The 288,358-nt window shown below is 41.2% G+C and overlaps 5 protein-coding genes across 21 annotated transcripts; 3 read left to right on the top strand and 2 right to left on the bottom strand.

Annotated features, from left to right (window-relative positions):
- Nucleotides 1-4,067: 4,067 nt before the first annotated feature.
- On the top strand, nucleotides 4,068-5,950 carry SLN (sarcolipin). Its single transcript, XM_080377106.1, has 2 exons — nucleotides 4,068-4,217; nucleotides 5,284-5,950. Exon 2 carries the CDS (start codon nucleotides 5,391-5,393, stop codon nucleotides 5,484-5,486), a length of 96 nt encoding a protein of 31 aa, XP_080233232.1. The 5' UTR covers nucleotides 4,068-4,217; nucleotides 5,284-5,390; the 3' UTR covers nucleotides 5,487-5,950.
- A 14,847-nt stretch (nucleotides 5,951-20,797) lies between these two features.
- Nucleotides 20,798-93,581, bottom strand: ELMOD1 (ELMO domain containing 1). Of its 9 annotated transcripts, XM_080377099.1 has the most exons (14): nucleotides 93,444-93,581; nucleotides 91,362-91,409; nucleotides 66,228-66,322; nucleotides 54,634-54,770; nucleotides 50,851-50,996; nucleotides 50,670-50,698; nucleotides 49,368-49,465; nucleotides 45,016-45,145; nucleotides 41,827-41,960; nucleotides 39,966-40,034; nucleotides 39,659-39,682; nucleotides 37,479-37,529; nucleotides 35,845-35,978; nucleotides 20,798-30,252 (listed from the first exon to the last, which is right to left on the bottom strand). In XM_080377099.1, the coding sequence occupies exons 5-14, from the start codon at nucleotides 50,993-50,995 to the stop codon at nucleotides 30,080-30,082; spliced, it is 987 nt and encodes a 328-aa protein (XP_080233225.1). In that variant the 5' UTR covers nucleotide 50,996; nucleotides 54,634-54,770; nucleotides 66,228-66,322; nucleotides 91,362-91,409; nucleotides 93,444-93,581; the 3' UTR covers nucleotides 20,798-30,079. The 9 variants fall into 9 exon arrangements, with proteins under 9 accessions (XP_080233225.1, XP_080233221.1, XP_080233226.1 ...); XM_080377095.1 differs by lacking the exon at nucleotides 54,634-54,770; XM_080377100.1 differs by lacking the exons at nucleotides 91,362-91,409; nucleotides 93,444-93,581 and adding an exon at nucleotides 82,117-82,287.
- A 207-nt stretch (nucleotides 93,582-93,788) lies between these two features.
- ALKBH8 (alkB homolog 8, tRNA methyltransferase) lies at nucleotides 93,789-143,588 on the top strand. 8 transcript variants are annotated; one of them, XM_080377070.1, is made up of 12 exons: nucleotides 93,789-94,032; nucleotides 98,680-98,820; nucleotides 101,578-101,818; nucleotides 102,861-102,992; nucleotides 104,405-104,500; nucleotides 105,861-105,965; nucleotides 109,003-109,073; nucleotides 128,354-128,460; nucleotides 132,405-132,559; nucleotides 133,339-133,604; nucleotides 141,506-141,655; nucleotides 142,890-143,588. In XM_080377070.1, exons 1-12 carry the CDS (start codon nucleotides 93,883-93,885, stop codon nucleotides 143,457-143,459), a joined length of 2,184 nt encoding a protein of 727 aa, XP_080233196.1. In that variant the 5' UTR covers nucleotides 93,789-93,882; the 3' UTR covers nucleotides 143,460-143,588. The 8 variants fall into 8 exon arrangements, with proteins under 8 accessions (XP_080233196.1, XP_080233194.1, XP_080233193.1 ...); XM_080377068.1 differs by having other exon boundaries at nucleotides 93,789-94,428; nucleotides 102,933-102,992; XM_080377067.1 differs by having other exon boundaries at nucleotides 93,789-94,428.
- Nucleotides 143,589-170,353: 26,765 nt separating this feature from the next.
- Nucleotides 170,354-274,941, top strand: CWF19L2 (CWF19 like cell cycle control factor 2). 2 transcript variants are annotated; one of them, XR_013926314.1, is made up of 19 exons: nucleotides 170,354-170,497; nucleotides 185,892-186,002; nucleotides 186,715-186,834; nucleotides 188,273-188,380; nucleotides 190,700-190,819; nucleotides 192,334-192,427; nucleotides 193,551-193,666; nucleotides 195,201-195,913; nucleotides 201,118-201,214; nucleotides 204,893-204,982; nucleotides 226,220-226,345; nucleotides 227,586-227,723; nucleotides 244,276-244,488; nucleotides 245,557-245,673; nucleotides 249,830-249,985; nucleotides 251,335-251,415; nucleotides 253,070-253,171; nucleotides 254,045-255,151; nucleotides 263,782-274,941. XR_013926314.1 is itself a non-coding variant. In XM_080377061.1 (18 exons), the coding sequence occupies exons 1-18, from the start codon at nucleotides 170,420-170,422 to the stop codon at nucleotides 254,183-254,185; spliced, it is 2,721 nt and encodes a 906-aa protein (XP_080233187.1). In that variant the 5' UTR covers nucleotides 170,354-170,419; the 3' UTR covers nucleotides 254,186-274,941. The 2 variants fall into 2 exon arrangements, 1 of the variants encoding a protein (XP_080233187.1); XM_080377061.1 differs by having other exon boundaries at nucleotides 254,045-274,941.
- A 4,736-nt stretch (nucleotides 274,942-279,677) lies between these two features.
- Nucleotides 279,678-286,907, bottom strand: LOC308059563 (vitelline membrane outer layer protein 1-like). The gene is made up of 3 exons (XM_080377104.1): nucleotides 286,039-286,907; nucleotides 285,358-285,461; nucleotides 279,678-284,825 (listed from the first exon to the last, which is right to left on the bottom strand). Exons 1-3 carry the CDS (start codon nucleotides 286,252-286,254, stop codon nucleotides 284,531-284,533), a joined length of 615 nt encoding a protein of 204 aa, XP_080233230.1. The 5' UTR covers nucleotides 286,255-286,907; the 3' UTR covers nucleotides 279,678-284,530.
- Nucleotides 286,908-288,358: the final 1,451 nt, after the last annotated feature.

Below are 288,358 nucleotides of genomic sequence, written 5' to 3'. Positions count from 1 at the left end.
CACCCCATGGCTGGTGTGAATCCTGTTCTTCAGAACTCAGGTAGGCCCCCTAAAACTCCCTTTGGATGTAGTCAGTGTGATCTGTGGAGTTTAGGGAGGCTGGCCCTACAGCAGACATCTACAATAGGCAGATGACTTGCATGTAGTAAGTGCCTGGTTTTCCTTCACTAACCCTCTTCAGGGAGCCTGTGCTGACTGGTTCTGTGGGAGGCTCACATAGCCATGCAGCCATCGTGCCGAGAGCCATGGGTCTCATGCCTTCCTGGCAGGTGGGATCCTGCTACAGAATCCTAAAACCAAGATGTGGCAATAATCAGGCTCCTTTGTACAACTTCAGCTTTTCATGGAGTGATGGTGCCTGTTTAGTAGTCCTATAACTCATCATATTTGAGATCTGATGAGGAGTCTTAAGCATTGTTTATCTTCAGTTCCCATAGAAAGACGTTATAGTTATCTGTGAAATACATACTGTGATTACAAGTACAGTACATTGCTGCAAACTTGGGTCCATACAGATAACACATCAGTGCTTCGAGGGGCTTTTCTAAGAAGGTACTTGTGATTGCACTAGAGAGTAGGTGCCAATTATGAAATTAAACAATTATTAGCAGATTAAAAAAAATGCATACTGCACTTAATGAGAAAGGTAATGATGAGTGCAGAAATGAACACAATCTGCTCTAATTATGTAAGAAAGGTTTTAAAAGATTATGTGCTACTTGATTAGTAGGCTGGGAAGAACTTGAGACAGTCACAGCAACTTTAAATATAGACTAGAGCCTTAAGTTTGAGCATGCAAGGCATGAAGAGGGAGCATTGGCACGGGCCACGTGAAAGCTGAGAACATCCAGATCCATCAGAAAAAGAAGAAAAAATAAAAGTGCCAATGAGAAAAATATTTGGCACAGTATTTAAACCTCTGGGTTAGCATTTAAAGTAAAACCATTTAGTTCATTCTCTTTCTCTTCTTTCTGCTTTCCCAATCAGTACTAAATCACTTGGTTAAATAATTCATCCTTTTAAAGATCTGGCCTTTAACGTCTTTGGGCAATTCGTTCATAAACAGTAGGAGTATGGGTTTTTTGGGGGTGGGGCACAAATTTCAGCCTCTGGCAACTGCAAACTAATCTACGATGTATTGAAATCAGATGTCCGGAGACTGGTTGGATTTGCAGTTAACATCCAGGCACATTCCTCAGCGCAGGGGTGTTTATTGGACCCCCTGTTCAGTGCTAAGTCCTTTTTTTCCTCACAAGTGTTTATGTGTGTATGTAAAAATATATAGGAACATTCTGTCAGATGACATCAAAAGTAAATGTAACACAATTTGGCTCTTCTAAAGTTACTGGGGACTAGCTCTGTCAATCAAAACCTTTTTCTTAGCTAGCTGGCCTCAGTTTTAGCAACTGAGCTGCCTTCATATTGCTGATAGATTGAGGAAAGTTACTTTCTCTGCTATATGGAATATTTGAATTTGCTATTCCATTTTTGTAATGCTGGAAGTATGTAGGGTGCTGTGTAGAGAAGCTCAACTATGAACAAGTTGCCTGGTCTAGAACTATTCACAGAACGAGCCATCACAGCTGCAGGAGCAGACCCTTGTGTTGAAGGGATGCCCTGACAATACGAGCAAGAGCCATTAACCCAACCCTGTTTGAAGTCCCAGTCCAGCAATCCCAATAGGCTGAATCCCAGAACTTTGAGGATATCCAGGCAAAGATCATGTTATATTCATTGTATTTCTATATGCTTTCCCCAGATTTCCCTACCAGTCAGTATGTTCATTACATGAACCTTTGTTCTGATCCATTAATGAATTTTCATGATCCTGTGTGCTCTTCCATGGTCTCTTATAAGATCCTCAGCACAAAAAATGATGGAAGCATCTGTGCCTGTAGGGAGGAGTTAGGGCATTTATAGTGTGCATTATTAAATGACATTTATAGCACTGTTTCCCTGTTTTGAAGAAGGGAAGCTTTCTAGCTGTCATGGATGAAGTCCAAGAAGAAGGAGGTGAGCTGGGACAAAGCAGAAGGAGGTGAGCTGGGACAAAGCAGAAAGTGCAGATACAGGCCTGGGGACCAGAGCCGAGGAATACCAGTTAGAGAAAGAGACTTTTTGTGTTTTCTGTTGGCAAAGGGTAAAATAAACCCCAAGATCGCCAAGATGCATAGCCCAAGGGGAATATTTGGGTGCAGATATGCAATATTTAACAATGAGAATCAATGCACTCAAATGCTTCACCCTTTTCCTGGTGGATATTTGTGTGATGCAAGGTGAAGTGGATTAGCCACTCAATCAAAGAGATTTCTGCTTCAGAATATGCCAGGGAAGGGGATAGCCTAGGGCAGGTTCATGGCAGACATTCACTCTGCTTCCCTCATGCTGGGGGGAACATTTTGAATCTGGATTTCCCAAATTCCCTGTAAGTGTGGGACAGGTTTGGCCAAGTTTTTCTTGAGAGGATGGGCTTTGGGGGCACAGCCCAGCAGAACATGCATTGCTATGGGACCCCACAAATATATTTAGGCATCTAACTCCTGGATGAGGTATGGGTTAAGCCTTTCATCTATGCATTTTAGCACTAGACTCCCACACAGCATGTTGGTTTTTCTGAATGTGCTGCCTGAGTGTCTAGGAGGGCAGTGGCAAAGCAGTCAAGCCAACAAAAGGGAAGACTTTTGTGGTTCTGTAGGTCACCCTCCTACCTCCAGTGATTGCCTGCAAAGACTATTCAGGGAGGTCACCCAGCAAAACCCAAGCAACCCTCCCCTCCCCTCCCCTTGGTTACCTACAGCTATTTGTTTTGTTGTGTTTTTCATCAGGTCGGTTGCCAGCCAGCTGGCCTCCCACACCCGGGGCATCGCACTGTGACGTGCTCACACCGGTGCAAAGGGAGAAACCTGGGAGCTGGTGAAGGGGGACTATTACAGCAAGCCTGCATACTTTGAGCTACAGTACCTCCCAGAGTGCCCAAATACAAATATACAAAAAGGCATCAGAATCAGTAAATAATCTGCATGCTACATGCCACGCGGTGTTTGGCAGTGAGAATAAGGCCAGCGTGGTGGATAGCCTTACACACTTAAACCTGATCAGGATCCTCATGCCCATCTGGCAGCACCGTGTTGCAGAAGTCACCCCTCTGACTTCAGTGGAAATACTCGTATCATTCATCTGAGCAAAGGCTCCCAGTGGGAGGAAACCCATGGCAGCGCAGGACTGGCGGGCTCTGCTCCGGGTCCAGTCCAGCCCGCTCTGCTGAGGCTCTTTCTGTCGATTTAAAGGAAACAAATAGCCATCTGTTTTTGTTCATGTATATAGCGAGTTCTAGCAGTGCCTTGGGCAAAGATAAGGTGATGGGGGGATTACAGCTATCTAGGTCACAGAGCAGCAGTGCCCTTTCTGGGAAGAAGTGCTGCAGGGTGGCAGAAATGCTTCTCGGTGTGCTCAGGCAGCTGGAGCATTAACATCAGCATTGGAAATCAATGAGGGAAGAGATGAGGGAAGACCATGGAGGTGAGTCAGTGACTTTAAAGCAGTGGATGGTGCTTTTCAGACCTCCTAGTCCCAAACTTTTCTATCCAGCAAATGATCCTGGATTTCAGAGGACTGTAATCAAATGTAAAGAATATTTTGCTCCTATTCACTTTCTTTTAAATGCATATGGACTTGAGGAACTGTGGGAACCATAGGTATATAGGGCAGCAACAGCTGCACTGTACTTAAGAAGGTAAATACGCAGACAGCGTCCATACCCTGAAAATGGTCTTGAGAGATGCTGAATTCTGCACACAGACTTCTGCAAGTGGCTCTTTCTTTCCTTTTCTTTTCCCTGCTTCGTGGAAGACACCAACGGGCCAAAACAAATTCTCTGTCTGATCCCATTGACTCCCAAGGGATGCACACAGCTCTGCTCTTAGCACAGCACCACGTCAGAAGAACTAAAAGAGGCAAATCAGCCCACAGAGCCCACTGCATAAACAGCCTCAACCAAATCCTGCAGCCCAGCTTAGCCCTTTTAAAATATTTTGGGGGTGATGTCAGCACCCGGGTTGCCAATGCACTTGTTGCTCTCCTCCCTCAGCCTACTTTAGTTCCCACACAGGGACGAGGCATCCAGACCCAGTGGGAGACAGGCAGAAGTTTGGAGGGAAATAACTGCAGTGACTCGAAGTCTGGAGGCAGAACCACTGGGGTCCATTTACCTGCTCAAGGTAGAAAAACTTGGGTTATTTATTAGGTCAGATTTTCTCTTGTCCAAGGACATAGGAGGCTGGCAAAACAACTTGGGAATGTAGGAATTTGTTAACTGCATGCACTGTGCTTTTAATGTTTAATCTGCAAACTAAAGCAGTTTCTGTTTAAACTCTCTGCCTTCATGCTGGTATGGTCCCAGGGCTTCTCTTGTTTGCACCATAGATGTTACAGCCTAGTCTGGCTTTTCTGCTGGGATTTTGGTTGTGTGGCTGTAATTCTTTGTTTAGAGTTTATATCTTATTTGTTTCAAGGTTTTTATTTTATTTACATGGCATGCATGGGATTAGTGCATGATATTCATGCTAAAGAATTCTCATTTCTCTATGTGAACTCCAAAACCATACAAAATTCAAAACTTGCTGTGATAAAGTAAATAAAAACAACCAACAGAAAAGTTTCAGAATACAACTTGAGCGGGATTTCTGAAGTAAGAGATCTATGCAGCTTGAAAGTGCAGGGAAGTGAGAAGGTTCTTGAGAAAGTACTACTTCATCTCTTACATGAGTTCATTAACTCACAAGATTTATTAAATTCTTCAGAAAACAAAATGTCTAACAAATTCTCCTTGTACTTTTAGTGGTAACATAAATAATTCAGGTCTATTAGTATTTATAAAATAGTAGCTTGCACCTAGTTTCTTTTAAAAAATGAGAATATGCAAACAAATATAGGAATTTAAGGAAATCTAAACAGTAGTATATTTACAATCTATATCTGTTGAAAGTAATAAATGGGGCTTGTCCTTGTGTATTTGAAAGTGCTTGTACAAAGCAACACTGATTTCCACAGACTGCTCACCCCTGCGCAGTGTATTTTGGGGTGACACTGGAAATGCTGCTTGTCAAATGCTGGAAATCAAAGAAGGTGATAAGCTGCCAGAGATAGCTTTTACTTTTTAGCGTCCCAGTGCTCACTAGCTTCTAGCCACTGAAACAACATTTATTTACACCAATATAAATAGTTCTGCTGAACCTGCCACCTTCATGCCTTTGTTCTTCACATATTTTTCTTTTTCCTTGAAAGAGCCTGTACCCTGAAGGTTGAGCTCAAGGACGCTCCCAGGCAAATCCCTGCAGTTTTCCCTTCGCTCTACCTGCTGACCTCTGCTCTCCCCTGATTACTCCTGAAAAATGCAGCGATCCACGCAAGAACTCTTCCTCAATTTCATGATTGTCCTGATCACTGTACTGCTTATGTGGCTCCTTGTGAAGTCTTACCAGCAGTAAAAGACAACCAGAAGCTCTGGGAGGCGATTCCAGCGTGCGTCTCTGCAGACATCAGTAACACCCGCAGCGCACCGCTGTGATCAGCTTTCAGTCAATTCAGGATGTTGTGAATCTTTTTTACTCTCTCATATCTGTTGCCTGTGCTAATGTTTGTGACAAGTCTGTGACGGTGTAATTATTTTGTTCTGAAGTGATGCAGCTGTAAAATGTAAAATGCAAGATCCTTAGGAACTGTTTGACATGGCTGTCTCCTCCGGTAGCTACTGTGAATGCCGTGCCCCCCTGCCTGCCGTGCCGGCTTGTTTGGCATCGGGGTTGGGTTCTCGAGGGTATGAAACTGCAGTGTGCAATGTAACCGTCTGCCTTAACCAGCCTAAAGACGCACAAACTTGCTTAGCCGAAAGGAATGTGAAACCTCTACTTCTGCTTGCTCATTTCACTGAAATAAAGAACATGTAAAATCATTTTTTGTAGCATTCCTTATCCATCTCCTGGCCTGACTGCTATTCACTGAGAGAGCTGCTGATAACTGCGGTATGGTGTGCTGTGTGAGCTCGGTCGTTTGCTTGTTCCTCCCACCTGTATTTTTATTTGTACTTTTAAAAAAACTGCTGTAGAGTGGAAATCCTGCAGCTTAACAGGTGCATAGCTACATGAATGAGCTGTTCACGTCACTTTTCTGTCCAGGGTGACATATACATGGGTGCCTGTGGACACGGGCTTCAAAGAGAACTTCTGTCCTGCTGAGGCATTGTCAAGAATTCTATTTTCTGAAGCTGGATTTTGGGCAGGGATTCCCAGGATACTACTTTTGGCCAAGCCATGCTTGGAGCAGTGCCTTGAGGGACAAATCCGGGCCAGTTGCAGTTGTAGGTGCCTGCTGGCACCCCACGCCTGCTGCGAGCCTTGCCCGGGGCAGCACTCCCTCGGGGTCTGCTGCCACATGCCAGCGCCGCGGCACGGCTGCGCTCAGCCGCCGTAGGATGAGGTGTGAGTGTGTCTGGGTTGCTGTGATGGTGTCATCGCCTGCTAAAAAATCTCGAGCCAGCTTGAAAAAGCCCACAGTCCCTGGGTTTGTGAAATCACTAATCAGAGTCCTCCTAGGCATTCCCCATCTGTTATTTTAATGGCTTCAGAGAACCGGTATCTTCTACAAAATCCAGCTTTCTGTAGGAAGGCAGTTAGATGTGTGCCATGCTGCCCATACAGGTCTTCTTCCTCTCCAGAAGCCTGCAGGGAGCGGGCAACGCTGCAGGGTTGTGCCAGGTTACCGACGGCCGGTCTCTGGCATGGTTGGGTGGAGCGGTGCCGACAGTGACAGCTGGGACACAGGCCTGGGGTTTAAGGAAAGACAGCATACATTGTGGTAGCACCACTCGTTACGTGTGTGTGTTGCTTAAAGGCTGCTAATAACGACCCATTGCCCTGTGTCATTTGTACTGTCCATCTGGGTTGGCAGTCACCCCCACTGCAAGCTGGTGCCACTCGTCCTCCCAGTCCAGAAATCCCCACAGTGCAAATGATCAAAATCACCTCTTGTTTACTTTTGGCTGTAACTGAGCAAACCTTCCAGCATTTCTAGGGATGGCAACTGTTCTGCATGAAAACAGAGACATTGAAATGAAGTTCTGCCAGTGGTGGACACAGCCTTTCTCTGCAGCCCACCTTGCACCAGATACTGTTGTATTTTCACTGATTTACACAGTTGATTTTTGTCCATAAGCTTGGCTGAGACACTCAGCAGTGGCTGGAGAAAGACAAGGACAAAACCCCATTTTTAAATACAGTGAATACTTGATAATTTTGCATGAAAGATTCTCATCTTTCACTGGCTGTGACTCCCAGGAGAGAGCAATGTCATGAGAAAACTGATGTGTTTGGGCACATCTCAGGCTAGCAATAGGAAAAATAGAGGTGTAGGCTTCATTCTCGGAACCCAAAGCGGTTCAGCAACAGCTCAAGGTGATCCTAGGAATTTTCAGGTAGGAATAATCATAGAATCATAGAATGGTTTGGGTTGGAAGGGACCTTCAAGATCACCTAGTCCCAACCCCCCTGCCATGGGCAGGGACACCTCCCACCAGACCAGGTTGCTCACAGCCCCATCCAGCCTGGCCTTGAGCACTGCCAGGGATGGGGCAGCCACAGCTGCTCTGGGCAACCTGTGCCAGTGTCTCACCGCCCTCACAGGAAATAATTTCTGCCTTGTATCTCATCTAAATGTACCCTCTTTCAGTTTAAAGCCATTCCCCCTTGTCCCATCACTACATGTCCTTGTAAAAAGTCCCTCTCCAGCTCTTTTGTAGGCCCCCTTTAGCTGCTGGTAGGCTGATCTAAGAAGGTCTCCCTGGAGCCTCCTCTTCTCCAGGCTGAACAACCCCAACTCTCTCAGCCTGGCTTCACAGGAGAGGTGCTCCAGCCTCTGATCATCTTCATGGTCCTCCTCTGGACTCATTCCAACAGGTCCGTGTCCTTCTTATGCTGGGGTCCCCAGAGCTGAACACAGTACTCCAGGTGGGGTCTCAGGAGAGCAGAGTAGAGGGGCAGAATCCCCTCCCTTGACCTGCTGGCCATGCTTCTTTTGATACAGCCCAGGATACAGTTGGTTTTCTGGTCTGCAGGTGCAGACTGCTGGGTCATGTGTAGTTTCTCATCCACCAAGACCCCCAAGTTCTTCTCTTTAGGGCTGCTTTCAATCCATTCTCTCCCTAGCCTGTATTTGTGCTTGGGAAAAATGCTGAGAAAATATTCTGTAGAGTTTGAGCTATCCATAACTTTTAGCCATCAGTCTTTTTGAGAGTAGTTGTGCATCTAACTTTGACAACATGATTAAGGTAAAGCATCCCAAACATGTTGCTAGAAGTGAGAATACCAGACTAAGTTCTTTTCTCAGGCTTTTCTATTTTTTAAGCAGATTTTGAATGAGAGAAATTATTTGCCTAGGTCATTTGCCTAAAGCTGAAGAAAAGGCAATTCAGTTGTTATTGCCAGATGCCGTGAAGAGCCAGCGCTGTGCAGGTGCACAGGCACATTAGTGTCAAAGAACATCAGCCAAATACACATACGTAATTTCCCAGTTTGAAGGATCTTAATGTAGATGTTCGGTGTGACCCTTGAGTCTCAAACTCTCTCCATTATCTTCCTGCTTGCCAAAGAGGCCCTGGAGGAGAAGTGGCTCTCCAGTGATGTATGTTACCAGTGTTTTCCAGCCTTTTGCAGTGTGAGGGGGATCAAGAACCCCAGAGGACTTCTGGACTAACAGTGATTTGTCTTTAGTTTATCAGTAAAATTATTTGAGGCAAAAATTGTATTGAAACTATACCTTAGAGTAAATAGCGGCTCTAACTCCTCCAGCCTCCTTCCAGTGCTCGACCACCCTCACAGTGAAAAAGCTTTTTCTTATGTTTCAATGTAATTCCTGCATTTCAGTTTGTGCCTGTTGCCTCTTGTCTCGTTGCTGGGCACCACTGGAAGAGTCTGGCTGTGTTTTCATTCCCTCCCACCAGGTACATACATAGACTGATAAGATCCTCCTGAGCTTTCTCTCCTCCAGGCTGAACAGTCCCCGGTCCCTCAGCCTTTTCTCATATGTCACATGCTTATGTCCCTTTATCATCTTCATGGTCCTTTGCTGGAGCCTCTCCAGTATGTCCACATCTCTCTTGTACTGGGGACACCAGCACTGGACATAGAACTCCAGGTGTGTCTCACCAGTGCCAAGCAGAGGGGAAGGATCTCCTCTGTTGATCTACTTGTAATGCTCTGCCTGATGCATCCCAGAAGGTTGTTTGGCTTGCTGCAAGGGGCCCATCGATGGCTCATGGTCAGTTTGGTGTCCACACTGAGCCCCAGGTCCTCTGCAGAGCTGCTTTCTGGCTGGTTGGCCCCGACCTGTCCTGGTGTCTCTCCCCAAGGGCAGAACTTGGCATTTCCTTCCTGTCGGTTCATTTCTCCAGCCTGTTGAGCAGGACAACATTGGTGTATCAGCCACTCCTTTCAGTTCTGTATCTTTACTTCACATCCTTCCGTACATGCATTTACGTACTTTACATTATTTTAATGAACACATAAATGTTTAAAGTTGCAGATGTCTATCCCTTCTTTGTGTCCCCTAACACATTATGAATGATGTACCATGAAAAGCATGTATTATGTAAGCTCTCTTTTTATATCTGCAAGCTTTTTTGGATTTATGTATTTATATGTTTTTTTTAATAGGTATATATGTATGTTTATCAACATTTGACCTGCTATAAGCTTTATGCATAGTATGCACAGGACACGAACACAGCACAGTACCTGCTCAGGGAGAGGATCACCCAGGTGACACTATACTTGCCCTGTTTCCCATCCCACCTACTTTGTTAAAAGCTCTCTGTGTAGCACATCAGAAACTGCCAACGACAAATAAAGCAATGGTTGCTCATCCCTTTGACCTGACCTGAACAAGGTAATTTTCACTTTGGCATTGAAGTATAGATGAATCAGTCTCACCCAGAACCAGATGTTCAGCGGTGGACTTTCCGTTCACTTTACTGGGCTTTGGATAAGACCATAGCTACCTAATTTTAGATGTTCAGGTTTCAAAAGTTTGACTCGAGTCCTGGTAATTTGCAATTGCTAAGCACTCAGCATTTCACTCAACAGAAACTAGGATATTCAACATGCTTTTGGGAAAAATCAGACCACGAGTTTGTGTGTCTGGATACCAACATAGAAACTGAACATTAGGCACAGAGACTTGAAACTGGCTAAACATCAGAAATTTTTTCAGTGGGGTTTACCCAAATGATTTTATGAATCAAAAGTGTTTTCAGTTAAAGCCAGTTTCTATATTTTTTTCAAGAAAATTCTTTTTATCAAGGAAAACTAAAACTTGTAAAAGGTGAATGCCATGCTTGAAAACCTGCTGTATCCATTTTGCTTTTGAATGATGTTGTGGCTGCTGTAGCCTGTGTGACTTGTGCCCCCTTTCTCCTTTACTGCCCAGGCTCCAGGCCAGGCAGATTCCCTATGCTGCATGACATAACAAACCTCTCTCGTGATGTGTTACCTCCAAGTCACAGGGTAGGAAACTGCCATGCAATGAGAGAGATGAGAATGGAGAAAAAGTGATTGACACCGAGGAACCGTATGTGCTGTATTTCTGAGTGGGTTGATTATGAACCATTTCTTGCTGACTTTTTTAGTTTGCAAAGATTCACTCAAAATTCAGTTTTCTGTGGAAAAATCTGCATACTGCATAAGCTCTCTCTCTGTGAGTGCTCAGTAGATTACATAGAAGAAGCAGCCAAGGCAGAAAACAAGGTTCTCAGCCTTATCCAGACAGCATTCCTGTGTATGCATAGAAGTTGTCTCTGGATCAAACCAAGAAAATGTGAAGCATAAATAACTTCCTTGCTACGTAGCAAGTCCAGCACAGTTCTATTTATACAACTGCATTTGGAAGTGTCCCAAAGGCGATAGATGCCCTTGCAATTCAAGAAGAACTTTGCACAGTAATTATCTATATTTTGCTGGTGCAGTGAGCTAGAAGGGATCAAGAAGACTGACATCTGCTGACACCTGGGGTTGCCATCGCGAGGGCTCCTAAATCATTCTTCACCTACACAGCTGAGCTGGTTTGCCCCTTGTGCGCAGGGTCTACCCGCAGATTAGCGTCTTGCAGGTCTGAGCTGGAAAAGCCTTTGGCACCTTTCCCAGGGCCGTATACAGCTGGTGCTCAAGCCAGTCAACTCTGACCTCTTAGCTTAACAGTTCAGCTGTCAGCTTCTAAAGAGGGATGACAGCATTTTCAAGCAGGCTCCGTTATGCTTACAAGCTAATGCTAATCTCTCACACTGGGCTGATATGTGAGGGAGTGTAAAGAAGCATAAATTCGTGCAAAACGAATGGAGATGGTCAGTTTGTGCCGGGGTGTGTGCTGTACTGCACTTGTACTTGCCAGTTCTTCACTGTGGTGGGTGAATGAGGGAGATGTGTTATGATTTGGTTTTGGCAGCAGTTGTTAGCTAAATGTAGACCTGTGCTTCCTTACACGACAGCCTGTACAGCAGGCTCCAGAAGGGCATTTGTATGGTGCATGGATGTGCCTTGATCTATTTGCTTTGTGTACGTGCTTCTTTGTGTACCCAGAAGAGCAGCCAGAGCTGTGGCTCTCTTCCAAACGGCCATTTAATTCACGTTTCATCTCTCTTCTTCTGGGGGGCAGGCGGTGGCTTTTATCTCTCAGCCTCATGGCCAGTGGTACACGGCCCACCACAACATTGCGCCCTGTTCATGTCTGCTCTGTGCTACTGCCCCTGCCCGTGTGTGTGAAACCCTGGAATGAGTGTGGCTCAGGTGGCCTGAAGATCAAATTGATGCGGTCAGGGTATTCACACTGTATCTAACAGTTTCTTATGTGGGACTTCGTCCCTTGTAGAGATGTGCCTTGGGAGAAAGGCTCCTGGAGAAGATCCTACCTTGTGCTCATAGAAACCTGCACATTTCTACATGCACTTGGCGTAACTTTGCCCTTGCCACGTTACTGCGACAGCCTGGCCTAGATGCATCCTCCAAAACATATAGCGGCAGTGACCCAATTCCTCAATCAAAACTATGGAACACAGTAAGCAATAGATAACCCAGAATGGATTTTGCATGTACCTCTTTTTCCTGCAGTATTCAACCATTTTGCTGTTCAGCTTCTTGTCCACAGACATCTGTTGGCATATCTGAAAGCAGGGACATAATTTTGTGAACACCTGCAGTGCAGTTTTACTGATGACTGCTAGTTTCAGTAGGATTAACCTAAGCCTTGCAACTAGGTTAGGAAAGATCTGCTTCTGCCTGCTGCAAACCATTTCCCCAGTGGAATTCAGAGGAGCTGGGCTGGTTGTATGAGACAGGCATCAGCCCCTTTGTTTCCCTGTTTCTGTTCTGCTGTCTTCAAAAGTCTATTTCAGCATCACCTGGAAAAGATGTGCCCAAAGTAGGTTTAGATCTTTCACTTAAATCCAGTTTTGAATAGAAATATCTCACTATAAGAAATCTTACGTCCTGTATTTATTAAGCTTTATTAACTAACACTTTAATGAACATATGATTTGAAACACTAAGTCTCACACTTCAAATCCCTAGCTATATTTTAACCTATACCTTTGAATTGCTAGGGTCTAAAACTTACTGGGTTATGACCAAAATAAGTAATAACAATTAATGGAGTTTAATAGGTTTTTTTGCAACAAATTTATTTTTACCGTCCCAGTAGAACTTTAAATCTAGTCCACTTTTTTTGAATGGTTTTGCTGTTTGTTTCTTTTTAATGATTTAAAACTAAGTGAACTCAGAAGCTAATAAACATCGAAAACACTAAACCTTAGTTGTTTTTTTTCAGCCTATGGTACTTCCCTAGTTAACTATACCTCTAGGTACTTCAGCTGCATTTTCATTTGTGTATCAGCAAAACAAACTGAAACTACTAAATAAGATGCAATCAATTCCATGATGTAATGAGGCTAAATAAAGTGTCCTGTGAGAATAATGTGTGGGAACTCCTACCTGTCACATCAGAGTCACACTCCCTTTGCAATCTTGGTTTTGAATTTTGGCTCTTTCTCTGCTGAGGCTGTACTTACCTGAGCCCAGAAAGTACTGAAAACTCCTTTACAGGCTTGTGGAAACATGAACATAAACAGCCAGCCCCAAAGCTATAGTGCCCATCTTCTAGATGTCAAATCATATCATACTGCATCCTCTGAAAAAGAATGAGGTGGAAGTCAATGTAATTCAGATGGGAAACACAACAAACAACAATTTCAACAAATAAAGGCTTATTAAGCCAGAAACAGGCCAAGCCCAAAGTTAAACATAGTTTTATTTTTTTTGTAATACTACTAATTACAAAATGAACTGGGGTAGACTGGAACATCTAGTTGTTAATCAGAATTGGCATATAAGAGAGGTGGTGACTGGGAGACAACCAGTAGGACACGGTGATAATGAAAGTATCAGAGAGACAAAGACAATGATATCAGTAAGGAAGGTACAGCATAAATTACAGAAAGCTTTAAAAAAATAAACTAACTGTTCAAAAAAATAATATAGTACCCCTCTAGTTTTTCATTTTGAAAATAGGAAAAGTGAAATTAGGACTAAACTGTTAATCAAAATATGACATGCTACAGGACACCAGCAAGGCTGTCAGGCAGAAAGCACAGCGGTCATGGAAAATTTCAGTTACACACCATTTCCATAAACTGGGGAAGTGTCAGAGTGGGCTCTAATTCATGTTACATTTTTTAACAACATAAATTATTGTTTACTGGGGAGACAAATGTCACAGAAGTAGAAGCCATGCAGCCATTAACAGCTCACAAGATCAGGATTAAATGTTACCCTTGAAAAATGATGGTGTGATAGTGACCACAATATGCATGAATATTATCCTTATGGGAATGGAAAGGCCAGAAGAAGAACCAGCAAAGCACAGGAGGTAATTATAAATAAAATACTACTGTTCAAAACCCAGAACATGCATTGAAACTAGAAAAACTGAAAAGAACTCAGAAAACTTAAAAAATCATAAAGAGGGCAAGAAAAAAAATGTTGAGTAACACCAGGCCAGATGCATTAAAAGCTAATAATAAGCCACATCAGAAACAGGAAACCTGCCACAGAGATTGCAGGGTCTGCAGATGACAGATGCAGAACAGGAGTGCTCAGAGAATACAAGTTTGGTACAGGAAAGATATATTAATTACCTGCAGCAGTGCTCACAGTGGAAGGGCTTAGGAGGGTTTCCACACTAGAACTTTTATCTGCAGGTGATGAGTTGGAGGAATGGTCCCAGCTAAAGGGCCAGAAGCCAATAGAATGAACAATGATATATCAGCAGGACCAGATGATGTTCACCCAGTGATTTTAAAGGAGCTCAGATATGAAATGCCTACCTAGTTACTGTGGAGTGTAATTTACTGCTCACGTCAGACTGGTACCAGAGGAACAGAAGTGGCAGATGCAGTATCAGTTTTTAAGGGGGCTGCAGAGGACATCTGGGCAGTTACCGACCAGGAAGTTTCATTTCCATATCAGAAAAAACACCCAAACTGCAGAAAAACAAGCAGATAGAATTCAAAATCACAGACGTAGAAAACAATCAGCAAAGCTTCTGCAAAGGGTAATCCTGCTTTTGATATCTACTACAACTCTGAAAGAGTCACTGAACATGCCAGTAAAAGTGAGCTGCTCGATACATTTAGAAAACCCTAAACTGTTATGGGATATAAAGGGAAGTTCTCCCTTTAACTGGTGGAAAGACAGAAAGAAGGTGGTAGTGAAATTGCATAATAAAAGGATGTCCATGAGAGACTGCATTGTTTAACATATTTACAAGAAAAGCAAGAGGATTTCTAAATTTTCTGGTGGTACAAATGTCACAGATGAAGAATTGCAGAATATCACCTCAATGCCAAATAGTAGGTAATAACATGGTAGATGACATTAAAGGTTGACAGATGTGAACCAAGAGAGAAAAATCACTCCAATACACAAAATAATGACCACACCAGACACTGGCACACAGGAGAGATGCAGGAATCATTGCAGGGAGTTCGCTGAACACATCAGCTCCATGGTCAGTGTTGGAAAAATTGCAGAGAGAGGCAATAAAATGATAAAAATAATTGTGACAGCTTCAGCTTGAGAAGAAATTATGCAGACTAGATCTCTTTAACTTGAAAAAAAGGTGTCTGAAGAAAGGACATGAGTAGTAGCAAATTAGGGCACACGGACTGGCTATTTATGCTTTCTCACTCCGTCAAATAAATAGCAAACGTAATAGGGACATATAGAATGAAGAAAGGCATTTTGCAGAGAAAAACTGAACTGTAAACTCAGAAATGCAAGGTGTTCTGAAAGAAAACAGGACAGGTATGTTTGAAAATGTTTAGACAAATATGTGGAAGGAAAAAAATAGACAGCAAGACCTGTTAAATATGAGGATAGACTGCTGGCTTCATAGGAAGCTTAACACACAGATTGCTGAAACTCAGAAGATGTTCTGAAGAGTTATTGCTCCTTGTTTTAGCTATTGTCAGGGGCCAGGGGCTGCCCAGGGCCTGTCGCACCACCCCAGCCATGGGGCAGAGCAGGCAGCCAGTGGCAGCCCCAGCAGCAGCCACCAGGCACCTCACTGGGAATGAGGGTGGGCCAAACGAGAGAAAGGAGATTGTTAACAGCCTTCAAATACATACAACATAGCAGCAATGAAAAAAGCACTAAACTATTTTCCTTGCACACAAAGTAACGGGCTTGAATGTTAGCAAAAGGTATTTCAGAGCAGTTTTCTTAGTCTAACTAATAGAGGGTACAGTCGGGTACTATGCTACATGGTTGAGAGATGTGGGCCTACCAATACCTAGAGATACTGTCAGTGGTTTTTAAGAATGGGTTCACACATCCATTTGAAATAGTTTATAACAGCTGTCCTAGATTAGAGATGGATACTATCTCCTGGGGAGCTTCCAGAAAGCAATTATCAAAGGCCACCCCTCTTTCAGTGCTTGAGAGGTCTCAGCTTCCCCAGCCCAGCTCAATGAAAAGGAAGATATTTTACAATGGAGAAAAACGCTAACAGAAAGGGGCTGCAATTTGCTTACAGAAACTGACGAGTATGTGACTAGGCCAATCTGCACTTCTGGTAGAATTTAGAAAGCATTTAGGTGACCTACAGCAGTGTTTTCCAGCATGGAAAATGCTTGCTTTGGGGAAGACAAATTGTACAGAAATTTTATTCCCTCCAGGCTGCTGCAGCCTCTTTGGGATCTCTCAGGCCTTGGAGCACAGGATCCCTGGCAGTCTTTCTCCAAAGTGAGGACATTCACCACAGCTGACTTCTATCTAGGCAACACATCATAGAATAGTGTCGCAGAACATCTCAAGTTGGAAGGGGACCCATAAGGATCAATGAGTCCAACTCCCTGCTCCTTGCAGGACTATTGCCTAAATCCAAGGCATATGACCAAGAGCATCCTCCAGACACTCCTTGAACTTTGACAGGCAAACTGAGTGAAAACTTCCCAGTGCAGTTCTGACCCCCTGAAGCGGCACATCCTCAAAGTGACCACCAAACTCTGAATTCCACCAGAAGCTCAAGTCAACTGATTTGATTAACAGAGTTTTCTTGGAGGTGGTGAAAAAGCATCCCCTCTACCACTGTTCCAGCAGTCACCTAGCAGCAAGGGGCTGAAGCACGGGGCAGATGCGGCCATGCCGAGGAGCCAGCAGTGCTGGGGTTTGCCCGACGGACCCGCTGCCCCCCCGCCCGGCCCCCGCCCCGGCCCCGGCCGCCCCCCGCTGCCGGCGCTCTCCAGGGTGCTGAACGGCGGCGCCGGGCGTGGCGGGGACCCTGGCACGGGGGGAGTGGGGTCCTCCAAAAGCCCTATTTTTGGTGTGTGTTTTTTTGATTTGTTTTGGGTTTTTTTTTTTTTTTTTTTTTTTGTGGGTTTTTTTAACACAAGATCAGAAAGCTCTTCCTTTTACCCCAGAACTTCCCTTATTTATAACTCAGGTGGGTTAATTGGAAGGCAATTAATGTGAGGCTGTTCTTAAATATATTGGAGCTTATGGCTTTGAAGTTGTCTTTTCGTGGTGTTTTTGTTGTTGTTTTTGGTTTGTTTTTTTTTTTTTTTTTCTCTTATAACCTCAGCATCATTGTATAGACAGACACCAATGCTGAAGACTATGTTATGGGGGCCTTGCAAGAAGAAAAGTTTTGAAGGGGGACTGAGACTTCGGCTTGAGCAGGTAATGAAACAGAGCAAGGTCTTAAAAAGATTAGTCAGGATGAGTTTGGTACAGTGCTCTGGGTGATGCTCTGTTTGTGTTGAGACCGGAATGTACTCAATTAGAAAAGGTTCCACTGTATGTACTCTGAAAATGTACTCTGAATAAAAAAAGGTTCCAGTGACGATGTTAAAGTAAAGGAATGTACTCTGAATAATTAGAAAAGATAAGGTGGGCACCTGAAGGAGATAAGGAAACCATGAGTCAGGAAATCGTTGAACAAAGAAAGCTGAAAGGTTTACTCCACCTAGATCCCACCTGTTATGAATAAAATGATTAGGTGTCAAAATCAAATGAATATGTATGTAAAGATGTTGTAACCTCTCACAAAAATGTATAAATTACCTGACTTTTCACTGAAAACTTCAGAGCTAGTTTGTCCGGTGTGAACTGGCTAGTTCTCCGACAAAATAAGAAATAAACACCTTTGCTGCTTAAAGACAAAACTGGTCTCTGAGCAGTTACTCTGTGCCATTTTGGCATCAGTAAGAATGCAGGTGAAAGAAATAGGTGAGGATACAAAATCCAGAGACAATGGCCCAAAGGTTAACTTATTAGTGCTAGAAACCAGAAAATGTACTAGGCATTAAATAGAGGAAGATGCTTCCTCAGCCTGGGGAATCTTTCTACCGTTAGATGTAGTCATGGTTTAACCCCAGCTGGCAACTAAGCCCCACACAGCAGCTCTCTCACTCCCCACCGGTGGGATGGAGGAGAGAATCAGAAGGGTAAAAGTGAGAAAACTCGTGGATTGAGACAAAGACAGTTCAATAGGTAAAGCAAAAGTTGTGCATGTGGAGCAAAGCAAAACAAGGAATTCATTCACCACTTCCCATTAGCAAGCAAGTGTTCAGCCATCCCCAGGAAAGCAGGGCTCCATCATGCAAAACAGTTACTTGGGAAGACAAACACTGTACCTCCAGACTCCCTTTCCCTTTCCTTCTTCTTCCCCTTGCTTTATATATTGGGCATGACATCATATGGAATATCCCTTTGGTCAGCTGGAGTCAGCTGTTCCAGCTGTGTCCCCTCTCAATGCCTTGTGTGCCTGCAGCCAACTTGCTGGTGGGATGGTGTGAGAAGCAGGAAAGGCCTTGGTTCTGTGCAAGCCCTGCTCAGCTATCTAAAACATCCCTGTATTAACACTGTTTTCAGCACAAATCCAAAACATAGCCCCATGCTAACTACTATGAAAAAAAAATTAACTCTACCCATGCCAAAACCAGCACAGATGTCACTTAAGGGTCAGATGTCAAGTGTTGCAGAATGATGATGGGATAGCTTTAAACAACACAAGACAATGTCTTCTATGCTGAGTATATGTATCAAGTAATACAAACTTCAGACATGTCAGAGAAGTGGCTGCTACAGTAGCTAAGTTAAGAGAGTGAGATCCTGCACAAAAGTTTTACTCACCAATTATAAACCAAGATATTTCATTCTCAAAGGATATCCCACTTGTTTTTTTGGAGAAAGCTTCTTCATGGCTGAAGCAAGAAAGGAGGGCTTGGCAATTTGGGCCTCTCCCATGCACTAGCATAATGAAAACCTAGATTATTTTCCATTGCACCTCATTTTCCTGAAATGTGAAAAGTAGGTGCTATTTCTCCGTGTATAGGGATTTTGTGAAGCTGAATTCGTACTGATGTGCAAAGCTTTACTTGTCCTGGTTGGACCATGGCTATTGGGAATCGGTCATATAACAGCAGCTTGCTGAGATTCATTGCTATTATGTGGGTTTGTTAACAAAACTTTGCTCTCTGTAAAACACAGTATTTTTTTCCATTGCAGTGTTTGTTACAGGCTATTTAATATGAAGAAAATCAATTTATTACAGCTGCTTTGATCCTAAGAGCAGTGAGCTGAGGTATCCTGGAATTAACTCCTGGGAGAACACAAGACAGATTTAGAAGTCCCACTGCTCATGCAGGTAATGCATGACTCTGCAGTTCCCAGCTGCCTGGGTATTTCAGGCTCATCTTTTTTTGCAGATAAGTACATAGAATCATAGAATGGTTTGGGTTGGAAGGGATCCTCAAGATCATCTAGTTCCAAGCCCCCTGCCATGGGCAGGGACACCTCCCACCAGACCAGGTTGCTCACAGCCCCATCCAGCCTGGCCTTGAGCACTGCCAGGGATGGGGCAGCCACAGCTGCTCTGGGCAACCTGTGCCAGTGCCTCACCGCCCTCACAGGAAATAATTTCTGACTAATATCTCATCTAAATGTACCCTCTCAATGTACATCTAAATGTAATGAGTTTAAAGCCATTCCCCCTTGTCCCATCACTACATGTCCTTGTAAAAAGTCCCTCTCCAGCTCTTTTGTAGGCCCCCTTTAGCTGCTGGTAGGCTGATCTAAGAAGGTCTCCCTGGAGCCTCCTCTTCTCCAGGCTGAACAACCCCAACTCTCTCAGCCTGGCTTCACAGGAGAGGTGCTCCAGCCTCTGATCATCTTCATGGTCCTCCTCTGGACTCACTCCAACAGGTCCGTGTCCTTCTTATGCTGGGGTCCCCAGAGCTGAACACAGTACTCCAGGTGGGGTCTCAGGAGAGCAGAGTAGAGGGGCAGAATCCCCTCCCTTGACCTGCTGGCCATGCTTCTTTTGATACAGCCCAGGATACAGTTGGTTTTCTGGTCTGCAGGTGCAGACTGCTGGGTCATGTGTAGTTTCTCATCCACCAAGACCCCCAAGTTCTTCTCTTCAGGGCTGCTTTCAATCCATTCTTCACCCAGCCTGTATTTGTGCATGGGATTGCCCCGACCCATGTGCAGGACATTGCACTTGGCCTTATTAAACTCCTTGAGGCTTGCATGGGCCCACTGTGCATGGATTGCATCCCTTCTCTCCAGTATGTCGACTGCACCACAGAGCTTGGTGTTATCATCAAACTTGCTGAGGGTGCACTCAATCCCACTGTCCATGTCCCCAACAAAGATGTTAAACAGCACCTGTACCAACACTGACCCCTGAGGAATGCCGCTCATCACCAGTTTCCTCTTGGACATTGAGCCATTGACCACAGCTCTTTGAGTTTGACCATCCAGCCAATTCCTTACCCACCAAGTGGTCCATCTATCCAATCCATGTGTTTCCAGTTTTGAGACAAGGATGTCATGTGGGACAGTGCCAAATACTTTGCACAAGTCTAAGTAGATGGCATCAGTTGCTCTTTCCTTATCCACCAAAGCTGTAACCCTGTCACAGAAAGCCACCAAATTTGTCAGGCACGATTTGCCCTTAGTGAAGCCATGTTGGCTGTCACTGATCAATCCTTATGTTCCATGTGCCTTAGCACATAGTTTCCGGGAGGATCTGCTCCGTGATCTGTCAGGCAAAGAGGTGAGACTGACTGGCCTGTAATTCCACAGGTTTTCCTTCTTTCCCTTTTTAAAAATTGGGGTTATGTTTTTCCCCTTTTCTAGGCAGTGGGAACTTCACCAGACTGGCACGACTTCTCAAATATTATGGACAGTGGCTTGTCAGGTCCCATGGACTTGTGCACCTTCAGATTCCTTAGATGATCTCAAACCTGATCTTCTACACTGTGTGGTTCTTCATTCTCCCAGTCCCTGCCTTTGCCTTCTGCAGCTTAGGTTGTTGGCTGGAGCACTTGCCAGTGAAGACTGAGGCAAAAAAGTCATTGAGTACCTCAGCCTTCTCCATATCCCAGGTAACCAGGTCTCCCATTTCCTTCCAGTGAGGCCCCACATTTTCCCTAGTCTTCCTTTTATCACTGACATACCTACAGAAGCTTTTCTTCTTGCCATTGATGTCCCTGGCTAGATTTAACTTTACCAGGGCTTTAGCTTTCCTTACCTGATCCCTGGATGCTCAGACAATTTCTCTGTATTCCTCCTAGGCTACCTGTCCTTGCTTCCACCCTCTGTAGGTTTTCTTTTTGTGTGAGTTTCTCCAGGAGCAACCTGTTCATCCATGGAGGCCTCCTGGTGCTTCTGCCTGACTTGCTCTTTGTTGGGACACATCGTTCCTGAGCTTGGAAGAGGTGATCCTCGAATACTAGCCCCTCTTCCCTCCAGGGCTTTATCCCATGGTACTGTACCAAGCAGGTCCCTGAAGAGGCCAAAGTGTGCTCTCCTGAAGCCCAGGGTAGTGAGCTTGCTGTACATCCTTCTTGCTGCCCTAAGGATCTTGAACTGCACCGTTTCATGGTCACTGCAGCCAAGGCTGCCCTTGAGCTTCACATTCCCCACAAGCCTTGCCTTGGTCATGAGAACAAGGTCCAGCACAGCACCTCTCCTTGTTGGTTCCTTTATCAAATGGAGAAGGAAGTTATCATCCACGCATTCCAGAAACCTCCTGGATTGCTTATGCCCTGCTGTGTGGTCCCTCCCACAGATACTGGGGTGGTTGAAGTCCCCCATGAGGATCAGGGCTTGTGAGCATGAGGCTGCTCCTATCTGTCTATAGAGGGCCTCATCTGCTCAGTCTTCCTGGTCACGTGGTATGTAACAGACCCCCACTATAATGTCACCTGCCCCTGCCCTCCCTTTAATCCTGACCCATCAGCTCCTCATCCATCCCCAGGCAGGGCTCCCCAAACTCCAGTTGGTCACTGACATAGAGCGCGACACCCTCTCATCATCTCCCCTGCCTGTCTTTCCTAAAGAACCCGTACCCTTCCATTCCAACACCCCGGTCACAGGAGCCATCCCATCACAACTCTGTGATGCCAATAAGATCACAGCCCTGCAGGCATGCACGTGTCTCTTAACTCCTCTTGTTTATTCCCCATGCTACACACATTTGCATAGCGGCATTTAAGTCACCCACCCGATGAAGTTGACTTACTGGCTGGAGTGGCTGGAATTCCTTTGTGCTGCTCTTCAGGTGCTCTGTTGCTGATCTGTGATCCCTCTCCAGGCTCCAGACATGTTTTGCTGGCACTGGCATCAAACTGGCAGGAGTGGGATGGATTGAGGCTTCCCTCCCTTCCCTGGCAACTTTAGTTTTAAAGCCCTCTTCACCAGCCTGGCAAACCTATGACTGAAGATGCTCTTCCCCTTCTCCGACAGGTGGACACAGTCTTATAAACATTTTTGCTTGTGCTTATTTTCCTGTCTGAAGTTCAGGCATTTGATATTTGGCTCATATTACTGATTAAATTTTCAGTAGCATCACAGATGACCTAACCCAAATGGCATAGGCTGCACTGGCTCCCACGATGCTCTACCCCAAAGGCATTTCTCTCTCTGGGAGGAAGAGAGTCTCCAACTCCCATCAATCAAATGTTTAGGAGCTGTCATTGCCGTGCCTGAAAAATAACGAAAGAGAGCTCTGGCATAGAAGTTAATTGCCATTATGTATGAGATTCATAGGCAGTGATTATAGACATCCATAATAAATTTAAGAGGATCACAAAAGATACTGATGCTAGACAGTGATGTTTAATTTGCATTTATAGGTCCAAATTAAGAATATAGAATAAAGCATTGAAGTGCCAGCATCTCTCTCTCTGAATTGCAGTTCAGACAGCTCCAGAATTGCATGAACTGCTGCAGGTTCCCAAATGCACCACACAACCTCTCTATAGCTTTTGGATCTCTATTGGAATTAGAAATTAGTTTAGTGCTCCAAAAGCACTCATGTTTCTACATAACAAGAAAGTCACTGTCTGGCTTTTCGAAGAGTCTCAGAGGACATGATTGCTTAGTCTAGCTTTTAATACCAGGGCACTCATACCATGGATCAAGGAAGACTTTTTGAACCTCAGTAGACAGTTGATGTTCACATCTCACTCATACCTGCCTTTTTATCCAGCAAATGAAGGAGAGCACTGTGCTGGGATTAGAACTCCTTCCTGGGGCTTAGGGTCCCCCAGCCTTTGCTGCTGCTGGAGTCATCTCTTCTGGCCAGATTTGAAGCCAGTGTAAATTTGCACAGCTTCCCAGCAGACAGGCATGACTTACACTAACTAAAGCCCATCTCAGGCATGGAAAAAACCCCCGAACTATTCTGTGAGACAGTGAGAAAGCCTGGTGGGAGTTAGGGGGTGCTTTAGGGACAGAACAACACCATGCTCTAAATTAGCTAGAGAAGCTCTGCGTTCCCCACACAGCCACAATCTCATGTCCCTTTCCCACTGCCCTCAGGAAAGGCACAAAGCACCTGCAGGCAGCAGCCTTGAGATGGCCAAGCTTAGAGCAACCCTCCTACCCCTGGAGTCACAGCGGTCCCCTGCAAGCTGGGCCAGGACAGGGTGGGAGGAGGGGGCTCACCACATCAGCTGGCACCTGCTCCGACCTCTGCTCCCACTGTTATTTTTCTGCTCTTTTTTGGCTGCAGAGCTACGGAGAGGTGACACCCACAGTCTCTGCAAAACAGTCCTCTGCCAGCTGTGTGCGACAAAAGCTGAAGAGGCAGTGGTGACAGAGACATGGAAACTCAAGGCAAAGTGTGTGTCAGTTGGCTTAAATTCAAACCAACATGAATGGAAAACTGGGAGAAAGTGAAGAGGCAGATGACAGCTTAGTCACAACAGCTTAAAGGAACATGTGAGACCATCCGGAGCCAAATCAGCATCACAAATGCCCCTACCAAAGAGAGGTGGTAAGCTGCATCCTCATGTCTTCTGCATCCCACCCTTTGGCATTCCTCACACCCCGCACATCAAGCAGGGGCAGCTTCAGCGGGGTGAGCGGGCAGGTTTCACAGGCTGGATCAGCCTGAGAGCTCTGTGTCTGTGCTCAGTGAGTCTTGCCAGAAGGGTGCCTTGGTTGAACAAGGGCAGATGACAAAAGCTAAGGGGCTGAGCTGACTTACTGCTTTTGAGGGTTTTGGTACTGGTTTTCCTGGGTGTGCACACTGCTGGTTGGCCTGCGGTGAGATGGGCACTGCGCAAGGGCTTTGCTGGGTGGATTAAAAGGAATCTGCTCAGAACAGAGCACATCACCAGGGAAAAGACAGAGCACTCAGCTGTCAAATGCCTTTGACACAGGTGACCATGGCTGTTTTCTCAAATTTGGACTCCTTTACTTTCTGTGACTTTCCTCTCCTGCCTCCCACCTTTCTGGTCATTACTGCCACAAGTCCTGTGGAGGGTTCTTTCTATCCATGAGCCTGTCCATGGGGTTCTGCCATTGGTCTGTTTTTTATTCCTGTGTCAACATTTTCTCCTTGTTTAATCTGGTTTGCAAGCACAGACTTGGCTGTTCTCGCCCCACTGACTAGTCACAGGGCTCTCTCTGCTCTAGACTTTTATCCTAATGTCTGTATTACAGTCCCAAGTTGTTCACTAATTCCTAATGACTCTTCCCAGCTTAAGCCTGATGTGCCTACAAAGCTCTTTCCACCTGTGGAGAACACTCCCATCTTGTCTCCGGACCATGACAAAGGGCTCCACTTTTGCCCCTAACCTGTCTTCAGGGCTGTATATCTAGGCTATGTCTGTATCTTGTTGATATTTCCTGACTGGCCTCTCTTGAGGAGCACAGCCTTCCTTATCTGTCCCCAGAAGTAAAATTCGCACCCAAAGTTGTCCTTATCTTCTCAGTCCTGAACCATGCCACGTTGCCATCCTCAGACCCATTCAGGGCCCTGGCACGCAGACCCTGCTGAGCTCTCTGTGCCAGCAGCACCAGCCCCACATTAATCACACCAAGATTTCCGTGAATTCCCCCTTCAGCACGCACTCTTTCGCTTCAAACTATGTTTTGCTTTCAAGGACGTTCTCAGCCACATTGTATCCACCAGGGATTTGTCTGTCCTCATTTCCAGTATGTCACAGTGACATGCCCTGTTGTCGATTGGTTAGGACATCTCCATGTGCCTTCCTTGGTTGCCTTTGTCATTGGGAAAAACTGCCCATGAACTTACAAGCTTCCTCATGCCCCTTTCTCCAGCTCCTCTAGTGCTGCTCTGCTTTGTTGAGCTGCCGGCTGTGCTGACAGGTGTTGACCTCGTGCTCCCCTGTCTTGCTTACCTCCCCTGTGTCAGGCTGTAAGCTCTTTGGGGAATCCACCACCTCTAGTTCCATGTTTTCACAGTCCTTCAGTACAGTCGAGCCCAGGTGTCGGAGCACGGTAACACAAAGCAACAAACCCTCTGCCCTTCCCCACAGTTCACTTTGATCTAAGCTGCTGTACCCAGTTCTTGCTTGGAGGTTTTAGAGCCACGTCTCCTTTTCTAATTATAGTTCTATATAGAGAAGAACAGTTTGCTTTACGAGAATAAGTAATGACCTCATTTCTGTGTGCTGCTCACAGGGGAAAGCACAAAGCCAGTCCTGCTATATTCCTACATGATCTTGTAGGAAGACTCCTGTCTAATTTTTGGCAAGTCTTACAGAAAACCTGCAGTGCCGCAAACCAAGGAAAACAATGAATAATTAATTTTCTTATCTGTTTCAGGATTGTTTTCTGCAAAACATCTATTTTAATAATTCATGTGATTTTTAGCTGCACCACGCTGCAAGTACAAGAGTACAGAGGAGAGCCATACTGTTCTTTCCAGTGCAGCCTGGAGGATTCATTAGTGCAAAATTCCAGGTCACATTGGACCAAATTGAAGTGAGGAGTGAAAGCTGAAAATCAGGGGGGTTAGCAAGATTTGAAGCAGAACAGTTCTCCAAATATCAGAGATTATGAGAGCCACCCACAGAGGAGTCTTCCTATGATGCCAGAATGTTCATATGTTGATGATGTCAAGCTTGTCAAAAGCCAGCTGGGGGACAGAGGGAAGCGTATACAGAGTTCCCATATTTCTCAACAGTATATACAAAGTTTCCTTATTTCCCAACAGTACTTGCCAAACACATAAATGTAGCATTTGTAGAATTGCACACAGTTACCATTTCAGGTTGTAACCAATTCCTACCTTGGTCAGGTCCCTCCAAGCGGCAGAGCTGCAGGTCCAGGTTTCCTCTAGAGCTCGTGCAAGAATGACTCCAACCTGAAAAATCCCACTAGTGGACAACCCTGCAAAGCTGGTCACCCCTGTGGAAGGGTCAAAAACTTCAGGTCACATTATGACAAAAATAGACAGGTCAGCAAATGAAATGTTAAAAGCTCACCACAGCCCATGAAGGGCAGGATTAAGAAGGAAATGGCGATACCAACTGCACAAAGGAAACCAATGTGTGTATGATGCTACCGGTGATTCTCTGATTCAGTAGCAGCATATCTGGGTGCATTAACCTGAGCATCAGCACCATGTTCACATACATCCTGCTCCACCTAACGGCACTTACTCAGCTGGGAACATGCTGAAAATCTGCTGTTCGCAGTGAAGTGCTTCAGCCAGCACCTCTAAGCCATTGTCACCCATCTGTGCCCCACAGGACACACAGCACAGGGCACACAGCGGGTACGGTGCTTTTAAAAATTGCTTTTCCATTAACAATGACAATGGATTAATTCCCTTTACCCTCTACACGACAGGAAATTTTCCAGTCCAGCTTCAGTGCTGCTCCAGGAAACAGCCAGGAGATGCAATTCTCCAAGACAAACCGCATAGATAACATGGACTTTGCTTCTAAAAATAGTGCATAGAAATACCACCAGCACCAGCATTTGAAAAAGTAGCTTCCAAAAGAGCCAGTAAGAACCTCGACAAAAATAATTCTCTCTTCCCCAAAGGAAGAAAAAAGCTTCAAGCCCAAAAGCGATGGGAAGCTGGAGCAGCACTTGCTCTCCTCCCAGCTGTAAGCAACACCCCAGGCGCAGATCCTGCGGATGCTCACAGCGGGTGCGGATGCTGGTGGAGCACCAGGGTTGCTGAAGACAAATCAGTGCCCACTTATGCTGTTGAAGGAGCCATGGCAACAATTTAAATTCACATTAGCTGAGATAAGGAAGTGCTGTGCTATGGGAAGTGGCTGAATCTGTAACAGAGAGAAATACCTGCCAATATTATACTTTCATCAATTATATTTTCATCTGTCTGCCCAAAGCAAGACATATTCTGTACAACATCAGTATGTTATCTTGTATTTTATGAAGTAAATTAGCAGCTTAGATTTACAACGTGGCTGTGCCTTTTTAAAACACCTGCGTTGCATGGCACACCCATGTAAGTTCATTGCCTGAGAAAAATACCTGTTAAAAACCAAAGGTGCCTAAGAGCTTTACAAGCTGGGCAGGCAGGACTTGCTGCCCGAGACACACAGGGCCAGGGATGACGTTTTCCCAGCAGCGGGAGTCCAGCGGGCTTCATGGGAGCCTCTGGGAGAGATGTCAGCTAAAGTGCAGCAACCGTAAGGCTGTGGAAAGTTTTTTTTAAAAGATCCAACCTAAATTTTCTCTGCCCTTAAATAAACCAAAATCTGTACCTTGCAGTGAGTGCAACAACTTTTTATACTTTTTTTTCCTGTTTCTTTCATTTTCTCCTCCCTAGGGAAAGCAGCACCCAGTTCCTCACAGGTCAGTTTGGAGATTTATCAGTAACAGTGTAAATTTTAATTTTTCAAAGAGAAATTTAGGTTTGCATCATGGTAAGAGGCCATTCCTGAAGGGAAGGCAGTGTCAGACACACTGCCTCCCTAAGCAGCACACAGCCACTTTGGCAGTCACCAGGGACATCCTCTGCCCCAGGTTTGACAAGGATTTTGAGGGCAAGGATGTAACAGACCAAAGCTGAAGCACAAGCGGGCAGGATGGTAAGATCTGTAGGCATCAGCACGCATGGGCTCCACAGGAGGAGGAATTTCACACTTAGCTTCATTAAATCCATCTCCCTGCAAGACAGGAAAAACAATCACCCAAACCAGCCAGATTATAATGACACAATCTGACACGGAGCCTGATGACTTTTTCCAACTTTATTTGAAGTTGACACCTTGAGACAAGGCATAACAACTGAGAGGATCACGCCAGTAAGAAGGTAGCAGGGACCCTCATGCCTCCTTCCCCTGCAACTGCAGTGCAGAGTATTAAAAATAAACCAGCGTAGCCTAACAAATTGCAAAAGGTATTCAAGTCAGAGTGGGGCAGGGAAAGGAAGCAATAGTCTAAGGTTTGAAACAATGAAAACTGTTGCTAGAAATTTATTTCTTTTAAAGTGTCATGATGCAAAGAAGTCCTCAATATCTAATGATTATAAATAACCACCTTCCAAAAATTAATGGTAGGAAGTTAAACAGGCAGTTTTTATTCCTTGCATTTCCATGCAAAATATGCAAGAGTTAATATTTCCAGTTCCATACTTCCAAGTTCATTGGAGAAAACTAATTGTCACAACACCCACAGAGCTTTCCTGATTAACTCCACAATGAGTGTGAATTTTCAGTACTGCAGAGAAGTCCTGATCCCCATATTAGATTTCTGTCCTCTCATTCCTTTTCTTAAATCCAAGGAGGAGTTTCTCCAAGAACTTCAACCACTCCCATTGCTTTATTTTTTAACTTATAAAGCGATAGTCCAAACTGCAACTAGAAAAGATATAAAGAACCTGACCCAAGGAAGTTCAGATCACTCCTCAGACTAGGGAAGTACCACAAAACTGTTACATCCCCTTTTACCTGACCCATTAGAGTAAAATAGCTTTCATCTGTATTCCTGCATATCTCAAAAATAAAACCCACAGTGCTTCAATTTAGAATGACATATAATTTATTCATATAATTCACAAGTAGTTGGACACTACTCAATTTAATCTCCATATGCAAGTGATTTACACAAACATATAATACTAAAATTGATTGCTTAGAAGGTAAAAAATACCATGGGTATGAAATGCCATGGTAGATGCTGTTCAATATACTACACAATCTCAGTGTCAGACACTTATACTCATTTATGGTTTTAGAAAAAAGCCAGTCTGCCATTTTAATTTTTTTTTATAAGTAGTCTGGGAAACTCACATGGTTCTGCTTTAAACCTTCTAATTAATTATTCCTCCCAGTTCTTAGGAGCTGAATTGACAACCAAAGCAACATTTTCAGTAGTTCAAAAAAATATACAGATTTTTTCCCCCCTGAATTCACTAAGCAGAATGTGACCAAATCATGTTGCCTTCCAACATGCAACACAAAATAGTAAACCCTGTATATTCAAAGGAATGTGCAGGAATTTAGACCATGCTTCAGCACGGTGGTGGTGGTGACAACAGTCTCATGATACAATTTTTGGCCGCTGCCAGGATGCAGTAGTTGTGACTGTGTTTGTAGTTCACTGTGAATGTATTAGCATCACCAGACCATTTGGTATTCATGCAGCTGTGGAGTCTGATTGTAATTCTGCATAAACTCTTCTCACTGAAACTTGTATCTCATAAGCCTCATTAATTCTGCATTAAGCATATAATAGCTGCATGGAGAAAATTGGACTTTAATGTGTTCGCCTGCATCAGATTAAATTACACACATTATCTTCTAGATGAGGTCCAAACATATATTTCACTTGAAATGCCAGTAGTTATCTTAAAACATACCAAGAAGTTAAAAAGCTTTCACAATACAAGATCCAGCTACTTTTTCCACATATACAAAAACACAGCTAGAGAAATACAATTCAACTGTCAATGCTGAATTATGAGGAAAGTAAAAAAAATAAATAGAAAAACCTCCGATAGCTGGACATCGATTCAGAATGTAACACTGCAATAATGAGGCAATATGAGCACCCATTTAAAATGACAAATCCCCAACAAGAGAAGCAGAAGGGGACCTAGTACGTGTGACAAAAATAGATGAATACTGCACCAGAAACATGCATACAATCATCATGGTCATTCAGTATGCTAGCAATGGTCTAAACAGTGATCTAACACAAGAGCGAGACAGTGTTTCCAAATAAAATCCAGTGAGTAACTACATATTGATTAAACTTTCTGATGCAGCAAAATGAGGGCACAGAGCCATCTCTGGGTTCTGGAGCTGTTTCAAGATTCGCTTGTGAAATTTCTCTCTGACACGATTGAACTCCATTATATCCAGTGGATCCTCTTCAATCCAGAATTTGTGGAATTCATGCATTAGGTAGCCTACAAAATAATAAAAAAGGAGAAGTAGAAGAGATAAATACAGCAGATGATGACCACATAAAAATTAGAGAGAAAACTGCAATTAACAATTATGATTTCCACAAAGAATCCTGGTCACTGAGGTCTGACACCTTACAACACTATACAGGGACAAGACTCAACCCATTTTGGCAGTCTCCAAATCTGACTGTTATACATCGGCAGAATTTCTCACAATAAATACAAGGAGTCACCAGTCTTGGCATATAGGTACATATACTAAAACATTAAACTAATGCGTATAAAAGCAGGGGAAGATGCTGCTGACACTGCTCCACCAGCCTTTTAGTTATATTCAAGTTCTGCCTCACAGGTATTTCCTCATGGGAACATTGCTTACTCTCCATTAAAAAAAAAAAAAAGAAGGTATTCATTGGTAAAGTTATCACCATGTCTGCCTTTATTAACACTTCCTCCTCATGCACAATTTTACCTTACGTGTGAGTGACCTTGCTGGAAACGTTGTTTAATAGTTATGCCTATGATCCTGAAAAGATGAATGATATGGTGATATACAGAACCACTAGCTTTGGTAAGACATCCCTGTTATAGGAAGAAACTTGATTCCAAAGTGATTTTAATATACAGGCTCTGATTCAGTCCTCTACCCTCTCAGTTCTGTGCTGTCCTTGGACTCAAAGACTTTGACGGGGAAAACATTACATTCAGAACTAAGACTTCAGTGAACTGAACCCAATTGCTTAATCCCAACTTCCACAGCAGATGAAGCACTGAAGCAGTATAATTTTTCATCCCAACACAGCAAAATGTGCAAGTACCCCCAAAAGTGAGGGCATTTATTGTAGAAAAGGCTTGATTGCTTTTACACATTTATTTCTATTGTATAACAATTACAACACACATATCTAACTTAAATTTCAAGGTATATTTGCATAGTCTTATTTTTCCTCCATCATCAATTTGATAGATGTCACTTAAGAGGTACTTTAAGTACCTCTTCAAATCTCTTCCATACATTCCAACAGCCACAGGCTGTTTCAATTCAAGAGATTTTACTTTCAAAGAAAAGCACAATAAAACCCCTTTACAAAATAATGTATCACTATCTAAAATACGAAACATTTTAGATCTTCACCACCAAAAATCTAGATTACCAAGATGTATCTTCTGTACTTCAGGAATGACTGTGTTGAGCATGCCATTGAGCAATACAGTTTCACACACTGCTCGTACAATAAGAGAAGGCAACAGAGCCTAAGAGCAGTGAGCCAGCTGCAGTTCTCAGCTTCATGTATGTCCTCATGGCCTGAGAGGGCAGAAGGGTGTAGATGAGGTGACGTGGTGGATCAGTATTTAGGAGGTCCACGTAGTACAACCATTGTGTTCCTCTACCAGTTGGCTAGGCAACATAATTTTGACTTTCCAGTTCAGTCTGGCAGCCTGTAGGCATTTAATGTCGCCTAATGACGTCTGGGTTTGAAGGAAATTTGAAGGAAACCTAGGATGTCTGCAGTAGGGAGAGGAGAGAAACTGGAAGAGCATAAGAGCAGGGATTTGTCAGACTCAAATAAATAATCTCTGGATGAATCATCCTTGTTCCAGGAAAGTTTGTATGTTAATATTTTCTCCACAATAAAGTCCATTTGATTACCAAGTTTTTCCCAGGATAACCTCAATTTTTTCCTAGGATGGCAGGCAGGGTGCGTAGGAACATCCACCACCTTCACTGGCCCATTACTACACCAGAGAGCCAGGCAAGTTTTATCCCATTTCATGAAATTCATACATGCATAGGCTGTAGAGGGAAGAGCTGTCAAAATCAGCTGTCCCTCCAGTCATTACGAAGGACTGGCCATACTGGTACACAGACACACAGGTCCTAGGGCACAGTTCAGGCTCAGCCAGCAGAAGAGTCCCTCCTGCAGCCAAGACTTTGGCAGTAGCAACTAGACACAGCCAAGGTACTAAAACATGTCTCTTACTCCCCCAAATTTAGTGGTGGGGGATATGAGATACGTCAAGAAACCAGAACCAAGAGGAAGATACAGAATCACAGAATTGTTTAAGCTGGAAAAGACACTTAAGATCTTTGAGTTCAATTGTTAACCCAGCACTGCCAATTTCACCACTAAAGCATGTCCTTAAACACTACCTCTACACATATTTTAAATATCTCCAGGGATGGTGACTCAACCACTTCCCTGGACCACCTGTTCAAATCCTTTCGTTGAAGAGATTCTTTCCTAATATCCAACCTAAACCTCCCCTGGCACAACTGGAGGCCATCTCCTCTTGTCCTATCACTTTTTACTTGGGAAAAGAGACCAACCCCACCTTGCTAACACTTCCCCTCAGGCAGCTGTAGACAGTGATAAGGTCTCCCCTCAGCCTCCTGTTCTCCAGGCTGAGCAACCCCGGTTTCCTTATAAGACTTGTGCTCCAGACCCTTCACCAGCTCCATTGCCCTTCTTCAGCTCCAGCACCTCCATGTCCTTCTTGTGGCAAGGAGCCCAAAGCTGAACCCAGGGTTCGAGGTGCGGCCTCACCAGTGCCCAGTACAGGGGCGGTCACTGCCCTGGCCCTGCTGGCCACACTGTTTCTGACACCAGCCAGGACGCTGCTGGCCCCTTGGCCACCTGGGCACACGGGGGGCTCATGCCCAGCCGGCTGTCAGCCAGCACCCCCAGGCCCTTTCCCACCGGGCAGTTCCCAGCCCCCTGCCCCAGCCTGTAGCGCTGCCTGGGGCTGGTGTGACCCACGGGCAGGGCCCGGCACTGAGCCTGGTTGAACCTCACACCGCTGGCCTCGGCCCATCATCCATCCAGCCTGTCCAGATTCTTCTGCAGAGCCTTTCTACCCTCAAGGAGATCAACACTCCCGCCCAGCTTGGGGTCCTCTGCAAACTCAGGGAGGGTGCACTCAAGCCCCTTGTCCAGGTCATGGATAAGGATATTAAACAGAACTGGCCCTGGTACTGAGCCCTGGGGAACACCACGTGTGACCAGCCGCCAGCTGCATTGAACCCCGTTCACCACCGCTCTCCGGGCCTGGCCGTCCAACCAGCTGGTTACCCAGAACAGACTGCTCCCACCCAAGCCACAGGCAGCCAGGTTCTCCAGGAGACTGCTTGGGGGAACTGTGTCAAAGGCTTTACTAAGGTCCAGGCAGACAACATCCACGGCCCTTCCCTCATCCACAAAGCCCGTTACCTTGCCATAGAAGGAGATCAGGTTAGTCAAGCAGGACCTGCTTTTCATAACCCCCTGCTGGCTGGGCCCGATCCCCCGGTGGTCCTGTACGTGCTGCGTAAAGGCACTTGAGATGACCTGCTCCACACCCTTCCTCTGCACCGAGGCCAGGCTGGCAGCCTCCAGCTCCCCAGATCCTCCTTCCGGCCTTTCTTGCAGGTGGATGTCACGTGTGCTGACTTCCAGTCACCTGGTTAGCCAGGACTAATGATAACTGATGGGAAGTGGCGGGTCAGCACTTCTGCCAGCTCTGCCGGTGCCCTTGGGTGGATCCCATCTGGCCCCATAGACTTGTGTGTACCAAAGTGTTGTAGCGGGTGCCTGACCCTTTCCCCTTGGATTCTGGGGGCTTCATTCTGCTCCCTGCCCCTGTCCTTCAGCTCAGGGGGCTGGGTACCCTGCGCACAACTGGTCTTGCTATTAAAGACTGAGACAATGGCGGCATCGAGTACCTCAGCCTCTTCCTCGCCCTTTGTCACTGTGGTTTCCCCCACATGCAATAGAAGACAGAGATTCTCCTTAGCCCTTCTCAAGTATTTACAGAAACATTTTCTGTTGTCTATTACGGCAGTAGCCAGATTAAGTTCTCACTGGCCTTGGCCCTTCCCATTTTCTCCCTGCATAACCTCACAACATCCTTGCAGCCCTCCTGAGTTGCCTGCCCCTCCTTCCCAGGGTCATCAACTCTCCTTTTTTCCCCCCTGAGTTCCAGCCAAAGCTCTCTCTTCAGCCCGGCTGGTCTTCTACCCCACGGGCTTGTCTTCCAGCATATGGGGACAGCCAGCTCCGGCGCCTTTAAGATTTCTTTCTTGAAGAAGGACTGGCCTTCCTGGACCCCTTTGCCCTTCAGGGGTGCCTCCCAAGGGACTCTGCCAACCAGGCTCCTAATCAGACCAACGTCTGCCCTCTGGAAGTCCAAGGTGGCAGCTCTGCTGATCCCCCTCCTTACTTCTCCGAGAATGAAAAATCCTGTCATTTTGTGATCGCTGTGCCCAAGACAGGCTCCAGTCATCACGTTCCCCGCCAGTGCTCCTCTGTTCACAAACAACAGATCCAGCGAGGTGCCTTCCCTAGTTGGCTGGCTCACCAGCTGTGCCCAGAGGTTACAGTTCCACACACTCCAGGAACCTCCTAGACTGTTTTTCTCTCTACTGTACTGTATTTCCAGGTAAGGTGAAGTTTCCTGCAGAACAAAGGCTAGGAACTAGGAGATATGGGAGCCAAACCAATCATACTATATACATCAATTCATAAGGCCATAGGCATGTCAGGTACATGGTGAAAAGACAATAACCTTTCCTATCAAAAGATGACCTGAAGACGTGTAAGTGCAGATTTAGGTAGGTACTTACCTGTCTTTTCTTATTTTTAAGCCAAGCACCACCAATGACAAAAGATTAGCAGCTGAACTGCCCAGAGTTCATACCACCAGCCTACCTAGGGAAGCAACCCAGAAACAACTGCAAAAGTGTGAGCTCTGCTACAGTATGGTATCTGCCCACATAAGATTTTGGGTGAATGAGTCTTATTAATAGCATCCTTATTCTGAAAATTCAGTAGTGTTTTAATGGAAGAGATGCACAAGACACTAATATTTGCTATTTATCCAGTTAAGCAATAAGAAAATACTATAGCTGCAAACAAAAATCTGTTATTCAAGTAGCCAAACTTAAAAAAAGAACACCCACACCAAACAAAACCCCCAAAAGAACAAAACCTCTGCAGCTGTCGTGTGGAAGAAAGCATGTCTTGACATCCTATTATCAGTTTCTTGCCTATACATTGAAAAATATTAGAAGTTTTGCTCTCAGTGTGCAAGGATACACAGCTAGCCTGTGCTGTAGAAGGGGTACTTAATACAGGGGAAAGGACTAAGAAAGCATTATTTTGAGGAGGGGGCAACTCTACTGAAGGGTGGAGGCTAACACTTGAATGTAGTTAGAAATACCTTAAGACAGTTGAATTCATGGGGAAGCAATGTCCAGAAGCTCTTTAAAGTACATTTAGTTTATTATTATTATTTAAAACCACTCTATGAAGACAGGAAGGTCATTTGTTCAGGCACTTGGTGGGGGTTTTTTTGTTTGCTTTTTTGTTTGTGGGGTTTTTTTGGGTGGTGGCAGCGGTGTTTGGTTATTTTGTTTCACCCCTTGATTTAGTAGTGGCATCCATCACAACTAAGAACTGAATCCAATTATCATAAATGCATGAGAGCAAGACTAGCATGACAGTCTGTGCTGTGTCAGCAGATTATGATTATTTTGTAAAAAGCATGGGTAGTAAAAAAAGTGTTAGCAGGAATACAAATTACCTATTTCCCACCCCCTGCCCCCCTGCCACTTACAGAATGTCTGCTGAAAGTGAGTTAGTGTTGGTGCTTCTGGAGCAACATTGTAGAAATGGGTCTTCAGAGCTCCACTCACAAGCAGGTTGTATGCCAGGTCTGTTATGTTAATGCCCACAATAGCAAAGGAATAGCTGTAAGAAAAAGAAGCAGCAACATATAAGAAAAAAGTGAACTACAAAATACACTGTTGACACTGACATTGCAGTTTTTGCCTGCTACTAAGGTGTATTAATTCTCTCCTTTGTAGGTTTCCAAGGTGGAGGGTGTGAAAAACAAGAAAAACATCCTGCCAGCTTTGTATGCTCTAATGGCAGTGTTTCCCTTGTGAAACATATGGTTGCAGTGAAAACAGGAGTTTTATCACTATGCCAGGATTGGATTTTCATTAGAGCAGCACAGATTAATTCCTATGGAATAAGAACAAGCCCAGGCATCCCTGTACTCCTACACTTGCCTCTGACACAGGGCAAGCACTCCACACGGTGGCTGTGTCTGCAGGGTGACCCATCATTTGCTATTTTAATCCATCTGCCCCACTGGAATTCATTACCTACAGTTAGGAGCATCAGGTTTCAACAAGTCCTATACAGGCATTCATACAGCTAAAAAGCCTGTGAAAGAGATCCAGCTGAGTCACCTCCAATTTCTTCCTAACAGAGAACTAGACACTCAGGCCAGAAAACAGGCAAAAACCTAAGTCAGAGCACACTGGAAACAGAAATAAGAAAACGAGACTCATGAAGCAAACTCCTGCTAAGAGATATCAACAAGAAACGTATATTAAGGCAAATCAGAACTCAGAAATCTGAAGTTATTTCTTATTTTGTGAGCCTGTTGCATAAAGAACTTGACATTTCTGGCAGTGACTATTTCCCAAGAAAACATATAATATCCCACACTGACATTTAGAGATAGAAGCAAACTTGTTTAGTTATTCAGCAATTTTTTTCCCCCTCCTCTAGACACAGCTGTCTAGTTCTATAGATTGTCCTGGATATTTTTTCAACTATATCTATCACGCAAACCCAAATACTTTCATTTTCTTTAATCTTTCATATATTATAGGAGGAAAAAATAATAAAAGGTCCAGAAGTTAACTGCATCATGAGGCCCACTGGCAAGTTTCACAGAAAAGTGAAAGCTGGGCATTAAAATGTTGTATTACAGATTTTCTGATACACTGAGAAGGAACATGCAGTTCTATACTCATGAATACTGCAACTGTACCAAACCTACTAAAAAATAAAAAAACCCTCACTACTATTTCTTCCCTATTATACCTTCCTGAAAGCAGATCAGAACCTGGCTGTGACAGTAAAAAGTAAGACTCTATCACATTATGTGTTAAGAAGATTAAACAGTTATTCATCACTGCACTATTCATAGCATAGAGAGAAAGCTTCTCCTTGCTACGACTTTTTTGGGTTACTTTTCTCTAATACATACTTCAAACTGTTTTTTCCAGTAATCTTTGATCAAAATCAAGGTGTGGTTAAGACAACACATGTTAGTACATACACTGAAATTTCCTTTAAAAAGTAACCAGGAAATATCTTTCCCCCCCCTCAAATATACAGCATCATTGTTAACTGCTGTGGTTTTGGCAACTTTAAGAAGATTTTTCAACTTACCCAATTGCCTTATCAAACTTTTTCTTCTCCCATTCAGCTTTGCTGTATTGGCTGAGTAGGGAAAAAAAATAATATTAAATCCAGATATTGCCATGCATTACTAAGTGACAAATATTTTCTTTCCATTTCTTTGATATTATGATATTGACTGAACATGGTATTTTAACTCAATTGAGACTGCTAATCAGATTTAACTCTGCTTCTGACTGAATGCATTTTAGTATAAAAAGACTTGAAATTGTTAACTGGCTTTACAATATTGCTGATAAACTTGTCCCATCATCACAAAGTATGTGCCTACAACAATGCTCTCAGTAGAAGTCAGTTATTTTCTATATTGATCGCAAAGATGATCCACTTCAATTAAGTCTGAGCTATTAAAAAAATTGAAAATACTACATTTCTTTTCACTAACCAAAGATAGGTTCAGTTTGTCTTTTCCAAGATATACATGACACTCATCACTGGAGGCATGATTCACCTGAGGCATCAAAAATTAACAGTGCTCCCTTGATAGAAAATTTTTATGTCCAGCCAAATTAGAAACCATTCAACAGCCAAAAAATAAGGAACAGCATTTCCTGTTTGGCACAATAATGCAGAATGTTTCAAGGACACAGAAGGCTCCCTCCCTTAAAATAAAATTAGTCGGGAACAGATTGATTTCAGACTAAATTTCTGCTGTTCAACAACATTTTTATTTAAAAGAGTTGCTGCAACCAGTCAGCCGACATCCCACTAAACAGATTTTAACATGCTCAAATGGAGCAAGTTTAGCAGAAACCACTGCCTGCATTTACCATCAGCTAAAAGCAGGCACAGAACTGACCCTAACCAGTGGGCTACAACTTAAACATTCCTGTGGGAGTTTTGCCTTGGTAAGGCAGATCAGGGTTTGCAAGCTCTAGATCCCAAATTATAGTTACGCGTGAAAGCGCTGTTCTTGGACTATACTGAAACTACAATAGGTATATATTACACTAAAAACAATCCCCTGAGCTTCATGTAAGTATTGTATTTAAAAACAGTTGCCATTAAGTATTTAAAGTGCCAATAGGTTCATACCCATCCTGAGCTGAGTGTTACCAGGTGGCATACGCGAGGACAAAGCTTAGCATACAGGAATACATCAGTCTTCACTCATTCTCTAAAATCTTAACCATCTTTGAAGGCTGTGGCATAACATCAGTTACAAAACCCCAAGCAAATGTTGAATAATAAAGGTGGCACATGTACACATGTAGGATGTGTAGAAGTTCAACAAAACAGAAATTACATTGATTATGAGCACATCAGAAACCAGCATGGCTGCTAAGCAACCATACCAGGAGGAACACCATGGGCACCACCAGCAACATCTACCTTCTACTGAATGCTCTTTCAAGAGATAGAAATTGCACATGCTCACACTCCAAGACAGTCTGGTAATCAAACATGTTAATGAAGAACACTAACATGTTCCAAGTGCTTTTTGCCACAGAATTACCATTGTAAACTGAACCACAAAATACTGAGGAGATCAAAAGCTTCACAGGATTCAGATATGCACCTGCTATATAGATATCCAACATTACTGGCAGAAAAAATGTCTCTTAAGGCAACTGATCACTATGTAACTGGCTAAGAGTTATTTCCTCCCCACTCCCCCAACAGTTACGGAATAAATCTTCTACCCACAGATCATTCACAACACAAAATTCCTGCTTCTTGAAGGTACCTGATCTCTCAACAGTTAGGACAATGGACTAGCCAGATTAGACCCATCATTAGTCAAGGCATACAGAGTATGTGACTAGAAATACAGGGGCTCTTCAGCTGTGCTAAGTCCTTGGCCTCAACTACTTTTGATTATCAAATTAGTCACAGCTGTTGTGATCATAGTGGCACTGCTTAGAGTTTTTTCCTACATGTAAAAGTCACACAAATTTTGTTCGTTAGGCCTGGTACTAAATAGGTCTAAAATACAGTGCTTTAGCTACGTCAAGCAAGCTTGTATACAGGCGTCCTCACAGGCAGCCAGTGCTGCACCATCAGCTACGTTTGAGTTAACTTTAGAGAAAGGAATGTGGATCTCTGTGTTGCGACAGAGACTTTTCAGTTTAACATGCCAAATTGCAGTATGGTTTGAACTTTATTTACATGTATGGTATCATAAAACTAAGAAAAAAGAAAAAAAATACCTTAGTTCCTTCTTAGTGACTTCCCTTCATTATGAAAAGACAAAAGAATTAAAAGAAAGGTAAATAAAAACACAAAATCACTTGAAATTAGAAGACTAAGTGAAAACATTTAACACTTTATTTCTAAGATTTGATATACAAGTTTGCTTCTTGAACTTGATCAGTTTTCTGGATCAGTACTTGAAAACAGAGATCATGTGGCAATACCCAAACATAACCCAACTAGAAGATAAAAACCCCAGCCCCCTTCCCCAAACACCAGCCAGCACACTGCACTCAAGTTATTTTTTCTTGTTGCCAGCATTACCTGTATTTAGGCTGAAGAGAATCACAGAGAACTTCCTGAGCTACCTCAGTGTCCCATTCTGCAAAATACCTGTAGATATATATGGTTAGAATAAATTGTTAAATAAACAACTTTAAAAAATCATTTTAAGTCATACCAAGCTGTCTATGCACACCCTTTTAAATAGTCACAACCTGCATTATGCAGTATGAGTAGCATTAAACCAGTTAAATTCATTGAGCTACCACTCTGACCCCAAGATGAAAGTTAGAAGCAGCCTCAAATTGCAAGTGCAATCCTGTAAGTGCTCAGTGAATGTGCATTACTGAAGTTCCCTTTCTACCCACCCTACAGAAAATCAGTTGCTTATTACCAGAACATGTTTGCTGCTTATGAGAAAGAGAAAGCTCTTTCTCATCTTGCTCATGAGCTCAAGAGAAAGCAGTTGAGGCTTCTTGACCTGGCAGATTTATTAAGCAAGATAAGAGTCATCACAGGAGACTGAGAATGAAATACATGATAGGGATTCATCTCCAATAGAAGTTCAAAGCCAGAGTCAAAAGTTCAGACCTTCAGCTGAGCTTTACTAGAGAACAACATACGGACAGTGGATGATTTATATCCTTAAGTCTGTAAAAGCAGAAAAGTATTCTTTTTCCCCCTCAATGGGAGATGTTATTTTACCAAATGGTTCTAAGTTATGTAATTACCAGCAGTAGATACAAGGGCTGGAGGAAGTAACAAACATTGACAGATTCCCAAATTACCAACCACAGATACCAACACCTGGTGTGCATCAGGCTGAAAAGTGACGTAAACTCAGTGCTTCATTTTGAATGTCAACAGAAACTGAAGTAGTAGTCCAACTACAGAAACCTGCCATCAGTGGCTGATTTTCAAGTGTCTTTCTGTCCTGGTTTCAGCTGGGACAGAGTTAATTTCATTCCCAGTAACTGGTACAGTGCTGTGTTTTGGACTTAGTATGAGAATAGCGTTGGTAAGACACTGATGCTTTGGTTGCTGCTGGGCAGCGCTCACTGAATCCAGGACTTTCAGTTCCCCGTGCTCTGCCATGGAGCAGGTGCACAATAAGCCGGGAGGGAGCACAGTCAGGGCAGCTGACCTGAACTAGCCAAAGGGATATTCCATACCATAGAACGTCATACTCAGTATATAAACTGGGGGGAGTTGGCCGGGAGGGGCTGATTGGGGACTGGCTGGGTATTAGTCAGTGGGTGGTGAGCACTTGTACTGTGCATCCCTTGGTTTTCTTGGGTACTATTCCTCTTTTCCTCTCTCATGGCAATTACTATTATAATATTTTATTTTAATTATTAAACTGTTCTTACCTCTACCCACAGGTTTCACCTTTTTCTGATTCTCCTCCCTCACTGGGGGTGTGTGTGTGCGTGTGTGTACGAATGAGCAGCTGTGTGGTACTTGTTTGCCAGCTGGGGTCAAACCACAACATTTGCTTAAGAATTCAGCATGAAATTCCCAAACAAGAAAACTGAGCAGCAACAATCCTCCCACCTACCCAATTCCAGGACATTTTGTTTAATGATATCTAGATATTGGTGAAAATATACTTTACAGTTTCTTTCTTGTGGTAAGAGTGCCAATTTAACCGTGTCACAGAGAAACTAAAAAAAAAAAAAAAAAAAAAAGTGCAGTATTTTCGAGTTGAATTAGGAATACTGAAAGAAAAGAGACCCCTTCAAGAAGAGAAACCCTCCAAAAACTGGGCTAGCAAATAATTTTTTTCTATGAAGACCCTAACATTTTTTAAGTTATTCCCACAGACTTGCTAAAAATCTGCAAGTAATGCTGCTTTTCACGACTTCAGACACACATAAACCCATCCACAGAGGAACATACTTACACCAAGTTATATAATCCCAGGAGACCCATCCCTCTAAAGTCTGTTTTAGGATCATCACCTTGGAAACCAATTTCACACCACTGCTTTGAAATCCGAGCTTTCAGTGGGGAATTGGGCTTCAAGCATTTCCACAACTAGGAAGATTACAGGTAAAAACATAATTAAGCATCCACATGTTAGTACATCTTTTTCTTCTTTTTAAACCAAGCTAAGATGTTACATCACTGCACTGCTATGCCAGCAACCCAAACAAAATCAAATTAAATTCTTGGGGGTGAGAGGGTGGGGGGAATCCCAGACCACTCTGAAGTATTGCAGATGTTTCAGCCATACAAGGCTCTTCCAACCTTATCAGCAGCTGCTGGAACATCTCACACAAGGACTTGTTTTGTTCATGCTTTGTGCATCAAACTAGCCTCTGCCTCCATAAGCAGAGACAGGAATGGACTGGAATTTGGTTGCAAATCACTGACAGAAGCAGGCAATCATCCCTCAGTCCCTGAGGCTCTGCAGCAATCTTTTCTCCAGCATCTTTTGCAAGTCTCTGGAAAGGTTATAAATCGAGAGTGCTGACTTGGCTACCACAGTGCTGAAAAGCAAATCTGAGCATGTAAAAAAAAAAAAAATCCATACAAGAATAGCATGTGCCACCTTCATATTTAACTAAGGGGTAAATCATTCATTGATCTTGCATTAAAAAAGAAAAAGGAAAAAAAAAAAAAGGACAAAGCGATTTAACAAGCCAGATGCTCAGCTGGAATAAATCCACTTAGTTGCACTGGTCCAGCAACTTTAGCGCCTAAATATCATGTTGCTAGGCACCTAGAAGCAGCCTAAATTGACACATCTGACAAATCAATACCTTTCTGTACACCTCATGTGCCATATCACAAACTCATCCTTTCCAAAGTGTGTTAAGAAATCAGGTGTTCTCTGTAAAACATGAGTTGGTGAGTCTCAAGAAATGCACTTCGACAAAACCTACCCAAGGGAAAGAGCTGTATGCCTATTTTCCAAATAAAGCCCCCATAAATTTTATTAATTTTAGCAATTCTAACTGCATTTAAAATGAAGTGCCTTAGGAAGGCTAAAATTTTAATGATTCTCTTTGTAATGACTGCATAAAGCATCGTTGTTTAAATCCTATTTGCATCTTGTTCATCCATCAATAGTAAATACAGTATTATTCATTAGTTGAAACACATTAAATTAATCTTTCTCTCATTCATAAAGTGCCCTCCTGATAAACATGAATAAATGATAGACACTAGGAACCTGAATTACCCATTGCAGGAATCACTTAGCAGAATGCCTAGAAGGAATGAAAACCAGCTGACCTATTCTTCCCCAGCCTGGGTTGAAAACCAAATGAAACCTTTGGACATATTTCTATTTGACATGAGAATTCACAAAAGCAAAATGCCTGCTGTAAAGAAGTGCTAATACGCAGGTTACACTGGAGGCAGATGGTGAACTGATACTTTCTTCAACATTACGAATTTTACAGCATAAGCTGCACTGTTTAATCTTCCCTCTTGAGAAATGCCCAGTTTCCATTCTGCTTTTATTCTCACACAGTTATGTTTTTAAAGCACTCACATGACCACACATAATTTCTGACATGACTCTCAGGAGCATCTAAGAACCAGGACCTGGCCCTCAGGCTGAGTGGCCAGGAAGGAGACCACAGCCAGCTCCTTGCTTCTTACCTGTGATCCCATCCTCAGGCCCAACTTTTGTTCTCTGGGCAGTCCAGATGCCCAGTGTATTTAGGAACGTTTTCCTGGAGCCAAAGGCGATCATTAAACCTGCAGCCAGGTACCTGGTATTTTCAGGAACCAATACTGTATCCTGGAACCTTGGAGGTCCCACCTCCAAGATACAGGCTTACTGAGTAAATCTGTGTGTCCTTTTAGTTAAAGCCCACTCCACGCCCGGAGGAGTCTATCTGCTCCATCCTACCTGGTGACTAGAGCATTCCTTCAGGGATAGCTCTGGATTTTGACTCCTTCTCAGCAAGACCCCCACCTCCCAGCAAGGAGCCAACTTTAAAGACAGCTTTCCAGACACCTACAGGAACTCTTTGATTATTTGAAGCATTTTTCAGATATAGTCATTTGCATCCATAAGTGCTTATGTATGATGCCTACTGGGATTTTTTTTAAGTACCCAAAAGCCCAAGGAACTAAGGTAAATTTCTAGAATCTCCCACTGTAACTTGTGCAAAGAACTACACTGCAAGCCAGAGTGTGGAAGACAGCGTCATCATCATGTGCTGTAAAAATCCCAGCCAAGGTCAGATGGGGACAAAAGATAAGAAGTTTTCTTTACTTCTTTTTTGAAACTGAGTTTTCAATACTTTTTTTGAAAATAATTTAGAAAACCCAAGAAGGTGTTATGTTTTTATTAAAACCTCTGAAAATTCTGCAAGATGAAATTTTACTTGTAGCTAAGCTCATTATCACTATTTTATGTTTCTTGCCATTTCTCTGAAGCATCTTGCACTAGCTATGGTAAAGAAACAGGATAAGAAGAAATACTGGGACTTGCTATTAAGACTATTTTCCACCCCCTTTATTCTTTTCTCAGTTCCTTTCCCATATAAGAGCTCTCTAGCTCTCACTCTGCTTATGACTTCAAGATCATCTTCCTGAAAAAAATAATTTTATCATCTGCTCCAGTGCAAGGCTTTCCTGAAAGCATGAGGTAAGTAAAAGCATTAAGTCACCCTTCCATCCCACACAATGAAAGCTAGAGGTTTGCCATTGGGATACATAGACAGTATCTTCAAAAAATAAACGAGATTGAAAGGGGGGGAGGGAAAAAAAAAAAAGACAAGTTTATTCCAGTTAAGAAAGAAAAATACTGTCCTCACACTGAAGAAAGGTGTACTGAAGTAGAAATAGGGCTATTTTTCCAGAGCTTACAGTACAGAGCTATTAACTGCAGTAAGAGCTTGGTATCCAGTGCCTAGATACAGTCAAGACAAGGGACACACATTCATCAACCAGGGAGTAAGCTGCTTGCTTGTCAGGTGTTACACCCAGACCAGATTAATATGCTGTATAGCCTTATCTTAAAACAGGTACACGATGGAGGAAGGTGACAATACCTCTTGATGCTTTACAGACCTTTATAAACCAGGCTGTTTGGAGCCAACATGAATAAAGGATGCCCTTAAGTGCCTACCTTCACAAGCATTTCCTCATGTTGCGGATTCTCTGAATCATATGGCTCTCTGCGCAGCTTTTCAACCTCTGCAATCAGACTTCTGTACCCCACAATCTGCAGCAGGCATGCCTGAAGAGATACTGCCAACCTCAGGGGGAAAAGCAGCAACACAATCCAACTCAATCACATGTAGCCATGAAACAGCACAACCATGTACATACCTATTTAATATACGTTACATACATTATACATATACATATATGTTACATCAATGAATTGGTACTCTAACAATTTCATTGCAATGGGAGAATCCCCAAAAGATCAATATTAAATTAAACAAGGCCTTGTGAAATGCACAATGTTATTTAGTGCCTTCCTCAGATGATAAAATTTAGATTTTTTTTAAACTTTGAACAGTGAATTTTCACATTGAAGTCTCATTATAACTACACACAGCAGCATTGAATGCCTGCGTCAAGCAAATCACCGAATCCTTTCCCCTATTCAAACGGCAGGTTCTCAAACAATGCCCCAAGACCACAGACACAAAGTTAAAAGCGGGGGAGGGGTGAGGAAACTCTGCAGAAAGCTAAAAATATTCATTTTCCTAGCATGCCACAAAAGCTAGCATAAAAAAGCCAAAACCCCAAAGTAACATAGTTGAAAGATCTGCCTCTAGGCAGCATTTTTTTCTGGTCTCCTGTTAAGAATCACTATAATGGCTCTCTTTCCATTGTAATGCAGATTTTATGTTTCCTTTTTACATTTCCTGATGCATCATTAAAAAAATCCACCAAACACACCAAAAAAAACAACTCTGAAAAAACAACACAAAACCCTCATATTTGATGTAGCTCCCAAGGCTCTAAATTACAACAGCTTACTCAGTTTTAGGTTAAGCTTTTATAATATTCAATAGAAGTCATGCAGTACACAGTTGCCACGCTCATAAGAATATTTAATTGTATATGGGAATAAATCCTTTCATTTTTAGTAATTTCTGAAATTATATGAATGCCTAATATGAATTTGTAGGGCACAGCTAAATCTATACCCTTGTTGCTCTGTGGAACACAAAGCACTGCACTGATATTAAGCTGCACAAGTTCCTCATCTGTCCTGTTTCATATACAGAAACATTTTGTTTATTCTGTAATATTGTTAGATTTTCTAAGTAGAAGGTTTTTCACTACTTATCTTTTTAGATTAATCTACAGAATCAGAGATGTCATCATTAGGCCGTTTCTCTTGTGGCAATTTCATGCTATTTAGGGTTATAATCCTTTAAGAATAACCTATGCAGTGTCTTCCCTCCCTTTGGTTGTTGGTTCCCCCCCCACGCATCACTCCTCTACCCTACAGTTTTACAGAAAGGCTGCATTTCAAAGAAGGCTGAAAAGCCTGTCAAGACTGTCAATTACTGTAGCGCATCACTAAACCACAGCTTGTAATGTTTTTAACTACTCCATGACCTCAGAGTAGTTTAGAGCACAACACCACAGGCAGTAGCAAAACAGATCAGATTTATATTTAAAAAGTAAGTATAACTAAGTTCCAAGTTGCACAACACATACAAAGCAGGCCACATTTGCACTTTATCTAGAGCCAGTGAAATGGTCCATGCAATGTTATTCATGGGTGGTGGCTGTGGAATTAGCTTCCCCACTCTCCTATCCTAAAATTAAGCTTTTACTCTCCTTCCTGCCAGAGGATGGGCGTGAGCTGCTGATGCCCCACACCTCCTCATTGACATCCCTGTGCTGGTAGCAGCAGTTCTCAAAGCACAGGAGCAACCTGCTTGGACTTGCACAGCCATCACACTCTGCTCCAGGTGCTCCACCAGATGGAGAAGAGTCCAAAACTGGGAGTATTTCACAGACTGCTTCCATAGTTAGTGCACGTGTCACCACCTGGTTACTCAGCCTACTTGTTCCCACCACTAAATATACACATTTATCTCAGAGGCATTGATAAAGGGAAATAACTGCGGGCTGCCTCCTCTTCAGGTCACAGCAATCCCCAGCCTTTAGGAACAGCTCAGTGCAAACACCCCTGGGATGCTAGTTCAGCGCTGCAAAGATGCTACATTAACAAAAATGACTGCATACAGATTTGCAGAAACACATACAGCATGACATATGTCCCCTTGTCCTTACCCCAGGAGATTTCAGTTCTCTACTATGCAAGGGAAGGCCAGAGCTTCAGAACAAGACAGTGTGGATGCAGGGTTTTTTATGTTCAAGAGTAGGAAAGCCAATGAATTTCCCTTAATCCTGGCTAAAGAAATAGCTGACCGGCTGAAACTTCTCCAAAAAACTTTAGTAAAAAATAAATGGCTTTTACATGTAAAAATTCAGTGCAGATGCTTAAAGTTTAACAGAACTGTAATAAATTTAATATAAGGAGCAATTTAGTGACAGGGTGTGCTTCTCTGTATGCTGCACTACTTTTCACATCCCAGGCCCCCATTCCTCACTGTTTTGAGAAAATATTTCACCAGACTGCATGGAGTGTATGAGGGGGAATGGGGATGAAAGCTTCAGTCCTGCAAAATGTTGAATGCAAGGGTTCTAGCCCCAGAGCAATTAGGCATTTGTTCTGAGCTAAGCACATGAACACCACTAGCATTAAACAAAAAAAATAGTTCAGTCGTGGGTTTTTTTGTTGTTGTTTTCTAATATTAGGACCAGATCACTCAAAACATAACTTCAGGTTTAAGGGACTGATTCAAGCAAGCATAAATCATTTGCACCCTTGCACTGTCTCTTCTGGAAGACAGCATTTCTTCAGACACCAAAGGCAATGCCATGAGAAGAATCAGGTGGTGATCTCCATACAAAATACCATTTTAATGAATTCCTTGTTTTTCCTTGAATTATTCCACCCAGTTACCCAGGGGTCCAACACTGAGAAGTGAGTACTTGAATCAGCCTGATTGCTAATGCTGCAGTTACTGATATCCACAGGCCAGGCTCTGAACTGTGCACGTTTACATCCTACAGTTTTTCCTTGTATGTCATCTTTGCTAATTTTGCCATCACTGATTTTTTTTTCTGAATTTCAGCTATCTGCATCCTGTGCAATACAAGAGTACCAGAACTGCGATACCCTCCTCAGGTGGCCAGCCTTGCAGCAGGGCCTTGCACCTACTTGAAGCAGTTGCTTTTTCATTGCCCTCCCTTTGAAAGTTGTGTGGGCAAGGTCCTGTGAGGAGACACCCCTGGAAAAGCTCTGCGCCCACTCCCAGGAAAACCTCACAGGGCTTCTCATCTATGAAAATGAGGTGCTCTCTTTGTTTTGTTTCTCTTACTTTCTTCCCTTCTTTAATGGTTGGGCTGCTATTTTTTCAATCCAGGCAGACAGTGGTGATGTCCACAACAGTTGTCTCTCAAGTCAGAGAGACACTCAGGGTACTCTGTTTCCTTTATGATCAGTAAAACCTCATTTTAGGAATACCGAGTTAACTGTCTTTTTCACTGGGGGACAGTGCTGGGGGGTCATTTCTGTAATGAAACAACAAAAAAGTATTATATTTTTCCAACTGAGATTTTGGGTTTTGTTGTTGCCTTAGGACCACCTTAACTGTTGACGCTGCTGACCACTTAAAGAAAAGCAGCTATCAATTTATACATAATCCAGCATAGGCATCCATATCTATGTATTTCAAGTTTGGGAAGAGAGTGAACTTCAGACTGATCAGCTGAATAATACAACCCTCAACATTTCTCACACAGATTCCTGACCTAGAAAGTTTTGTGCCTTAAACTAGGGGCTGAGAGGTAAGGCCACCACAAAAGTGGTATCACTTACTTTTGAAATATATGCTTGTAATTACAATGGTTTGTGTCAGTTTCTTCTTACCACTAACATCTTGTGCCATTAAAAAAATACCAGCTGTATTGTATTATTAAAACTTGTGTTTGGATAATTAAAGGCGGTTTTCAAACATAAAACAGTATACAGTTTATATCAGTTACAACCAGATGACTTCTTCCCTACTCAAAAAGCCACATACAGCCTTGCTAAGAAGCCACCGTTGCCGCTGCCAGGACCCACCTGCCTTGGAGGTATGGGGGCCCTGGGGAAGTGGCCCCCATAAAAATCAATGCATCAACAATATACTATGAATGATTCAGGAAACAGCAAAATAAAAGAGACTCAGGACTTGCCTATTACAGTCACCATACAAGAGCATTCATTTTTCCGTCGGCTTTTCGACAGCAAAGCTTAAGTTGGAGTTTTATGCTGAAAGACAGAGTTCATCTTCAAATTTTGTGCCACAGTAAGTATAGAGCATCAGTACTCCATGGACCTAGGCACTAAGAAAATTAATAACTCCCGTTTGTTATGTAAGGAGACCATGAACTTACTGTGGATTTATATCTGGATTAATCCTTTTCAGTTCCATGATGTCATCTATCGTTTTCTCAATAGCATCAGGGTGAACACTTACTGAAGTTTGCAGCCGCTAAAAAGAGGTTTTAAACACATATTAATTCTTATGGAAGCTATTAACCAATGCAAGTTAAACAACAGTAAATTTGATACCCCAAAGCTTCTAAGATTAAGAGCCCAGAAGACCCAACTCTCTCTATATATCCCCCCCCTTTCCAGTCTATTCAACCCTACTGACTAGTTTCAGAGTACTAGCCCCATAAGAACTTCAATTGCTTTACCATGCCCTTGTAGTCTGTCTATCACAGTTCTGTAGCAGCTACCAGTAAAGATGATCTGCACTAAGGTGTTTGATCATGAAGCAGCTTCAGACCATTCACCCAGTTACCCTGGAATTGATAGCCTTCATTTGATGTTTCCTCTCGCAGCACAATATCTTTCCTTTCTCTTATATATCATTGCACTTTGTAGATGTGCCCCGGAAGTTCAGTATTCAAAAATCGACATGTCTTCCAAAAATTAAGAGTTTGAACTTTCTGGTGCTTAATCTCAGAACTACACAATTGCTTAAAGGCAAGCTTTTAAGTAACATTCTGCCTTTCTGTTTGTGCTCAAGTACATTTGGAAGCACTATACTGAGCTAGAGGACATTGTTTTTGCTAATGCCAGGGTAAGCTTTTCAACACACTGATTCTCATGCCAAAGAGAAATGGATGACTAAATGATGCTATTTAACATATACACAAATGCTTTGTGAGAAGAATTTAGGTTAGCAGAACCAGTGCCACAGTGAAAGGATGAAACTACAGAGGCTCTTCTCCATTAATATATTTAAAAGGAAAGTAGAGAACAAAGTTGTCTTGGCTATCTAGGTACTGTTGCCTTCAGCCTCTTTTATCCCTGCTTTCCAGACAAAAAAACCCACTGATGTGTAAAATGGGTAAAGTGACTGACTGCAGATTACAGAAAATTTAAGACAGGATGAGGAATCAAGCCAAGAAACCCCTAATTACAACACATCACCCTCATCTCCACCGTGTCCTGTTGCCCCCTTGACTTTATCAGTGCCATGGCATGCCTGTCCCTGGAGCACAGGACACTCTCTGACGTTGCTAGATCACCTGCTATTGTGAAAACAACTCTCTTCAGTAGAAGATAATTTTAATGTAAAATCATATCAAATCTTGAAGTGATTTTGGGGGGTGAGAAAATAGAAAACTGAACAAACCAACTGCACAGTACAACAGAAAAGGTAAATGATTAAATCTTTCACTCACCTTACTTTTTGAACCTTTCAGTGATGCCTCTGAAAGAGAACAGTGTTTGAAAGCACTGTATCAGACAAGCTAAATTTATATTGGATTCATTGAACAATTTATTTATAAGAATGAAGTCATACTATTTTTAGCACATGCAGAAAGGTACAAAGGCATGCAGAACTAACTATTTTGCGGTTACCTATTTTCATAGTTCGGGCAGCTCCAGGTTTGGTATTGTAACAGATCCTTTGCAATTCACATTGACCTGTTAGTTTCCTGACCACAAATTTCAGGCAGCGCCACAAGCATTTGCAGTAGAAGTACAGGCATACCTGGAGAAACATCCTGGCAAAAGAAGAAGCCTGAAAATAAGCATCTTGAGCAGAGTTCACTTCAACCAGGTCAGTACCCAAATAGAAGGCACTTCCTCACCCAAAATTCCCATTGCCTAAGGGCACCTTTAAAGCAAAGCAGCATTCACACTGCAAAGGTTTACTCTGGTAAGTGTTAAATCATGCTTTTTAGTCTTAGCAAACAAAAAAAAACCACACACAAAGCACCAGAACTGAAAGCACAGAGTAAGTCAACTCCCGAGTTCTTAAAAGATTATTTCAAAAAAAAATTTGTTCCCTTGAAATGAAAGGCTATATAGTTTCCACTAATGCTTCAGGGAAACAGGACCACATGAAAAGGGAGCATAGTCCACCCTGTTATCTTGGCTGCTGAGGATCCAGGGAGCCACTACACCAGGGGTCCTCAAACTTTTTGAACAGGGGGCGGGCGCGCGGATGAAGTGGCAGGCAGTCATCTGCGGCTGCTTGGTTTCCCCCCCCCCCAACCCCGGGGGGTGGCGGGGGGGAGGGGTGGGGTGGCAGGGGGGTTCTGTAAATACTGGGGGCCGGATTGAGGACCCTGGGGGGCCGTATCCAGCCCGCAGGCCATAGTTTGAGGACCCCTGCACTACACCCTGGCTTAGCTTGGCCTCTGCATCCAGCTGCTGCAAGCAGAGTGGCTGGTTATCCCAACAAACATGAATCAACAATCATGCCAGGTCCCCCGAGTGAAGAGTGACAACTAAGGAAACCAGAGCTTCCCCTCTTTCAAGAAGGAAGGTGTTTGAGAACTGTCCTGAGGACTGCCAGTTCTCCCAAGATCAGCTGTTATACAGCACTGATGCTGCGCAATTTCTCAAAGTACCGAGCTGACAGTAAGCCAAGCCAGCCCTTATTTAGATACTATATCTAGTTCTGAGCCCCAGCAATACAAGACAGACTTTGACAAACTGGATGGATTTCAGTGGAAGGTCCCCAAGACTGTGGAGCACAGACCCTGTGAGGACAGGCTGGGAAAGCTGGGCTGTTCAGCCTAGAGCAGAGATAACTTCACGGGGACCTAACGGCAGCCCCCAGTGCCTGTGTTAAGACTGTGCAGGACACTGAGCCGGGCTCTTCACAGTGGTGCAGGGCAGGAAGACAAGGGGCAACAGTCATAAACTGAAACATAAGAAGTTCAGCCTAGACATAAGGTGAAACTTCCCCCCCGCCCAGGAGGACAGTCAGGTAGTGACACAGGTTGCCCAGACAGGCGGTTCAGTTTCCTTCCTCAGAGTTTTTTAAGCCCTGACAGAAAGAAGCCCTGAACAGCCCAGTCTGACCTCAGAGTTGACCTGCTGTGAGCAGAAGTTTGGATCAGAGACCTGCTGAGATCCCTCCCAGTCTGAACTATCCCGTGGTCCTATGAAAGCCTGAAAAAGGCTACATACATTAGAAATGCTCTATTTTAAAGTCTGTTAGCATTGCAGCTGCTACCAAAGCCCACATACTGCTACCACAATTACATAACACACCCCAAAAACAGATTTCACGGGCTATAATTTATTTGGACACAATTTAGCTTTCTTGTTTTTACAGCTATAAAGGCACAAATCCTGCCATGTTACTCAATTGCCAACCTCCACAGTGTGCACCAGGCCTTCAGGTGGGGAAGAGGATCCGCCAAGGGTCCTTGGATTCAGAAGCACATCTCAGAAAAGGCAAATTGCAAAGACCTGAGAATGGGAACATTGCCACCTGGATATGTTCCTAGGCAACTGGCTTTAGGTGGCCATGCTAGAGCAGGGGGAGGGGACTAGATGACCTCCAGAGCTCCCTTTCAACTTCAGCCTCTCTAGGATTATATTATGGGAGAACATCAACACAGCTTCGATATGTTAGCTTGCCATCAAATGGTCAAAAATAATTTGGTCCATTATGTTCTAAGCCTCTGTGTATGCATATATCATTAGCTCGTTACTTCCTCCACGTGCTGTTGTTGCTTTCAAAAAGCAAGTCATTTGTTAGGAGGCTCTGTATTATCTTTTTCAATGGAGTGCAGTGGTTGTTCTGAAATACTGAATTCCAGATACTCAATTCAGTTACAGCTTTAATAAAGCTTGAAGAGCTCCTTCACTTCCTAAAAACATTCTGAAGGGCATGGTGTAGAAGGACATTCAAGGAAGGGAAGATAAGTTAACTCATGTTAATATGTCCACACGGGAGTTTAATCTGCTTTATGTTCACTTTAGTCTAATCGCCTTTGAAGGGAGATTAAGCTAAAGGGAACTAAAGCCATTTTATGTTTAAGTGGAGAGCATCCACACAACTATTTAACGTGCTTTAAAAGCATCCACTTTATCTTCACACTTTCAGTTAATTCACTTAACACTCCAAAACGCCTGCATGCAGGCAACCCCCCCTGTCTTTATGCAACAGGAAGCCTCTATTTTAGACAAAGTGAAACCTAAAGAATGAGGAATCACTCCCACGCTGGAACCAAGTTTTAGACAAGCAAAAGTTTCAGCTACTGACACTAAAATATTTGGGCATTATTGTCATCATCTGTCTGTCCTGTGTTCCCACCCCCATCCCAAGGTGGGCCAGAACACACTACTGTGAGGAGTTCTTATGTGCTTCAAAGCAGGTTATCATCTTCAGTACTAAGAACAAGACCAGTTACCAAGAGGCAAGTCCGTCCTCAACCAAGCTGCTATTCTTTTAAGTTCTTAACAGTCAGAAGTGTAAGTCAGTCTCATATAAAGTCAACTAATGCCTGCAACTGCAACCTTTAGTAGCAGCTTGAAAAACCCACAGGCTAACATCAGGCATCTTGGCTTTCCAGTAAACATTTGATATCAGCCTTCACAGATTTTACTAGTCCATCATCCCTGACGAATCCAAACACAGCCTATTCCTCAGCCTCCTCAGAACATCCCAACTCTGTAGTCAGGCTGAAGGCCCAGAGAAATTAATACAAGAGGTTAATGACGAACAGGCAGGTAGAGTGCAGTAAAACAAAATTCCGGGTTTTCACCATACATTTATAGTAGAAATGTATGGTGCTTTCTTTTGGCTTCCTTTGTTTTCCAAAGGTTAGGTCTCTATTAGAGCAACTCACTACCCAAAGAGCTCATTTATATGAAAGAAGGGAGGAAATACTCAACTTCGTGTTAACAGCCTATGTAAGAAGATTTTCTTCTTATGAGCAAGATAGCTCCCATAAAACCCACAAGCCCTTTGAGAAAGTTCATGCCTACACTAAATTGCCTCCAGGGCTGAAGCATCACAACCCATTTCATTACTTAAAGCCTTGTTCTTACTGCATTGTGTGATGTGGGTAAACTTGCAGAGTGGGGCGAAGAGGTTGGGTACCTTTGAATTATATGTTGCCTTTAGGCTCAATGGCACATTTGCAAATGAAAGGAAAAACTCAAAATGGAATAGAGCTGTGACCACATGGTTGCAACCACCTTCCCCACTGGAGTTTTGCTTTGGCTGCGGTTTCACAAAGATTAATAAAAATGCATCTACTAATAACGCATCACTACAGCACACAAACACTACATCTGTGATACACTAAAATATACTTAGCAGCTATTACTAATAAAGCAAACGAACACTAGTTTTGACTAAGTAACTGATAGAAGAAAATTAGCCTTTGTGGATACCTTCAGTTTTCTACTACTCATCCATCTCAAGCTTACAGTTGAAATCTTCCATTAGTAACATGAATGACAAAAGGTAACACAAGTTTGGTTTTCAAAGGGTTGTTCTTTATAAAAAGGAATACTTGCTTGCAGAAGTCCTGTAATAAAAGCATACTAGTGATTATGTAAGTCAAGTTCTGTGTTAGCCACTACACACTTCAGTTCATGTAAGCAAAGTGGAGACAGTGGCACCTATAAAATAAAACATAGCTTATTGTCAACAAGAGCCCACATGAAGCATAGCTTGAGCCACGTGTCTGACCACAACACTGTGGCATTCACTTCTGGTTTGGTTTAGAAGACAGTTCCAAACCTTCTCTCTGCTCAACCTCTTCTATGGTTTTGGGTTGTTTTTTTTCTGCTGGCCTTCACAGGTTTTCTCAGTACAGAAAATAGTGTGCTTCACCAGCAGTTTGTGTAATCACCTACAGCGATACTTAAGATCCCAAGGTGACCTTTAAGAACAGAAGTATTACAGAAATGAAGGTGTCCCTCAGAGACTTGCACTTTACTCCTCCCCATCCTGATACAAGCTCCTTTTCCTCCTGTATTACATGCTGCTGTACAGACCTATAGATTTCTGTCTATACAGGCAAAGTGCATTACAAGAATTCATACAAACACCTATTCAGGTAAACCAAAGAAAGAACCTGTATAATAAGATGCTCAGAATAGGTGTACCCCTATGAGTAAAAAAAAAAAAAAAAAAAAAAAAAAAAAATCTATCAAAGGGGGCAGGAGGCCTGCATGGATGAACAAGGAGCTTCTGGTAAAACTCAAACAGAGTGAAGTTTACGGGATGTGGAAAAAAGGACAGGCCACTTGGGAGGAACATAGGGATGTTGTCAGAGCACACAGGAAGGCAACAAGGAAGGCTACGGTCCATTTGGAATTAAATCTGGTGGGGGAGGTCAAGGACAACAAGAGCAGCATCTTCAAGTACATCATCAGGAAAAGGATGACTAGGGAAAATGTGGGCCTATTGCTGAATGAGGGGGGTGCCCTGGTGACAAAGGACACAGAGAAGGCAGAGCTACTGCATGTCTTCTTTGCTTCAGTCTTCACTGAATGTAGTTGTGTAGTAGAATGTAGCCAGCCCCAGGGGTCAGTGCTGGGTCCAGCCCTGTTCAACTTACTCATCAGTGACCTGGATGAAGGGACAGAGTGTGCCCCCAGCAAGGTTGCTGATGATGCAGAACTGGGAGGAGTGGCTGATGCACCAGAAGGCTGCGCTGCCATTCAGTGAGACCTGGACAGGCTGGAGAGCTGGGCAGAGAGGGACCTCATGGAGTTCAACAAAGGCAAGTGTAGGGTCCTGCACCTCAGGAGGAACAACCCCATGCAACAGGGCAGGTGAGGGGATGACCTGCTGGAGGGCAGCTCTGCAGAGAAGGACCTGGGAGTTCTGGTGGGCAGCAAGTTGCCCATGAGCCAACAGTGTGCCCTTGTGGCCGAGGTGGCCAATGGGACCCTGGGGTGCATCAGGAGAAGAGTGGCCAGCAGGTGGAGGGAGGTGATCCTCCCCTCTGCTCTGCCCTGGTGAGGCCCCATCTGGAGTGCTGTGCCCAGTGCTGGGCTCCCCAGTTCAAGAGAGACTGGGAACTACTGGAGAGGGCCCAGCGGAGGGCTGCAAAGCTGATGAGGGGACGGGAGCATCTCCCTTATGGGGAAAGGCTGAGAGAGCTGGGCCTGGTTAGCCTGGGGAAGAGAAGGCTGAGAGGGATCTTATCCATGTCTACAAATATCTTAAGAGCAAGTGTCAAGAGAATGGGTCCAGGCTCTTCTCAGTACTGCCCAGCAACAGGTCAAGGGGCAACAGGCACAAACTGCAACACAGGCAGTTCCACCTGAATATGAGGAAGAGCTGCTTCACCTTGAAGGTTACAGAGCACTGGGACAGGCTGCCCAGAGAGGTTGTGGAGTCTCCTTCTCTGGAGACATTCAAAATCTGCCTGGATGTGATTCTGTGAAACCTGATCCAGATGAACCTGCTTTAGCAGGGGGGTGGACTAGATGATCTCTAGAGATCCCCTCCAACCCCGAACATTCTGTGATGCACACAGGCCCAATCAACAAGCAGTTCAACTGCCAAGGATGCTGTATGAGTAGAAACACATGCAGCCATCCTCCCATAAGTCAGGGTTACACATTCCCAGTCATTGATGCCAGCAGTCACTTAGACATCAGAAGCTGCCTATTAGCTCCTGAGCAGTAACCAATGCAACTCAGTATAGTTCTCCCAACTGTGGCTCACAGAAAGTCACTGAGCTCTGAGAAAAATATACTTGTTACTTGGGTTCCAAGAAGAAAAAAGTAGAAAAAATTATCAGAAATGCAAAATATTCTGTAGAATTCACTTGCATGTCTTGAAGAGACTTAGAGAATACCACCCAGCACTTAAAGCTACCACAACAATAGCCTGAAGTGCCAGGAAATGTAAAGGTTTCTTCTGTGTAATTAGAAAACATCACTTTAGGGCTGGGATATGCACTTATTTCACCTCTCCTTCTTCCCTGCTCTTCTACCTTTAACTCCTTCATATCTTCCCTGCTGTGTGTCACACTGTTTCTGAGCTCTAATTTTTTGCTAAGAACAGCTTTAACAAATAAAAAGAAATGAAACAAAAAAACCCCCAACAACAACAGAAAAATTAGGTAGTCAGTACCCTGGCAAGGACTGTCAGGAATGCTGCAAAACCAAAGAAGCAATTGATCTTTATCAGCAATAATGGGGCACAGCAGAGGTTCTGGAGTGTTGGTTTCCATGAGGGAGGGGATGAACAAAGGTGGTTCTACAATTGCTGGGATCCTTGCAAGACACAGAGAAATTTAGAGCCAAATAGAAAACAAATTAAGAGTATCACTGCTGCAGTCACACCACTTCTATTCTCCACAGCACGTGTTGCTTTGCCTGGGGTAAAAAGCACACTGCAACAAGAAGCAGAGAGAACTGAGCATGTTGTTTCACACCCTGACATTGCAAATGGAAGGACAGAAGTGGTTCTCAGCATGGAGTCTCATGGTTTGCCCTTGTCTAACCCAACTGATGTTGGGCCAGTGTGATGGGAATGGCATACATGATGGTTATTAGAATTTACAACTCTTCCCAGTGACAGTATGACATCACATTTTCATGAAAGCTGGCTTTTTATTTAAAGGTCACTGGCTCTAGACAGCCTTTTCCATGATAAACAGGCAGAAGCAAAACTGAGCAAAAGGTTTCCAAAGTTGTGAAGCTCATTCCTGACGTGAAAAAAATTAAAGATTGATTACTGTGCAACATTTTTTAAACTAATAAAAGTGTTTCATCCCCTCACTAATTTCAGAACCTTAGTATTTTCAAAGCTAGTAAAAAACAGAACAAATACTTTGGGTAAAATGAAAACTTCAACTAAATACTCAGTGCTAGTGACTACACCTACAATTGGGGTGGAGTGGGGGGTGAAAGAAGCAAAGCCCAACAAAAAATTTTAAATACTTTAAAATAATGAAATAAAAGTCACAGTCTACTTACACATTGTTTTCTTTCCTGTGTGTACTCTTTTAGGTCCTATGGATAGGAAAGATTCTTACACAACTATCTTTGCTGAAGGACAGACTCAGCTCAGAGAAGGAAGTATTATACACCAATATTTCCCTCCTTAGAATTCTAATTATAGCTTGAGAAATCAAGGATGCATCAGTTATGGATGACAAGCTATCAACATAGGTGAGTGAGCAAGTGGCACTACCCTGCTAGGAGCTAATTAACCTAGCTATCTTTAGTTTATTTGTATAACTTACAGTGTATATACAAGGTCAAACAAGAAGTAACATACAAACACACCAATCTGCCACAGGCAAATCTGCTATTAGCTCCTTTACAAAACAAGAAATTTTTTTCATTCTTTGCCTTTGCAGACTTGACAACCGAAATCCACCTTATCTCTTCATTTAGACATGAAAGCAAGTCACCATGGCAACGAAGGAAGACATAAGAGTAGTTTTTAACAGCAGCTTTCCACACATTCCCTACTCTCGCTTTTTGCTTGCTTGATTTTCATTTTATCTGATGTGACTCCAGTAAGACAAAACTTATGCTTAAAATCTGCTAGTGCTTACAGACTGTTTTGCAGTCGATCAAGAGAAGGTGTCAGGTTTCTAGAATTAATTGAAAAAACCTAGGTGTCTGCTACAGTTGGTTCTCCAAGTTGTTATTATTTCAGATGTTTAAGATAAGTTATAGTCAAAATGAAACTGTCACTAACAGACTCCTCAAAACCCCCATACAAAGATGAAAGCACTGAAAGATTAAATATTTTACTGAGAAACAGTTTTTATGAAATAAGATTTATTTCAGACTTTAGTAATAATTCATATCAGAGCAAGCTGAGAAAGAAAAGAAACCTAGAACAGCTGATTTTATTTAGACATTGCCTTGGAACAAAGAACAAAGTGTTCACTGGCCAACAGCACTCCCCTGAATTTAGCAGTTTAGAGTTATTCCAAGTACTGGACCGTTTTAAAAAAAAAGCTTCTCATTCCACTGGAAAGCAGCAGCTGTTGAAAACAAGTAGATGAAAACCCATAGATGAACTTCTGTTAATTAAGGATCCTCCAGTCTAAAATTATATTCTTATAAAAGATCTAGATGTCAAAGTAGCTGCTGTTTGTGGAAGCACAGCCCCTTTCTTCACTATTCAGATGTGTAGTACAATCCTGGGAAAGGCAGGAATAAAGAAAGCAATTGACACTGAGAAATGAGACTGCACAAGCAACTTATTCAATTTAGGACTTATTCTGAAGTTTTGAAATGGTTCAGATACTGTAGGACTTCAGTTTATTAAAAGCAGTCTTACTGCATGGCACCGCAACATGTACCTTCTCTTATCTTTTTAATTGTCTCATTCAATGGCTGAACTTTGTGTTAGAAATGTATTGAGACACATTTTAAATTACTTTTACAACAACAATTTCACTTCCCAGTTAAAGTAGAGATGGTGACTGTCAGCAAAGGTAGGTAACTTCAGAGCTGAGCCATTTTGCAAGAGATAAAGGGTGCCTTTCAGAGTAAGCCTTAAAGAGAAAAAACACATACAAACACATCCCCAACGCCAAAACTAAGCCACCTGCCCCATGGGTCAAGTAAATACACATCAAAAGCAATAAAACACTACGTCATAAGTTTTTAAAGGGATATTAAATACTTGTCTATTGTCCTAAATATCAGTAAGAACAAATTTATCACCTTCATGTAAAACATAGTTTAGCCAGTATTGTCAATAGCATGAAACAAATATTTTTACTTCCTTTAAATATGAGGATGTACAAGTGTTACTTTGATAAAACTAAGCAATTGCTTCAATTGCAGAAGACTAGTCAATGCTCAAAGTTTTACCTTTCCCATTGCTTTTTATGTAAGGCCCTTAAAGCTCCATATGTTTGTGGATGATAATACAGATTGTAGTCTATACTCAGCCTCAGTGAGACACATCTGGAGTACTGTGTTCAGGGCTCCCCAGTACTAGAGACATAGGCATACAGAAGAGGTCCAACAAAGGGCCACAAAGGTGATAAAGGGAGTGGGAGCATTTGTTGGAGGACATACTGAGAGCTAGGGGCTCAGGGGGATCTTACCTATGTGCATAAATACCTGCTGGGAGTAGCAAAGACAACAGAGTCAAACTCCTCCCTGTGGTGCCCACTGACAGGACAAGCAGCCATGCACAGACAAATGCAGGAATTACATCTAAACGTAAAGGTGTTCTTTTAATTTTTCTTGTTACTGGTTTTAAATTGTAAGAGTCACTACCTAAACTCCAGGTTTGATGTTTTGATTGTCTAGAGCTTAAGAGTGGTGACAACAACGTTGAGTGTTTAATGGTAAGAATCAGGGGGATGGCGAACAGGGCAGATATGGTGGGAGTCTGTTACAGACTGCCCAACCATGATGAAGAGGCAGAAGAAATATTCTTTAAGCAGCTGGTAGATCTCACAATCGTTAGCCCTTATTCCTGTGGGGAACTTCACCTTACCAGGTGTCTACTGGAAACACAGTCTAGGAGGTTCCTGGAGTGTGTGGAAGATAACCTCCGGGCACAGCTGGTGAGCCAGCCAACTAGGGAAGGCACCTCGCTGGATCTGTTGTTTGTGAACAGAGGAGCACTGGCGGGGAACGTGATGACTGGAGCCTGTCTTGGGCACAGCGATCACAAAATGACAGGATTTTTCATTCTCGGAGAAGTAAGGAGGGGGATCAGCAGAGCTGCCACCTTGGACTTCCAGAGGGCAGACGTTGGTCTGATTAGGAGCCTGGTTGGCAGAGTCCCTTGGGAGGCACCCCTGAAGGGCAAAGGGGTCCAGGAAGGCCAGTCCTTCTTCAGGAAAGAAATCTTAAAGGTGCCGGAGCTGGCTGTCCCCATATGCTGGAAGACAAGCCCGTGGGGTAGAAGACCAGCCGGGCTGAAGAGAGAGCTTTGGCTGGAACTCAGGGGGGAAAAAAGGAGAGTTGATGACCCTGGGAAGGAGGGGCAGGCAACTCAGGAGGACTGCAAGGATGTTGTGAGGTTATGCAGGGAGAAAATGGGAAGGGCCAAGGCCAGCGAGAACTTAATCTGGCTACTGCCGTAATAGACAACAGAAAATGTTTCTGTAAATACTTGAGAAGGGCTAAGGAGAATCTCTGTCTTCTATTGCATGTGGGGGAAACCACAGTGACAAAGGGCGAGGAAGAGGCTGAGGTACTCGATGCCGCCATTGTCTCAGTCTTTAATAGCAAGACCAGTTGTGCGCAGGGTACCCAGCCCCCTGAGCTGAAGGACAGGGGCAGGGAGCAGAATGAAGCCCCCAGAATCCAAGGGGAAAGGGTCAGGCACCCGCTACAACACTTTGGTACACACAAGTCTATGGGGCCAGATGGGATCCACCCAAGGGCACCGGCAGAGCTGGCAGAAGTGCTGACCCGCCACTTCCCATCAGTTATCATTAGTCCTGGCTAACCAGGTGACTGGAAGTCAGCACACGTGACATCCACCTGCAAGAAAGGCCGGAAGGAGGATCTGGGGAGCTGGAGGCTGCCAGCCTGGCCTCGGTGCAGAGGAAGGGTGTGGAGCAGGTCATCTCAAGTGCCTTTACGCAGCACGTACAGGACCACCGGGGGATCGGGCCCAGCCAGCAGGGGGTTATGAAAGGCAGGTCCTGCTTGACTAACCTGATCTCCTTCTATGGCAAGGTAACGGGCTTTGTGGATGAGGGAAGGGCCGTGGATGTTGTCTGCCTGGACCTTAGTAAAGCCTTTGACACAGTTCCCCCAAGCAGTCTCCTGGAGAACCTGGCTGCCTGTGGCTTGGGTGGGAGCAGTCTGTTCTGGGTAACCAGCTGGTTGGACGGCCAGGCCCGGAGAGCGGTGGTGAACGGGGTTCAATGCAGCTGGCGGCTGGTCACACGTGGTGTTCCCCAGGGCTCAGTACCAGGGCCAGTTCTGTTTAATATCCTTATCCATGACCTGGACAAGGGGCTTGAGTGCACCCTCCCTGAGTTTGCAGAGGACCCCAAGCTGGGCGGGAGTGTTGATCTCCTTGAGGGTAGAAAGGCTCTGCAGAAGAATCTGGACAGGCTGGATGGATGATGGGCCGAGGCCAGCGGTGTGAGGTTCAACCAAGCTCAGTGCCGGGCCCTGCCCGTGGGTCACACCAGCCCCAGGCAGCGCTACAGGCTGGGGCAGGGGGCTGGGAACTGCCCGGTGGGAAAGGGCCTGGGGGTGCTGGCTGACAGCCGGCTGGGCATGAGCCCCCCGTGTGCCCAGGTGGCCAAGGGGCCAGCAGCGTCCTGGCTGGTGTCAGAAACAGTGTGGCCAGCAGGGCCAGGGCAGTGACCGCCCCTGTACTGGGCACTGGTGAGGCCGCACCTCGAACCCTGGGTTCAGCTTTGGGCTCCTTGCCACAAGAAGGACATGGAGGTGCTGGAGCTGAAGAAGGGCAATGGAGCTGGTGAAGGGTCTGGAGCACAAGTCTTATAAGGAAACCGGGGTTGCTCAGCCTGGAGAACAGGAGGCTGAGGGGAGACCTTATCACTGTCTACAGCTGCCTGAGGGGAAGTGTTAGCAAGGTGGGGTTGGTCTCTTTTCCCAAGTAAAAAGTGATAGGACAAGAGGAGATGGCCTCCAGTTGTGCCAGGGGAGGTTTAGGTTGGATATTAGGAAAGAATCTCTTCAACGAAAGGATTTGAACAGGTGGTCCAGGGAAGTGGTTGAGTCACCATCCCTGGAGATATTTAAAATATGTGTAGAGGTAGTGTTTAAGGACATGTTTTAGTGGTGATATTTGCAGTGCTAGGCTCATGGTTGGATTCGATGATCTTAAAGCTCTTTCCCAACGTAAATGATTCTATCATTCTAAACAATCATAACAGGTTATTCAGAGAAGCTGCAGAGTCTCAATCCCTGGCGATTCTTAAAACATGACTGGACACAGCTCTGAGCAATCTGTCGTGGCTGATCCTGTTTTGATCAAGGGGATTGGACTTGATGATTTCCATAGCTGCCTTTCAGCCTCACTAACCACAGGATCAGAGAATGGTTGAAGGATAAACATACTCTGAAATGGAAAGGTCTGGATGAAAAAAAGAGAATTCAGCGATATTAAATACAAAACAGACTATGTTAAAAGTTGGACAGGAGATGTCAAGCTGGTAAAAAGTCATGTTAATGGTCCAACAGATAAATAGTAAGCACAGCAGAAGTAGCACACAAGTTACACCCATTCCTCATTACCTGCACTCACATCTGCAGTATTTTGTTTAGAAGACAAACTGTAGTAGCAGAGAGCCCTAATGCAGCATGCACTTTGATAGTAGCAGCAGAGACTGCAGCATGCCTCCAATGCACAAACCTAACTCACAGCTGAGTGGCAAGTCTGCCTATATGTGAGAGTCTTCCCTTACAAGCTGGATTTTAAAGCTGTTGAAAGTCCTTCTTGAGTCTCCAAGTGAATACCTGTTGTGTGAAGTTACTGCACGTAAACTACTGTCATAACTCAGAGAGCAGTTAAGGTTATCTTAACTTTACAGATGAAAACCCTGCTCCTCTCTATATACATTTTATGGCATTTTCTATGACACAGTCAACAAGATGACTTGCAGTTTGTGTAGACTTAACTCATTGGTTTTAAACACAGAGATAATCTATGCCATTAGTATCTGCTGCTCCAGTGTCTCCTCCATGTTGTGCAACAACAAAAACACTGTGCCACTAACCAGTCCTTGCCATCAGTACAGCATGTTCAGCCCTGCATCTGATCTTCACAAACAGTTAATCATGCTTTTAGTAAGCTCTGGGGCAGCTGCTGCTACTAGTAATGGACAAATGCTAGCGGACACAACATACATTAACTTGTTTCCAGCTATTTCCAAGTTGGAAGGCTTAATATCTTTGTCTCACATGTATTATCTCCACGCAGCTCCAAACTTCACTGCCTTATTTCCTATCATATAAACCTGCAACCACAACACATAGAACAGAACTCAGTATCCCCAGTGAAGTGCTTTTCTTGGAGGATGACCCCAGTTTATTTCATCTCCCCACGTCTTCTATATTCACAAAATATGAGCAGTACAGTGCTCATATTAATTCATGTCAAAGGACTGACGTAAAATAAGGTGCTTCTAAGTAACACAACAGCTTTACTGTTTCAACAGTGCTTTCCTATTTGAGGTGCTCTGTATTCCCCACCTCCCAGCCATCTGACTTTCTGTTCAGCATTTAGAATACTGGATTTACCATGACAAAGTTTTAGATTGTACTATTTAGATAAGCAATTGCTTATTGATAAATTGATCTACCTTGGCTACTTAAAAGAAGCTACTACCATCAAGATCTCTCATATCTTTTAGGATTCACTGACTTTAGAAATACTATGGCAAAAAAGTAGGAGATGGATTCCTGAGGCTGTCTTGAAGGAACTAACTATTCAGAACGGCACTCTTTCTCCAACATGGAAAAACACCAAGGACAGCTAAAGGAGGGCAGAAACAAGCAGTTTCAAGGTAAAAGCAAAATGTTTACTGTAGTCTGGAAAAGCTGGCAGCTTAGAAGTTGTCAGCAGCTCAGTTTCTCCATCATGAGGAAACAAAATTTCATTAGGCTCAAAAGATACAAGGTCATTATGGGAGCAAGCTGTAACACACTCCGTGACCCCACCTGGAGGCTCTTACCCCACCCACAGTACGCTAAAGTCCCATTTGTGCAGGATTCATGACCCAGATCCCTTATAGCACCAATCTGTGACCTTGGGTCAGGGTGCTGAGCAAGTCTGCACAGAGAAACGAAGGTAAAAATTGTAGGAGGCAAGACTGTTGAGATGGCAATTACTAGCAGGATCCAAGAAGGAAGGCTCCAAAATGGGGATGTTATAAAATTGTGAAAGGAAAAAGAACTGCAGGGATTAGCCTGGCTAGTTGCAAACCATAAGGTCACCAGACCAGTATCGATAGAGTTTGTGGAAGACTGGGGCCCATCCAGGTTCTACAGAGCTGCAGGGGCCAATCCTTTCCCTCCTGACTGGTGCCTATCATGGTGGTGAGCATACTAATGCTTTGCCTAATGGCTCATTAAATCTCAGCTGTCTTTTGTGGGTGTTAGCAAATAAGTAATTGCTTTATGCTTTTAACCTGCATATGTTCTGCTTACAGTGTCCTTTTGCAGCTGGCTCAAGATACCTGAGGAAACTGACCCAAACACTCCACAGAAACGCTCAAGCCAAGGCTAGCTTGGCAGCAAAATCATTACAGATGATCAGCCTAGAGATAATGATGCTGATAACCATAATGTATAAGATTTTTTGCTATAAACAGTCTAAAAAGAAAAATATAGTGACAGATGCTCTATACAGAAACATATGTTTCAGCCCTCTTGAAAGGTTTTTCCCATCCAGACAGAATATGATTTCTTTGGTTTATAGACAAATTAAGCTCTTGATCTGTATTGTTACTCTAGGAGTGCTCAACTCTCTCCACTGACTATAGAACCAAGACAACATGAGCTCTCTGCACCTACAGCTGTTGTCTGCAAATCCCTCATTCTATCCCCAGTTTATACAGAAAGAGCTGCAAGTCATACATAGGAGCAAGGAATAGGCTTTTCTCCCCAAATTGAGTACGATCAGCTTCAAAAACATTTGCACATTTTCACCAAGCATGTCCCCTTTTGCACTTTCACAAATAACACTCCAAAAATCCAGACAGCAGACAAGAATGGGGAAAAAAACCACCCAACATTTTTCAAGTGCTATTGTATGTTACCATTTCTGCTATTTTTCCCCTGATTTATCAGGCACCAGTGATTTGATACATCACTACTCCAATCCCACAAGACAGTTCCCATATTCTCTACTTCTATAAAGAACTGGAAAGGAAATGTTAAAATAAAAGAGTTTTAATTAAATAGCAAAATCTAGGTGAACAGAAAGCAAACTAGTTTACACCACGTTTTGTACTACTGGTAACCACTGAAACACTTAACTGACTGCAGCACAGAAGTAATTAGAATAATGTAACACTTTTGAAAAAATACAGAACAGTTACCTCAGGAAGTGTTTCATGGTGATGGTTTGGTTTATGTTGCTGGAGTCGTAACCTGTTGATCACCGATGACCTCTTCTTTCCAGGTGATATCAGTGCTGTAAAAATAGAATTGAGATGTATTTACTAACAGGGGAAAAAAGAAAAGTTACTTCAGTTTTCTAAATTATTTTTGAAACAAACATCTATGGAAATTCATAGCAAAGATGTTAAGGAATCTTACGTCAATAAAAACAGACTGAAAAAAACCAACATAATTTGTCCGCACTCCTCAGCCTGAGCATATACTTTGACCAGACTGTACTACCCATGTGTCTTTTCTGAGAAGTAAAAATTTGAATAAGAGTACAGAAATAAGTGAGAAAACTTGAAGAAAAATCTAGACAATTTCAAATACTTCTTGTGTTCTTCAAACACATGTCTGGTTCACAGCAGCTTCCAAGCAGCAGTTTGAAGAGACACTAGGCTCACTACTGTTAGAAGCCCTCTGTTCCCCAGAATTTGCAACAGTGCTTAGAGACCTTGGGTAAAAGTAGTACCTAAGCAAAGAGCTACTAGTGGGTTCTGATTTAATTCACTACAGTAGATGTCAGGTAATCAATTTTCCTGGTGACCAGCTTTATTAAATGACACATGAGGTCCTAAAATAGATACAGGTGACCAGGTTGCCCATCCGTCCTGAGATCTGGTGTCCAACAGTTAATATTCATTATGATTACCATCTAGCTCCAGTAGAGGAGAGGAACAGGAAGAAACATCATAAATATAACCCTGCCCAGGCACTGCAGACTCTCCCCAGTCACCACCCCCTTACTTCAGGTTTCTAAGATGGAGTATTCACAAACAAGTGATATTTGACTAAGAGATGTAGACTTCTCAGATTACTGTACTTCATTTGCTGCAAAAGACAACAAAACATCTTTACTTGCTGCCAGAAAACAGGATACCACTACACATGTCTGCTAGTGGGACAGCTTAATCCAAGACAAAGGCAACAAGATCACACTTTCAAGCTCTATACTAGTACAAACACACACAGGCCTGAGTGAAAGCTATGCTGTTAAGAGACCATTTAAGAGCCCGTTTTTTTTTTTTTTATTATTATTATTAGCATTGCATGCAGCATGCTGAAAAGCACCTGAAGGCCTTAAATAACTAGCCTCTTTGGTCACAAAGTTATAGATCTAGAGAACCTCAAATCTATTTTCTTTCACAGGGCCTATCAACACTGAAGAGATAAAAACCTTCTCACCCTACCTTGTTCTCATATTCTTTCCCTTTTGTAACTTGTGAGTTTTATATCATGCTGTTGCCTGCTGACAGGAACAGAACAAGTTTAGAAAAATGCAGCTATCTTGTTGGATTACATCACATACATCTCGCTAAAAATACATAATCCCCGAACAGTGGAAGCTTCATTCATTTATATTGTTTTTGACTGGCTGAATCATGTTACTGTCCCCTGAATACAGCTGTAATTGGTGCTGACTGCAGTGACGCCTGCTTGCAAGGGCAGAGAGATGCTAATATCCAACTCCGGTTCATTAATGAACTGGAGTAGGCAGGCTCCTAATGCTTCCTGCTGCAGCCTTTGATAGGTCTTCAGTGACAGCAAACATAGGAGATAGGCGAAAACTGGAGGGGATGTAACCTGCTCCCATTTCTCCAGTCTAATAATTTGCTGTTCTAAAGATACAGTTTGTGAAAGATTCTCACAGCCGAGTCTCAGCTTTTTAGCATCAATTTGAGCAAAGGAAGCTTCACCACAGTATTTGACCTGTAAGGGCAACAGTGTAAAGAACACACCAGAAGTGCCAGGAGCTGTCAAATCAACCTCCTCTGAAAGTATGTGCTGGCCCCAGCCTCTGAGGTCAGCTCCTTGATTCTGATCAAGGCTTTTGCTGAAAATGATGCTGCTTTTTTACTACTGCTTTAAAGAGAAGAGAAATTCCACTTGCCTGAACTCTAGAACTGGCTTACCCAAATGTGGCATGGTAGGAGCTTCAAGATACTTGCCCTTCAAGAACAGCTACCAGCTACAGCCAATTATAAATTTGTTTTCAATACTCATTAAAAATTAGACTGTTTAAACCCCTCTATTTTAAGAAGTCAACATTGCTGTTCATAAACCTTTACCTTCTACCCAGAAAGATAAACTCAAAGGAAGGTCATTGGTTACACAGAAAAAAAACATAAGTGACACCACAAGCATGACAAGTGGTTGAAAGTGCCAATTTTGAATCTCTTTATGAGCACACCCTTGGAATTACAATAATAATTCTCCTTGCTTTCTCCCTTTTAATTGAAAGGGGGCAGGGTGGGGAAGTCACCAAAGAAACTTTACAGCTGAAGTCCTGATGCCACAGAAGGCAACATCAAAGTTCTCCAGCTTAGAGAGGAACAGTTCACCCTGCAGGCTTCAACAGTGAGTCCCCGACAGCACAGGTCCAGCCAATAACCAGGTCCACAGAAAGTCTATGGCCTCAAAAGCAGTTTCCTCCACTGGAACACAAAGCAATCAAATTCCACCTGACTCTACCAAGAAGATTTCAAGGCCTAGAGGCAAGACTTCCAGCACAAACAAAAGCACAGAAAGCCTATGCTGCTGTCTTCGTTCGTAAGGTAAAAAGTTTAATGTCTGGCAGACAGGCTTTGTAAACGCTGTCACATCTGCTAAGTACAGGGATAGAAACTGATGCCATGCTCTGCAATTCTTGCAATAATTCACTTACGTGGACACACACACGACAAAGTTATTGACATCTAGGCTAGATTGGGAAGCCAAATCAGAAGGTGAGAGTTTACAGTCATCTTCAAACAAGTAGGACTGGCAGGCAGCATTCCCCCATTTCCATATACCTCTACTGAATTCCTCCAGGGGAAATCAGTAAAGATTTTCTGTGAAGAAAACAGCCCTTAAACTCTTCAAAAAGACTGTTACCACAATTCACAGCTAAATTCAACTATGCATAAACCTGTAGAGCCACAAGACCTAATTTCTGCCAATCTCTTTTCCTCTCAAAATAGATTTAAATGAAAAAAAGAAATAAAGTTCCATACAAAATAAATGAGTACTCTATCTTCCAGTAAGGTTGTTACAGCATCTCAGTGAACAAGAGCAGCTATATAGCTTTGGATTGCATGAACACCACTTCAGAGTTTGCCCAAAAAGTTTCAGTCAATTGCCATCACATGTGCTTAGAAAAAGAAAAAAAAAAGCATTTGTGGCTAGGGAGAGGGACTTGACCTCTTGTCTTCTTAAGGAAAGAGTTTCCTTAGCAAGTTGGACATCTGCAGATCAGGAAGGCTTTAAGGTCCACTTGCAGGAAAAGAACACACATATGTGAGTTTTCTACAAGTGATAGATAATCAGGGCAATGAATGTTTGTAAGCTTTTTGAAAGAGCAAGCACAACAATTACACAATTTACTTGAGAAGCTGACAGCAGTTATGGACTTGGGGAGACTGAAATACAAGTTTCTGAAGACTCAACTTCCTGTGCTTCTGTCGGAAAATGCTAGACTCTTAGCAGGACACTCAGAGCCAGCAGGTGTCCAGTGGGGACCAGCCTGTTGGCCACAGCACCCACCCACCACTGAGGAGCCTGAGTTTGTGCTTTTACATAGTTTCACTAATGTGAACTTGCAGCTGTGTTTTTCTGCAGACTAAGAAAATGCTTCAGCTTTAAGCTATACACATTCACGTTTTCTCAACAAGAAACCTGCAAGAAAACTTCCCCTCTTCTCCTTTTGTCAGCAGCTTTTCAGCCCTTTCTGATTTTAAGTCATGCAGTTGGAGCAAGCCTAAAGACAAGTAGGTTTGACCTTGTTAGCCATCCTTCATTAATTCCCTAGAAGTAGCTTAAGCCAACAACACAGTTCCACTACTGAAAACCCCTTGGCCTTACGTAAAAAGTTTGCTCTTTGGCATGAAACAACTCATGTTCTAAGGCTCCAGACTGAGGGTGACAGAGCAAGGATGCTGTTTGGATCTCCCATACACTCAAGTTTCTCAGCTTGCAGGATTTTATCCTACACCACACCACTTCCACAAATCAACCTCCTCCTCCCTCCAACAACACACCCACATACCCATTCACTGCCAATTGTTTCATCCAGTTTATCTTCAACTAGACAGGAGTTTCCCTTCCTAAAACTAGCTCCAGCTTTTCTTGGAAGAGAAGCAGTACTACTATTATCACATAAAACAGCAAAACTCTGTCTCAAAACAGAAATGAAGCTTTCCCTAAATAAACAAACATTAACTATTTCAATTCCTGTGACTCTATGATCCTTTACGTAGTATAGCAAAATATGCATCAATGTGAAAGGTGAACAATTGCTGGAGGCTAAAAGAAGTCAAGAGTAAGCCTTAAAAGTCGCCTCTATCTGAAACAGAGGGTTTGCTTTGTTTGTCTTCAAGAAACCTGTAGATACACCTGAGTGAAAAAGTTGTGTTATTTAATAGAAATCACAATATTTGCAGAGTAAAATATAAAACCAAACTAGTTTTCTTCCCAATGTTTGTCTTGTAAGCTAATGGCTCACCTGGCATGTTGTAAACATTTTAGAAGGTTTGTATTCTAATTATAAAGAAAAAGTAGCTATGCTGAAGAGGCAAAATCAGAACCATTAAGATGAGCAGGCTGAATATAAGACTTTGTTTAGGTGGATCATTAGATGACAGTTCATCCAAACTTTCCTCCTCACAAAAAAATAAAAAAGGACGTATGTTTGAAATAGCAGGCAGTAATTGCAACAGTCATCATGAGTGCGGGGGGGGAGGGGGGGGAGGGATAATTCATTTATTTTTAGGTTTAGTTGTTTTACTTTCAGAGTAGGTGCTTTTGAGCTGAATGCCACTACCACGATAAAATTGATTTCAGACTGCAACTTTTCAGTAGCATCCTGGGTTGCCACTTCTTATCCCTCATTCACCTCAAAAGCCTATGTGTACTTATTTGTGAGGGACAACAATCTGAGCCTTATATCATCAGAAGTGTTTTGCTACCCTACTTTTTTTTTTTGTGTATTTTTTTTTTGCTGATGGGAATATTGATGCTTCTCTATCCTGAACACTAATCTGCAATAACTAGAATTAGAAGGGGGAAGAATAGCTGATACACATTATGAAATGTCCCTTGAAGTCCTGGTGGATAGCAAGCTGGCTGCAAGCTGGCAGTATGCAAAGACAGACAACAGCACCCCAGGCTGTGTGAACACAAGCACAGCCAATAAGTAGATTGAAGGAAGGGATTATCTTCCTCTGCCCAGCACTCTTTGGACCACATTTACACACTCTTTAGTTTGGGCCCAAGCAATACACAAAAGACACCAATAAACCGTAGAGAGTTAATCAAAGGCCACAGGTGATGAGGGAGAGGCTAGGGGAGATAGGCTTGTTCAGCTCAGGGCAGAGACAGCTTTGGGAGACCTAGCAGCACTTCCAGAGCCTAGAGGGAGGACATTGAGAAGTCTTTGATGGACTCTTCATAGCGGTACAGGGCAGGAAGGTGAAAAACAACATGCATAAACTTAAACAGAAGAGGTTCAGCCTAGATGGGGAAAAATTTTCCCCCCAAGAGGACAGTCAGGCAGTGGCACAGGTTGTCCAGACAGATTATGCAGACTCCATCCTTTGAGGTTTCAAGCCCCAAATGAATGAAGCCCCGAGAAGCCTGACCTCAGATCTGACCCTGCTGTGAGGTTGGGGTGAAGACCTTCTGAGGTCCCTTCCAGCCTTTGATTCTCTTCCCCATAAGAGTGACTGTGGGGGAAGCAATCTCAGATACCCTGAGTTATACTCAGAGTACTCTATATAACATACAGGGAGCTCAAGTCCTTGCTATTTTATTAGTTTAAGAGCTACCAACCTCTCACTATGATCCTCTATAATTTGTAATATTTTCCATGAAACAAGCTTAGCCTGAGGATGGAACAAGATTACTCCCTCTACCTCATCTCTCCCGACCACTCCATTTGACCATAAACAAGTCATTTTAAGTGACCTAAAAATCAAGAATAAGAGTGCACAAGAGTCCTACCAGTATCAATATAACACACAAAACCCTCAAATACAAATAAAACCCCAACAACTCCAGGACCTCAGTTTGGTGAAGCCACACATTCTCAGCAAGTCTTGTTTATCAAGCTATCCCACAGAACAGACATAAACTTACTTGCACCTTCCAACTTGCATTCATGCCCAAAGCTGGAATAAAAGTAACTTCAAAACATATTGAAAAACACAGTAAAAACAGAGAATCTTTGACCATCTCAATTACAACATAGTCACTTACTGTTCTTCCTATACCATTCAAAGAACTGTGCATAGACCTCTCTAACTCAGAACACATCCTTGGGAAAAGGCTCTCAGGAACAGATTGCTTCAAACCTCAGTTCCATGGAGTTCAAAAGCACTTTGCATGGCTCAGAAGCAGTTGTGCCTGACACCAACAGGTAAAGCCCCTGGAAGGACCCACCTCAAAGATCAACAGTGGGTGCTTGTTTTTGTGAGCTCAGTTTCCTGTCTCAGTACAGAAAGGTATTTTCGTTTCCATGTGCCCAAGACAAGGCTATATTAAATTTTAAGCATTCTTTAGAAGAAAGTCTTGGAACAAAATGTCACACTTGATTGATGAAGCTAATAAGCAAGACCTGACTTCAGTCACACTGTCACAGGTAATAAGATTTTTCTCCCCTCTCCTAATCTCCATCACATTGACATTTTAGGTTTCTCTGTCTCACTAGGGGAGTGAGGGAAAGGCTAGGTATGAAGTCAAGAATCATCGAATTTTAGTCCTGTCTAAAAAAGCCTGTGAGCATGAGCACATACAACACAATTAAGCAATACAGAGAAAGAGCCCTGAATAAAAGTTTAAAATCACAACAGAGCTGGGGGAGTGGGAAAGCACAAAAAAACCCTTTCTTCCAAGCCACAGAACAGTGCTTTGAAAGTGTCTAATTCTGTAGTCCTAACTTAGCGCCTCACTTCAGTCCATTACTGCCCCTTTAAAGTGGTAAACAGCATCACAGACAAGACAGAAACAAGCAAGCATCAAGAGGATCTTACAAAACCTGTAAGACAGTCACATAGGACTGCATTTGGGTTTAAGAGAACTTAACTCATTAAGTCTCACATGCCAAATTACCTCTAACACAATCCAGTTCAGCCTACATGCTGCAACTCCTCAGTAGATTTTTGTTGAGCCGTAACCCAGTTTGATGAAGATAACATCAAACCAAAACTCAGCATTGTAGAAACATTTCCACAGTTTATTCCTGATCTCTGCCCTCTAAAAGAAAAAGGCTATGGTTATGTACCTGTTTGAAGCAAGATAAATCCCAGAAATTCAACAAAGGAAATGTATACATACATAACGCATACAGGCATATTTTGCATGTAGAACTGTAGCTATAATCTACTTTTACCAATTTCTATCAGCTCTGCTCTACTACAATGTTGAAAGATGTTGAGGACAAAATTATATGAAGTCATGTCAGGTCACTGGTGAAGACTTCACTGGGTTCATTCTATTTCTAATACTAAATACAAAGTTAAAAAGAAGAGGAAGCTCTCCACACCCCAGAGTACTGTAAACTTCTAGAAATGTAATCAGATGCTTAACTTCAACAGGAATTAAACTATTCAAGTACTGTCTCTATGTTTCCATCCTTAATAAGCTTACTTTTCTTATTGAGAAAAGTGTATTTTATCCAGAAAAGACCCAAGTAGATGATACCTCAGCTGAAACTGAAGTCTCATTTTTGAAAAAAGCCTTCAACCCACAGCAGCTTCCCTCCAACCACTTGATGCATTATAAAAAAGTGTAATTTTTAGCCACTTCTCATGAACTTTCGCTTGACCACTGATGAATACACCCAAGAGAACAGCATCACCATCTGGGCGGCTCATGTGTTCTACATGGTTTGTGGTGCAATGTTTCTGGCCTACTTGACCTGTTTCCAGATACACTACACAACAGCTTGTAGCGCAAGGAAGTCTGTTCTAAATGAAACATCACACTTGGTAGCAACATTCTTTCAGGTTTAGAATAAATCCTATAAGACTGGATGCATAAAATCCAAAGATACTGCCTGGTTAGCTCCCAGACTTAATGCTCCACAGAAGCTCCATAGAAAAAACCCAAAATTACTCTTTCCAAAAGTGAACGACTGAAGCTGTTTGTTTTGTCTTCCCTTCTTAGTTTCCATCTCATCACCTAGATGATAGGAGGTTATAAGAGAAAAGGCAAAGATGAAGTATTAACTTGTCACCAAAATTAACTGAAGTCTAGATTTGCTTTAGAGCCCTACCAATTCCTGACATGCAGCAGTTTGCAAGGGAGGAACATCATCCTAACAATGGGTCACGGAGATCTGCAGTCTCAATAGAATTACAACAGAGATGCTTGCTCTTTCTTTTCCACTGCCTTTCCAACATCTTTTATATTTGCTTGGACCACACAGAGTTAATTCAGCTGTCAGATCAATACAACCTCACACTGAGCAACAGCCTGAAAGCATGTAGAACTAAAGACTTTCATATTTATTTTGTTAACTGACAAAAAAAATTAATAATTAAGGACACTAGAGGTGTCAAGACAAAGGCCAAACAAAGCTTTCAAGCTAGAGGAGCATAAAACAATTTATTTACCCAGGAACTTGGTGAAGATTAGACACCATTCATACTGATCTAACAGAAAATTGCTCCATGTGTTGCCTAGTTTTCCTGTCACTGCATCCAGATTACTTTGGCATGCAATCAACAACTTTTCCACAGAGCTCTCCGAGATAGACAAGCAAGAGTGGGATACATGAGAGCTTCTGTATGTCCTTCTGTAATTTTACAGACATGCTCTTCCCCTAAGACAGGACTCAAGGACAAGGGCCTCCCACGCAATAAGCCAGTCAGATAGTGTCGTGAAGTTCCACATTTGAGAAATTGTAAGCATCCTATAGAAAGTGTTATGCACCAGCTGTTAGCTGCCTGCAGTCCTGCAGTCTGCTGAGGGACCACAATAAATGAGCAACATACTTAATCTGCAGAGAAGAGGACTAAAAATCCCACTGCAGATTTTTTGCAAACCTCACGGCCTACTATTTTATCTCCTGCTTGCTGCTCAGCGAGATGCTCTGCATCCCAAGAGGCAGGAAACCAGGACAGCTCCAAGTACATGACCTTGCTGGAAGCTCTGGTTATGCACTTGCTTCCCAGAAGAATCTGCACAGGGTAGGTTGCTCTGATTTTACCAATGTCTGGGGTGAGGAGAAGTGGAAGAAATAATCTATTTGCTCATGGAAGCAAAAGTTTCCTTAAGTTTCTGCAATAAATATTGCAAACTCCATGCTTTGGTTGAAACAGGTTTAAGCCCTTCTTTAGGGAAATGTTTTGAACAGCAAGATGGTTAAAAAAATAAATATCACTTTAGGGGTATCTTCCCAAAGCTGTTGTTCAGACAGGCCTATACACCAGCAGCTACCAGTAGACTCTTCAACTTGGAAGTCACAGGTATCTTACCAAATTTTAGCTTCCATTAAGAAGAGTTGTGAACAACTGTAAAAGTGACTGTATTAAGATTCACTTCACACTTTTGTAGCTTAAGCTAACTCCAAGCAGCACCAAAATCTAGCACTACTTCTGTAAGTAGTGGAGAAAGCAAGCTAGGATAGAGCTTGGTGACAGGGACATCCATAGCAAGGAGGGATGCAGTAACACAAACACCCCCCTAACAGGATGAAGCGAAAGGAAAAGGTGATGAAGATCTAGAAAAGGTAAAAAAGGAAAGAATGTTTTGAAGGGCAATCAAGTTATACCAGCTAGTAAGCAAGACTTATGAAACACACTTTCAGGCATGGTCCAGGAACCATCCTTATGGGGTGATTGCACAAGATGCCCTTTCTCAACCAAGTAGGAGAAGTCAGTGGCAAGGGAAATGTAAGGTGCCATGGTGCTCTCCTTCCCTCTGCCACTTCCTGCTCAGTCCTACCAGGTGTTTGCTTTCTTTTAGGTGCCCAGTTTCAGATAAAGCATGCTGGCAAAGATTTGATAGCAGAAAACTGGAAAGAGGGGAAAAGACAATGTGGGAAGAGATGAGAAAGAAGAGACATGAAGACCATTAGAAACTGTTCCTGACACACCATTACCAAGCAGGGAGAAGAACAAAGCAAAGCAAGAAAGAATACAAACTAGGACAGGATGATTGACAGCATTGCCGCAACACACTTATTCCTAATGTAATGCAACACTGAAAGTCTTCCTTCAGCTTCTCTTTCTGCTTAGAATAGTGGGGCATACATTTTTTATGGTCCTACCCTTTACCTCATAAGTGTAAAGTGATAGTTAAAAAAAATATTTATAAAAGAAGATAAATAAAACAAGTTTCCAGAACACTTGCATCAGATACACCCATAATAAATCACTAATATGAACTGTTCTCATCCTTGAGATAGTAACCTGATGTGCAGACCAAAACTTTCTCCAGGTTCAGTGGGCTGGTTGTTTTCAGTGGTGGATTTTTGGCTTTGGTTTTTTTTGGCGATTTTTTTTTTTATTTGGTTGGTTGTTTCTTGGACTGAATGGTGACCACAATCTTTCTCCCATCTTTCACACTTTAGATGTAGTCCTGAATTGCTTGGTTTGTGTATGATGTTAACTGATGCTCAAGATGCACAAGAGCACTCCCTTGCTCATGCTGCACCACTCAATTTCCACCGCTGGAAGAAAAAGTACCCCCCAGAATTTCAAATAATCCCTACAACACAATAAATAAAGGAGAGTTGGGAATAAAAGCCACTCCAGCTAAAACAGTCTATAGTATTAAAAAAACAAACAACAACACTGCTGAAACATTTTTCCCTTCCAAAAGGAAACCTCAATCCAGCAGTTCTAAGGCATCTTGTTCACATAGCTGCCTAAAGACTCCAAAGATTACGTATAAAACCAACAAGCCCTGACCCAAAACACCATAGGTTGTCAGGTCAGACAAGACTCAAGGAAAAATAAGACTATCTCAGATCCTTGGAGATATTGTTGTGGTCCCCCACCAAATAGTTGTGGTACATTGCGTGGCCTTTTCTTAATTTGTGCCTAGGGTATGTCCCGTTTTCCATATCTTCTTCTGGGAGCTTCCTTTCTCTGCTCCCTTCCTCAAATGGTTCAGCAAGAACTCCTCTTTTCCTCCTTCAATCCATCTGTTCTCCTCACGCTGCCTTAACACTGACAGCATGAAGGCCTAGCAAGCCCAAATTTAACAAACCCCACATTGATCTTAGTGTTTCAGAGGTACAACCTGTTTGCTGGCACACAACCAAGCCAATGTTGATGTGGATGTGGCTTTGTGAAAGCAGAGTGGGAGAGGGAGTATGAGACTTGCTCTTATAACTGCCTACCAGAGTTATGGAAGAGAACTACATTTTCCAGGACCACAGGACTGCTTTATAGTAAGGTGCCCAATTCCTACCACCTGCACGCCACCTGATCATGCAAATCTTATGAGTGCAGTAACAAATTGTTGCTACACCATGGACAAGTCTCAATACCTGAAGCATCCTGGAGGACAATGAAAGGTAGGGGGTTATTTTTGGTTTTAAATATATAAATAAGACTACTGAAAAAAGGGGAAAAAAAAAAAGTCAGTGACAAAATCTCTGTTTGTCTTCAGTACAAACTGGAACTGGCCACAGGAGCTCTTGCTGATCCCAGCAGCATCACAATTTTGGGGTTCTAGTAAACTTCTCAGTTCACTTTTGGCAGACTCAGACGCAAGTACACAATATGGGCTTATGTGACAGATGGTGTATACACTAAGGAATAACGCCTATGTTTGTGAAATTGATAGCCAGTTGTACACAGTCCTAAATAACCATTTGTTACAGAAACAGCCTTTCTTCCTTATGCACCTTCTGAAGACATCAGTTAACTGTGAGTGGATTAGCAACGTGATATAGGGAGCTGGGAGACAGTACCTTGTATAACTACTTTTCTTGGTTTTGGTCCTGTCCGTTAATCTCTCTGCCTGAGCATTCTTCCATGGAGAAGCAAAATACATATCTACCATAGGAGCCACAGCTACATCAATGCATAGCACAGACCACTAGAAGTGGTTTTGCCAAGGAAAAAACCCCAACAAAATAGTGCCAAGCATCTGAAATTGAAACTACACAGATGGGAGAAAGGTGTTTTTAAACAAAACACCCAATAAGGATGCTGGAGTGGCTCCAACCTGATCCCTGGGACTGAATGTCAGGCCACAGTTGGTATGCTCCCAAAACAGTTCCTCCTTTTTTTTGTCAGGTACTCCAAGACTAGCCCACAAGTGAGGTGAAAAACAAAGGCAGGGACAACTGGGGGATTTACTTTGAAAACACACTATCTCAGTTAAAACATTAGCGTAGGCATGTATATTAAGACTATGAATGCCTGCAAAGTCATTCTAGGTACAATACCACCAGAGAGGGGAGAGCTCCCAAGTACACACAGTTTCCTACAGACACAGTCATGAGGACCACAGTAACCTGTGCCTCCTAACTCTGCTCCAACAAGTCACAATTTTACCTGCTTGATCTGCCAATTGTTTTCAATTCCAGTCTTAGTATCTCCTGTATTTCTCCTGATCTCCAGGCTCCTTTGTACATCTGTGACTGTAAGCTGGCTGAACCAGAAAGCAGTGCTCAGCCTGAGGATGCGCAGACAGATTAGGACATGTCAAAAACACCACAGCCAAACACTTGGTTCTGCTCAGGTACTACACCTACTATAAGTGCTGGAAACTATCTTCTTGAAGAGCCTCTCAGCTGCAGCAGAAAGCTAAGACGTGTTTGCTCACATTTTGCAGCAGAGTAGGACCTGGCACTCCAGAGCAAACTGCCAGAAATGTTTGAAGCTAACAAACTTTATATAGGGCTCTTCATTGGTTTGATGCTAAAGCGGATGAGAACTGCTCACTCAACTACACCTCAGAGGTACTTCTAAGAAACCCGTATCTTTCATACAAGACTTAGTAATTGACTGGGAGTGCTCCCAGAGCACTCCTGGTTTAATTTCATCAGGAGAATTCAGGTCTGTTGTAGCAAGACTGGTCTGAGACCTGACCACCGCAAACCAACTAGAGAAGGTCTCCAGAGGATGTGTCAGATACTTAAGCTGGATGTGAGCCAAATCGCTTGTGTAAACATATCCATAATTTGTTTCAAGGCAAAGTCAAACAGGTCAGTTTAGCACTAAAATGCTTTCTTTGCCTTGAAAAGGGGAGCTCATGCAGTCCCATATACCACTGACACTTGACTCAGGAAGCTATTCCCGCAGTCTCTGCTGTCAGGCAACTCTTCCCACTACCTGGCAGGTACAAGCAGCATTTCCACCTCTGGCTCAGGCTTGGCAAATTCTGTGGTGCCACACAGCTCAGCACTCAAACTCAGTTATGTGGCTGAGCTCACATCATGTTACATGGATGCTGAGCATACTAAGCCCGAACCATAGCCTCAGTCCTGCACTACCACAACCACTCTTCACTTTCTTTAGATCAGTCTAAGTTTTAATTTTATTTTTCCTTACTTTGTCCTTCTTTCTTGATTGGCATCTCACCACCTGGCTTCCTTTGCAGTATTCCAGCAAACCACACCCTGGAGGTTACTCTTCTTGCCTCCTTCCCAAAGCTTGCATTCAAGAAGGGTAACACATTTCATGTTGTCTTTTGGCCTACATCACTGAGCAAACGATTTCAAAGGAACGTCAAATAAAACAAGCTTTCCAATCAAGAAGGCTGAGCAGATGTTCACAAAAAAAAAAAAAAAAAAAAGTAGTCTTATGAGCCAGAGGGCATTAAGCCCAACAAGATTTGATCTCCAGGCAGCCCAGGCTCGCTCTTCATGCAATTTTCTACTAACACTTCAAATGACCCCTTGGGAAAAATAAAGCTTGCCTGGCTCTGTATATCACTTATGCCCTGTCTGTACAACTAAACAGAATTTTTGTTAACATTGGTTACAGCTGATCACAGCTTAAAAGCCCAAGTTCTCTGGACAGCTTTAAATATAAGATGATTTAAATACTATCGTCAGTCTGGAGCCATACACACGCTAGCATTTTTGCAACAGCATTTTCTCTGCTTCCATCACAGCAAACAGCAGCAAAGCTCAGTTTGTGCATGGGAGATGATGGATAACAAAATAACCACCTAATGCAACATAGCCCCAAAGTTTCTCTGCTTAAGTGTAACTTGGCTCAAGGAGCTGTAATTCCCCAGAAAGAGTAACAGAAAGATGTTTGACCAGAGGAAGTTCTTGGGTTCAAGTGTCACTGCAGCTAATGTGATCCTGTCCCACGGCTAATAAAGCCCTGTCTCAAGAGCCAAGCAGGCAAAAGATTCGTAGACACTGGTTACATGCTTAGTCCTACCAGGTTTTTACAGTAGCAGAACATTTTTTACTGTATATCAGTGAACCTCAGTGAACCAGCAGGAAAGTTCACAAACGTATTCTGTTACATTATTTTTCTATTGTTTAGTGCTTTCCTGGAAGTATTTTCTGCCAGTTTTCTCTCTAGAGTGATCCATACAGCATCTGATAATGTCACATGATTTCACTCCTGAATTCATAGATGCTCGGAGACAGGAAGCCTATTAGGCTTGGCAATAGGTCAATTGCTACAGCAATGTGGGTTTGCATTAGTTTTAGTTGAAATACTGCTTAAAGTGATATACATATTATAGGAACTTAACAAGTCAAAAGGTATTTCTAACTCCACCTGTTCAGTTTGGAAAATGCAATGGTCCACTTTAAGAAAGTCAGAGAAAAGCAGGCTCTCCTAAGAATCAGTAAGTCTCCTCTGTGCTTCCACTTTGCTAAATAGGTTAAATAGACTTAAGTACAAAACACCTACCAAATTACTGCACATAAGTCTTTTGCTGTTCTCATCTTAGAGAGATGAGCTGTTCTTAAAAACAGGCACACTCAACTGCTTCAACTATTCATGGATCTACCAGTAAAAAATAATGTTCTTTAAAAATGCATAATGAAATGTTTAAAACAGAAGACAACCAGTAAGCTTGCTGTAGTGCATAGAGATGATGCAGGATTTAAGAGATGCCATTTCTTCTATTCTACCTCATTTCAGGATAAAATAGGATTGGGGTGTGTGCAGCGGGTAGGAGAGAGAAGAAGGAGAATTTACCGGATTTACTAAAGCATGCAAGCCACAAAATACATTTATTTCAGTTTCTAAAATGGCTCCTTTGTTTCAAACGCCTTTGTCACAAAAACCAGCTTCTTGTGATCTGACTGGTGAGTTGACTGAATTGGGACAAAGGTGTTGTTCTCCCCACCCACACACACACTCTGACATACACTTTAGCTACTCTCTTTTGGCCATTTTCATGGGAATGGTAAGAAAAGCAGAAACAGTGAGGACAGGGAGAAACATAAAAGACTACACACACCAGTCCTAGAGTTAACTGAGGAATAAGTGCAACTTCAATACACAATGACCATGCGGGGTATGAAGGGGAGGTAGGGAAGAGAGTACCATAGAAGAAAAAAAAAACAACACCAAACCCCCCAACCCCCCCCGAAACCATCATTATCACGTCCATACGCCGGTGTACGCGAGGTGCAGACCTGCGGGCAGCTGCGCGCCGCGGCGGCGGGGCAGGCGGCCGCCCCCAGCGCAGGGCGGGCTGCCGGGGCAGGGCGCGGAGCCCACTGCGGAGCCGCAGAACCGTGCCCCTGGCTGCCGCCCAGCGCCAGCCTCCTCCAGCCACCCCCTCGAGAATTACAAAAGGTGGGGGCGTTAAAAAAAAAAAAAAAAAACCAACACAAAACCACAAACATTAAAGACCAGCAAAAAAACCCAACCCAAATGCGCAAACCACCCACCGACCCCGCAGTTTCCTTACGCCGCAAGGTCTTCCCAGGGAGAGCCCCTCATTCAAGGGGGCAAAACTTCGCACCCGCGGCCGGGCGGGGGGGGCTGCGGCGGGCAGCGCAGGGGGCTGCGGTGCGACTCCCGTCGCCGCCTCCCGTCGCTAGGCGACCCGCGGGGCCACCGGCAGGGCCCGCCGCCGCGCACTCACCGCTCCGCGCCGCTACATCCCCGTGGCGCGGCGCAGCCGCCGTCCCGGGCCGTCCTTCCTCGGGGGCGGGTGCGGCGCTGCCGCCGCGATGTGGGTCACCCGGCGCGGCACCCGGCGAAGGTGAGGAGGCGGCGGAGGCAGGCGGGCGGCGGTGCCGCCTACCGGCGAGCGCGGGGGGAGGCTGCGGCGGGGCCGAGCCCGCCCCGCGGGGAGGGGAAGGGGCCGGGGAGCGCTGGCTCCCTGCGCGCCGGCTGCCAGCGGTCCCCGCCGCAGCAGCACCTCTCCCCGCTCTCCGACCTTCCCCCGTCCCAGAGCGAAGCCGGGCGGGCTCCCGAGGCATAACGGCCCGTCCTCCCCACCTGCCGCGGAAAGGCGATACCCGTCTGCGCCGAGCGGAGCCCGGCCACAGCGGTACGGTTCAGGTCCTACAGGAGAGCGGGGCACGTCTCCGAGGTGTTAAGGTCCCGCTTAGCTAGGGTAGCGTTCTGCCTCTGTATCCATCACACATACCCGTCAAGGAGATCAGCGTCCTTCCTGCCCCAGCGGTATATCCCGAAGGCTTTTGATCTCCAAAGTTTAAAATTTGCTGATCAGGATCGCAGGCATGCCAGTCTATTTATATGGCTCTCCCCCCCAGGAGGATAATAACCTGTCTGAAGCAGCTACAGAATCATTTACAGTTGCCCAGTGCTAGTACTGCCTGTAGGCAGTCTGCACTTCTGCTCTTCTTTACTGCTGCACGCATCTGTCCAGATGTTCCTCTGAAGCTGTAAGCCAGCTGTCAGGCTGCACTGGCATCCTCACATTGTCCCCTAGTCTTGGGGTTTCAGACATCCTTTGAAAAAGCTAATTAACCTCTTTTCCAAAGTGAATTCTGTGTCTAACCTGAAAATAGCTTTCTGCATGCCCGTTACAGGGACATGGTTTAATTTCTCCTAAATCTCCTTTTGCAGTCATTTTGATCGCATAACTAAGTGTCACATTCAAGAAGTATGGTGAAAACACTAGGGTCACCAAGTTAAACATTTAATGACTAGGAAATGCTATTCCTGTTTTACACCCAAGGCAAAGCAGACCAGTACTTGATCCTCCCCCTAGCTAGAGCTATGTAGCTTCTCATCCACTTTTTGACATCACTATGCCCAACACACCTGGCTGGCAGATGCTGTGATCTGCAGAGCTGACTGAGCGGCAGGGACGGGTCTCAGCAGCCTCCACTACGGCTGTGCTGTCCATCAGCAAACAAGGTCCAATGCTCAAAAGAACCCCCTAAATGATGGGTATCAGACTACAGCTTTACTACTTCATGTCTTACTATTTGTGCCATGTTTTGCACATTGCAGTAAGCTTTCAAGCTTAATTCCTTGCATCAATGCAACTAGAAAAGCAGTTTTCTCCTGCATTACAGCAGTGTTTCTTAATACTATATCCCAATGATTTCTACTCCAAAACACTGATCTATGCTCAATTCCTGAGCCTGTCAGGAACTGCTCTAGCACAAGGCTGGAGGAGCCACCACAAGTCACTACAACTCTAAACAGAGTAAATCCAGTATTGGGGAACTTTTCAGGGGCTTTGGGAGCATAGTTCAGTTATGCTTCCCAAAATAAGTTTGGGAACAGAACTTTATGAGACAGTTCATTCATAATTATATAACATGCATCACGAGCAAGAAAAGCCAAATCCATGCTACAGAAGCAGCCTTACGTTCCCAGATGCCATACTCTTGTCCATGAATGTGGAGGAATTTAAAACATAAGCTGGAAAGACTCTGTGACTCTAGTCCCTTACTGTTACGGCAAATTCAGACCAATGGGGTAGGTGTTTCCAGATGGCCTCCTGCCTGTTCTTTAGCATCATGTAGCAGTATACAGCTGTACTATAGCCATGCAGTGCCATTTCAGACTCGACTGATTTTCACAAGACGTTTGTTATCAGATTGCAGTTTGATGTACCCATTCACTCAATATCTTGGGATGGAAGTTATCTGGATTACTATGCCTCCAATGTTCAGCATCATTGTTCTCATGGAAAGTTGAGGCAAAACAGCATTTTAAAACTAACAGGAGCCTGGTTTAAAAAGCCCCCAGCACTTTTGATTATAAGCAGTTACTAAACATTTTACTATGCTGTACTTTCCTTCTAACAGCATAATTATTTTTAATTTATGGCAAATGAAAGAAACTGTGCATGACAGCAGAAATATAGCCTGTACTTAGAAGTGGCAGTGAAAAACACATTAGAAAAAATAGGTACAAGACGCAACTAGTTGAACAATGTCACACTTTTCCAGCAATAGCTCATAAAGCCTGCTGTGCGTAATAAAAACCAGCAAGGTCACCTGCATGATTAATTTAGCATTGGAAAGAAGGTGACAGAAGCAGCCAAAAAACAGATAGCAACATACCTAGCTCAGATATTGGTGAAAAAAATCAAAAGCTCAAGCCCCTGATTATTTTGGATAGAAGCTCTTGTTGTTGCATAATTTACTGATGAAGACAAGATTGATGAAGAGTACACATGCTATGTCCTTGTAAAGAACCTAATGTGCTTTGACATCATCCAGTACTTTTCTCAGAAGACATGCCACCCAAGCATTATTAATTGTATCACAAGGAGTTACATTTTAGTTAATGCTTTTATAGTGGGTGTTTTGTTTTATTTTTAACAAACAACATCTTTCATTTTGTGACAATACAGATGGTAGCAAAAATACTTTACCTATGCTTGTATTCCTTTACTTAAAACAAACATCAGAAAGAATATATTTTACCTACCAATCCTAGGACTCCTAGAACAGTCTTAAAAGCTGTAATAAGGAATGATAAGGAAGGAATAAAAACAATCCCCCCTATTTACATAAAGAACTTTCTTACCTGAGTTTTCAAAATCTATGTTCTACATTATCAACCTGCTTATGTTTTACTCAAGATAAGGCAGGCTACTCTCAGCATAAATTAAAACCTTCTCAGGCTGCTATCAATCTTCTTCACCTGCCCTGGGTATCCGGGGACCCTTTTGTCAGCTGGACATTATCAGGGTGTGACAAACCGCACCCTTGCCTTAATTCAACTAGCAGTTTTCAACTAGCAGTTTTCCTGAAACCTGTGGATTGGCTAAAATTTTTTAATTTTTATTTCTTAGTGTTTGATCTTCTGGCTCTATTAATCCAAGTGTGATTGAAGAGACCATAATACATTAAGCAACGAGTGACAGTGCCATGCATTTAAAAGAAAATTGCTGTAATGGAAGCATACTACTAAGTATAATGATACTTGTGATATCAAAGGAACAATAGTGGATTAAGTACTGCAAGACCAGCTGCTATGTTTCTTTATTACTTTGACTGAGCTGATCAAACATCTTTGCTTGTGGGGACAAGTTTTGCATAAAAAATGCTATACCTTTCTCCTGGTACTCTCTCCTACTGGAACACATGAAGTCTGATTTCATTTTAAACAGCTATTTGCGCTCACTCCACAGGAAATGGCATCTCACCTCCTGTCATTTGGAAACCCATATGTTTATATGAAACTGTATGGGATCTTGGTGTTAGACCTCTGTAAGAAATGACCAAACACTGGTATGTGGTGAAATGGAGCCTTTCCAAAGCCAGTAGCAAGCAGATGACAAAAGAATGCTGTGATTAGTGAGTCTGATGGTAACTACAGCTTTTGTTCACAGAAGAATCAAGCTCAGATTACCATAGGTGTAGGATGTCACCAAGCAAACATCCAGCTATGTCTTTTGGGAGGTGTTACACAGTCCAGGTGAATGGGATGCTCAGGTAAAGGTGCAGATGTGAGGACCGTGTTTTGTCAGAGCACAGCTTGTCACCATTCTGCACACATGGAGCACCTCCCATATGAGGGAGGCTGAAAGAGTTGGGGTTGTTCAGCCTGGAGAAGAGACGGTCTCTGGGGAGACCTTGTAGCAACCTCCCAGTACCTAAAGGGGGCCTACAAAAAAGCTGGAGAGGGACTTTTTACAAGGGCAAGTAGTGATAGGACAAGGGGGAATGACTTTGAACTAAAAGAGGGTACATTTTGATGAGATATTAGGAAGCAATTCTTTACTGTGAGGGCGGTGAGGCACTGGCACAGGCTGCCCAGAGCAGCTGTGGCTGCCCCATCCCTGGCAGTGCTCAAGGCCAGGCTGGATGGGGCTGTGAGCAACCTGGTCTGGTGGGAGGTGTCCCTGCACATGGCAAGGGGTTGGAACTAGATGATCTTGAAGGTCCCTTCCAACCCAAATTATTCTATGATTCTGTGCATTTAGGGTGTAAGTTACTTGCTGGGAAAAAAAATAATCAGTAAGGATCATTGCAGGGGGGGAAATCCAGTCTTAGAGGCTGCCAGTGGTAGCAGTAATCACATGAGAGGTATACTAACAATAGCAAGCTCTGTAGTGAAAGGTGTATATAGTAAACTGATTTACTGTTCTTGGACAGTACTATGTATGCAGCTAGACAGGTGCTCCCAATATAGTTCTTAGTTCTATGTCAGCACAGCCACAAACTTTTATGTATATGCCTGGAGCTTTATAGTTTACTTCTAATAGATAAAAAAAGACATAAAAGATTCAGAAACAGGCCCTTTTGGGGATCCACGATAATCCAGAAAAAGAGTAATAAACATCTACAGATTTGCTTATATGTAAGAATTATTGCACTTTTGGAGTCATTTGTCTGAGGATACTCATGCACTAGCATGAGTTAATACCTCTGTTTCATGTTTGATACTGCACAACACGTGTAGGAGCCATTTGTTTTTACTCTGTACCATCATGCACATCCACACTGGAATTCAATGCGTGGGATCTAGGGTTTATAGTTCATTCCTCCCCATTCCAAGCAGAGCTCAGGAAGTGAGCATGATCCTGAATTATGTGATTCAGTCATGGATTCCTCTATTTGGTCTCCATACTTATTCAAGTAGGTGCTGATTCCATTCCTAGGACAGAGTCCTGACTAACTGACAGGTGTATGGGGACTTCCCTGCAGCTATCCTTCCCCCAAAATGCATTCATTCCTACAATTGAGCTGCTGAACACTATAGAAGTGTGGTGGAGAGAAGGATCAGGCCTTCCATTTCCAGCCTCTAACTTCTATAATTGGTTTGCTTAAGAAATCTGGTTCCCCAAATTAAAACCTACTTTCTTGCTATGTCTGAGTATTCCTTTCAAGCAGCACGATGATTTCATAACCATTGTGATGCTTCAAATCTGTGTCAACAGTCTACTTCAAAACATTGAACAGCTGGCAGTTCCTTATGCCTAGCTCAGGACAAGCATCGAATACAGAATTGTCCTGAGATGATGTATTACATGGCTCTCATGCACTGATATTAGAACAACTAAAGCAGTCTGCACACAAGCTGTATGATCATTTCTTAAACCTCTCTCCTGGTTATTTTGTTCATTTACAGTGCCACACTTCATTTCACTCGTACTCCTTTGACTGAAGATGCTGTAAAGTTTAACATGGGAGATCATAACAAAAGCATGTAGATGATGGCAACGCAAGATATGAAGGATGTCAGGCTTACTCATATAGCCTTGGAGAAATGACAGCTAAGTGAAGCAGCCAGTATGCTCACTTAGTTTACCTGTCTCTTGAAGCAAAGAATTTTGCCAGAAAGGACTTTGTCTGGGTATGAATTAAGAGCATTTTATGTTACAATGTTTTAATTTACAATGTTCTATTTGTATTTCTATATAAAAAGTAAAATAAAGTGATGTAGACATGAATTTCACATATTGTATGTTAACAATGCCTGCTTTTTAATCTTAATAAGTGAAAAAAATTGAATATGTTGATTAACATCAGGCTGTGTCCTAATCTTCTTCACTAAGATGTGTACCAACCATATCATGTCTGCATGAAAAAAAAAAAAATTGCATTTTTAATAATTTCTTTGAAACTGATTTTGAACAAGGGGAAAAAAAAGTGATGCGATCGCTTTTTATCTAGTCTTCATTTATCCTCTGCCATTAATCAGATCCATACTCTGAATGCATATGCTACATGTCATTCAAAGATTACAAAAGTGTTACACAAACAATGATTCACAAAGATTCACAACCCTTGGTGAGTTGGGTAAATATTTATGTAAATGTCATACAGATTGGCAAACTGAGTCACAGAGAAATGGTGTTTGTAGAAAAAAATCCACTAAGTTTGGATGCTTTTTTTTTTTTTTTTGCCTATTCAGTTGAAAAACTTACCACTTCTATTTTTCAGATGTATTGAGGGTACATACAGGTCTAAAGAAGTCAATGAAAACTGAATTGCAAGAGAAGCAAGTGAGGTGACCCATGTTGTTGTGTGGAAAATTTTAACTTACGGTTACACAGCTATTCTTCTTTCAAAGAAGGTGAATCTATTGCATGAGCAACAACTAATGAGACATCCTGAAGATGATGCCTGAAAGGGGTAAAAGGATAGAGTCCCAGTCTAAGGAATACATAGCAATATTCTCTCCAGCCTCACTGGAGGCATGGAGGATCTCATTTACAATGGAAATGTAATCTTTAGTTCTCTGTATGTAAAGAATACTGTGCCTTTAAAAATTAACTTTGCAGATTGTGTCTGGACTGCAAGCCCTGTATTCTTAAAAATGTATTGATCGATGAAGTAGACAAATTCACGGTCTGATATTCCATGATTGTCCTTATATTTATGCCCTGAAATTGTAACTGTGAGAAATGATGGTTTCTGAGAATTTGCAGGAAAGCAGACTGCCTGCCTGGTGTAGATATCAGGGAGGATCCCTGTGTAGGTGTGCATTGCTTTCTGAATGCCTACCAAACTCTTAATTGCTCGTGACAGAACTCAAGTTTTTCCAAGTTAAAGATTTTGACTTGTAGGGCCAGAATAAAATAAGTCCATCGGTAATTAAAAAAATAATAATATTGAAGAAGAGATGATAATTTTCCACCTTTGTGCCAGAGAAAACAAATATTTTGTCTGAATCTTTCTAACAATGTTGCTTTCAAGGCTAAACTAAACCATGTGTTGATGGGTTCAGTGATTTGGAGGGAAATCAACAGTTTGTACGGTTCTTTCAGCACTTCATACTACTTTTCTGACACCCTGGAAAGTGTACTAGACTGGGACAAGATCTTCCCTACACTCTGCCTGAATTGCACAGAAAGAGTCACTTGGGCAGTGAAAGCAGCAGTTCCTCTTCAGCAGAGAATTATCTCCTTTTTAAAGCCTGCATGGTTTTGGAAAGATTTAAAGTCCTACATCTCAAAGATTGCTTATGGCCAGAGAAAACTTAGAAAATTAAAACTGAGGGCAAAACAACCGCCTGCAGCATATGGTTTGTTTAGTATTGGTGCATGTGGGACATTGAAGGCTGGGGACCATTCACTGACAGGTTTTATGTGAGCAGAAAACACTGTCAGGAACTGCACTGGGAGCTTTTAGTTGATCTTCATGGAGATTATACATTCCAGTAATTGCTCCTAGGGAATTTACATCTCTTCTTCCTTCATCAAAATAGGAAATTCTCTGTTGACATCTGTGTGCACATGTTGCAGGAACCTCACAAGAGCTGGAGATTTGGACTGGCAGGACTGATAATGAAAGGTCTTCAGAGTCGCAGCATGCACATCATAATTACAGTAATTTCTGTCTCGTGCCTGAAAGCTCACAGGAATTTTCTGAGGACTCTCCAGGAAGGGATCAAAGATTTTCTGTTTATTGAAGCCTACAGAACTGTGCTCCTAGTTCTAGTGTGACATTAATGGTGAACCAGCAATGTAGGCACACTTTTGCAGCATCTCTGACAACAGAAGTTAAAGCTGTTCCTCGCTGCGTTGACAACACAGGCTTGTACTTCATCAATACAATCTCACAGCATAGCAGAAGTGCTCAATTTAGCTAACCTCTGCCCAGTCCTAAACATTCACGGACTGGGTTGTACTCTGGATGACAAGATCTGTAGCTGCCCCTATAGAGAACTGAAATCTCCCTGCTCAGAAAAAGTTGTGTCACCACGCTAAAGAAACTTGCTCCACAAGAGGATCGTACCTTGTAATGATGGAAGTGAACCTGCCAATAATTGTGCCTTTGTGCCACAAACCACTGCTGCCAAATCTTACAATTTTATCATAAGATTTATGCTACCTAATGTATTTCTTAAAGTTCCAGTACCCCGAGTCTAGAATTTTCAGGAGTTTCAGCTTTTATTAAAGGAAAGTGGATAAATATGTACTCCAAAGTCCTGTGTTTGTGGGAAAGAGCTCGGTGGTATGAATGGAGTGTAGCCTAAAGCTCAGGAATCAGAAAGCATACCAATATTACTTGATGTTTTAAGACTCTTGAGAATAAAAGATTTTTGTTTGCTAGTGTTTGAAAATTCCACTGATTTTACCAGGGCCTAGATTTCTCATATCCCTTTTTGATCTAATGCTGTTGCTAAAAAATTCTTAAGTGGTTTTTTTTTTTTTTTTGGCTGTTTTTCTTTTTTAGGCAGAAATATGAAATCTAGCATTGAACAGCACAAATGCAGAATCAAAATGACATGCAGCACAGAGCCATCCTTGCTATCTTCCTGAAAAATATAAGCCTTTGGCATTGCAGAGGTTTGTTATGGAGAATTTTTCTATCGCTAGCAGCAGCAGCAGCACATTTTTGAATTTAGGTCATCAGATATTTGTCAAAGTCCTTAACTATTACACAAATGCTATCCTAAAACAATTCATCTTGTGTCTCATCATTTACTACGGTACTCCTCCACAGTACTAGTCATGGGTGATTTTGAGGTGGATTTTGTGCTATGAGCTTTCTTATTTCTGTAACAAATTGCCATCCTGAAACATATCCAATTTGTCATGATTCTTAAACTGCAGTTTCTTAAGTCAAGTGATTTGATACAGCAAATCCTACTGTCTTCCTGCAATTTTCTTTTAATTGGGTTTGAAAGTGGTGGAAAACCAGAGTATCACATTAGGCTAAAGCATAGCTTGGCTTGCTTTGGTATAAAAGGAAGTAAAATTATTTTTCCACATATGGACCAGTAACCTCTAGTTTGTTGAAGGAAATGCAAGTGTTTACTTACTATCATATGAAGTTGATTCCCAGGGATTGACGAATGCCTTGACTCTCCCTGAAAATGTGGCAGACAGAAAGTTAGCAGCATAGTGATTATTGTAAATTGCTCCTAGGAGAAGTCAGCAGCATTTTATTTCTCACCCATGAGTAAATGGGAGCATGACAGTCTGCTTTAGAAGGTGTTTCCTGGTTATCAATTAAAAAAAAAATAGAGCCAGAACCAAGATTTTCTTATATAAACATTTTTTTTTGCTTAAGAAAACTATGAAAACTTAATTTCAGAGTAGAGTATTTTCTGACTTTCAAACCCAAAATATTATCATTACAAAAATGGGATTTTTTAAAAAAGAAATATTGAGATTTCTGCCAAAGCACTTTTAATCAGGGAATATACTAGCATCAAATGCAAATGTATTTGAATCCCTACTTCTGTGAAATATTTTGTGGGTTAGTCAGTGATATTGTTGTTAACCATATGGAGATTTATTTTCACTTGTGGTTGATAAGCACTGTGGTATCTGTAGGAGCCTCTACCTGTGTTATCTAGCATGAGAATGGATTGCGCAGTGCTTCAGGGCTTAAATTATAATGGGAATAACTGTTCTAGTTTGACCAAAATAAATTTGTATTAACCCCCCTATAACCAGCCTTTAACTGTTTTCCTTTTAATTGGTGGAATTTTCCCAGGTGAGGATGCTGTTTATTCAAGTAAAATCTTGATGCATTTACAGAGGAAATATTATTACAATATGCATCACAAATTCTTTACCAATGCCAATCATACAGAGATATTTCAAGGAGAAAATGCATGGTGAGTCTCTTCTCCCCCAGAAAGCAATTTTCAAAATAATAAACCAGAATAAACCCAAAAGATGACTGGTGAACACAGGGTCAGACAGCTGCCAGAACCTTGTGGTTTGTGCTCTGAGAAGTAATGTTCCAGTAGGCCTATGTTTTACTTGTTACCTACCAACAATTGCATCCCAGTGAAATAAATCAACCATGGACAGCCAAGTCAAAGAATGGAGAGTCCAAGGAATCGGGGCTTTGAACTGCAACACGTGCAGAACACAGACACCTTTGGGCAGGTATTTTCCACTTGTCAGAAAAAAATGGTAACGAATTACAAACTGGTTTCATTAGGATCATCCTTTCAGTAGCTTTCAGGTTTTGTGGTCTCCAGGGTTGCAGTCCTCAGATAACATTTTAATAGAGACAGCAGCTGTTGATATTGCCTGTTTGTTCTTTTCCTCCATTCATTCTGGCTTACAGAAAGACCAGATGATATTAAAGCTTTGCATTGCAGAGGTTAACAAGCTCCCTGCTATACTCCTACTAAGTAGGCAGTTAATATTCACACTTTACATATAAGAAAACTTAAGCAAAAGATCTGTGCTATCACAATACCTTGCTACCCATTGCATGGATCAAAGATGAAAAGTGATAAAATGCCACAGCCTGTGGTAGAAGGACAGAAGTAGGATCACCCTTCTGACCAAACACTGCCTTCACAGGCTGGTAGATGTGCCCCATCAGCTGTTGTAATGAGTTGTGTGCCCAGAGCTCATGATTCTTAGTGTGTTTGTACCTCCTGCACACGAGGCAGCTATGTCCCCGGCACAGGGTATGGTATATGCTTCAAGGGAAAGATTTCTTTTTTTTTTCTCTCCTCTGGGTAAGCATAGCCCTACCTAACAGCATGAGTAGATGGGTAGACTCCTCCCGAGTGTGGATCTGGGACACAGTTGAGGAGCTGACTTCAGACTATAGGTTTGCAGGCTCATCAGTCACCTCACATATCTACCACCTGGGAGTCCCACACCTAACTGATCTTAAGAAATGTTAACTACCCACAAGAGTCTGAAGGAGAAGAGGAAAAAAAAGCAGCTCAGTATTTAAATAGGGGGGGAAAGTCTTTATGTAATAAGCTACAGTGAGAAGTAAAATATTTGTCAGGTAAAGCCAGTAAAAGGTAGATAATAATGAACTTCAGTATTTTGGATAAAAAAGGGGGAAAGGATTATTTTAGGGGCATAATATGAAGCTTGGTTAGTCTATGATGACAGAGAAAAACAAAGGGAAGACTTACATGCTCCATCTCTGATTTAAGGGATCCCTTTCTTGCACAGGGAACCAGTGAACTGTAGACATGTTTCTGTGAGGCAGGTCGCTCAGTAGCCTGGGTTTACTAGGCAGCCTTAGTGGGGTTGCTAGCGTGCTGAAGAGTGGCATAGGGAAATGCGCGCGTACAACCAGGGACTCGGTCTTCACACGGCCTTGGCTGAATTGGCATGGTTTGTCCTCCTCTGCCCCTGGTGTGGGGCATGCCAAAGGTGACCTGGCCAGCGATGGCTGCAATGGCTGCCTGTCTAGGCGACAGCCTTGTCAGGTGAGGCCTGGACAGTGCTGTCCTTAATCCACGGTGTGGACATGGCTCCCACCGGCTGGTTTTGGATCCCCCGTGCTGGAGGAGGCTCTGCTGCAAATCGCTCTCAGTGAAGCAGCAGAGCCCGGTGGGGGTCCGAGGGATGGCGCCCCACGCTCCAGCATTGCTTTTTTTCCTGTTGCTGACTCGGAGGAAGGCGGCATTGATGGGCTGGAGGATGGCAGGGAGCTGGCTCTACCTGGAGAGAAAAGGCGGCAAGTGGAGGAGCCCAGAGGAAGCTGGGCAGCATAGGGTGAGCAGAAACAGAGATGGCACCGTTACAGTAAGCGTCTGTCGAGGCAGAAGAGAGCCGGGGGCACCCACCGCCTTCCCCTCGTCGCACCGGCGGTTTCCCTCGGCGCCGGGCGCAGAGGCCCCGCACCCACCCGGGCACGGCCGTCCCTCCTCCGTGCAGCTCCGGGAAACCCCCGCCCTGGTCATCAGGAAAACTTGGCCCAGAGCACAAGCTGGTGCCGGGCTCCCTTCGCCGTGTGATAACGGCGTAGGGGCTCTGTCCCGTCAGGGCCCCTCCGGGCCATGCCGCCCACTCCGCAGCGCGGCCCCCCCCGCGGAGGCGGGGCGCCGCCGTGACGGAGCGGCAGAGGCGGGCGGGCTGCGCGCCTGCCCCAACATGGCTGCCCCCAGCCAGGTAACGTGCCGCGCCCGGGGCTGCAGCGCCCGCGGCTCCCGGCTGGGCCAGGGGGAGCGGGCGGGGGCGGCGGGAGCGCGGGCTGCCCTGCTCACGCGGGGCCTGTCGGGGCAGGGTGCTGTGAGGGGGGGACAAGGCCGGGTCGGCCCCCGCCCCACTGCCTTTATTGTACCCCGCGGCTGCTCGGGGCAGGAGGGCGAGCGCACGGTCCTGTTGTTACTCCCGTTGTCCGTGTTTGTAACGAGTGCCCGAAGCTCATGAATTTGCGGTGTCAAGAGCTGGAAGTCACTGGCAGAGATGGGCTGGGGGTAGCCGCAGGACGTATTTGGCCAGTTCCGGACCTCTTAAATCGCCCCATCAGGGCTCCTGAATTTTGGGGTTTTTGCTACGAGTTTGGGTGTCTGTGTATACGGCGTCAGCACGTTTATGTTTACGTGTCTGCGGCACACAGCCAAGGCGAAACTGAGGAACAGGCTGCGAGCCTTCATCGCTGAGCGTGGTGCTCCCTCTGCTGGCAGCTGCCGGTTAGCGCTGCTCCGGGAGCCACGCGCTTCCATTTTCTCAAGTGGCTTCTACTGCAAATAAGGTTCTCCCGTGACATGAAAGCTTTACGTTAACCTTTGCAGTAATTTCAGCGCAGGTAGTGCTGTTTGAGAGGCCTTCAGGGGCTGGAGACATCTGGGAGGCACAGCACCTGGGGAGGGGCTGCAGCTTCTTGAGCAGCCAGCGAAAGGCCAGACAGGCGTCTCTGCCAGTTTTAAATGTCGTTGTTTAGGCAGTAGTCTCGCACCTCATCTGTCCTGTGTTCTGTTGTTTAGTTCAGGGGTTTTAAAAGGATGGAAGTAGTCTTTGGTCTTCAGTTTCTGTGCTAGCTGGCCAAATACTGGGCCACAACTTCTTGGCTTTTGCGTGGAGGGTGTGGGAGTTTGTGAGGACCTGCCTGAAGGCCTAACTAAACTCGGAGCTGCTTTCCCCTGAGATCAGATGGAGTCTTTGGGGGTGCAGAGGTGTAGATGTTACGTGATGCCTGAGCCTTTCAGTTTGATATCCTTTTTTTATGGCTGGGTTTGTTCTGCAGAGGTTGTGTGCCAGTGGTCTGACTGGTATGGGTGATGTCTACATAGTCTCCGTGCTTCTCCATCTGAACCAGATTTGTATGTTTTCAAACACCCCAGCGTGTGTTTTTACTCTTTCTGTAACCCCATCTCATTAAATCAAGGGTGGGTCTTTCTGGTACTTTCCTGTGAAGTAGTTTGAGACTGTTTGTGCCCCTCCCCAGAAGATAAGAACCTGTGTGTGGGCCATCGGTAAAGCTATTGGTCTCTCTTCACCTGTATATGGTAAATAAAGTTGGGCATGCCAAGCTTTTTAGATCAAATTTTTTAATTGGACAGCTTGGTCGTGGTAAGCTTGCTGAGCAAGTCTGCAAACAGGATGAATCCTAGTAAGGGTAACCTATTAGATGCACTTGGGGGAATGTACTTAATGTGTTCTTTTTGTGCCTCTTGTCGTGAGACTTCCTCCTCCGCTGCCCAGGTACCTTTGCTTCCATTTATCTTGTGTTGTTGTTTTGTGTCTCGCTGTACGTTTTTTTGTCTAGGCAAGTTTGAGATTTCTTGATCATTAGTTAACTAATGAAGGTTAAGAGGACTGTTGCTCACTGTGTGTTTAACCATATTTGGAGATTAAATGAAGAATCCTCAATAAGAAAACTATTTTGAACTATTTGTCTTTAGATGCAAATGAGATTTTGTCAGAGAATGAACCATGGCCTGTATGCAGGTCTGCCATCAAGAAGTGAGAAAGGGAAAATGATTTTTTAAGAAAGTGCCAAGAGATTCAGGAAGGGAAGGGAGAAAATTAGAATATAAGATATGCAAAAAGACCTTAGTGAGCACTGTTGCTTTGAAGGAAAATGGGAGACAGTTGCTAACAAATCTGTAATAAAAATAATTTTACAGAAATGAAGATTGGCTGTATAACTCATTGACCTTTTCAGCCTCTACACTTTGTTTCTAAAGTCATGTGAAATAATTATTTCAGTAGTCTCCTTTTTCTGAAACTGTGCCCTGTCAGGGTTTTGCCACTTGCAAGATTTCCTTCTCATAAATTTTGCCTCCATTGCATGTTATCATGGTTATGATTGAATTAGCTCAGAGTAAGAGATGCTAGGAACTTGCAAGAGTCTGACGGCGGTAAATTGGATCTTTAGTGCTGAGTCGTTTATTACTTTTTTTTTTTTTTTTTGGTCAGGCTCAGATGTAAATGTGATCTTTTATATGGCCAAGATATGTATAAAAACCTGAATAATGCTGTTTGGCCGGGGGTCAGGGTTCAAACTTACAGCTCTGCGTGTGCCATCTCAAACTTGATAGCAGGCATCTGAAACTGTTTCAGGATAGAATTGTTGGAGTCTGCCATGCTAGTAACTTGGTGGGATTGCTTGAAATTGTTGTTGCCAATTCATTTTCTTTGACAAGTGCTCTAATTCGAGACTGCTTTGAAATTGGGTTTGGGAGTGGAAGAGTAAGGGTAGGATGAAGAACCAACACATGGTGAGAGGTGGCAAAAGACTGAGTTGTCTTTGGCAGTATTTATTCTGCTCCTTTTTTGAGGGTTAGAATCTGTTATTTCCACAGAGTGCTTTTGTCAGTCTGATTTCCTTAAAAGATTTTTCTCTTTTGGTGCAGTTAGTAGTTTTTCATGTTGATGATAGTAATGCTGCAGCAGTCACAGGGAATACATATTTATAGCTCCTATGCAACTCTCTTAATACTACTTAAACAATTTTACTAGCATATTTACATTTGTTTAAAAGAAAATATTTGCTAAGTCATTCAGTACAAAGTTGCATCAAATACTAATATTAACTTTTTTTACTTTTACAATTTTCCTGTTGTTCATTGTCATCTTACTGTTATTGTGTCTGCAGTAGGTATTGGGAAGCAGCTATGCAGTCTTGCAAGCCAGAAGGAATGCAAGTGGATGGCTGACTATTAGAGCAGTTGACACTTTTAAATAAGTACATATAGTGGTGATTGACATTGGTTTTGTTGTGTGTTTTGTTTGTGTTTTTTTTAAAAAAGCAAAAACATTTTTTGAGGTGAAGAGAACATGAGGTGGGAGGATTGTTATCAGACCAATAATAAAAGAATGGAAAAGGACAGACAACTGCAGTTGGATTGTCCAGCTGTACTGTTAGGAGGATTTTTGGAAAAGAAGAGAAGAAGCCCCCAAAATATGGGTAAGGGATTATGTTACAGAGAGAGAAAAAGAGAAGAGCAAAGCTAGCCATATCAATATCTGCTTTGTTATAGTCCTACGTGAGGTCTGAACTCTTCCCTTGGGTTTGAAGGGAGGAAAATAAAGTAGGCTCAGAGGGATGTAGGAAGGTACTGGATGGTTGCAGTGTAGCAGTAGACCAGAAGTGGCAAAAGATGAAAAGAAAACCTGGAGGAAGCCAGTGACTCAATTAACTCACTGATAGGTAAATGCTGTGTTGCCGCTAAATTCAATAGTTAATGTACGTACACAGTTTTCTGTTTGTTGCATGACAGGAATGTGATTTTTCTGAAGTTGGCCTTGGGAGATGTGCTAAGTGAGGTGTGGAGCATCCTGATTACTAGTGCTTGGATATCCAAGTGTTCAACACATTTTTCTACTCTCAAAAAAGCAATTTTTGCCAAATGTCATATTCAATTGGAAGTGGCAATTAGGAAAAAGGAGCGAAATAAGCACAGTTCATCTCCAACTCAAGTATTTGGTGAGGCATGAATAACTTAGAAGCTAAGATGATACAAATCTCATGGCAGTTTCACATATGTTTTTTTGCTGTTCTGCTCTAGAGAGACTGCAGAGAGAAGGAAATTAATTGCAACTGCTATGTGAAAATCAGAGGGGCAGGCCGGTTAAAAACTGGAAACTAGTGTAATGATATTGTGGATAAGAGTGAAGAACAAGAAAAAAACCCTGGAAAATTAAATCTTTATAAAGCTTTATTTTTGGGAGGATAAAAGAGAGTTTAATAACAACTTCAGAGATGGGAAAAGCCATGCTACCAAGTGAGGAAGAATGTACTTTGCAGGCTCTGTTTTGTCATCCTCAGATAATTCATAAAATCTGGTATTATCTGATGGCCTATCACTATCATAGAGATGATGTAGGAGATGGGGAGGCTATCTCTAGAGCAGACTGAAGTATCTGATTTTTCAAGCAGGATAGTTACTATGTGTTATTACTTCTGCTTCCCAGATCACCGACATGGAAGTTAAAACCAGTGAAGATCATTTGAAAGTCCGTAAAATGAAGAAGAAGGTATTGAGGAAGCAGATCAGAGCTCAGCATACATTGATGAGACATGAGGGCATTGAGTGCATCTCCCATGCCACACAGGTGACTGGTAGTTCTGATTTTGATGGTAGTGTGAAAATCTTTCTTATCTGTGTTCTATTCTCACTTCTGTTTTGTCTAAAATGCAATTCTCCAAAATACACTTCCTGAGATGGAGTGTTTTCTGTGCCCCTTTGATTTCGAAGAACTGTACTTCAGCAGTTTAATGTCTGTGGAGAGACTTTTATGGCCTTTGGATAAGGTTGTTTGGTTTTTGTTTTTTTAATATCTGAAACAGTAGTTCTTCGGGTTGGGGAGGTGGAGGTAATAAGGAAGCATGGGAAATGTTACCTTGTTTAAGTAGATAAACTTTTCTTCTCTTTTTCTATGTGATTTCCTTTCTTCTCTGGCTTTTAGCTTTTGTATCTTTCTTTCCTCTGTACTGCTTTATCAAATTAATTTGTCTCATCTAAACTCCCAGTTAAAAACATGTTTATCTTAGAAGTCTTTTCCACATTGTTTTCTTCACCTAAATTGATTTAAGCTGTGGTTCTTGGGGAGTTGAACTGATTGACTGACTTGCAGCTGTTGAAAAGGTGGCTACTTTCCTGTCCCTTGCACAAAAGGGGACAAGATAGGAGGGAGTTCTGCTTTCTTGTGATGCTCAATGAACTTTACCATAAACCACTTTATTCGTAACCTAACAGAAAACTACTCGGCTTTTTAATTTGCAGTTTTTTGCTGTCCTAGAGTTACAGCAGATCAGAGAATGACCTTGCAGATACTGGTATAGCAAAAAGTGAGTGACAGGAACTTGCAGACAGGGAAGAACCAGTTTATGATTTCCCTCCATCAGTTGTGGGGAGATGCTAATGCCTTGAAACACTGTAGAGCAGTATCGTTTACTCTAGCCTTATTCATTTTGATCCTGCAAATTCTTCCTGCTCGGATATGGAAGCATCAGTTAGATCTTTCTGCTTTTTTGTAACAAAATTGGGCTTAGTCTTCACTCACATCTCACTCCACATGGACATACACTAAAATGACCCAGGAGTCTTGTATATCTTGTAAGCTCCCTGGAGCAGGTGTGTCTATCTAGTGTTGCTTGAAAATGGGTCCATAATCTGGGACTTGTTCCTCTCGATACTGCCCCAGATACCAAATTGTCCATCTGATCCACCCAGAGAGTAGTTTTGGCATCCAGCCAGATCCTCATCAATGACAGAACATTTGAATAAGTGATGCATGAAAAAAATCATAGTACTGGTGAGAAACTAGTGTCAAGAATACAGAAAATGCTTTCAGGCTTTCTGCGAGAGTCTGGTTATATTGAAATTGCTCAGGATAACATGGTCAATTGCTGTACCTGCTGCTGTTATGTAGTGATTGTCTTTGTAGATGAAGTGCCTATAACCAGTGAAAGTGCTGGTTTGAGTCTCTGCATTTCCTCCACACATATGGGCCTCTCCATTAATAACATTCTAGCAAATAACAGTAATTAATAATACGGTCACCTTTGAAAAATGGGATCAGTAATAAGACAGCCTGATGCAGTGCTAAGAACAAGCGTTAAGAGCTGTCGCAATAGGCATAGTCACAGCAGTACTCACTATATAATTTCTTTTAATAATCTTTCCCTTCAGCTTTAAACCTAACTTTCTGTTTTTTTGAGGAGTGACATGCTGTCATTTGAAACAATTGAACGCTTTCCCAACTGCCTTCAGAAAAGGTCATAGAACAGTTACAGACTTCTAAGAGAAAGACTGTCTGAAAGCCTTCTGGAAAGGTATTACATAGAGTCAGTCTGAGTAAATTGTTGCTAGCTTTTTGGATTCACTGGAGCTCAATCAAAATTTCAAGATTGCATGCTCATTTGGCCTTAAAAAGGGACTTAAACTTCTTTTGACCACCATGATTAGATTTAACATCTTGTTAAGGCATATAGCTATTTAGATGTCAAAAGAACTTATTTTGAAAAGGCCTGTGTTTTTCAAAGGATATTTCTTGAATAATAGTAATTTGAAAAGTTCTATTTTGTTGGTTTTTTCTAATATTTGGCAAACCAGCAACAGTCCTCACAAACTGCATACTTAATAATTTTGGACATAAATCAGTATGAAAGTATAGAGTTAAGCAATTAGACATTGTGCATGAAGTAGTCTGTGTTAACTAAGGATGGGACATAAATCCCTTTTGTTTATAAAAGCAAGAGGGAGACTTTTCAGATAAGAGTGCTGGAGCAGAACTAAATGTTCTTGTTTCTAGATTATGCTGCTTTTTTTTTGGTAAATCTGATATGTAGGGGACATGAGGTGGAACTGGGAATATTAATCTCTCTGCTTGGAGAGACTTCTTGGCAAAGATGAGAAAACCTTTCTTGGAAAAAAATCACTGTCTTGAAAGGTTTTTCTCTTTTTTTTTTTTTTTTTTTTTGTTAGTCTGCAGAAAAAATCCATTTTAGAAGCCTTCAAAATTATGTGTGTCAGTGTCACTGTTTGCTTGCAGTACACTTGATGCACACATGCTGGTTTGAAGATTAAGTGCTCTTGTAATAGTAACTACATGCATTAATTGAGGAGGTACCTCTGACAGAGGATGCAGGCCCTTCTGCCAGAATAGGTGCTGGGCAAACAAAGGTTGCCTTAGCCTCATATATATACCAAGCTCATTGAAATGTAAATATCTTGTGTGAAATACACAAAAGTGTACTCATGGGCTTAGTTTTTTTCTTTATAGAGCTGCTCTCTTAGTAGAGTGTTGGTTTTAAAGTAACCAGCGATAATCACTAATTCTCAATTTTTGTAATTCCTCTTTGATTAGAGCCTGGTTATTGCCAATGCTGGTCTTGGTAATGGGATGAGTAGACACCAACTGCTCAGGATAGTAGAAGAATATGGATTGGTGGAAACGCTGTTAATGCCACCAAATAAACCATATTCATTTGTGAAATATGGGACAACAGAAGAAGCCAAGAAAGCTTTTGATGCCCTTAATGGAAAAGAAGTAACACTGGAAGACTTTGACCAAAATATCGTTCTATACGTTAATTTTGTGGAAAAAGGTATGATTTTTCTGCTCTCCTAGATATCAAACTTCCTGCATCCTGTTTTGCTTTGCTTTCACTTCCTAGTTTGTAAATATAGCTAAAAGCACACTAGTCTTTGTAAGTAGATACAGAGAATGAAAGCCAGAATCTGAGATTCAGGACATAAACCAATCTTTGCTCCTTCTATTACATGATAGGATACTCTAATTTTAACTCCTTTACTTGGAGGCAAAAGGGAAAAGGGTTTGGGTAGTTTCCAGACCTTTCTGTACTTCTCATGAAGGTTTTGTGATTAAGGAGCTAAACTGGGACCCAGGAGATCTCTGGACAGGTCATTGGATTACTTGTGTGACCTTAGTCTTGCAGTCTTTATCTCAATTCCAAGAAGGAAAACAGTCACAATAAGATTTCTGGCTTTTTTTCCTCCTCTTCTCTCCAGGCTTTTTTATGGCTGACAATAAGCTGTTTAGCACAGTAACTGTTGCTCTTTCTATGAGCTTTTATATTGTCTGCTGAAAAGTGTTCCTGGTGTTGGTCTGTACATTCTGCAAGTGAATAGTTTTTTATAAACTGTTAAGATAGCAAACTGAATGTCTCTGCATCACCAACATTTTGTGTTCACCTAGCTATTGCATTATATTCCTTCATATTTGATTACAGGTTGCTTCTCTGGACAGAGAGTAGTCTGGTGATTTACCAAATCACCAAAATTCTAGAAAACTAAAATGATACGCAGGTAGAATCCTGACATGATTGGGAAATTCTCTTTACCATTGTTTTGACAGGAAAATGAAAAGTAGTTTTGCCTTTGAATAGTGTGTAATCTTGCTGGTCTTATGCAGTAGAATGTTTAAAGAGTGCTTTGCATCATGAAAAACTTGGGCCTTGCCTTGTTTTGTCATGCCAAAACCAAATAAGATCACAATGAGGGTTCTGTTGTATCATTAAAGTAAATATCTGCAGCTATATTATATTCTCATATATAGTTGGTATTCCTGTAGGGAACACATGGTTTTCTCTAAACAGTGATAGTATTCTCTTTTTCCATACACCCTAGTTTTGTGGCAGAATGTTGTTCCTACAAGCTTGCCTCCAGGCCTAATGATCATTGAAAAGATTATTTCTCCAGAGGAAGAAAGGAGGATGTTGGAAAGTATTGACTGGACAGGAGATGAAGATACTCGAAATGGTGGGCAAAATGATAGAAAACCAGACCTTCCATACTTCTGTGCTGTTTTTTCCTATGGTTTCAGTTTACAAGATGTCTACATCTTGGTAAATGTATTGTTTGAAATCATTGTGCATTTGTTTTTAGTATTTTAGGAATTGATCTTATATTGCAAGTGGTGGCAAGTGGTCTGAATTGATATTCTGGTATGGGTTTGCTTGAATAATATTCCTGCATCCAAAACCAACTAAAGTCTTCTTTAGGTGTCTTATGCCAAGCATAAAAATGTTCAGTGAAGGTTACCCTTCCCATCTGATGTCCAGCTGAGGAGCTGTGTCTTCTTTTAAATCAAAAAGAAGTCACTGAAACATTCTGGATGCTTTTGTGCTTTCACTTGAGCTCTGTGGATTTAGATCTTTTAATAAATGAATTGTTCTTGTGTGGTGGGTTGACCTTGGTTGGGTGTCAGGTGCTCACCTAGCTGCTCTATCATTCCCCTTCTCAGCAGAATGAGGTTGGGCGGGAGAAGGTAAGATGCAAAAAATATATAATTGTGGGTTAAGGTAAAGGCAGTTTAATGAAGCAATAGCAGAAGTTGTGTGTGTGGAAGCATAGTAAAACAAAAGATGTTATCACCTGCTGATGGGAAGTAGAGAATATTTGGCTGCTTCAGAGGAATAAGGGCTTCAGTACATGTAGTGGTTGCTCTGGAAGACAAACATAAATAATGAATGCCCTCCCTTCCTTCTCTTTTCTCTTAGCTTTTATATCTGAACAGACATCATATGATACGGAATATCCTGTTGGTCAGTGTGGGTCAGCTGTCCTGGCTATGTCCCCTCCCAGGATGTTGCCCACCCCCAGCCTACTGGTGAGAGGAGGGAATGTTCGAGAGGCAGCCGTGATGCTGTGCGAGCACTGCTCAGCAGCAGTCAAAAAAAAGCCAATACAAAGCACAGCACTGTGAGGGCTGCTATGGGGCTCAGCCAGACCCAGTACATCTTGGAATTAATTTCAAAGTTTCTGTGTAAATTTTATTCCTTGGAACAGCATAAAGGGTTATTGACCTTAGCTAATGTGAACTTGGTGATTGGTGAAAGTGAAGGATCCTGCTGTATCAATTGCAATTTCAGAGATCGACCAAGAATAAAGTTGCATTAAGTATAGCTAAAGAAAATTGGTACTCTCTACTTTTTGCATATACAAAACCGCCATCAGTTTGACTTCAGACAGCAGCGAATGTGATGCTTGATGAAATACAAAAGGTGATAAGGCAGAAGTGTGAGCCATGAAGGACAAGGGTCACATAAATTGTTTTAACTGTTAATTAAAAAATGTTTTAGGTTTAATAGGTCAGATGAAAAGGGAAGCATAGCAAATTGTTTGTTGTTTTATGTAGTCTAATCTTACTTTAAAATTGTGTGGTTTTACAGCCCAGAAGACTTTAAAGTATAGAAGAGTGAAACATTTTGGGTATGAGTTTTGCTATGATAACAACAATGTTGATAAAGACAAACCTTTACCTGGAGGTGAGAACTTCCCTATTAAATCATACTTATTTTGTACTGAAGTTTGAATCATTATATAAAGCCTTTAAGTCTCACTGAGATATGGATGTGAGATTCTAATAAAAGAAGATCCTTAACTGTATCTTAAACACATACATTTGTAATCTGTAATTTGAATGAAATTGTTCTTTTGAATGAGATCCATTCCAAATTACTGTGAGTGCTCAAAGCTTGTTTTCCAGTCACTTGCAGGCAGGCATTGATGCCCATTGAGGTGCAGTCAAATAAGGTTTTTGGGATTGTAGTTACCATTCTTTTTTAGTTTTTGTTTCATAAAGCAATTATGTGTTACAAATTACATATTCATTTGTTTGGGGGTTGTGATGTCTATTGCTAGGTATATTTATCTTGACTAGCTTGAAACTTGTTGGATGCACACCAAAATAAAATTTCCTTTGGACTGAAAGCAATTTTGAAAAGGTTTGTATAACTCTTATTTGGAGTTGAGAGCTGTGACTCAGAGGAAAGCAAGTGAGTCATCTTATAGTCTTAGGTTTAAAAATAGTAAAATAGGGGAGCTAAATTCCTATAAAACTTGAAGGTGTTTAAAGTGACGCATGTGTCATGGTGTGGATGTAGCTTGCAATGGAAGGATTCTGGTTACATTGAGGTTTTAACAGTGAAGCTATGTAATCATAAAAGCATTGACATTTCAGCTATTTTCTAGTCTCACAGATAGACTATTTTTTGTGAGAAAAGCATAAACACTTCATTGGGGGAGAGCAATTGAAAAATAAAAATCAATATTATCATGGAAGAGCTATTACTACCATGTTTCTGGGTGTTACCTCCAACAGAATTTTACCCGAGAAGTCCTCTGGTAAAATAACAAACCAAAAATTCAGTGAAGCACTGAAACTTTCAGTCCTGTTTCAAGAACAGTTTAACTTCGCAGATATTTTTGGTGATACTTAACCTCTGCACAACTTCTGAATTTCTGCATAATTATTTTGCTTCTTAACTGCAACATTTTTAATGTAGTTGGTGGAAACATTGCCTGTGATTTGATATGCTTTTATTTATGTGTAGAGATGATGCAGTTTGCATTTGTAAAGAGTGATCTGCTTCTGAATGTCGAGGCCTTGGGGAAATGGCCTTTTGAATGGCAGGATGTTGTAAATATATTGGACTTGCAGATCAGGCCCCCAGTTCTGATGTATGTGTTACAGAAAATGCAGTGTGTTCATTATTGAAGATGGGCTTATGTTTCTGTGAAGTTGTTTCTATGTATTTTGACCAGTTACTATATTTGTTGTAAAAAGAAAGGATAAAAATGCAAAAATCTATCCCGTTTTGCTTACTCTTTTGTTTCTGTAACTAGGTCTTCCTGAAATTTGCAACCTATTGTTGGATAAATGGTTGAAGCAGGGATATATCAAACATAAACCTGATCAACTGACTGTAAATCAGTATGAACCTGGACAAGGTAAGTTTATTTGTCCTTCAACAATGTTGAGCTCTTTACACCTTACATTGTGGTTTAACACTGGTAGACAACTAAGCACCACACAGCCGCTCGATCACTCTACCTCAATGAGATAGGGGAGAGAATTGGAGAGAGAGAAGTGAGAATACCCATGGGTTAAGATAAAGACAGTTTAATAAGTTTTTTTTAAAAAAAACACCAAAGGAAAAACCAAAGCAACTCCCACCAACAAAATAAAAAATGAAAAAAAAAGTGAGGCAAAAAAAATCCCCAAGCAATTGCTCACTACCAGCCAACCAATGCCCAGATAGTCTGAGTAATGGCATCCCTTGTAAACTTCACCCCTAGTTTTGTTTCTGAGCACAATGTGATATGGTATGGAGTATCGCTTTAGTCAGGTGTCCTAGCTGTGTCCCCTCCCAACTCCTTGTGCGTCCCCAGCTGACTTGCTGGCAGGGAAACATGAGAAACCAGAAAGGACCTTGATGCAGTGTAAGCACTGCTCAGCAATACCCAAAACATCCTTATATTACCAATACTGTTTTCATCACAAATGCAAAACCTAGCACTATATGAGCTACTATGAAAAAAAAATTAATTCTATCCCAGCCAAACCAGTACAACATTACTGAAAATCAGAAGAGTAGCATCTTAAGTGTGACGTGTAGGGACAGGATTTCAGCGCCTGCTTAGTGTATTTCCTCTGTGACCAGAGATGCTTTGAATCAGAACTAAAGTCTTGATACTGGTTTCTGAGCCCAGGAAGCTTGTGTTTACAAGTACAGTTTTTGATACTACTGTTACGGAAATTGATTGTGTTTCAGAGTCTGAGGATGTAAGATGGAAACTAACCATAAAAAGATATAGGAATGAATAGTCATATTTGGTTTTGTAGTAGAGTGCATTTTTTCACTCCAGATTCTTCTTTCTTCCTGTAGTATGCATACAGTCTCCAGGAAATGGCGCTTGCTGTTAGTCCATAGGATATAACATTAGTATATGTGACTCTTAAGTATGATGCAAGTAGTGTTCCCTTATCTGAGGAATAAGAAATTACTCTGTTACTGTAATCTTTCCCAAACTGGAGACATTTGAAGAAAAAATTGTTTCTAATCACACTTCTAGGGAATAAATCATGTGCTGCGCTTTCATCAAGGCTAAGAATCTGGCTTGCTTTCTAGAGTGGGTATCTCATGTGTCCTTGGGAAGAGAAGGACAACAGCTTTTCTTTCAGAATTAATGTCTGACAGTGTCTGCCAAACAAAGGTCTGAAAAGCTGATCCTATTAGTTTATGTATCTGACAATCTGTTAAATTGGTACAGTTTTGTACTTCTGGCTGGATCATCAGGGGATATTAGTTAGAATTCTAGATTTCTATCAAGAATAGAAGCAGTTTGTTTAAAAAAAACACAACCCAAATCTAAACAAAATACCCTTTAAGAGCAAATTGTTAGGATATTAGCAAGCACAGAGTGCAGTCCAATTAATAACTTTAGTATCTGTGTTCCAAGCCAGATTATCATTGGAAATTACACTTGAGATTTTAGAAAGTGACTGATGACTTGGGGTATCTAAGCTGTAGAAGCCACATTTAAGACACATTAAATAAATTCCTTTTTGAGGGTGCTTTTTTCATTCAGGGTCCTAATAATGTTTAAAGTTGTATATTTATACTTGAAAGTTAGCATCCACTTTTGAATGCTTAGATGACTCTTACTATGTGCTGCATATATGGAGTATAAACAGCAGGTAAGCAGGTCATTGTGGTCTTGACTGAAATGTCTGAGTGATGCTGAAGGGAGTAGTTGATGTTACCCTGTTGTACAGGGAATTGAATTGCACTGATTTCAGGGCATATCTGAAGGCGGAGCTTCAGTGCTTTATACGGAGGCAAAAAGTTACAAGCGAGCACAAACAGATGCATGTCCTTGGTTTTCAAGTTTAACGGATTTTTCTATCTGGTTAAATGCTGACCTCATAAAACACTTGTATCGCTTTCACTGAAACTAATGGAATTCAGAATACTTGCATCTGAAAGTAAAATCTGGCATATAATAAGGATGCTTTATAGGGCTGACTGACTGTTAAGAGAAAATGTTTTTGGCTTAGGAATTTGGTAGTGTCCAAAATGAACTTGGGTAGGGTTTTGTAAATGGTTTGGTTTGGATCACATAGGATTTACTGTTTCTGTCTGGGCCTGTTGTGGTGTCAAAGGAAGGCATGGTTGCATTCTCCAAAGTGGTCTGCTGGCTTTGCTTCACTGTTGACTGCAGTTCCCCCCATGAAGTGAGATCTTGCTGGGATATGCACACTGCTGTTTCAGCACTTGATGATAAAATATGTGGCACGAGCTGTGGGGAATGGCAGTTTCTTTCCAATTAGCAGATCTAAAAGAAAAAATAAATTTGCTGTCCCTTTGGCAATTCTCAACTCCTTGTGTTTACTCATACATGCACCAACAGATGTACTACCCAGGGGTTAGCCTAGCAATGGCGTGTGGAGTTCTGCTGGGAACATTTGTGCTAGTAGGTCCTAATTCTGAAGCAGAGACCTTTAGCAGTCATCTGCTTAGCAGTAGAGGGAGTATTTGGGATGACTACTCTCTGAAGAGTGAGTGATAAATATGTGATCATGGATGAACTAAGGCCCAAATCACCTAATGCAGCACAACTGTTTGCACGAAGTGCTAAACTGCCTAGGAGGAGAACATAGTGATTTCTACTGCTCTCTGCAGCAAAGAGGCATTTGGAGTTTTCATAGGGTGAGGCCTTTGGGTGCCCTGAACTATCTTTAGATATTTCCACTCATTATAAAGGATGCTTGTGTTACATGCCCAGATTAGAGGCATAGTTAAATCAGACAACTGTCCTGAATTCTTTTGGACAGCAACTCCCTTGTTTATGATGTTTTGTTTGTTCAACCGTACATCCCAGTTTTCTATATGGACATCCATGGAAATAGGGCTTGCTAACAGAGATAGCACTCTATTATTACTATACTGATCTCTTTTGTTGTTGTTTTTTTTTTTTTATGCAGGAATTCCTCCTCATATTGATACACATTCCGCTTTTGAGGATGAAATAATCTCTCTCAGTTTAGGAGCCAAGGTAAACTTGTTTGTATGTGTTTTGATGTGCTTTACTGAGAAGTTTCAGTTTTGTATTGTTTAATACAAGTTAATTTGATTTTCCATGGTGTCTGTTCATAGTTATCTGAGTTTAGTATCAAGCAAGTCAGGTAATGTGATATGCTGATTAAATAAGTAACTGCATTGAGATGTTGTCACTGGAAGATTTTAGTGACAGTGATATCCTATTTTTAAATCTTAGCATCCAGTTCTCCCATCGACCTTCCTTCATTTTCTATTAATCTTAGAAAGTGTATCACTCCTGTTTGTGTTTCTGCTTCCATTTTTCACTGTCATTCCCTGTTCCCTCTGGTCTGCATAAGCCTCCCGTTATTTTTATATTCAGTACTTTTACAGTAGACTAATGTGTATGTATTACCTGCAGAAGGTTCAATCAGTGTTTGAACCTTACTGAGCTAGTCAGGCAAGCAGAGGTAGACATTGATCTCATGAGCTTCCAACATACGCAGCTGATGTAGACAAAGAGTGGGAAGAGAAATGAAAGAACAGTGGACTAGCACAAAGTCATGCAACATATCAAGAAAACAGTCCATATTATCTAGTCTCGGTGCTCTGATTAGTGTCTTTACTTTTATTCTATTTGGATTCATCTGGTCCATCTGTGCTCATCCATGTTCTACAAATTTAGTGTTATCTTCTCTGCCTGAAGCACTACTGTAGCAAGTCTTTGCGGTTTGACCTTATGTATTGGATTTGCGTGGCAAGGTTTTGGTAGAGGGAAGGCAGCAGGGGTCCTTCTGTGAGAAGCTCCTAGAAGCTTTTCTTATGTCTGACAGAGCCAATGCTCTGGGCTTTGGCATCAGCTTCCTCTTTTGCAAGTTGTGTAGTGGAAGTGGAGCTCCTGGGACTAGGAGTGAGTCTAAGGAAGGTTAGTTTTTTCCATCAACATGTGTGGCAGTGGCACATCTGTGTTCTTGGTCACTTGAAAATGGGGTGCTGGTGTTGCTAGTCCTCTCAGCCTTACCATGGATATATTTGTTCACCATTTGCAAAGGCATCCACTGTAGGGTAGGAACATCTGGCATTAGTTGTTTGTGTGGTATGCACAGTGGCAGTTGGATTCCTACTATTGTTTTGGAATCTCCCAGTCTAGGGGCTACTTTCTCATGTGGCTTTTATGCTTAGCCTTGTCTCAGAGATAGCATGTTCTCCCCTGTTCAACTGTGGTGTTGTCTTTAAAAGTGCCAACACCTCCATGCTAAGTAGCACATGGGAACGTCTGTTTCTTCCATGTCTTTTCTCTAGCAAAAGGGCTGTAATTGATCTGTGCAGTTTACCTGTCCTAAGTTTAATTTTTCTGATAGATGCTAGGCATTCAGAGCAGTACAGCATCAGTAGATAGCCCCACTTATAGCTCTTCCTATTTTGATCTTGTAAAAAAAAAAAGAAGGTTATTTTAGTTTACTTTGTAAAAACTGTATTGGTGATATAATTTTACATATTCTGCCTTAGTCTGCAGCCCCAGGCTTTCTTACCCTTTCCATTTCAATTAAAAGTCCGACTCTAGCACAGATGCTCTGTTACTTCGTTGATGAGGCACCATAGGCACTGCATTTCTAGAAGATTATATTACAGCACACCTCTGTGATGGTCTCAGAGATGGCCAAAAGCAGAGTGATTTTAATCACCTGAGAAATACAAACCTTTCTGGGAAGTGGACTGCCTGGAGCATTATGGTGCTGTTAAAAATTGGAATGTGTACATTTCAATCAGGGAAACAGCCAAATTTGGGCCATTTCTAGATATTTCAGGCATAGGCATTGGATGCAGTCTGTTAGATGGCTCCCAAGTTTCAGTGCGTTTTCCTAATGGGCCATTAATGCGCTTTCCAGGTGCAGACAATCAAAGCACATGTAGTAAAACAAGCCATTGGCCCATGAAATGCTGCATTATATAATGGCATTTCTTTCTGGTACTTATACAACTTTTGACGATTTCTTTAATGTGTTCTTGTGCGCTTAGCTCTTCATCTGATTTTAAAATGTAAGTATCAGTTGCAGTAATATGCAAGTTAGCTATTTTAGGAGTGAAGCCCCCCACTCTATTTCCAGTAAAGCTTACCATGTACAAAATTTACACACTCTGATAATAAATAATTGGAGTTGCATATACAGTGGCAAACTTCGGTATCTGTCTCTTTTCTCTGTAGTGTGACTTTTTTTCCCCCACCTAGATAAATTAGGCTGCAACATAATGGAAGTACATAAACCTAGTCGTATGTCTTGTCCTTTCTTTATTCTCTCAACATTAAATGCATACGTTTAAATAACAAGTGGCATAAAGAGATGTTGCAACCCAACTGTTTCTGTTATCCTATTTTGGAAGTTCGCTACCCAGATGCTTCAGAGGAGGAAAAGAAGCAGGATGGCTCATGTAGTTTATTCTTATACTAACCCATGAAAACAGCTTTTCTTTCAGTTGTTTGTATGCTTGTCCTTCCAGAACCTGTTAGGCATATTCTAGTAACTAAAATGCTTTGCCATATGAAAAAGAAGCCTGTGGCAGAGCAGGGGACTTAAACATAAATGCCATCCTAGTGTAGTGCCTTAGCTATCAGTGCAGGTTCTCAAAGTTACTGCATTCACAGAATTGTTTAGATTGGAAGGGACCTCGAGGTCATCTAGTTCAATGCCCCTGCTTAAGCAGGGTCAGCTGAAGCAGGTTGTCCAAGACTGTCCAGTTGTGTTTTGATTACCTCTGCAGATAGAGACTGTAGAACCTCTCTGGGCAACCTGTTCCAGCATTTGACCTCTGTCACAGTACAAATATCTGTTTTCTTGTGTTCAGGTGGAATCACATGGGTTTTAAATTGTGCCTGTTGTCTCTTGTCCTGTTGGTGGACACTACTAGGAAGGGTCTGGCTCCTTCTTCTTCAGTCCCTCCCATCAGGTATTTATACACATTGGTAAGAGCCATCTTATCTGAGCCTGAGCTTTTTTTTCTCCAAGCTGATCCGTCCCAGCTCTCTCAGCATCTCCTCATATGAAGATACTCCTTAATCATCTTCACAGCCCTGTGCTGGACTTGCTCCAGTAAGCACATACATTTTTTGTAGCGGGAAGCCCAGTCTCAGTACTGGACACAGTACTTTAGATGCATCCTCACTAATGCTGAGTAGAGAGGAAGGATCACCTCCCTTGACCTGCTGGCAGTGCTCTTCCTAATGTAACCTAAGAGGCTGTTGGCATTTTTTTCTGCAAGAGTGCCTTGGTGGCTCACATTCAACTTCTTGTCTACCAGGACCCCAAGGTCCTTTTGGGCAAAGCTGCTTTCTAGCTGATTAGCCCCTAGTGTATAGTGATGCATGTGGTTATTCCTGACCAGGTGCAGGACTTTGCACTTCCCTTTGAATTTCATGAGGTTCCTGTTGCACCAGTTCTCCAGTCTGTCCAGGAGGTCCCTCTGAATGTTGGCACAACCATCTGGTATGTCACCTGCTCCTCCTGGTTTTGTATTGTCTCTAAACTTGCTGAGGATGCACTCTGCCCCATTGTCCAGATCATTAACGAGATGGTAAACAGTGTTGGCCTCAGTATCTTCAGTACCCTGGGGTACTCCGCTAATAACACATCTGCAATGGCACTGTGTGTCACTGCCATCTTCAGTGATACCTTGCAACTTAGATCGCATTTTTGAGAATCAGTCTTTTCCTCAGCAGTGAATGAATTTATCCAGTAACAAAACACTTTGTACTGTTTTGTTAAGAGGAATCATTATGAGTCTAATTTGTTTTTGTAAACTTGATTTCTGTTGAAAAGGGAATACTTACTGGCATGTGTCATTTAAATATCAATAAACTTGAGAAGAAAATAAGGGCATGATTCTTCACAACGCTGCATTTATCTTGCATCAGATAATCTACAGCAATCCAAGTTCTTGCACCTCTGTGAAATGAGGCAGAAATGTAGGTGTGAGATTCTCTTTCCTATTTCAGTCACATGAAACAGCTTTGTCAAGAGGCACAGGGAAGCCAAGTGGCTCAATTTTGTTCTAGTTGGTGCAATATGTTGTGTTTTGGGGAGTTTACAAGACAGATTAAACTTCATTTGAAGGAGAAAAATCTCACTATTACTCTGTACTACTGCCTATTTTGTAAAAACCACTGAACAGTATGTAGGCAGAGCAGTGAGACATTTGATATATTTTGTCCCATGATACTCCAGGAAAAGCGAGGGTCTCAGACTAATCACTTCTGGTTTTGACCCATTTCTTTGACATCTCTTGGGAAACGGCAGAATAAAGTGAGACTTTTAGAATGTCCTGTAGGCTTGTAATGGCATTTTATAAATCACCATGTTCACCCTTTCTTTATAGGAGCTGATACACTGAAAATATTAATAAATATGAGTTCCAGTGTTGTGTTATTGAATACAACTTTATTTAATTCAGAAGTTGTCATAGCAGGAGAAGAAAGGCAATGGAGTAAATTTAGTTCAGAGTGATTTTTATTAAGCTTAATGGCAAACCATATTTCCTGTGTCCATGAATTTGAACAAAGTACTGCAAAACAGGGAACAGTCCTTTCCATTGAGAATTTTCTGTTTTGAGTTAGGTGTTATTTTCAGTGCCTCCATTTGGTGTCTCTAAAGATACGTAATTTTACAGTATTTCATCTTAGGAGCCTGGACAAGTTTGCAGCTGTCTCAGAAATCTTAGTTAAAGCCTGCGTCAAATTCCCTTTTGCAGGTTTGCAGTGGGAGCTTGATCAATATTGAGATTGCTGGTTTTCTGCTTTTCCTAATTTGCCGTTTCAGATGCCGTCATGTAAGCCTTGATTAATTAGAATTTTAGAAATACAGAGGTATCGTTTCTATAATAAGCTAAGTAGTGCTATGAGTATATCCAGCCCATAGCTCAAAATGGCCTGACAACGTGCACTTACAGCCCAGAAAGCCAACTGTATCCTGGGCCACATCAAAAAGAAGTGTGACCAGCAGGTCAAGGGAGGTGATTCTCCTCCTCTACTCTGCTCTAACGAGACCCACCTGGAGAGCTGCATCCAGCTCAGCACAGGAAGGACATGGACCTTTTGGAGCGAGTCCAGAGGAGGGCCTCAAAAACGATCAGAGGGCTGAATCGCCTCTGATCCACTTGTCCTGTGAAGCCAGGCTGAGAGAGTTGGGGTTGTTCAGCCTAAGGAAAAGGCTCCAGGGAGACTTAATAGCAGCCTCCCATTATCTAAAGGGGACTTACAAGAAAGGTAGGGACAGACTCTTTAGTAGGGCCTGTAGCGATAGGACAAGGGGGAATGGCTTTAAACTGAAAGAGGGTACGTTTAGATGAGATATTAGTCAGAAATTCTTTACTGTGAGCGCAGTGAGGCACTGGCACAAGTTGCCCAGAGCAGCTGTGGCTGCCCCATCCCTGGCAGTGCTCAAGGCCAGGCTGGATGGGGCTGTGAGCAACCTGGTATAGTGGGAGGTGTCCCTGCCCATGGCAGGGGGCTTGGAACTAGATGATCTTGAAGGTCCCTTCCACCCCAAACCATTCTCTCATAAAAGAATTTCTCCTTCCTTGCTGCAGATCTTGCCCCAGTAAACAGTTAGTGACACCCTGTCATCCTCATCATCAGTGGTCTCCTCATCAGCTCTGCCCTGTTCTGTCCAAGACTGCTGTGGGATACCCATTGCCCCATGCCAGAGGGCATAATTTTCCTAAAGGGTGTGTTGTGTTGGCACCGTGCTATGATTTATGTTGTTTTGTCCCGTTTTCTTAAAATCCAGCCCTGTTGTGGAAGCCCCAGGCTTGTCACTCTCTTCTCCTTAGCTTCTGCTTTTCTTAGAATTCCTTACTCTGCCTCCTGTCCTCGTGCCTTGGCCTGGCAGAAGGCTGGTATAAACACTGAACTGCTGTGATGCTTTGGCTAGGCCCCTGACCTAATGTCTGTGAAAGGGAAGCTTTGAGGTTTTGAGTCAGATTTGTGGCTCAGGGTTTAACAGCAGGACCCTGTGTGGGTCATCCTTGACCTCTGCCTAACTTCTGTTCGTCTGAACACGTATTCATCATCTCTTAGCCTGCAGATATTGAGTGCATTCATCTATAAAGAAAAACGTGACTCACTGAAGCCTTGAAAGCAGAGCAATGTCACAAAGAAAAACTCTACCAGTCCTTTTGAAATACATATGACTGATGGTTGTCCTAGAACTGATAGAATGAGGTATACTGCTAGTACTCATTTTTTAGGCTGATAATTGACCATTTTCCTGGCACTTTTGCTTCTTATTTGTTGATCTATTTCTAATCTGTCCTGGTTAACAAACAGGCAGCAGCTTTTTCTGTAATAGCTGCTTGGGAGATTTTATCAGAAGCCTTTAGGAAGTCTAGATTGTACCTAGCCTTTGACAGCTAGCGCCTATTTCATGTTTTGTATGAGCTCTAACAAGGTAGGCAGGCACTTGATACTGTTGTGTCAGCTTTATGGAGCTTTGTGGTCCTCCTCTTATTTTTATTCTATTGGTTAGGTGCTGTTTCAGTTTAATTTACTGTTTACACTTATATTGCTTTTTCTTTTAAGGAAAGGCAGCAAGTGTCTTTATCTATTTAAGGAATTACTCTGGTAGTGGCTATACCAAAGTGTTTTTGTTTTTTTTCTCTGTCCATACTAGTAGCATGGTTGTGGTAGGTGAAATAGTAGTAATAGTGGTCAATATTTAAAAAGAGATTGGATAGGTAGAACAAAAATGTCTCTTAAACCAAGTGGAAGGCATTAAAATTTTAATCACTACAACCTAATGCTGAGTTCAGATTTTTGTTCAAGTGAGCTTTCTGGGTTTGCTGAAGCTCCACAGTGTACTTTTCAGGTACGTAAGACATGTTTCTTGAGCTGTACCCTTTATATAGTTGTGGTTTAACCCCGGCTGGCAACCAAGCGCTACGCAGCTGCTTGCTCACTCCCCGCCACCCAGAGGGGTCGGGAGGAACATTGGAAAGGAATGTAAAACTCGAGGGTTGAGATAAGAACAATTTAATAGGTAAAGGAAAAGCCGCGCACGCAAGCAAAGCAAAGCAAGGAATTCATTCCCCACTTCCCTGGGCGGGCAGGTGCTCAGCCATCCCCAGGAGAGCAGGGCTCCATCATGGGTAACGGTTACTCGGGAAGACAAACGCCATAATGCCACATGTCCCCCCCTTCCTTCTTCCCCCAGTTTATACACTCAGCATGATGTCATATGGTATGGAATACCTCTTTGGCCAGCTTGGGCCAGCTGTCCTGGCTGTGTCCCCTCCCAATGTCCCGTGCCCCTCCAGCCCTCTGGCTGGCAGGGCCCAAGGAACTGAAAAGTCCTTGATTTAGTATAAAAACATCACCCAGCAATAACTAAAAACATCAGTGTGCTATCAACATTGTTCTCACATCACAACCAAAACACAGCACTGTACTAACTACTAAGAAGAAAATTAACTCTATCCCAGCTGAAACCAGGACAATAGTCATGGATTTTATCAATTCTTGAAGAATAATGATTTGCAGTGGTTTCTGTATCATTTAAATGGAACCTAAGGGACTATATTTATAGCTGTATACCAGATTTAGTTGGTTTGTGTCATTTGAAGTGGTATTTCATTTTTGAAAACTACTGAAGAGCTTCTCCATGTAAAAGGCATCCTGAGCACTGCAAGTTAAATGCATGAGGTGTCATAAATCTGTCTCTCCTCTTTGAATTTACTCTGTATAAATGTCCTAAGTGTTTCTGTCTGTGTCATACCATAATGTACTGTCATTGAGCTTGGATCAGATACAAGACCCATCTGAATCAAGGGAGAACTTTCTGTTGGTGTGATTGAACATTGAATTGTGCCCTCTGAGATAAAGCCTGCAGCCCTTCATGGGAATATTTATAAGTGTCTTACTGTCTTTTCTGGGAAAGGTAAACATACTGTTCTGAGCTTTTATTTCTGTGCTATGTGTCTCTTCTCCATTTGCATACAGGATTCTGTTCACAATTTCAGTGTGTCCTGCTGATGATTCCACCTGATCATTTTTTTTAACCTTTGTAAGGATCTTGAAAGCTCAGATTTCATGTAAATTGTTCAGAGAGAGCCTGTCCTGCAATACCTAATTGCCTCCTTCCACAGCCTTGGTTGTTTATAGGCTAACTCCTGTTTTAGCCAAAGGTAATAACAGCAAGTCACTCAGTGTGTGCAACTAATGCAGGCAAGCATTTGTTTCTCAAGTGCTGTAGGAATTTGCTAATGAATCTTGATTTGCAGTGAGATGCTAGAACAAGAGCTTTGGACAGAATTGCCCTCAGAACAAAGATACTTTATTTCTCTAGAAGCTGTGTGGCAGTAATTTGTTGAGAAACAAGACAGCAGCGTGGAGAACTTACCTTCTTCCCTACCTCCTCAGCTACTTGGGAGGAACAAAATCAAAGCTAAGCTATGACAGAGTCTACATTTCAAAGTTCTGTATGTAAAAATACTACTTTTTTTTTTCCCTTCTCCCCTTTTGTATTGGTGAGACGTTATAGTTTCCAGGTGCCTCTTTGCATAAGTTGTCCCTGTGGTGAGTCTCAGAGGTCTGGCATTTACTACCAGTGGGCCAGTACTGGGAAAATAGCTCTGGAAATCTTTTATCTCCTGTCTCCTTTTTGTTGGATTCATACCAGCCTTCCTTCTTTTCCACAGAGGAAAGAAACTTGCTATCTTCTGTGCCTTTCCATAAAGCTGTTCCCCACTATGCAAGGCCTAATAAGTCTTAAATTGGCTAGAATCCTACTTCAGTGCAGAGGAAGGAGGGGCAGCCTGTAGTTTAATTGCTGTGGGATCTCTGATCTGCAGAATATGCTGTGACTTGCTGAGACGTTTCTCCTGGGTCTGCTACGGTGGGAAGTTGCCTTACTCCATTCTGTGTAGCAGTTTTATGTTTCTGGCATGTGGTCCACTATTTTGGCTGCTGAGGGGGAAGCAGAGCTGCAGCTCGTCCTGGTTTGTACCACTTTGCTTTCTGCTTTCTTCCTAGTCAGTTGGTTGCTCTTTTTAGCATCCTGTGTTTTCTTTGAGTTGTTGGTGTTGAGAAAGGGACGTGGGAAGAACGTTCTTATCTCCTGAACTCCGCTGGGCAGTTGCATCACCAGTGCATCTGAGGTGAATGTGGAAAGGGGGAGAGAAGAAATAGCAATTAGGAGGAATTTGAAAATTAAATCTACTCAATATCACATGGAGAAATGCTATGAAAAATGTCATATAGTTCCAGTTAGTTTTCTCACAAACACACCAAAATCCTACGGTGAGTGAAGCACTTTCTGAAGTGTTTTTAGTTTAGAAGTTTAATTTTAGAATTTAGAAGTTTAGTTTCGTTTAGAAGTCTGCAGTAGGAGATTACAATTTTCTGACTCTGGTCATGGCTGTTAAATAATGAAGGAAAAATTCTGCATAATTCCTTTACCAAATTGATTTAGTTCTAACAGGACCTGTTGTCTCCAGGCTATTTGCTGTTTCTGTAATGTGCTTATTTTGTATGCTGAGGCAGCATCGTTCCATTTCCAATTCTCAGACGTCTGGCTGTTACAGCTTTACTGTGACACACAAATACAGATATTAAATTTTTCAGTGGAAGCAAACGTACGCTCTAAAAAGTGTCTTGCTATTGCTAGAGATTTCTAACGGGTTTTCATGTGGTAGAAAATATGTAGATATATACAAATCTTGGGAAAAAGTTAGATTATGATTGATGATAATTGCTCTTTTTAAAACTAAATTTTTTTTTCCCTCTTGTTCCACTTCACTTCCCCCTGCCCAATTGTACCCTTCACTGCGATATACTTTTCAGTGGTGGTGAGGTGAATGAACTGTTAAATATGAAGTTGTTGCTGTTTATTCCTGTGAAAAATGTGATCATTGTAATTCAATAAAACTGACAGAGTATTTAAATTTACTTTTCAATTAATACTTTTACAGCTGAAATGATTTTTAGGTCATATTTTAGATTGTCGCTTTTGAAACACGGTTCAACTGGTTTTTCAAGTTGTATTGTTGTTTGCGTAGTTACTTTCATTATTTTTTTTAAAGAATTGTTAATTTCTTCAAGACGCTTATCAGTGGAAGTTATTTCTGTTCCCCATATTATTTTTAGAAGATCAATACTTGATACATGAAATAGAATCCTTGTGTCTGTCACAAATTAACAGCAAACAGACTGAACTCTGGCGCATTAAAAAATAGTTATCTTTAGCTGTTGTATTTCAGCTGTACTTTGGTTCTGGAATTCAATAAAGAAATCTAATTTCATTAGCCAGTGATGTCATCTCTATTGTTGCAGGGGCCTATTTTAAGACTGTGGAAAATTTCATGTAGAACTGAGTAGTTGTCAGTCGATAATAATAACCACAAGTAGCCTATAAGCAAAGAAACAAACTTAACCTGTTTAGTTCCTGCTGTGATGTATTGTCTCTCTCGGCTTTGAAACTGGGCTTTTATATTACCACTAAGTGTAGCAGATGGGGTTTGAAGTCTGTCTGCTTTTATAATACCTTTACAAATGTGAGCATTTTGCATGCTGCAATGTTCTGTTTCTGTTTTTCTTTCCAGTTATGTTGAGTGTTTCAGGAGGAGTTTCTCCACAGAGCTCTTCCAGTAGAGTTGACTCTGGAAATTTTCACTGAGGAACTGGCAATTTAGAGTGGTTAAAAGCATGCTGGAGCCAGAGCTGTCAAACTTGTGATGCTGATACACTTGACAGAAAGATTCTGATTCAAGGCTAGGGGGAGAGGTGTGGTGCTTCTTAGTGGAGAAGCAAGTAGGCAGGCAGCCTCTTGGTACAGTGCAGGGGCACTGCAGGTGAAGCTCTGGTCTGTTTGCTGGGGCAACAGAAGAGTGGTTGGAACAAACCAGGGTTGATGGTGCAGCTGAAAGCAGTGGAAACTGGACACTTAATTCCTTGTGAGGTGTTCTTGTTCCTTTTCCTCTGTTATCGCGTACGTCTCTCTGCACTGCACGTTCATGTAAGGCATTGTAAATTCAGGGCCAGATGCTGAGGCCCTGGTAGAGCCCTTTCCTATAAATTTTGGCTGCATTATGTGAAGACACTGGGCTAATGAAGCAGATTGAGGGAGTGAGAGAAGAAAAAGATGAGGTTGCTTGTGGTGAAGATAAGCATTGTTGGAGTACCACCTATTTAAACTTCAAAATGTGTTTTTCCTATTTGATTGTTTTACCTTCTTTAAAATAATACATATACATCAGTTGTGTGATGCTCCTGTGGGGTGAAGCATAGCAATTGCATGGGTTGATAAAGTGGTTTTCTTCAAATGATTACAAAGGAATCTTTGTGTCATGCTGTGCTTTGAATTACACTTCATGGCTCTAGGAGATGTCGTTAACCAAGAAGATGGCTTTTGTTCCTTCTTTGTTTGGTTTTTTGTGTTTGTTTTCCTTTTTTTTTCTTCTTTTTTTTTTTGAGAGTGAGATATATGCTTTTATCTGCTAAGGAATGACTTTTTCTTATGTATTTAAGGCATTTCTGTGAATTCATGCACAGATTTTTGTTCCTCAGTAGATTTTCCTTTTACAGTGAAGATGTAGAGAATTAAGAAACAGGCCATGTGGTAGTTTCTGTAGTAATAGATTTATGAACTGTGTCTTGTCAGCTCTTGTGAGGTATGATGCAAGAATGTTTGGGCAGGCACAATTTGCATGTCTTATAGTCTGGCAATTCTCTGGTACTGTAATGGTCTCTGAGATGGTTGTTACAGGGAGTTGTGAGAAGGGCTGGTTGACGTTTGTTTCAAACTCAAACTGAGTAAAATCAACATTTCATCCTTTTGAATTACAGATACTTGGCACTGGACTGTTTCCGTACTCCTCTCTCAGTACATAGAGGGCAAGATTATAGTGATGATAATGCAGAAAGAGGTTTTAATTAAGGCAGGACTGTTTTAAACAGAGTTGATGCATCTGCTGAATCCATACTTGGGGTGCCTTATTAAATAACTTGGTGTCAGTGGCATTCAGTTCAGGATTAAGATACTGAAATTTTAGTGTTTACAAGTCTGTGTGCCCTGTATGCCTGAGCTTTTTTATAATCAATGGGGGTTGAGTCAGTCCAGCCTAGGGGGTGATTCAGCTCACACTGAACTAGTCATCTAGTGTCTGGTTTCACAGGTTTCAGCTCCCTAATAGGAGTCTTAAAAATCCATGCCCAAATGTAGATGTCTTAATCTTGAACTGAATTGACTATTCCCACCCTATGACTTACAGTTAGCTTGGATTTCTGTACAGCGTTATAAGCATTATAAGCAGAAAGCTGAGACTCGCAGAGGAGATTAAGGTCTGACGAACAACCCCAATGTTGTAGAGAGTGAGGGCAGACAGTTTTCCACCATACAGGATAATGAACGTGCAGCATATTTTACCTATGTCTTGAAATACCCAGAACGTGTAAGGACTTGGGCTGTTATACAACAGCTGGTGGGTCTGTGCCCCACTAGTACATGGTGTGAGTATATACCCTGAGTGTCAGCGTTCCAGGTTGTCTTTCCTGTAAACGAATGTGATGACCATAGGTGTTTTATTCCATGTTTGGCAGTGTTACTCAACGAAGGCCTGGTTTGTCCTGTATCAATTATTGTTTGTGTTATGTGGAGGCCTTATTCACAGTCCCTTACACCACTTCTGTTGTAGAAAACTTGCAATTAAAGCTTACAGTCGTCAATGACAGGATGATAAATATACAGGTAGGATGGCATGGAAATAAAATGATGGCTGAAGAGAGTCCTGGTGCAGGTATCTGCAATCTTGGTAACATGGAAATAACTGATGAACATGTGTGTTTCCACAGATATTTGTAAATGATAAATGATTTAAAGAGGTGATACACTTTTTTTGAACCCTGAAGTGTTTCCTTTTCTACTTAAATATTGCAAATTTCTTGAACTTGCAAGTTGTTAATGTGTGAAAGAATTACAGATACGCCACAACACCATGTACGTAGATGTGCGTGCCAGATTCCTGTAAATGTCAGATCATGTTTGATACAGCATTAGACATCTAAACATGGATTATTTGCTTTCAGGACATAGACTAATATATTAAGTGCAAGTCAGAAGAGATGTGTTTGAGGATGCAGAAGTGCTTTCTTGTGATGTCTGGGCTTCATATCTTGAATAGATTGAGCCCTCTGGAGGCCACTAGGATCAGGATGTGTAAGAGTCTTCTTGTGTTCTTCCACTGAACTGTACTCTGTTAGAGAGCAAGTTCTGCAAAATTTTGGAAGTTTCCTTTCCTTTGGAAAGGAAAATGAATGATTTCATGCATTTAGGGCATGTTCTGCCCTGGTGTAGGTGGATGCAGTTCCCTGTATGTCAGTGTAGCAGTACACACAGATGTGAGGGAAGAAATATGACTGAAAGAATGGAAAATATTGCAGAGGAGGCTAAGTCAATAAAAAAAAATATTAAATGAAGACTAACAGCATTAGCCTCTTGCATTCTGTGTCCGAAAAGATTTTAAGCTAAGAGCTAGGGAGGCAATTTATTAAAGGATGAAAATGGAATGTTAGCAAAATTGAATAAACTGGATGTTGTTGAGAACTTGACTGAGTCTTTGTCTCTGGATTCACAAAAGAACATCAAGGTCATATGCTGGGATTGGATAGCCTTTTCTGGAAAGGAAAAATTTATACCTGTGGTGACAAGAGGAAGCAGTGGTAATGTGACTATTGCTTTTTACTGCAGGGTTCAAAAGTCTGATATTCAACATTGAGTTTTTACACAGGTAGTGATCTGGGAAGGTACAAAGGCCACAGGTAGTGTCCTGACGTACAAAAGAAACTTGATACTTTTAGAATTAGCAGAAACTTGAATATTTGATAGGTAGTCTTTAATTGATTTGGTTTGTTCTGTTCTTCCTTTTAGTCTGGCTGTTCAATCAGCAAGATTAAACAGTAACCCTGGATTTACAAAGAGGCTTTTGAAACAAAGGAGGGTCAGTCAGCTTGAGAAGATGTATAAGTGAACCATAAAATTTTGTAGCAACAGGGAGAGCCCTTGGAGTGGGAACAGCGGCAGTCAGAAGTTGGTGTGATGCTTCCAGAAGCGTCATCAGCATCCCAACCTCTGCTGAAGCTGGGTAGAGCAGCTGCCTTGTTGGATACCGTAAGGAGCCGGCATCCAGATAGTGGAGTGACTGATAACTTAGCATTGGTGAACCTCAAGAGATGCATCCCCAGGTACAAAAGGGGAATGGTGTATATTGCAGCTAGCTGTATATTCCAGCCAGCTACAAGGCCTGCAAAGGATTGGAAGCTCCTTCACCCAAGAGGACTTAGCTTGGTAATTGCAGTAGTTTTCTTCCTCTTGTGAACAGAGTACACACAACATGAGAATTTGTATAATTGAGTCATTAGCGTACATAATAGCTAGAGAGATACTGGTGTGGTGTTCAGTGGATGATGCACTCTCCTCTTCAGAGTTACCAAGAAAATCACAACAAGGTGAGACCTCAGAGAGAAAAGATGGAAGTATTGTCCATATATTGAAATAGGTTTTAAGCTTTCATATGCTAGACTGCAATTAAGAGGAAGAAATATATAGATACTTAAAAATGACACAGAAAATTTAGGAAGATAATAGTGCATTGCATGGGTAGAAAATGGAATACAATTTTTGAAGAAAGAAAACCTAGTAAGTATATTAAGCATTTGACTAGCCATCACGATATTGTGTAAGCAGATAAACAGGCTTAGCAAGAGGCGATATATGCTTTGGAGTAAATCTGATATAGGGCAGGCCTATGCATGTACTGAAAGGTTTTTGAGGTAGGCAGTACTGAAATATTTCATCATCATGATTGTCAGCATTGCACTCATTTTCTGAAGTATGGCTAGAGACCATGATACAGGATGTAAATATCAGCATAGGTTACATAAGACAGATTTCCTATGACTTGGATTATTCGGAGAAGATAATCCCATTCTCTTTCCCGTTAAAATCCAGCATTTTTCTGAGGTCCAAATTTTGTAATGTAGAATGTTTTTTGCAGTGAAAGGCACTGTGTATTATTAATTGATTGCCTCAGTCCTGTGATGGAGCCCCACTGTTGTTCAAGCTCTGCGTGTGGGCTTTAAACCTCTCCGCTGCCTTTGAAGTAGGCATTCTTTTTCATCTGTTTCACATGTGGCAAACTGTAGGTTGATAATGTGTATTTTCTCTCTGTAAATTCAGTAAATAATGTCAGAGACGTTGCACACTGTAGGTTTTTTTTAGCTTTATAGTATGTTTTGTCTAAGGTGGTCTATTAACATCAAATACAAATTGCATCAGAGACAAAGCTTAGAAAAAGTGGTGATGTTTCATACTGTAGCAGTGAAATCCTTATCGACATTGGCCTTATAGCCCTGTTGCATTATTTCTGTTTTGCTTTTGGATCATTACTTATTTGATAGACTGGTCGTTCACCTTGATCCTCCTGCTCTTTCATGAAGTGCAGTACCATTGAATTGACAGGTGGTGCAGACTTCTCATTCCCTGAGGAGTTAAAAACCCCATACTGTCTTCCCTTTTTCTTTTCTTTGGATTCTTCTTGGATTCTCTTCTGGGTTTTGCATCTAGCTGTGTTTTATGCCACAGGAGCAATATTTGTCATGTGGGTGTCCCTTTGCTTTGATGTTTAGCCATCCTTGAAAGCTGTTTACTGCTTCATATGCTCCTTCATTATGAATGCTCTCAAATAACCTGGCATCACAAGTTATTTAAAACCACAAGTAGGTATTACTAGTTGCTTGTTTCTTTTAAGTTTTTTTGGTATAGAGACACTTTTTCCATAGTACAAATAAAGAAGGTGGAAGCTGTAGAAGATGAAAGCATCTGCTATCTTTATTTTTTGAATGTAATCCCTGAATGATGTGCTGTGGGCTAGCTGGAAATTTGATCTTTATTGACTGCCATCTAAAAGAAAAAGGGTAAAAACGAAAATAGTAATTGGAAGTAGCTTCTGTGGAGCAAAGCTGTCATGAAGCAGATAGATTCAGCAGTGGCAGAGTTGCTTTATTGATTGTGAATCCTTAGTAAATTAAAAAGAGGACCAAATGCGTTAATCTTGTGTGTGTGTGTGTGACAGTGACAATTTAGAATGTTCTCTCAGAATAAAGACACATATAGGAGTGTGGGAATGTTATCTACTTCAGTCAGAAATAGGCTTGTCAGAGATAAGAGCAGAGTTCTTCAAAAACCTTTCTGGGTTAAATGTTCTTACTGTACTGTAAACAAGGGATAGAAGTATTCTTGCTTGCTTTTTTTTTTTTTTTAAGCAATCAAGTGCAGTTATTATAGATAAAGGAATAAAATGTGGGAATTGCGCTAATTTTCTTAAGGTGTTCACAGTGGGTTCTTCACATTTGATTGTCTGAATTGCAATGTCAGATTTGTTGTTAATAGATAAACAGATAAACTGCAAAATTTTAATATATTCTAGCTGAGGTTCCCTGCTTCATAAGCAGAAGTCACTTTTGGATTTGGATTTTTGACTCTTCTCATTACTGCTAATTACTTAATGACATTGCCCATTGCAAGTAAATTAATCCTTTATTTATATTTTCCTCCCTAAATTATCACGGCTTGTCATAAGGATGAAATGTATTTAGAAGGGAAGCAACCACGCAGTGTGACATCATAGTACAGAAGCTTTTCCTCCACAGGAAAGTAGGGAGCAGGGATAGGGCTGGGATCCTGTGCTGGTGAGGAATAGACTTGACAGATGTTACATAGATAATGTCCTGCTTTTCAGTCTCAAATTCTGCACCATCAGAAATTATTTCACATATTGCTTGTTGGCCTAGCGTAGCTGAAATTCAGCCAGGGAGGACATGCCCTTCTCTTTTACTGTCTATTTTCCTGCTAGTTTTGCCTGAAAATCCAGCTACCAGGATAGTTTTATGGCCTGTCATTCCCAATGTGCTATCTGTTATAGATCGTACTGAACCTCTGCTGGTTTGGATGCACAGTTGTTAACAGTACAGCATTTGAAGAGCATCTTCTGTGAGGAGACTCTGGAGCCATACAGTTGGTGGGGGAAAAGGAACTGGAGATGCATGAAGTAAAGCAACAGAGAAGGCAGAGAGCTGGAGGAACTGTTTCCTGCTGCTTCATATAGAATCCCCAGCCTGCTGCACAGAAATAAAAGGGAGCGAGGTCCTCTTTCAGGCCCTGGAGGGAGATGGGAACTGGAAGTGTAGGGAACACCATAGATGCCTCCTCATTGACTCTTGGAGAAAGTGCAGCTCTTGAACATCATCTCCGATAGACCCAGAAAGAGGGCAGTGGGGTAACTGAGCCTCTAGGAAGGAATCTGGAGTTTTTTCTGCCATATTTTCTGCCAATGTTGAGTTTTTTCTGCCATACTTCTGAAGAACCCAGACTTTATCTTGTCCTCTCACACCTGTCCCCCAACAGCAGTAGGCCAGAGGTGCAAACGACAGGCTGAGATATTCCACACGTCACCCAACCACTTCTCACACACACTGCACACCCCCACCTCCCCCCCAACTTCTTTACATGCTTTTCCTTTCCTTACTTGGTGGTCCTGGTTAGTTATCCCCTGGTATCTTTGCCTTACCAGATAGCTACATCTTTTTACAGAGGCTTGCACCTAGTCATACTTTATGGGACAGCTTCCCCATCAGATCTATAAAGCCTCTGTGTTTTCTCCTTCTTCACCCCATGCTTCTTGGAAGATACCTAAAAGAAATTGCTAAGTGCAAGGGAAGGAGTACATTAGCTGCCATTCCTCTATTTGTGTAGCAGTTTAAATGTTTCATAATCATTAATCAGAGCTTATAGGTAGGCTTTATTCCTGTGCCCTCATCTCTCTCTTCCCCTTTCAGCCCTACTGTTTCACCCATCATTTCTTGCCTTATATTTAGTTAGTTCAACAGGAAAAGCTGTGTCACTCTTTGTGGGTGGTACTACTGCGTAAATAAATTTTCCTAAAAACGTAAATGCCATTTTAGTTTGCTCCGCTGTGCACAACATTAAATAGTAAATGTTGTAAGTGGTAATTTGTAGTGTTTAAAAGTCTTACTTACTCAGTCTCTGTCTTGCTGGTTTTTTTGTGCTGAATGACTGATCATTGCACCACTGTTTTCTCTTTGTTAAATGCATCTGTATGCAGAAGCAAAACTGCTTAATTTGTTTCAATCTGGCATACTGTAGTAAGTATGCTTTTAAATTGCGTACTTAGTAGATTACAAATCAAGTGGCAGCACTTCCGTGGTGCTAATTCTGCAGTGTAGCTGGAACCACCGACTTAGATAGTTTTTGACCACTTCTCTCTTTTGGTAAGCCTGCTGTAACTCATTTGGCTTGTTTAAATGACCTGCTCCTTATTTTCCACAGCAGGAGTTTCTCTCGCTTGGGAAATGTGAAAGGATAACATTCCTAGCCCAAGCAGAAGCAAAATGTAGCACTGCCATCTGGGCTGTGAAATTGGAATAAAGCTGAAAGCATTACCTGTATATACTGCCATGGCTAGAAGCCAGGTGGCAAATAATAAAAAGAATGGTCTGGGAGTTGGCATGTTAGTTAGGATCTTGGGAGACCGCATGTGCTTGTGCTGCAAACCTCCAAGAATGTAGGCAGGTTGGAAATTATTTCTCTCACCTAATGCTGGTTATGTAAATGTTACGTATCTAACTCTGACTTAACTGCTCTGCTCAATCTGCTGTGAATGGATAGACATTTCTAGAGGGCATAGGGTCATTCCACATCACCTAGTTCTATTTTTTTAGACTAGGATGAATCACTCTGTGGAGATAGTTGTCTCTCTCTGCATAGAGTTCACAAAAAGGCGGTAGCTGACTGCCATAGCCCAGATACCTAACTTTCGGATGCCTGAATTACAGCAGGTGAGCCCTCTTCTACTCTTGTGCAGTTGCCTTTAGTTGAGGGATAGTAATCCTTTTCTACCTCGCAGGTACACACAGAGGTTAAATGGTGCTACTGTGTTCTCACGAAGAAAGTTATTATTGTAAAAAGAAAAAAAAATATTTTTAGTAATTTAATAATATATATACGCATATATGTGTGACTGCCTCAGACTTTCGAACACAGTGCTGAAAAGGAGAGATCTTAAGGACAGAGACCTAGAGGCTTTTGAATCCCTAGGAAATAATGTATGTGTTTCCTGACAATGTTCTGATGAACACATTGAAAAGGCAAATAAAGCTATGACTTGAGAATGCCTGGCATGTATATGAAGCTCTGTAAGTCGTGCTCTTTCATGGTGGCTGGTTTTGTTTCTTTTTAGATTGTAATGGATTTCAAACACCCTGATGGCCATACAGTGGCAGTTATGCTGCCCCGATGCAGTTTATTGGTGATGGCTGGAGAATCCAGATACCTGTGGACACATGGGTATGTGTAAGAGTCCCTGAACTGCTGATAACAGAAGAATAATATATGTTGTTTTTTTTCTTTGTTAATGACATTCTGTGTTTAAAATTGGTCTGAGAGAAACCAAGTTAAGTTCTATAATTGATATACAAATTCGCTCCTCTGGTCAGATACTGCTTAGGTTAAAACTGAAGAAACTGGGAATTTTAGGAAGCTAATTGCCAGTGCCTGAGCCGCAGTTTCCTACTGCTGTCACAAGTGAAGCTTAGCTTGGAAATTGTTCTTGCTTACATCTGTGGTGTGAAAATCCTCAATGATTCTAAGGTGGCGAAGAATTGATTGTAGTACAATTAGCTTCACCATTTTCTTTCTCTTTTTAACTCACCGCTTTTCCCTTTGGATCACATATGCGAAGGGCTGGTTTAAGAGAGTGAATTCTCCTTCACAGAGGGCATGAGGGTGGTAAAGGGGAGTCTTCCTGAGCTCTTCCCAGCTGCTTTAGGGACACTGTAACTAGTGATAAGGCTGTATTGTACTGAGCAGGTTTGGGATCCTGGAAAAGAGGTATCTTGAAATATGTCTTTTGAGGCTTTGCTTATTGCAGAGTTTAAATATGTGCTTTTTAAGTCATGCACTGCTGGGAGATACTTACGATAGGAGCACTGAAATTGGTAAGAAGGCTAAAATCTTGGCAAGCTCTGAGACTGACAGTAGTGCACTTCAGGAGAATATGGAAACCCTCATATTGGACAGAAATGCCCATGGTAAACATTTCTTGCTTTGACCCAAGCTGTCACTGGTTACAATAGTCAATTGGAGACAGTAATTACCTTCTGTATAAATTAAACATCAAATCCTTTTCTTGCCATAAGATTTTTTGCCTTTTAATTTTACTGGTTAATTTGTATTATGAAGAAGGGTGAATATGCACTCCCCAATGACCTTTACATTGTTCATTGTTATGGAATGCTTACACCACCTGTATATTCCCTCATTAAATTAAATAGATATAAAAAGCAGCTGGTACTTCTGATGTGCATCATTATAGAAGCCCAGGGCAGCTAAGTCCTTTGGTATACAAGACTGAACACAGATACCAGTGTTACAAGCTTCTTATTCTGTCCCGTCAAACACTGTCAGTTATTATTTGGAAAGAATATCTACAACACTGAGAACATAGTGCAGTTTCCATGTCAGTGACGTTGCTGGCCAGGGGAGCTGGGGGGCAGTCGCCAGTGCTGGGATCAGGCAGCTCCATGGGGCTGGGCTGAGGCCAGGTTGGGGTGCATTCACCCGCATCAGCGGGGCAGTGGCTGTGCAGACAGAGCTGGGGATGCATGTGGGGCTGTAGCTGGGGCCCTGTGAGACAGCCTCTGTTTAAAAGTAGCTCCCAGGGGACGAGAGGTGGCCCTTGCTGAGGCTTTTGGCTGTCTTTATGACAGCTTTTTCTGAGGCCATCAGCTCTGCTTTTCCCAAGCTGGCCCTGGGTAGTCAAACCAGATTCTAGATGTTTCTACTCATGTGTAAGTTATTCCTGTCCTGGTGCTTGTCCACTTTTCCTAAAAATAGTTTTCCTGTATATTTTTAAAGGCACTAGCGGGTCAAGATACTCGGCTGCAGTAAGCTTTCCATCATGTTAGTGGAGCATAGTATTGTAGTCAAGATTAATCATCCAGTGAGCAAGTGTAGTTAATTCACTTGCATACATAATGTCAGGATGTATTTAAGATCATCTGTGATGCCTTTTATCTATTCCTAAGTTAAATTAGAGAGCAAAAGGTTCAGCTTTGGAATTATTCAGGAAGTGTTTTCATTGTGTATATTTGGATGCCAAGGGAATTAAGAGACTTCATTTTGACCCTGTCAAGAAAGTGCACAGGAAAAGGCTTTTTGTTCTGTTCACTCTGAAAGAGAAACATATGGTTAAGAAATAAACTGTACAGTGTCATCAAAGATAGTAAAAGATATGTGCTCTTTTTGTCTCATAGGTGAAAGTAAAATTACAGCTTTTCTGATGAGGTTCGTTTTTGGTTGTGTAAATGGCAAAACACCATTCCTGACACTACAGTAGTAAATAACTCTGTGCCAAGCAAAAGAATGTGCAGCATTTTATTTTTTACATTGGGAACCCTGTTTTTAGCCCAGCCTTTATCTAGAGTTTTGCTTGTAATGTCAGCAAAAGGAAATGATGTAGGTTGAAACTAGAACTTGAAAAAGAAGACTTATTTCTGAACATATTAGCTGATATGCTTAGCTTATTGCTACAGATACAAAAGATAATCAAATAGAAAATCTGCAGACTTGGGATTTGAAGCTCTCCTGTCCAGGGAGTCTTCGGAATCATCAGCTGATGATTTCATCATAGCCATCTGCTGTGAACAAGGCAGTTCTTTATTAGATTCCCTCCTTTCCATGGCTGCCCTAAGGAGATGTCTCCTTTTTGCAGTATCTGGGTGGAGTGTCAATGTGCCGCTTCCTGATTTCTAGGCAGAAGAGACCTGGACTCTTTTTCCCTGTGACTGGGTTAGAGATCAACTTCCCTGTGGTAGGAAAGATGCCGTATAGCAAAGTACAGAAATATTGATTAGGCAGCAAGCTGCCTTCTTGGCATCTGGATCATTCGTTGTGGTTAAGTACAGGCAGTAGTCAGAAGTTTGATGTGACCTACCAAAAAAGTCCCAGAGCAAACTTATGGTGAAACCGAATGCTCTGCTTTATTAAAAAATGTAAGACGCTTTTTTCCCCCCCCACTTTTGGCTCAACCTACAATGATTAAGCTCAGCTAACCAGTATGGAAGTCAGTTTTATCCTGAGACTTTGTCCTGCTGGGAGTCAAGTACTTTGAAGTCAGCAGCTCTGAAGGGGCTTCACTTGAGTGGCCAATTCCTTAGAGATTTTTTGATTTTGGTTGGTTCTATGTTAGGTTGGTGGGTTTTATTATTCTATTTTAATTTTTTATTCTTGTGGAAACATTTGCATTAATCTCCTTGATGACTTTAGTTCAGGAACCATTTCAGTGTGACAGTAACAGCTTTGAAGTGCTAAGCGATTTCCCTGAAGAGTTTCCAGTTTGTTCCAAGAGTATCCACTTTTTCCCATGTGCAAGTGATGGGAAACGACATGTGGGTGCAGCTGTTTCTCTTCTCTCATGTTGTTTCACATTTTACTTTCTCATTTTCCTCTTCTCAGCTTTGAGAGAGATCCATTTGTAGAGCTTTTAAAAATTCTTGGTTGTCGTACTTTTTTGTAATGTGAACTGCTTCATAAAATTATTTGAAACTTTTGTCACCCCAATTAAGTTCCAATCACTCTAATTTTATGAAGTTTTCTCCTTGCAAAATGTTTTTGTGTTCTATTAAAATCCTTGCAAAATCCAGAATTATCTTAAGCTCTGTTCCCAGTTACCTTACTTGATAGATCTTTGTCAAGAAAAGATGTACAGCACAGTTTCTCCCTTCAGGCACTTCAGCAATTTTCTCAATGCTACATAGTTACATATTCTGTTGTCAATAAATAGAAGAGCAATTATGTTGCAAAGCAGAATTCATTGTTCCCTTTGTAACAGGAAACTTCAACTTGCTAATGTAAAGCTCAGCCAATTCTATGCTTTTATATTTTAAAATATATTTATTTTATATAAATAAATACATTTCTTAAAATACACTACTAAAAATGGTGGCTATAGGTATAAGTCCTAGAAAAATAAACAATCAAACTTTATGGAAGGGAAATGTAATTCCTTGCAGTTAAATAACACTTTAATTAACATCATTAGTTTGTGTCAGCTCTGTTTTTTTTTTCCCTGAAATTGAATAAGTTGAGAACTGAGAAGCAGCAGTACATTAAATAGCATGTTGTAATCATGTTTGTCACAGTATGGAAGAATTGCTTTCTTATAAAGATGGATTTCTGCTTTTTTTTCTAATGCAAATTGAATTATTCTATTTTGTGTTACTTTGTTTTAGGATTACACCCCGGAAATACGATGTCATTCAAGCATCTGAGCTTGGGCAAAAAGTTAGAAAAATCACTGCTGATGTTGGAGATTTAACACTAAACCGAAGGGAAACAAGGACCTCATTTACATTCAGGAAAGTGAGGAGAAGCCCTTGCAACTGCAGTAAGTTCCTTGAGGTGATGTATAAGTTAAAGTTGTTATTTATTGTCAATACATAAGTGTTTTTTTTGAGCAAACTGGTTTATCCTTTTGGGTAGTCTTGGCAGTCCTGCTAACTGTCCCTGAATGACTCTGGGTCAGGCATGCTATATGGCTTGAATTGGTTGCATCCATGTGGTTGCTAGAGCTTCTCGGTACAGGAAGGCATTTGGCTTGCTCCAGAGCCAGGCAAGCAATCTAGAACCTTGGATTTCATTGGGACCACAAGTGCTGAAGTAATAGACTAGAATAGAAATAGCTACTATTTGTCAGGTTCCTGTCAGTTTTGGTTGGTTTTTTATTTGAAGGGGACTGTAACATTGTGAAAAAAAGTGCATTAGAGAAGCAGAAGCAGTCAGATCTGCAGTGATAGAGCCGTATAAGTGCCTTAGGGCAGTACGGATAGTAATAATAGATGGCTCAATGTTTACATGTAATTGAAGTCCATTTTTGTCCTCAGAACAGAATTTCAGAGGTTGAATTGCTGTGATGTCATGATCTTTGATATTAGGGGTACTGTCTCAGTTTTAAAAACATAAACCTCTCTAACATAGCAGGATGAATGATCACTGTGAACAGCCTCTGGTACACATGGGCAGGTTGCTTGTTTTAAGGTCATAGCAGGAGGAATGAAGCAGTTTCTGCATGTTAATATTCCGGGTTTTATTTTATTTGGCTAAATTTAACCAACAAGGAATTACTTTAAACATATTTAATTTTTGTGTATCTGTTGCTATATCTAGTTTACCCATCTGTCTGTGACAGCCAGAAAGGACAGCAAAGGCAGGAACAACCTTCATTTCCCCACAGTCAGATGGAGGCCTTGAAGCTGGAGCAAGAATATGTACACAAGGTGTATGAAGAGATTGCCATCCACTTCAGCAGTACCAGGCATAGCCCATGGCCCCGAATTGTTGAGTTTCTCAGGTCCCTACCAAAAGGGTCGATAGTGGCTGATGTTGGTTGTGGCAATGGGAAATACCTAGGCATCAACAAGGATTTGTACATGGTAAGTAGTAGCTACTGTCATTTGTTTTCATTGGCACTAGTGTTTATTCCATTGTGAAGTTGTAGCATGTTAGAGCTTCAGCTGTGGAAGGAGAGCAAAGAACAGAAAGCTGCTTCCTGATCCAAGATCAATTACCAATTGTGTTAGGTTTCCACCTCCGTTCACTATGTGTACTACCTTTTACTTTTCCAAAGCCACTTGTGTTTTGCAAGTCAAAATAATGGTAATAAAAAAATAGTAATGGGTGCAGTGGATTGAAAAATTGTAATGGATGCTTTTGCCATTGTTGTTGTTGAATAAGTTTATTAAAAGGAAAAATGGTGGGCAGTTTGAATACTTCCAACAAGTTTTTAATTTGGCTGGTGGGTGGGGAATGCAACGTACATGTCCTTGAAATCTCCACAGGCACCACTACTTTTCATATATCCTCTTCAGTTCCCTTTGCCCTGGTGGTATGACTTATTTGTGAATGATGTCATGTTTGGCTGTCCCACCCCTGGCTCTGTGCATAGGCTCAGTAAATACGCCAACAAAATTCTTGGGGGAGCCTCAGCTTCAGCACAGATTTCTGGCCTTTCCCTCACTCCCTTTTTCTTTACTTTTAGACAGTTCTGACATCATTCTTGCTGATGTTCTCGTCACTTTTCCTGTCTCACAGTCTGCACTTAGCCCAGCTTTACTTCTTTCCCTTCCTGTCAGGGGGACATGAAGCACATGCAAGTATGAACCAAGAGATAGTTTTTATTGCAGATATTTCAAAGACTTTTTTGAAAGGGTTAAACTTCCTGTTATTTTTACTCAAAAGAAATCTTAGAGAGGTGTGCATTGTGCTATCTGTTCTCCCTGTTCTAGGGTTGTCTGATGTACTTGTATTGTGAAACACTGAAATCCATGCAGCCTGAAAACTTCTAAGGCAAAGCATTCATTATTAATAATAAAAGTCAGACTTGTTTGTCTGTTTCAGGAGTTTCTGTCTTGCTATTTATATTCAGCTATAAAACAAAAGTTATTTACAGCCCTGTCTGTATTAGTAATGGATTTATTTCCATTACTGTTCTTATAAGCTAGAACAGGATCAACTGATTTATAAGTCGACATCTTTATGCCTGACTGCTGTAGCCTGAATACAATTATTAATGTTCTGTGTGTTTCAGTCTTTCACTTCTGACTCTGATAAGAAAAATCGACAAACCTGACTAGAGAGGAGAATAGTTTATCAGGGTACCATGAAGGTCACCTGGTCCTGGAATGAATTTAGTAAATGCCTGTTGTGTATGTTTGTGGTAGACTTCTAAGGCGAAATCTCTGCAAGACACTGTTCAGAACTTGCCACCACCAGTCATTTTGCTGGACCCCACAGTTAACCGACTAAGGGAAAGATTTCGTATCTATTGGCAGTCAAATGAAAGCCAGCCCCTCTCCTCTGTTACTTTGGGAGTTATCTCATTTCATATGTACCTGCAGGAGAAATCCAAAATGTGAAAAATAACAGTGAAAGGGAGGAAACTTTTAAAGAAGCAGTTGAAACACTTGAAAAACAGAATCTGGGAGTTGCTTCATTCAGTAGGCCTCCCTTGACATTTTGTTTTCTATTGGTGACAACTAGTTGTTCTTGGTTGGAGAACTCTAGACTTTGAGTTTGCTTATTTTCATCTGCAAGGCAACACAGAGTCTCAGGAGGATGGATGTGACTCCTTCTTTCTACTGTATTTTTTTTTTCTGTGTCAGCCAAAGTGTGGTTAAAGAAAAACTGGTGTATATTGTGTTTACAGATTTTGAAAAAACTTTTGACAAGGTATCTCAAAAAGACTACTGTGTTACTTCCATTTACTGTTGGTTGGGCATGGAGCTGAGGGTGAGGGGTTACAGAATATGCTTCACTTACAAGTACATTGCAGGGCATCAGCTTCATCCCTTATTTACTCCTTTTGACTTGGGGGCATAAAATCCAGGCATAAACTTAATCAGTTGCTGCCCTTCCCAGCAATTGCTGTGACTCTGGATAAGTTTTCATGCACAGTGCACTAGAGCTCATAGCCTAGGTCCCATTGGGAAAGAAGCAATAAAGCATTGCTGTGAAACTGGGAGTTATTTAGGGGCTGGGTAGAGCATTATTAGTACAGCTTTGTAGCTTGGAGTGTTTTGACTCAAATACTGAAAACGTGAAGCAAGCAATGTGCTGTGAAAGGTTACTGTATGTATTTAGGTAGGATACTTTAACTAGCAGTGCTAATGGTAGATCAAAGCTAAGGCAGCTCTCTTGATGATTTTAATCTTCAAGCACTGTCTGAAAATGTTTCCACTGTGGCCTGTGCTATTGTATTTGTTTCATTTTCTTTGGATTATTACTTATAGCCTTATCTACTCAAATACCATGTGACAAGGAAATGCATGTGTCCAGCTATGCTGAGTGAAAACAACAGTGCAGTAATAGCTGCGTTATTCTGACATGGTGGAAGAGCAGCAATTCCATGTCAAATTCAGATTAAGAATGTTTGAGTGAAAGGTGGAATCCCTGTCTGATGTAGTTAAGGCAAAGATGGGACAAAGATTGAATTTAATAAAGTTTCAGATTACTTTTTCTGTCTTACACAGCTTTTTTGTTTGAATGCAAATAGATAAATGGTTTTAGGGTTGTTTTAACACAATCCCCTCCCCATGCAGCCTCATTTGGGGGAATTATTTTAATAGTTTAAGTGCTTTCAAGTTTAATATTCATATCTGTAAGCAGGGATTTTATTATTACAGAATGCTACGTTTCAGCCTTACCCATTCCCCCCATCGCCACAAGGGTTTCATTCCAGAACCAGTTGACATCATAGCAAGGTATCTTGTCAATTTTTATGAGCTTTAGCTCTGTCTTCCAGTTTCCAGTGTTCAGGTAGGTGTGGTGATGTGTAAATCCCCACAGGAACATTCAGCATTCTCCCAGGGCTAGGGTGTGAGGGAAAGATACTGAAGCCTTTGAATTTTGTGGTTTACATTTTTAATTGAACTGATAAACTAGTGGGAAATCCGGTTACAAACAACTGAAAATGCTATTGGGTAGATATATTTTTATTTATTTATCAAGAAATGACTCCTTGCTAGAATACTGATGATAGAAAGAAAAATTATGGCAATGCAGAAGCCCAGATAGTTTACTTTAATACAGATAGGCCTGTTCATGCGGTGTATGTCATTCAAAGGTAATTAATAACATAGCTTGTATTTCACACGACCTTGTAAGATGCCCTTTTGGTGTGAGATGTGCATCTGTTTTCTGTATTACTGTGCCAAACTGGGATCCACTGGAACTCTACAAAAGTTTGATTTTGCCAGGGGGTGGGAAAGAGGGAGGCTGAATCTTTGCTGTGGTATGGTTGCGTAATGGTGGGTGGGTTTTAGTTGCACAGGATCCACGTTGATTGAGAACAGATTCCGACCTGAAGGACTTTGTAGTAGTAGTAGGTAAAAGCAGGAAGGGCAAAACTAATTGGTAAAGGTATACCTGGAGCAACTTCACTGTACCTTAGTGATCAGAGGGTGAGGCAGAGGAAGCTTTCCTGACCTTTTCTCTCAGTGAATAGGAGTCATTAAAATTATGGGAGATCCGGGAAGAGAGCTCAGACAGAACTGGGCAACAGCAGCACAAAACCAGAATGAACACTGAATTACTTAGCTTGGTTCTGATGCTGTGTTACTGAGAAATTAACTTCACATTTTAGACATAGCACTTTGTTTCCACAAACACCCTGGCTGTATGCAGTGGAACACCAAAACACTACGTGAAGGGAATGCTAAAGGCCTGACTAAACCACGTGGAGCCAAGGAGATTTGTCTGTCTTGCTGTGGCTGTGCTGGTGTCTTTTTTTTTTTTTTTTTTTTTTTTTTTTTTTTTTTTGGTGTGTGTTTGCTGGAATGTAATGTGGTTCCTTGAGGTTCTCATGCTATTAGTTATAGCTGAGATGTTTCTCTGGGGAGCCACATAATTCCATTTCGCAGCTGAATTTCAGAGTTAGATGTCGTTTTCTTCATCAGTTTCTAATGTGCTGAATCAATCAGGTTTCCAGATACTTAAATGAACTAATTCTACCAGGTAGAGTTAGTTATAATGGAAACGTAGAAAGAAAATAGATAATGGTGGACAACATTGACCTGTCTTTACCTGTCTTTATTTAAGCTTGCAAGAAGATGTATTTCTTGCAGATTTGCAGCATCATTACAAAGCAAGTTATTTAGTGCCTTTTGGCTGCTAATAATCTGTTACAAACCACTGCATTAACTATATTTTATAAAACTTAGTTCAGCTACTCCTGGCTGAAACAGTGGACATGAAGGTGCCTAGGAATGCAAAGGAGTGGGACGGGATACCTGCTTGTGTTTTCCTATTCCCAGGAAGCCAGTGCAGAGCTGCTTCAAACTCAGGCAAATCACAGGAGTTACATTTGTTTCTCCCTTCCCTTGTCCTCTTCTAGTCTTTGTTGGCATTTCTGTTAGTCTAAAGGTTTGCGTTACCCAGTGTGCCCTAAAGAGAGGGTGCTGTATGCCAGAATGATGACATGCTTTTGCCTCTTTCTTACGTTTTTGCTGGGGTTCTAGTTCTAGAGTTACAGGCCTCTGTACTAATACAGATTTCCTGACTTAAAACAGGAGTTGGATGTCAGTGTTTACCCAGATAAAATTAGTGCCTGAAATCCCTGTTAAAAATGTCAGTAGATTTTGGGCCCCAGTACGTTGTCAGTGGCCACTTTGGACCTCCTGTGAGACATTGCCCACATCACAAAAAACAGTGAGAAGAGGGGCAGAGGTACCTGCCAAAAAGGCAGGGATGTGGGAATGGCTGCCTGGATTAAAATCTGAGAAGCTGACCTTCTTTGGAGAACTACTGAAGGGTGTAGAGCAACTGGCTAAGAGGTGGATTCAGCTGAATAGTCAGCCATGCTATTTGAGAATGTATGAGAAATCGAGGGTGGGGTTGGGGGTCGAGTAAGGAATTTGATTTGGAAAATTGGGAAAACAGGTGTAAGAAATGATTGAGAAGACTCACAGATTGTAAGAAGTAGGGAACCTTAAAAGTGTATACAGCTTGGCTCACCAAGAGATGTACTAGATTCTGTTTGTTTTGGGCAGTGAACTGGTAGTAATTTATCTGCCTTGCTCCATTCTTCTAGAAGAGATGTCAGTAAGGACAGTAGCCTGTGCTGAGCATCACAGTTAGAGATACAAACTGGCAAAACTTAAAGCATTACAGTTATATTTTGAGAGTGTTTTAAAAATGTTTTGATTACATGTTTAATTCGAGAAAAATAAACCTGTTCTAAATGAAAACGTTCCTTTGAAGTGTTTTCTGTAAATGGAGCTTCATCACATCAAAACTTTTATGTGCTTCAGAATGTAGAAATCGGTGAGTAACAGTATTGGGAAAAGTTGAGTTTGGGGTCTCTGCCCCTTGCTGTAAATGTTTTCTATGCTTGTAAAAATCATTTATAAGCTCATTTTTCATCTGTAAGCTGGCATTGCACCACTGAAGTTAGCTGCTTTTTGCTAGCTTATTGTTTTCTAACTGACTGTAACCAATGTGTTTTTAATGAATGCATGTTTCTTGTAAGCTAGAAAATGCAGGAATGTGGTGATTATAATTCTTCTAAAAATATCATGTAGAGGTAATTCTAGTAAGATGCTGAATTGGCTTAGCTTCAGCACCAACCATATCTATGGTGACTCCTTGTGTTCAGCATTTATGCATAGCACCTACTAGAATGTTTACATTTAAAACCACATATAAGTTTTAGCCTAATACACCTATTTTAGAGCAGCTGTACATTAAAAGTGATCCCTTCCAAAGTCTCCATTTTTATCGTGAAACCATCTTTTTGCCTTGGTTTTAGATTCACCTTATTATGAAGTCAGGCTTACTTATATTGTCATACTTAATTATTTGATATAATTTAGATGCAAATGAGGACTTCACATTCTGGCAGTCATGCCTTTGTTCTCGTTCTCAGTTCATTGGATTTCATCAACATACAGTGCAGTCCTTTTCAAGGTCATTTAGGGAGGGGAGGATTGAGTTCCGTTATCCATTTATCCATCCTGGTTTTACTATAGATGCACAGGGCCAAAGCAATTCTTTCGGGGAAAGCATGTTGTTAGTGGAAGCTGTAAGTATTCTTCTCCCTCCTTCTGCCAGCAGTGAACTTGGTCCTTTGAGTTTTATTAAATACTGCATGCTAATGTCTTAATTGCAAAAGTAGTTGAGGGCACTGGTAATGAGGCATGGAATCTCTAACATGCAGGTTGTCAGCTAAATCCATTCCATGATGAGAGTAATTTAAAGACACTTCAGTTCCCTTCCAGTGTGAAGTTTGTTTACTTCCAAGTAAGCAAGAGTTTCCTTTTTTTATTCATAAATAACACTATTCACTCAGTGCTTTAGTAAACACAGAAACAAAGCCAAGGAATAAATGGGAAGAAGGCAATGCTAGGATTGGTATTTTCAGGTCTGTTTAGAGCTAATTGGCAGGACAATATGTACATATTCATAGTACTGGTTTTGTGGAGGATTATCTTGGGTTGTCAGGTTGGCATTTTCACAACTGTTTTATTTACTTTGGACCAGAAGTCAGAGACCTGACTAGAAAGCAGCTTTCAGAACATATTGCTGGAACATAATCCTTGTTTTCTTCAAAACTGTGATGGCAGACTGAACGCTAAAGTGATTTGAACTGATATAATGAAAAGTTATGATGGAAAATACATTTATTTTCATTAATTGTTGCAAAAGAGATTTTTAATTTTAGCAGTACTGTTGGCTCTGCTAGGTTGATTAACCAGAGCAAGTTATTTGCTATCCTTGCATCAAGGATATTTTAGTATTCTTGCTGTGTCAAATGCAATAAACCATGTCAGCAGTAATTATTTAGGATTCTGGATCAGTCCTCTGGTATCTACTTGTTGCTGATCATTGAAGAAAATAAATTCAATATTCTCATGCAAGCTGAGTTTCATATATGACTTGGTAGCAGGGCTTTGGTTTGAGTATTCAATGTGTGCAGCAGACATGAAAATGAGGGTGGTGCTTGCCTCGCTTTATTTGTTCTTTCAGAAGGGTCTTCACCAGTTTGGATTTATTGCTTTTATGCAAACGCATAAAACCTCTTTTCTAGATGCTTTTTCTTACCATCTTGGACCTGGATACTGAGCAAGGTTCAAAGTGGAAAACCGGAAACACTTTATGAGTTGTCCTGAAATGGTTTATAGGGATCACTTAATTTGGACTGTACAGAACCATGGAAAATTATGTTGTGCTTAAATTTGTGGATTGTGATACTGCAGATGAAGGGGACTGTACCTGAGCACTTCCTTACTTACACTGAAATGATGAAACCTGGGTGATTAGTGAAGCTGTGCGACATACTTCAGTGATGCCACCAAAGTCACCAGATTGCTGTTTATACTTGTAGATTCAGCTTTTGTGAGTTCAGTATTTGGCTGCTTCAGATGTTGTCAGGTTACAAATGCCAATTTGAAAGGAAAAGAAAGTACTGAGGTTAGGTCACCTCCGGTTTTGCTGGTTTCAAGTTACCTTAGGAGCCAGTTTTGAACAACAGTTAGGTTGAAACCTGTTCTGTCTTTAGCACCCTGACTTTGAACCAGCTTTAATGAGCCATCTAATGTCTGGTCTGCCATCTTTGTTTTAATTAAGCGTCACAGGTTTTTTCTTTTTATCTATAACTGAGGACCATATATCCCTCTTACTTAAGGCTATTTTCTCACACTTTCTCTTGTTTATATTTTAAACTAAAATGTGTTACCTCTGTAGGAGACTGATCTATTACTGTAAGCAACAAGTGAAAATAATTTTCCAGTCTTGTAATTATCCTCTCACGAAAAGCTTAATGAAGCACTTTCTGTTATAGGTTGGCTGTGATCGCAGCAAAAACCTGGTGGATATTTGTGGAGAAAAAAATTTCCAGGCTTTTGTCTGTGATGCCCTGTCAGTGCCAATCCTCAGTGGTTCTTGTGATGCCTGCATCTCTATTGCTGTAATCCACCATTTCTCAACAGCAGTAAGTCACTCTTGTTTGTGCTCCACTGTACTGTTGTATTGCTGTGTAGAGTTACTAAAACTACAAAAAAACCCTGCTGGTTTGGGCTTATGAAACAAAAGGGGAAAACAAAATGGGGAGAAATCAAAGGTTTACATTTGCTATAAGCAGTTGTAGGAGCAGAGTAAAGCTGTTGTGCTGCTGCTGCTTCTTAGACTTTCTCTTCACATTCCCCCTCTGCTTGTCAGGTGCCCTTGCACCTCCTGGCGCTTTGATCTAGGTGTTTGTGTGTTTGTGTTTTATTTTCATCTGCTTACAGTTAATGACACTGGAGAAGGGGCCTCTGCTTTGGGAGTCAAGAGGGATGTTACTTCCTGGCTCAGATCTTGATTTTTTTTTTTTTTTTTTTTTTTTGTCTGTGCCTTCATTTTTTGCGTTTTTTTGTCTGCAGACAAAAGGGACACTACTTGCTAGTCTGCCTTATCTCTGGGCTGTGTAAGCTTCTCTTGGCAGGAACTGTGTGATTGTAACAAGCTTCTAGACCACGGAGCCATAATCTTAGGTGAGGCCCATTGGTCTCTCCATACCAGAAATACAGCAAATGTTTCCAAACCCAATATAAAAAAGTAGGAAGAAGTCTGTTTTGGAGAAGGCTGACATATCTTTGTTTGTGTGGTCGGAAGACCTGTTTTTAAGCCATAAATCTGACTCCTTCAGCTCAGACTTAGGGTGTGTATCATCAGGTATGGTAGATTTGAATTTGGGATTTTAGATACTGAACAACCTTCTTGAAGAGGCATGTGTCATTTGCAGCTGGGCTCATACCGCACAGCACAGCACTACTTTCAAATGGAAAGAGAATCATTCATGTTAGAAAAGAATTTTATGATTGAGTCTGACCACTAATCTAGCACTGCCAAGTCCACCACTAAACCATGTTCCTAAGCACCACAGCAACATGTCTTTCAAATATCTTCAGGGGTGGTGGCTTGATCACCTCCCTGGGCAACCTGTTCCAATGCTTGACAACCCTTTTGGTGAAAAAAATCATGTTTCAGTGAGAATTGTGTTTAGGAAAATGTCTTGTCATAGTGATGGTCTATATTATAAATGAAAATGAATAGTGGAAAACAATTCCTCTGACGTTTATTGTATTTTGGGGAGAACAGGAAGAACAGGATGAATTGCTGCCATTCCATTGTCCTGTCTTTTTGGTTATGTATAAGCGCTTCCCACTTTTGCCTTTTCTTTACAGGAGCGGAGACTGGCTACTATCCGTGAACTAGTGCGGCTTCTAAGACCTGGTGGAACAGCACTCATTTATGTCTGGGCAATGGAACAAGAATACAAAAACCAGAAGTCTAAATACCTTAAGGAAAAGAATGGTAGTGAAGACAAAGAGGAGGAAATTGATAGTGGCACAGCCCAGAGACCACTTTGTGATCCAATGCCTGATAGCAGCAGCCAAGTCTTAGCACGTTCTGACCAACCCCTTAATGACTCCAAGGATGAAACCTGTGATGCAAAGCCAGTAGCGGATTCCAGACTGCCTGTTCACACTAACCGAACCTCCTTTCACTCTCAAGATTTGCTGGTTCCCTGGCACTTGAAAGGTGGCACTAAAAAGAAAGGGGAAGGCGTTGATACAGTGCTGTTACCAGCTGGCTCCAAGGAATCACAAGAACTCAGCCCTGTTTTCCACCGCTATTACCATGTGTTCTGTGAAGGGGAACTGGAAGCAGCGTGCAGAACCCTGGATTGCGTGAGGGTTCAAAAGAGTTACTATGATCAGGGAAACTGGTGTGTAGTTCTAGAAAAGTTGTAGCTTGTGATGTTTCCTCCACCATCTGTGGTGTTTTGTTTTTTTACAGCGTGAAAAGTATTTTTAATGCAGGCTGCAGCTGTTACCTCTTTTAAAATAGCAGAATAAAGATTGTTTATTGAGTTAATAACAGTAACTAGCACTTTGTGCGTATGTTAACAAAATAATGGCCAAACTCAGATACTACCTCTGCAGAATGTTTATTTTAGTTTTGTGAATTACAGTGTAGAGAATTCGGTGGGGAAAATGCTGGCCATGGAAATCTGTAAGGCCATTGTTCATCTTTTAAAGACAAAGGGCCTGGTTCTCCCTTCTCTTACACCAGTTCATGCCTCTCTACAGCCAATTGTAGTGGAGCTCTGGGCAGGAAGGGTAGAGCTGTAAAGGATAGAGTTTTTCTGTAAAACTGTGGGTCAGGGAGCAGGGACCAATGGTATGTGAAGCAGTTTAGCTGAAGAGTTGAAATGTTGCTAGAAGTATGGTCCTGCCTATTTCAGCGTCTGTCAGCAGTCACAGATATTTCAGTTTGGAATTTACACTCTTGGTTGTGGTAATAACAATTTCCTCAAGGTGAACTGGAAAGCCAGTACAGATATCACAGCCTTTTGCTCTTCCTTGACACTCAAGAACCCACAATTTGTGCTGTTACTCCCCAGATTTCTTTAGCTCTTCATTGTAGCGTTGTTAGAAAGGTGCGAGGTTGCCCAGTTGGAATACCCTGACAAGCTGTGCTAAACGCCTGCCTTACTGTGAGCGCAGGGCTCTGTGCCTGTAGGACCAGCGCTCATGGCACGGGGTAACAGCTCAGATGTCCTTGGGGAAAAAAGACAGAAAAAAAGACTGAAGTGAAGGCAATAGTGGTGCAAATTTTCTGCAGGGTAGTTTCAACCCCTAGATGTTGTTGGTGGAACAGGTTTTGTTTATTGTATTACAGAAGAACAAAGAACTGGAGCGGAGGGGTACTGATGCTGGGCTGGCTGACTCACAGCAGCCATTGCTGCTATTGCCTCCAATGACTAGCACAATTTATTTAACACAGCTCTCATACTATCAAAGGAGCATGCCACCTGCAGTGCGTTTCCAGAATTAAAATATAATGGACTGGCTTTTACAGGGTGAGTGGCTTTTGGTGCCTCTGGAAACCGGTACTGCTAGGCTGTGCCCTTGTGGCCCCTTTTCATTGACTCACTGCCTGTAGCTGTAGCAAGATCTATGGAATAGGCAGGTGATAGCTGCTGTAACTAATGCCGTCTGAACAGAAGTGCCCGTCCTGAATCATGTGGGGACTTCGAAGACAGCTGTGTGCCCTTGGCCTAATCCTGCCTGCTTCAGATTTGCAGGTTAAAGGCTGCTGTGCCAGCAGCCTGCTCCCAATCACCATTTCTCCTAGGCTCTGCCATTTTCTCCCCATCATATACTGGAGAAAATCTGAGGGGAATGACAGTGGTAAAGAGAGGAGCTTACTGCCACCACAGTTCACCTGTGCCTTGCTTGCCACTTGCTTCCAAAGAGCCCTGGGGGAAGAAGATCTCATTCCTCAGCTGCACATGTTGTCTGTGTAGCGACAGCCCTGTCCTACCTGATTTATTTTCTTTGGGCCACAAGGAGGCATATCCATGGCAGATGAGCCTTCTTGGGCGTGTTCGGGAGCTGGTTTGCACACACTCAGTAAATACCATATAGCTGGGAAGTGTTGGACTTGCCATACTTATGTGGTTTGGCTCTTTGGTTTTGTGGCAGCTGGTGAATTTATGCAGGAGGATCCTTCCATTCTTGATAACATCTCTGGTCAGGCATGGCTGATCCAGACCTAGTGATGTGAGCAGGCCCTCGTGTCAGGGGAGACAGTGCTGGAAAGTGAAGTACTGACACTGGTTCTGAATTGTGCAGTTTCTATCAGGAGAGGAGCTCAGTGAACAGTGCTCTGGGTGTGCAGGCACACAGGGGAAGGCAGTTGTCAATCCAAGCCTTGATTTAGGCAAGGAAGTCCAAGATGGGAAGCAGAAACAGAGTCCAAAGAGTGAAGTGCTTGATGCCATAGGCAGAGATGGAAATGTCATCCATTCCCTGGCTGCGTTACAGAACCAGGCTGCCTCCCTAATCTGAAAGCATTTATGTAGAAAACCGGTCATTTTCCACCTCCAGACAACTGCCTTCTCCCTGCCCTTGCCCAGCATGGGGCTTCCCTATGCTGTCAGGGTGAGGGGCTCATCACGGCTCTTGCAGTCAGTATGGAAGTTCCCATAGACTAAAGTGTAGCTCACAGGCAGCGATCGCGTGTTTGGTATTCGGTAGGGCTGGTACCTGTTCTCTGGCTCTGCTTTTTGCTCTTCCTTTGCTCCTTGTTTGTCTCTTACCGATAGTTTTTGCTGTTTCCGATTTTCTTCCTCTTCCTTTGGCCTAGACAGCAACTTGCTTGTGCTTGGCCTTGCTTCTGCTCACAGCTGCATGGGCAGAGGGTGGCTCTGGGAAGATGTGCTGGAGGGTGCTATGCTGATATTTATTATGAGTAAATGGTGACACTGAGTAATATATTTTCAAGATAAGAAAACTCAAGGAAGCAAATCAGCTGTGAGGCTTGGGTTGTTATTTTACTTGTTATTACGTACTGCTGAGAAACCTGCCTACCAGTTAAGAGTGCATAGTGTTTTGCAGGGGTACCTCGGCACGTGCGCTCCCCTCTCGACGCTTCCTAGAAAGTGGCATTTCTTCCTGGGGACTGGTGTTTGGAAGGGCCATGCATGACACTGTTTTGCATCCAGGCCCCCAAGCTGGCTTCAGTACTGGGACACAGTGTTTGGGTGCAGCAGTGCACCCAGTTCCCAGGTGGGCTGTGGGACCGGAGCTAGCCCAGATGGCTCCCTGGCACTGTGCCACACAGTGTCATCGTGTCATTGGTGACACAGGGCAGGGACAGCTTTTGCTGTGTGTCTGTGCAGTGACTAAACTGGCCTGCCTATTATTTCTGATTACTGTGGATTACATTCATGTAGAAGAAGTTGGGAGGGCTGCATCTCTTAATGTTCTTTATCTGCATGGCCATGTGTGTGTTGGTGCCTGGATTCCTGCTGAGCACCCAGCAGCTGCTGTTACATTTGCCCCTAGGTGCATTTTCTGTAAGGATATGCCATGTGCTGGCAAGAAACACTAGCGCTCTTGAAACACTCTGAAGTGTTGCTGTATCTTGATTTTGAGACAAATTAGGAATCAGGTCTGCAGTAGTACTTGATTAGTCGATGTACTCTTGCTCTAACTGGAGAGAGCTCAGAGGTGCTGTCTTCAAATTAACCACTGGCTTTGAGCTGGGCATGGAGTTAAGCGTTGTTCTAACCTAGGGCTCGAATGCACCAAGTAGACTTAAAACCTGAACAGTCGAACGTGGACTTCATTTAATGAAGTGTTCTGTTTTTCTCAGGCCCTGTGGCTCCCCCAGAGCCCTGCTGCTTCGCTTTGCTTCCCCAGCAGAAGCAGCATTAGGCATTTCTTGCCTGCCAAGGCTGCGTAACATAATTTCTTGAGGTCAGATTCTCTCTTCCACCAGTTCTACGATGAACCACGTGAGATGTCTGGGAGAAGAGTCAGACTTTGCTGTCAGCCTTCAGATACCACCAGTAATTCTGCTGCAAGGTATTTCTTTCAGACGACTGCTTTTAGCTAGGTCACAGCAGCATTCCCCATCTGTTTCACCCTGACCCAGAGCAGAAAGTATCGTTTTCCCTGTCCCAGGCAGCCTGGTGATGATGGGTCTCAGCTGGTCCTGGTTCTGCAAGGAGGTTCTGGCATGAGGAACACCAGCTTGGACAGCGCTGATGTATGGGTTGAACATGCAGTACATAACTCATTACCAGAGAGGTTTTCCTGGCATTCCCGAGGGCTGTGAGCCGGAGGCCAGTCCCAGGAGCACATCAGCTCTTCAAAGACATTAGAAGAGACTGTCTGACTTTAATCAGGGAAATATTTCATAACATTTCCAGACCTTGACATCCTCTGAGGCCTGGAAATGTTATGAAGTATTTCTCTGATTAAAGTCAGGCAGTCTCTTCAGATGCTTGGAGAGGAATCAAGTGGTGAAGGAGAAAAATGATAAGTGGGGACGGCATATAGATGTTAACAAATGTATTGTAGAGGTTTATTGAGGAGCTCATTACAACACAGAATTGCGTGCCACCACAGGTGCCCTCTGTAGTACTCGCTTGCCTCTTTTTGCCTCCTGGAAGTGTAATGAGCTGAAACTCTTTAAGGTCAGTAGTTGGATTTAAATGTTACAGGTTTCATGGTGCAGTGGTTTTCATAATAATTATGTTCCTTTTTTGGCCTTATTTAAATAACAAATGTGCATAAATGGTTATTCATTTGCAGCCTAGAAGATAAAGGGAAAGCAGCGCTCCATGTGGGTGTGACCTGTGCTGTGAATGCCAATGCCTCTCCTGCAGCAGTCCTCCCCGTGTCCCAGCCATCCTGAAAGTGTACCTGGGAGTAGGGAGGTGGGAATTTCTGCTCTTGCCCAAATAACCCATGGTTTAGCTCTGGGCACATGCAGGCAAATGTCTGGTGGTGTGACCAGAGGTGGCTGTTTGTTCTGGGGGTCGCTGTCCCCCTTGTTCCCAGTCTCCTGTTCCAGGGACCACCAGGCCACCCCATCTGATCCTGCATCAGACAGACCTGTCTACTGATGTATTGTACTGTCCTGCCCTGGCAAAACAAGTGCTTCTCAGCGTTTGCGGGCTTAAAGCAAAGTGTACAATGATGCGATTTATTGTCCCAGGGGCAGACAAAAAATGAAACCTGCAAAGCATCGAAGGTTTCTCATAACTTCATAGAGGCCCTTCAGACTGACATCCTGGTGCAGCGATGCCCGTGGCAAAACTCCCCCGGGCCTTGAGAGGCAGGATTTCCCTGGAAGTGCTCAATTTAAGCTTAGTAGGGAGAGGCTTAGAACAGTAGATGACAAGGGTCAATATGCTGGCTGTGTTGTTTTGCTGAGATCTGTGAAAAGCTGCACGGGGACCACAGCTTCTCTTCAGAGAGCTTGAAGGACTGGTCTCGGCACAGTGAGCAGAAGAGTACAAGAGCACTTGTACTGTTCCTCAAGGCTGTATGAAGTCAGCATAGAGGAGGCAATCTTCCCTGTTGTGGAACTTCTCCAACAATTTTAGTATGATGGAAGAGTTGTTGATAGACTTATGTATCAGTCCTTGATCAAAGCATCAAAATCTACGTGAGAACTTCTTTCTGGTGAAGCTTCCAAATGATCATTCCAAGAGAATATTTAGGTCTTTCCTGACCAACAGAAGTCTCAAAATTGCTACTTGCCTGGGTTTTTTTTTTCTGTTTAGTATTTTATTTGTTTTTTTTCAGAAGTGTTTCTCTATTTTTAGGGGAGTTTCTCATGATCTGTATTTTTGTGTGCACAACAACTTCCAACATTATTTTATTGAAATTTATGATGAAAGATTTGTGGATGTGTTTAGTGAAATTCTGCATGTGGAAAAAAATGCCATTTCCATATGCAAGAAGCAATAAAAAAAACTTTCAACTTTCATTTTAAGTAAATTGCTTGTTTATCAAACATGAAAATAAAAAGCCAGTACAGAAAAATCCCAAGTATTCTCCCTCATGGCAAACCATGCTTCAGCCATTGGACTGGCTGGTTAGTCTGTTTTTTCCCACTTCATGTGAATCTGGGAGGGTTCTCAATGGGCAGCCCACAAATTTCCCTTGTTACTGGGGTTCATATTTCTGCAAATTCCGAAAATGTAGTTTGGTTAACTTTTCTGCCTTGTCTTCTGTATGGTTAACAGTATGTACTGTCTTGACCCCTTATTTCTCTTCTTTGCAGTGATGCATAGAAAACGCTGGAGCAGTGTGCTTATGAATAGCTACTGCCTGTCCCCCAGCCAGATGGCTCTTTGCTCCCCTCATCTGTATCCCTATTTCCTTCTGCCTTATTTTGTACGTTGTCTCAGGCATGTGCTCTTTGTGTAGTGCGAGTGCCGCTAGCTACTCCTCTGCAGCTGTATTTCATATAGAGTTTGGTTCCATAGGTGTGTTCCTCACCAGCAGATGAGATAGGTCTTCTCTTAAGCTGCAGGTCCCATTTCTCAGCTGTGCTGAAAACTCTGAGATGGCTGCATGGAGAAAAAGTTACATGAGATACATGATTTGTAGGAGAAAAGAGACCTGAGACAAATGAGATTGCCCCAGCTCAGGGTTCTTCCATGGACCCGTGCAGGTCTTTACGGAGGGTCCAGATGGCAGGAGATGGTATTTGACCCCCTCTCAAGCTTTTGTTTTGCTTAATCTCTCTTTACAAGTATATTGACATGTTTATAATAATCTTTTTAAAGAAGTGACAGCTGAATTACAAACCATCAAGACAGAGAATTCACACATTGCTGTGTTTGCAAACAGCATTCTAATTTTTTTCGTGTGGAAAAGCTATTGCATGGTAGGAAATGTTTCGAAGCAGGATGAGGATTTAGGAAGATGTGCAGTTCAGAAGAATTTGCCCAGATATTCAGCCTTTAATCTTGCAAACCATCAGTCTGCTCTTGGCAGACAAGAGTAATTAATCTGTACGAGAGATGCAGGTACTTGGGTCAAGGTCTTTTCTCCCCATTTATGTACTCGGAGCAGTGTTGCAGGTACAGGAACAAAATGTTTAGAGCTGAGGATAAGTCATCTGCATTGCAGATACACTGCAGGCTTGTTCAAAGGGGCAGTATTCTAGTGAGGGTTTGACGAACAGAGCTCTAGTCTGATGCTGATGTAGAGAGAAGCCAGTGGTAGTTCATGTTGAAAATAAAGGATCTCCTGGGTAGAATGACACTTTTTATACTGTGTGTGCATGATGGGTCTAAATCAGGCCTGGCTGCTGATACAGGGTGCATCTCTCTAACCTGAACAGAGCCAGGTCTCTTGTATCTGTCCATGCTATGGCTGATTCATGATTTGATGCAGACAAGCCTGAGATATCTGTGAGCTTCGAGGAAGCTGAAGACACCTGCTTTGGTGTTCTTATGGGCACAGCCATGGCCTCAGCTCTCTGCGGCTCGGGCAAATCATAGGAAATCAGTTCCTCTAAAATTATTCTGTGCCAAACTTGTAGGTAACTGAGCTCAACAGCTGAATTTACAATCCTGCATATCCTTTTGTGCTCCCTCTGACTCAGAGGCATGGTTTCAACATGAGGGGTGGTGGATAGGCAGAGTATACTTCTAGATCAAGATGAGTGTTTATGGTCAAGACCTGTTGGGAGCTCTTGACGTGGGAGCTGTCTCCTGGCATGTATTTCTACAGCATCACACATAGTGACAACAGAAGTGGACCACACTTCACAGGAGGGGCTTAGTCCTGTGGAGCTGTGATGAGGACGTCTTGAGAAAGGGCCACCTCCTGAGGCTCAGACACAGCTTTGAAATGTAGATAGGAGGCAGGTGAAGAGCTGCTTAGTGATGGGAATACACAAAGCAGAACTGCAAGTACCTTGTGCAAATGCTTAGGCCTACAAGGCTATTGTGTGGGAAGTTTTCTCATTGCAATTTTAGATGTGCGTTACTTTATTTTGGGCTGTCTCCACCTTCCCTGTTTCCATGCTGCTAGGAATCACAGTGCAACATGCAGTTGCTAACAGGACATCTTGTTCCTTTCAGGGTCAGGTGTCCTTGGACCAGCTTTTGTTTTGTTTCAGTTGGAGGTGGTCAAATGAAAGGCCCCAGAAATCACACTTGGGCTCTGGAGTGGCTGTGAAAAAAAGGCTTTAGAAGAAGGAGCACATCATATTTCAAAACTTACAGAAGGAAAGGGCATGGGTATGAGGGCTCTGTGGAGTTGCTTTGCTTTGATGTTTTCTGTTTAAGCGTTGACAGGGAGGAGGACCTGCAGTATTGTGCATGGAGAGCTGCGCTTTTTTGAGCTTGCCGGAGAGCTGCCCAGTCTGCATGGTGCTGTGGGGAAAACCACTGTGCCAGTGTCTGTGCAGAGAGAGATACAGAAATATAGTAGATATTTTTGTGATGCTTCTGTCTCTGCTTGGAGTCAGGTGGTCAAGAGGGATGTTTGCTCACTTTCCAGCTGTACAGGGATGCAGTACAACAGAAAGGGCAGGACTGCTGTGATTCCTTGAAAATGAAGCAGCTTGTAGAGAGGGGCTCCCAGCAGGGTTTGTTAGCTCAGTGGTCTGAGAGTGACTCTGAGACAAGGACTTGCCTGCAGGATTGCATCTTGGATTTTCCTGGAATATTTTAAAAACTGAGCTTGCAGCTGAAGTAGTCAGGGAAGTGGTGTGCTGCTATCGGTGGGAATCCTTTACACGTTTTGTGAAGGGGAGGACTTGCCTCCAGGTGTGGAAGGAAAAATAGAGTAGTGGAATTTGGAAAGACAACTCCCGCTACTGCTAGGTCATCTGACTTCAGTACTTGAGTTGCTTTGTTCACTGGTGTTAAGGGGTCATGAACAGATGTGCCCAACAGGAACGGGTCAAGTTTAGCAAAGTCAAATTCCAAGTCCAGTTCCTGGGGCAGAACAACCCATGTGTTGGCACAGGTGAGAGACTGACTGGCTAAGTGGTATTTCTGCAGAAGAGAAGCCAGGTTGCTGGCTGACAACAAGCTGAACATGTGTCAGTCATGGGACACGGCCCAGAGAGCTTGTGCAGTCTTGGTCCTTGGAGATTTTGAAAATTCAGCGAGCCAAAGGGCTGAGAAACTTGATTGGACTTCAAAATTTGTTCCACTTTGAGTGAAGTTGGACTATGTGAGCTCTCAAGGTCCTTTCCAACCCAAATTGTTCTGTGACCACAACTAACCTCCAGTTTTTCCTTGATATTTTTCCTCTGACCTTTGCCAGCAAATTGCTGACCTGTGTGGTTCCCTCACTGCTCCCTCTGTCTCTACATCCTTTGCTTCAGACTGAGAGTCCTCCGGTGTCTGTGCTGCCGGCATGGCCACACTGGCTGTTTGCTGCAGCAGGGAGGGGACAGCACAGGCAGCAGCAGAATGGGGCTAAGAGCTTCCTCTGCTGTTCCTGGTCTGATTCCCTGCAAAGGTCCTTCCCTGCTGCAGGGGACAGGTGCTGGCAGTCCAGCAGAGGACCAGAGTTTGAAGGGGATTGTTCTGAAGTCAAGGAAAAGGAAGAGAAATATCATGGAGCAGTGGGAGGGAAGAGGTGACGCCTTCTCTGCTTCTCTCCCTTTATACTCACCTGCTGTCACATTCCAAGCCTCTGGAACAGGTGGGCATGGGTGACATGCACTGTGCAAAGCAGTAGAGCTTGCTGCAGTTTCGTCCTGCCCCTCATCATTGCATTTTTCTCATGTGGAAAGGCATCCAGACTTAAAAACTGTAGAAAGAAATGGCCACTTCTAATATTGCTAAATGCATCTTTCTCTGAAATTAATTCACAAGGGTAAAGCCAGCAACTTCTGGTTTTACCTGGATCTCTCTTAATTTCCTATGGGTGTAAATGCCTGTGATAGCCCTTGTTGCAGGGGAATTTCACCCAGTACCTTGTCGAAGTGCTTGGGGTCGGCTTGGATGCCACCAGGCTGGACCTGTGTGCCTCTAGGTTCCTCCTAGACTGAGGAGGCTGATTTGTAGTAGGGCTGTAAGCAAGCCCTCTGCTGGCCCTAAAATCACCAAGCCCCGAAGCAGCTCTGTGTTAGTGCAGCCAGCACGTGTATGCGGTGAAGCAGCTTCCCAGAAAGTGCAGGATCTGCCTCAGCCAGGCAGCTGCCGTGCTAATCCTTCTGCCAAGTCAGGCAGGTAGGTTTGAGACCAGCCTGGCACCGCCTTCTGCCCAAGACTGCCATCCACAGTGCTCTGCCAGACGCCTTCTGCCTGATCTAACCCCAGGAGAGGGAAAACAGCTCAAAGTACCACAGGAAGGAGATGTCCCATATGGCACTGCTAGATGTCTGTGTCTCAAGCTTGGGGTCAAGACACCATGTGAATTCAGCCCTCTGCTATCTCTTTAGGAAGCGTGGCCGTTTGCCGTGGGCCACCAGGGTTGTGCTGTGTCTCTGGAGGTGGCTGGTTCAGGACTTGGTCTTCACAGTTTTTCTGCAGGGACATGTGGTAGTTCAGGTAACAGGGCTACAGACTTTGCAAAGGTTTCTTGACCCCCATGTTATATTGAATGACATGAACCTTTGACTGAACAGCACTTTTTCAGAATTTAGGGCAAAGTCCTCTGGAATGTCCTCTGACAGGAAAAGCTTGCATGGTTTTCTTCTCTACAGAAACATGTCTGTTTCTGTGCAGACAGAACCAGCCTGCTGTGCTGGACAAACACATCCCCTCTCATTCCCAATACCTGATCTGAATTGTGTTCAAGGCCAGGTTGAGTGGAGCTTTGAGCAACCTCGTCTAGTGGAAGATGTCCCTGCCCATGGCAGGGATGTCAGAACTAGATGATCTTTAAATCCCTTCCAACCCAAACCTTTCTATGATTACAAATTCTTCCATTACGATTTGATTCCTTGTTTTGCTCCTGAGGCGACTCTAGTACTCCTGTCCCACTGCAGGAAAGCTGCAACAAAACTGCTTTCCTTCTGTTTCATCCCATTTGTCTGGGTCTGGTGTGTGTGCCCGCTGATGACCATCAGTTACTGCGTCCTTCAAACAGACGCAGTGGTGCTGCCCTCCAGAAAGAATAAAGCCACCAGGACAATGGTTAAACATACAATGGATTTTTAGAGATTAGAATCTGCATGGTGTCGTGTTCCCCAGACCCTCCTTGTTACCACCCAAACAAATGAGGGGACAGCAAAGAACTTGGCATTTACGTCATCTAATACAGACTTCAGGTTTTGTAGACTAAGGTAAAAACTTTCAGTGGGTGTTTGTGTGCCTGTGTTTTTCTTAAGTGGTTAGAGGAAACATCTCTGGCAATTCTTACCAGGTGTGTTTACAAGATGCTATGTCAAAAGTTACTGCCACTTCTGGATGCTGTCAACTGAACTAGACTTAGCACTTTGCATTGCAGCTGCTTGCTTCAGCGGTGTGATGGGTCTCTGTGCCGTTTCAGGGAGATTCAAAGAAAGAAATGGAAGTTGCTCAACTACGTGCTTGGGTTTTAACTTAGGCATGTGGTTGTAGATCCTTTTTTAAAATTCTTCAGGTTGCTGATGCTTACTTTCTTGTACAATCCCCACTGGAGGTATGTTTTATTTTTTAAAGACTGTCTTTGAATAGAAAATAAGGAATGGACAAAGATTCTGCTAGTCTGACTTAGTTTTACTTTCTGAAGTGCAGCGGAGGATTGTGTTGCTGCAACTTGAGGGTGAAAGAGATAAAAGAAGGTAGTTTTATGCTATATTACTCTGCTCTTTCCATCCCCTTTTCTTTATTCTTAAAGGGCTATTTTAATGAAAGAATCACAAGATTGCTACAAAGCCATGATCTCCAAATGTCGCTGTCTTATGGCTGTAAAAACGAATAAGTAATTTGTTGCAGGCAGTACTGTACTTTGCTTTTCCTCCCTGTCCAACCTGGACTGCAGTGACCATGGGGTTTTGTGCCTGCGAGCTGGTCTGCGCGATCCTGTGGCCAGCCTGTTCTGTCTGCAAAGCCACAGCTGGGGGGAGTTGGTGCTAAATTGTCCTGGTTAGCAGGAGTTTTGGTAATGCAGATATGCAGCCTATCCCTCTGAACTTCCCCACATCCCTGCTCTATGGAAACTCATAGGACAGCCAAGGATTCTCCTCTTCTGTTGCAGTTCTGGACTATTTATAAAATCAGGTTTTAGGATCTCTCAATACCAGAACATTTCAATACAGCTTCAGTGAGCATTGGAGATCTCTGCCATTTAACACAGAAAAGGCTCCAGTGACACGTCCTGATGCTGTCCAGAATATGGACTAAGAGTGTGTCCAGCACCGACACATCTCCCACGAGCCTGGGCAGCTGGGTGTAGAGAAATCATGGTTCTGGTCAAAAAAGAGAGGATTTCTTTCCAGCAGCTTGGCAACGACACATGATGTAGCAGTATCCCTCACAGCTGACCCTCCCCTTAGATCTTTGTTGTGTTGAAAGGCATGCCCATCTCAGGCTGATTGCTATATAATACGGTAAGCTTATAAAGGCTGGGTATCACTTGATCAGCTGTCCATGTGAGATCCTAGAGAAAGCAAAGAAAGGTGGGGAAGGGGGGTACTAATTGACAGACCCTATAGGAAAATAATTTGAAAGAGGAAACGGCAGAGAAATTGTTTCACATACTGTTAGTAGCGAGGTTCTTGTGCTGGGAGAATATGAAAGAGAAGTAATAGGCTCAGGTAGGAGGAATAATGACAAGTAAAAGGTTAAGAGTAGGCAGGCTTGTTTAAAGAAGCTGCAGAGGCACCCTCAAAAATTGTTAAGCAGTGGAGTCACTGAGGTGGAAATATCTCAAGTGTTGTCCTAAGTGTAATGGGCACTTTGCTTGAGAAGCTGCAAGTCAGAAATTCGAAAGGAGCATGGTCAGGATTGGTCAGGGCATGAAGAGTGATGCTGAACATACATTAGTGGTCTCTTCTTGCCCAACATAGTGTAGCAAAGCTGGGGAGATAGGGGTGGAAAAGGAGATGGAGAACTGAGTCAGCGACGGGAATGAAACTTGTGTAGCTGGGAAGGTAGAAATAGGAGAACAATGCAAATGTCGTCTGCGGGATGTTACTAAGTGCCCAAGGGTCAGGCATGGGATCATAGGAAGAATCAGGTTGGAAGGTATGTCAGGAGCATTGTAGTCAGACTTAATGCTCAAACCAGGCTTAAATTCAAAGTTAGAGCAAGATATTCAGGGCTTTATCCAAATAACTTTTTTTCAAAGATTTTTTTCAAAAGTTGTGATACTATTAGTTCTGTGGGCATTTCTCCACTAACCTTGGTGCAGGCCAAGGAGGTAGTCTTGCTAGTGCTATCAGTAAAAAAAACTTCTTCCATGGAGGCCTTTGTTTTACCAGTTACTGACATAATCCATGCAGCTCAGAGGAAGCACGTTCTGTTACACTGCTGTATATCCTGAAGGGCAGCTGGTCTTGGGCGTCATGAAAATGTTCCTGTTCCCCTTGTCTGAAGAAGAGAATGGACTGTAATAACTTGGTGTTAGCTATCTACATTGAATTCACCCTTAACTCAAACAGCATTAAGGGAGGGGGAAAAAAAAGTGAGTTTTTATAAAATCTAGACAATGAAGATGTTAATGCCAGAAAGAAGAAACCATGCTTGATGTGCTTCCCTGAACTCAAACCTGAAAGATTTCTGTCCTTTTATCTTGGAAGTGTTTACCTCACCCACATGACCATGAACTACTTGAGTTCTGAGTTTTCTTTTTGAGGAAAGAATTGTGAAGAGCAGTCCTAACTTTTATGCCCCAAATCTTACTTGGGACTTGCTTTGGTCTTCATTGAAATAATTTCCCTCCCTCAACTCACTGAACTTTTACCTTTTTGATTTCCCTAACTTTTAACATTTGTTCCTCAGTCTCTCTTCATGCCTTGGAAAATGGTGATGTCCTGTCCTTATGCAAGGACTAAGCATCTCCTTCCCTTGACCGAACCATTATGAATATGAAACTTTTCCATGTGCTGAACCTTCTGGTCCATATAAATCCAAATACAGATGTGCTTTATATGTTCAAGTGAGATTAAAGTGTGCATCTTGCTAGTGGCTTTTGGCTGAGGGAGCTGATTTCCATCACATCCATGTTGATACTGGATATAAGGTAACTAACGCACATTTCGGTCTTTGAGGGCTGTAAGGCAATGTAGGTTTAACATACTAGGAGGTGGAAAAGCAGAGATTATAACAACAGGTTATGGGGAAAAGCTTGGTGAATAGAAACTACGGCTTAATAGAGCATGACAAACGAGAGTGGAGGCTAATAGTGATCAGTTGGCATGATCCCAGTGGGAACAATTAAATGTCTATCAGAGATATTAAATATAGGCTAGAAAAACAGCTATCAGTCTGAGTGATAGCAAGCTGCTGGTGTGCATACAGGATGAAGAGAACTTCTGAAAATGCTCCATATAAAGTGAACAGCGATAAGCACGTTTGGGGAACTGTGTGCCAGAAACTAATGTCATGCAGCTGTCACTGCATACAGCAAATGTTCTGAATTGTACAAAGTATTCCCCTGACAGTATGGGAAATATTGGGTGGATGGGTAGCAATCCCAAACACTTACATTATGAGAGATTTAGAGTGATAACATTTTCCATATGTTACAAGATTTTCAGATTTACCAGAATCTGGGCACGTTTTAGTCTCAGAATTACAGTTCAGATATGTTAGACCTGTAAATATCACAGAAACCATTTCCATTTGCAAAGGGAAAATGGTAACATTTGTCTAGAAATACTGAAGAAGATTAAGAGTTACTGTCTCTAGCGTGCTTCATTTTGTGTATACTTCTGCTACTACAATTAAGGATTTCTTTATCACTTTCTGTGTGTCACTGGTTTTCTGTAATTTATTGGGGAGAAAAGAGGGAAAGACATTTCATTCATCATTGCAAATCTCTTCTATGTGTGTTAATGTGCTTTATATGAAGTGATTACACTGACAGCAGCAGCATTTGGACCCTAATGTATTATGCAAATAACTTGCCCTGTGTTACTTAATACGTGTCCTCCTGGGGCATAATCAGAATTGCATGGCTTTGTCCAGACTGTTCTGAAAGGCCATACCTGCCATCTCAAGTGGCCACAAATGAATCATTTTCCTTATGTTGCCTGCTGCCTTCACCAGCTGTTTGCTACAGAGATGCTTGTTGAATGCAGACAGCTTGTGCCTGTGCTTGATGGTGCTCTTGGCCACAAGGTAGGTACAGATTTCTAGGCTGAGCCACCTCACCTGACTTTAAAAGGCGTTGATATTGCTGTGTACATCTCCGGTCAACAGAAACCACTTTGAATGGTTACCAGAGAAAAATAGGCATTTTATGTTATTTATCTGACTTTGTTTCATATAAAATATTCAATACGTCTCTTGTCAGATGGTTACAAAATTGAGACTTTTTCTTAGCCAAGATTTTGATGCCTCATCTTCACTGACATTCATTTTACCTTTGAGAATGCCAGCTGTTCCTCTTTTGAAATCTCATCTTCCCCTTGCTCCTGTGATGCTGCTCTTCCTGGAGTTTCCTGCATTTCTGATCACTCTGTGCATGTCCTTGAGTGAGTTTTCCTTCCCTCCTGGTAGACTCCATAAGGCTCTGCCCTTGTTCCTCTTTTCTCCGTATTTTGATGTAGTCTCATCCACAAAGAGAAAATGAATTATCATTGGTATGCAGACAGGCTGCAAGTCAAACTCTCCATTCCAGACCTGTTTCCTTATGACAGATTAAAATTATGACTCTTTCCCTTGGCTATCCGGCAGATACAACTGACTGTGGCTAAAATGAAGTTTGTTAGCCTTTCTCCAGCTGTAGATGTTATGGCTTGCTTGCCGCAACATTTATTTTCCTTTGTCTTCAGCAACGTAATTTTACCATATAGATATGGTTCGAGCTGGTGTGCTACTGCAGAGGTTGTCTTCCCAGCTTCTCACTTTCACTGTCTTGCCCCTCTCATTGCGTTCTTCGACTCACCCTCTGTTTGTTACATCCTGGATATTTTCCCATTGCTTTCAAGGTCTTTGGGATGTATCGTGAACAAATGTTTAGTGAAGGCTAAAGGAGATATAAAAAGTCCTGCAAGTGTGGGAAGAAAAAAAAAATAAAGTGTATGTGTGTCCTGGTTTCAGCTGGGATAGTTAATTTTCTTCGTAGTAGCTGGTGTGGTGCTGTGGTTTGGATTTGGTGTGAGAACAACGTTGATAGCAGCAAGTAGAAACATCAGTGTGCTAAGTAATGTTTATCTTAAGTCAAGAACTTTTCAGTTTCTCAGGCCCTGCCAGCGAGAAGGTTGGAGGGGCACAAGAAATCTGGGAGGGGACACAGCCAGGACAGCTGACCCGCACTAGCCAAAGAGGTATTCCGTACCCTGGGACCTCATGCTTGGTATGTAAGCTGAGGGGGATTGCCAGGGCCTGCCGATCATTGCTGGGGGACTGGGTGGGCATCGGTCAGTGGGTGGTGAGCAGCTGTGTTGTGCATCTCTTGTTTTCTGTTCTCCCTTCCCTTTGGATTTCATTCCTCTCCCCTTCTCCCTTTTCCTTATGACTGTTATTATAATTATTATTATTACTATTGGTCTTTTTTTTTTTTATTGTTTCAGTTATTAGATTTTTCTTATCTCAACCCTCGAGTTTTAAATTTCTTTCTGATTCTTCTCCCCATTCCTCTGGGTGAGGGGGGAGTGAGTGAGCGGCTGCATGGTACATAGGGGTTGAACCACGATGATGTGATGCAGTGGCCAGCAATACCAGCCTTCTGCATCTAAGCCTTCCAGGGGTGCTCCTGTTCTTGCCTATCGTGTGTGTGTGTCTGCACACGGGACCCTAGATGAGGATGATGGGCTCCTCTAAGCTCATCTGATCCCTGCTTTACTTCAGACCGCTTCTTACGTCCTCGTCCTTTTTTGGGCAGTGAAGGGAACCCTTCAGTGCTGCTCCCCTTGAGCTTCTTCCTTCACACCTTCTCAGGAGCTGCTCTTAGACTGAGAAAATGCCCGTATCTCTCTCACTTTCCCAGTTAAGGGGAAGAGCGCTCTACTCTTATTTTTTCAGTGCCCTGATGCACCCACTCGTGCAGAGGCAGCTCTCATGTTTTATAGCTGTCAGGGACACCCTGCCACAGTTAAGGGCTACTGTGCAGGGCCAGCATGTGTCAGTTCAGAGTGCTGTGCTCTTGGCACGGTGTTCGTATGAGCACTTGCTGCAGGAGGTTAAGACTCTGAAAGGTTTTACTGATGGCTTTGGAATTCTGGTGGAGATGGACCCCACTGTTCCCAAGGTATGAGACACCCCAACACTGGTGTTACTTCTTGCTGGGCTGAAACTGGGAGGAAAGAAAAGCTGAGTTTTGAGCTGTGAAATGAGCAACTTGCCCTGTGGTGACCCTGATTCACCAGATTGTCCAACCTGCATGTGAACAGTATGACTGTATGGGCATACCTAGGCTAGATGATATCTGAGCTATAGTGAAATATAAATATACTTTCTGTACAGGTCATCTATGCTCCGGTTCTCTTAATCTAGCAAGCTGCACAGATTATAGTCATTTGTATCATTGCATTTGGTCACTGAAACCCTGGATTTGTTGTTTGCTTTTATTTTAATGGGAAGTTCTTGCATGTGGGTGGGTTGCTGTGGTTAGTAGCTGAGCTAATGTAATTGGGGATAAGAATCATAAGTAAAATCATGGGCTGCAAGGAAAACTGAGACCTTTTGCAACATGTCATTTGTTTTTCATTTGTTCAGAGGAAGAGGGGATTTAAGGTTGTAGTATCCCTATTGTAGTTTTGTACTTGCAGTAAGCCGCTACTGGGGTGTAAATACTATAATTTTTTTATTTTTATTTTTTGCAATGATTTTAAGCTATTTTAAAGGTAGACTTTTTGAATTAGTCTAACCTGTGACTTTGCCGTAATATCAAGTATCTGGTATTGTGTGAGTTGACTCTCAAAACTAAACATTTTTCCTGTCAGCCATAGCTGTGTCTTTGAAAAGCTGAGGGTAATGCAAGGAGGAAGCTAGAGACAATCAGGTGAGATTTCTTGTCCTGTCTGTTTCTTCTTCTCTTTGCTTCCAGTGAATAAGTTGATCTAAACCATTTTATTTTAGGACTTTATCTGATCAGTGGAGAGTTGCCTGTCTGACTTCTGTGAGCTCTGGATCAGGCTCTGAGGAAGGTGGCTTAGCCAGCAGGGCTGGGCATGCTAGGTCTGACGTAGCATGAGAGGAGTGGAGGTGCTTGTAGGTCTGAGGACATCAGGACCTCACTGCAGGCAGCCCCTCCATATAGGCAGCATTACGGAGATACACCTGGGCACTGGCTGGATCAGGAACGCAGAGGCAGCTCTCTGACATGAAACTTATCTCTCCCCCTTAAGCAGACTATGTCTATGCTTTACCATTACAAAACAGCAACCCCAATGACGGAAGTAGTTTTTCCTTTGATTTCACAAAAGCAAAGGCAAGAATTTCCAATTTACAGGCAAATAAGGTGGAGAGATATGTCATTGCAACATTAGTAATTAAATTTCTCCTTCCAGTGCAGAAATGGTATTATCCCTCTAACATGATGGCAAGCTTACCTTTTTTGTAAAACAGATGCCCTTTATCTAAAAAATAAAATCAGTCTTCTATCACAACAATCTTGGGTATCGATGTATTTATTCTTAGCTATATCTTTGTCTTATATTCCTATTGAAATTTAAAAAGGAAAACTACTGATCCAGAGCATAGCACAGTAGAATAAATTAGTGTGAAATATAAATTTTTGTAAATGATTTTATGTTGCTTCATGTGATATGTTGTTCGGAATCTAGATCAAAACTGAAATAGTGATTCCAAGGCCTGGACAGAGTTTAGAAATTAATGTTAGAAATAGCTCATTGTCTGTTGCTGAGCCATCCTGTCTCCTCAGCTTGACATCTTGTGCAGAGCAGAAGATGAAGAAGCACATTTGTCATCACATTCAACCATTCAAACACATACCAGTTGATGTGGACAATTGCAGTGAATGCTGCATTCCTGCTATTGGAAGGCAAATCCTGCCTTCAGTCTTCCATTTTCAAAGCTCTACGGCTTTTCACACTGCCTTTATTCTTCTAGTTAAAGATGGCAAGGATGAGAAACAGAAGAGGTTGTTCATTCTTGCTTTATTTTTTTTTCTTTTCCCCTTGCCTGTGGCTTAGTTTCTAAAAGTGATTTGCACAGTATATAGTCTTGATACATTCTTTTGTCCCAAGTCTAGCAACACAAATCTGCTGGTTTTCTTTCCCTTTTTCTTCCTTTCCAGATCAGTCTTCTGTGCACAACATCCCTTTCTGAGGCCTTGTTTGCGTATACTGTCCATTTTTTCACCTTCATTAATGTACATGTTTCATCTTTCTGGCCTCGTGGCCTCTAAACTCTCACCCACATCAGATTTCCTAATATACCAATACTGAAATAATTGCTTGACTCACAAGTAATGCCATGCCTGAGTCCCTTGAAAATCCTAATACTTTATATTTCCCATTCAAATACTCTCCTCAGGTTATTTGCTCCTCACTGCAGGACATAATGCAATCTTTTGCATCTCTGTGTTTTTTTACTTCTAACAATGTCCTTTTATGGCTCTTTTTTTAATCAAGCACCGGCTGCTTTTATGAGGATATTGGCCATCCTGGGGAGGGCTCAGTGTGAAGGAATTATGTGATGTGTGAACCCTAAAGCCTCAAACAATCCAGCTCATCATTGGGTCTGGACTTCTCTGGCGGGTGGATTACTCACAAGCCTCAACACTGGCTAAATGCTGCTCACTTCTTGGATGAGTCCTTGAACCCTCTGTCTGTCTTAGGCATCCACAGAGGGACAAGCATGACCAAAGACCTGACTTCCTTCGAGCTTTAAAGAAGTTACTCTTAGAATTTAACAATTAAGTTTAAGTCTATGTGCATTTTCTGAGAGCAATTTTTGGTTCCTGAAAAATAGATTCTTTTTAAGCACCTCAGGCTGGGAAGTTTTGACCTAAAGCCTTTAGTAAATAGGTTGTCTCATAACTAACCTGATGCTGTTTTTAATTTACCATAAGAACCAGTTTTTAGCAGTTTCTAGCATGACCCTTTTCTTGAAGGGCATAACTCTTTAAGAGAGCATGGTTTCTTTGAGGAATGCTTCCTGTCTCATTTTTTTGTATTGCTACTCTAGTGATTTCTGCTGCATGTACTTACTTCACATCTCACTTTCCTCACTCTGCATGCCATATTCTGAGGAAGAATCCGAAGATGTTTATTTAGAGTTCATCACTGTCTCTCACCAAGCCACCAGAATGAGAGGATATATTTCATCTGGCCCAACTCTTTGGTTCCCCCTCTTCCTTCAGCTTGCTTCCTCTCAAATTTCACTGAAGTTAAATTACTGCAAGGCTACTGGAAACTAGTATCCATATTCAGAGCACAAGAAATATTTTTGAGTCCTACAACCAGTCTAATATTTTTTTTTTAATTAACAAGAAATTAATTAGACTGTGCTTGAGTATCAGCAGTCTCTGCTCTGGCCTTTGTGAACTGTGATTTGCAGAGATACCTTCAGATGGAGCATTAAAAGGCATCTGCTTCTGGTAGGTGGTTTGGTTTAAGACCTTCTGTGGCACTGGCAAGAGAGAGCTGTCACCTGCGGCTTTAAATGCTGCACGTGGCCCTAAGGCAGCGCCTGTTACAAGCCTCCACAGTGGAGGATGGAGGAAGCCTGGTCACTCACTGTGTGAGTGTCCTGTCTGGTGAAGTGCAGCCAGCACTTCTGGTGGTACCCAGGATTGGGGAGGGGTGCAGGAATCGTGCCCCTGGGCCCGCCTTGGTTTCAGTTATGCAGACCAGAGGAAAACTGTTACAATACTTTCCCCTCTGCTTCCTCACAAAGTGTCATGGTCTCATTTCTCATCTAGATTAACTTAAGCCTCAAAGAAAGCTTCTAAGGGAGTCAGAACATCACGTTGTCTGTATTAAATTAAAATAAAAAGAGACTGAAATGCATACTAAGGTATCTCTAGCCCATATCACCTTATTCTACATTGCAAACATGTTCAGGGAAAGCATTGATTTACCATGCATTCATTACAGCTGAACCTTTCCTCACATTAATGGTTCTTGTGTCAGTGTATAGGAGACACATTTTTGAACTTTTTTTTTTTTTTTTACCAGAAAAGATCTTTAACCCTTCCTTCTGAGGCAGTGCTATTAAGAATATGCTAAAAGAAGCATGTTTATTTATCATGCACTTTTGGCCCTCAGGCTGTATGTGGCAAGGATGAAAATTAGAGGGTGATCCGCAGCAAAACACCTTCTCACTGATTCCTTTTAACGAAGATTATGAAGATTTAGCTTATCTATATACTTTAAGTTAGAGGAATTACTGTGATTAATCTGTCTCTTTCTGTTGATATCTTGATGCAGATTAAACAGTTCTGCAACCTATGCCACTCTCTGTTCTCTCTTATTTCTGCTACAAAACCTGAAAGATGTGGAACCACCTTGTAGGCCACAGTTATGTTTATCACACCAAGATCCCCAGCAGGAGCGTTGTTAGGATGCCCAGAGCTCTTGCCTCACCTCTGATCTTCCCAGATAATCCTCTCTGTTGAGTCAATCCACTCAGCCAGGCTGATGTGCCAGGTGTAGTCTCCTGGGGGAACAGGCAGAAGGAAATACAGGGGCAGAAATCACTTCTCACCCCTCTACTCTGTCTAATACGTGCTTGGCTTTATAAGGCACAAAGGCCTTACAATAAGGCATTACCCTGTATGAACGATCCCTTTCTGAACTCACCATCCAGGCAAGATGTGGGTTGTGTATATCTCAGCCTGCGGAGCTGTGTGTACCTCTGCCTGTGTCAGCAGTTCCCTAGGATGCTTCTGACAGGCAGGGTGAGTTTGAAACAACATCGCGGAGAAATACAGAGTGGATCTTAACGATGAAAGGTACTATGTTTGGTCTTTCCACTTTGAAACTCCTAGGACAGAAGAGGTCAAAGCACATGTAAAAGGAATGCAGGGTCCTCCCACTGTATGGTCTCTTTTCAGACTCGGTGGTATCCAACACCTTGACATATGCTTGAAGGTATGCTTGCTTGGTGTTGCCTATGTGTTCGCAGTAACAGGGGCCTGGATGGGCATTTGAGCTTGAAAATGAGGTGAGCAGCAAGACGAGCTGGTAGTGTTACATTCTTCAGAGGGTTTGCTGTCAAGAACAGTGACAAAGACGGTGGCATGGGATGTCAGGCACATCTCTCAGTATTTACAGCTATTTCTGGGTCAAGGGCTGAGACAAGAATTGGATTTAAAATTATCCTTCCCTCTTAACACAGTACTATAAAGAAAAATGAAAAGCAATTTCAGGAATTGTGGGGTGAAAATTGGAGAGAAGTAAATTGTTCAATTTGCTGCCAAAAGAGACAATTATGGACACACTCTGTGGCAGTCAAATTTTCTTTACAATTATCATTACAGTGCTGTAGTGCCTTGGAGCCCTTTCGACGGAGCAAGACTTCACTGGCCTCAACAATTTTTTTTCCCATTAAGTGTTCACCATTTCATTAGAGAAAGACATGCTTCCATCCCCATGACTTTTTTGATTTCCTATTGCAATGAAAGGAGGAGACTCTCCTACAATGCTCCACACGCAGAGTCCAGCTGGGAGTGTTGTGGCATTTTCCTTTAAGTCTGCTGGGTGGTGCCCATGTGAGTGTACATTGGACAGTGAGCAACAGCACTGCAGGAGAAAAGGGCAAAGACAGCCCCAAGGTCCCTGGAGCAGCGTGGTTTCTACGTACAGAGTGTCTGCAATATCAACTTCAGATACTGCTGTTCTTGTAAGTAATGGGCTGATAAAACTCTCTGTGGGACTAGGCTACAATGTCGCTTCTACAACTGACCTACCTTTAAAAGGCAGAAATACGCTTTAATCTCACTTTAAAAACAAAACCAACCCATTGCACTGCACTGAAGCTCTACCTAAGACTGAGTTATTATTGCATTGCTCTGATGCATAAAGACTGATAAATTAAAACCCCAGAATTTTAATTCCTGGCCCAGCCAGGTGATTTGAGTCAGCATTTATGTCTCATTTTGAAAGTAGTTGCTTTGAAGCTCCCTGACACGAGCACATCTGGACCTCTCCAAGCTGAGCAGGCACCAGAAAAGATGTACCCATTTCTTTCAAAGAAATGATTTCTAAAAAGGTGTGTTACCAGACTCAGCAAATCAAGGACAGGATGGGTGTTGTCACTCCAATGAGCTTCCCATCTGATGTAAGTCTTAATTTTCAACTTCCCAAAGGAAAAAAAAAAAAAAAAAAAGGCCCACTAGAAATGAACTGAACGACTTAACATTTCACATGTGTAACAGCTTCCTCACAAAACATTTACTATTAGTAGATGTCACTAGAGAATTTCCCAGATGAATGATTCTCTGTTAGACTCATGAAGCAGAAGTGGGGAGAGGGAAAATGGATTTTTCTAAACCCCACCCCCCTGGTCTATCAAACTGCTGCTGAAGAGATCGCTTGTTTTCAAAGTAGCTAGGCAAATTAACAAACTAACTATTGCTCAGGGGTAGACAACACACAATTTGCTATTGAATATGGAACAATGGATGAATCATTCTTCGATCCACCACAGCTGCCTTATTTGTTTTCATTGCAAGCTGAGCGCTCCTTTCCAAGGCAGGCTGTCAGGATCCTCAGTGTCACAGGGGCTCTTTGTTGCTGCCAGGAGCACTTTTTTTGATGGATAGTAAAAAGGTGCCTGGTTTTTCAATTCAGGTGCTCACAGCACAATTCAGGCGAGAGCAGCTAATAACCTAGGCATTGCTGCATTGCATTGATTTTTGGGCAAGGTGTTATATCATTTTATGGCATCAAGTTTAGACACAGTTGCTTTAATTTTCTCCTGAGGCAAAATAATGAAATTTCTATGAAAGCAATATGCTTTTCCCCGTAATTGCATCATCCTTTGTCCCCCCCCCCGCAATTTCTCCAAGGACTGACATTTTTATTTCTTAGACAAGTTGTTGAAAATTCCCATCCCAGTCTAAGTAGTCCTGTAGAATCAAATGTAAATGACTGCTCAGCAGTACCAATAGCAAGGTTTTAAAAATGGACAGAATGAGAATTAACTGAAACTAAGTACATTTTGACTTGTGTGTACCCCTTTTCTGTCCTCTCCCCAATATCCTGTTAGATAGTGTGCCTCTATAGCATGAAGACTTCAGAATGTGTTGTTAAAATTGAGGTAAGAAACTCTCTTCAGCAGCACTGCAGAAAAAAAGTTTTATATTCTTGAAGTAAAGAACCCTGTTTCTCTAGTGAAACATAGCCTTTTGCTTAAAGGAAACTGCACAGGATCACACTGGAGAGGATTTTTCCCAATTTTTTTCATATAAAAGTAAAATTTCAAACAAAGCGCTGAAGGTAAGCAGTGGAGGTTAGCAGCATAAAGGTTTATAACGCAGGTCAGTTGGACAGTCACCAGCTTCTTCCAGAGGAACTGTAAAATGTGCCATTAAAAGGGAAATAATACTTAACTCTGCAAGGTCAGTGCCTCCCTCTAGGAGTTCAGCAAAGATCAGTACCTCCAAAGCATTATTGTTTTATTAGTGTCTCTAATTTTGGCACTGAAATGAGATGACTGAACAGAGGTGCCCAGCTGACCGAGGACAACTTCTCTAGGCTCACTGAAGATTTCTGAGCATGTGAGGAGCTCTCAGACATATTAATATCTTGAAAGAAATAAGACTAAGCTTTCATTTTTGTCTGTTTCCTCTGAGAAAATACTTTTCTTGGACAAGGAGAGGAAATAAGATTAATTTATGTCATCCATTCCCTAACTGTTGACTTAATTTTAAAAGTCGGCTTTCAAAAACCCCAATGGCAGAATGATCATATTTATGAAGTAGCTTTCTAGTTTTTATTGTTCTTCAGTTCTTGAGATTTTAGAGTGTATTTGCATCATGGTTTCTCTCCTAAAAACAAGAGTACTGGAAATGTGTTTTTAAATGAAAATTTACAATAGTGTCTTATTAATAATGTAGAGGATTACAGATATCCAGAATAACACCAAATACTGCAAAAGCTCATACCCTGCTTTGAATTCCCTTTGTCTGTAGCTTCCTGCTGTAGAAAACTTATTCCCTGTTCTCACTCCATACTGGAGGAAGAAATTGGCCACAGCTGTTGCTATCCATATTCTCATTTCCAAATACTTCCTAAACCAATTCAGTGACAACCAGTCATGTCAGGTCACGGACTAGAAATTTGTTGTTTGGATACAATAGAAATTATTAAACCAATATGCCTGGCTGTGTGCGCTAAGTGAATGAGGGAGCACCCACCTGAGATGCTCTGCTGGCTGCCTGGAGCAAGTGGTAACACTGGGATGGAATGAAACCAGTTTATAAGAGGATCAAGAGAAGAGGCTTTCCTTACTGGGCTAAACATGCACTTTTCTTGCTTCTCTACTCCCAACCTGTGTACTTTGCTGCATATAGCTAAGAACTGAGCGTAGCATTACTCAATCCTGCTGGAACATCTTTTGCATCCACGCTTGCTTTGTAAATGGCTCCCCAATGGGTGTTCACACGCTGCTTTTCCAAACTGTGCCTGTGGAGCTCTACCAGTTATTCTCTACCTAGTGCTGATTTACAACAGTTTTTTCCTGAGATGTTTTTTGTCATAGCATATATTGAACAAAGATACAAATGCAATTTACACGTTTAATGCCACCATGGAGATGATGATTAAATTAGCATTATCACTTTGGAAACATACTGTCCCATGCAAATAGCTAACAAATTACCTAACTGCTTCGCTCAGACCTTTACCTAAATAATGTTATTACTCGCCAACTGTGGACACATTTGGTGTCAGACAAATTAATAATGCTCTGATCTCATCCCAAATAAATTATGTCTCTGATAAATATTTGCTTCACTGGAGGTATAGTAGCCCTGCCACACACTGGTGGCCAAGTACAGCTTTTAAGTGCCTGAATGTGCATGCTTTTTAATTTCCCATCTCCTGTCGCAGCACTCTTCAAACTAGCTGGCTGCAACAAGGTCTTTTACCGTCTCATACCAACATACTCTTCATGCCAGTCCCTCTGCTGCCTTCTCCTAGTCTCTCCTCATCCAGGACATGCATTCTTTCTTCTCTCTGCTTCTTCCTGGGCTGCTCTCCCTTCATTGGCTCTCAACCCCTTAACAGAACCAGCCACAGCTGCACCCTATCTACATCGGCCAACCCGCTGCCCCTGAACCCTGAAGCCAGCCCACAGCTGTATGTTATCAATGATAATTAACCCAGCTTCATTCCACTACACATCCTCCTTTTTTTTTTTTTTTTTTTTTTTTAAACATTTCATACTTTATATTTTTAACAATCATCACAACCTTTTTACAAATAAACTTTTCATACAGTCCGGACAACTTGTCCCTGAACTTGTCTTTTTTTCTTCTTAACATTTTATGCCTCAGGTATTTAACAGTCATCACAACCTGTTACAAATAAACTTTTCATACAGTCCTCTATAATTCCTCTACAGTCTCCCACCCAGGCTCATCCTGAGCAGATAGCACCCTGCTGTTCCAGAAGCCACGGGCTAGCAGATAGGCACAGAACCAGCTGCAAACGGGGCTGAAAGCAGCTGAGAGACCCATCTGCAGATGGGTGGTGGCAACACTGGGTGCTGTGTGGCACTGGGGCATGTCAGCATTGGTTTGGCTGTGCTTCCACTCCTGACTTCTTGTTAACAGGGTGGCCCGGCGCTTGCATGAGGTGATCCCAGTTGAGGGTTTGGACGATGTCATCCCAGTTGAGGGCTCGCACAAGGTGATCCCAGTTGAGGGTTCACATGAGGTGATCCCAGTTCAGGGCTCGCACGAGGTGATTTTGGCCTGGCGGGACGGCGAGCGTGGAGGCCAGCGTCCCCCTCCCAGGACTCGGCGGTGCTGTCAGCCACGCAGCACAGGCATCCGCTAAGTGCTTGTGCCACGGCGGGGTGTTTGGCGCGACCTCGGCCGGGGCGGCGGCGGGAAGCCCTCCGCACGCTGGCTGGGGTTCTGGCGCTGTGAGAAGTGTCGGGGGAACTGGCGTGAGAGCGGGAGCGCTGCGGCCGGACGCCGCGGGAGCAGACGGGCTGGCGGACCCCGCTCCGTGCGCGGGAGGCGGGCTCTGCCTCGCCCCGGGGCCGCGGCCCGGCGCGGAGGACTCCGCCCCGCTCCGCCCCGCTCCGCCCCGCTCCGCCCCGCTCCGCCGTTGCCTGGGACGCCGTTTACGACAGCGTCACGTCCTCGCCATACGGCGGGGCTGCTGCGCGGCAGTTGGTTTCCGGTGGGGACCGGCCATGGCGTCCGGGTTTGAGAGCGAACGGAGCTTGGCGGCGCGCAAGGAGCAGCGGCAGCGGGAGGTTCTGCTGGCGCAGGTGGGGGGCCCGGCCCGGCCTTTCCGTGGGGACCACGTAGCTCCGTCCCTCCTCCAGACCGGGTGCTGGGGCGCTCCTGAGGGCGGCCCTGGCCGCGGCCTCCTGCCCGCAGGCCTCTCCCTGACGGTGGCAGCTGGAGGAGGGGGACGCTCCGGGGGGAGCCCCTTCTGGGAACATAGTTTTGAGTGACAGCCACCTGAGTTTTGCCACTTGTAGTGCTATTGATGCGCTCGTATTTTGCTTATTATGTGTTTCTGTGCTTCCACCTTTGGAAAGAGCCAGGGTTTGTCTTGTTTACACTCTCTCTTCAGATATTTGTATACCTTAATAAGACACCACCCCCACTGCTCAGCCTTCTCTTCTTTGGGCTAAACCATCCCAGCTCACAGCCTTTCCTTAGATGAGACGTAAAAGGCATCACTTCCTCCTTGTCTTCCTGGCTTGTCTTTCCTAGAGTCAGTATTCCTCCGTTAGAACACTCTGGTCATGAAGTAGTAATAACTTGAGCAGCAGTGGGACAGCCTGTTTTCATGGAACCAGGATGTTAGTTACTTGTTTATATGTTGCTGTAGTGTTAGCCAAGAATTAGGAGGCTCCCACTCACAGATACTTTGGTAGAGTTGTTGCGACTTGGAGATGTGTGGTAATCCTGATGCACTGTACTTAAAATCAGCCTATCAGCCATATTTGGTACTTGTGCAGTAAGCTGCTGATTCTTGTTGTGACTTTTATGTGGAGTGAATGATAAGGTAGTAAATGGTACATCAGTTAGATGACATGACTTGTTTTGAAGTTTAAAAGTGAAGTGGGGGATAACTGTATGGAAAGAAAAATGTAGGAGGAAGACTAGGTAGACAGGGTATGGAAAAAGTATGAGGCTGTGATGATGGGCGTTTGAGAGAGGGAAGGCCAAAATAAGCAGCAATGAAATCTTTCTGGGCAAAGATAAAAGTAGTAGGAAAATAGCCTGAATAGCTGAGGCTTACATGGTAGTGATTTTTTGTCTCAAGGCAAAGTAGGAAGACAGAAAGAGGATTTCAGGTAATGTGTTGTGTGGGTGTCTCCCTTGCACAGTTGTGGAACCTTTTCTGGGCAATAGAAGTTCCCTTCAGTGACTTGATAAGGTGGGGTGATCCTGCTGCACTGTCTGCTTCCCCCTTTTTTCCAAGCAGTTGGTGGAAAATTCCTTCAGCTTGATAACAGTGAATCATACTACCCTGCAAAGGTTTGCTGTTGCTGTTAAGATGGCTTTTGCTCTATTTGAACTTCTATATGATACGTTTAAGAGTGCTTCTTTGCTTAGTTCAACCTCTTGGATGTTCAGAAAATACATTTAACTGGAAGCGAAACTTATGTAGGACACCATTATCCTACTTTACCTTTTCTTCACAGTTGGTGCCCCTTGTACAGCAAACTATTTGGGGCAATGCCGCTCTCTTTGAATCATAGAACAGCCCTGCTTGGAAGGACCTTGAAGGATCACCTTGTCCAATCCTTTACGGGAATGGGAGCCTAGAGATGAGATAATCTAGTGCTCTGTTTAATCGCATCTTGAAAATCTGCAGTGATGAGGATTCCACCTTGTGTCCTCTCCATGTGGCCCACTCCTTGTAAAGAGAGAGCCTCCATCCTCTTTATAGGTGCCCTTTAAATACTGAAATACTGTGATGAGGTCCTCCCTTAGATGTCTCTTCTCCAGGGGAAAAAGATCAAACTTCAGCCTTTCTTCCTAGAGCAGGGTCTCCAGCCCGTTGATCATCTTCATGGCTCTCCTTTGGACACTTGCCAGTCTGTCTGCATCTTTCTTGAATAGTGGGGGCTGGCACTGGACGCAAGGCTTGATGAGTGTGGCTTGACAAGTGCTGAGTGGGATGTTCACGTCTCTGTCTGCTAGCGATGACGCTGCGGATGCAGCCCAGGGTTGGATTTGCCTTGGTTGCTGCAGCAGCGCACTGCTGACCCCTGTGCCGCTTGTTATCCACCAGCACCCCTGGGTCCCTTTCAGCAAGGCTGCTCCCCAGCTGCACAGATCTGAACCTGTACTAGGCTCTTGGGTTATGTTGTCCCAGGTGTAGGACCTTGCACTTATTTTATTAAATTTCATACAATTCTAGCCTGCTCTTCCAGCCTCTCCAGGTGTCTGTGTGAGATGTCTTGCCCGTCTAATGTGTCTACCTCATCACCCGGTTTGGTGTCATCAGCAAACTTGGTGAGGATACTTTCAGTCTCATCATCCATATCATTTATGAAGATGTTGAGCAGTGTGGGATCCAGTGTTGATCCTGGGGCACCCATCTGTGACAGGCTGCCAGCCTGACTAAAATCAGTGAAAAACGGTTACTTTCTGTGAAAGCTTTTTAGTGTCAGGCATTATTGCAGTAGTTTATTTAATCATCATCTTCCTCTTATTTGCTTCTATTTACATCAACAGTTTAACATGACATAAAACATAAATTTCACCTCAAATCCTGTGTTCAGTTTTGGGCTCCTCATGTCAAGAGGGACATTGAGGTGCTGGAATGTGTCCAGAGAAGGGCAGTGAAGCTGACGCAGGGTCTGGAGCACAAGCCTTTTGAGGAGCAGCTGAAGGAGCTGGGTTTGTTTAGTCTGGAGAAGAGGAGACTTAGGGGGGATCTTACTGCTCTCTACAGCTACCTGAAAGGAGGTCATAGGCAGGTGGGAGTTGATCTCTTCTCCCAGGTAACAAGCGATAGGACAAGAGGAGATGGCCTCAAGCTGTGCCAGGGGAGCTGTAAATTGGGTATTAGGAAAAATTCCGTTACAGAAAGGACGGTCAAACATTGGAACAAGCTGCCCAAGAGGTGGTGGAATCACCATCCCTAGAGGTGTTTAAAAAATGTGTAGATGCAGTGCTTAGGGGACATGGTTTAGTGGTGGACTTGGCAGTCCTGGGTTAGCAGTTGGATTTGATGATCGTAAAGGTCTTTTCGAATCCAAATTCTATGATTCTATAGCAGTGTTCTGTGAGGATGTTTTTAAAATTTTTATATAACTTCCTCTTTCCAAATACCTGTGGATATTTTTTACTTTTTTTTGTTAGTATCTCCAAAATACTGTTAATTTGACATGAGATATGTAGCATTAAACACTTTTGTGATGTTTTTGTAGTAACTGGATTGTGGTACTAAATATGCTGCAATCTGTGGAAAAAGGCAATGAACTTGTATTTAACCTCTCATCATGTTTAGGCAAGCCTCAGTTCAAGGAGGCAGTAAAGCTGAGAAAGCTTTGGTTGCAGTAGTGTTGAAGAAATGCTACAGCAATGAGCCAAAGCTACTTTCATAGAGAAAATGTTGAAGTTGGGGATGAGAGCACTTATTCATACAGAGGATGTGCAGAGAAGAGGGATGAAGGTTGATTTTGGCACGGTTTGGGTTAGTACTAGACAGCATGGTATCCTGAGCATAGGGGCTCCACTTATTGTTAGGATGTGTCTCAAGAGGTCTTTGATGTAATGTAGCTTTGTAGGTCCTAGGTTTAGCTGCTGTTCATCAGCCTTGTGGAAGAATGTTAGGAGAACTTTTTTGGAGGTTTTAGAATGAAACAAATCTGGTATGTTTTCTTATCAGTAAGATGTGCTGTATTGCAAGGTATGTATATAAGATCTGTCTTGAATTTTTTGATTTTTCTTTGATTTGAACAAGAAACTGACAATCATTGTATTGTTCAGAATGTTTTTAAAATATTGCGAATACAGATTACTCCTAGATGGCAGTCTTAAAAACATACTTACAACTTCTATGTGTTACTAAATAAAACCAAGTGCACAACCCTAGTTTTCTGGAGGAAGGCAACCCTAATTTTCTGTGTACAACAGTGGGCTCAGGGTTGACTTCAACCACTCAAGATTAACAGCTGGGGAATAAATAGCTCTATGAAGGTGCTATATAGTTCCTCAGATAAAAGCTAGTCAAATGTTAGAAATTATTGGGAAAGGAACAGTGTACAAAGGAAATGGTTACACGGACATGTTACTGATTTCTGCATAATACCAAGTAGTGTATGCGCTCCTGGTCCCATTGTCTCAAGGAGAACTGAACAGCCTTGGAGAAGGTGGGAAGAAAGATGTCAGAGGTGATCTTGGTACAGACTGTCCAAAGAGAATATAAAGTTTTTGAGATGGGAAAAAAAATAGACTGGAAAAAGTTAATTTGAGGGAGTTCTGTAAAATCATAAGTGATATGGAGAAGGGAATAGAGAATTGCTATCTGCTGTTTCTTTCAGTGGAAAAACTAGGTCATATTAAGGGATTTGCAGGTAGCCAGCTCAGAGCAGACAAAAGAATGCCGATGATTTTTTGCACGGAGAACTTGTAGGGCCTCTTGTGTAGTGTGTTGCAAATACTGACACTTCTGCCCAGACAAGAATAGTCTAAAAGCAAAAATATATGTTGAAAGTTATTGATTAAAAAGCTGCTGAGCCTCAAATTGCAGGAGGATACAGGAATATTTTGGAGATACCTCACTTTAGGCTTAACCCTATATCCACTCTTGTCAGCTTCCCTGGACATTACTGGACATTTTTCAGTTGGGATACTAGCTTAGATTCTCAGATCTGAGTGCTGAGAAATTCAATACAGGGAAGCTGGATGGAGTATAATTTGTGAAATACTAAGCACTATGGTTTTATAAGTCCTTTTTTTTGGTGGCATGTAGAAAGGGATCTTGAGACAGTAACATGGTTTTCTACAGGATTTAACCATTTGAGGTGCTTGGTCCCTATAGAGCCTTTGAGAAACTTTTGCAATATGACTTTTCAGCCTCTTACTGAAAGTGCACATTCTAGCCTGTGTTATTTTTCCACGGTGTTATCGTTCCACTTCTGAGTAACCTAAAGCTAAGAGACTCCATGACTTTCAGGGATTCTCTTGGGTGCGTTGATTAGCACTGAAACATATATTAATGATCAGATGGTTTTCATTGCTGTTGCTTGTGGAGCTGCCTTGTTCATCATCATATGATGTCCTTGAACTGTTTCTTTTCTGTGCAGTAAGAATTAAAATTTGAAGTAAGGAGAGGACATGTTGAAGGTTGGTAGTTTCCCTCCCAGCCCCCTTTTTGTACCAGAGTTTTAGAATGTGTTAGCAAAAGTGTATAATAAGCATTACATTCTATTCAAGTTGATGTGGGACAAAGAAGGGTATAGAGTTTCCTTTATCCCTGTTTTGCCTAATAGAGAAATTTAGGAATGAAACTTAAAAAAAACCGACAAAACAAACCCAAACCTTGTTGCATGTTTCCTCTTTCCATTTATGGACCAAATAACCTAATACTAAAATATGTCAAAGGGCGACATTTGAAAGACTTCTTGTGTAGCCACTCGGTTATTTCTGTGCAAAATCATTTTAGCATTTTGTAACATGGAATCATGAGGATATTGTAGTTGCCATGTCAGAACTCTGCTGTCTGCTTTTCAGAGATGAAACTGACTTACTGCCACCTTTTTGCTGACAGAATAACATTTGTCTCGTTGTTGAAGTTGAGAGACACTGTGACTTGCAAAGGCTGGAGATGGAAAAAAAAGGGGGGGGGGATATAGATGTATATGTAATATGTACTAGTATTTCAGACATACGGTAACATAGTACCATTTTAAAACAGCATTTGATGGAGAGGTTAAAACTTCTATATTTAGCTTAAGTAATTGATGTTGTCCCCATTGTGTCACACATCTAGCGACAGTCTGTACTTAGCTACTCTGGTTTTGGTTTTTATGTTTTGAACTTTTCTTAATAAACTCTCTTTTGAATTAAGTTAAAAACAGGTTTTGTCATGAGCAGGCATGAAAATCTTTCTTTTCTTCTGTCTGTTCAGAAAAAGAAGTAGAAAATGGACAAATGAAAAAAACCTAACCTCCCCTTGAGGATACTCTGCCTGAAGTTTTATGCAGGAAAAAAGTTGCAAATGGCAAATCAGTTGGTAGGGATTTATTGCTTCTTTGCTTCTTACTGAGGAAGGAAAACCAGACCTCATTTGAAGAAAATAATGATTTCTGAAGTTTATAAACTCCTACAGATGTTAGTCTGTTCATTAAGGTATGTATATTGATAGTATCAGTAAGTGAGAACAGATTAATGTCTTAAGTGTACTGACTTTCTCTGCTTTACTTAGGTTACTTTCATTATGGTTAGACTATCTGCTGCTATAGTGATGGAACAGAATTGGGAGAAAACTACTGCAAGGATTTATCTCAGTGCATTTTGACTGTCTTGCTTGCAAAGACAAAAAGGTGCACAGGGACTTTCATGTGTGGCGAATGTAGTCAAGACAGTTATTTGGTGGTTGCAATCTTGGAAGCTCCTGCTTTTTGCTTTGGGAAAGACAATTCGGAAGCTGCATAGGTCTTCACTTCTGATAATCCAAGAAGTTTGGAGAAATGACTGTGCTTCAGTAGTTCTCTTTCTGGAAAGATGAGATGTTCAGCCAACTCACCTTAAGGAGCTTTTAGATATGAAATACTGAAAATTATTAGTCCGTCTTCTGTTGATTATGTAGCTGAGGCTAAGATAACAGGGAACTCTTTAGTGCTTGGTAGGACATTGAGGAGTCTGAGAGAGCCTTCACTATCTCTTCAGAAGTACTTCTTCTCAACTGGGCTCAGTAGAGGAATCTGGGATTGGCTCACTTGCAGATTCCATATCCACAGTAATCAAGAGATTAAATATATAGTAGACTTTGAAACAGTTATAGAAATAATTTCTTTAATACCTTTTATTTGTAAAACAAGCTGAACAGAAGAAGTTGCTTCTTGTTGATTTATTTTTTTAAAAAATTTATTTACTGTTTCATGGGTTTTGCTGGTTATGTATGTATACTTCTTTTGAAGAACCAAAATAGCAGCCAGCTCATCAATAGAGATTTCTCTTTTAAATTTTGGAAACGTGTTCTTTTATTTGTGTTGTCTGTCCTCCCAACTGCATTGGTAAAACCCAGCAGCTGGTAATGTTTATGATAATGATCAGTAATCAAATAATTACGTGTTGACATGCAAATTGTTATTAAGCTCCAGAAATAGCGTCTTGTTTTGATGAGTGTGATAGTTCATGACAGTACTGTTTTAGTTTGCAAGTTAAGAACAAGAAAATAATCTGATAGGAGTTTTGATTAAGTCCAGGGATGTGCAGTTTTCATATAGACGTGAATGCTTTTTTTTTGGATAAAAACTAGGAATTATTAAGTGTTGAATTATTCTTGTGTCTGTGCTATGACATGCACTTCAGGGTTGCTTTTCTGTTACTTGTTTATTTTTTTTCATGGACTTTGAGCCTTACACTCTTCAGTCTCTGAGGGTGATGTGATTTGACCATTCCTTGTGCAGAAAATCCTGTCTTTTATTTAAGGATTACTGGTAGATTACAAGTTTCTCTTGATAGCTGCACATGTTGATTAAAAAAAACCAAACTTGAGTGTTGATAAATATGTCAAACAAGGTATATTCTTTAAGCAATGAAAATAAAATGATGCCTTGAAACAAGTTCATTGCACAAACAACAAATTGTGTTTAGTTTTACTTGTTTAGGTTTCTGAAAAAGTTGATTTGATATGTGCAAGGCATTATTTTTGGAAACATCTTGTCTGATGCTTTTGATTTTGACTTCTACCTTTGTATTTGTTTTACATGTTTTGATTTATTTTGTTTGAAAAGAGGACCTAAAATGTAAAAAAAAACCCCAATGTGCAACAATGTCACTGAGTTCACTGTATTTGAGCTCTAAACAAGCTGTGAAATCAGCAGGTTGTCCTGGTGAAGTATGATCAGATATTTCCTCATAAAAGCCTAACCATTGGGTTGATGCAGTGACTAGTATTTGCTGAGGTGATGGAATGCTTTGGCAGTATTTCACACTTCAGTTTTCAGTGGAAAATTACAGAAATTTCTCCTTAGACAGAAATTAATAGCAAAAGGTATCACTGTTAGGGGTTATAGAGCTTTTATTTGTTGCAGGTTACTTCTGTGCTGTAATGCTAAGCATCTCCTTTTGTTCTTTCCCTTCTAAATCCTTTATGAAGTGTTATATCCCTGACTCTCCCTGTTGAAGGAAATAAGCTTGTTAGTGTTACTATACTCACTTAAATCTCTTAGTAATATTAGGAGATTAACAGCCCTGAGAAATGAGTGCTGCCTTTTCACAAAAGGTTTTCAGACTTGACAAAGCACCTTTGTACGCATTTTTGCAAGCAACATCTTTGGTTTAAGAGACAGGCCATTGCGGAAGGCAAGTGATGAAGACAGATGTCTTCATTGTTATATTCTGTAAGTCCTTCCTTCAGAGCTTGCTCTGCCACAGGAGCGGAGAGGTCCTACATTAACATGAAGTATCTGCCTGCACTTTCCTAGCAGTGGTAGCTACTGTAGTGCATCTGTTTGTGTTGTCTGCAGCTGTACCAGCAGAAAGAGTTACTATCTCCCAGGTGTTTCTGAGTGAAGATTGACATCTCCTACAGTCTGCTCTTTAAATTTCATGTCTGACTGTTCTGTAATGATTATTGATCACAAGAAGCTTAAATGATTTAAGTGATGGTAATTTCATGACCTGTCTTCTATGCCTTTTGGCAAGTGAAAATGACAAAAAGTGATGACATTTCCAGCTGGCATGGCTGTGTCTGGGGGAGGTGGAGGTACAGGCAGCACTCTGTTGTGATTTGGCAAGTTGGGGTGGAAGCTAAGCCCTTTCTTGTGTTTCAACTGCTGTCCTCCTCGGGAAAGCTTTGTGCATGTAACAATGATCAGAATATTGAGGGTAGAAAAATAGTCTAAGCGTTCACAAAAATGGGTGTGTTTTTCAGGTAGAGAATTGGTATAAAAGCATCAGAACTGCAAGAATTGAAGTTAAGCAGTCATGTAAGCAGGGCTCTCTGGCCCTGAGCTTCGGGGTGATGGAAGCTGTGAGGGTAATACAGTCCACAGTAACCCTTCTGATAGCCGAGTATCAGAACTGGTAAATGATTTCTGTGGTTTCTATGATAGGATGGGAGTTGGTCCTCAAATTAGAAAGAAAAGCTCGTTACTCGGATTTTGGGTCTAGTATGTTGATGTCTGAAGGACTGGGCTAGGTGTTAGATCTTTTGAACTTGTCTAACAGAAAGCTGTTACTCTGTTGCCGAAAGGAGTTTTTTACACACTTCTTTCCCAAAGTGCACATTTTTTCCCTCTTTCCTTGTGTTTAAACTGGTAGCCTTGATGGTGTTGCCAGAGGAGTAGCTTGGAAATTTGATCTGCAGGAAGCTAGACTCTGCTGGTGGTGGGATTCATTTTGTGTCAGGATGGTCCTTGACTTCCCCTGAGGCCGGACTGCAGGGACAGGCCTGTGCAGGGAAGGTGGTGGGAACACGTGAGGGGGAGTGTGGAGAGAATGGAACGGAGCCCTGCTCTTCAGTGGCAGGTAGCCATTAGAGCAGCTTAGTTGTTACTCAGTGTTGGGTATTTTTGTCACACTGTATTGATCTGGTGTTGTGCTGTAGTTTCTTCTGATTGTTGGAGAAAAGGGAATTTTTCTTGTTTTGGATGGAGAATCACAGAACGGTCAGGGTTGAAAGAGACCTCTGGACATCATCTAGTCCAACTACCTGCTAAAGCAGGTTCACCTAGAGCAAGTTGCATGGGATTGCATCTAGACAGATTTTGAATATCTCTAGAGAAGGAGAGACTCCACAACCTGTCCGCGCAGCCTGTTCCAGGGCTCCATCACCTTCAAGGTGAAGAAGCTCTTTTTCATGTTCAGGTGGAACTTTTTTGTTGCAGTTTGTGCCTGTTGCCCCTTGTCCTGTCGCTGGGCACCACTGAAAAATGTCTGGCCCCATCCTCCTGACACTCACCCTGAAGGTATTTATATGCATTGATAAGATTCTTCCCAGTCTTCTGGGCTAACCAGGTCCAGCTCTCAGCCTTGCCCCATAAGGGAGATGCTCTAGTCCTCTCATCATCTTCATAGCCCTTTGCTGGACCCTCTCCAGTAGTTCCCTGTCTCTCTTGAACTGGGGAGCCCAGAACCGGACACAGCACTCCAGATGGGGCCTCACCAGGGCAGAGTAGAGGGGGAAGACACTTTTGCAAGAGGACCCGTTCATTAAACGGTGTACGCTCAAGTATACACTCGACCTGCTGGCCATCTTCCTCCTAATACACCCCAGGGCCCCATTGGCCACCTTGGCCACCAGGGCACACTGCTGGCTCATGGGCAGCTTGCTGCCCACCAGAACTCCCAGGGTCCTTCTCTGCAGAGCTGCCCTCCAGCAGGTCAGCCCCAGCCTATCCTGGTACATGGGGTTGTTCCCCCCGGGGTGCAGGACCCTACACTTGCCTTTGTTGAACTCCATGAGGTCCCTCCCCACCCAGCTCTCCAGCCTGTCCAGGTCTCACTGAATGGCAGCGCAGCCTTCTGGTGCATCAGCCACTCCTCCCAGTTCTGCATCATCAGCACCTTGCTGGGAGTGCACTGTCCCTTCATCCAGGTCATTGATTAATGAGTTGAACAAGACTGGACCCAGCACTGACCCCTGGGGAACACCGCTGGCTACAGGCCTCCAGCGAGACTCTGTGCTGTTGTTCACAACTCTCTGAGCTCTGCCATTCAGCCAGTTCTCAATCTACCTCACTAACCCACTCTTCCTGAGCTTACCTGTGAGGATGTTATGGGAGGCAGTGTCAAGAGCCTTGCTGAAGTCAAGGTAGACAACATCCACCGCTCTTCTCTCTCATGTACCCAGCCAGTCATTTTGTCACAGAAGGCTATCAGGTTGGTCAGGCATGATTTCCCCTTGGTGAATCCGTGCTGACTGCTCCTGGTAACCTTTTCCCCCACATGCTTACGAATTACATCCAGGAAATTGGCTATCGAATGGTGGTCATTATCATCTGAAGAACTAGAGGTTGACCACAGTTAAAGATGGGAAATTGAAGTGGTCTCTGTAGGAGCATGGAAAATTTTCTCAGCCTTGGTGAGAGCTGAAATGGTAAAATTAGGATCAGGAAACGGTGTTGGTCAGGGTTTCTGTGAGCTGGGGTGGGAGTGTTTTAAGTTTTCCTCCCTAGGTGACATCCCTCCACCCTTCTGGATACCTTTGAGGGATTGTCATTTAACAATCTCCATTTATTGTGTGACCTAGACCTTGGCAGTGACTTTGACTTTTTCTGCTTCTTTCTGGGGTGGAATGGTGTAATTTTTACAGCTTTTGGTGTTTGTGTTTGCAGTGTATTACAGGCTGTTTGGAGCAAGTTTTATTATTCATCTAGCAGATACTGTTGTCGGCAACCATGCAGGCTGGCCTTAATGACCCACCTAATGAAAATCAGAAAGCTTTCCCTGAAATTGATTTCCTTCCTCATTCAGATGGGGGCTGTGAAATCCAAGACCCTTTGGCCTGCTTGTGGTTAATACTACCACAAGTGTGGCTCTGTTCACCTTGGCAAAAATTGCTAACATAGTGCTGTACAGTAATTACTGTTTTTATAGCACCTTACCAGCCTTATAGACCTTTCAGAGCCTTGGTCAGTAGGCCAACAGGCCAGGTTGGATGGAGCTTTGAGCAACCTGGTCTGGTGAAAGGTGTCCCTGCCAGTGGCAGGGGGGTTGGAACTAGATGATCTTTCAGGTGCCTTCTAACCCAAACCATTGTATGTTTATACTTCATCTCATGCTTGCTGCAAAAGAGACTATGAATAACTTTATTAGGGTGATGTAACATAGCACGATGTTTGCCCTTACTGACAGGTTATTGCTTTTAATGGTCCTCTGTGTTTCTGTGTAGCATGCACACTCATTTGCATAATTCATGCGTTACTTTGAAGTTGAGGTGTTTCAGAAATGTAACATCCTAGATTTATGAAGAAAAAATTAAAAATATTGCAATGGTGACCAAAAATGTACCTACTGTTAAGTATTCTTTTGTAAAAGGGAAGGGATAAATTGTTGGATATTTTTGTGGTATCATAAAGTATTAATGAATCTTAATGTGAATGAAATGCTTGAATTCCTGTGGGTTGAGAAACGCGAAGATATTAGAGCTGGCCTTCACAGCATAGAACAATTGGTCTGACAGGGGACTTAACTGGTCTTTCTTCCTTTTCTACATTTTATAAAATGCTAGAAAGCCCTGTGTCATTATAAAAGACAAGTGGAATAGAAAAATGAGGTTTGAAGAGCTGATAAAGTAGTGTAGACAGATTTTCCTCCTCCCCTCGTATTTGAAATAATTGTGTGTGTGACTGAGGGGAAAGTATTCATCAACAATAAAAAATGAATATTGTAATTTGATGGTAGAGGAAGCTGGATAGTTTTTAAGAGATAGAAAGGATCAGAGGGTATCACTGCTAACTTTCTAGTCTCATGTTAAAATGATAATTTAGGTGAAAGTACAACTTCTTTCATCCTTCTAAATCTCTAGGCAGCTTTCTTTTTATTTTACATACAGATATGGTTAAGAATCTTCTATATTTTATATCTTTGCCTAAGAAGAAACAAACTTTCACCTGGTGCTTTTGTGTTTGTGTGTTTCTTTTTAACTCCGGTGGTATTGCCACTGCAGATCCATCTTGCCTAATCCCATTTCATTTAGTATTCAGGAGACAGTCTGCAGTTTGATGATGATGATTTCTAGTCATTCTGTGTTTGGAGTATGTATTTGTATATTTCAGGCAAAACAACAATGCATGTCTTTTATTAGGATCATGTATCCCAATTACCTAAATACTTGCCTGTAGTTTTTTTCTGTTTATTCTTAGGTAATAGATATTTCTAATAAGAAGTATGAAAGCTCCATTTGTACTGTATTTATGTTAACTTCATTTTATGCAACATATATTTGTAACTTTGGTAATACGAAGAAAATAATTTTATTTAAAATATACCTGTTATTATAGAGAAGGGTAAAAGGCTAAATCTTCTTAGACAGGCAAAGAGCATATTAAATGAAAGCATGTGGACAAGCTGATCTTGATTGGCCTTTGAGATGTTTATAGATTTATATGCCCAAGAGCTGCTAAAGGGGTGGAATGGAACTGTTGACTCCTACTGCAGGTCTTTATCAAGCAAAAGTGAAATGGAGTGTACAGAAAGCTTGTCCTTTTCCCAGTCTAAGTCTTAGCAAATATTTCATGTTTACTTGTGGGGGAAACAGGGTTGCAGTCTGTTTTTGTTGTGGTTTTCCCATCTAGAACTATATTCAACGTCCTTTATCTCCACTGTTTCATTTCTATCCAGTTATAAGCTTATGTTTTGTGTATGTGTGGCTTGTCGATGTTTTGTGAGTTGCATAGCTGAGGTTATTACCCTTCACTTGTCCAATGTGGCATGCTTGGTTACTTTATTTCAGTCAGATGAATACATTTTCAAGACAGAAGGGCCATCATCATCTGGATGGACCAGAACAGAAAATACCAGTCGGTGATTTCTTCGTGAACTTTCAAGGGTGTTGTCCCCAATGGACAGATGTCTTAGGATGGCCGGGGTTAGCTGGTGAGCTCTCTGGGTCATGGAGAGGTAGCAGGAAACATATCTGCATTTTTTTGAGTCCTGGGTGGTTTTGGTGACTCTATGTTATGCTTAATAGCTATTTCACTCTCACTGGATTATAGCACTGCTTATCCTCTTATTGTTTTGTTTATTTAAAAACTGGAAAACTTTTGATATTGAAATAAATGTCACCAGCATGCTCTTAACTCATTCTTTATTTATCCCTGCTTTTTGAATTTTAAGATGTAGCATTCACCCTTGTAGGCTGTCAGCTTCATTCTAGAGATGGAAGTCCTAGTCTTGGCCTCTTCATTTGAGCTGATGTAAACTTTGTTTTGTTTTGTTTTGCAGAGTCCCTTCTTTTAAAATTAAGAAGTCAGGATAGCAGCCTTGCTTTACTTGCATTTAAGTGCATTAGAAAGTTTATCACCTGGGGCTTCTAAGAAAGTAGATGATGAAGGTTTAAAATGGGCACAATGTGTAGTGTGTTTTTGTTCTTTGTGCCACTTTCAATATTGCTAACAAAAATGTTCAAAAATAAAGCAGCACTCCTGCCTTGTGAGTTAGCTTTTTTTTTTTAATAATAAAAAAAAAATCTTATTTTTTAGCATGTATTTCTGCTCATTTGAACCCTTACAGAATGCTGGTCATCCTCCTGCAGGCCTTGTTTTCTATCAGTACAAAAGCTGCAGACTTCTTTCTTGACTTGCCAAAAAAGAGAAACTGGCCTGTGGTAGGGAGGTTATTGCCTTGTGCAGTGCACAGGCTTGTATCTAGAACTTGTTACAGAGGTTCTCAATGGGTTTTCTAATCTCCAGAGTTGTGGGAGGTTGGTTTTTTTGTTTGTTTTTTGTTTGTTTGTTTGGTTTTTTTTTTTTTTAATAGTGGTCTTTTCTAAACTTGTTTGCAGTCTCTTCGTTTATGATTGAAAACTTTCTGGTAAAACTGGATGATTCAGGATGAAAACCAAACTCCACTTTTAATTTTTGCTTTGACTTCAGTTATTTAAAAAATAACCCCACAAACAAAAAAACAAACCCATGCTCAGACTTGCAAGACTTACCTCACACACAATTAGGGTTGTAATAATATAAAATAACTTTCCTCCTTTTTAATCAGGTGTAGTGATATAGTGCACTTTGGGATAAAGAGTTTTCTAATGACCAATTATATTTAAGTAAATTTGTTTGTGAAAGTCATGTTTCTGCTGAAAGTGTTAGAGGGAACTTCAGAGGCTGAAAAGGTTATTTTTTTGATGTAGTTTATAAAAAACCTTTTCAGGCATTGAAACTGTCTGCAATGTTGATTGTTTTTTTCAGAAATAATGAAAGTATTTCTAGTTTATCTCCATAACCAGAAAGGAAATGCAGCCCAAAATGCTAATCTTTATACACTTGTCTACTCCTTGGGAGCATTTGTATGGACTTCTGCAGTTCCAAACTTTACACCTGGCTGAGATGTTTTCAAAGGTGAATGTGGACAAGGACAGGCTTGCTAACTCAAATTAACAAAGCAGTAAATGATCAGTGCTTTGTAATGGAGTAATTGCCCAGACAATCTTTTGGAATGGAAAATCAGAAGTCTAGTATATCATATAATACACAGTTCGTGAAGGTTGTAAGAACAGAGGACTTCTTGAAATGAAGAATGGAAGTTGAATGTCTTTGTATCACTTTTGTTTAGGATGACAGGATGAAATCAGTGCTAGAGGAGCTGCAAAGCTGTAGCTTGAGGAAGGAGGATGCATAATATGTTTTAGCTAAATTTCCCCTTCAACATGTAATCCAAAGGGATTTTTATTGCAGTCCTCTAAAAGGAGAAGTCTTCAATATTTTATATGGTTGTGTCTGTGTGGCTTACAAAGGTGTATCTGTAAGTGCATGCTACAGAACTCTGCCTGATTTTCTTCTCTGTTCATTTTAGGCCAAATTTAGTTATGAAAAGGAGCAGAAGCGCAATCTGCTAAAGCATCTACGAGGTGAAGATACGTGGATGCTTGCTGATGTGAATGAACGTGTGGAACAACTGGAAAAGGTGACAGAACTCTAAATCATTGAACTGTGTTGTTAGCTTTACAGCATATTCATATGAACAAAAGGCTTTGAGGGCTTTAAGACTATCTTTAAAAACCATCTGATTTCTGAATTCTTTATTAGCTTTTTCTAAGTAGAAATAATCTACTCAAAAAAAATAAAAATTTCTGTCATTCGATTCCAGCTTTAATTGATATCAAATGCAAAAGAGCAAGAACTGCCAGACAAGAATAGTCCTGTGGAAAGAAATCTGGGGAATCCAAGGCTTTGTAGCAGTCCCTTTTGTGGTCATTCACAGGAGAAGCCTTAATGGAACCTCTGAATATCACAACCTTTTAGTGTAGAAATCTGTGCAGGTATTCTGACAAAGAACAGTTTTGTATTGATGATGCAGTGATTCCCAAAGAAATAATTTCACCAAAATAAATGTAGGGTGGAGGATAGTCTATGTATAGTTATAGTGCCTTAGTTCCAGTGAAAAAAATATTGAGAGAGGGAAGAAAAATTGGTTATGGGTGTGAGTCTTGTCCTCCCTGCCCGCCCCCCCCCCCCCCAACAGAAGAGAGAGTGAGGGTAGTAGAAGAAAATGTAACTCTATCCAGCTGCGTGTGTTTTGCCTTTTTCAGTGTGGTTTGGTAAGTAGGTTGTGATTGTTTTTCGTGTATGTGGGTGATTTGGTTTACTGGATCTCATTTATGAATGTTTACTTGCAGGAACATTCTGTGCAGAAAAAAAAGAAAAAGGATAAGCATTCAAAAAAAGCTAAGAAAGAAAAGAAGAAGAGTAAGAAACAAAAATCTGAAAAGAAGGATGATTTACTTGATAGTTCTTCGGTGAGTAAGAAACTTTAAAATGCTTTAAAGGACATTTTTAAAACTGCACCATTTTAGTCTCTGTGGGTACATATGGTTAGTAAAATTACGACTCTTACCATTTTCTGTTGTGAAGAATCTGTGGCAAAGTTTGTCTTTTTCATATACAGAGTATTTAATCAATTAAAAAGATGCTGTTATGGGAGTGCTTGTGAATTTTGTAATACTGCGTTCACTCATTGGGAACTAAGGGATTTATAGTTTTTCAGCAGAGAGAAATTGAAAAAAATCCTCATTCTAGGACAGAATGGAAAAATTAAGTTTCCCTGTAGTCAGTATATGGTAGAATGATGTGTCTAAAATTGCACATACTTGACTTTGATTTTAAGCATGAGTTACTGCTGCCTATTGCCGTGGATGTTCAACCATGGAAACTCCCAACAACAGAGGATTTGTATGGGGGTCTGAAGTAAGGCTCAAACTTGTGCATTTGAATCTGTGAACAGGTGCCTTCACATTGAGGGGCACTCTGGCAAAACAGTACGGACACTGTATTAAAAATCTGGGTGCTGCTTTCTGGCTACATTGTATAAAGCATCCTCCCAGCATTTTTGTGCAAGTCAGGTGGCACTGGTTTGGTTTTTTTTTAATTAGAATTTTTTTATTTGTTTCAGAGTCTGTTTTATTGAGTGAAAGAACATGCAGTTTGATGAGATTTATATTCCAGGGACTGGTATCAGAGGTGAACTATTTTTCAGTGTGGGAAGTAACCTAAGGCACAAATGTTGTGCATTTCCCATGGGAGTCATCAAAACACCTCAGATTACATCAGTGAGACTTAGGATACAACGTAGTCCTGGCTGATATCTTCAATCCAAAGTCTGTTATTCCCATGACAAATTGATGTAAAGAGCAAAGAAACTGTGTTCAGTGGGGTCCTATTTGCTTCAAGTGTAAAATCTCGGTATACTGTTTGCAAGTGCAGGCAGTTTGATATGAAAACAGGAGGAGATAGCATGTATAGTGCTTTATGTTGTACTGTGTTACTGATTTTACTTTTTTAATGTTAAACATACCTAGTAATGAGTTTAGGGTATTTTTATTATTTGATTTTGTAATGCCATAAAAACAATCAGTTAGGGGTTTGTTTTTATTCTGACAGTTTTAATTTCAGCGGTGTTATGCTAATAAACTGCCAGTATGAATCAGTGTTATACACTGTGATGTGATGGGCCTGTGAACTATAGTGGAATATTTTGATTGTGAAGGGACAGTCTCCTATGGGAATATTAATATTCTATTTTTATTATCAGTATCTTTAAGTAATAAATAGTATTATAATGGTAATGCTAATCAGGATCAAATTTGATTATCAATATACTTGGTAAGTATTGCATTTTATCAACACATAATAGAATGTTTAAGGTCTTATTATTATTTACGTTAAACTCTATTTTAGGATTCTTCAGTTGAATGGGTTGAGTCAAATGCATCACAGTCAGATAACACAGAAAAGGCTTGGAAGGTCAACAAGCAATCAGATGCTGTGAAAGAACCCTCACTGCAGGTGAGTAGTCTGATAACTATTCCAGAAATAAATTCAGCATGACCAAATGTGAGACGTGCTTAGGTTTCTTGACAGCTCTCTTGCAGCGTGTTGAACAAAACATATTTTACAGACAAATGCCTTTGTTTACCTAGGTAGATGTTACATTTCATTCATCGGAAGACTTCTCTACCTAGTAGTTGCTTAGTATTTAACAAGGTACTAGACTTAAAGTTGCCTATCACCAATTCCTTTAATTGTGTTTTGAGGCTCTTTCTAGCAATTTAGCTTGCTTTTCTTGAAGAGGTCAGCTTAAAGATTTTGACTAGACGTTATTTTTTCTGCATAATTTCAGTGGCTATTCTACAGTTGAATTTTTGCTTCTGTAATGCTTAAACTGATAGAAGGAAGAGAGTTGTAGAGCTGTTCAGCAACAATATTTATGGAATCAGTGCCTCTTTAGATCTTCCTAGGTGAATTCCGTGCCCCGTAAGTAGTGTTTATTCTGGAAAATGGAGTCATTCTGAAATGAACTGCTGTGATTTTAGTAACATAAATGTAGTCACATATCACGACATCCTCAGTTGTGTGAAAATGATGATTTTTAGTTTAGTGTCTAATTCCACTCAAAAAAAGTCCTCGTTTCTCATTCTGAATTTGTGCATCTTGTTACGAGAACTAAAACCATCTCTGAATCATATCTGTCTTCTTGGAAAAGTATAAAGTAATGAAATACAAATCCTTATGTATGTTGGTAATTTATAGTGCAAAACCAGTTTTTTCCAAGCATTTCTTGTATAATGTATGCCCTGGGCTTGTCTATTTTTGGACAAAGAATGTACTTTTGCAAGGAATTTCCTGGTCATCTCTACTTTTTGTATTTGGCTTACATTATGAAGAAGTCTTGGAGCATGTAAATGCATCTCCTTTTTGGATTAAACTAAATTAGACGATACGTTCTTAAAGTGCAGCTACGGTGCTCCATGGGACCAGTTTTGGACTAGTCCAGAGTGCTTAGTTAAAAAACCCAAAAAACTAATCCCCAAACCACAGATCTGAAGCCTGTATAGAAGAGAGTCAGGCTGTTTTCAGTGGTGCTGTGACAGGACCAGAGGCAATTGGCACAAACTGAAACAGAAGAGTTTCTGTCTGAACATTGGGAAACAGTGTTTTACTGTAAGGGTGACCAAGCGCTGGTACGGGTTACCTGGAAGGTTGTGGAATCTCCATTCTTGCGTATATTTACAGGCCATCTGGATGTGGTTTTAGGCATCTGACTCTAAGTGACCCGGCTTGAGCAGGGAGGTTGGACCAGATGACCTCCAGAGGTCCCATGCACATCCACAACTTCTGATCCACGTTGCTTGCTAATGTGGGCATAGATACTGTTGAAACACTTATAGATTATTTTCAGTTCCTTCTCTTTCTTAGAGGAGATCTTAGAAGTGGAATGTTGTGTTCCACCTCGGAAACTCTTGTGTGTTGTCTAATATAATTTTTAAATAACAGAGACAGTGTGACATATAACATCTATTTGGATTGACAACTCATACTTGAACCCTACTGAAGATACGAAGAATTTTCTGCAAGGACGTATTTCAAAATAGGTGTAATCTTGCCATTTTCATTCCTATACTGTCCACAGAAGTGTTCCAAATACTTGCTTTCGTAGAATAGTTCTTCATAATGTGTCTGTAACTGCTTTCTTTTGAGCCATCAGGTTTTGTGTGTATAAAGGTATTAGGTATATCTAGGCTTTTTATATGCTACTTCTCTTTAGAGAGTTGTCCTCATTTTTAAGATATCCTTGGTCTGGCTTAGGTTTTGTAAATGCAGTTTTCTACTTGTTATTGTGGGTACAGTTCATAGAATTTAGTTGTGTAACTGTTTAATTTGAGGATGCGGTTAGTGCAGTTAGATGAATCTCGGGTATTAGCTATGCTCAGTTACTATTGCAGATTTTGTACATGCTAAAAGAGTTGTAAGAGGTAATGAAGTCAGAATTAGCAAGGTGAAAAGAGATTGGTGTAGTTGAACAGTGTTCATTTAAGCAAATCATCCACACTCTATCAGGTCTGCATATTGTCTTAAATACATTGTGAAGATGTATTTCAAACAACAGAAATACATTTATGAAATTTGTGTAAGTGAATATTAAAAAGTTGAAAGATTTGGGTTCTTAAAATCATATTTGCTTTTCATTAAAATATTCCATGTGCTTGTAAAACCAATACTGTTTATCATAGGTAACATTTGTCAGTAGTTGCAGTGGTTTGATTTGTACCGAGGCCATGTTTTTGTTGCCAGTATGAAGACTGATTCTTTTTGTTTATTGTAAAGAGAGAAGAATGGATGAATTTAGACTTCATGTCATTGAAAACCACACCAGTAGCGGCTGTCAGAGGTGAAAGATACAAAGAAAAAATATTGGAACGACAGAAAGCTCAAGAACTTGAGCAGGTAGGAGGAACTTTTTGCTGCATGTTACTAAATTTTCTGCAATGAATGAACCAATGAATTGGTTCAAATACATAAGTCAGTATAGTTTTTAAATTAATGCCTGGTGTGTTGCATGATAGTGATTTTAATTAAATTGGTTAGTTATTTGTTCTGTTTGGGATGGGAGGGGTTCATACAGCAGACTTAAAGAAATCTTTAAACCATCTTCTAGGTAAGAAGAAAGCCAGTTTTGTATGTACTGAGTTCTGTAATATCTGAAGGACTTCCAAGACATTTTACTTAATAACAGCGACATACTGTTCATCTGGCCTTGTTCCCCATGGTGTGCGTGTGAAAGGAGCACCACTGTTTGGTGTGAGAAAAGCTTACCTAAGCACTGTGTTTAAGCACAAGGTGCTGAGGCTTGATTTTTCCTGAAGAAAGAATTCAGAGCAGTTGTTGTGCCTTTCATGCTGCAGTTGTGCATGAACACATGGGTGGATTAGGGCCCAGATGGGGAAGGGGTTGCTGTCATTAGATTAGTTCTCTTTACATACAGTTGCTGGCTGCTTCATTTGTTCATTCAGCTCCTTAAATGCAATGTAGTCTGATCTGAAAACATAGCTGGGGATGACTATGTAATATTTACTTGTCCACAGATCTCACAGTAGACCCTTTGTTGCTGTTAGGTTTTCCAGTCAGTTACGTTGTAGCTAGGAACCAGATTGACCTGGCGCACTGTTCTTGAGTAGTATGCAGTGCTTGGGTTATTGTCTTTTGAGAGGGGTTTAATCTTTTTTGTTTTTTCCCCACATAATATTTCACCAAACATTTTTTTCTGAACTGCTGAAGGACCATTTAATATGCAGATCTTAAAACACCAGAATGTCAGCATGTGCTATACAGTTAACGACAATTTGTATGTATTCTTGATTCTAGAAGAATACGATTTTTCTAGACTCTCTCACCCAACCACTTGCTCTCTATGTGGGTTTATACTGTGTTTTGTACACCAGAATGTCTGTCCTTTCTTTGATACTCAAAAAAACATATACAACAGATGCACACAGCTTGCCAGTGGTGGAGAGGAGTTGATGATATAATGTAAACAAACGCAAAATTTTGTCAGTGCTGGAGTGCCTAATCAACCCTTTTCTCCAGTGAACTACTTTGCCTGCTTCCTGAGGTCAGGTGGCAGAACGACAAAAAGCAATCTACTGTAAGGGTGAAAAGCAGTAACTTGAGGTAGAAGTAAGAGCCCTGCAAACAGCAGTGTTTCAGATGCAAGTCTGTAATACTGCTACACTGGCAATGCAGCCAGACAGTAAAACTGCTTCTGTGTAAAAAGGGTGCCAGCTAAGCACATGTTTGAGAGCTTTGACTCAGGATGGTGAGTGACGTTTATTTCTACTGGTGTTTAAATAGCACAAGTCATGAGTAAGCCGTTCTATTCCCACACAAATCTCACAGAATTTATCAACTATTCTAGAAAATACAAACCATATGCTATGCACACAAAATTATTTCTGTTTTAGGCCATGCTATCTGAAAGAGAACTCAATCCCTATTGGAAAGATGGTGGTACAGGTTTGCCACCAGAGAAGGATGAAGCAGCTTCAGTTAAGAAAGGTAAATGGCAACTTTTAGTAATAATTTTAGACTTCTGTCTCAGGTCTCTGTGTTGCTAACAAGTTACTACTAATGTTGACTTAAAGGGATTATGAATAGCATGTAATAAAGTAAAATTTGGATGAAAATTCAGTAGTGAATATTGAGTTAATATCATTGTATGTTGTTTTGCAGAATTTCTCTTCAGTGTTGTTTAATCTTGAGTGATTTGACCTTCAATATCTTTAAAGAAATTCTCAATTTTTAACTAATTAAAGGAAAGCATGATTTAACCAAGACAAGATAAATTGTCATCTTATTTTGTTCCTTTCATTCCATTACACAAATTATCGTTTATAAATATTCAACCACAGAATTCTGTGTCACATTGAAATGAAGTACATTACAGATGCAGTTTGTGAAAAATATTATTTCTGTAACCTTTTCACTTGTTTCCATACCCTAGGGTTATCCTGCCTATTTATTTCCAGCAAGAGCAGTTAGAAAAACATTTTTTTATAATGTCATGAAGCATTTATTATGTGTTAAGAAGAGTCCTTGTATTCTGTCAACAGGGAACAGTAGGGTCCCTGGCTTTTCTCTTTGGGAGCCTTTCCCTGTGGGCAGTCTGTTCTGCAAACCATTAGCTTCACTTTTAGGAGTCATAGAAATCAGCGATCTATAAGGGGTGACAGGTGTCAGTGACTGTGTCCTGAATGTTAAGACCACTGTTAGATTCTCAAATGGAAAGTAATGGGTTACTCATTAATTTTCTGAGAAGGGGAATGCACTTGTTGGTATCTAAGGGGTATACCAGAGAATGGACACAGAAAGTGGAAACAATAAGAAGGTTCTTTAATTTCATAAAAAAACCCCACAACTTCTCATATGCCACTCCTGTCTTGGAAACTGCTTTTGCGTTCTATGATGAAATAGAGAAACTTAAATCAGTGGTATTACTAAGGTATATCCAGAAGTAACTCATAAAAACATGTAATTATATTATTATATTCTATTTTTCTTTTGCACCCCTTCCATTTTTACGCTAAATTTAGGTGAAGGTTCACTGTCACATACAGACCGTAAGCTTAAATAGGAATACATACTGAGATATAAAATGACCTCTCGTTGATTTCTGCTTTAGTTACAGTGGTAGAAGATGCTGGATTAAGTTGGTTACGAAAATCATACCAAAGGATGAAAGAGCAGGCTGAGAGAGAGAAACGAAATTTTGAGGAAATTGTGGCTGAGAGATACGGGGTAAGGATCTTCAATTAATTTTTTTCATACTAATAGATGTTTTGAAAAGGTTACATTCATGTAGAAAGACACAAAAATTAATGTAAGACATAAGGAAAAAAGCAGGAAAAACCAGCCTCTGAAGCTTCTCTCAAGTGATGAATAGGTTAAAGCTGCCCAGCCTTTTATATATATTTTTTGTTAAGTATTTTTTGATATATGGGGTCCTATAGCAAATGTAAAATAATTATCTTCTACATCAGGAGGTTCAAATGATCCCAGTTACAAAGTACCTCAGTGCTTCCAAAGTTATGATGTATACTAGAAAATCTATTTTGTTCTCCTGCGCATAGCAGATAATAATGCACATTGTGGACAATAACAATGCCAAGATAATTTGGAAAGCTGTGTCAGATTTTACTGAATATGAATCTTCTGGCTTGCTTGCTTTTGAAGGATTTAAGTGTCTTCACAATTTATTTTTAATAGAACAGTCTGCCATAACAACATTAACTCTTTAAAGCCTCCTGCATATTATATTATTGTCTTTAAAAGCATTGGTCAAAGGCGTGCGGTATTAAGTCTCGGCCATAGTAAAACTTTTGAGTTTTCTGTGGGTTTTTTGATTAGGCTGGTTTTGTTGTGGAAATTTTGGATAAGACAGTATGACTTCATACTATTGTCTTGGAACTGAATTGTAGTTACTCCTGGTTGCTGATCACCATATCGGTTTCATCAGTGGTAGAAATTACTTGGTGCCAGTGGTTGTAACGAAAACTATTAAGAATCTTTCTCAAGAACCTAGAGTTCAAACAGCATGAACCACTCTGGCTGCCGAAGTACAGGATAGTGATTGAAAGAGATCCCTGCTGGATATGCTTTGGTGTGTAATGTTTTGAGAGAGAGGGGGATGGGGGGTTGGGAAAGTAATTGGTGGCTTTTACTTCAGCTCAACAGAGGGAAGAGGAACAGTCCACATTTTGCATAGTTGCCTAATGGGTAGAACATTTGTCCAGAAAGCCAGAGACAGGGGCTCAGAGCCTGTTTCAAGCTAAAGATTTTGAACCTGCTATCCTGTGTTTTTAAGAGTTTAACTAGATTGTAAAATGGTTTACTGGCAATGTCAATTGGTTCTGTAGAAGCTGAGCATCTGGTGAGCATAAATGCAAAGTTCATGAGTAAGAAGGAGGAAGCCTTTCTTCTTAGCTCAAGCCCCTAATCTTCAGGTTGCAAGGAGGAGACAGTTCTGAGGCTCTGGACCCTGTTCTCAGGAGTGCTTAAGCACTTTAACTTTCATCCTGTGCCTCTAAAGTAGAACTAGTCCAAGGGAAGGGATCAGAAAGCCTTCCCAACGGAGCATGTTAGACATGGGGCTGTAAGTTCCCTTTTTTTTTGTACTGGTCTTCCTTTCCACTCCATTGTTCATGCTTGCCCCTTTGCACAGTGACTCGTTTTCACAGAATGGTGCCTTTCTTGTAATACTTTGTAGGGAAGTTCACAATACCCCATGTTCTTAAAAGCAGTATGACTTTGGGTTTTTTTTCTTTTCTTATAGTCAATGGGGGTATTTCAGTCACGATTAGAAGAAGCTGAAAAAGTTGCATCCAGAAAGGAAAATTACCATAGAGGTGGAAGATGGAAGAAAACTGACTATTTAGAAAATGAGAAAGAGAAGAAAGAACACCATATGAGGAAAGAGACACGGGATGAAGATAACAGGAACATGTCTGGGGGCTATACTAGGGAAAAGTATGGCAAGGGATGGGCACAAGAAGACAAAGGTTACAGAAGAGATATATCAAGAGAAGACCAAGAATGTGGACACAGTAGCACAGACTCAATATTGAGAGGCTGCAGCTCCAAAACAGAAAAATACTCTGATGAAAAACGAAGCCAGGAAAAGAGTTCATCTCTAAGCAACATGAAACACAAATTTCTGAAACCCTCTGAAGATGATTTATCCTCTTACAGTGCACCTAGAGACTACAAGTCACAGCAGTCCTCTTCCAAACTGCCGGTTCATAGTTCTTTGGGCAGCCGTTTCCAAAAACCTAGTGAGGATACTGCACTGTGGACCAAAACACACACAGGAGATAACAATGAGAAATTAACATCTGATCAAAAATCATCAGGTACTAGGGAACAAACTGATGACAATAGTTGGGAAAGAACTCGAAGTGATGAAAAAGAGGAGTCGCGACAGGACTACCCAAGTGATATATCTGAGAAGAAACAAATGTTACCCGATAGTAAAACATCATGTCTTAGGTATTTTGCAAACATATTTACTTGTCTTTTATTTGCTGTATTTTTCATGGCAAAGTATACTGGAAACACTGCCTTCTTTGTAGAGTATTAGATCTGATCATATCAATCCCTTTAATTAGAAGAAAGCTAGCCTTCCAGCTAGGGGCAGTTAAAATGGACCACTGTAGAAGTAATTGAACACACTCTACTTGTCCTGTCTTGTCAGCATATTTGAGAATTGTTTATGTTAGAATATTTTCTGCTTCTTTCTGATGTTAGGTCGTACTGCAGTAAAATTGGCCCCTTAGGCAAAAATCCTGCAAAACAGTATCTTAACTGCTGTTGAATTTGTAAAAGACAAACTTGAAATGTTAGGAAATGCTGACTAAAAACTGAAATAATTAATACAGCAGGGATGTGTTTGCCACCTGTGAGATGAACTCGTATGCTAAAGTAGTGGCATATAAAAAATAGTAGAAGGTATTGATTAGAAAAGCACATTTTATGTGGAAAAGAGGAGAGATGAATAGTAGTCGGAAGAGAAATGCGAATTAATATATGGTAGAAAGTTCAGTTTGCCTGACTTGCTTTAGTGAAAGACAATGGAGAGTTGTAAGGAGAGGTCATCAGAAAAGTAAGTTGTAGATGGCTGAGCTTTTGCTCTGCTTGAGGCCACCTGTTCTCCACTATTACCAGCTTGCTGGTTCTTCCAGTGATAGGAGTGGTGTGGTTATTACTGTGAATGCTTTCCTTCAGAGATTCCCAATAACAAGCAGGCATGTGCAGAAGTATTTTAGAGTCAGGATGGTGTTACTTAGTTGCTTGGGAAAGCTGGACAAGTAAATATTCTTGGTTAAAGTATGAAGAAGGATGGTAAGATTTGGCTGGAAACAGCATTTGATGAAATGTGATCAAGTGTAATTCCTTCTTTCTTATAGGCTTATGTCAGTTATTTTCAGAAAAAAACTTATAGTAGGGTTATGAATTTAACTTTGTTGGATTCTAATAGCAAGACAGTACCTTAAAGGTATTTGTTTTATTTACAACTGTTCCTACATGTAGTACTTGCAGATTCCTCACTGTGTATTTACAAAGAAAAAACGTACATTAAAAATGAGCATGACTAACTAGAAGCAGGTAGCTTAGTCTACACAACTCTTTGCGTTGTATAGGTTGAGTAATTGTTCCACATTTTACTTGTGGTAGTTCCTACTTTGATAGGAGCCAATGAAATTTACATTTTCTTTGATAGTAGGGAGATTAAGCGAACATCAAGGAAACAATTTATCTTATTTATTTATTTATTTAAAACCCCCCATGAGTTTAAATAAATATCATGGCAGAGGAGTAGTTCTGGATTCTGGCATGAATAGTTTGTATGCACTGTGGGAAATCCTACTCGTGTTTGTCATGTCTTGTTTTATTGTTTATTTTAGTATTTGCCTAGGTGTTACTTTGCTGGAAAATGAGAAAGAAGCCTTTATAATTGATTTAGCTATCCTGAAAAAAAGATCTTGTGTCATTAAACCTCTAATGTATGAGATATTATTAGATATTCAAATTTAGTCGTTCTCTTTGCTTTTCTAGATATTGCCCTGAAGTGCTGGGGTTTGCTGCTCTAAATGTGCTTTTTAAACTTCTGATTAGAATGAATCCCTGTATGTCTGAGCTGAAGCCTATGAGGCTTCCTCAGCTCTTGAGTCCTGGCTTGTTCATGACTTTGTTCAGGTACAAGGTCCGCACAATCCACAGCAGTTTTCTGCCTGCTTTGGGTAGCGTGTTGCTTTCCATAAGGAAACGTAGTTATTCACGTAAGGAGGGATGTTGTGATGAGCTGGGAGAGTGCATCTGCCTGCGGTTCAGGCACAGACTCCATGAATATGGAAATCTACACTTAGAACTATGAGTCTGGGAAAAAAACCCACCCTGTTATGACTCTTCTTTTTTGTGCACATAAAAAGGCATGATTATGCGTGATTAGTCTTACTTTTCACCCTGAATATCATGGATTTTTTTTAAAATAAAACAACAACAAAACTTCACTGATTAGCACCTAATAGTCTGTGTAAATGACATATAATTCTTTAGTAAGTCTACCTTCATTCTCAGTTTTGTTTCCTCTATGACTTCCGGAAGGAGAAAGCAAGACCTAATAGCTGTGTAGTACAGCTGATGGCAAATAGGATTTCTGACATCCAGTATACTTTATTTAACTGTAGCGAACTGCTGGTTTGGGTTGGTGATTGTCCAAAATGCAGAGACGGAGTGAGAGAGACTGTGTGAAGACCCTGCATCTTGGCTTTTTGTTTTGTTTTTTTTTTGGGGGGGGGGGTGCAGTGGGGGGGGAAGATGTGGAGGCAGGTGTTGCTTTGCGTGTGTGGTGTGATGCCCTCAGCACGTGACAAAGTGCATACCCAGCTGCTTGTTCATCCTCCCTCCTGCACAGGGAATCAGAAGAGCAAAAGGGAGAAAAACTCATGTACTGGATAAAGACAGTTTAAGAAGTGAAGGAAAGAGACAAAAACAAGTGATGCAAAGGCAGTCAGTCACTTGCCACCTCCCGCGACCAGACTGATGCCCAACCAGTCTCTGAGCAGCAGCTGCTTTGGGAAGACTGCTCTTGCCAGCTTTTATTGCTGAGCGTGATGTTATGTGGCATGGGATATCACTTTAGACAGTACGAGGTGGCTGTCCTGGCTGTGTCCCCTCCCAGCCTCTTGCCCCACCCCAGCCTCTTTCCTGGGGGTGTACAGTGAGAAGCAGCGAAAGCTGTGAGGCCGGGTAAGCACTCTTCAGCTACGGCCAAAACACTGGTCTGTTACCAGCACTGTCACCAGTTAATTCCAAAGCACAGCATCATTACGGGCTACTATGAAAAACACAGACTCCACATCAGCCAGACCTAGGAGAACGTATAATTATTGAGTAGAAGTTAGAGATGCCATTGCCTCATTGTTTTTATCATAAAAGAAGCAACTGTTCCTTGACAGTCTTATTTTTGTGGTTGGTGTTTTTTGGGTTTTTTTTTTGTTAAATAATGGTGATGAACTTTTTTTTTTTTTTTTTTATTGCAAGCACAAAACCTGTACCTTCAGCTTTCAGCTTTTAATTACCGCATCTAGTAAGTGCAATGCAAATTGTGACTGGACAGAGCTGCAGATTTTGGGAAACTGGATTGTGTATGGAAGTGGTTTGCTTATTGAAGTTCAACTAACTGAATTATTATGATAGAAAAGATAATTATTTTCTTTTCCTCACAGTAGAGAACTAAGCATAGAAACTACCTGCTATTTTCTTTTGTGTGTTTTGTTTTACTACTGTTAAATCCAATTGTGCATCATCTTTGATATTTTGATTGTATTTCTTAGCCCAATATAATTACTGAGCTGACTTATTAGTAAAGTGGAGATCACTTAGGCCTGGAAAACCATATAGCCTCTGCTTATTAACTTAGTTATTTCTATGTTTTTTTAAGCTGACTCCTAACTCCTTAGCTTCTGTGTGTTTGAGATAGCATATGACCTGTCTTCCTGTTTCTTTCAGTGAGAACTGTCTGTTTTTTTTGTAGAATTGTGTGGAAAATCCTGGCTTTTGGGAACATTTCAGGTTTGGATATGTGGGGTAGTTATCTGTTGGGAATAATTTATAAGCTGCTGCTTTATTATTCTTCCTCAAGTTTCAAGTCTTGTAATACATGTACTCTTTCTATGGTGTTGTCAGTCAGTCACAAAAGGTAAATCTTCATTGATGTGAAGGTTTGGATTAATAGGTGTTGCTGGTTCAGTTCCTCATCTTTCATGCTGACAATGTACCTTGTAAATTTTATCCCTTCTAAGGCACAGAGAGAGTTTCTTCAGCCTATAAATCAAAGTGTTTTGGACAGTTATGACACAGGTTAATTAAAAGTGCTGATTGGATGTCCAAGGGATCTCCCCAGAGGAAAAGTCCGTCCAGCTAGCGTTTGCTGAAAATCACACTTAATAATGTGACTGCCTCAAAGTTTAATTTGAGACAAGATAAAAAGCAAATCAAAACAATGTCTCTAGTCTCAAAAAGTTCAGGCGGTGATTCAAACACTAGCACCACTTAATAAAAGCACGTATGAAGTAACAAACACCTCTTGCTCTCTTTACTGAAATAGGCTGCCTTGTTTTGAAAAGTGTAGGTTAACGAGAAGGGAGAACTTCATCTTTGAGGGTTCTGTTTCTGGTGAAGTTAGTGTGTTTCTGCTGAGTTTCTGGGTTTTGGATTGGGCATCTTCAAAACAGACAAAAGTAACTTTGGTAATTTCCTCAGGGCTGGGGTGATCTGGCAGTTAAAGATTACACCGTCTTCAAAGTTCTCCCGTTCTTCAAACCCTACAGGGTTAGGTTAACCATATTGAGTAGTGGGTGGATTCTCTCTCTCTCTCTCCCCCTGCACCCCCCTCATAACTGTATTCTGTGTGTCTCTTGTGTTAAACAACTAACTTTGAAAGTAAAATATCTTAGTCTTTCCTAGGGTTAGAGAAAAAGAGCCAAACTTGTTTGATGCCTCTTTGCAATAATTCTTAGAGACCTTATTTATTATCATAAGAACTCATACCCTGACCTTTTAATATTAAAATTAAGATACAATACTATTAATTACTAGCTGTAGCTTCTCTAAGGAGACCTGGTATTTTAAAAATGGTACCAGTTAATTTTCTGTGGAAGTTCTACCATATCAGCCAACATATTTAGATGCAAAGATTGTACTGTGAGCAGGTACGTGTGGGCATATAAATAGCTTTAAAGTGATGGAAGGCTATTTGGCATACAGAAGAACTGGGAAATAGATGGTTTTGCTGGAGCTGCAAAGTAAAAGCATGACCAAAACCAGAAAGGAGAATTAGAGTGGGTTAAATTATTCTTTCTGCTCCTCTTTTCCTTGCTTTTTGCCTGCTCATGCCTGCTGCTGGCTCTTGACTGTTCTTTTAATGCTGAAAAAATGTTCATAGTTAGCGCTTTTCATTTTAATTGATCTCAAAAGTAGAAGGGAACATACCTCGTAAAAATTTTGTTCAAGCTTTTTGGTTTCGGAGGCCTTGGCAACTTCTGACTGCAAATACGTTTTTATAATATGTCGTTATCAATTATTTTGACAATAGGAGCATAGGTACCAGTACAGTAGGCATGTAATACTTAATTACACAAGTGAACACTACATTGTTTTTCTATGAGTTTAATGCTGATGATGTTTTACAGATACACATCAAAGGATGAGCCGCCTCAGGTTCTTAGTGAAGAGGAGATGAACAGACTGGGAGCAAGGATTGTGAAAGCAGAACTCATGGGCGACATGGTAATGTCTTTGGAAAAAAAAATCATGATTTACTGCAATTGTTCTTTAAAGCTTGTAGTGATATAGTTGTTAAAAAAAAAAAAAGTACTGATTCAAGCAAATAAAGTCCTGCAATTTTGATCAGGTAGGATTTGAAGGTACTGCTTTTAATGTAACTTCTGCTTTAAATGCAATGATTCATAGACTATAGTAGAGGATTCAGGTCCCCAGGTTTTGCAGGCTAGGCAGCGTGTCCCAAACCGGTTGTTCTTTGCCTTTTTTTGTAGTTCTTAATGTCTTTTTATTAATCAGGGAGCAAGTGAAAACTACAAAGCTCCCAGTCTGTGTTACAAGGTAGACAGTATCTGGAGCTTTTGTTATTTCGTCAGCTTTGTCACAGATAGATGCTTGTGGTCCATAAGTCTGATGTATAAGCATACTTAATAATTATTATATTGAAATGTGAAACTGAAAGGGACCCATAGGCCATTGCATCCAGCTCTGCAATGAGAACAGCTATGTAATGCTTTGTGGTGAGCTCCACAAAGTATCTACCCTGAATGAGACTGGGTCCATGGAGCTGAGATAAACAGCTGCATGTTTAATGTTGCTTTAGAATGCTTGTTTCAGACAACAACCTGAAGGATCAAGAATTTCACTCTTTTGGAACACTCTAACCTCTGGAAGTATATATTTTTTTATTACATTAAGTATGGCTGTAGTGAGTTAATTGCATTCAGTAGTACTGCCTGTAAGTTTCAGTTACAAGGTCCATAGTCTGTTAGTTTTTAAGCTATGTTTTTCAAGTGCTTGCTTTGAATAGCTGCTCTTAAGGAAGTACTCCTGAAATTTTTGAAGGATATAATAAACTAACATTTTTTAGAAGTGAATTCTATGACTATGGACCTTTTGTATTTTCAACTTGCCTATTGTGACAGTCTATTTTCACCAAAATCTGCATCACTAAGATGTAATAAATGAGACCTAATGAAGACCTAATTAACCTAATGAAGTTCAACAGAGGCAAATGTAAGGTCCTGCACCTGGGGAGGAACAACCCCATGCACCAGTATAGGCAAGGGGTTGACCTCCTGGAAAACAGTTCTGAGGAGAAGGACCTGGGAGTTCTGGTGGACAGCAAGTCGCGCATGAGCCAGCAGTGTGTCCATGTGGCCGAGAAGGCCAATGGGACCCTGGGGTGCATCAGCAGGAGCATGGCCAGCAGGTGGAGGGAGGTGATCCTCCCCTCTGCTCTGCCCTGGTGAGGCCCCGTCTGGAGTGTTGTGTCCAGTTCTGGGCTCCCCAGTTCAAGAGAGACAGGGAACTACTGGAGAGGGCCCAGTGGAGGGCTGCAAAGCTGATGAGGGGGCTGGAGCATCTGCCTTATGGGGAAAGGCTGAGAGAGCTGGGCCTGGTTAGCCTGGGGAAGGCTGAGAGGGATCTTATCAATGTCTGCAAATATCTTAAGGATGAGTGTCAAGAAGATGGGTCCAGGCTCTTTTCAGTAGTGCCCAGCAACAGGACAAGGGCCACAGGCACAAACTGCAACAGAAGAAGTTCCTTCTGAATATGAGGAGAACCGCTTTACTTTGAGGGTGATGGAGCCCTGGCACAGGCTGCCCAGGGAGGCTGTGGAGTCTCCTTCTCTGGAGACGTTCAAAACCTGCCTGGACTTGACTCTGTGCAACCAGCTCCAGGTGACCCTGCTTTAGCAGGGGCTGGACTAGATGATCGCCAGAGGTCCCTTCCAACCCTGACCATTCTGTGATTCTGTGAATATGTGTTACAACCTTGTGCCAAATTAATATTTCCTGAGAGTCATTAATTCTTTGATTTGTGGGGAGTTTTAGGATGTTGGCATACAAATTTATTGCTGGATTAGAACATGGTGGTGGTCTGTGTCAAAGCCCCTATCACTTACTATTTTATTAATATTTTCTTTTCAAACTGATTTTATATTATGAATTCTTTTTCCACAGACTTTAGACACAAATGTGTGTATGTAGCTTTATAAAATTTGAATATACTTTTTCTAGAAATCCTGTCCATTTGAAATTTTATCAGCTTCAAAAATGAATTAAAAGTAACGTCAAGCAGTATATTTGCTAGTAAAATATAATGAGTGTTAAATGATTTGGATAGATGCCTCCATGTTTTAATCTGTAGTTTTCCTAGGTCACATATAATAAATATACTACCATGGAAAAATATGTTTATGAATGTAAGTATATGATAGGTTTATGAGGGGCTGGTGTTATTCATTTAAGATATTATTTTAAGACATTTTCCTACAGAGGAAAATGGCTGAAGCTATCTATACACTACTTGCTATAAAGTACTAGTGAGGGGAAGGTTTTCCAAAGACTCATGGAGAGCAGCAAAAATTTGTAAACTTTTTTTTTCTACTGCTTAACATCAATAGCATTGTCCAAATAAAAATTTGGGCACAAGTGTGGGTCTTTCCAATCTTGACAGTAACTGAATAAGAGCAATTTGAATAAATATATATAGATGTTCTGTGGAGGGAGTGTGATTCTTTTATTGTTCTACCATTTTGGTTTATTTTTGTCAAAACCTTGTAGCAGAAGGCAACGTTATAATTTTACTGTTAATTATATATATATACATTTTTGTACACATGTACTTTCAATTAACCTATTTTAAAATGCCCCACAAAGCAGCACAGTAGAAATAATAAAATAACTAATCTTTATCTTGCTGCTCTTTAAATACTTTTTCATGGACTTTGTCTGATCAGATTGAAAATGCAGCTTGTTTAAACAAGTTCATTCCCACACAACATAACAGATGGTTATGTAACAGCATGACCTGGTGGCTGGACCTCAGGTTGACCATGTGGGACAAATTAAATCTGAATCTGTTTTTGTTACTGACTTGCTGCTTGGTGTTCATCAAATGATGAATTTTGGGGAAGCAGGTATAGGCATGATTGTTGGAGTCCAATGAAAATGGCAAAGTGGTCAGAGTATAAAGGGTTGTATTTCTTATAGGTTGATCGGTTGTCACTTGGCAATTCTTAGCAAACCAAAGTATTCTGAAATGCTTGTACTTACTTAATAAATGGGGATGAGAGCAGGAGCATGAAAAACAATTTACACAAGATTGTAAACAGTTCTCATTTTCTACCTGTCATCCATTTTAATACCCAAAATAAGTTCTTAAGTACCAAAGTCACACATGTGGTGTAAAGAGATGTGAAACTACAGCAGAAATGTGAGAGCTATTTCCCTAGACCCACTGTGTGCATGTGTGTGTATGTTTGTGTGTGTATATGAATATATAAATAACTAATAGGATATGTAGCATAACCTGGAAAGTTTATACACTTGATGTGTTCAGGCAGCTTTATTTAGCTTTCTATACATAAAGTAGTATCTATGCTTAGCTACACAAAGCATTTATTAGCATAACTGAATAATGTTTAAACATAATTTTTCTGGTGCTTTTATGACAAGAAATGCTTCTATACTTTAAATGCCTCTGTTCTAAACAATTTTTATAATTTAATCTTCAGTAAAGGATTGTGTGAATTATATTGATGTTTTCTTTAGTCTTTTGTGTCATTAGAGTTTAAAAAAATCAAAACATGAACAGATAGCATGAATAATTAATTTTGATATAAAGGTCTCTAGAAGTTTAAAATCGTTCAGCTAATGAGTCCTACCACTTTCTTTGAAGGAGTTAGCTTCAAAACTTCAAGCAGAACTTGAGAATGCTCGCAAACTGAGAGAGACTCAAGGGCAGATTCCAGCAAAGTCTGGCAGAGAGGTAAGGGGAAAATATTCTTCTTTTCTTGTGCTAACACAATGGTATAATGTATGTAGCTGCTGAATTATGGGCAACATGAAAGGTACTTGGGAGAATTACAAGGTGTGACTTTAGGTGAGCTACTGTTCAGACTGGATTATACTTTTTGGTGGTAAAGAAAACTTTTTCCATTGTACTCACTTTAGCAGCTTCCATAGGAATTTTTTTTTTTTTTTGGTAATAATTTCTCAGCAATGATATAGACCTTGCATTAAAAATAAAACTGGTAAGTGTCGTGTTGTTGACTGTGCTGGCTGTTACATAACCGGTCTCTGAAGAAGCTGGCACTTCCAATGTGGCTGTTTTTAAATGGTGGTATTCAAGAAATGCATAATCTTCTTTCCATACCAACTTCGAGATAGCTACAAGGAAACAGGGCCAGTATCTTCATTTGTGAGCTCTATCCCCATGATGGAGAGGAGACTGTTAGGCAAAACCTAATGTTCTTGTTCCATTTGACCCCAATTCCACAGTGAAAATTCAGCTGCAAGTCAGCTGAGTTTGAAAAGCTACTAATATATTTTTTGAAAAGGCTTCATCTCAGATCTCATACCTTAACTAGTATTTCTCCAGTCTTTAGTAGACAGACTGAACTGGAAGTTAATTTGTGGCCTCTTGCTGACTGCGTTGTGACAATAGTGTTAAAGTCTCAGGCCTTGAATTCACAAGAATTTAAGATTACAAAAGCTCTGTGTAGGTAGGCACTGCTTCATTGCAGTGCAATTCTTAGGCGTGTTTTTCATGTATATACAAAACCCCCTGGATAAGGCAGATTGGAATTGTATAATAATACAGGAAAAAATCCATTTATATTTTTAGATTTCAAAGTAGAGGGCATGTTATGGGTGGTCCTCATAAATGTTATTAAAGACCTGTTCCTTAAAAATTGAGTCAGGAATAAAAGTTTTGGTCAGCCTTAGTCTTAACTGTTGTTTTATTTTTATCTTAATTTTTAATTAAAGGATTTTTAAAACTTGCAGCATGTAGTCATTGCCAAAGTACCAAATGTAAATTCTACTTGAATTTTCAGGAGGAAAAATAATTTAAAAAACCCAACAAGTTAAAACATATTTAGGATGAGGCCTCTCTTTCTACCTGTCTTCATCCTGACAGGGTTCTCCTCCTTACATGTAGAAACACCAAGCTCAGCAATGCAAAAGTTTTAAGGATTCAGATGGATCAACTGACAGAGAAGAAATAGTCTGTAATCTTCTGGCCTGACATGGGTCCTAATCTACCTCTGGACTGGCATCTGAAAAGTGTATGGGTAGTCCAGTAAGAGCCTTACTGAAGAAGAAAGATGCATTACAGACTTGGCTAGATTGGAAATACCATCTTGCTTTCCTAAAGCCTCAAAGGGATTGGCTTAGTCATTTCTGTTCATGAATATCCTATAAGAGAATTATGGTTTATCTTTTGTGATCCTGTCCATATTCAGTTTTGCACTCTTGTGTGCTTTTTTACTCAAGCAGGGTCTGGGGACTTAACAGGGCATGTCCACTCCTTGTCCTGCATTCCCTTTAAACATGGTGAAAATGGTGTGAATACCCCTCGTCTACCCCTTCTTTTTCTTCCTCTCCTGTGGGAGCTGGACTAAGCCCCCATTGACCACTTCAGTATTGTGATTGATATAAGCTTCTTTAGAAGACTGAAATGGTTTAAAACCAGGGCACTTTCCTCTTGGAAGGATGAAAAAGTCTACCCTTGTGATTCCATGTTGGCATTCTCTGAAGCTCAGGATCTGCTTCTTACATAATTCCAGATGCAGAACTTGGTTTTTAGGTCTGTTCATCTCAGAATGCTTATTTTTATGTTAGTCTTGCAGAAACTATCTTTAGTTTGTGGGAACCAGGGCTGTTGACAGTCCTGCTGTTTTGGGCTTTCCATGGTTTGCCAATGCAAATGGTCCCTTACGGATACAGCAGAGTCAATCTTGAACTGCATCGTACCCCAACAGTATCAACCTCTTTACAACTTGCTGTAGGCTTGTGGTAAATTGTGACTCCCCAAACCATGGTGAAAACTTTGAAGTTCATTTGAATCATTTGGGTTTTAATTAGTGCCAGGGCTTGCTAACCAGAGGGTGAAAGTCTTCCTGTACATATTAGAGGCTTACCGTGTCTTGTCTTACTTATTGTCTTGCCTGTGCCTGTTTCATGGCTACTTCTAGCCTGTATTACATGGCTTTTTGAGCGTGAGCAGTTCAGCAAAGCTGACAGCCACTCTGTTCCGAGTCCTATCCTTGTGATAGTTGCCAGGGTAGTCTTACTGGTTTTACAACTTCAAACTGACTTCGGACTACTGGAACACAAGCACAATGTTTTTGGTACTCCTGTGTAACAAGGGCCAGCTGTATTATATGGTGTGTCTGAACAGCTCAGGTGTTCAGAAAGCATCTTGTAACAGAAGAGAAGCTGGCTTTGAAAGTGTATTTGGTACTGTATGAATCAGTATTTCTATAATATTGACCACCCAAGTGATAGCCTTAGTCAGTTCAGCCAGATGTTTTGCAAGTAAGATACGTGAAGCAGTTGCCACAGAAGTGGTTTTCCAAATGGATGTCCCATTGATCCCAAAGTTTGATAGCTTTACCTCCACTACCAATAAGAAACACGAGGGATTTTATTTCAGGCAGGTCTGTCTCTGGTCCCGTGGAGCAGCATGGTCAATGTCATGTTGAAAGATCCTGAAACATGGCTTTGCCTTGTTTTCACATGTTAGAACTGGGGAGGTAAATCAGGAAGCAGTGAAGGCAATTCTAAGTGCATCTCCCTAGGAAGTTTTTTTTTGGTTTCTTTTTTTTTTTTTTTCTTAATTAATTGAACATGGATCAATTTCCCAATTCAGATCACTGTGTGACTGACTGAAGACTCATGCTAGTATAAGGGGATGCGCCCGGGCAGCTGCGGTTTGTACAGAGGACAGGATCAATTATTTTGACAGCAGTGCTGGTTTATTCTGCCTTAAAGTGATCAAAAAAGTACAGACTGATGGGACTGTAAAGTGGTTGCTTGAATCCTGGTTTTGTTTGTGAGAATGAGGCAAATCTAGCTTTTATAGTTTGATAGATTTAGACAAGAATTCTACCCCAAGTAACCCCAAAAATGTGGTTTTGAAGTACAGTTTTCAAATGCTGGTGCTTAGCGTTTAAAAACCTTACATTTATCTGCTGATTTATTTCACCAAGCACACAGATCCTGGTAAGACTATTTTGTTACTAGTTTTCATTTTGGCCAAAGTCACCTGTAGTTTTAAGACCTGCTGTTTGTGATGCATGTAGATGTTGCAGGTAGAGACTAATAATAGCAAGAAAATTGTAAAAGATACTGAAGCAGAAGAGAAGTCTGTAGCTGCGTCCTGAGTAAGCCCACTTGGGCAATTTTGTGGCGAACATTTACCTTGAGCAAGTGGATTGTTTTTTTTTTTCTGGTGGTGGTTGGATTGTGGGTTTGTTTTTTTCTTTTTTACTTCTTTATTCTTGGTAGTTTGTGTGATGTTTCTATTAAATGAAGCGAACACCCATAAATAAAAATGTTACAGGTTTTCTGTGTATAAAGATATCCCGCATGAAAATTCAGTACAGGCTAAACCATGTTTGGATTCTTTTGATATCAAAAAGAAAATAGTAAATTTGTCTTAAACCATTTTTCAGCAGTATTGAAGTGTTTGTCCTATGCACTACCAGCCCCTATTTTGCCTAAAATTTGACATTTTTTTTTGGGCTGCTAGCCTTCCATGTGTCCAAAGTGCAGAAAAGATGGAAATTTATTAGTTGAGTTGTTTTTAAATTTTGTGGCTTTTGAGTAGCTTTATAAGTGGAATTCTTTTGCCTGAATTGACGTATGAATTTTTCAGTAAAATTTGTGTGTTCTTTTGAAGAGGTTAGTTTTTATCCATATTCCCCTTAAAGGTGTATGGGTAGTTATTTTGCTTTTTTGTTATTTAACAAAAAATACTAGGGAATATTGTTTGGGGGATATTGGTTCACTAAAGTTGTTTCATTTTTTTCCACATTTTTTTTTCCCCTGCATTGTCTTAAATATTTGATTTCTCAATTGCACTTTTTCTGACTTCTTTCCTGTAGCTAGTATTTTTTGGATAAAATATCTATATCTATATAAATAAATACAAATATATACACGCACAACATATATATGAAACCTAAATAGAGGATAATTGTTTCTTAATAGCCTCTGAACTGGTGTGCTAGCATAAGTATTTTCCTAGCTAGTTGTGCTAGGAGAGCTATGAAGCATTGCTCTTAATCAGGCTTAATGCCTGAATATGCAGTTGAGAAGATAGAAGTTTTCTTCTTTACAGTAAGCAGAAGGACTGTGAGAGGACATGACCATGTTTTGGGCTGCAGTAAGTTGGGAAAACCCCTCGGTAACAAGGCTGTGTGAAACACACGGTCAGACTAGACCGGAAGATAATGCAAGGTAAAAAGTAAGTTTTATTAATATTGCTTCTCTTTGCACCTCTAAATATGTCAATATCTGATATCCTTAAGTGCATTGCAGGTTATTTTCTGTATTAGTAATATTAAATAAAGATTTTTGTCCTTATATTTATAGTTTGAAACATGAAATTAGATTGGAACAACAGTTTAAGCGTTCTAGACACCAAACAAGCCTTATGGCAAATTGGATTAGATAACTCTCATGGGGTGGAGACCTTGGGTTTGTTGTAAATGGGAAGTCTGTGGCTAAAAGCACTAAGTGCAAAGTGCATGGGTGTCTCAACTGGTTTTGTGTACTCAGCTCCCGTGAGAGAGACGTCAACCTGACTGAGTGTAGCTGTTGTACCATAGGTTTTCTGCGTTGGGATAGGTGATGGGTACTTAAGGAATGTAAGGAGACAGAAGAAAATTCTGGAGACTTCAGCATTTAAAAAATAACTTCCATGTGTTCATGGTTTACCTCTAAGTACAGATTGTTATTTTTGTTACCTGAAAGTGCTGCAGAACTCTTGATTTGAGTGCAGAGGTTATGAGGATGTCACCTCTACCGTTGTCAGTACTGGGCGTAATTTATGCTTTTATTCTGTATTTTTACTTAACAAAACATATCTGGAACATTAGCACTCCTTTGAGGCACATCATTTACGGTGGTTTTTGGTGGTACAGAAATTGGGAGGTAAAATTTCAATGAAAAAGAGGCAAAATACAGAGTATTTCAGTTGGAAGGGACCTACAATGATCATTTAGTCCAACAATGATCATCTAGTCAAAATTGAAAAGGCAGACTGAAAACAAGTGGAAAAAAGGTGATTCTTCACAGAATGGGTGCTCCAGGATGTTGTGAGCTTAAGTAGATCCAAAGAGAGACTGGACAAGTTCATGAAAATAACTCCCTGGAGAGCTGTTCAGAAATGATGCCTGGCTCTTATTCTAAGTCACAAATGCAGGCATCTTTTCTTTATGTATTTTTCATTAGGCATTCACTTTTGGCTACTGCTGGAGAAGGCATGTCAGGTTTTGGTTTGATCTGATGTAGCTGCTTTTATGTTCTTAATGTAGAAAATGTTCTTTATGATGATTCTAAATCATTTATGATGTGCGTTATTTGTGTGCTTTGCCTTTTCAGTTTTTTTCCATCTTTTTTCATGCTTCCTTCAATATGGTCCCTTAGAGTCAGATCTGCTAAGTGAAAATCAGTTTCCTTTTGTGTCGCTACAAACTGACTTAATTGTGTTTTAATTTTAAAATTGGGAAGTACATTGACATGATACAAAATTAGGTAAAACTAGAATCAGTTCATGGTGATGGATTAATGAAGTACAAGTGTATGCATCTTTTACAACTTTTTAATTCCAGATGAAGTATGGCCTAAAAGGAAAAAAGGCTTCTCAACCCTAAGCCTGTTACTGTGTTCCATAGCACTTAGTCAGTATGCAGGAAACAAAGTAGTCTGTGCTGAGTAATTGCTAGAGACAGGTTTTAGTAATGATGAATTGTGTTTAAAACATGAAATCAGTACAAAAGTGAATGAAAGATAAAAGGTGTGGTACTTTGAGCAAAAGAACATGGTAGAGGATGTACTCTCTTAGAGCATTTAAGAGAGTGAAGTTTTCTGTCATGTTTTTGAGAAATTGTAAGGAAAATACAAATGATTTCAGCATAGCAAATCTTCATTTGAATAACTGAATTTTTTATGAAAGTCCATTAGCCTTCAGCCTAGTATGATTAATTTAATAAATGTATTTAAAGCATAAGGAATAAAACAATGATGGAAATAGATATAGATATACACACATACATAAAATACCTACATATATGTATTCCATAAGACAAATATTCCTTAAGATTGAGAAAAAAACTCAGAAAAAAATCTTCTGGAGTTTTTCTAATGAAGGGTATGTAGTGCTTCAGTAAAGCCTCTTGGGCATGAAAGATATCTGTGGGGTAATAGTCTTCAGTCTTGGCAGGCGCTGTATTTCACTTTACAGTAGGCATCTGGCTGACATGCCGCTGCTTTAAAGGTGAAAACTTGTTCTAGGCTACCTGTTGTGTCTGTAACACGCTCCAGTCCATTGCTATCAAGAGCTTCACGTACTTCAAATGCTTCTGCTTTTTTTTCTTACTTATTCTTCCCGAGTATAAATAATAGGAATAATTAGGTTTCCAACACCTCCTCTTACAAACTACAACTGAACACAAATTTTGATGTATTGAAGGTCTGATGTTTGGATCCCCAGGATGCATTAGACTAAGACTGAGAGAGAATTCTGGGGAAGCTAGCTCAGTATAAAGGATTTTCTTCTTCTTTTTCTCCTCTTTGAAGAATTAGCACTTAGCATTTTTCAGAAAGGAAATGGAATACAACAGCTTGGCTTATACATCAAATCTTATTTATGATAAAATACCATCCATTGCATGCCATTACATATAGTTCTGCATTGAGAGACAGCATGGAACATGCTGGATCTTTATCCAGAGAAATTATTTGCAGCACAGTTGTTATCCTACGACAAGTAAACCATTATGACAGTAGCTGAGAGGAATCAGTTGTGGAACAAACACAAAATACTATTTTGTTGGTTCCAATAATGATAATAGGGAAAAATGAGAATATTTCTTTATTTTTCATGTGTTTTCAAGATTGGCCTTTTCAAAAATATCTTAAAAATGACAGTGATTCCTTGGAAAAAGAACCAGTTATCTAAAAGTAAAGTGGTATGTTTGTATATATGTGTGTATACATGTAAAATTTAGATAGTGATTAATGCTTTGGAATTGGAAGTGAAAGAAGAAAAATAATGAATGCTTCTGATATATAGTGTCTCTCTTTCTTTAAAAAAATCCAAAACCAAACAAAAAAACCCAACCCAAATCACTAGCATTCACAATTGCAGGTGTGCCAGCATGTTTGTTTTTAGGTTTGGGAATTCAGACTATAAGCACAGATATTTTACTGCAATAAAAATACTAGATTGTCAAAAATTACCTGTAACATGTTATAATAACGCATGGTTCAGTGGCCTTTCGTTGTGACATACCCAATGCAGAACTACAATGAAGTTGTAGTAATGCTTTTAGACTTACGATATATGGAGAAACATTTAAAAAATTGTTTAATACTGATTCTTGGAAAAATATAGCTGAGATACTTGTATAAAAACTAGAATGCTGGGGATTAATGATCCTCACTAAACGTGCAATAAAAATCTGTGATTTCATTTGAAACTTCAGATGATGGGGAGATGCAGCCACAGATGGCTCTTGACTTGTTTACTCTCAGATGTTTTCAGCTCATAATTTCTAATTCCTGCTGTTCCATCACACTTGAATCTTGTCTGCAGGATGGCTGTGCCATTCAGCAAAAGTTTCTGTTTTCTGTACAAAGTCTTCACTAGCTCTGACTGGAACAAGGAATAATAAAGTGGGCATACTTTAGCAGCAGCTTTAATATCATTAGTACATACTTTTCAAAAGTAGTAAGTATATGCAATTTCTGGTGAGTGTATTTCCTGAACACTCTTGCTGATGTCAGTAAGAGAAAATCACACAATTATTGATAAGCAAAAACATATTAAGACAAAGTGGCTTAACTTACTGAATGTAATTTATAGGAAATTGGGTTTTGCAATTAAGTCCTGAAGAAATTGTATCAGTAACTAAATGATGTAAAATTTCTTACTGGTTTCAGTGCATGTAACAAGTATTAAAAGGGCAGAAGAGATAAAAACTTTTTAGACTTCAAACTGATAATACAGAAGCCTTGCAGTATGCTTTGGCACTGGAAGCAAAAGCCATATCCAAATGCCATGCAGCAGCTGGTAGCTGATGGTGCCTTTTTTTCTAGCTCTGTTTTTCTCCTAATACTGTGCTGAATTTCTGCATATTTTTACTGCTGTATCTACTCTTTCACTGTATTTCCTCAGAGTAAGTTCTAGGGTTTTTTTTAACAAATTTGACACTGCCCCAACCCCAAGAAAAACATAAGCAAAAACATTCCTGGAAAGCCTTTCTGGTGCAGTAGAAACTTCCAGTCTGAAATGGAAAGGTAGAACCTTGTTGATGCTTCTCTTGGTCCTTGTGCAGCCTTGGCAAATACATGGCATTAAACCTTTTTGGACTTAATAATTTACATGTAAAACCATTAACGAAAGTGTGAACCATAAGTTACCAGTATATTTTCTATGTTTAAGCAATGAAACACAATTGTTGTGTTCAAAATGAAGTTTTGAAAGGAGAATTTGATCAGCCAATGACTGTTGGGAATACCTGGTTTTTAGTGTTGTTGCATGTTAGGTAGGACTCATTAGCTGTTGCTACCAATGTAAAGCAGAAGAAATGCCTATTTCTGTGAAATTTAAGAGGAACAATTAAACTATGCACCTATCATTCTAAAAGGAATGAAGACATTTGGCTTTGTGCCAGCACATCTGGATAACAGGATATTTTCAGCTAGCAGCACAGCTGGTGAAGTTGTGTGCCTGAGATTTTACAGAGGTTCTTCACAGGTGCCACATTGATGGTGTGGAGAGTGGGGCTTCCCACTGGTGTCGGGAATGGAAGTGCCACTGCCAATGTCAGTATTAGCTTTACCAGTCTGTTCTGCCTGTTTAGTAAGGTGATGTTACAGGCTCCTTGCTTTTTCTGGTCTTTGGCTTTCTTCTGATGTCTCCCAAAATAACAGCAGTATATAAAGGCTTGAGGGTATAGATATACATGAGTAGAAGCTTAAAAGGATGCAGCATTGAATCTTTGTTGTACAATGTCTGATTGTCCACATTATTCCTCTTTTTTTATTTTTTTTTAAATTCTAAGACCCTTTTCTACATATACTCCTTTAATAATACTTTTTCAGATTGGACTACTACTCTTTCTAATAAAAATGTGTTATTAAGCTCCTTCATATGCCTGAATTACTATTTTTGGTTGGGTTAATCTGTTGCTTTCAGTTTGTAAAATTACCTTTTTTTGATGCTAGTCTGTAAAAATGCCTCACGTACCAGAGCTAAGGTAAATCGCTTTTCCAAATAGTGTGAATATTGAGGCCTGAACATTTTTCAATATTTTTGCAGTATTTTTACTGGACTATTTTATTTACGTGTTACTAAATTTTTATATTTACTTAAGTAAATGCTGTTATTTACATGTGCAGACTTTCTGAGTATCACCTCAGTTGTGTATTACATTTCTGTCTCTGACATGATGAAACAGGAATTTGTGGACTTAAGAACCAACATGCTGCAATACTTCTTTATGGTCTGAGTTATATGTGTTTTGTATCAGATGTTCTTGCCATAGAAACAAGCCAACTAGTCATTAATTTTTTTGAAAATTTTCTTACATCCCATACTTACAGTGGCCCATTGATGATATGGTTAAGTGACTAACCATTTCAAAGCGTAGCTAACAATTAATAATGCCAAACTGCACCTTTAGCACTTTTTAAAAAATTGTGTTTGCAAGGTTATGTGGCTTTCTGGCATCCAATATTATTGTTTAGTTAGATTTAATTGCTTTATTTTTCCCCATTACTAGGCACATTGCTAGACACATTACAAGCTGCTTGAAGTTACACATTACTAGTTCCAATCTTACTTCTACAGGCTGACAGTATGACACTTACTGAATTTGATTTGACATTTGTATGTGAGTCCATTCTACTCAGGAGATATTATTCTGATTGCCCTATTTCAGAGGTGATCTAAGAAAAGAAGTACTGAGAACAAATAGATTTTTAAATGCAGGCATGATTGGTATATAAAGATAAGTAACCTGACCTTCTTATTCATCTTATTTTGAGTAATAAAAAGTTTAGCTAAAATACCATTTCTTGTAATACTGGAACAAAGACTTGTTGAATTTAGAGGGCAACCAATTTTATAACAGTAAGATGAAACTAAGTTTTTTACATAACATATTATTAACCTGTGTCGCTCACTGATTGGGGGAAAGAAAGAATAGAGACCAGAAAATTAGCAGTTATATATGTACTTAATCCTTTTCTAATAATTAATGTTTTCATTTATAAACAGGAGCTATGGTTTGGAGTTTTGGGGTTTTTTTGGGGGGTGGGTGGGGTTTTTTGGGGTTTTAAGTCTTTTTTTAATCTCATGCTTTATACATAAACATAGCACTACCTGATGAAGATACTTTTATGTAGGCTAGTTAATTTCTGTGTTACAGCCTGCATTAGATTAGGTTTTCTAATGATTCTCCTGTTAAGCACAAGGTCCTGATTGCAGCAGACCAACTTTCTGATCTTGTAAAACCTTTTTTTTAATCCTCTTTCTATAGTAGCTTAATATCTTTTGAAATTGTAATACTGATCCTTATTACTGTGTTTACAGAGTCTTTCTTGAAATATTAAATTTTTAACCTAGGTAGAAGTTTGCTCGTGCTTCCCTTCCTCATGCTGCTATTTCTCTTAATCTTACTTGTTTTCTGCTATAAGAAACCCAAAGCAAAGATACAAGTTTTATACAGTGGACTGCTGTTACAGACCTGTGACCATTTTAATTTCATCTTGTTCTGAGATCCAAACCTTGGTCTTGCTATGGAGAATGGTCTGCTTGCTGATTTTTATAAGCATCGCCTTGAAGTTGACAGTTCCATGGTTCACAACAAATGGCAGAGTCTGAAGGGTAGCTTAGATGCTTTGAAATCTGTGTTACACGGGGACTCCAGGTACTGACTAGACTAACTCCTCAATGATGGGACATGCCCTTACAAGTAACCAGCGCTGAAGGAGATAGATTGCTCCTTCTAAATGGGATTGACTCATCTTTCTCATAACTGTGGTAATTATGTGTAAATGTAACCTGAGAACCTAACAGAAGGGTAACTGAAACGGGAGAAAGAGGAATGGAAGGGAACAGGAGACACCAGTTGGAAGACATAGCTATGTCCATCACTCTGAGAAATGCTAGATGGCTCCTAGACACTTATTTGATATTTTAATATGCAGACAGCCTTTTCCAACAGAGGAATAAGATGATACTCAAAGTATTTCCATTGGCCGGCCATAGACCAAGAGAAAGGAAACGGGTTGTGTAACAGTCTGGCATCTTTGTCCATAGCTTGTGTTTGGTTGTAGAGATTTGTTCCTTGCTTGAAGACTGTTGCTGAGCTTTGTTATTGCTTCCTTACACTGTGCTTTACCACTTTAGTGTACGTAGCTTTCAGTAAACATTTGCAGACAGTTCTCAACTCCTGCAGCACACAGCTTTTTCTTGGCTCAGTAATTAAAAAAGTTTGGTTTTCCGAGCTCTAGTTGCTCCTGTCCCATAACATAGTGACTCTAAAAATATATTTTCTTTTATTTAGTTATTAACATTGCAAACTAATTCCAGTTGAGTAGATCCTGTCTCATGTGCTTGGCCTGCTTACTCACTTTGTTCAGCTACTCCAGTGCCTGTTCCTCAAATTGAGTCATGTACCTCGTGGCAGAGCTTTTCCATTTCTTCCTGCTGGATTATGGAACAGGCATCAGCTCTGGAGAGTTCAAAATCTTTTTCAGAACTGCATTTTATTTATTTATGTATTTAATTTAAAGCATCTATCTTTCAAAACCACAGTTTTGTCATTTGGGTGTTGATTGCTGTATAGTGGTTTATATGTTTGGTGAGGACAACTGTGTTCTTTGCATGTTTAATAGGCCTGAAGTAAAGCAACAAACATTTCACTTCTCATTCTGTAAATACACACTATCTTTATTTGTTTCAGACTGTAAATTACATTGTTTGTGTAGCAGTAATCACAAGATTCAGGGATAGTGACTAAGCTTCTGCTCCAGTTTCAACTTTAACATTTAATAATATGTATCATACTTAAAGTACTTTAGTGTATCTTTTAAACTCTATGTTTTTACTTAGGGATTATTTATTTGATAAGTATTAATGAATAATTACATTACTATCACCAACATGTCTGTTTATAATATAGCAGATGTTTAATATTAAACAATATTTATTTAATAAGTCATTAATTCAGAAATTTGAGAGGTTTAAAGTAAGCTATGTAATGCTATGCCACTGCACGAAGAAATAATACACTCTTCAGATATTAAAAGCAAGTTAAAACAGAAGCAAAAAGCCAGACTCAAGTGAATCTCTGTATAAAACACAAAAAGATAATTATTACCTCCTTTATGAAAGATGGTAACAGTGCCTGGGAATATTTGTAAGGCTTCCTGGACAATTTCACAGTTTGTTAGTAGGAAAGAAAATAGTTACTCCATTCTTGTGCTATGCGGAGCAGCACATAGGTGTTACTATATACCATGTCATATAGTTGTAGTAATGGAAGCCTATAAATGTTTGAAGACAATATAAACAGATAAAATGACAGTTTTAAGTATACTTTTTCGGTCACATTGGTATCCACCCTCCTCTAAATCCTTCAGAAAACTAATACTTGTGTGAGTCATGGCTTTTCCCTGCAAAGGAACTTTCCCAGTATGCTACATTTGTTAAAGCGTAGAGGAATTCTTTATTATACTTGTGGGAGTTCGTGTACTACAAATGTTAGATGCATTGCCCTGTAATTCCCAGAATCAGCTTCTGACACATTTTAAAGGTTTATGTTGTGATTTCCACCCTCCATTGTTTTTGTACTGAGACCTATTGATGTGATACAATGCATGCTGAACGATGTGGACATTACATACTGGAATTTTTTTTTCTCTAGTGAAGCTCTGGATTTTTCTCTAGAGCTCTAGTGAAAAATCATCTTTCCATGGCAGCTTCCTTGAAAACTCCTTTTACTGGTATTTCAATTTAAAGATAATTTGTAAAGTTTATTCTGTTTTTAAAAGAAAAAAGGTTGTTGAATAGGAAAATCTTATGTTTAGAATGCAATTAATTATTTTATTATTCAGATATCATCTTCTAATACTGCTATAACTGTTTGAGCATCTTTTTCCTACCAGAAAGCTTTCTGCTGGTGATGTGTTTAGAAATACCTTTATTAATTATTGTTAGTAACATCCTCCTCAAAAAAACCTTTTGCTTTGCCTTTTTATGTTAATACAATTAGGTTTCTATAGTTAAGCTGTGTTTTTAGTTCAGTTATATTTAGACAGGATTTTGACTTCTGAAAGGTGTCTTTACTTCTAATAACATCTTTAATTTTCTGAATAATCATACCTGGCATATTTGATCCATTAGATTCATCTTGGTTCACAGTATACATTTACTTTTAGTCTCTAACATGACTTCACGTTAGTCTTAATGCTGTCCATAATTATTTTATCCTTTTATCTGTTCCTTTTTATTTCCCTTTGATGCACCACTTCTTTTTTTGTAGTTTGTCTTCTAAAGCTAAATATTACTATAATGTTTTGTGTTTTCCTTTTCTCTGGACTATTAAATCTAAGTATGTTGCAGTCAGTCTCATATGCCTTGTGTCAGGACTCTGGATTCTTTGAAATTAGTGTAAAAACCAAATCCTCATAATACCCATGAAAAAACCTGCCAGCTGTTTTTTGTTCTGACTCAAAGAATTCAATTTATCGTATCATGTTTATCCCCTGCATCATTTCACGTTGTGTAAATGACAGCCTGACTAAAGTTCTTACTAAAGTTACTAAAACTTACACAGTTTTCAGTGAATCATCTAACAAGTAAAAGGTCCTGTTTGTGTGAAATCCTCAGCCAGTTTCATTTCAGAATCATTGGCAATGCTCTGAATTTTTGAGTTTTCACTGCCACATCTGTGGTTGTCTTCAGCTTCCAAACTTGTAGAGTTACCCAAGTCTTTAAAGGCCTAGGGCATTTGTCACGTTTCCTGTGATGTGTTCTGCTGGTGCTAACTTCATCTTTGTTTCTCTATCTGCTCTGCATAATTTTTTAAAATTATTACATGTTTCCTTTCTACCTTGCCTTACTTTTTTTTAAATGATTTTCCTCTACATGGTTACCTTGTGTTAAGTCTAAAATATTTAGCCTGTGAGTATTTGTCTTTTCCACCATTTCAAACAAAAAATTGTGCTCATTTCAACCAAACGTTGTTGCAATTCAGTGAGTTTCTTGTTGTGAAGTGAAGTACTCCTTAGGAAGCACACACACACACACACACCCTCACTGCCCCTTTCTGGTTTTTGAAACTTTGCTTTTTTCTTTGACTTTCCTCATACCCAGCTCATTCAGCGGTTGAAATTGTTTCTACTGTCTTTCACAGTATTGAGCCTTGCTAAGTCCTAGGTTGTTTAAGTGTTACAATATTCTTAAATATCTACCTATTTTGTTTGGGTTTATGATTTTTCTTTTAAATCCAGAAAGAAATGACCAGTGCCCTAGCAACTTACATTGGTGACCGTTTTGTCAGTGTATCTAGAATGCTCCATTTGCATTATATCCCATTTAGAAGTGTGGTGTACATCCTGCTGATTTTTAATCATGTTGTATTCCTTCTCCACCCGGTTGTTCTTTGTCTTTGCTCATCTAACGCTGATTGGGTTTTTTAGGTTTTGAAATTCATAGTGCTTTTAATGCTGTAGTAGTAATGACATGAAAGCACAGTCCTCCCTCTCTGGTTGCCTCTGTCTCTAGCCAGGTTTGACCTTTAGCACATGGCAAGTGTGGGGTGGAGGCACACAGCCTTTTTCTCCTATTGCAATGACTCACCTCTCCCTCTCAACAGAGAGAAAACGCCTGATCTTGTGAAAAAGTAACAGCTGAGGCATGTATCTGGCTGATGCTGGGAAGAAGTAGTGTTGTATGTATCTTGTCTGAAAATATCATTATTGTTACTGGAACCAGACCAGTGTTGGACGTCTTGGTTTGCTTTGCAAAATGAGATTTGCTTTTGGTGATACAGAATAGAGAAATTTGGCTTACCTAGACAGCTTTTTGTTCCATAACTTCTACCTTCATGTGACTTTTCGTGGAAAAATACAATTAAGCTGTTGAAGCTAGCATACTTAAGTATCTACAGAATTTTCAGACTTTATTGGGGTTTCCAGGACAAGCTTTCATTAGACAAGGATGGCAGATGTAAAGCAGACATCAGTTATTTGGTGGAAAACAGCTTCAAATTGAGCTTAATAGAGTTGTTTATAAGATTTGACAAAGGCTGTCCTAATAGCACCAGATTCAGCGATGTCCCCATTATTTGCTCTAATTTAATCAACTGATTTACCTAAACATCTTTATAGTGTAATCAAGAAGCTCTCAGACTTCTTAAATTTTTTTTTAATTATTCTTAATCTTTTAGAAAGTTAAATACTTATTTTTCTGGTGAAGGATTTCTGTCTCTTTTTATTTGTGTGTGTGTATATAGATGTATGTATATCTTTAAGTCTGAGAACATGCCTGTGAAGTAGGAATGTACTACTGTGCCTGTTTAGGAAGGAGTTAAGTTGCTCTGGCTCTTGACAGGATGTCCATCATCTGAACAGTTGTCCGTCAACTGAAAAGGTTGTAAACTTCCATTCCAAATGAGGAGGTAGCTGGTGGGAGCAGATGAAGGTATGGGCTGAGTGCATGAGGGAGGTGACATGGAACAGCACTTAGCACTCCCGTGCTTTACTTATAGGCAGCTGGCAACAATAGTGTATAGTGTAAGCTGCAACTTTAAGTACCTCAAAGTGGAGTTTGCAATAGCTGAGGTGTAATGAAGTATTTAAGCAGTTATTTGGGAAATGGATCTATTAATTCTGCTCCCTGGTATTTTGTCTGAAGGCCTGGAATACGTGGGAGTGCTGTCGTCACTGAGCTATATGATAATGCTCCATTTTCGTACATGCTGATAAATTCTGTCTGGTTTAATGAGTCCCCCGTGTCTATTCTTCACTCCTGCTGTACAGGGTTCCTCTTCCTTCTCTCTCTGCTTGTTGGGTAGAGAAGTCATGGGAGACAGATTTGTAATCTTTCTAAGCTGCACTGAAGTTAAATGAGTGAATGGTATTTCTCCAGAATATTATTACAATAAGTTACATTTTTCTGAATTAAATCTGTGGCCACAGCCCTTTTTAATGAACTCAAGAGTGTTAATGAGCACTGGATCTCAACTAAGTCAACTGGGAATAAAACTTAGGGATAAGAGTGCTTGGTCCAGGCATTCCGATTGTCTTTGGATGTGGAATAGATGTTAAGCCATCAATCTCTGGTAAAATGGGAGCCAGGAAGCATAACTCAGTCATAACTCAGTATGACTCTGTGACTCCACTGAGAAAAAATTAGGTGCCCTTGAGGTCTTATGTGCTGAGGGGTAGACAAGGAGTTCAGGGATTACGCTTTTCTGTCCAAACTAAGATGACCTCACTTGTAGATATTTCCCTGAGGCAAGTGTTTGCTTCTGGTCTTACAGTTCTGAAGGTGCACAATATAATAAGGATTTACACTCTCTGGCAAAATGTTCCAATTGTACAAGGATCTCCTCTCTGCTTATCAAGTGATAGTGATTTTAATATCCATTCACCTGTCACTGGCTGACAGGTTGAATTTAAGGCAGGCAATTAACAGCTTGCTTCTTGGGTTCTGATGAAAAATACTTGCAGTGTTGATTTTTCTTTATATTAACCTTCTGTGTATATGTCTAATGATAAGGACCACTCTGTGAACTTCTTTCTTTCTGATATCCAGCACTTCATGTGTTCACAGCTGTTTGGTTTTTCCTTTTCTTTTAATATATCAGAACTGTCAGTCATAGCTGATAGGGTTTTTTGTTGGTGTTTATTTTTTTTTCTATGCCCCCACCACCAGCACCCCCACCCCCTTCAGCTGAAGCAGAGATTAGGAGCTTAAAGCAGAATGGACATGCACTTTTTTATGATAGCATCCCTGTGTCAGCTGTGACATGGATCTTGTGATACCTCTTCGCTAGTGATCTGCCTTTCAAGTGTACAATGAAAGTTTAAAAAAACTCAAAGAAACCAGAGGACTAGTTCTGGGTCCTGTCTTCTATTAGTTTGGGTCCTGGGACATGGTGCTCTGTCAACTCCAGTACTGCAAAAAAAAAAAAAAAAATTGTGTTCAGAATGCTGGTAGAGGTAATGAAAGGTGATACCATTTATCTTTAGTTTCCCGTTGGTCTTTATTCAGTTTAAATAAAAGACTTATGTTAGGCAGAGTATTCAGTTGACTGCACTATTTTTAGGTCAGGTGGCTTCTGTTTAGAAGTTTTGGACTCTTGCACCAGTTATAATAAATACAAAATAAAATACATAATCATGTGGGGTTTTTTTGGCGCATAAGCCCTATAAAGGTCTCCATGCTTTGTCAGGTAATAGTAATTTGAAATGGCTGGTAAGGTGTGCATTTAGCACTGTTTGTCTCGTAAAGAGAATGGTTGAGAACTTGTTGACTGCAGTAGTAACAGTAAGCAAACTGTTTTTTGCTAGAATAAAAGATTTCTTAGTGCTATCTATTGATTGCAAGGAAAGCAAAGGTAATGTGGAGACTTGCAAAGCTCCACATCCATTGTAAATTAACAGTTGTATTTTGTTCTATGTAAATAACATGGGAAGTCTGCTTAAAGACTGTTTTGTATCTGTAACAATGTTAAATATTAAAATGTAGAGTAGAAAATTGCTGAAAAACTTCTAGCTAATAGTACAAAAGATGTTAAACAGAAAATACATTTGCAAGAATGTTTAGTTTTATGGAGGGAGGGAAATGATGACTTTCTATATGCATTTTTTACTATATGACTGAACTGATTATTTCTCTCAACCATGTTTCAAGGCTACATACTTATATCATTAAATAAGTGAGAGTTATTTCAGAATGTTATTCTATGTATGCTGTCCAGAGCTAGAGCAGTTTTGAGAGAATGAATGCTTAAGCTTGTTTCAGTTGCCCATTTCCCTCTGTAATCTCACTAGTTTATGGGATCTTTTGAAAATGATTTTTTTGCAAATCCTCTATGGGTAGTAAATCGGTGCAATAAATTGCACGTGCATGATTAAGGGTAGCATTTTGGCCTCTAGAATTCTCATTACTTTGTATAATGTGTGAGATGGAAAACACAAGTCAGGATGTGATTAGCTGGCTCGCAAACTTGTTTTTTGACATGCTGTCAACCAGGGATCCCATCTTTTTTCTACAGAACTGCCCCCTGGTCTTTCTTCAACCTTTGTTAATGCATGAGTTTGTCCCAAGGTGCAAGCCTTAGCATTTGTTGGGGTTCCTGTCAGCCTTTTCCTTCAGGTTGTTGAGCTCCCTCAGAATGGCAACCGTACCCTCAGCCATGTCCCCATTCCACCTACTTGGTGTCTCGGCAAGCATGCTAAGAGCATGTTCTGTTCCATTGTCCAGGTGTTGAAGTTGAGTTTTGTTGATAGAGATCAGCACCTGAGGAATGGCATCTGTAACGATTTGCTAGTTAAACTATGAGGAGTGCCAGTTACACTTTGAAGTATTGACAGCTGCTCTTTGAGCCTGGTAATCCCAACAGTTTTCCACCCATCTTGCAGTCTACACATCCCTGCAATTTAGCAATAAAAATACTATGAGATTGCATTGAAAACCTTGCAAACTTCAAGGTAAAAAACGTCCCTGGTAGTTCCCTTGTGCACTGAGCCAGACATCTCACTGCAGCGGGCAGATTTATTTGGCATGGTTTGCCATTTGCAAATCCATGTTGGCTGTTCCCAGTCACATTACCGCTGTTCTTGTGCTTGGAAGGGGCTTCCACAAGGACTTCTGTAATTGTTTTGGGTCTGAGGTGAGGGTGGTCATCTCGTTGTTCCCCAGGTGTTTCTTGTTTACCTTTTTGAAGGTGATTGCGTACATTTGCATTTTTCTTGAGGCATCCACTGATGACCACTACTCCTCAGATGAGATAGGGAGAGACCTCTTGCCCAGTGGAATATATGCATCCCGTCTAGATCCATAAGCTAGCATATTTCCAGTTTGCTTAAGTGGTCCTTAAGTTGATCCTTCTTTCCTGCAAGTAGTACTTCTGTCCCCCAAACTCTTCTGCTAGGCACTAGGGCCTGAGAAATCCAAGGGCAGACCTTGCTGGTAAAGACTGGCAAGGTATGGAGTGTCTTAGCTTCTTTCATGTCCTTTGTCACTAGGTCTTTCCTCTCTTTCAGCAGTGGACCTGTGTTGTCCTTGCTTGTAGAAAGATATCCAGCATGCTTGTAGAATCCCTTCTTTTTGTTCTTTGTATTTTTTGCTAGTTTGAGCTTCAGCTGTGGTTTTCCTAATTCTATTCCTTCATGCCTGGAAAGTGCTTCTGTGGTTCTCCTGGGTATTTTGTCTCAGGTTCCACCTTCTGTAAATTTCCTTTTTATATTTTAATTTCGTTAGAAGTTCCCCATTTAGTCAAATAGCAGATCAAATGGACCTTTCTCATCCTTTGTGGAGGTTGTCCTTAAAGATCAACCAACTCTCTTGGGCACCTTTGTCATTTGTGACCATCTCTTATGAGAATCCAGCCAAGCTGATCCCTGAATAAGCTGAAGTCCATTTTCCTATTATTCAGGATTTTTCCTTTGCTCTGTTACTTGCCTTCCTCACTTCCTGTAGAATCTTAAGTGCCACTATCTCATAGTTGCTTCAACCAAGGCAGCTGCTGACTTCCACATCCCTGATTAGGCTGTTTGTTGTTTTTTTTTTAATTTATGAGTAGGAAACTCAGCAGAGCAATGCTCCTACTGTTTGTTCAGTATTTGTGTCCATACTTGTTCTTAGTGTGTTTGAAATCTGAATTGCTTGTGCCCTACTCCAGCAGATGAAATGGTGGTTGTGGTGATTCTACTCCACCATGAGAACCAAGGGTAAGTGTATGAAAGCTTCCCTTGTTGCCCCGGCCTGTGTGTGCCTCTCACCTCACATCTCCAGTACCTCAGGAGCTTGGTTATGTCAGGTTTGAAAGATACCCTTCTCCTGATTCCCAAATTTCTTTTGATATGTAGAAACAGTAGTTAAGTACAAGTATAGTTTATGTGAGACTGAATGTGTTTGCTATCCAAAGGCAAGTGACTTATTTGGCATATATCAGGTAAATGCCTATTTTTGTTGCGCTATATTTCAGCACACAAAAAGATGATTAAAATGTTTTCATTTCTACCGAAGTCTATAATTTAATTTGCCCTAAATAATCAGTGTACATCTACTCATCTGTTTCTGCTTCACCAAAGAAGGAGATACTTGCATTAAACTGTTTGCATTTCCTACTCTGCATATCCTGGAACAAATATTTTAAAAAATTCAGAATTACATTGTGATGGAGGGATCTGTACTGGTAGTAGGTGCAGTGAAGGGAACAAAAGTCTGAGCTAATGGAATGTGTTGAAAAGCAATAGCTAATGTTTTTGGTGATTTGTTAGCCAAGTTTTGAAAGGAAAAAAATACTCCAAACACACATGCACACACAAAAAACCCCCAACGTTCCCGATCCACAGAAAGTCCAGAAGTGGTAATGTGCTGCAGCTTTGATGATGGTGTATGTTAATGCAATAGTATTTATTTAGGTCATCAGAAGCATTGTATTTCTTCTGGGGATGAAGCTTTGTGAGAAACACCCAAGAACAAAAACTTGGTTCTTTTTGGAAAAAATTGTTAACTCTGCACTTCACTAGCTGAATATATTTTAATATTCTGTTCTTTTTCAATGTGGAAAAGAATACCTTGTATAAGGTAGTAGTCTGCTTTGAATTATAATGAACATTAAAAATGTAAAGAGTCTGTTATTTACTCTTTAGGATTCTAAGCATTTATTTAATGTGGATTAGGTGTTTCTTTCAGTTTTGTCTGTATCATCTGTTTCAAAATATATCTTAAAACCTGACACAGGCTTCAAGCTGTCGAGAAGCTGAACAAGTGGTCCTTGTCAGAACAGATCAAAGTGGAAGGGCATGGCCTGTGACTGCATCGGCTGAACCACAGGAGCCAAAAGGAGGACGACGAAAGCGACAGATGGTAAGTTTTACAAATGTGAGTTTTAAAGTGTAATTCTAAGATGATTTTGTAGTGTTGCTTTTATGATTCCTTAATTAATATGAGTGTCTCATCAGAATGTCAATAGGTAGTTGAAAAGTTCCTTTCAGAAGATGGTTGTAATTAAGTGTTAGAGTACATATTTATTAAGCATATATTATGTTTATTTTCAGACTGTGTTTCTCTGGGGATCGCTTTAGGGCTTATTTAAATGCACATTCGAGGAAAAGTTTTTCAAGTTGTCACAGTTTCTTAGCCAAAATTTATATTACATAAAATTATGTAAATATGGAAAATCAGCAGAGGTGAATATTTCCAAAATAAGACAGATTTTATGGAGATACTCAGGTCTCAGGGCTAATTTTCCTTTTCTTTTGATCAAAAATACGGCTACCACTGATAATTAAAAATATGACCTAATCTTTGTAACAAAATGCTTTGGGAAACAGAAACTTGGAGGCTGGAGCAGTGTTTTATTCTTAGGATAATTGCTTGCAATAGTAAATAAACTAATATTTTTTTTCTTCTTGGGATAAGAGGAGATGACAATACCTCATATTTCTAGCAAGCGTGTTCTTGATTAGGACGGATCAGTTTGTAACACTGCTGTGGAGGAGTGAAAGGCACAAGAGCGTGAGGAATTGGTTGTCATCCTCCTGGTGTTTCCATTTTGGAAAATGCTGTCTTGCTTCATGTTAATGACCATTCCCTATGCTCCTTCAGGATTTAGTTTAGTCTTGCCCTAAAGGACAAACTCTGTCCTCTTGTTCACTCTAAGATGGCAACATTTCCCAGTAGAGGTACCACATCTGTACAAGTTTTCAGTACTGTCTGCAGCTGCTGTGTTTCAGTAGCATCCATGACCTGACAGTTCAAAAGCTTCTGTAAATAATGAAGATTGTTTTTTGGAATGTTCAAATTTTTGAGCTGATTAACTGTTTCAGTGAATTACTGTACATCTCTCTTGAGTGGTAATGGACCCTCTGATAGCTTAAGGATATAAATGATACGATTGTGAGAAGAGTCTATATTTTTATTTAGATGTACTGATGCAGTGGAAGAAAGGGGAAGATGTTCTTTTCTGTAGCAGCAAGCCCAATTGTCTCAGCTGTCTTTAGCTTGATTCATGATTCTTTAAACTTCTGGAAGTTACTAGGATCTAAATTTTATAGTTGATCTTTCTCACTAGGTTAATACTTACTTTCAATACGTTTGTTTCCAGGTCCCTACTCATGTAGATAAAGAACGCGTAAGGTATTTTCAGGATGATGATAGTATGAACCTGAAGGATTTGGTCAAAAATGAGAAGATGAGAACAGCAGAGGATCAAAACTCACTGTTCACACGTATGGCATCAAAGGTAAGGTGTCACGTGTATGACTTTTTAATCAAGCATTTTATTATTGAAATATCAGGGAACACATGAGGCCTCCATGCTCGAGGTGTGTTGCTTTTCGTTGAGAGTTCTGATTGTCTTGAATAACAATCAAGTCTGTTGTAAGGTGGTCCTGGTAGGTGTCATCAAAGTGATGGAAACCTGCATGCATGCAGGAAATGTGGTGGGTTCGCTTTCTTCATAGAGATCATTTTCCTGTTCCTCTGCCTGTAGAATTTGATACTTTTGAGGTGAACACTTAGTGTCTTGTGCATTAATAGGTTACTTATGCCCAGCAAAGCAGGTTTTCCCCAAATCGGAATAAAAGCAGCATTTCCTTAGCGTTTAGAATGTCTCTTCTACCATGAATTTACAAGAATCAATGAAATTTGAAGCAAACTACCTGAAATTCCATCAGGATGTCTTGGATAATGATATAATTTATGCTCAGAGGCCACACAGATTTATATGTTATGGTTCCATGAGTGATTCCACTTAAAATAGCAGCCATCTTACAGACAGATCTGTCTTTCAAACTGAGTAGTAATAAAGGATACTTTCTGTGCTTGATGTAAGTGTTTGATAGCGGTGATTTGCAATAGCTATGACATGCAGTTTCTCTAGCATGCTTCAAATTTTACTAGGTTATTGTTCCAGTTTTTTGTGCACCACTGAGCAGGTTTGAAAAAGCTTGTTAGCATGGAATTAGTATCATCACAGACAAAATTTGTTTTTCCGTTGTCCAGAAGGCAGACAAGATCCTGGAGAGTATGTTTTGATTTGTGTGGTTTTCTTTTTAAAATTCTCCTCCTTCAGGCAATACTTAAAAGAATTGGAAAAGCCATGATAGTGCCCAGGAGAACATACTTAACTTGGTGCTGTAAACCATCTGGCAGGAAGTTTGGAGCCATTATCAGAACTTAGTGTGGTTTATGCATCTTCTTATTAGCTGCTTCTGGTAGCAGTTCTCATTCTTTCCCACTGGCATACTCAAAAAAAAGTGATGCCCTTGGGTCCAGTTAAACAAACATGTCTTGTTGCCAGTATTCGATTCCCTCCTTTACCTTCTCTTCCAAAAAAACCCCCGAACACATAAAACTTCCCTTCAAGTCTGTGTAATAGTGCAAACTATTAACTATGATTAACTAGCATATCTGTCATGCAGACATTTACAAGTAAATGAAAATATAAGGACACAATAAAACTTTGTAGTGTGCACATCATATGATAATAAGCATAACAAAGAGAAATTGTTGCCATTTTCTCAAGGGCCTTATTAATTTTGTATTGCCTTGGCTCCATTAATTTTCTTTAGAAGAGGTAACTTTCATGAAAAGTGGTTGGAGTATGTGTGTATGAATGCCTATATTAAAACATAAGTGGAATAGAATTTTGAAAAAATCTTTAACTTGAATCTGGGCATTGAAGGTGAGTTTGTATATCAATATTAATGTGTCTTTCTGAAATTATTATTAACACGCTTAATATCTCTTGTGTTCATGTGACTTCTTCCATTGAACCATTTACAGGATTGCTTTTTGTTCTCTGATTCTTTTCAGAGGTGTGAAAATAAAACCAAGCTAATTTGAGCTGCCTGTGTTCGGTAGTAGCAAATGTTTTCAGTGTCCCTGTAAAGACTTAGTGGAGAGTGCTCTCAAAAAGAGAAATATTTCTTTGCTTTGATTTTTTCCAAACTCAAATGAAAGGCCATGCAGACTTTTCAGAGAAATGTGTGAATTTATACACTGAAGTACTTGGCTTGCCCCTGAAATTTCTAAACTTTGTGAAAAGTATTGGTTGTATATTCATATATTGGTTCCGAGTTTCTTCACTTCAAACTGGAAATAATGTTTGACTCTTAGAGCATGTTGAGGAGTTCTTGGTTTACTTTTTGTATTTTTGATATTATATTAAATAATTATTAAGGCAAGAGAGACTAGCAAACTTGAAGGGAGATCAAAGATTTCTGTATTATTTAGTTTGTAAGTCATCAAAAGGAAAATTCTCATAATAATTCTTTGTAACTTTTTGTTCTGTTCTTTTTTTCCTATTCAATTTTGAAATGCTGTGAATTTTCCAAGTTCTCGATGACCGAGACAATGCAAGAGCAGCTATATGAGAGATCTGCTCAGCCCAGCATTCCGTGTCCAACAATGACTGCTTAGGAGGGAGTATAAGAAAGGTCACGTTTCAAATGATGTAGTCTTTATGTACTTCCCTGGCCTTTAGCAGTTTGGAAGTTTTTATGGACCTCCTTACCTGGTATTTCGCTCTGCTTTTCTTTATGGATAGTTATGTTAATTGGGGATTGGACTAAATACCCCCTGTAACTTCCTTTCTGTGGTTCGTCATCTCCCATTCTGTCATCTGTACCTATTGCTAAAAGGCATGAGCTGTAATTATTGAATTTGAAGAAAACAGAAAACCCAATCCTGTATGCATAACATCTTTGGTTAGCGTTCTTGTACCTGTGCAGCCAGTTCCTCAAAGATTTTAGTTACTTGCACTGTAAGGATTTCTGGGACAATGGTGAAATCGGATCCATTTAGGAAATGGTGCAGAAATGGCCTGGCTCGGTATGTAGCTGTTTTAAATATAAAGGTTCTGTACAAATGAGGGTGAACTTTGGCAACTGAATTTCTGCATCTGTATAGCAGAGGAAAATGCAATATAGTGTTTAACTTCTATATAGAAGCAATTATGAAGAAATGTGGAGTCTATTTAATGGGAGTTTAAAATGAGTACATAAAGAGAAAAATGCTTGCAGGGGACTGTTATGAGGGGATCTCCAGTACTCAGTGCTAATTAAACATGTATGCCACCGGTGAAAACATTCTAAGGGGGGGAACACCCTACCAAAATTGGATGAAACTTTATTTAATTGTTTTTATTTAAAAGTAAGTCCAGGGGTTTATAAAAAGAAGAATAAAGAGCTTCTGGAGGTTAAAAGAAAAGCCAAATCCAGAACCCAACCGTTATGTAAAAAGTACGTGTCATATCTGAGTAAGGAGAATGGAAAAGAGCCCAGCAGGCTTAGAAGTAAGCTTTGATAAGAAAGATTGAAAAACTATCTTGAGGGAATTATTTTAAGTAATTATTTTCAGTTTGAGAAAAGCATAAAGCTAGGAGTTAAGCTCAGTGGAAGCAAGAAGCCTGCAGGAATGTGATGTTGAAAAAACCTGTTCAAGGTATAATTAGAGCATTTAGGAAAGATAAGTGCATACCAGAAGAACTAATGAACTCTTTGCATTAATATCCTCGATAAATGAGGTTAGAGCGAGTCTTTTGCATGAGCTGTTATTGACAGGGATTAAGTGGAAAACTATCTCAAGTTAACAGTGTCAGTAAAATGAATTTTAGCTCAAATTTATAGAAATTCATTATTTTAAAAAGAAACTTGAATTTGAGATTAATAGTAACAAATGGCTAGAACTGAACGGTCCTCACTAAAGTGGTCTGAAAGAAGTCATGTGTGACATGCTGAACTGTGAACTGCTGAGTGTAATATTCATTCGGAGGAGCTGAAGATGGCAAGTATAATGGTGATCTTTATAAAGAAAACAGAAGGCAGGAGTAAATGGTTGTTTTTTATTCTAAAATGAGATTACCAGTGGATTCATCAGGAGTCTCTTCTGTTCGACACATATATGAACTATCTGGAGGAAGGGATACTTTACGATCTGAGAATTTGTTCGTGTTACATAATTATTCAGGACTGTCAAAACCAGATCACTGTAAATCGTAAATTGTAGTATTTTGAAATACAAAGCTGGGGTTTTTCTAACGTTGTGAAACATACCTAAACAGATTCTTAAGATTCACTTTAGAGAGTTGCTGGAGAGATGTACATATTTTAATGATATGAGTCATCTGTCCTATTTTGAGTGCCGTCTGAAAGACATTTTGGGTATAAAAGGAATTAGGATTTCTAGCTGAGACACAGGCAGTTATGCTATAGACCTCTCAAGTAAGGAGAAGGAGATACCACCATAAATATAGAGGCAATAAATTCAGCTGAAAGTTAGGGCTGATGAGCGCAAAATGATGGTAATCATGAAGCTGAGTGAAGCCGTAACTCTGCATATACCACAAGAGGCTGTTACTGCTCGATTTGAGAGTCATTGGAAGTCTGCAGACATCTCAGTGCTGGTGTGATTAAAGAGAAAGAGAGTTTTGGAGATTGTGAAAAAAGGGAATTTAGGAGCAGTTTAGAACATGAAAAGCTACAATAGTGCACCCATAGCCTGAATACTACCCAAGCTTATAAAGCGTACCCTGTGGTCAAAGGCACAAAATGTGAATGAAACCTAAGTAAGCAAAATTTCTTCAGCTAGGGGTGGGGGGCAGAGGTGGGGCAGTGTGTTGGGGGTAACTGGTAGACTAGAACACACAATTAGCATAAAATATTATTAGAAAATAACTTTTTGTTTCTTGCATGTGAAGTGCTCACAGAGCAGAGTTTAACATGAAGGAGGTGTTTGGTTTTTTTTTTATTTTTCAGTGAAGAAGGAAATTGTAGAACTCACACTATAGAGCATGACATGCTGTGGAGGCCTTAATTGTAAGTGGGAGGAAAAAGATACAGTAACTTTGAAGTACAGTTTAATTGGTAAATATTAAATAGGGAGATCTAGACAGGTTTTGGTTCAGGATTTCCACAGTGAAATGCTGAGCTGCAAGTGTGTAGCAGGAGTGTCTCAGTTCTACATGCTTTGTTTATGCTTTTCCCCATACATGTTAGCCATGGCTGGAGACTGATTTTGCAGCATAAAATGATCATGCTGGATTAGAGCAACAACTAAGTTTAGTATGTTTCATTCTAAAGGCTTCTTTTTTCTTTTTCTTTTTCTTTTTTTTTTTTTTTTTTGTTTGGGTTTTTTTGATTTTGTTTAAAGATAAAATTTGTTAATAATTGTAAAAGACTGGATTGCATTTCCTGGCTTATGGAACTGCTTTATTTTAGTTTGGGAAGGCTCTGAAGTGCCTACTGACTCCAGTAAGCTTTGGGTCAGATGCTGTGTACTGTGTTTCTTTTTTGTTACCAGGCAAAGGTGCGCTACATCATTTTATTTTATTAGAACAAGCTTCCTGAATGAATAGCTAGCTCTTGACTAATCTTTTAAGGTTAAACCATGTTACTGATTTACTAGCAAAGTGTGCTGGAGCATGTGCTCAAGGTAGATGTTTTGTCAATTACTGTTGCAATGTATTTTTTGTTGTCCAGATTTTAATGTGTGGTACTGAAGTCCTCCAGTCTTATGCAATGTCACATTTAGGTTTTGAAGGTAATTTTGTTTGGCTTTTATGAAAAGTAATGTCATAGACGCCAGTTTTTCTTCTCTGTTAAAATCTGAAATGCTTTTCATAGTTTCTGTACAGGTGATTCCCAGCTCTTGTCACTGCAAAATGTGATGGTCTACTCCAGATGGTGCTGTTTCTTGATCCTGAATGAAGAAACTGGCTCCTCAGCATCCTGAGTTTTCCATGTCTTTCCATGTCTGTAGAATGCATTCTTGTTCACAGCATTACACATCAGTTTCACCGCTGAAGTGTTGGCAGAAGCCTGAAAAATTTGGTTGCCACCGTAGATATTCTAGATGGTTTCTTTATGTACTTTATAAACCTGTACTACACAAAGTATCTGCATTCATCTGTGGCTCAATGAGACAATCTTCAAAAATCTTGCTTCTTTCCTAAGTGGATTCAGCAAGGTGTTTTATGCCCAGCAGGAAGTCTAGCAACCAAACCTCTTTTGTCAGTTTTAATTTGATAACATAGTACACAAATTTGACACTTTACTTTCTCTTTGTGACTTCATTTGAGAAGTGGAAAAAATATCCACAAAAATGAATCTGTTATCTTTCAGAAGAGCGGTGGGAGCAAGCTGCTGGAAGTCCATAATCCTACCTAGGATGAGAGAAGGGAGATCCTATCCCTTAAACTCTATTGAATAATTTCATTCATCTTATCAGTCCAAACTGCTTTTGTTGACTGATTGTTGTGATTTCCTAGCAGTGCCTACTGGGATGGAAGTTATCTACTGCAGACAAGGCAATTGCTCTTGAAGAATGAAATATGGGGTATATTTTAACCACAGCCTTCCTAGAAAGATCTCTACTGTACGATTGGTTCTCATTACAGTGGTGTTTTTGCTTTCACAAGTTTTAATGTCAAATCTGATGCTAATGTGATTTGCGGGAAAACGTGTTTGATGGGTGGCTTGTCCTTGGGTTCAGTTGGATGCCTCTTTTTAGCTGAATGGAAAAAAAACCCCAAAACTTGTTTTAATTATCCAAAATTATATATATATATATATTAAAAATTACATTTCTTAGTTGTAAAATTGCTGGCTGCTCAGCCAAGTAAAACTAGACTGAACTTAAGGATCTTCTACTGCCATAATATAGTCAAATATGTCTGAGTTGGTTTTTTTTGTTTAGAGCTTATGGTCAGATTATATTCTTCCCTGTTGTCTGTATCTTGTTCAGTCCAGTGAATGTTCAGTGTTTGGTAGAAAGGTGGCTTTCCAGTCCTTACAACGCTTTGGTGTTCAGTGTGATCACCCTTATTATCACCTTTAATCCAGTGTGAATTTACCAGTGTGAACAGAGGAGCCTAAGTCCTCTGTGTCGTCATCACCTAAGTCCTGTGCAGCGTGTTTACTGCTGTGACATGTGGGACCATCCAGCAGTGTAATTCCCCATGCAGTTGTAGCTGTGGTCAGCTGTGGTTACCGCTAAGCGTATGGACTACAGCACTATTATTTCCTTCATGGATTTTCCCAGGGTTCTTATCACTTTCCCAGGCTATGCCAAAAAAAATAATATTCCAGCCACACACGGCTGTTGAGGACAGAGGAAATGGGCACTGCTCTCATAAATGGGAACAGAATGAGAATGGTTGACCAGCATATCCTCCAGCTTTTACACAGCTGAATGCTCTGCTCCACATGAATATCACTTCCCTAATATTTAGTGTTTTAATGGTATTTCAAATCATATACAGAATAGTTGTTATGAATCTCTGAAGATAATGTTGTAATTGCAGTTTTGTAAAGGGGGATGGGGATGTTGTGATAGAAAGACATAATTCATAAAATAATTTACTTTCTTAAATTGGCCTTGGAAGAAATATCGGTGCATAGGCCCGGAACCTCTATCTGTGAAATGTCTGTCTAATCCCAGTGGCAAATGATGGTCTATATAACATCTCCTGCCTGACTCCCCCTCAGATTCACAAACTAAACATATCTTGTGGTCAGGCCATACTTATCCTTAGAAGTCTTTTTCCCATCTGTAGAGTTTCCTTTTCTCAAGAGCTCCATGAGATCAGATGGAGGGAAAATGCCATCTCCTTGCTAATTCTTTACCTGTTGAGCCTATGTTTTAAATTTAGATGAAAAGTGAATTTTGATTTGTCATTCCTCTCTTGCTCATTCTTCTTTTTCTAGTCTTGATTCTAATACAACCCCATTGTACTTGAGACTGTTACCTTCTGTTACTTTTTACCTACTTCAAAGCAGGTTGGTGTGGATGTCAGTTGTCTCAGACAGTTTGAAGTACAGCCTTTCCTACAGCCACCCCTTGCATGCTGTCAAATCTATGAACATCATGGAAAAGCCCCAGATCTTTTAATTTTCAGTGGTGAAAAAGCTTTTTTTTTAAACAAAAATCAAATCCCCAACAATAATCTTCTTGATATATGGAAAAAAGCAGGCCTTAAAGTCAGATTCTTTCATATTTCACTGTTACACTTAAGGAAAAAAAAACACCCACCTGTTTGAAGTTACTTTATTTCTACTTGAGCTTGGACAGCAGTTTGGGCTCTCACTGCTATGGAAACATGACAATGGGATACAAAAACGTCAACAAAATATTTGAAAACCGATTATTTTTTTTCTTGCCAGTTTTAGAGTACAAAATATGTGTGAAGACTTAGGTTTTCATTACTGATAGCTTTAAGTACTCTCTGTAGTTCCTTCTGGCCTTGACTGTTGTAAGTAGTTCAGTTTTCTCAAATTCTTGCTGTTAAGACTTATGTAATACTTTCACTTATGTCAATAGATGCTTGTGGGTGTACAGAGATTGATTTCTATAATGCTACTTCAATATAAATTACCTTCTGTATGCATACATAAATTCTACTAAGGCATTTTTTTTCTTACATTTTACTAAAAGCAAGTGAGAAAGATTAACTCGCATTGTTCATCAGACCATTTAAATTTTGTCTGTAAACTCCTTTTATTTAGAAATCTGCAGTAATCCATAACATGAGTTTAAACAGAAAAAAAATTAAGCAGTGAATTTAAGCAGTGTCCCCTGGTTGGACAGGGAGGAGAATTGGAAAAAAAGTAAAACCCACGGGCTGAGATAAGAACAGTTTAATAATTAAAATAAAGTAAAATATTATAATAGTAATTGTAATGAGAAAGGAAGAAGAGAGAAATGAAAACCAAGTAATGCACAGTACAGTTGCTTGCCACTGCTGACCGGTGCTCAGCCAGTCCCTGAGCTGTGACAAGCCCCTCCCGGCCAACTCCCCCCAGTTTATATACTGAGCATGACGTTCTATGGTATGGAATATCCCTTTGGCTAGTTCAGGTCAGCTGCCCTGACTGTGCTCCCTCCCGGCTTCTTGTGCACCTGCTCCATGGCAGAGCACGGGGAACTGAAAGTCCTGGATTCAGTGAGCGCTGCCCAGCAGCAACCAAAGCATCAGTGTCTTACCAACGCTATTCTCATACTAAGTCCAAAACACAGCACTGTACCAGTTACTGGGAATGAAATTAACTCTGTCCCAGCTGAAACCGGGACAGTTAGTAATGCTGACTTTCATTTATGGATTTAGTAAAGACATATGCTGGTATTACATGTTTGCAAAAGGAGAATTTGCATGTTTCCATGCCTTAGTTCTGAAGTCTGTAAAATGGAAAATTGCTTTCAGCCTTATCTCATTTTTCTTGCTTTACAAACCAACCTGTTGCACACCTTTGCATTTCCATTACCATAAACCAAAATAATAGTCTAAAAACATTGTAAAAGCTAAAATGAAAAATGTTGGTGCTGCTACCATTATGTAATAAAGCTTTTTCTTCTTTTTCTTTACATGGTGAAGCCATTGTAGCACAGTATTTAAGAGATGTGGTAAAACTAACAGAGCTCTGGTGCACTGTTGCATTTTACATTTACATAAGGATCTAAGCATGTGCATGGTTTCCTGTGAAAAAAATAATATGAAAACCCAAGAGAAAGTAATTTCAAACACCTTGTTCTGCATTCTACTACATTTCAGTTCAATGCACTAAACAACTTCAGTTTGTGTGGACAGTTAAAGCTGTTCCTGCATGTGGAAAAACAAACCAACATCAGTGACAGCTGGGTTAGGAAAGAAGACCTGTGAACAGGAGGAACTGTTTAGATGCAGCCCATATTAAATGACTGTGTAAAACATTTGGCATTCTTTCTGAATTACATTAAAATTACAAGATATGTTGCAAATGAAGACTTGGGCAGGACAATCTTTTCTAGGCGTTAAAGTTATGGCCAGGGATAACTGTGAAGTTAAATGCTAATCACACTTTTAATAGCAGAATTACGTGGCTGAAGGTATTTTATTTGGTTTACATTTCACTGACTTCCATATAAAGTTTTATATGTCCTAATACCTAATTATAGCAAAATCTACAGTTTTCAAATTGCTGAAACAAGAAAGAGCTTGGTCCATAACCACTGAGCAGTACTGTCTGTTTTTCCTTGACTTCTGCTGCTCAAAGATAGTCCTGAACTACCTTGCTTATCACGATGATTCATGTTTTCCTGCTGCTAGTAACATAGGCCTTACATCAATGCACAGAGTGCTTTTGTTAAAATCCTTTGATACTATGTGTTTAAAATATTATTTATTTTACTGGGATGTTAGGCTTGGGAAGTGCCTGTATGCTGAATTATATACTGAATTAAACCTAGAAATTCAGATGTCTGTGCTCGTAGGGAGATTGGAGTTGTAATAAAGTTAACATGATAAAATTCTGTCTTGATTTGGCTTAAGCAAATGCTATTTGAGATCAGAAAGACTATTTTCTGAGGTGATTTTGTTGTAAACAATAGATGCTAAATGCCAAATAAATTTCATGAGATGTATTCATATGTCATTTAGGTCTATATTCTAAAATAATAGTTTTTTCTTCTTCATTGCAGCTTCTCAAAATATGAGCACAACATTCCACAAATATTAACTCTGTCATTTGAAGTTGAAGACGTCAGTGTTGCCATGACAATTTAAAACTAAACTGATACATTTTATACAATCTATGGATGTTTTTTCACAAATTTTCTAAGCAGATGCACTATTATTAGCTTATATGGAAGTGACTTTATCTATGATTGTGTTAGTGAGAAAACAGGAAAAGCAGAAGTTCAGTAGTTGCTTACAAAATAGAATAAGGAAGGAAGTGGAAAAGTAAGCATACAAAAAAGGTGAAAATAACCCACACTAGAAAGATGCAGGTATATTTTGTTACCATGCTAATTGTGTTCAATGAAATACCCTGTTTCATCCCCAAATTTCAGAGGAAATTTGAATACTTCTGAGTATGTTGTTTTGCCCTCTTATATAGGAATAATCCCTGATGATTAGGAGTTCCGTCTCTTGAGATTTCTTTTCGGTATCACAGTAATATTAAATCCTTCAGTAGGGATTTCTTTCTAAAGGGCACACCCAAAGAGCAAGGAATAGCAGCGGAGGGAGAGATAAGAGACACAACATGCAGCACACTTCAGATGGAGTGTGTAGGCAGCCAGCAGCATATAAGACTCCAAGGATTTTGCTTTGGAATAAGAAAAACAGAATTGGTTTAAGATGAAGCTATGAGATACAGTTCCAGCAATCTGAACATGTGCTGGCAGAAAAACGAGGCTGACCCTGGAGCATACCTGTACGTTGATCTGCAAGAGTTACTTTAGGAGATAGCCCCATGCCAAGATGTCTGATGGCTTCAGTAATGTAGAAAATAATAAAAGAATTCAGTTATTTTATGAACAGAATGTTATATAATGAAATTATTAATGTAATATATTTGTGTTATTAATGGTAATTATCACGTTAAGGATTTCATCAGCAAATACAACACTGTAATTTTTTTTCTTCTCTCAAGTCGTTCTCATTTATGCACAGTCAGATGCTGACCTCTTTCTGAATTCCTGTGCTGAATGGTTAGAGATCTCTTTCCTTTTCTTGCATTTGGGCCACATGTGCACTGTATTTGAGCTGTCCAAATGGGAGCCCAAAGAGTGAGTTTTATCTGCTCCTGAGAGAAGTCTGGATGCTTTCCCTGACTGCTGTTTAAGTGTTTGTGCATTACAGGCCTTTCTTGGCCAAGGCAAGCAAAATTATGATGCTCTTTCTGTTGCTTAAACCAAAACTACATCCTGCTTGTGGAAAATCCCCCATCAGACGGATGGTAGAAATTTCACAGTTGCACAATTATGCTATGAGGTGTAGGCAGCTATGTCACTTAACCTGGTGCTAAGAGTCCTAAAGCCGCCGGTGTGTTCTCTGGTTAATTGGTGCTTGCCAAAAGAGAAGGGAAGGTTGGAAAATAGTGCAGATAAAGGAAAAATGTGATAGATGAGCCCAGAACAAAAAAGTCAAATGAGAAAGAGAAGAAAAGGAACTGCGGAGATGATATGTCTTACGGGCATGTAAGGTCAGCTCTTTGTTTTGACCACTGTCTGGTAGAAACAAGGACTTCAGGTGCATTGCCTTTGTAGATGTCTGAATTTCATACATTAACTTCAGGCAGTTCAGTGATGTTTTGTAGGACATGCCAACTTAAAACTGATGGATCAGAGTGACTTCCTGCTTCTCCTTGATTTGTGTGCAGCACCTGAAATACAGCGCGGGCAATAGCAAGCAATAACCAGCCTGGTGAGGGAACTAAATACACAACTTCCAGAATGTATTGACTTTCACATTTAACAGGTGTGATACTTCAGCTGATGCAGAACAGCAGCTTTCCAGCAACTCTTAATACATCAGCGTAGTTCCTTCTTCGGATTTTTACTAGCTCCATCTTTTCTGTAGAAGAAGGTATCTATCAAAGAAATCAGTTTTAAAATGATTACTTGCTTTCCTTCTGGCATTTTGGAGAATGCTTTCTTCTTGTTCTTTCAGTTCTCCTTTAACTTTTTTTGAGAAATTTTGTTACAGCCAAATAATGCAATTGGGGGAGCACACTGGGAACCTTACCGTAAAAGTAAGAATATGAATTTTTTGGAAGGAAAATTCCATTTTCCTCCCAAATAATGTTTCAAAAAGGCCATTATTTAGAGTAGCAGTTAAAGAGTCTGCCATGGTAGCAGCTACATTTTATTTCATTTCTGACACATTGATGTTTAGCATTTGTAGGAATTAAGGGATAATCATATTTAAGGAATTATGGCTTTAAAAAATGCATTTTTTTTTCATTGCTACTGGCAAGGAATGTGTTAGTGATGTTATTGCTACTATTCCAATATTACAGAATAAATGTCATTAGTGGTTTTTTGTTTGTTATGAAGGCAGAAAACATTGCTGAATGGACTTTCAGTAGTACACAGTTCTTGCTAGATGATATTTTTGCCTGGTTTTAGGTTTCTTACTTCCTGGGCTGTTTTGAGGTATGTTGGAAGGACACTGGTAATAGGGGAGTTGTGAATAAATTCTTATTCCTTTCATGGCTGTTGTTTTTAGAGATGAAAATATATCCTGTTTTGACACTCTTTTAAAGTCATTTAAAGGATGTGATAAAACACAGCAAGAAATGAAAATTCAGGGACAGGGTGACCATCTGTAACTGGATCTCTTTGTCTCAGAGCTGCGATATAATGGCACTATGCATCGATGTACTAGACTTATGGCTTGAATACAGATCCTGTAAACTCCTTAAAGGTATGAAAAAGGGGAAAAAAATAATGCCTCCTTTTTCCACTTTGTCCTTACTTGTTTTTCTTGAGCTGGGGAAGGTTATGGTGCTTGAATATCATCCAGCTGGGCATAAATTATTAATGACTATGCTTGTTTTTATTGCACAAGCAGGTAGAAATATTTAAAATAACTTTTTTTCTTAGACCCTTCCTATTTCAAGCACTTATTAAAGCCTTTGAAACTGGGGAATTGCTTTCTTGAGCTGCCTTGCATTCCTTATTATCTTCTGGTATTCATTAGTATTGGAATGGGATCTATAATTTTATTGCTGGTAGAGACTCTGCGGTAGAGGTAATCTGAACCTGATCTATGAACACTCCTCCTCTATATTTATGGCTTTACTATGGCTTCTCTCCCCAAAATGCTACATTGCTGTCTACCTTTTCTTGTTCCTTCTCCAAAGGAATCTTAGGTTTATTTTACTTCCTCAGTGTGCTTCATCTGACCAACTTATATTACATCTTAAACCACAAGTGCAATGTTGTCTGGCTCCCATGGCCTCTAGCTATATGAAGAACTTTTCTACAGATCTTTATATTTCCAGAAAAAAATCCAAAATTTTGTTTAAGACTCTCTCTGACTTACTCTAGCTTAATGCATGTACTTTGGGTGGGTTCCAGCCTGCACTGGGAGCTTACATTGAATGGCTGATGTATGCACGTGATTCCACCTATGTATATAGCCTGTTTTGTAATATTAAAGTGAAAGTGATATTTAATCTTTTCCACTGTTTCCCTTCACTTTGAGGACTTTTAATTTTGAATCCTGACATTCTACCATTGGATTTCCAGGAAGAACTGTGAGAACTGTCTGTTACAATGGGGGAATCTTTCTCACCATTCTTTTGGGTGACTCCAGCTTTTGCGAATGGCTGGCTGGTTGTTTGTAAATCTTATGGATTATGCTTGTTTTCATGGATTCCACTCAAGGCTGTGTATTGGACTTTATATTGCTTCAGACCTACCCTTAAATTTGAGTCATTGAATTATGACTATTTTTTTCATATTGTATTGAACGTGATGCAGAAAAGTAAAATTCCTCAGGAACAGTTACATCATTTCTTTTTTGGTCTTACTGAATCACCATCTGAAGTGTAGGGATCTTCTATTGGTCATGACTGTATGAGGAGAAACCAAATCTGGTCTTTAGACAGCACTTTCTTTATTAAAGTTCACTGCTTTTTAGGTGAGCATTCTGTTTTGGGTCCTAGATAACTCATTTTATACAGTACTTTATCCGCTGTTGAAGAAAGGCATCATCCAGCCTATGTAATAAGATGAATATTTATTTCATCACAGGAGGATGTGTAGAGTGTTTTGAGAAGTACTATTATTTAAAAGAGGTTGTGCATAAAAAACCAGGAATTCCCATGACTACTACCAAGTGCAAACAGAGCAAAATAGTAGCAGTACTCTGTGCTGCGTATGATACTGCTGATAGCCAAGGTGTTTTGACTTCCACTCTTTGTTTTCTTTGTATCTGACAGCTGTCTTGTTTCATGTGTATCTGCATTCTCATGGCAGACTTTTTTATTAAAAAACAAAACAAAACAAAAACCCCTCAACAAACAAAGAAAATAGTAAACATTTACTTCTGGTAATAACAAAGTAGTGCCATCTGTAGGTAGTGCTTATTGGTGTTTCTTGTAGTGAAGCTTTAATTTTACTTTTCTTGTGTTTATATGACAGAAGAACAGTCTTGATTTTTGACACCTAAATCACTGAGTGTTTTTTCTGAAGCTCAGGAGTTTCCTGGTTATTTTAAATAAAGAATTACAGCATTGCTGTAAAAAAATAACAAGGATGGAGTTGAATTGTTGAACTTGGGTTTGGTCTGCAAGTGGCTTCTTGAAGGAAATGCACATAAGCAGTTAAATGGAGAACTGCAATATTTAGGAAAAGCAAGAGCTGTTGTGTGTGTTATTTTGCAGGGGAAGTTACTTATCTACCCTACAAAATAAAATCTCATTATTTTTTTTTTAATATCAGGTTATCTACATAAACTACATCTGGGATATTTGGGAGATTTTCTTTCATTAGGAGTCTGTGCTTCAGTTATGATAGCATGCCTTCCAAATGCCTCTGCTAATATTAGTCCTTTGCTAGAGCAACCCAGTCAGTGTTCTAAAAAATATTAGGATTTGTTGTGAAGACACTTCTACATTCCCTTAGCAATTCTTGGAGCAAAACTACTCATACATAAATCTGCCAAGACTCTGAAGGACCAGCACCTACAATATCAAGAAATCTGTATAGCATGCTGTCTTTTTTTTCTCGCTGTCATTTTGATGAGGAGATTACTGAAACTATTCAAGGTAAAATTATAGTCGAGTGTAGCATAGAAGTATTGCAGCGCTGAGATTTCATTTAAAGAGAAAAACTTGAAAAAATATTTTGAATGCTTTTTACATTTGCTTTAGCTATATGTGTTGAATATTTAGGGTATTATTGGCATATAATTTTAAAGTTATGTAGAGCAGCCAGAGCAGAAAACAAGGAAATACTTTTCTAAGTCCTTTCAAAAATGAATTTTTACAATCAAGACTTGCTAATTTTTGATTTATGTAAGATATCATGGGATTTTCTTGTCATCAGAATAAAGATTGATAAAACCTGATTATAAATATATAAAAAGTGTTCCATGAGTTTTGAAGCTTAATGAAATCTACTGTCATTTGGGTTTGAGTCCCATGACCACCATGCTTTATTTGCTTGCTTTTCTGTTCATTGTCTCTTGCTGCTATTGCCTTAAGCCTGCCTTCTTACCATTTCTTCTGTCACCTTGCATCACCTTCCGTTCCTCCAGTTCCCATCTACAGACTTCATCCCTCCTAAAAATGGGCTAGGTGAGACGTATCCAGTTTGTGTGGGTTTCCACTATTAGGATCCTGTAAAATACCACTGACCTTCAAGCATGTCTTCATAACAAATCTGGTATTTTCAATTTCCTTTTAAATGTGGCACGTTTTTAACTAAAATGTAGCAATTTAATGACCAAGCAAAAAAACCCCTGTGGATCATTCAGCCTTATTCCTGGTAATGTTCTAGTTGTGTTCGTTATCCATATCTAGCAACAGGTGCACTCAGGAAAGGCTAAATATCAAAGACAAAGACTCTTTTCTTCACAAAATGGCTTAATACTGTTCACTTGGTAAGAATAATGGCATATTTTCACTGGATATGAATATGAGGGACAGAGTCATGGTCTAATTACTTCCCAAATGATGATCTATTGGATAGTGATAGTCAGGAGAGGAGGAGGGGGAAGACAGGAATAAAGTATATGATAAGATACGATTTTAAAAATTGTGCATCTGTTTAAAGCTGAAATTATGTCAAGATAATATTGAAATACTTTCTCACTGCTGTCACATGTCTATATTTTAATATCTATACTGTCTAAAGCTGTGTATGACTGTACTCAGGAGGGATGTACCTGATCATTGCATGTGCTGCACATGCCCTATGGGAGAAAGCAGTGCTGCTGCTTTTCTCAGTAAAGGATAGTACAAAGAGCTAAGTATTTTTTCTTGCATATTTATATACACATGCAATTTTTCTGTGCATCTTTTCAGCTCATGGAAAAAACTGACAGAGAGTACTACACTCTGGATGACATGTTTGTTTCCAAAGCAGCCAAAAGAGCGCGCAGTGGGGAAGAGGAAGAAATACAAAGAAGAAAAGCAATACGTGAGCACCAGCAGCTTGCTGCACACATGGAAAAGTGCCCATACTGCTTTGATAGCAGTGAACTTTCTAAACATCTTATTATTGCAATTGGCACCAAGGTAAGAAAATAGCAATTTAACACAAATGTAAAAATAAGAAGGCAGTGTTGATATTAGAGTGCCTGAGATTAAGAATAAAATTGCTTCTGTCAAATGATTTATTGTTCTGCATCTTATTTTCCTTGCCCTTCGATTTGATTTCACAAAACCTTAAGGGTGAGGGAGAAAAAGATATAGATCTGTCATGGATTTTAAAGCTAATCTTTGATATCAGAACTTCACATTTGTGGATTTGTGGAAGACAGGAGTAATAATGAAAGATCTGAGTGCAGAGATTAGAGTGCACTACACTGGAGGAAATTTGAATGGAACTGTATCTCAATGTTATCAAAGAAAATTTAAGTGGAAAATTCCATTTTTAAGCCTAAAATCCTTTGAAATAGACAAGTTTGTTTCAGGGAACCTTCCTGTTTCTGTTAATGCTTTTAAAAGTTGCATAAATATTTTGATTTATAACATCTGAAATGCTTCAGTATAGGCTTTGTCATTCTTTTTCCAAAGTTTTAATTTTTTAATTATTATTATTATTATTATTATTATTTATTTATTTTTATATTTATATATATTTATATATATATTTATTATTGATGTTTTTCATTTGATTTGGGACTTTTCATAGGCTAATGAATTAAATTAATAGATACATACTATGGTACATTGCGTTTATTTTTAAAATATAGATAGATTATATATACACATACACAAATATACATCTGTATTTATGCATTTATATATCTCTCTTATTAAAAATGCATACATAGTCCATTATACTTTCAATATAGAGATCTAAACAGTGTGATTTTGTAACAGTTAGGATACTAGGCCTATAAGGCTGATATTACTGCCTTATTGGTGGACCTGCTCTCTGGGTAATACTAGTTCATTGGAGCTACTGATGAATAACAGGACCTTTTAAAAACACTAAAATTACTAATACCTTGCTGTGATTAGAAGGTGATGGCTTCTATTGGTTTGAATTTAGCAAATGATGTATTTCTTAGCCTTAGCAATGGGAAGCTTACTAATGCTAGAAAAATGGGCACCTCATTTTTTGCTTGCTTTTTGTAGGTTTACTTGTCTCTACCAAGGAACGAGTCCCTTACTGAAGGTCACTGCCTGATAGCCCCTCTACAGCACCATACTGCAGCCACTCTTTTGGATGAAGACATCTGGGAAGAAATCCAGGTCAGCTAAGGAACTGTCTCATGTTCTAACAGTTTTGTAAAATAATGTTTTGAACAATAACATACTTGTTATAAGTACCAATGTTCATAATTTCCAGCCTGGCAGTTCTTTTCTGATTCCACTAAGGGGCAGAACATTTTTGCACTGTAGATGAAAATTAGTGGTCAAATATTGAAAAAGGGAGATGCAGGGTAAACACTGAAGAAAAGTTCCTATTTATAAGCACTAGAAAAAGTTGCCTGGAGTGCTGCAGAACCTCTGTCTTTGGAGGTCTTTGAAGTGAGGTTAGGGGAGCATCTATTGGGGGTGACTTGGGTACAGCTGATGCCTTAACAGAAAGCCAAATAACTGGTTTCACAGTTAGGATTTCCTTGGGAGTGCCAAGGAAAAGAAAAGGATTGTTAAGGAAGAAAGATCACTTATAACGAAACACAAGCTGAAGACAGGTTGTTTACATATCTTCAGTTTTTTTAAGCTAATCTGGGGTTTAGGTGGATGCCAATTGAGAGAGAACGATCTCCTCCTCCTTTAAATCAGTGAGGTCCCTGTTAGAATCCAATTTCTTACCTTTTTTGAAAATAATTAATACAATCAACTGCCAAGCGTAATGGGTCATGCTTTCCAGCTGTTCTTATGAAGACATTTTGAAGGTTTTGAGTTCTGTTTTCCTTGGAAAAGGAAAATCAAGGGAAGAATGTTACAAGCTTCTGCCTAAGAGATTGACTATGATTGTCAATATCCCCTCCCCCACCCCTACTGCCATCAGGATTATTATAAGAGGAAAACAACTTGCAACCTCTTATATCAAAATATTGGAGACTGTTTCAGACTAGAGAAAGGCTTTATGGCTTGCAGTTGCTTAGATTTAAAAACAGGTTAATTCATGAGTTTGAAATGGTTTAAGTAACATGGGTCTTGCCTCAGGTCTGGCAGATAGATTCTCTGACTTTCCAAATTAGCTCCCCGCATTGATTCTCATGGTTGATGTGGTTTGTATACAGTGTTTCTTGGTAAATTATGCTCCCTCCCAAGCAGGTAGGGAAAGGAGTTCTTTTATATATTGACAGAAATGCCTAAGAAAGTTGGATAAGAAGCAAATAAGTGCAACAAGTGGAATCAGGAGGAACAACAGAGCATGAGGAGAAGTGATAAATATATTTATTCTATATCTTCTATTTATCCTAAACTTTTCTAACTGAATAGATTATATTTTTTCTAAGTTTGTGTGAGAAGGAAAATAGGATAAAGAAAAGGTAACCAAATGCAGTTCCTGTATTCAACACTAGTATTTTCCTTGCTATAAAGTGCAACTAGTTGGTAAAACCATTGTTCATTGACCCTGTGAGTATATTCATAGGCAGTTTAAACATTTTTTTACAACAATGTACTTTGGGAAGTGATGAACACAGATTCCCCCCTGCTTTTATGTAATTCAGTAGGAAGAGCCTGAAAGGCTTTAGCAGGGATATAAGCATACACTTACTCAGTGACTAAACTGATTTTTATGCTAGAGGCATATTTTGTATTAATTTTGAGGGGAAAAATCACAGTTCAGATATTCATAAAATGTTGTATTGAGCACATGTTTTAGCTAACCACTTTTGCAGGGATGTTTTTTTAAGATATGTTGGAATAAAGCAAGAAGGGTTCTTTTATACAGTATGCCTTCAAGCACTTGAATTTAATGTATTGTGTGCTTGAGACTGGTGTGCTCACTTGCCAAAGTATGTATGCCATTTTTTTTATGTGAAGATATATAAATCTTTATATGTTCTGTATTGACTGAACTGTTACATGTATCAATGGTGTGTGCATCCGAGCGTAAGCCAAGCCCTCTTACTTGCTCTTACGGTTTTGTCCTTTCCAGTGCTAATAATCCTTGATGTTTTGGCCCACTCAGAAAAGTGCAGTGTATTTAAACCCAAGACAATGCAGTCTGGGAAACATTAGCTAACATCTGCAGATATTCTAGGCTTTTCAGTGGATTTGTATTTCAGTTGATATTGCAGGGTAGCAACTCTTAAGTAATAGTCTTTCCCAACCTTTGGTTTAATGTTTCTCTTACCTCACTAGAGTTGCTTGCTTTGCTGTATTTCAGAATTAGAGGTCTGGGGGCTGTGGTGAGAGGGAGAAGACAAAAAGTTATTAATTCAGAGTTGCCCGTCACTCTGCGAAGTAAAGTCCCGAATCAGTCATGGTACAGTGATGTATTCACAGGTTCTAGCTGTTTCATCGGTCGTTTTAGGAGTGGTGGTGCTAGTGTGTTCTTGTCACAGCATGGAGCAGCTTATTTGGGAGGGAAAATTCAGGCCACAAGGGCCACCTTTGGAGAGCTTAAATACCTGGTTAAGATATATATTTGGCCAAGTTTCTTAGACTTTTATTTTGATTCCTACTGTGCAAGATGACAAAAGGGTGGGGAGAAGACAGCTCAATTTCTAGTCCTTTTGCATCAAAAACCTGGTAGTGATTTGTTTTCCATCTGTTTTACTTCAGTACTTGCTGATGCTTATGAATATGTGTAGTTGCTTATGCTTGTTTAATTCATCAACTCTCCAATTAAGATAGGGAATCTTAAACCTTTAGATGAGATTAACCTTTTAGTTATGTTGTTTGTACATCTAAGCGTTGTTAATTGAAAAAAAAAATCAATGCAAAAAAGACAACCTGTGAATTATGTGAGTCGTAGATTTATGGTACCTGTAGTCTGAGGCTCATACAGTTTTAGTGTTTTCTTGGTTTACGCTATGGAAATGGTATAGGGAGAATACAAAAATGTTCACTTTTAAAGAGCAGTTTTCAAGCTCTTGAGATATTTTCAGAAACATTCACCTGTCACAGTCAGATCTTTTGTGCATTTGAAAATTAATCTGAATGTGTCTCAGAAATCATGCCATGTACTATGTGTGGTAATTTCATTCAGCATCTACATTGTGAGCTGTAGGATGATGCTCTTGCATATCTTGGATGCAAATTCCACCTGCCAAGGGTCAGGGAGCAGCTAGAGCAGGCTGCTCCGTAGGAAGGCAAGTCAAGGGTAGAAGGTGATGGGCAAGGCAAGTGGGGGAAGTCACCTCACTGGCAAGGCACAGTCCCATGGTACCCAAGCTAGGAGAAGGGAGCAGGTCCCATGAGAGTAGACTGGGTCATCCATGGCCCAGTGATGGCCAGACAAGTCTACAGTGATGACTTAGGTTCAAGGTCAAGTCAGCAAGTCAGGGCCAAGATCTGCCAGGTACATAGCTGGGCACAGGCAACCCTGAAACAGCTCAGGCAAGGAGCAGAAGTGAGGGCCTGAGCTTAATTGCAGCTCCTGAGTGATGAGGGGCCAGGCCCATGCTTCTCGTAGCTCTTTTTTCCCCAGTTTTTTTGCTACGTCTGATCCCACCTTACAGCTGCAGCATGTCAGAGCTGCCCACCTGCACGGGCGGCCAGAGCATCAGCAGGCAGGAGAGGTTGCAGAGCCTGGTGGGCATGTGCCAGGCCCTGGCGCTGGAGCTAGCAGAATCGTAACTTGAAATACACTTTGAATAGGTGCAACACCTAATCCCTATGAAGGGGAAGGGGCCAGATGTATTAAGTATTACATTTTGTTAACTTCCATATAATAAAGTTGGTGGTTATAGCCATGGCTTTCTTTTGAGGCAACATTAATATTTTCCTTAAAGGTGAAGCATGCCTAGTGGAAATGTCTTTTTTTTTTTTTTTTTTTTTTTAACCCTGTGTAATTGGAAGGAGTAGTGAAAGGATAATAGTAGCTATAGTCAGAACAAGGCAACACATTACCTTCTTAGAAATCACAAGCTTGGGATCTACTGTTAAAGCCATATTGTTTTATGGAGTATCAGAGTTATGAAATTGAATGTAGTTTTAATTTCAACTGTAAAATTACACAGTATTTATTAAAACTGTGTTTGTAGTGTTAATTATAATGCATATTTCACAGTAATTTTCTAGACTTTCTATGTTTGTGTCATAGGAAGTATAGTTCATATTAAATTTCAGAATACTACAGAATTTTCCTAGTATGATTGCTACTGTTATCCACGTTATTATGAGTATATTATGAATATAATATGATCATGAAATAATACAAAATATTATATCTGAAAGCTTTGGAAAGTTAATTCAAATTATACTTTTTTTTTTTAAACAGATGTTTCGAAATGCGTTGGTGAAAATGTTTGAAGCTAAAGACTTGGACTGTGTGTTCCTAGAAACAAACATGAGTACAAAGAAACGGTATCACATGGTATACGAATGCATTCCTCTTCCAAAAGAAGTAGGGGATATGGCTCCAATCTACTTTAAGGTTCGTAAAAATGATTTTTCTCAGGTCATTTCAATGTATGTATCATAATTAATCTATTTCTGGAAAATTTCTTTTGATATTCAAATACTAGTTTTGAAAAGGTGGATTCTTTGATCCTACTACTTGATTGATTCTTTGATCATATTCCTTGATCTTAAAACAAGCCCTGTGTGGTAGTTCTGTTCTTCAGGTAGTCAATGGAAGAGCTGTATGTCACTGTGCAGTTGTCTCAAGTCTGACTGCACTGAGAAATACTGGAGGAAGAAGAGAGAACTGTAGTTTCTTGAAGTTCTGTAAGGATTGCAGTACTTCTTCCTTAAGTCCTGTAGTATGAACTTAAAACACCATGCATGTGCTTGGCAGGCATAACATGAGAAAATAATATCAGCTGTTTTAAGAAATACCGATATACAACGTTTCATCCCCATTTTATTTCAGTAAGCCGAGTACAGTAAGCCCATTTCTCGTCTCTTTCCCCTGACCCTGTAAGGAAGGGCTCATTTAAGCTTTTACTTTGAACTGAGGCCTTTCAGCTTTCAGCAACTGGATTATAATTTGGCTTTTATAAGTAAATTATTTGATTTGTTCTTTCTGGAAATAATGTGATTGTTTTTTGATGAAGTGGAGCAGTCAGTACAATGAACAGCAATGCAGTAACTTTTACCACGTTTCAAACTATTCACCTGGCTGATTTTATTGCTATGCTTCAGGTGCTGGTAAAACGTTGTATTTTGTCTGAATACTAAAGGAAGGACAACATACAAGATTTAATGCAAAGTCATTTGCTTAAAACTTTCTTTCAGAAGTTTCCACTATTGAAATACACAGCTAATGAAATTTAAAACTATATCCTATATATAAAACACTATACCCACTTCCAAACTATGGAGGATACAGGCAGCTTTAAAGTTTTTCAAGGGCAATCAGCCTTCTAAGCTGGTTCTCCTCTTTGTTTTTTAAAAAGAAAAAAAAAAAGCTAATATATTGTAATGAATTTATAAGAGGTTTTGTATGAGCTTAGTAAAGAGATAATGTGACTTTTTAGTTAAAACTAATTAGAGATAATTTGTATCAGGAAAAAGTTAATTTAAAAAAAAAAAACAACAAACAAACCAAAACAAACCCTGAATCAAAACAAAAAAAACCCACCCAGGATTAAGTGATTTTGAAGATATTACATGATGTCTTTATAGTTAGTTGTGGAAATCAGAAAGATTGCCAAAAATAATGTTACTTTGTTAAGAAAGAATTGGTACTTGCAGTGCGTTGTACTTCACTACATTGAAAAGTTAGTTCTTTGTTTGCTTTTTGAAGGACTATTTTCACATCTAGATAAAATGATTTTACAGAAAGCTATAATGGAGTCTGATGAAGAGTGGTCCATGAACAAGAAGTTAATTGATCTTTCTTCAAAAGATGTTCGGAAATCTGTAAGTAACGAGATCTATTGAACACTGAATTTCTCAGCAAATTTTTCTCATCTTTTTTTCATTATTAACTGTTTCAAAGAGAGAAGAAAAGGAACACAATTAGATTAGTGCATCAGGAGACGGCATTGGTATGATGAGAATTAAGAATCTGAACTCCTAACTGACATTAGGGAAAAGATTCCCATGTATTTCAACAATTTAACTGAGCCACAAGCATTGGTTGAGAACAAAACTGGCACTCTGAGGACATGTACCAGCATAATTTTCTTCATTAACTTTAAGAATTAAGGTAGACCAAAGATTTTCAGATTACTGTCCTGGAAAAAATCGATGTGTCTATTTCTTTGACCTAGAACAGCATTTTGTGTTCCTAAGTTTATGAAGCAAAAATGTAAATAGCATTATTAAGTGTTTTTTTCTAACACAAGGGACCAGAACTCCTATCTGTCTCCTGGATATTAAACTGAAATGTCTTTGTATATGCAAATCGTAAAGGAATAATACTGAAACTGTTAGGTTCGAAGATTGTTCCATCTTTTTACTATTAAAGTGAAAGATAGGTAGTATATAGACTTTACCACAAGTAGTTTACTGTGTGGACTGCTGTGACAAAAATGAACTCCATCCCTGCCAGACCTGATACATTGCTACAGACAAGTAAGATAAACCTGACGTTTTCCTTAAGGTGTCACCTGCTGACCCATTTTTTCCTTATTTAATGATTTGATATTTTTTTTAGTTCATTCAGTGTTTTTATGTTTCTTGCTATGCTATATTGCCCCTCTGTGTTAAATCTTAATTATTTTTAGAGGGAATTTTCAAGCAACACATGGAACATGCTCTGTGAAAATTGTGCAGTTATTTGGACTGTAGCAGAGGAAATGGTTATGAATTTGAGGCTTTGTAAACTTATCTGCACAGGAACACCCCCAACAACCAAAAGAGTGGAAAATAACTTGTAGTGAAACAGCAGAAATTATTCGCAGTACTGTAGCAATAAATAAATCCCACTTCTCTGTCAGACTGAAGGCTCTTTTGCTGTGGCACTATAACCAGCGTCTCCTCTGTAGGCTGACTGAATTATAAAATTATCTGATTCAGCAAGTTAATGATAACTCCCAGTCGTGTAGTGGGGTTTTCTGGTAGTGTGTTCTCCATAGAGGTGTTTCCCCTTCCCCCTGAGTGCTAATGTTTCCACTGGTAAATATTTCCTGTTATCACACAATACTTTATCTTTAATAAATGCAACTTGCTGGTGGTTGTCTTAACATTTCTACTCAACCCATGTAATACAGAGATGTGGAGCCGGGAAGGTATTTGCTCAGCGTGCATGCTGCTGCCTGGTCCCTTCCCATCTCTTACCTGGTGCTGCAGCAGTGGCCTCTGGAGGTTCTGCCACCCAGTAACCACCTTTTCAGGTTTTGGTTTCTTTTTGTCTAGTAGTTGAGTGTTATTCTTTCCCCTTAATCGTTTGGTTTACTGTTTCTTTCTCTGTTGCAATTTTACACTACACATACTTAGTCTGAGAGGTGGTTTAAAAGAAAATGTGATGCTGTCAACTGTAAAACTACTTTAAAATTCATTAAGTTTTAGGGTGGTTAACTAAATGCCTATGGTCTGTTAAATGTCTGAAAATGTGTGTTTATGTGTATAGGTTCCTAAAGGATTACCATACTTTTCTGTGGACTTTGGCCTTCAAGGAGGATTTGCTCATGTCATTGAAGATCAGCACAAGTTCCCTCATTACTTTGGAAAGGTATTGTAATGTAAAAGATCAATTTACCAATTATACTCTGTTCTGTAAAATTTAAGTAATTAAAATAGATGCTACCAGAACAGTCACTCTGTACCTTATCCCAGTTTGGTAGCTGGCTTTTCTTGGTGAGCCATCTTCACTTGCCTTGTTTAATAAAGGAATAGTTAATTTCTTCCCTGGTTGATACTCAGTGATTCTAGATCCATGTTTCTTTTGAATTCGTAGAAACTCTAGTTATTTGACATAATCTAAGAGATGGGAAATACTTGCATCTATTTAAGCGTTTTCACAGCTGTAGTACTCTTATACAGGTGGACTGATTTCTGCTTGCATAAATTTGGGTGCATCCACACACACTCAGAGATGACTCCTTGTAAAATACTTGTATGGTTAAATTACTCCATGTGGTATATAGTATATACAGGAAGAGCTGCAATAAATTCCTTCTTTCTTTATTATGTCACAGCAATCATTTATTGAAAAGGTCAATATTGCAAAAACATTAAGAGTGACTGGGGAGGAATTTAACTTACTCCAAAAGGACTTAAGAGCAAAGTGGGCAGCTTTCTTTTTTTCTGAACTTTTCTTAGTCACAAATGTGCTAATGTATTGACAGTCTTGCAATGTTAGGATATTTATGCAGCACTTTGCTGTGCTGTGCTTTAAGAGTTTTACTGAGACAACCATCTAACAACTATAGTTCTAATTTTTGAATTGATATGTTTTTCAGAATTTCAGGTTTTAATTTACTTGGAGAAAACGGTGACAAATAATGTCATTATTTGAAAATACGTATTTCTTTATGGTGCAATAGTATTAAGTAATACGGTAGTTTTGCATTTATTGTTATCTGCCTTTCTTCTACCTACAAAGGAAATTATTGGTGGCATGCTGGACCTGGAACCACAGCTCTGGAGAAGAGGAATCAGACAGAACTTTGAGGGTCAGAGGAAGAAGGTGTTGCAGTTTGCACAGTGGTGGAAACCATATGACTTTACAAAAAAGAAAGAATGAGTACATCCCTGCAGTCAAGGACTATATAAGCCATAAATTATATTAAAGGGTATCTCATATGTTAAGAATAACACCAGTGTGTTATGTATTGCTAATCTATTTTAAAACCAAGGGTATTGTTCAATTGCTGGTTACCTGTTTCTGGCTTGGACACTGTGGATCACCTGAACCTGCAAGCCTGACAAACGAGAAGTGTACAGTGGTTTTAGTTTTTCATGTTTTAGATGAGCCAAAAGGACAATATCCATGTGGCCATTGGAGTTCTTCAAAATGTACCTTCTGCTTTTGGAAGTTTTTATGATCTTTGAGGCAACTGATATTTTTATTACTGTATTTAGCATAGAGCCAGTGCTTAATTGCTATGGTGACTTTTTGTAGAAAATGGTGTACGTTTTAAGAACATTTGATTAACACAAATACATTGTTGCAGAAGGTAACTGTATGGAAAATAATTTTCTGATTTTGAGTCCTTGTGTTCTTTAAGTTGAGTCATTGCAGTAACACAAACATTCACATAGGTTGTGATTGATAAACCTGCTGTTTCCTCCCTGCACAAGAATTAATGCAATTTTTTGTGCGTTTTGTACCTACTTCTTTCAATATGAAGTAGTCTTCCAGCTGACCTGTTGCACAAAGGATGGTGAGACAAACCATAGCTGATGCCAAGTGACAGCTTTAATGGTAACAGTTGCTTTTGATGACAACAGGAAAAAAAAAAAAAAAGAGAGAGAGGAGGGTGGAGGAACCTTAAGGGAAAACACTTTGTGGTGGCCAGCAAAGAAGAAAATCATCGGAGATCTCTCCAGGTGATCTCCCCTGGGCATCACCTCTAGTGTGGCAGGTGGTCCACCATAATACTTTTCCCATAATAACTGTATATAGTTTTCACTGGGACCTGCTCAAACTCCCTGCTGGTTGTTCCTGCTTGGTATGCTGTTAGTGTTGGTTGGCACACGCTGATCAGAGGTAAGAGTTGCATCTTAATTGATATTTGAGCTTTGTGTGTGGATGTCACTGGGAAATGCCTGTGGGCTTACTGTCTTCAGTGTTACTCACTATAGGCTTTTGTTTTTTCTTTTGTGTAAAAGTTACAAAATGGGGGTAGGAAAGCGTGAAGAGGCGGGAAAAAGGATGATTCTTGCATTACTGTCAATCACTTTCCATGGGAAACCTGATATAGCAGGCTCGGGCTTCGCAGGTGCAGAGCTGGGAGATCAGGACAAGGAGAGAAGGACACTGATGAAAACATTGCCATATAATCCTCCCGGTGCATAAGGCAAAGGGTGCAGACTGGCAAAAAAAAAAAAGACTGCAGTGCTACAGAGAAAGGCTCCAAATAGCAAGTGGAAGGCCCTTAGCGCAGGAGAGTTTAAGGCATTGTGTAGGTCTCTCAACAAGCTTCCTGTTCTGTGGAACCATTGCCCTGTACAGCTCCGCTAACTGTTGTGAACCGCTCAGATTAAAAAATGGGTCACTAAATATTACAGGGTTGAATAAGTGTTCTATAAGGTGGTCTTCTGCAACTTTTCTGAAGAGCTAGTACTTTTTTTTCCTCCCCCTACCCCATTTTGTCAAATAAGTCTGGTAGAGATAGAAATCTACCGTGCTGTGAATTGTTTTCTGTAGGATCTTTGTAAATGTGTCACTGCAAGAGAAATAACTTAAAAATAAGATGTCGTGGTAATTTTAGTGATTTAATGTTTTTCACCAGCAAGCCATGGATAAAAGGGCCAGTTCTACTGTTCTCCAATAAGTTTTGATCTTCCTTAGGCAGCTGGGGAGATTACAGAGCAAATAGGACATGAAATAGTAGCTGCTAGTAGTTGCTTAGAATGTGATGATGCTGAAGCAAATTTAGGTAAGTGCAGTGTTTGATAGTGTAAAGCGTGACTAAAATTGTTTTCTTGGAAAGTGTATGTTGCCTCCAGTCTCAGCTTTCCCCCTGGATGATAGCCGGGAAGCGGCAGAGGTGACTGTCTTTAAAGGCCACAGAAAAGTCTTTATCCAACGCTGTGCTGGAAGTGCAATTTTTCTAAATAGTATCACCTCTCTCAAAATTCGTGTTTCTCAAGGGAAGCACTGTGTTTCACAAAACCTATCTAACTTTTACATAGAAAAGGCCTCTGACTCATGATCTGTACATACTGTATTATTCTGGTTTCAGCAAAACCTGTGATATTCTTTGGACCAGAAAGGACTCTGAAATGCAAAGTAAGAGTAACAATCTCAAGCTGGTGATAAAGGAAAATGTGTCTGTGTCTTACTCTATTAGAAGTTTTCAGAATGGGAGATTCTGCTTACCACATACACTGAGAATAGTATCTTACTCTAGCAGGCCACAGACCAGACACGTATATCTTCAGGTTAAGCTGTTCCTCTTCATAAATATTTCTAAATATTCATGAGGTCACAAGACTGAACACAGCTTGTTAGGGCACTTACACTGAAGGGATGGTATGCTTAGACTTCAGTCCTTACTCTTATAAATATTAAAATATTTTAAATAGACCTTCATCCAGAAGAGTGCCCAATACCTAAATTCTTTGGCAGTAAGAGGTGGAAAATGTAAATTCAGGTGCCTTTAGGAAGAATAGGGATCAAAAGCTGCATTTCTTACATTGCTGTAAATGTGTTCCTACATACTCTTTCATATACCCAGGAAGGAAAAATGACTTCTCTCCAAGTGAATCCAAGTGTGCGATTTAACAGGTGTTAGAATATATCCATGTCCTGCCCAAGATTCTTACATGTAATATGTGTTGCTACTCTTCTGCTCGCTGCCTGGCATAAAATGCAGTGTTTCCCTGCTATCAAGTCAGCTTTTCCCAGCTTGGAGTACTCCCCTCCTTTGTATTTGCTTGCTGTGCTGAAGAAATTGTGTCCTCTTGCCTGCATTCCAGGTCTTTCAGCAGTTCCAGGGAACGTGTGCTGCACCAGCTGCTCGATCAGGCCCTGGGTGAGGGCTGAGCCGGACCTCACACTGCAGAGCTTTCTATTCAATTATGTTTGCCACTAGGCTCTCTGGAGAGAACCAGGATGGATGCTGTAGGCAAACAGATCATCTGCCTGGGGCCTTGGTACCTTGAAGATTCCCAGACTGGGTCTGTCTTGGGGCAAATGAGCTAAACAGGTTCCTGTAAGATGTCTCACTTTATTCTTTGCTTTTTCTCAGGCTGTACTATTCAACCTGATATTCCCCAGGCCCATGCGGTTGCTGTAGAAAAACTGCCTGAAGCACGAGGTGGTTGTCTTCCCGTTAAGGGCCTGCATTTTGAGGTTGTTCCTTTTGCTCAATTTGAAGGAAAACACCATGAATTTTTACTATACCATTAGCTACAAAATGTGCAAAAGCTGCCATGGTATCGTTATGCTTACCATCAGCAGTGGTTGGTTGATGTCAAGGTGATTGCCTGAAGTCATCTGTTGATGTAAACTGAGGTAATGTAAAATGAGGCTGATGTAAGCTGAGATGACCTCAGCTAAAATGGAAAGCAAGGCTTTCTGTTAATTGCTGGTGTTGCTTCCAGATATGTAGTTCTCATCTATGTGCATATTCCACTTGCTTTTCCCTTCTTTTGTGTTTTCCTTTGGAGTAAGACTGCGAGGTGTTGCATTTAGTGCAGTTTGGGTGTGATTTTGCTTTGTACTTGTTAAAATACCTGGAAGAGAACAGTTTGGGTTTTTGTTGCTTTTCTAGAAAATCAGTATAGCAACACTCAATCTTAGCTCTATTTGGGCTGATTTTTTTTTTCAGTAGGTTCATGAATCCAAACAGTAAGTTATTCCCAAAGTCATAAATGAAATGTGATTTAGTGGGATTTTACATACTGAGTTCAACCAACTTGTTTTAAATTTCATATGAGTTCTGATTAGAAAATAACATGTTAAAATTAATAGTAACTCTGATGGCAAGAGATCACAAATCTCCTGCAGTCTATGAAAGATGAAACATTTTGATGGGTCCCTTAAGGGTTCTGTCTGCGGTCAAAATTTCTTCAGCATTTCCTGTCTTCTGCATCTGTATTTTTATCATTAAAGCATGTTTTCTCTTTCTAATTCCAGCTGGGCTGCTAGGTGAAAAGATGTGGTGACACAGGCTGCTACGCTCTTGCTTTAAGTGTGGCTGTTTTGGAAATAAGATCCTTAATACCTAGTTAGAAGTGCCATTTTTAGCCCTCACAAATCAAGACAATCTAATTCAGTATGACGGAACTGACTTTAGAAATTCAAGCTTGCTAACATTATAATTCTCATGCGCATATTGATGTAGCTGTGTGGTAACATTACTTTTCTAGATGTTGCATTTGTGTCGTTAAAAGTGAAAAGGAAGGGTAATAGGCTGACTTCAGGAAAGTCATGCTGCTACACCCTTTACAGGGAAGCTGGTGTAACTTTTACCTCCCAAGTTAAGAACCATTGGAAGTTGGTTATAAAAGAATATTTAAGCTATCCTTGGGTCCTAGATTTCAAAGCTAATAATACAATTCCAGGATTGTTCTAGGGAAATCTTTGGAAGAGAATTATCCGTCATTGCAGAAGTTGATGATTTTGTAGTTCTAAACACTGTGTCGTGCTTGGTGATCAATCTCACACAACTGACCTGCTACCTCTGTTTATTCTGATACTTATCATAGAAGTGTCTGTGAAGTACTAGAACAATATTTTAAAAGGACAGCATCATTGCAGGACATCTTTAACTAATACAAGCATTGTTACCCTCCCAGGTGTGGCCTAAGCACTGTACACAGAGAGCCCAGAGGCACATCATACAACATAAAATGAGTTTCGGTTATGTTAGAGGAAGCATAGTCTGAGCTCTTGACACGTGGGTAGGTGCAAAAAGTTCATTCCCCAGTGCACAAGCTGCATGTGCCTTTGTACGTGTGGTCTGAGGGCAGCTGCTGGCCTGACATGGCTCTGATGAACCTGCTTTAACTTCTTTCTTGGCACTGAAAAATCCATCAATTAATTCTTTCTAAATTTTTAGCTTTTGTAAAGCAAGTACCCTAGAGCATACATGCAGTAAAAATGAATTTAGCGGAAAACACAAGCATAATTAACCCTTTAGAGTAAAGTTGAAGGCATTCTTCATGGACCAGTGTCCTTCTGGGGAGTATTTTTCTTCAATATTTTCTGGTTTGATTTCTGGTCATTGATGTACAACTACTGGCCGCACGTCGATTTGGAATGATAGGTATGTACACTTTGGTCTTGAGACAAGGTGAGATGACTTTGTAAGTCTCTTACCTCTTTCCGCTGATATTTTATGTGAAAATGGCTTGGAGCAGCACTTTTAAGACAAGATATGAACAGCTAACAGAGCTGACATTTATTTAATGTGGTGTAAATACACAGTTATCACTGTACGGCTTCTCCATTGCTGTTGTCACAGGTTTGCAAGGCTTCATTTGGGGATGCCAAGTGTTCTCTCATGTCTCTAGCTGCTTTTTAAAGCCATCTCCAGGTGTGTGCTTTGTAGTTGTTGGAAAGCATTACAGCTCTTCCAGCTCTTCCAACATTCTCCCTTTTAGTGCAGAACAGCTCTTTGAATGTTTGACCCCGGTTCAGTAGGTCCAAGAACTTGCCTGTGAGGTAGAAGAAGACAACTGACAGTAACAGTGTCTTCATAGATGATGGCATCTTCAACTGGAACCAAGTATGTAGGCTCTTAGTTTAGAGTTAACATGGGCAAATTCAGTCAGAGATGATGACCTTGTGCTTTTTCAGTCCTTTTCTTTCCTGGCTGCTATTGCAGGACTTAGGTTTTCATCGTCTTAATCCAGGCTGCTCTTTCATTGGGTAGATTGTCTTAGTGATACCTGCTAAGACAGAAAATATTTGCTAGAACCGGCAGGTTTAGCCAGTGAGCCAATAAGAGTGATCAGTCTGTACTAAAATATTGTGTCTTTGCCTGAATCACCATCTCTCATGGTTGACACTGAGCATTTGCTACTATTACCTAGTAAAAAAAGGTACAAACCCTGGCATGCCCACTGTTTTTAGAGTAGTATCAGCATTCCGGTTCTCCATGTGACTGTGTGTATTAGGATGTGTGTTGATTACATTTAGGGAACAGCTGCTGAGACTTAATATGATTTCACTAGTCTTACACTGGGCTTTACATCATTAAAAATGTCAGAATATGTCCCTTATCAAAAGGAGGAGGTAGTTTGAATTTAATTTAAAATAATAATAGTAATAATAAAAAAAAACAATAAAAAACCAGAAAGGAATTACAACTTTACTTGTTTATGTACTTATTCTGCTAACACTGGATTTAGTATTAAGTAAACCTTAAGCCTTTCATAAGTGGTTTTTGGCATCCATAGAATTGGAGGAGGAGGAGAGGAAATAATTTTTATTTAGTTGTTCCCAAGACAAGATCAGGTATATTAGTGGTATTACGAGATCGGTTTTCTCTATGAAGACCTCTGAGGAGGGAAAATCCACAGCCTTCCTGAACAACCTTTTCCAGTATTCACTCTTTTCAGCATGAAATGTTTTTCTTCTTGCTCTTTAATCTGAATTGTCCACAATTCAGGTCCAGTATTTATTGTCTTGTCTGTTATGGAACTGTGAAATGTTACTTCATTCTTCAGAGGTTCCTTTTACATGTTTGAATACTGCAATCAAGTTGTCTTTCTGCATTGTAGTCTTCAGATTAAACTGTGCATATTGTTTCAGTGTTTTCATGTAGGTTATTCTTTCTGTTCTTCTTATCATTCTTTTGTTCTCTGGAGTCTCTCTGGTTCATAAAGACATGATGGAAGGTCTCAAGAGTGGATACATTATCTCAGGGAGGTGTTATCAGTGTGTCTGATATGAAAGGGTTACTGCTGTTCTTGGTGGAATATCCTCCTATTCATTTCCCCCTACCCGATGCAGTGTTTGCTTTTTTCACAAAAGTGATATTATAAAGCCCACGGCTCCCTGCAATCTTCAGATCCTCTCCTGTTTCCAAGTCAATTGTTTGCTATTATAGCTGGATATTTTTTGCCCAAGTCTATGTTCTTACTCTTATCTTTTTTGTCTTTGTTTCCTTCTCATAGATCATATTTTTCCATTTTGCTGAGATGATTTTGAATTCTACTTCTGCTTTTAAATGATTTATTTATTTACAGCCCCTTGAGTCATCTACAAAATTAAACAGCAACACTTTATTGTGGCAACTAGAAATTAATGCCACATCCATGTGTACCCTGCAATATTTGTGTTCATCTGTTTCCCTGCTATCACTTTTATTGTTGCTGGTGGACTTGCCGCAGCTTCTGATACCATTATTCTTGCTATGGATGTGGGTGCTGTGGGTGTTGTAAGTAGCAAAAGCGATAGGAAGGGTGGCTTTAGAAGAATCAAAACCCAGTATCATCTGGGAAAGGTGAAGGGGAAATGAACTCCAGGATTATATTCTGTGGTGAAAAAATGGGCTGCAAATCAGACATTCCTGTGATACCATTCACAGTCAGGTCATCTGCCTGGCTATGTCCCCTCCCAACCTCTTGCACATCCCCAGTCTAATCACTGGGAGGGACAGAGGAAGAAGCAGAGAAGGCCTCGATGCTATGCAAACACAGCTCAGCAACAGTGGAAACATTAGTGTGTTACCAGCGTTGTTTTGGTCAGAAATCTAAAACACTGCACCATATGAGCTGCTATGAAGAAAACTAAAATCTCCATCCCAGCCAAAACCAACACATACAGGAGAAGAATGAGTGTTAGGTTCTGCTCAGACTTGAATGCAGTTTGGCTGTCTGGTCACGGTATAGGATCAGAAGATAAGAAACTCAGCTGATTTTCTCCCTTTAAAAACTGTCACTACTTTTCAGCAGGTTTGGGATGTGCTAAATTCTCTATTGTAGACTTAAGTGAGGGCCCCTTTGCTGCAAAGCAACATTTCTTCTATATCCATCTATTGCTGTTTGTGAATATTCTTGAAATGGTAAGAAATCTTTTTTACCCACTGCCGGTGGGATTCAGCAGAATGTTAAATCACTTTTATGTGTCCACCTCTGAGCTGTGTGTCTTAAGTTCACATAATGTTCAGTTTTGGCTTAGTCAATAAAGTTAATGGAGCCTTGGAGAGTGATTCCTCTTCCACTACTGTAGGTGGCCTGATGGGTTAATTGAACCATTCCCCAGGCTCTAGTGACTGTTGGTAAGGGAGAAATACCTACTATTATTACTTTTATTATGCAAAAGCAGTCTAAATCTGGCCAAGAGAAGCACTTGATGGAGGTGTAGCCATCAGTATGGCTATCCTGGTAAAGCATTTATCTTTGTTCCACATCGATGCGAGGATTCTTTCAAATGTTGCAAGGTACCTCTATGTTTAAATAGGGGTTTTACAGTCAGAAATTAAAGGTTTATTTTGCTTGGGTTTCTGTCTGTCTAATCAGAAGTGATCAGAGCACTGACCCGTGCATCTGTCAGCAAAAAAACCCTTGGTCGGAATCAATGTATTTCAGTGAAATGGCTCAGCTTTATTCAAACAACTCAATGAATTAAACTTTGTGGCTGATGTTCTCAGCAGTTCTCTCTCCTTGCTTATTATGTGTTGAAAATTAATGTGATATTCCCCTATTTAGTATTTTGAGCCAGCTGCATTTAGAATGAGTGGAAGACAACTGCCCATGTAAAGCAGATCTGGAAAGCTCGAGGTTGGGTCCTGCTTTGGCCCATGCTCATCTTGGGGCAAATTACCAGCTTGCTTTGCCCATTGCTGTTGGCAGACAGTGAGGGGACCAGCAGAAGTTTTGAGAGACTTGCTGGAAATGATGTGCTGTGAGTACTTGCAGTGATTTCCAAACAGGTTGGTTGAATTTAAAAGTATATACTGGCTGTTTCTGAGAACTCCGGGGAAAATGTTATCTGTAATTACAACATAGATTTGGGATTTGAAAAGCCCTGAACAACTTAATATGCTTTTGAAGGCAGAGAGCAGACAGAGAATTTGGCTATTATCTCTTTTTACAAACAGCACATGCTTCTCAAGAGATTTCTGTGAACCAGCTCTCCTCTTTGCCTGATGTGTAGTCTTTTATGGGAAGCTTTTGGATTATTCTCTCTTTAAAGCAAAAATATTTTGGCCAGTATCAGAAGAGAAACAGATGATAGGGAATTCACCTTAAATCCATGTAAGTAGTTATTGTCTCTGTATATAGATGTCTGGAAGACTGTGGATAAGTAGCATTTTATGTTTCCTACTGAATATGAAACTTTTCTAAAGCTTTGTTGAAAACTGAAAAAAAAGTTAAGTCCTCCAATGAAATCTTAATCTTCAGGACTTTCATCTTCACAGCTCTTTACAAACATTAACTTCATATGAGTGAAGACTTTGACCAGCACAGCCCCTCTGACAGCTGTGGGACTTCTGTCCCTGCAGACTGAATTTGCCCCCACGCCTCTGCACATCCCCTACCTCAACCAGTGCTGGGGCTTTGGGCTGCTGAGAGTGCCCAGACGGCCCCCTCAGATCCCAGCTCCTTGTGCACCCCTGAGATCCCGCTCACTTCAGTTGATCCTGTTCTCCTTGAAGTGCTCCTTGTCCACAAACACTGTTTTAAATGATTTATGACAGCATGGTCTTTTATTTTTAGGTTCTGTGCAAACCTTCCAAATCAAATCTTGGTGGGAACTGCTGCCTGGGATAATCTTGTTGTCTTCCTCTCCACTAATGAAAACCAAGTTCGGTCTTGCAGTTAAACGGTAGGGTTGTCTTCCTTACTACATATTTATACAAATCAGACAGGAATACAGGTAGATGAGAACAGTAATATGATTCTGGCGTATTAAATAATTAACTTCAGAAAGGTCAATGAGTCCCTGCCTAACAGAAGAGCAGTGCTAGAAAGCCTGGATTGTATTTCAGTGATGGGAAGAGAAGACATGCAAGTGGGTTGCCAGGACTCCAGTTCACCATTTACTTGCTCTTGATTCATGGAAGAGTTGCGCAGCACTTGTAGGATGTGAGTTTGTTGTGCAGTGAAGATGCTCACTTCTCCCATCTTCAAGCCTCTTTATCATATGTTTTCTGTGAATTGCTGTGATTTAAACACTAATACTTATTTTTAAGGTATCAGAGATATGAAAATGTAAGATGATGATAAGGGTTTCTTCTAAACTGGAAGGAGCTGGTTTGCAGCTGGTGGCAGTATCCTGGCTTTATTTATGTTAGAGACCAGACAGACATCAATGGCAACCTTGCCTTCCCACTGGTACCTGTAATCTTAGTCTGCAAGGGCTCTGCAGGGAAAAGCACAAAAGGCAGAAATGGGGTGAAATTAGTACGGGACACATTTGCATTTAAGGAGACTCAGGACTCTGAAAAAGAGATTTTAAAATGGATTTTTTTTCCCCCTTGGAAAAAAACTCAGAAGGGCTGGTAGCAAGATGCTGAAAGATAAGCAGAACACATCTGTATTGCAAATACATGGCCTGTTGTAGCCCAGGCAGGTAATGCTGACAATAGTTCCTTCATTTGCTCCGAGTATGTTATGCTGGCATATATGTGTGTGTGATGGCTTCTGCAGCCAGTGGTGGCAGTGCCTGAGCTGGAGCACCATACACTGCTTCGGGCGCCACAGCTCTGGGATCTGGGGGTTTGAGAACAGGCTGAAGAGCATTTTTTGAGAATGACCCACTGGGGTTACTCAGTCTTGGAGCAGAGGAGTGCACTGCATCACCCTCAGTCCCTCATTGCCCGTGGCCTGTAGTTTCTAGGGCATCTGCACACCTGTGCTTGACAGTTCAGTTTCGTCACAGGAACATAGGGTTAGGGACAGGATATTTTTGTCACAGATACCAGGGGGCCAATTCACAAGCATTGGTCCATATTACAAGCTACAGATTTGTAAGTAAACAAAAAGTGATTAGCAGAGGTCCAGAAAAGCTGTAAACAATAACAATTTTACAGGAAACAAGCCAGAGAAAATAAGTGGCATAAATTTTTTATTTTTTTTTTTAATTTTCAGTAGCAGGATGTTATGCTGCTTGGGAGTAGAGTATATGATTCATGATACAAAGAGGCAAGAAGTCAGGCAACAGCTAGCCATGAATGTGGGGGCAAAAAAGCATCTGTAAGGGTTTCCAGCATCACATAAAGATACAGAACATCCCATCTTTTCCCGTAGCCTTGCTCTGATGTTTCACAGGGAAGTGAAGAAATAGTCCAGGGATGAGTTTTACACCAAAGGAGGCCAAATTCAGTATGAATACTTCAGGGGAAAAAGTTGTCAGCAACTTTAAACAACGAGCAATTGAATTTCCTTGAACTGGAAAACATTAGCTTAAGGTCTCCTGCGTGAAAGACTGTGCCATTAACAAGGATTTTGCTAATAAAAATACAACTTTTCTTAATAAATGCTTTTGTTAAAAGAAGTATTTGTTTCTCTGCTGCTCATATATTTTCCTTTGCTTTTATAATCAGGTTATTCTTCAGTTCTGTTGCTGCTAGTCCTGTGGTGTTTTGCACATATGGCTGCATTACTTAGGGCAGGGTTCCTCAAACTTTTTAAACAGGGGGCGGGCGCGCGGATGAAGTGGCAGGCAGTCATCTGCGGCTGCTTGGTTTCCCCCCCCCCAAACCCCTGGCGGGGGGCGGGGCAGGGGGGTTCTGTAAATACCGGGGGCCGGATTGAGGACCCTGGGGGGCCGTATCCAGCCCGTGGGCCGTAGTTTGAGGACCTCTGATATAGGGCAATAATTTTGTGATGTTTCATTTTCTTAAATTAGCCTATATGCATTACTTGAGTAACACAGTTATCGTTGTATACCTTCTTCTTAATGTGTTTTGGACTCACAGAAGATCTCTGGCTCTGTGGTTCTCATTGGATGGTTTTTGTGTTGGTTTTGTTTGTTTGTTCAGTTGGTTGGGTCTGGGTGTATTTTTGGTGGGTTTCTTTTTTTCTTTTCTTTTTTACCCCTGTAGCACATTGCATGCAGTATGTCTGTTAATTTGAGGGTGCCAGCAAGAACACTTCTCCTCTATGGTATCATGCTTAGCATCTCTGTACACGAATTCCTCTTTAAGTAGACTGGCACTGCCTCATCCTGGGTAATCCTCAAAGACCTGTGCTGTTCTCTTTTCTAAGAGGTGGGGGTCTTGGGGACAGGGTCTGCTTATTGGAGATGGGGTGCATGATTATTGATCATCTCCCTTTTCTGAAGGAAGCATGCTATGTAAGAGGACAGGTCTTGGGGAATAACCTAAACGTGATCACTCTCACCTCAGGAAGTGTATTCCACATCTGGATCAGCTTATTAAGGATATTTACTAATGAAGCCCTAGTGTGGTGAAACATTATTTTTTGCAGCCCATTATTTTTTTGCACTGAGTTGCCACTTGTTTAATAACAGACAGACAGCAGGACCTTTTAAAACTGCAGGCCTGACAACTTTATGTTAAATCTGTTATTTCAGTTTAGTCTTTTAACAGCATGTCTAAACCCCAATCTGAATCCTCACATATAATCACATTACAGACCAGTTATTTTGCTTGCTGAGTCACTTTGTCAGTTTGACAGCATGCCTGGCAGAAAATTTCAGTTCCTTTAAATTCTTTGATTAAATAAATTAATTCAGAGTTTTATTTTGTTTGGAGATATCACGGCCTGACTCTCCCACTGAGTCATAGTCCCCACTGATAGTTACTATTGGGATTTATTCTTTCTCCAGCCCTTTGAAGCTGGAGAGATCTCTTTTGTGGTAAAGGTAATGAGCAATCATGCTTCTGGGCAAAATCCTTCTTACTGTCATGCTGGGGCACAGATCTCTGGTCTCCCTGTATTTGAAGACCTAGTCCCAGCTCATTGCTTGTATTGGCCAGAAGTCTGTATTTCTCTCTAGCAGCCATGAATGGCCAATGCAACACGTAGTCATGAAGAGGGGGTTGATCCTTACGAAGGATGTCTTCCTGATGTGTTATTATTTAAAATCGGGAATATAAAGATGTGTAGACAGAGTTTGGAGATGGGACAGACTCTTTTAGATTTGAACAAGCTGGTCTTGAAGTTTGAAGTTAACAAGTACTCGTGGTGTTTGAACTTTGGAATATATTTGGTTGCCTAGAAAAGCTGGGTACCTGCAGCCCATCATGAAGACTGAGAACTGTTAACAGAGAAGTACTGCTTGGTCTCTGCTCAGCGTGTTTTTCTACTCATAACGGGAAAGGAACAGTATCAGGATTGGCATTTTGAAACTGTGTCTCAAATACAACAAATACACTATGGTTTAGAATTTATGAATATTGTATTGATATCAGCATGCTACAGACCAAATTGGCTGTTGTGCTGGCTGTTGCCCAGTCACATAACCAGGCCACCTGTATCATGAAGAGTTCAACCTCCAGCCAAAAAACCACTCAGAGCAGAGGAAGGTTCATACTTTTCACTCCTCATTTTGACCGACAGAAAGATTAGAGTTTATGGGGGTTTCCACTTAACACTGTGCAGTCCCCGTGGCTCGGATGTGGTCAGCACAGGGCAATATTTGATAGGAGGGATGATAATCCACTTCTAAGTTATGGAAAGGAAAATTATTAGAGATCTATGTAAGGACAAAATAGGAATGTGTAGGGATAAAATCAGAAGGGCTAAGATGTGAAGTGGATCTAGTGACTTGCAGGGTCATAAAACACAAGGAGAGAGGCTTCTACACCTACGCTAAGAGGAAGGCAATGAAAATACGGCTCCATTGCTGAATTAGGAAGAACGGCAAATAACTGATGGTGCAAGAGATAGATGAAGTAATTTTGGCATCTAACTTTGTAAAAAAGATTTGTTTTGACCAGATGCTAAACACAATTGAATTTTCAAAGGAGAAAATAATTGTCAGGAATAAGGAAAGAAGAGGTAGAACAAAATGTTTGATAACTTACTTGCATGCACGCCAGTCTCCGAAAAATCACCAAGAAACTCTGGATGGTTTGGAGTATTTGGAGGAGATGTGAAAATACTATTACCACAGACTAAAAAAATATTTACAGAGACTTTCAAGTGTAGTGTAATGTTACGGTATGTGTATAATTGCCTAGATCTATGGCCAATAGCTTTGTTCCTTTTGTTAAGGACCTTTTAAAAAAAATAATCACATTCCCTCTGTGGGAATCTTCACACTTCCTTAAAAAGTTACCTTTCCCTCTAAGCAAAGCTTGCAGTATTTCTGCTTTGAGTTTTCTGTTGTTATGCAGTCCAAATAAAAATCATCTGTGAGAAAGTTCTTTCAGATGGAGCTTTATTGTCAAGAAAAACAGTATAACTTTCACTATCCCCTTGGTGACTTGAGCAGCAGAAAGATTGTTCTGAAGTGCAGAAAACCTGCTCTTTGTGCTGGGTAATTTTGCACCTTCTCGTGGCCATGAGGCTCCTTTTTTAGTCCTAAATTCCCTGAAGGAGAGAAAAAAGCTGCAAGAAGCAAAATGTTCAGATCCTGAAAGTCATCCGTGTGCCCTCTCCCTATAAATAAGTAATCCATATTGATTTCCAAAAGGATATATTCAAATAACTGTGGTTTAATGAAATCGTTCTCTTTCCTTCCGTTGTGCTCTACCACTGGGGGGAAAGAAATCTCACCTGTGACAGTTTATGCTTAATACCTACTGTAGGCAGACAGGACCCCCACAGTACTTTGGTGTCACCTTTGACAAGCTTTGTATTGCCACAGAAAGGTGACCCTTGGGAATTAAAAAAGATGAGCTGCATTTCTGTGTCTGCATCTTCAGTCATCTTCCTTCCTTCTGTTGGGATAAGCCCTCTGAGAGGAGAAATTGCTTCTGTACTGAAACTATTTATGTATTCTTTGCAAGACAGGCATCAACGAGAGGTGGTGAAGGTCTGAATCCCTCAGTAGTCATCTGTGTTTGTTCCCAACTAAATCACAGAACTGCTTGAAACTTTGTACACGCGCTGTCCGTCTGTGGAAGAAACTTCTTTCAAATGGCCAGCAGCATCCTCTGGAAGAGAACCTGATATGCAGTTGTGGATTGTAGATACGTTTTAACCAGGACCCCTTGTATCCCTCTGGAGTCTGGTTTTTACGATGAACAATTTACCCTGCCTCCCCTAGCAAGCCGCTGAAGACAATGTTACCTGTGTGGGCAAGTAACCTTCAGAACTTTGCTTCGTCTATGACCTCGGAATTTGCTTGGAAATTAATTCTGCAGTTTCACTAAGAAATGTAGCAAAAAGTGTAGGCTTTTCACTGCTTAGTGGTGAGAGGCAAGAAGTAAAACGTATCTCATCTTAAATTTGGGGGGGTGATTTAGCACTAGTGTAGCGAAGGTGTCTAAACTGCTGTTTTACAGCCAGTGCAGTGAGTGAAGTTGAGAGAGTGATTCAGCCCACTGAGTGTGGGTGGTGGGTTTGGGGTGAGCCAGTGGACTCCAGGCTGTGTCCTTACTGGCTCCATATGGGATGTAATGGGAGCTCAGACACCTGTCTCACATGTAAGACGCCTGCATCGTAGAAACTTAAATCCAGGAAGGTTGCATCGTAGCCTGTATTTCTATGCAGAAAACTAGCATTGTGATTTTTTCCTCCTATATAGGAGTTATATGCTATAGAATATAATCTTTCTACTGTAAGTCTTGCAGCAGCCATCCAAAGACTATTAAATTTCCTTCTAAGATATTAGCCTGATCTAAGATTTAGTTCTAAGATATTAGCCAAATTGTGTCTTACTAAAGGTGGGAAAGTTTGCTATGTTTCACATATTCAATGTTTCATGTTTGTTAATATAATTTAATGTTCTAATGAGAGATGGGGAGAACTGAGGGCTCCTCTTTCTGAAGGTAGAGGATCTTAACTGAGACCAGCCCCTAAAAACTGAGGGTAAGTTTTCACATAAACTAGCAGTTATATTTCAGGAGTCAAAGGCACTGGGCAACATCCCAGAGGACTCACAGAAGAAAAACATGTTTCAAAAAGCAGACTAAAGAGAACTCAGGGACCAGCAGTCTTCTAACCCATACCTTGGAACTGGAAAGAAAGCAAGTAAACATCTGAGGGTTTTACACATAGGTAAGAAGAAAAAAAAAAAAAGAGGATTTTGAAAATTTCTTAAGATTTTTTTTTTGCTTTGAATGATATACAGAGAAAGCAATAAATATGGTGTATATATATAAGTAGAATTTTAGTGATTCTGTAACTCAGGTTGCTTATGGAAGTATCACACATATGAGGATAGTGAAACCCTGAAAATGTTGGTTTGTGCCACTATTCAGTCGATCTCTTTGGTCTCATATAGCACTGGGATCCAGGTGATTCCTATGATGCTATTAAATGTCATGTGGTTGTTAGGTTTAGGATATATGGTTTGCAAAGCCTTAGCACAACCCTGAAAATGTGAAGTACACCAAGGAGGTAATTCTGGCAGAAAGGAAGTTATTTTGAACTTGTGTTCAAATCACCAGTCAAGACGAAGGGCCTCGCAAGACCATTTTGCTCAAGATGGCATGAGGCACTGTGTGTAGCAACATGTGATGCTACTGGAGTGCAGTTCTGCTGCCTTTCACTTAAAAACAAGATGATGACTTACCAGAGGTGATAGAAAATGAAGAAAGCGGATTGGACAGGAACAGTCACATCCCTCTTCTCCTTGTCCCCTACCCTTAATGAAAAGAACATGGAAAGAGCAGAATACCTTTTTGTGACTCCCTCTCCAGCCCCATTAGGCCACATTTTAACACGTCTGTTGTGTTCTGCTGAGCTCCAGTTCTCATGTGCTTCTTGCACGAATGGTGCTATGAAGTCCCTAGGTTACATCAGTAGCCTCTTCATCTGCCTGATAAGGGCCTCCTGTCTTTAATTCCTGCTGACTTTTACTGAACATTTTATTTAATGACTTCAGGTGAACCTTTTTTGCTTTCCCTGGCGCAGGCCTCAGAACAGATGAAATCCCTTGCTTCATGCCCTTATCGGTAATAACAGCATTTTCAGTTAAGCAGCAGTGATCCCAGAGTCAGGGTAGCTCCAGGCTCCATACTCATGCTGGGCGCAACCAGGAAGAGTTGCTGTCATGGAGCTCTGGATGCTTATGCTGACAGTGGACCTATTATTGCAGATAGGATATGTATCTTGGGAGGATCTCATGTTTCTCGTGGCTCATATTTCTGGATGCACTGCAAGAACCCAAACAAAAATAAACACTTCCACAAGATGTTTTAGTGTACCAATTGCAGCAGTTTAATACCATGTAACAATACAGCAGGAAATAGAAGATTTTTTTAAAAAATAACATGGAGCTTTAGAGATCAGGTGTTCAGTTATGGATTCATGACTGTCTATATTTGCAAAAAAGTCTCTCCTCTTTCTAACCATTGTTTAAAGGACCGAGAAGAGCCCAGGCTCCAGACTGAACAGCCCAGGATGTGGCATCTGTACTCCACCTCATAGTTCCCCAAACAAGAAGTAGCCTGGGTAATTTTCTCAGACCTAAGGAAATACGGTTGTTACATGAATCTTGACTGCCACTGCAACTGCAATTGTAGCAGAAGAATGTGTATGTATCCTTGGGTTTTGCAGTTTTGCTTTTGTTTTTTTGAAGAACTTTATTCTGGTGGAATTGCTCAGGACTTTGGAGACAATATGCAATGATGTTTCTCTCATTTTGCTCATTCCTGATTATATATGTTTCAGGCTAGTAATTTTTCTGTTTGCATGAGGATTTTGTTGTCTAATACTTATTTCTTTGATAAAACAAAAGTGATTTTGAAGAACAGAGAGAAAAATACATTATTGCTACTCCAACTGGATCAGACAAATAGTGCTGTGAATATACACAACGAGCAGTTTCTGTCCCAAATACATCATCTGTGGGAAAGACAGGACTATTAGACTATTGTTTAGAGGTGAGAAACCGAGGTGCAAAAAGATAACTTTTCCTTTTATGCTACTTCTGTGATTATGGGTACTTGTTGGACTCAACATGATTGTTGTGTGTGTTCAGTTCTTTCAGATTTGAGCATGAGGAGTATTGGCATGTACATAACACCTTTCAGCTACGTGAACTAAAAGGTTTATGCTTAGAAACTATGGTTCCTCCTTTGGTGAGACTGAGGCAGCTGTTGGAATCCAAGCCGATCCAGTCCAGTGAAGACCAAAACTATCTGGTCGCAGATCGGTAGGCCAGTAGAGGAATTACTCAGGCACAGCCTTGAAGTCATCAGCCTCAGCTTTGTCACTGATAAAGAGGGAAAGCATGATTATTGTGAGTGTTGCTGGGCTGGATATTTGAGGGAGCTTGTGGGCCTATGTGAAGCTTATTATGGGATATCAGAAAAAGTCTGTGGTATTACGTAAAATTTAGTACAAGAGGTTTAGGGAAAGGGGATGGATCAGGGTTGATGGGTGAGGAACAAGCATGAAACAATGGAGAGAAGGAAGGATGAAAAGGGCTAGCTGGGCTGAGCCCTGTGCCTAATGACCACCATCCATCCTATCTTCTTATTAAATTCTTCCCTGAACTGTTCTTTCTTTGTAATCTGACTGTGCTGTGAGAGCTGTGCGGTCTAAGTACCAGCAGCTGGAGAAGGGGCTGTGGGGCCTGGGGGTCTAAATGTCAGCAGCTGGAGGGGCCAGCTTGTGTACAAGACCTAAATGGCAGCAACTGGAAAAACCTCAGTGTGTTAATATTTCTGCAGTGAATTTAATCCTATGTGCATGTTTCCCTGAAAACTTTGAACTGGACTAGCTGGAGGAGACCTGTCTTTGGAAAGACTCAAGATCTTAGTTGGTGTCTAGGTAAGGGTCCTGGGGTCTGGGCATGGATGTCAGGTAGACTGAGAGCCTGTGCTGATATAGGAGGGGTTGGTGGTGGGGTCCCTGTGAGACAAGCATGTGTGCACATCTGTTTCACTAGTGAGCATCAAGCTGGGCGAGCTGGTGGGTAGGAAGAGACCTGTTTATAGGGTAAGGGGGGGCAGGTTCGGGCATGGACATTAGATGGACTCAGGAGCTGTGCTGATCTGAGGGATCTGTGAATGTGAATGCGCTTGTGAACCTGGAGAGTGAAGTCATGTGTGTTCTCACTAGCGGGCTTCAGTCCTGACCAGTTGGAGAGGAGGGATGGGACTCAGCAACTGGTGCCTGTATAGGAGCACTGTTGGTGTTTGTGGGGATACTGGCAAAGGCTGTGCTGTCTGTGGCAGTCTGCATGGTAGCCCACGTCTGTATCCTCGTGTGTGTGTGTGTGTGATGCTCTCAGCCACGCTACTGGCTGAACCTGCAGGCATCTGAAAGATTTGAAGGCTACTTTGTAGCTGACTGGCATTTCTGAAAGCTCTAAGCATATGGTATCAAAGGCATGGACCTAATTAAATGACTCTCTTAAAACAGTGACCATATGTTATCCTGCTTCCCTTGACTGCAATGACATCTGCTAACAATAAAAGAAAAAAAAAAAAAGTCATGCCAAAGGTCGTGTGTTATTTCCATGAGTTAGAGAAAACATGCGTTCCTAAAATTCCCACAGCACCAAATGTAATGACTCATTGCCTCTGTTTATTCCTTAATTACAAAGCTTCTATGTGAGGGTCTCAGTTTTATGACAACAGATCTCACTGGCATCACTTTCTTAATGACTCTGCTCCATGGCATGTTTGGGTCCAAGCATGGAATTAGGCTGAGGGAAAAGTGTACCTTGGGATTTCCAGTGATGAAAACCCCTGGCATCCACAGCTCCAACACCTACTGACTCATAGCTGGGAAGAAAATGTGTGGAAAATTCTGGGAAAACTGCTGCACATGCCAAGAAGAAGCAATAAAGCTGTAAGGTTTAAGGCAGAACTAGCTGATGTACGTTGTGGTACAGCCGGAACCACGTAAAGCAAGAGACCACTTCCAGGTATGTATTCCATCATCACATTCCCACAGTGCTGCTGGACACAGACTCCTGAAAATAATGCTGGTTTGCTCGGTGTAATTTGGAAGTCAGAAGGAATTGTAATTATCCAGTTGAGTGATGTCCAGCCTTCAGCTGAAACTTGCTAATGAAATAGCTTTGTTTTTCTGGCTGCCTCTAGTTACAGCCTGAAGTGTGCTCCTACCTGTGGCAGAGACATGACCAGTAGTTCAGGTGGTGATGACGTTAGGAGGTCCTGCCAACCCGAAGAGAAGCTAATCCCAAGAGAGAGGCATGGCACAAAATGTGAAGCTGCTCCAGGAGTGGTGGGAAAGTTGATCAGAGGGGACGAAAGATCACTGTACAAAAATGGTGTTTGAAAATATGAAGGAAAAGGAAAAACAGGAATAGCAATTGAGAGAAGGAGGTGAGGGAATGCTTTCCCTCTTAGTGTCATCTCTGATTGGTACAAAGATTAGGAGAAGCAAAAGAGATTTGAGCAAGTCTGAGTCATCTCTTCAATATGAGGGTGAAATATTCTTCTGCAGAGTCCTCTCTCCCCTTCAGGGGATGCTTCTGGGAGGCAGTCTGCCTAACTGAGGTGACTTTAGGCCTGGCAGAGAAAATTGTGCTTAATACAAGCAAAAGGAAATGTGTTTGGGGTAGTAGCTGAGCTTGCAGACACCCACTTTTGATGATTTTGGTTTCAAAGGTGGCATGTGTTACCACTGAATGATTAAAGTGTTATCCTAATTAATCTGGACCTGCAGATCACAGTGTCTCTGAAACACTTTTTCTTCATTAATTAGTGATTTAACGTTGTGGTTAGGTACAACAAAATCTGCCTTTCCCTGGCACAGGATATGCTCTAGCTTCTTTTAATGTGATTTTTCTGAAAGAAAATGAAATGTCTTTTTTTTTTTTTTTTTTTTTTTAAAAAAAAAAGTCTTCATTTGGACGATCATTCTTCATGAAACTGAACTAAAAGGAGTTTCTTTAGATGCTTAAGTAAAGACTGCAGAAAGAAATAACTGACACACATTCAGCCCGAGGAGCTGGAGATGTCTGTTTTCTACCAGCCTTTTAACTAAAGCCAGCGTGGGTTGCCCAACACATAGACTGCAGCTGAGCTGTGAAGATTCCCTGGCAAGTCCATAGACAATACTAACTCTCAACTTTTGTATTCTGTGCTGTTCAGGACAGCATCACCTAACAAGGACTTGTGCTTAACTATCAGTTACATTTTTATATTAGGAAGCCTCAGCACATTTAGATCCCAGACGTAATTTATTCCTCTTGTCCAAGGGAATGACTCAGTTTCTTGCAGCCGCTGTGACTGACTCAAAATATATCACTCACTTTGCATGAAAAATAATGCTGAAGGCATATGACTCCATAATGACTGCTCTGTGGCCATTTTGTGGTCTTTGGCTCACTCCCGTTATAAATCTTGTATTTCTGAGGTATTTCCAACCCGCTTGTTGAAAATTGCGTCAACCTGATGTTCAATATTCAAGATGTTGGTTAGAAAAATTTTCCAGGAGTTTAATAAGATGCAGATGTTGTAGTCAAAGGTAAGCTCTCCTGAGATGTAACATTTCTTCTCAGAGCTATCTGAGTTCACATGGAAAGCTTTGGGGAGGGAGGAAGAGCAGAAGCCCCACAGCTATTCGATGTAGTTTGAGTAACCCCATACAACCATACACCCTGTATACCTAATAAGATTGTGCCTGGCCTGAACAGCTTACAACCCAGAGAAAGAGAGGTGCAAACAGGTGAATGAGGTTGGGGAAAATGATTTTTCTGTGTATCAGGGCCAAGCCCAGCCTGCCCAACTGCAGAACCATTCTTGAAAACCTGGAGCAATTCCAGGTGCTTGTATCTTTTTGTCCTCATTCTGTTGGTGTACAAAGAGTGAACTAATGGTTGTTTTTGGTCTCATTACAAGAAAGGCTTGGTATAAGTGGTCCTAACAGATTTAAACAGGACTAGCATAGTTTGAGGTAAGTGAATAGTGAACAGGTGTTTTTTGTTGTTGGTTTGTTGGGGGTTTTTTTGGTGGTGGGTTTTTTTTTTTGTGTGTGTGGTTTGGTTTTTTTGTTTGTTTGTTTGTTTGTTTTTTTAACTGTTCATCCATAAGAAATGTGCTCAGTAAGCTGACTTGGTGTTCCATGCTTACTGGACAGCAAAATCAGTCTGCATTCGGAATCTTTTAGGATGTATGTAAAACTGACTTAAGTAAGTCAAAGTCTGTTTACACAAAACCCAGCCTGCCAGCAGAGGATCAGACAGGACAGATGATAAGCACGTTGGAATTAGGAGCCTCACAGTTTGCTAGGAAGTTGCTTTAGATAAAGAAAAGGAAACGTCTCTGGGGAAATCGCACTCAAATGCATATGAGTAGAGAAGTGCTGGAGGAAGAACGTGGGAGAGGCATGTGTCCTGGTTTCAGCTGGGATAGAGTTAATTTTCTTCTTAGTAGCTGGTGCAGTGCTGCGTGTTGGATTTGGTGTGAGATCAATGTTGATAACACCGTGGTGGTTTTAGTTGTTGCTGGGTGATGTTTATACTAAATCAAGGACTTTTCAGTTCCTTGGGCCCTGCCAGCCAGAGGGCTGGAGGGGCACGGGACATTGGGAGGGGACACAGCCAGGACAGCTGGCCCAAGCTGGCCAAAGAGGTAGGTATTCCATACCATATGACATCATGCTGAGTGTATAAACTGGGGGAAGAAGGAAGGGGGGGACATGTGGCATTACGGCGTTTGTCTTCCCGAGTAACTGTCACCCATGATGGAGCCCTGCTCTCCTGGGGATGGCTGAGCACCTGCCCGCCCAGGGAAGTGGGGAATGAATTCCTTGCTTTGCTTTGCTTGCGTGCACGGCTTTTGCTTTACCTATGAAATTGTTCTTATCTCAACCCTCGAGTTTTACATCCCTTTCCAATCCTCCTCCCCACCCCTCTGGGTGACGGGCTGCCTGGTGCCGGGTTGCCAGCTGGCGTTGAACCACACCAGTCACCCGCGCTGGGCAGCTGTGAGAGGGCCCTGGCCGGCCCCACCAGAGCAGCACAGGGCACCTCGCCTGCCTGCCTCAGCCGTAATGCATACACTGCTCGTTCGCCCTCCTTTTCTTTCCTGTCAGGCCATGGCTTTATGTTTTATTTTATTTTAATTTTTTTTCACCTAGCTTTAGCACACAAGCTATTAATGAATGTGTCATACCATCAGGGCTGCTGTATTATTTGGGATCCAGGCAATCCAGCCCGGATACCAGCTCCTACCAGACTGCATCATTTGGCGTTTCTATGGGTTGTTTAATTAACACAGCAAATACAAATGACAAATTCAGCAGAGATATTGAACCTGAACTTTGCATAGGGATTTTGCAGTCCAAGAAACTAACACTGTCGTCAGAACGGTTTTATGTTCTGTCTCCCTGTTGCTGTTATTGGGAGATATCTGAAAGTGCTATAAGAGGCAGAAAGAAAGAGGTGTAATAAAGCCATCAGTTTAGATTTAAAATATCTTCTGTACCTAAGTGGAAGACACAAGATGACACTAAGTAATTTTTAGGCCTATTACCTTATTACCGGTGACAGAGGTGCATTTAGACAAATCTGTTTGAGCAGACAAGCAATATTTAGAGAAGGGGAATTGGGTGCTTAGACAGTAGTTGTTTTTTGACAGGCCTTTGTGACAAACCCGGGAAAAAAATAGCTGCATGATGAGACTGGAATATGTACTACAACTGCAATTGAGACACACATTTTAGCAAGATGATGAAATCGTAGTACTTTCTTGCTGTCTTGTTCTTATAAAACCAGATGTTACTTCCACAATTTTGAGGCTTGGAAGCACTGTGAGAACAGTAAATGGTGCTGCCTGGTACAATCAATTTTCTATATAGTTTTTTAAATACGCTTCAAAATCATGCCAGAGAGAAGACATGATGGTTTTTTCCACCTATTAGCCTCTCCCCAAACAGTATCACCATTGCAGCTTGGTACTGGGAAGCTTTCAAAAGATATCCTTATCCCCTGAAACAAGAAGAGGAAACCCCATCCTCTCCCAACAAAACCAGGTGCACGGACTTCATAGCTTAGGTGGTAAAACTCTAACATCCTTTGCTAAAATGTTCTGGCTAAAGTGTGTTACTGAAACAGTTATGAAAGCTCCAGGTGGCTGTAAAGAGCAGCAGTGCTAGAGCTGGTCCCTCTGCAGCCCAGTGAGTCTGCCTAGAAATGTGTCCCTTTCTCTTCATCAGCGAGGCCACCCCCAGACCTTGGTGAGGGATCAACTCCTTCATAGACTACAAAGGAACCTGCTCCAGGTTTTTGTAAACTGGCATGGGTAGTGTGATGTCCCTCCGCTCTTTTCCTTGGGACAGCAGCATCTGAAAGCTGCATAAGAAACTAATTATTCCTAAGCCAGCTTCTGAACCCTGTGTAGGGAAGGCGGCTGCACTCCATGGAAATGTCCCTGCAAACACTGTGATGAAGCTGGACAAAAGAAGGACATCTCCAATACAACAACAAATGCTAGAAAGCATATATCTGAAGTCTCGGCTGAGGCCAATCTCTATTTTTACTAGAAAATTGAAGGGAAGTTATGAAGGTTAAGGGATAGAAAAGAAAAAAAGAGAAAATATTCAAGCCAAAAGAAATGAGGGACGACACTGGTTTGCATCAGTAGAGATTACAGCCCTCTTCTAACTGATGAACTCACCTGAGGTAAAGAATTACATCAATTTGTCTTGAAATGACACTTGACAAGGGGCAAAGTGTCTATTATAATCTCATTTAATAAACTGTTCAGTCCACTTAAATATGCTTTCTCTCTCTGCTTTATCCTCTTGAAACATGCTTTAGCAATTCATTAACCTCCCTTCTAATTACATGGATATAGGCATCTGCTGTGACCCTGCAGAACAACAACACAAGAAATTTTGTTCTATTGCTCAAAGTACGTGTTTGTTTTGAAAGAGGCACAGCAAGGCCAGAGGGATGTAGCTGTTTGTACCCTGCCTTGGATTTACTGGAATAATTACTTGCTTGTTCAAAATTAGCCTTTACTTCAGTATGGATTTTATTACAGGTCAAAGACATACTTGTGGAAGCAAAAACAAATCTCCTACCAAAATAAAAAAGATAACATCAGATACAGTATTTCTGCTTCAATGAAAATATAAATAAGTATGTCATTAAAGATGTTCTCAGAGGAAATAAGCTGGCTTGGAAGAGCTCTGAACTTCGAGGATATTTGCTCAACGTGGAGCCAAGTTCAAAATTTGCAGCACTGGAGATGTATTATAGCTTTTCGGAAGGGAATGTGGTGGGCTCAGAGGATGTGAATGCTGATAAACGTAAGAGAGCTTCTAGGCTGCAGTGTCTCCCATTGAAGTTTATTTTCCAGTTTTGACTGAAGTCCAATACTTGCTGCTTTCAAGGAGGAAACAAGAAACTTTCCAGGGCAGTTTTGGGCTGACTGCTGTCATGGGGGTAGTTTGTTTGAAGCGCCCAGTGCCTGGAGGTGAGTTCATGCTATCTAACATAAGCATTTTGCAAAACTTTGCAGACTCTGAAATGAGTGGATTTAAATCTGCCTATAGATCATATAAGCTGAAATAATTAATACAAAAACTGGGCAAAACAGGTCTTCAAAGTGGCTCCTACTGTATGTATCACGGCATCATAGGTATCATTTGGACATCATGGTAGTGATGTCCAAGGGCTGCTAATCAGCCGGCAGAACCAAACCTTGGAATGAAAATGGAGAAGATCATAATGTTCTGTGTGTTCCTTCAGTACTCTTCGGAGAAACACTAGGAAAATTTTGAAGGTGTTTTCCATCCTGCTCTATTTTATTACTCAAATTTATCCTCTCATTCCAGGAAGGCTGTCCCAGGTGTTGTGACAGCTGGTGGACTGGCCTATGACTTCTAAGAAGTGCCCTGTCACCTCCCTTAGCATGTGAAGAGGATGCCTGACAAATGTGTGTGCTCAAATTGCAATGAAGATTAGAGCATGGACCATCCTGCTGCTCTTTGGTTGCACAGCATCAAGTGCCGCAGGGGTCCTGGACCATTACTGGGGTTTTTACATATTAGGTCTGTCACCAGAACAGAGAGTTAAAATGAGACGGAGTTCCTTTTATAGTACGTGAGCTGTCAGGTGTGAATAATAAAAATGTGAATGCTGCTCTAAGCAGCTGTCACAGCAATGCTCCTCTTCTCCACAAGGCCCTGCATTTTGTGAATGAGAGGTTTGAGAGGAAGCAGGTGTTACCCTGCATCTAGCACAGAAAGGGGACCAAGTAGAAAGCTCTGCACAAATATCTGATGTAGAAGAAAGTGTGGGAGCAGTGGGAAAGCAGTACCGAGCCCTGGTGAAGGAGGAATGAGGACAAAAGCATGTCTATCTCTTTGCAGACTTGCTCTGAACAGGTAAGAACATAGTGCTGCCTCTGCTCTGGACTGAGAACGAGGTAGGTGTGATGAGCATGGTGCTGGACTGGTAGCACTGCTGGGAGGCGATGGCCATGGCTGTGGGCTCAGTGTCCTGTTAATCACAACAGCAGAGCTAGCTCACAGCTGCCTGTCTGTGGGCAACATGCCAGGACACTCGAGGAAATGTTCCCATTGTGTACATCTAAGCTGTGTAGAGACCTTCATGGTTTGTGCTTCACCAACTGGAGCGCAAATGATATCATTGAATTGCCTTTACCACCTGTTCCCTTAACAAAGATTTTTAGCTTGAGGATATTCCCTGTTGCACTTCTTTACTGTGGTGTAACTCCACTGGCACTTCTCTGGCTGAATCAGTCTGTACTGGGCAAGTCACTAGGACTTTCTGAGGAGGAAAGCTGGTTGCTCTGGTAGAGCAAGGCCACCATCGCTCCGCAGGTACAAAAAAATGTTTACAAAGTGAATCTCAGATGTTATTTCAGAGCTAGTCCCCATCTTCCAGATACTCAAAACCATGCGTATGTGAATAACTGGCATTACTTCATTAACAGTCATTGTTGCACGTAACCTATGTATTTTGAAGAAATGTTGCTATGAATATCATCATGCAATGTTTTGAGCAGCATGCACACTCTGCCCAGTAAATGGGGGAAGAGTAGGTGCTGCTGGCTATTTCACACCAAAGGTGCCTGAAGGAAAACTGGGCATGAAATGAAGAGCAAAAGATTAAACATCTCAACCAGCCCTTGCTGTGCATCGAGGTAAAGAACTGCACAAGAAACAGCACCATTGCTGAAAAGCCTTGGGTTTCCATCTGGTATTTCATCCAGGTTCTCCTGAGACGAGAGGGGACATACGCTGCTGTGAACAGACAGAAGGTGGGCACTTAATGTGAGCCTTGCTACTTTGTGGTGGCCTGTGGCAAGGCTGGGGGTTTGCTGTTGTTGAGTAGTGACATAAACAGTAAAAAAAATCTGACAATCAAATAATGAATTTGAAGGAGTAATGGGCATGCGTTTCTCTTCCAGCATTTCACTGTTAGATTGTCTCAGCCCAGAAACTGGGATATTTATTATTCAAAGGGACCTGCCATTGCATCTGAATTCGGCCCCATCAAGCTTTTTTGTTGCAATGGGGAGGGTTGTAATGTAGTGATGGAACAGGAAGACCGTGATCTAACTTCTAAGGCTGGTTCTGTTGCAGGAACTGCCTCTGTAGACAGAAAGTCTCTTTCACGTTTAATGCCATGGAAAGTGCTGTGTACAGCAACTCGTTTAACTGAATGAGTAATATTAAAATGATATGATAATGCAAAGGAATATAAAAACCTCGAGATACTCATGAGAAGAATCCCGTCTTTTTGTCTCAGTGTATTTCAGAGTGCCCTAGGGGAACTGTTTTTCCAGGAGAAAAGCTGTATTCTGAATTTTCCTACTATATCTAATTGTAAACAGTTTCCCATAACAAAAAATTCAGCTGCCTTGAGAGTTCCTTTATCTCTTAAAATTGGATATCCACCCATGACAATGTATGACCCTGCTGACAGCTCATTTATTGAGTGATTATTTTTTGATTTTAGATCTGGTGGCCTCCTGAGATAATAGATGGCTCCGTGGGGCTTGCCAGTATAGGCGTGGAATAAGATATGCACATGGTAACCAACTAAATGGGCAACAAAAATATAACCACTTGGAGTTTCAAAACTCTTTTTTTCAGAGACTTTGAGGAAAGGGTTAAATATGCTTGTAAATATACCTGTTAGGAGGCTCCTTCTGGCTGCATGCCAAGTGGCAGGCAGTCTGTTTGGCTGCATAAAGGCAAATGATGACATGGTTAATGCTTCAGATACCTCTGGGACACCTGGAATCCCAGCAGGAATTAAACAAAGGTAGGAGTGAATGAACCGCGTCTGTGTGTTCAGATATTCAACGTGTGCACAGAAACTCTTGGCTCACAGGTGTTACTGAGGACCATTCACGATCTTCCTAAGCAAGAATTACTTCTCAGAGAGAATACCGTAGCAAGTAAATCTGAAATTTGTGAGTGTGGGAAATGCCTATCAACTTTATAGGGTTAAGGATATTTTCCTTCCTTCCTACATCTTTCTCAGATTTCTGCCTCCTCTTTGTACTTTTGGTACTGAGGAAAGGGTTTGTTGTTGAAATTTTTGCAATTTGCAGTGGAACTCACCTTCTCCTCACGGTTTGTTCCTTTCCTCCTCAAGTCCTTCCTGCGCACGTGGATCACACAGCTCTCCAGCCACCTTGTTGCTGCATAACACCCTGTGAGGTGTGGATTTGTGGCTACTCCCTGTGTGTCCTTGTTATCGTGGTCAGAGTCCTCACATAGGAATCATTGCCTATAGCCCCAGAAAGAAGGACAAAACATAAACTTCAGAGAAGAGCTGAACAGGAGGTGGTGGTGGTGGTGGGTTCTGGAAAGGTACGCATATGATGGTACATTTCTGACTTCACTAAATGTGAATTACTGCAGCCTTGGAAACAAAATTTCTCCAGGTGCCTCATTTGCACCCGGCACCTGGAGATGTTGAGGTGCTGTGCTGAGCAGGGTGGAAGGAAAGGCATGGACCTGGGCCAGGAGCTGCATGTTGTGTTTGAACCCGTTCATGGATGAATGAATGTATGATGTCATCCCTCCACATCCTAAGCATTACAATGGAGAGAGGGTGAAGAGTTCCCCTTCCTCTCCTTTGAAACCATGGGTTCTGCCGGGGCAGAAGATCCCTTTTCTCCTCCTTCATCGTCCAGCCCTTACAGTTCTGCCTCCTGCCTTACCTACAGGTTTAGGGATCCTCATGCCCAGGAATTTGTTGGTTTATAAAATTGTTATAGAGCCTATTATGAACCACAATGAACACAAAGACCCAGTGGGAACTGGAGTGGCAATACCAGGTGGAGCAACCAGCAACCTCAGCAGTGCCAACAGAGCTCCAGACCTGCTCCCTGTGATTGTTGGAGGAGAGCGATCAGACCCAGACCCCTGGTGAACCCCACTGAAGAGTCAGTGGGGCCGCCCCCTCCCCAGAAGGCCCTGCAGACTGGCGGTGGGGAGCGCCTGCAGGGGCATGGGGTCTCACAGGGAGCTGTGGAGGAAAAACATTTGGGGACATTGTACAACTTCTTATGAGACATTTTAAGGGGTCTGTGGGAATGTGCAAGAATATTATTTTTATTTAAGGGAAAGATCAAAGCTGGTTCTGCAGGGGGAGCTAGTGTGAGGGAAAAGGGGATAAAAGGGGCTGGTCGGGGTAACAGCTGGTTGGTCCGTACGCTCCTCTGACCGAGCCCTGCACCTCGTCACCACAGCCTGCCCTACAGTCTTACTAAATGTTCTTACATAACAATAATAATAATTATTATTACTACTAATAATAATTACTCTTACATTCTTACTATTGACTTTCTGTGCGGGCACAGTCTCTATTCGGAGCCCGGGTGAGCGCCCACCACCCAACCCTCCAGCCAGGCTGGTGGGCAGCAGCACGAGCGCTGAGTGTCGGCAACTGGAGTGGGACCACGACCCTCAGAGGCTGGAGGTGCCGGTGCCAGCACCTGGGCAAACCGGGGCCTGGGGCGGCTCTGGGACAGACGGAGTAGCTAATGCCAGCAAATGGAGAGATCCATTTTCCACGTGTGGGTCCGTATTTCACTAGTGGATGTTAGTCTGACCAGCCAGAGAGGAACAGCACCTGCTGCCCATTGTGTTCGTGTGTGTGTGAGCCTGCACAGGTGTCGGCACAGTGTAAAGTCACTGCTCCCTGTGTTCATCAGTGGCTGCCTGTGTGTGTGCACCTCCTGGTAGCACAGCCTCAGCCCTGCTCCAGGCTGGACCTGGGAGCAAGCTGCAGCAACCTCATGTTGCCTAGGTGGGGGCAGAAGGAAATCCCCAGGGTGCTGTAGGTACAGGATCTGGCTGCTCTTGACAAAATGTGATGGAGAAAAATGCAGACTGCTCCTTGTGCAAGGACAGATTCAAGATTTAATGGTGGACCACTTTGTAGATGCTGATACGGGGTGGTTGTACAGGCTTATTCACAGCAGAAGACTCTCAAGTCATTGAGAGCTGTGTCGTCCCCCCTTCCCTGGGGCTCCTCCACCTTTGTCTGGATCCCACAGATGGCCCCAGAGGTGCAGCTGCTGCTCCATGGGCCGAAGTGCCCCCATGGAAGTCCCCAGCCCTCCAGCTTTGTCCCATCTGAGCAGCCGAACCTCACGTTGTTGGCCGCTGTGTCGTCACGCAGTTGCCGCCTCTCTTCCACGCGCAGCGAGAAGGAAACCAGCTTGTTGCTGGGGCAGAGCTGGGCCTTGGTCCAGTTTCCCCACCTGCCAGAGAAGAAAATGACACGTCAAGATGTGTTCATCCTCTGCTGTGCTGCAATCAGCACTGCAGCTCTCCTGGGATCCTGAAGCCCCAGGGCAAGGGACCAACACAGGGATGGTGGGTTTCTGTGAGCACCTGTTTCACTCTGCTTCCCCACCATCCCCTGGATGCCCAGCCACCATCAGCCCTGGGCTACCCTGTTGCTGCAGAACCCCCTGGGAATTTCAGCTGCCTGCTTTGTCCCTGTTACTTAATATCAATGTCGTTTTCAAAGTAAGCATTTGAGGAAAAAGAGAGAATGCCGGTTTAAGATCTACATTTTTTAACTCTCCATCTTTCAAAGCACTGTTCCTTTCCTTGGGACGGGACCTCTATCCTAAGACCTTCACACATCGTGTACCTCCCCAGACGGGGTGGGGAGTCACTGTCACAGGGGAGTATGGATGCCTATGGAGAAACCATTGCACTGGCTTTCCTTCATGCTCCCCAGAAGCTGCTGCCCTGAAGCAGGATGAGAAAATGGAGACTACTCACCACCCCACAGAGGACTCGATGACTGTGCCATCCGTGCAGAGCAGGCGGATGCCGTTCAGAGCCGTGTCATCACCAAACAGCCAAAATCCCTGGTAGGACTCCACCTTAGAAGAGGGGAAGAAAATGTGAGAGGTCATCACCCTTCCCCATTTAAAAGAAGAGATAAGGTGAGCCCTCGTGATGAGGGGTGGTAGGAGCCAGACACAGGTAGTGCTGCTGAGCAGGGCTGTGGGGCAGCTCCATGGTATTTCTCAGGGAGCCCTTTTTGCTGTTGTCCCCCTCGGCTTTTTTTCCAAACCGTGGAGCAGAGGCTCTGGACACAGGAATGCTTGGTGGCTGCTGTCCTGGGTCATGCCCACCCTCTTGCAGTGTGCTGGGACACTCTACTGTTGGTAGTGTGAGTTGTCCCAGCCCCTTGGGAATGGGCTCTGCAGTACTAATCCCAGGTCTTTCCTTGCCCCATGGACTCCTCTGCTAAGAAACTGCTCACTGGCAGGGAGCCTAGAGCTACTCTGTGCCAGAGATTTCTTGCTGATAAGCCTGCATGAGTGATGCAGATACAATGCAAACTGCTGCAGCGGGACAAAACTATTGTGGCCAGCTCTGCTGAGACCAGAACAAAATAACACCATTTCACAGCATTTTTTTTTTCCCCACCCCAAAGAGGGAGTGAAAACTTACCTTCACTTCAAATCCCTTAGCATAGCCGCTGGGGCAAAAGTGTTGGCGCCCCCAAGATCCCCAGGGGCCTCCGTTGGGCACTGTGAGGACGGACTCGTAGTCCCGTGCCTCTGTGCCCTGGAGGCAGCAGGAGCCCAGCAGGCAGAGGATGGCTGAGATGAGCAGCTGCATTGCAGAGGACCGGCTTGGTGCCTCACTGCGTGGAGGTGACGACATGGGGGAATTTATGAGCCAGAAGAGTGGGTGGGAGTCCTTGGGGAGTGTCAACAAACCCCATGGGGAGTGGTAGTTGTTGCTATGTACTGCCTCTGTTGACTGCCTGTCCCTCAGTGGATGGGCCACCCTTGCCAGGTGGAAGGGGTGTCACAGGTGTGCACCGTCCAGGGGGCTTGCAGGGCTGTGAAAACTTACGGGTGTGATGGAAGGGAAGGCAGGGCAGAGTTGGGACCACGCTCCACAGGGGTGCTGCACTTTGGAGAAGGATCCTGGCAATGCTGCGAGGAGGGTGTTGGAGAGAGTGAGGTGGGAGGGGAAGAAACCTCTGAAGGGGCTGAAGCAAAATGGAGGTGGAGGGGTCTCAGGGTCCTTTGCTCTGTAGAAGTTCTCACTTGCTTCCTCTTCCTTGCTTTCCTTCTCTCACAGTCCCACTGGGGTTGAGGAAGCCACTGCATTTCATGCTGGGACACAGACTAAGCGCAGGTGATTACATAAAGTGTGGCAACCCCTTCTCATGGGGCAAGTGCTCCAGCTGCCCATCTTGTGTGGCCTTTGCTGAACTCACTCCAGTTTATTCATGTCTTTCTTGTACCGGGGGCAGGGGAATGGGAGCAAAACTGCACACAGTCCCATCATCCCATGGACTTCTGTAGTCACAGAACTTGTGACTACAGTAGAACAGCTGTAGTCTCAGCTGTTCAGGTGTATCTTTAGGAGGTATGATCGTACGGGGAGAGTGGGGGTTTCCATTCCTTTAAAATTCCTCTGCACTCAGTTATTCACAGCACCCTGCAGGAGACAATGAGGATGGAGATGTCTCATTGTGATATATATATATATATATATATATATATATATATATATCATAGGCAGCAGGAACCTGGCAGAAAGAAGATAACAGGGGGGATGGATTGTGTAGTCAGGGTTCTGGTCTGGAGAATGGATAGCTTGTCAGTACTTTGCTACTCTTGGTGAGAAAGGATTTTATAAGTTTTAGGTATCAACAGGATTTCCTCATAAGAGTGGCATCAAGAACAGGAAGAGCGATGGGCCATTCCCAGGTACCATATCCAGTAAAGGGCTGTGAATAAGTGATATCAACTATGCTGGCTGCATGATGAGGCTTTCAGGGTATGGGGAAAGTTATGGCTTTAGGGTGGAGCAGTGGCAGAGACAACTAGAACTGCAAAAGGATCTTAAGGAGAAGCAGTGGAGAGGATCAAGGTAGGGGAAGAGGCCTCAAACTGTCTGATACCAAAAGGGTAGAGATGTTTTATGGTTTGTAGTTCTATGCAGAGAGCTGAATCTTGCTCTGTTTCAGTCCCTCTCATTGAGAGGGTCTGTTTTGTCTACCACTTTCAAAACCTTCTCCTCTTTCCTCTCTGTTGGTCAGCCTGAGCTCCAGCCCCAGTGGTACTGCCACAGCAGGTAGGAGAAGGGGGACCCTGGCTGTGAAAAGACCCTGGTTAACACCTTTTCTGATTTTTGTATTGCTCCCTTTTAGCTGCCCAGGGAGGAGGCAGCAGCGGTGGGTGGCACTGGGCCAGTGGTTCTGTGATATTCCAGCAGGAAGCAATGAAAACAATTCACGCTGGTAATTAGCTCTGCCTGCAGGAGAAAGCGAACACTCTGTATGTGTTTCTATAACTTCAGAGTGGGGATCTAGAAAACAAACAAGGAACTACTCTCAGCTTTATGTTTCACTCTCTTGGCTCTCATAGATTCTTAACCCTTCCAGAGTGATGAACCTTCTTCTTGAGTCAAAGAAACTTTCCCTGCTCCTGCCTCAGAAAACCTTCCCAGCTCTAGGAGTAAGTCATGGATGGGGGTGAAAATGCTGGGATCAGTATCAGTTTTGATGCAATACAACAACAGTATTGTTGAATTTGTACTGCTGGAGTGCAGAGATGAGTACTTTTGGATAAACCTGCTCATGCACTGAGCTTCCCTGAGTATCTGGTGATGTCTCCAACATCTGTGCTAATGAACATTTTCTCATCTGGGGAAGCTCTTTCTCCTCACCTCTTGCTTCTTTCCTGTTAACCTGCTGTCCTCCAGTCAGGCAGGGAAAGTACCAGCTTGCAAGTCCAGGATGGGTGGATTT

The sequence above is a fragment of the Falco punctatus genome (assembly GCF_963210335.1).
Source record: "Falco punctatus genome assembly, chromosome: 2".
Lineage (NCBI taxonomy): Eukaryota > Metazoa > Chordata > Aves > Falconiformes > Falconidae > Falco > Falco punctatus.
This window is presented reverse-complemented; position numbering and strand designations above follow the sequence as displayed.

Coding starts and splice junctions, on each gene's coding strand:
- SLN (XM_080377106.1), top strand. CDS start 5,391: ATGCAGCGATCCACGCAAGAACTCTTCCTCAATTTCATGATTGTCCTG.
- LOC308059563 (XM_080377104.1), bottom strand. CDS start 286,254: ATGTCGTCACCTCCACGCAGTGAGGCACCAAGCCGGTCCTCTGCAATG. Junction 285,462..286,038: donor CTAAGGGATTTGAAGTGAAG/GTAAGTTTTCAC, acceptor CCCTCTTCTAAG/GTGGAGTCCTACCAGGGATT. Junction 284,826..285,357: donor ATCGAGTCCTCTGTGGGGTG/GTGAGTAGTCTC, acceptor CTTCTCTGGCAG/GTGGGGAAACTGGACCAAGG.
- CWF19L2 (XM_080377061.1), top strand. CDS start 170,420: ATGGCGTCCGGGTTTGAGAGCGAACGGAGCTTGGCGGCGCGCAAGGAG. Junction 192,428..193,550: donor AGCAGCTTCAGTTAAGAAAG/GTAAATGGCAAC, acceptor TTTCTGCTTTAG/TTACAGTGGTAGAAGATGCT. Junction 227,724..244,275: donor TCACACGTATGGCATCAAAG/GTAAGGTGTCAC, acceptor GCATCTTTTCAG/CTCATGGAAAAAACTGACAG.
- ALKBH8 (XM_080377067.1), top strand. CDS start 93,883: ATGGCGCCCCACGCTCCAGCATTGCTTTTTTTCCTGTTGCTGACTCGG. Junction 133,605..141,505: donor TCAACAAGGATTTGTACATG/GTAAGTAGTAGC, acceptor TTTCTGTTATAG/GTTGGCTGTGATCGCAGCAA. Junction 141,656..142,889: donor TCCACCATTTCTCAACAGCA/GTAAGTCACTCT, acceptor TTTTCTTTACAG/GAGCGGAGACTGGCTACTAT.
- ELMOD1 (XM_080377095.1), bottom strand. Junction 39,683..39,965: donor TCTCTTCAGCCTAAATACAG/GTAATGCTGGCA, acceptor TTCATAATGAAG/GGAAGTCACTAAGAAGGAAC. Junction 35,979..37,478: donor AAGTTTGATAAGGCAATTGG/GTAAGTTGAAAA, acceptor TTTTTCTTACAG/CTATTCCTTTGCTATTGTGG.